Below are 286,505 nucleotides of genomic sequence, written 5' to 3' on the forward strand. Positions count from 1 at the left end.
CCGTGGCTTCAAGCTACAAGAAAGGAGATTCCGACTCAACAGGAGGAACTTTCTGACAGCAAGAGCTTTTTGACAGTGGGAAGAAACCCCTCAGGAGGCAGTATGCTCTCCTTCCTTGGAGGTTTTTCAGCAGAGGTGGGATGGCCATTGTTATGTAGTGAAGTTTCACCCTGGGCCAGCAGGGGGATACTGTATATAGTTTTCACTCAGGTCTGTAGATAGTTTTCACTCAGGTCCGCGTCAGTTATTTTAGGCGGGAAATTCTGGGCTGTTGTTGCTACAATGTTGACAGCCGGCTGCCTATAAAAGCAGGCCGGCTGAGCTGTTTGCAGTCAGTTCTATTCCAGCTTACAAAATAAAGAGCTACTTGGAGAAATTGCTGTGCCGTCTGTTATGTCAACCCACAACCTAACACTGGCGACGAGGATGGGATCGATGGACATCAGAGCACAGCCAGATGCGGCCAGCCTCTGAACTGAGCTGAATCACTGAGCTGAATCACAGAGCGAAATCACTGAGCGAAATCACTGAGCGAAATCACTGAGCGAAATCACTGGACAGAACCAATTCAGAGCTGACTGTTCTGGCTAAGAGCACTGTGTTCCATCCATCGCCCTTCACGCCGGCATCAGAATCATGGCTTCACTTGTGCCTCTACCGCTGTTTGCGCCAGCCTCTGAATCATGGGACTCCTACCTCGCTCGGTTCGACTGCTACCTCCAAGCCAACGAGCTGACAGCAGTATCAAAGGATCGGAAGCGGGGCCTATTCCTCAGCCTCTGTGGGCCTGAGGTGTTTGAGACGGCCCGAGCATTGGTTGTGCCTGAAGCAGTCCAGGCAACACCATGGGACACGATCCAAGAGAAGCTCCGCAACCACTACGCACCAAAGCCGTCCAAGATTGCTGCCCGCCATGCGTTCTACCACCGGAACCAGGCAGAGGGGGAGTCAATCAACAACTATACCACCGCCCTGCGACAGGCTGCAATGCACTGTGAGTTCCGAGACTTAGACGATGCCCTGATGGATCGAATCGTCTGCGGGGTCCGGGACATCCATCTGCAACGGCGTCTCCTCGCCAAGCCAGACCTCACGCTGCAGAAAGCCATTGAGGAGGCTGTGGCCTCAGAAGCTGCTGAACCCAGGAGATCCGCAAGTCCAGCAGCCCGCGTCTTGCTAGGGAGCCAGTTCCGGTGCATCATGAAGAGGCCAGCAGTGATGAGGCATCCTCCAGTGAAGACGATGACGTGCACCAGACAAAGCGGGAGCGCAGGAAGTTCCAACAGAAGTCCAAGGGCCAACCGGAATGTGCCGGCTGCGGAGGCAACCATTTCCGTGCCAAGTGTCGATTCAGAGACGCCATCTGTAGGAAGTGTTCCAGAAGGGGCCACATCGCTAAGGTCTGCCGATCGGCTCCGTCTGACACCCCCCCTTCATCGACTTGCAAGTCCAAGTCTTCACTCCAGTCTGCCAAGGAAAGCTGTTTCGCTCTCACCAACTGCCGCTGCCCGTCTCGAACCACGATTGGCCAAACCGACTCGCCTAGGCGACGCAAGCTGAACGTCACGGTGCTCATGGAAGGAGCTCCATGTGACATGGAGGTCGACACCGGGTCTGCCCTGTCCATCGTGTCGTGGAGCACCATCAAAAGACTGGTACCCAGAGTGTCCAAAAGGCAACTCGACTCTCACCGCGTACACCTGAGAGACTACCAGGGAAACGACATTCCCCGTGGTAGGCGTTGGCCGGTTCCGGATCGCCTGTCAACCCACAACCTAACAGCCATCTGCCATGGATACTTTAGCTGAGATTCCTGCATTGCAGCGGGTTGGTCTAGATGACCCTCGGGGTCCCTCCCAACAAAAATGCACCCAATGAGCCTTTAAAAGCCCATGATGTTCCACAAACGATCGGGGGCATTGCAGCTTCTCCCTCACAAACCAAACTACAAATCCCATGATCGTTTGGGGGATGACACCTGCTTTTTAGAACAGGGATGAGGAACCTGCAGCTTTCTTTCCCTGGTTTCCTAGGAACCAAGAACGGAAAGCTCAAGTACTTGTAACAGGGTGGTTTCAGGGAGCAGGGTGTATAAAACATTGTTCCATATGTTAGGTGCCTCCCCTCGGCCAAGCGGTGGCAAGAGCCCATGGGGTTTCAGGCTCTCTCCGACCCCTCTCGCTCTTCAGGCTTCAGGGATAGCCTCCTGAAGCCTTTGGAGCGTAGCGGGGTGAAGGCACCCCACTGCCCTGCGGAGACTTGAAAGGCTGTCCCTGAAGCCAGAACAGAGAGACTGAGCACTGCGCAGCCCTCCGCCTCGCTATTCTAGTTTGGGGATGCCGGGGTTTTATGGGAAAACCCCAGGTTTCCCCCTTCAGCCCCGACACTGATTTGATTCAAAACATCTTTTACTTGTTTTCCTCTAAAAACTAGGTGCATCCTTTGCTTGGGTGCGCCCTATCGAGCGAAAAATATGGTGTTTGTGTGTGTATGTGTGTGTATTCCGCCCATCTGACTTGGTCGCCCCAGCCGCTCCGAGGTGGACGGAGCAATCTAAGGCCTAAATCCCCTTCCTGTGTTTCTGTTTCCGAGGAGCTATAGCTCAGTGGCAGAGCATCTTCTGGGCACCCAGAAGGGCTTGGATTCAACTCCCTGCTTGGGTTCAGGTGTGGGGATGAGAAGGCCCAACTTGCAGGTTCAATCCCCATCTGGCACAGCTGAATCTTTCAGCATTGCAGGGGGGGGGGACTAGATGATCCTCAAGGTCCCTTCCTGCTCTGTGATTCTTTGATTCTAAGAATGCAAGAAGTATTGGCACTCCCACTGTGTGAACCCAACACAGGAGCAGAGAGAGAGACAAATTGAAGCTCAGCCACGGAGGGTTCAGTCGCCAGAGGTGAATATGTAGGAAAGTGCCTGGCCCGTTGCCTGGCAGAAGGCCACACCACTGGGCTGCATAGCTAGCGGCCTCAGGAGCCAGGTCCCGGGAGCTCCAGACTGTCTTCCTCTGGCCTGGCTGGCAGCAGCTCACCTGGGGATCAGAGTTTCCCCAAGCCTCACCTGGGGATGCTTAGGACTGGCCCTGTGGCCTTCCACAGGCGCTGAGCTATGGCCTAAAATGGTGGGTCCATCCTTGGTATATCTAGGCCAGGCTGGGAGCAACTGCTACCTGCCACCCTTTGGAGAACCATCGCCAGGCAGTTGACAGCTGGGATGAGGAACTCAAGGCCCACAACCTGATTCTACGCACCCTAGAGATGGCACAGAGACAGAGGGGACTCTGCATTCTTGCAGAGCAGCTAACACGGCTCACTTTGGCTTGACTATATTTACCGTATTTTCCCGTTGGGACTAGAAATTTGTCTTCTTAAATCTTTCCTTCCTCTTACCCGTTCTTTTCACGAGGGGGGCTTTGGCAGCAGCAGTTTCCTCAGAATTCTTTTAAATCCTATTCCTCCACTTAAAACAGAAGAAAAAGAACCTTGCAGTTTTATCAAACTGTGTTCCAAGCCATAATGTCAAGGGTGTGAGTGTACTTAGGGGGAAGCCTCATAACAATTACACACCCCTCTGATTTGACAAGCTCTGTTGTGAAGGCGACGGTTCCTACCTTTCGGGGGAACTGAAGCCATAGGGGAGAGGCATGCCTTATGCCGCCACCTCACAGGGAACCTAACTCCTATGTTCCTCCTTTATAAGTGGCTCCGTGGTGGAGCGTCTCCCTTGCAGACAGAAGGGCCCAGATTTAATCCTTATTTGCAGTGAATTAGGTGCAGCCATGGCAGATACCTGTATCTCCACCAGCTGGCATTCTGCGTCACCTTTTTAGTTGTGCTGTGGGTTAAACCACAGAGCCTAGGACTTGCCGATCAGAAGGTCGGCGGTTCGAATCCCCGCGACGGGGTGAGCTCCTGTTGCTCGTTCGCTGCTCCTGCCAACCTAGCAATTCGAAAGCATGTCAAAGTGCAAGTAGATAAATAGGTACCGCTCTGGCGGGAAGGTAAACGGCGTTTCCGTGCGCTGCTCTGGTTCACCAGAAGCGGCTTAGTCATGCTGGCCACATGACCCGGAAGCTGTACGCCGGCTCCCTCAGCCAATAAAGCGAGATGAGCGCTGCAACCCCAGAGTTGGTCACGACTGGACCTAATGGTCAGGGGTCCCTTTACCTTTACCTTTAGGTGGAGCCATGGCAGATGCCTTAACCTCCACCAGCTGGCATTCTGTGCCACCTTTTTAGTTGTTTTCTTGCTGCATCATTCATCCGTCTTGACATCCAAGTAAATCAACAGCGAGAAGCCAAGTCAGGAGAGCAGGGAGGGGAAGAGAGATCAAGGATTTGGAAGGAAGAGGGGACTTCAAGGAGTTGCGGAAGTTGTGCTGGGACCCGTTGGGTTGCCTCCCGAGTCTGGATAATGCATTATTGTTGAAGAGAATACATGCCTTATAAGTATGCCAAAAGAACACGCATCACCTGACGTGTTATTATCAAGCCGCGTTCTTGCTGGACACTGAGCTGCTTTCAACAAATCACTGAGGTGAGTAGTATAGCATCTTGGATCAGGGAGTCAAAATCTCAGAAGCGTCAATTCGGAAAGCTGAATTCAAGGGACGCAATAGCTGAAACCAGCTCTGGCCACGTGGGGGCAGCAAAATACAGTTTCTGAAAGCATCTGCATTACATCCTATGGTGTATTGTCACTTACTAAATGAATACTTGTCATTTGGAAGGCTATAGAAGGGCAAGAAACGGTTGAATTTGTGTTGGGGATCTATCAATACCAGCCTTTATTAAATAAAAAATTTACCTGGACATGTGCCAAGCTCCATTTTCAGCATTACCGGAACAATCATCCTGGATAGCTCAGTCAGTAGAGCACGAGACTCTTAATCTCAGGATTGTGGGTTCCAGCCCCACGTGGGGCAAAATGATTCCTGCATTGCAGGGGGTTGGACTAGATGTCCTCAAGGTTGCTTCCAACTCCACAATTCTGTGATTTTTGCATTTTTGTTTTTGAGGCTTTTTTGGTTAATGTCTTTTTGTGACTGTGTGGAACCCAGTTCAGCGATTGATTGATTGATTGATTGTGTGACTGCAGAAATGGATAAAAGCCCACCATCCAAATATTGACTATTATCAGTGCAGGTAAGAAAAAAAAAACATTTCAATTTTTATCATCTACAATACTGTCTTATTTATTTTATAGTACAGCACGTTGATTATTGCTTTCATTTTATGGATGCATAGTCTCGTTAGATTGTAAAAATTATGTCAAATTGCTGTCTTAGGGGTTGTTTTTAAAAGCCTGGAATGGATTAATCCATTTTGCATTACTTTGTATAGGAAAGCACGCCTTGGTTTTGGAATGCTTTGGTTTTGGAACAGACTTTTGGAAAGGATTAAGTTTGAGAACCAAGGTACCACTGTAGAGCATTCCACACACAAACACACACATAAATATGAGAGAGATTTGCTCTGCTGTAATGGTCCTAGGGACTCAGGAAGCGACAGGCAGCAATAATAATAATAATAATAATAATAATAATAATAATAATAATAATTTTGAAAAGGAAAGTCAATTCTAAAGCTATAAACTAAAACCCAGCATCGCCCAGCTGTGAGGCATGAAGACCGCTCCCTGTAAAGCCCTTTTTACCTGGCCTGCGGGGTGGGGCCCAGACTCACCCAGCCGTATGAAAGAGGCTCCCCCTGAGGCCGGAGGAACATCGCCCGGCTATTGTTTTATTGATTTAATATGCTGTAAACCGCTTTGAGATTATTAGTAAAAATATAAAGCAGTATAAAATTTTTTAAAAATAATAAAAAATATTACCAAATGCTAGATAAAGTGCGCATAAATATGCATATGTTAGTGAAGATCACACACACACACACACAAATGCATTGTACTAGCACCGATTGCTTGTAACAATGTGTATGCTAGGCAAAATTCCATACAAAAAAATGGGTATGTCGGGAGAAATCTGCTCTAGAATGCTGACAAATGTTCACTAAAAAATAATTGTGGACTGATGCAGAACTGCGGTGAACTGAACTTCATACTGGCAAAATGGGAAATTGATGAACCTGGCAGATTTGCCCATCCTTATTTGTGTGGCAGGTCGGTGTGCTGTCCAGGGCTGATGACGGGACACTTCAAGGCTCTTTCTCTCTCTTCTTCAAGGTCCCTCCTTCCCCCCCTTTCTGACAGTTCTTTATCTTTAAGGTAGACGTGGACTGGACAGACCTCCAAGCAGAGAACTGTCTTCTGGAAAGCAGGACTTTGCATGGAGTTATAAGAATTCTAAGGTCCCAAATATAAAATAAACGCTCATAAATGTACAAAGCATACACCTACATAAGTACCGTATTTTCCGGCGTATAAGATGACTGGGCGTATAAGATGACCCCAACTTTTCCAGTTAAAATATAGAGTTTGGGATATACTTGCTGTATAAGACTACCCCTCTTCCAACGCACACCAAATAAAAATTTAAAAAAAAAAAAGCAGTCTCCAGTCCGGCTTGGACATCCGCTCCACTTCCCAGTGGCTGGGGGTGTGCTTAATGCTGTTGTTGGTTCCCTGCCTTTGTTGTTGTGAGCATTTCTGTTTCTTTTACTACGGGGACTGCTTGGGCTGAGGCAGCGGCCACGTGTCTAGTTGCTGGGGCAACGCGAGGCCGCCATTTTGGACCACGTGGTCTACTACCGGGAGCGGTTAGGGTCATTCTGTTGCTGGAGATTGGGGGGGGGGCTTCTGGGGCCAATTTTCAAGCGTATTTCTGCTTCATCTAGAGAGCTTGGTGTCCTCTGATTTAATTTGCTGTCGTTTTGTCCTTTGGTGGGGAGTTGCTGCAGGAGCTGTTGCTGTAGCCGGCGTATAAGACAACCCCCGACTTTTGAGAATATTTTCCTGGGTTAAAAAGTAGTCTTATACACCAGAAAATACAGTATATAAACCATGTGTCTGAAATAGTACAGGAGAGCAATCCTGAAGTCATTTTGACTCTCCCAAACTGACCTCAATATATTTCTCTGTAAGAAGGGAGGAAATGGGAAAGCCTTCTCTTTGTCTTTCTGCTTATAAACCCTGTCTTAAGGGCATATTTGTGTATGAATAGGGTGAACCTGTGACCTGGATTCAGGAATTGAAGTATTTAGCATCACAAGAGAATGGTCAGGCTGCCCAGGTAAAGCAATCAGTGACCATTATCAGGTATCCTGGCAGACAGGATTTCTGCTGTAGACCGCCTCCTGTGATGTATTTCTGCTGTAGGCCCGCCTCCTTCTGTGATGTATGTATGTATGTATGATTTTTTTTGGGGGGGGTGTCTTGAGCTACAGGGCGTGCAGTTTCAAAAGTCTATATAAGGGCTTGCGCACCATTGTTCTGGGTTCCTCCTCCCTCCTGCATGTGGTGAGTGGAGACCCTGTTGAATAAAGATCAGGCTTACTAGCTGCTTTGCTTCTCAATATTCTCTGGTTGGCCTCTGTCATTTTCTCCTACCAATAGGGAACTTACTTAAGGACTCTATATGGACCCATAAGGGAAAAGGACCAGGTTTTTTCTAGATCACGTGGGTACCCTGCACATTGCACACAATACAGTGCCCATGTGGTCCTCACAGCTTACAGTGAAATTAAGAACGACAAAGCATCATCCTAAAATAAAGGCTTTATTGCCAAAAAATGCAGGAAATGGGTGTGTGTTTGCATGTGGGTTTTGCAATATGCCAAGACTCTTCCTGGGTGGGTGGCACTTGGGTGCTGCTCTTTCACGGTGCCACTCCTGAGATTCCTTCCAGATGGGTGGTGAATGATGCTTGCTGCCTGAAACCGCCAGGCTTTTCACCGCAGCACGCCCATTGCCTCAGGCAGCCCATATCCCGGCTCAGCCGTTGCAGGTCCTTACGGAACCGCATGCCCAGGAAGGTGTGGAGCACAGGGTTCAGACAGCAGCGGGCAAAGGCCAAGGCACTGGTGATGAGGAGGGCCAAGTCCCGGCGGAGGATGACTTTGCAGCTCGACGCCTGGTGTCCCATCAAATCGGCCGTGTCCAGTGCGGTGAGCAGCGCGAAGGGCAACTGCAAAGCCAGGAAGACCAAGACCAGGGCCAAAATCAAGCGCAGGGCCTTAAGAGACTGGGCACAAGGAGAGGCCAGGAGAGCGCGGGCGATGGCTGTGTAGCAGGCCGCCATGACTGCGAACGGGAGCACAAAACCCAAGGCCACTTGCACCAGGCTGATGGCCGCTGTGACATCCGCCACCCTGCAGAGGCTCACACCCCCGTAGTCCTCAACACGGGCATACAAGAAGTGGGGCAGTGCCAGAGCCGTGGAGAGCAGCCACACCAGCCCTGAGCAAAGCCGACCCCAGCAGGTGGCGGAGGAGTGCAGGCGATGGGCGACGGGTGCCCCCACGATGGCCACGTAGCGGTCCACGGTGAGGCCCATGAGGGACAGGAAGCCGCTGTAGAAGTTGAGGGCATGGAGGCCCTGCAAGGCCTGGCACATACTGGTGCCCGGGCTCCAGCCGCCCACCATCCCAGCCACGCCCACGGGCAGCGTGAGGAGCAGCAACAAGTCGGAGACGGCCAGGTGCAAAAGCAGGACATCCCCGAGGGACTGGGCCGTGTGATAGCGGGTGCGCACCAGCAACAGGATCCCGTTGCCCAGGACGCCCAGCACACAAAAGAGGACGGCCATGACGGGGAGGTAGATGTGAGCCACAGCACGGAGGGCCTTCTTCTCGCACAACTCGGGCAGGTCTGGCGGCGATGCGTTGTATTCCCACGGGTACCACTCGGTGGTGACTGCTGGCTCATTCATCCAAGCAATCGGCTCCTGCAAAGCAGGGGGTGCTTATTATCATGCTTTATTATTATGGTGGTACCTCAGGTTACATACGCTTCAGGTTACAGACTCTGCTAACCCAGAAATAGTGCTTCAGGTTAAGAACTTTGCTTCAGGATGAGAACAGAAATCGTGCTCCGGCGGCGCGGCAGCAGCAGGAGGCCCCATTAGGTAAAGTGGTGCTTCAGGTTAAGAACAGTTTCAGGTTAAGAATGGACTTCTGGAACGAATTAAGTACCGTATTTTTTGCTCTATAAGACTCACTTAAAGGTTGTTTTCTGCTGCTCCAGAGAAGCGGACACGGAGCAATGGATCCAAACTACAAGAAAGAAGATTCCACCTGAACATTAGGAAGAACTTCCTGACAGTAAGAGCTGTTTGACAGTGGAATTTGCTGCCAAGGAGTGTGGTGGAGTCTCCTTCTTTGGAGGTCTTTAAGCAGAGGCTTGACAACCATATGTCAGGAGTGCTCTGATGGTGTTTCCTGCTTGGCAGGGGGTTGGACTCGATGGCCCTTGTGGTCTCTTCCAACTCTATGATTCTATGATTCACTTTTCCCCTCCTAAAAAGTAAGGGGAAATGTGTGTGTGTCTTATGGAGCGAATGCAGGCTGCACAGCTATCACAGTAGCCAGAACAGCAAGAGGGATTGCTGCTTTCACTGCACAGCGATCCCTCTTGCTGTTCTGGCTTCTAAGATTCAGAATATTTTTTTTCTTGTTTTCCTCCTCCAAAAACTAGGTGCGTCTTGTGGTCTGGTGCGTCTTATAGAGCGAAAAATACGGTACTTAACCCAAGGTTCCACTGTATTACTGTATTGGCCTGAATCTGAGCTTCGCTTTTCTCCCAAATTCCAACCATGAAAAGTTAAAAGTGTGGCTTATATTCACAGCCCTACAGTATGCAGTCAGGAGCACAGGGAAAATAGCGCCAGGAATGCAGAAAAGCAGTGGCCGCCCCGCGTGTAGTCCCCCGTCCTCTGAACCAAGACTGGGAAGCAAGGAAGGGAAAAGGCCGCCTTCAACACAGCCCCGCCCCCCAGTATGCAGCCAGGAACAGAGCAGCTTATACAGTGGATGCTCGGGTAGCGAACATGATCCGTGCGGGAGGCACGTTCGCAACCCGCAGCATTCACAACCCGCAGTGCCGCATCTGCGCATGCGCAGGTCGCAATTCAGCACTTCTGCGCATGCACAAAGCATGATTTAGCGCTTCTGCGCTTGCGCAAGCACAGAAACCCAGAAGTAACCCGTTCTAGTACTTTCGGGTTTCGGCGTGTACATAACCCGAAAACGCACAACCTAAAGCATCTGTAAGCCGAGGTATGATTGTATTCGGGTATTTTTTCTTTCCCCCCTCTAATATTAAAGGTGTGGCTTATATTCAGGTGCAGCTTATATTCGGGCCAATATGGTAATAATAATAATAATAATAATAATAATAATAATAATAATAATAATAATAATAATAATAAATAATAATAATAATAATAATAATAATAATAATAATAATAATAATAATAATAATAGAATTTTTGTTCTGCCCTCTACCTGTGAATCTCAGGGCGGTTCACAAAATAAAATCAAGATACAGTATAAAACCACAAAATACATAATAACAACAAAAACAACCCAACAGCCCACTCCCCACAAAAATCATATTGTAAAGGGTATAGGATGTTGATTAGGTCAGCCAAGGGACTGGCTGGGACGCAGGTGGCGCTGTGGTCTAAACCAGAGCCTAGGGCTTGCTGATCAAAAGGTTGGTGGATCAAATCCCTGCAAGAGGGTGAGCTCCCATTGCTCGGTCCCTGCTCCTGCCAACCTAGCAGTTCGAAAGCACGTCAAAGTGCAAGTAGATAAATAGGTACCACTCTGGCTTAGTCATGCTGGCCACATGATCTGGAAGCTGTCTGCGCACAAACGCCAGCTCCCTTGGCCTATAGAGCGAGATGAGTGCTGCAACCCCAGAGTCGTCCACAACTGTACCTAACAGTCAGGGGTACCTTTACCTTTTAAGGGCCTGGTTAAAAAGGAACGTTTTTGCCTGGCGCCTAAAGGTATATAATGAAGGTGCCAGGCAAACTTCCCATGGGAGAGCATTCCACAGACAGGAAGCCACTGCAGAGAAGGCCCCGTTCTCGTGTTGCCACCCTCCGGACCTCTTGAGGGGGAGGCACATGAAGAAGGGCCTCGGAAGATGATTTCAGGGTCCAGGTAGGTTCATATGAATATAGGCAATCCTTGAGGTACAGTGGTACCTCAGGTTAAGAACTTAATTCATTCTGGAGGTCCGTACTTAACCTGAAACTATTCTTAACCTGAGGTACCACTTTAGCTAATGGGGCCTCCTGCTGCTGCCGCACAATTTCTGTTCTCATCCTGAAACAAAGTTCTTAACCTGAGGTACTATTTCTGGGTTAGCGGCGCCTGTAACCTGAAGCATCTGTGTTATGTACTGAAGTTCTCACCCTGGGCCAGCAGGGGGATACTGTAGATAGTATTCACTCAGGTCCACATATGCAAATAAGGGATTGAAAGTGGCGTTCAGTGATTGGATAGTTACAGAAAATGGTTACTGTTGCGTTGTAGTGGAGCTCTATATAAGCAGGCTGGCTGAACCCTTCAGTTCAGTTCTGTTCTGGCCTGTGAATAAACAAGAGCTGTTTGAAGAATCGCTGTGTTGTCTGATATGTTCACCCACAACTTAACAGTTTGTAACCCGAGGTACCACTGTATTGTGGTCCAGAGCCATTTAAGGCTTTAGAGGTCAAAACCAGCACTTTGAATTGGGCCCGGAAACTAATTGGTAGCCAATACAGTCGGATCAGGATCGGTGTAATATGCACAAACCGTCTTGCTCCAGTGAGCATCCTGGTCACTCAATTATTCACTCTGCTTTATGAATTCTGAATTCTGATTTATGGGATGGGTAACATGGTGAAAGTGGGCAGTGACATTTGACATGCATGCGAAGCGTGGCTTAGACGTGGGCGCACCTTTTAGTTTGCAAAACGGATGAAGATGTGCACACTGAACAAATGCTCCCAGAAAATGCTCCGTCTCCACCTTTGCCTCCATCCCCCTCCCTGCAATAAAAGGGTTAACTTTGGATGCCCTGGTGGGCCAGGATTGACCCTGGGGGTGGAGGTTCTCCATCCCTGGTGTCACCCCCCTTTAAAGCTATCTAAGCTGCTGGTCAGTGATGTATGGAAGTGAGAGCTGGACCATAAAGAAGGCTGATCGCCGAAGAATTGATGCTTTTGAATTATGGTGCTGGAGGAGACTCTTGAGAGTCCTATGGACTGCAAGAAGATCAAACCTCTCCATTCTGAAGGAAATCAGCCCTGAGTGCTCACGGGAAGGACAGATCCTGAAGCCGAGGTTCCAATACTTTGGCCACTTCATGAGAAGAGAAGACTCTCTGGAAAAGACCCTGATGTTGGGAAAGATGGAGGGCAGAAGGAGAAGGGGACGGCAGAGGACGAGATGGTTGGACAGTGTTCTCGAAGCTACAAACATGAGTCTGACCAAACTGCGGGAGGCAGTGGAAGACAGGAGTGCCTGGCGTGCTCTGCTCCAGGGGGTCATGAAGAGTCAGACATGACTAAACGACTAAACAACAACAAAGCTGCTGATCACCACCTCATCTTTGGGTAGCAAATTGCAAAGTGTAACTGTGTGATGTATGAATCTGTTCTGAATTTCTACAGTTCGACTTCAGTGGATGATTCCATTTTCTAGTATTATGAGAGAGAGAGCGAAACATCCCCTCCATTCACTTTCTCCACGATATGCATCATTTTAGATACCTCTTCATGTAGTTCTACATTGCTTTACTGACACCTGCAAGTAACGACAAGTAAAGACCAACAGGATGCTTAATCTCAACTGGTAGTAGATTTCTTTTTCCCTTTTTGCAAGTCACTGGGTGGTGGGGCTGCTATCCCTCTCCTCCCCACTGCCTACCAATAACAACCTCTTTCAAAGTAATTCCAGTATGTTTGTGCTGATGATTATTATTTCACTATTTAATAAATTTATACGTCACCTTTCATCCAAGGACCACTCAGCATTTCACAATATAAAAACACAAAAATGCACATTATACAGTGGTACCTCGGGTTACATACGCTTCAGGTTACATACGCTTCAGGTTACAGACTCTGCTAACCCAGAAATAGTGCTTCAGGTTAAGAACTTTGCTTCAGGATGAGAACAGAAATCGTGCTCCGGCGGCGCGGCAGCAGCAGGAGGCCCCATTAGCTAAAGTGGTGCTTCAGGTTAAGAACAGTTTCAGGTTAAGAACGGACCTCCGGAACGAATTAAGTACTTAACCCGAGGTACCACTGTAGTTACAAACAAAATAGTCACACACACAAGTATTATGATGGCAGGGAGGATCTCAAGGAATAAACTGGTGGGGTTAATTTAGAATAATCCTGCGCTTGTCCCTTGGGATTCCATAGGAACATAATAGGTAAAGGTAAAAGGCAAAGGACCCTGGGTGGTTAAGTGTAGTCAGGTGACTATGGGATTGTGACGCTCTTCTCGCTTTCAGGCCGAGGGAGCCGCTGTTTGTCCGCAGACAGCTTTCTGGGTCATGTGGCCAGCAGGACTAAGCCGCTTCTGGCACAACGGGACACCGTGACAGAAATCAGAGTGCATGGAAACACCATATTTACCTTCCTGACATAGCAGTACCTATTTATCTACTTGCACTGGCATGCTTTCAAACTGCTAGGTTGGCAGGAGCTAGGACAGAGCAACGGGAGCTCACCCCATCGCGGGGATTCGAACCGCTGACCTTCTGATCGGCAAGCCCAAGAGAGGCTCAGTAGTTTAGACCACAGCACCACTCGCTGCATAATAATAGGCTGCTGGATCAAGGCAATGGTCCATCTCGTCTAGCATCCTCTTCTCACAGTGGCAAAACCAGATGCCTGTGGGAAACTAGAAAGCAGGATTCGAACACAAGAGCACCCTCCCTTCCCGTGGCTTCCAGTAACTGGTATTCGAAAGCATTGCTGCCTCCAGCAATGGAGACAGAGCATAACCATCCTGGCTAGCACAGTTTGTCTAATCCTCTTTTAAAGCCATCGAAGTCGGGGATAGTCCTGGTCAAGCCAGTCCCATAGTTGGACTACACACTCTGTGAATAAGTTATTTTTATCTGTCCTAAATCTTCCGGCCTTCAGCTTCATTGGATATCTACGGATTCCACGGTTGTGAGAGAGAGGGAGGAAAACATTTCTCTACCCACTATCTAGTAATTTCATGAACTTCTCCTCCTGCTCGTCTCTTCTCAAAAGGGGGGTTGCAAGGAGCGTACACCCCAGTCGCTCTTGAGAGCAAGTCCTCTCCCACTTACCTCAACTTCAACGTGCACTTTGCCCTCCATCATGTCGCAGTCACATCCTTGAAGGCTGTCTCATTTTTTTTTATACACCGGCTGCTCTGCCGAGCGATTTTGTGGCTGATTCTGAAAGGGCTCGCCCCCTCCTTGATACTGAGATAAACACGCTAAGAATAAGCGCTGCATTAACCGCATCTAAACCTAGCAAGCCTGGGCTTACTTTGCAGATACGACACGGTGCGTGTGATGGAGATAATTTGTGTTGTGAATCCCACATAGTTTAAAAGTGTGTGTGTGGGGGGGGGGAAGTTCCACCTTGTAAGTAAAGTTATGAAATCTGTTTTGAGTGTTTGTGGGTGCAGAATGATGGGGCGGAATTTCCCTCTCCTCAGGGCCGATTAATGAAAATGTGATGTTGTATAGAAGACACAACTTCAAACCCATCACATCGCGTCTCTTTCCAGTGAAAAATGACGCCAGTGGTCCATTTAGTCTGGCATCCTGTTGTCGCAGTGGCTGACCTGTGAGAAGCCCAAGGGCAGGATCCGAGCGCAAAGGCACTCCCTCTCCTGCGGTTTTCAGCAACTGTCATTCAGAGGCATGGCTGCTTCTCACTATGAGATGTAAGAGGAATGTGTTCTGGTTGAACATTTATGCTCCCTGTTCTCACCCACCACAGAGCAAAAAAGCCAGCCCTGAAACAGATCCCTTTAGAACTACAGTGGTACCTCGGGTTACATACGCTTCAGGTTACAGACTCCGCTAACCCAGTAATAGTACCTCGGGTTAAGAACTTTGCTTCAGGATGAGAACAGAAATCGTGCTCCGGCGGCGCGGCAGCAGCAGGAGGCCCCATTAGCTAAAGTGGTGCTTCAGGTTAAGAACAGTTTCAGGTTAAGAACAGACCTCCGGAACGAATTAAGTTCGTAACCAGAGGTACCACTGCAAAGAGATTCCTCTATTTCTCCAGACTCACCCCCCGATCCCCTCCATAGGTCCTATTGTCTACTTTTTCAACTGCATATCATTTCATAATCTACATTTTATATATCTCCATATTGTCCATAGTATTTGTTACATTACAAGTGAGATTAAAATCCTGCTAATGTTTTCATCTGCTTACAGTGGTCTCCTAAATAAATTATAAATTTCCCCCATTCTTTTTTGAAGTTTTTGTCATCTTGGTCCCTGAGCTTTCCGGTAAATTTTGCCATTTGGGCGTAGTCCAAGAGCTTGGTTTGCCATTCCTCTCTGGTAGGGACTATTTCTTCTTTCCATCTCTGGGCTAATAGCATCTGTACTGCTGTTGTCACATACATGAAGAGCCTTTTCTGTTCCTTTGGGATGTCGGTACCTACAATTCCTAATAAGAAGGCTTCTGGTGTCGTTTCTTTATTTTAAACATTTTTTTTCCAAATAATGTGCAAAACAGGCTCAAACATGTGTTGGGGATGTAAGGAAAAAGAAGGGACTTTTTATCATATGTGGTGGGGTTGCAGTAAGATCAGAAAATTTTGGGAAATGATATATAATGAGTTGAAGAAAATGTTCCAATTAACATTTGTTTAAAAAACCGGAAGCATTTTTTTTAGGGATTGTTGGGAAAGACCTGCCAAGGATATTTAAGAATATCTTTATGTATGCGACAACTGTGGCAAGTGTCTTAATAGCACAAGGATGGAAGAATAAAGAAACCCCGACTAAAAAACTGTGGCCAGAGAAATTGATGGATTACGTGGAACTGGCGAAACTGACACACAAATTGCGGGACAAGGACAACTGTGACTTTAAAGAAGAATGGGAACCTTTTATGAAGTACTTAAAGAAACAACAAAATGAATTGGACTCCTTGGCAAGTTTTGAATAAACACCCACAAATTTATTATGAATAATACATAGATAAGTTAAGGATCTTTACAATTTTACAATATACAGAGAATTATAAGTACGGAAAACCAGAGAGAGGAGCCGAGGGAAGTCCGGGGGGGTGTCTTTTTTGGGGGGGGAGGAAAAAAATTAGGGATTTTTTTTGGAAGATATGTTTTATTGTTAAAATATTATATTGTTGTTATGTTCAATAAAATGCTTTAAAAAACAAACAAACAAACAAACTTTTTTCCAGTTCATTATATATCCTTTCCTAACAAAAAAAACAAAAAAACAAAAAAACCAACGTTCTCAGTGAGCTTCAAACAGCACTGTAAACCTTTTGTTTCAAGCTCTCTGGAGCTGTGAACCACAATATTTTTATTCAGGGACTGCAATATTTGTTTCCATTTGTCTAATGTTGACCTCCTAATTCTGGGTGCTTATTCCTCATCTAAAACCTGACACCAGAGCAAAACAAAGAAAGAGGATCACAGAGGTGAGGAAGTGTCCCATATTTTCCCTATGTGGGGCAGATGTAAATCCTATATTTCAGATTTCACTATAGATTGGTTGTGCTTTGCTTGTTGGGGGAGGGCATCATTACCTTTCCCCAGCAAACAGTCACACAGACATCAAAAATCCATTGCCGTTAACAAGCAGATTAAACAGCAGTGGGGAGGAGCCCTCCTTTTCTCTCGATGTCGGCTGAAAAATCAATTTGGTTTTAATTTTAATAGGCTTTTGGATTTGGGAAATTATAATCCTGACGGGCTTTCCCCCATTCTCCGAAGAGCTCATCCCTGCTTGGCCTTCATAAATAAAGGAGGCGTTTCTTCCTCCATCTTTTTAACAAGCGGAGGGCTGAGACCCCCACATCTGTCCCTGAAAGAGGCATGAATCCCACCCCACTCTTGCCACCCTTGCCCTCCTTTCTTAAAAGAACAGCTTCACGAAGGGGGAGGAACCAGCTAGCTCCCTGCTTTGGCAACAGAGCAACGCATGGGGCCCCCTTTGTTGCCGAAAGAGAAACCAATACCAACAATTGTCTGAGTGCGGATTGCCAGTAGCAAAAACAGGTTTGACATCTTTTATTTCTGGCATTTTCCCAGTAGTGATGTATGGAAGTGAGAGCTGGATCATAAAGAAGGCTGATCGTCAAAGAATTGATGCTTTTGAATTATGGTGCTGGAGGAGACTCTTGAGAGTCCCATGGACTGCAAGAAGATCAAACCGATCCATTCTGCTGGAAATCAGCCCTGAGTGCTCACTGGAAGGACAGATCCTAAAGCTGAGGCTCCAATACTTTGGCCACCTCATGAGAAGAGAAGACTCCCTGGAAAAGTCCCTGGTGTTGGGAAAGATGGAGGGCACAAGGAGAAGGGGATGACAGAGGGCAAGATGGTTGGACAGTGTTCTCGAAGCTACCAGCATGAGTTTGACCAAACTGCGGGAGGCAGTGGAAGACAGGAGTGCCTGGCGTGCTCTGGTCCATGGGGGTCACGAAGAGTCGGACACGACTAAACAACAAAAACAACATTTCTGGCATGCCTCCTCTGCTTGAGAGCTTTACATACTATCCAACATTTCTCCAATGAAAATAGGGATGTCCTATTGCATTATTAAGGACACGGGTGGCGCTGTGGGTTAAACCACAGAGCCTAGGACTTGCCGATCAGAAGGTCGGTGGTTCAAATCCCCGCGACGGGGTGAGCTCCCGTTGTTTGGGCCCTGCTCCTTCCAACCTAAAGCAAGATGAGCGCCTCAACACCAGAGTTGGTCATGACTGGACCTAATGGTCAGGGATCCCTTTACCAATAATAATAATAATAATAATAATAATAATAATAATAATAATAATGGAATAAAGGTAAAGGGACCCCTGACCATTAGGTCCAGTCGTGGCCGACTCTGGGGTTGCGGCGCTCATCTCGCTTTACTGGCGAGGGAGCCGGCGTGCAGCTTCCGGGTCATGTGGCCAGCATGACTAGGCCGCTTCTGGCAAACCAGAGCAGCGCACGGAAACACCGTTTACCTTCCCACCGGAGCAGTACCTATTTATCTACTTGCACTTTGACGTGCTTTTGAACTGCTAGGTTGGCAGGAGCAGGGACTGAGCAACGGGAGCTCACACCGTCACAGGGATTCGAACCACCAACCTTCTGATCAGCAAGTCCTAGGCTCTGTGGTTTAACCGACAGCGCCACCCATGTACCCCAGTGAAAATAGGGACATCCTATTCCATCATCATCATCATTATTATGCCCCACCCATCTGACTGGGTTGCCCCATCCACTCTGGGGCTAGATCTACACAGCTATAAAAAAACGCTCTGAAAACTATCCACAAAAAAAGTTGTAAAGCTCACAACTGAAAATATACAGTGGTACCTCGGTTTTCGAACAGCTTAGTTCCCAAACAACTCGGAACTCAAATGCTGCAAACCCGAAAGTAGGTGTTCTGGTTTTCGAACTTTGCTTCGGAAGCCAAACCTGCTCCTGAGCTTCCGTTTTTACTGTTGCACAGCAAATTTAACTCCCCCCACATAGTAATAAGCTTTCCTCCCCCCCACCCCCGTTTTTACCCTTAAGCAGCAAAATTTAGTCCTCCCATCATAATTAAAGCCTTCCGTTTCTGATTGCAATGTTCTGAGGTGATATCTGGTTCTGAGGTGATATCTGAGGTGATATCTGTTTTTGCTGTTTTTTGCATTTTTATTGGTGTGGCTTTTTCATTTTTGTGTCTGTGACTTGTTGTTCCTTTTATGATTGATTGATTGATTGATTGGTTGGTTGGTTGTGTGACTGCAGAAATGGATAAAAGCCCCCCCCCCATCCAAACAATGACTATCATCAGTGCAGGTAAGAATTTATTTTTTTTACATTTTTATCATCTACAATACTGTCTTATTTAATAAGACAGTATCAGCTGCATCTGGTATGCAGGCTGAGACCCTAGCTGCCTGCAGACTGCCTCGCCAGAGTGGTGCATGCTCTAGTTATCTCTCGCTTGGACTACTGCAATGCGCTCTACGTGGGGCTGCCTTTGAAGGTGACCCGGAAACTACAACTAATCCAGAATGAGGCAGCTAGACTGGTGACTGGGAGCAGCCGCTGGGACAATATAACACCGGTCCTGAAAGACCTGCATAGGCTCCCAGTCCATTTCCAAGCACAATTCAAAGTGTTGGTGCTGACCTTTAAAGCCCTAAACGGTCTCGGTCCAGTATACCTGAAAGAGCGTCTCCACCGCCATTGTTCAGCCCGGACACTGAGGTCCAGCTCCGTGGGCCTTCTGGTGGTTCCCTCACTGTAAGAAGTGAGGTTATCAGGAACCAGGCAGAGGGCCTTCTCAGTAGTGGTGCCCTCCCATTGGATGCCAAGGAAATAAGCAACTATCTGACTTTTAGAAGACACCTGAAGGCAGACCTGTTTAGGGAAGTTTTTAATGTTTGTTCTTTTATTGTGTTTGCAATACAGTGGTACCTCGGGTTACATACGCTTCAGGTTACATACACTTCAGGTTACAGTCTCCGCTAACCCAAAAATAGTACCTGCAGGATGAGAACAGAAATCATGCTCCAGCAGCGTGGCAGCAGCAGGAGGTCCCATTAGCTAAAGTGGTGATTCACGCTGAGAACAGTTTCAGGTTAAGAACGGACCTCTGGAACAAATTAAGTACTTAACCCGAGGTACCACTGTAAGTCTCTTTTCCTGCCGCATTAGTCTTGCACATCACCCAGAGTGGCTGGGAAGGCCAAGCCAAATGGGCGGGGTATAAGTAAAATTGTTGTTGTTGTTTTTAAAAGGTTTGCTTCAATTCAGTAAGTGGAGAGCTGTAGTGCATTTCTGCCCACCACTGTGGACCAGCTGTTATTTCATGAACAGCGGCTGGTTCTTCCACCCCATCACACACCAGAAGCACCTGGGACTCTTTGTTCTCGCTTTCACCCTCAAGGCCCATCATCCCCATCAATGCACAGGAAACATCAGTGGAAATGGCGGGGTAGAAAAGAAGTGGCTTTTGACATCCGGCACGTATCAGCTTGAGGAGGTGGGACTCTGGAACAGACCTCCACAACCACCCTTTGCAGCCCTCAGCATCACGGGCAGGATGGCACCCAAACGCAACAAGGCTGGGGAAATATACTCGTGGATTTCGTGCTTTGTTCAGCTCATAGTGGTGAGGAGGAAATGGAAGTTCCCCCAGAATGTCCACTTTATATACATTATTTACACAATGGGCCCCACGTGACTGGCTAATTCCGGGGTTCTCCTGTAGGCCAATCAGGTTGCGGATTCACTTCCACCTGGAGCTGGATTGGGTGGCTCCTGTGGACCAATCAGACTGCTGCATTCTGGGTCCTATTGTTCTAGGACCAATCAGACTGCTGCATTCTGAATCCTATTGTTCTAGGGCCAATCAGGCTGCTGCCTTTTGGATCCTATTCAACTCAGTACATAACAGCTGGCTTGGCACATTTTGAAGCAGCAAAGCAACACACATTCCCAGCTTTAACATGTTTCTTAATAAAACCTGCTATTTTCTTACATTTCAAACCCTGCTGTAGTCTTCGCATATGGGAAATACCTTTTTAAATACACAGTAAAGGGTTTTTAGTTGTCTTCAAAGGATTCTAAATTTGCGTCTCTTGTCAGCGCCATCAGTTTAGCCATCTCTGCGTATTCCAGGTTTTCATTAACCCATCTTCCTTTGAGGGTGTTCTCTCCTACTTCCATTTCTGTGTGCAGAGATTCCTTGCCTGTAGCGACATACATAAATTAGGGTTGCCATATTTTGAAACATTATTGAGCTTTTTTTTTTTAAGGAAGACCCCAAAATGGTTGAACCTCTTTTAGGTAACCCCCCCCAAAAAAATTATTGAACATTTTAAAGAAGACCTTAACCAAGGTTCTTGAGCTTTGTTTACAAAAACGCCAAAAAAATTTATGTAATTTTTCGATTGACAAAGCATCATTTCTGCCTTTGAAATCCCAGTAAAATCTGGGAAAATGCAGACGTATGGCAGTCCTAAAGAAAAACCGTTGAGGATTTCTTTGGGATTCCACTGTTTAATATCGCCAGCAGGAAAGATTCAGCCCTCTTGAGAAAAGTCAGTTTTAAAATGTTCTTCATTTCATTATATATCATGTTCCCAGACTTGAGGTTATATTATGAATCCGCAGCCTTCTGCTGGTTGAAAGATTGGATCTTACTGGAAAACACTGATGTCCTAGATCTGGAAGGGTTTGACAACGCCTTTGGGTGGCATGCATATTTGTGGTATGACAAGGTCAAAGCGCACAAACTGTTTAAAAACCACATTGTCAGGAGAGCAATTTTAATGGTCTGGACAAAATATAAAGACTTATTGGAGAGTAAGACTCCGAGGTGGCTCTCACCGGTGGAGGCCAAGGCACGTAAGAGACCTACTATGGAAGCCAATTGGCCTAAATATGAGGAAATTATTGAAAAGATTGGAGACAATTGGAGGTTGCAGAGCTTGGAAAAACTAAAAAACAAGGTGCGAGATTGGTTGCATTATGCACAAATTCAAGAGGTCTTTAAAGTAGACAAGAAGGTTGGATTCCAGGTGGAAAAATCGAAACTAGAGACAGAATTGTTAGAACCAAAAAGTAAACTACTTTCGAGAATGTATAACCTGCTGCTTAAATGGAATACTCAGGATGAGACAGTCAAATCCGCCATGATAAAGTGGGCGCAGGATTTGGGGCATAACATTATGTTTGAAGACTGGGAAAGGTTATGGAACACCGGAATGAAATTTACGGCATGTAGTGCCTTGAAGGAAAACATTATGAAAATGATATACCGGTGGTACATGACCCCAGTCAAGCTTGCTAAGATATATCACCTGTCTGATAATAAATGCTGGAAATGTAAAGAGGCGGAAGGGACATTTTTTCACCTCTGGTGGACCTGCCCGAAAGTGAAGGCCTTTTGGGAAATGATTCATAATGAACTAAAAAAGGTACTTAGATTTACCTTACCTAAGAAACCAGAGGCCTTCCTCCTGGGCATGGTGGACCAGAGAGTGCTTAAGAAGGACAGAACCTTTTTTATGTATGCTACTACAGCAGCAAGGATCCTGATTGCAAAACATTGGAAGACACAAGATTTACCCACACTGGAGGAATGGCACACGCAGTTGATGGACTACATGGAACTGGCCGAAATGACTGGCAGAATCCGAGACTTGGGAGAAGAAACATTCGAGGAGGATTGGAGAAAATTTAAAGACTATTTGGAAAAACATTATAAGTTGTATGAATGTTAAAAAACGCACCTTTTAGGAAATTCTAGCTTCAGTAATGTTAAATTAAAGAAATGGAAATTAAGGTACAAGGAGTCAGAGATAGAATAATGAAACAACTTTATTGTGTTAAAATGAAAACGTACATGATTTGGGCCATAATATATTTGAAATTGGGTAACATGATAAAAAGGAAGATACAATAAGTATTGAAACAAGTTAACAAATTGCAGACGTTATGCATCACAGAGAATGCAGGGTTGGGAGGACGTGGGGAAGTCCAACAGATTTGGAAAAAAGAGTAAGAAAAATTTGTAACTTTCCTTTTCTACTTTTATAATATGCTCTTTATTCTTTTTTCTGTATTTCATAAAACTAATAAAAAATATTATTAAAATATATATATATATATATATCATGTTCCCAAAGGCCCACTGGCGGAGGAAGGGGGTGCGGTGGGTGCAGTCTGTGCGCTCTTTAAAGGGAGCATGGCTCTTGGGGGAGCCTTAGCCGCACGCAGCCTCTCCTGGGCAGGGGATGAAGGCTCCCTTTGCCAGGGAGAGGCTGTGCGCGGCTATCCCATAAGCCAGGACAGCAAACAGGATCGCTGCGCAGCGAATTTCCCCCCTTGTTTTCATCTTCCAAAAACTAGGTGCGTCTTATGGTCTGGTGCGTCTTATAGAGCGAAAAATACGGTATGCAGTGGTACCTCAGGTTACATACGCTTCAGGTTACATATGCTTCAGGTTACAGACTCCGCTAACCCAGAAATAGTGCTTCAGGTTAAGAACTTTGCTTCAGGATGAGAACAGAAATCGCATGGCGGCAGCAGGAGGCCCCCATTAGCTAAAGTGGTGCTTCAGGTTAAGAACAGTTTCAGGTTAAGAATGGATCTCCAGAACGAATTAAGTACTTAACCCGAGGTACCACTGTATATCAACAGCATCACAGACATGAAGGCTGAGCAGAGTTGTGTAAAGAGGAAAAGGCACCCAGGACACAAATGGATAACAGATACCATTAAACTTGAGCGAGTAGTAAATGAATATAATTTCCAACCACAAACAACTTTGCAAGTGGCTAAATTCCTTTTCCTGGCACTCAAGTGTCGGAAATGTATAACTGAATGCTTTGATATGGGTTATCTGTGAGAGGTCTAGTACTGTGGCCCTACCTTATTTATGTACCCCTATGATGTTTTAGTTTATAATTCTGTATTGTGTAATGTTTTATTTCTGACTATCGGTCGAATAAAGGAAATTGATTGAATTTCCAACCACAGCAGGGATAGTTATCAAATAACATAGGTTCTCTTATATTAGAATATACAGTCCTTAACAACATGGGACCAGTTTACTTATGATTTCGTCTTATTTGCCCACTCGGCTGCTTCAGTCGGTGGAATTGGCACAACTACAGTTGCCATATAAATACCCATTCCGCATTTGTAAGAACTCGGTCGCTGAGTACGGCAGCACCGAAACCTTGGAACTCCCTAACTGTTAAAATCAAGCAGGCCTCTTCACTGTATTCTTTCCAGCACCTGCTAAAAACATTCTTGTTTTGACAACTCTGTCCAGATTCTTAGAAAGCTGAAGTAATTTTAATCTGTTTTAGAATTGCAACTTTCGCATGTTCTAAAGTACAGCTGCAATTTTCACTTGATTTTCTTCTTTTATCTTTTCATATGTGGTTGTGTGGGTGGGTGTTTTTGCAATCAAGCAGCGTATAATTTTTTTTTTTTACAAAATAGCAAAATTAAATAAATGGATACAGCTAACCATTTCAGGGAGTATCGCATGGGGGCTTAATATATCCACAGGTCACTGATATACCGCAGATAGGTTATTAGAGGTTCAGAAATACCCCACCCCTCCATGAATTAAACTCTAGGATGCTGTTGTGAACAAATAGCTGAATTATAATAATTATTTATTTCTTGTACCCCGCCCATCTGACTGTGTTACCACAGTACTTTTTATTTTTCAATAAAGAATATGAAATAATAATAAAAAGGAACACACCAAAACATCCGACATAAGAAGCTTCCTGAAACAGGGCTGCCTTTGGATGTCTGCAAAAAGTCATATGATTATCTCCTGATGGGAGGGTGTTCCACAGGGCAGGTGCCACTACTGAGAAGGCCCTCTGTCTGATTCCCTGTAACCTCACTTCTCGTAATGAGGGGACTTGCCAGAAAACCCTTGGTGCTGTACCTCATTGTCTGGGCTGAATGATAGGGGTGGAGACGCTCCAACAGGCCGCTAGTTGTAGTGGGTTGTAAAGTTCAGCTCCACCCTCAATAAAATAACAGTGAAGAATGTTATTTCCAACTGGATATTAAAACAGAATACTGTAACAGATGGGACACGGGTGGCGTTGTGGGTTAAACCACTGAGCCTCTTTGGCTTGCTGATCAGAAGGTCGGCGGTTCGAACCCCCGCAACGGGGTGAGCTTCCATTGCTCGGTCCCTGCTCTTGGCAACCTAGCAGTTCGAAAGCACGAAGTGCAAGTAGATAAATAGGTACTACTCTGGCGGAAAGGTAAACAGCATTTCCGTGCGCTGCTCTGGTTTGCCAGAAGCAGGTTAGTCATGCTAGCCACATGACCCGGAAGCTATACGCTGGCTCCCTCGGCCTACAGAACGAGATGAGCGCAGCAACCCCAGAGTCGTCCTCAACTGAACTCAATGGTCAGGGGTCCCTTTACCTTTACTGTAACAGAAACCATGTCAAGATGTTGTTGTTGTTTAGTCGTTTAGTCATGTCCGACTCTTTGTGACCCCATGGACCAGAGCACGCCAGGCACTCCTGTCTTCCACTGCCTCCCACAGTTTGGTCAAACTCATGCTGGTAGCTTCGAGAACACTGTCCAACCATCTCCTCCTCTGTCGTCCCCTTCTCCTTGTGCCCTCCATCTTTCCGAACATCAGGGTCTTTTCCAGGGAGCCTTCTCTTCTCATGAGGCTGCCAAAGTACTGGAGCCTCAGCTTCAGGATCTGTCCTTCCAGTGAGCACTCAGGGCTGATTTCCTTCAGAATGGATAGGTTTGATCTTCTTGCAGTCCACGGGACTCTCAAGAGTCTCCTCCAGCACCATAATTCAAAAGCATCAATTCTTCAGCGATCAGCCTTCTTTATGGTCCAGCTCTCACTTCCATACATCACTACTGGGAAAACCAGAGCTTGAACTGTACAGACCTTTATTGGCAAGGTGAAATCTCTCGTGTCAAGATACACAAGTTGAAATCTAACATTTTCTCTGTAGGTTTGCTTCTGGAAGTATGCATTTGGGACTCTAAACCTCTAAAAATAGAATTTAGGCCATTCCCTGGGTGGTTAAAGAAACCTTTCCTCTGTAGAAAAATCCATTTAAATTAGTTACAGTGGTCCGGGGAACCCCTGTTAGGATTTCGACGCTCCCCATTCCCCCAAGGGACTGCAGGGTTGTGACGATTTCTACTTGGCTCATGCTCAGTAACCATTAATACACCAGGATGTCTTTCATTCTCCCCCCCTCCTCATGTTCCAGGGCAGGAGATGACCTTGCCTTTGGTGGAGGGCGGTGGGATTGGGGGCTGTTTTCTAGGCCATCCGGCCAAACTGTAGCCACCCCTCTGACTCAGAGAGGGTGAAAATGACAACAGGAACCAGAAACAGAATCAATTCCGTGTAGTTTTCGCTGCTTTAGCTGATAATAAACCCCACAAGCCCCTAAAAGCCCCTGAGGCTTAATCTGCTGGTTGATTGCAAACGAGCCACACATCTGTCACACTGCAGCCAGAGCCTGTCTGGTTTCTCAGATGATGCTAGCACTAACACATCTCTGATTTATTTCTCTGCTGTCACACCCCGGCTGTTTATTATCGGCTCTGTTGCCCCATTGCAGCAGTCCTGCGCATCTCCTGCTCATTTTAAGGAAGCTGGTATGCGAGAACTTCCTAGCTGTTTCGTAGGGCGTGTGACTGGTTGGGTTTTTCTGCCTTTCACACCAACTGCCCTCCATTCCTCTCTCCCTGTTCCTGCAGGTGACCAGGCAAGCTCAGTGGCTATTTTCTCAGTGAGACGATGAGCTTCAAAATGTCAAATCCTTCATTCTGCAGCATTAAAAGTCCTTGTGATCCAGATACCAGACCTGACATCAGGATGGGATCCAGCGGTTCACGTACCACTTTCATCTGGCTCAAATTAAACCCTGACCTCACTTCCTCTCATCCCAGAAGCAGTCTGCTTCCCCTTCCTTTGGGACATTCTCTCCTGAAAGGATTTGAGGTGGATTAAATATATATATCACCATATCAAATTTTAACTCATAGTCATGGCAATTATACAGGCACAAGACTCCCTATACAGGTAAACCGAGCTGGTCAAAGCTGCATTCCACAGCCAGGATATTATTATTATTATTATTATTATTATTATTATTATATAATAACAATACTATAAATACTACTACTACTACTAATAATAATCTTAATAATAATAATAATCTTAATAACCCCCCATGGATTTGTACAAACTCTGATATTTGGCATGGGTTAGCTACATGTTAAGCAATACACTCCTGACAAAATTTCCTGTGAGAGTGTCTGGAGGCGGTTGGAGGATGGGTGGCAGCTAACAGTTTGAGGTTGAATCCTGACAAGACTGAAGTACTGTTTTGGGGTGACGGGGGCAGGCAGGTATGGGGGACTCCCTGGTCCTGAATGGGGTAACTGTGTCCCTGAAGGACCAGGTGCGCAGCCTGGGAGTCATTTTGGACTCACAGCTGTCCATGGAGGCACAGGTCAATCCTGTGTCCAGGGCGGCTGTCTACCAGCTCCACCTGGTACGCAGGCTGAGACCCTACATGCCTGCGGACTGTCTCGCCAGAGTGGTGCATGCTCTGGTTATCTCCCGCTTGGACTACTGCAATGCGCTCTACGTGGGGCTACCTTTGAAGGTGACCCGGAAACTACAACTAATCCAGAACGCAGCAGCCAGACTGGTGACTGGGAGCGGCCACCGAGACCATATAACATCGGTCTTGAAAGACCTACATTGGCTCCCAGTACGTTTCTGAGCACAATTCAAAGTGTTGGTGCTGACCTTTAAAGCCCTGAACGTCCTCAGTCCAACATACCTGAAGGAGAGTCTCCACCCCCATCGTTCAGCCCAGACACTGAGGTCCAGCTCCAAGGGCCTTCTGGCAGTTCCATCCCTCTGAGAAGTGAGGTTAGAGGGAACCAGGCAGAGGGCCTTCTCGGTGGTGGCACCCGCCCTGTGAAACGCCCTCCCATCAGATGTCAAGGAAATAAACAACTATCTGACTTTTAGAAGACATCTGAAGGCAGCCCTGTTTAGGGAAGTTTTTAATGTCTGATGTTTTATCGTGTTCCTAGCATTCTGTTGTAAGCCGCTCAGAGTGGCTGGAGAAACCCAGCCAGATGGGTTCCAGGCAGATCCAGCAAATGGTTGGGACATCGCAGTTTATAACTCGTTTGTCCATTTCACCTTGGATTTTGCCAAGATACTTTTGGGATTGTTTTTCTTGCCTCTTTAATTGGGCACAGAAGTTCAAGGAAATGTGATCATGTGAGGAGGTGACATGCAGACACTCTGCTTCAAATCTCCCTCCTCCAACACATGGACAGTGACAATAGGGACACAGGAGGGGGTGTAGGCCCCCCTGCGCCCACCCCCAGTTATGGGGTTGTAATAATGTGAAAGTGAATGCCCGAATTGGGGCAATTTGCATTCTAGGAAATGGCTAACATGATAGTAACTGTGTTTGCTGTTGTGGATAACATGTGTACTCTTCAATATACAAATGTGTTTGTTGTTTTTTTTAAAAAAACTTTTTATTGGATTTTCTAAACAAGGGCCATAGGAATAACAAATGGTACAAATAAAGTGGTACCTCAGGTTACAGACGCTCCAGGTTACAGACACTTCAAGTTACAGACTCCGCTAACCCTGAAATAGTACCTCAGGTTAAGAACTTTGATTCAGGATGAGAACAGAAATCGCGCGGCGGCAGTGGGAGGCCCCATTAGCTAAAGTGGTACCTCAGGTTAAGAACAGTTTCAGGCTAAGAATGGACCTCCAGAACGAATTAAGTTCTTAACCTGAGGTACCACTGTAAATAGATCAAGCCTTCTCACGTCATTTGTCCATCACAAAAGTAGCAAAAATAAATTTGCAGTAATGCCTACAGCGTATCACTGTTCATTATTGGTGGTTAATGTATAAGCCAGGGGTTGGCAAGGTTTACCTCGCCAGGGCCGGTTCACTCCAGCGGAGAAACTCCGTGGGCTGGATCGCATGTGTGGCCACAATTTCTGGCGTCTGCGCAGACGTGATTTTCGGCATCTGCGCATACACAGACATGATTTCCGGCACCGCGGAAGCAAGTCCCCAGCCGTGCTGCACCAGTTTAGCGTAGCACATGGGGACTCGCCGAGTAGGCGGCTCATGTCGGGGGTGGCTCATGGGACCCCTGTGGGCCACTTTTTGTCGGGAATTCAAGCCCATATCAGGAGAAACTGGCAACCATCCCAGGCACCCGGCTTGATTCCCTGTTGACCTCCCTGGCTGCATTCCCCAGCAAGCGCAGGCTAGGTCTCGATCGGCGATTCTTCTCAAACGTGAGAAGAACACACCCCCTCTTTCCTGCCCCCCCCCCGGCAGGGGAAAGAGATAGACAGAAACGTATTTACATGCTTTTATTTCTGTCTTTGCAGCGTTACAAAAAACATGACTGCTCTCTTCAAACCCCAGCAGTGTAGTGACAAACACTTCCTGTACTTCCTGGGCAGGAACAAACGGAAGAGCTCATATTACACTCTGAGCTAATTCCGGTGCTTCGCACTGTGAATTGACTGTCCCTCTGTTTCCCACAGGCAGTCCCAACATTCCCATCATGTTTACTTTTCAAGCTAGCACTTTGCAGCAGCATTGCATCCATATTGTAACACTTTTGGCCCATGGGCCTTAGGTTGCTGACCCCTGGTATAAGTTCTTGGTTCATGAATTGGTTTAAATAAAATCTATATCTAAGGGGAAACAGAATAGAACAGAGTTAACAGATAACACTCGGCATTGCGTAGCTAAACTCCTAATCAGGAGCCCTTGTCTTTGTGCTTAAATATGAGTAATAAGTCATTCCCCCCTTATGTTACCAATGAAACAATGTAAAATGCTTGTCTATCGATGAACATGGGAGCGGGGTTCAAAGTGAAGATAATAATTTATGTTTAAATTTAATTTTAGATCAACCAGATTGAGGCAAATGCTGACATGGGGAATTGGTTGTTTCTTGGAATACTGGCATATGTTTTGAAATTACGTCACACCAGGGTAAAGCCATATTTCTTTATCTGTCCACGTGTCAACCATAATTAATATGTTAATCTCTCGAGAAGAGCTCAGTTGTACCAATTGTCCATTGCTGTGCCAAAAAAGGTTATTTCTAGTGTCTGGTCATGTTGTGTCTCGTCGCTTGTAATGAATGGCTTATTAATTCGCTATTATGTAAATCCAGATGGCTGTCTTGAAATATATTCAACAAACTTTTTTATTATTTATTAGATTTTCCACAATGATAACACAAACCACAAAGCAGAATGATACACAAAAACAGAAAGAGAGAGCGAGAGGGAGAAAGGAACAATAAACAGATAAACAATAACAACAAACTTAATTCTTCACAAATCCAACCTTTTAAAAATCTTGGTTGACTTCCTCAAGTCCCTCCCTTCTCAGTTGTAGTTAAAAGTAACAGCTTTCCAATATTATTATTAAACTAAAACAATTTCCAACTATGGTCCATCTTATTTACTTTTCTTAACATTCTAAATCCCATTTATTTAATTATAACTTAGTTTAATCCTAGACCTATTCATTTCTTTCAAGTAATTTCTAATTTTTTATATTAGAAATATATTGAACAAACTTTTAATTCTCCACCACTGCTTGAGGCAGTAGGGTGGGCAGGGCACCCAAAGGGGTGGTGGTGTCTCTGCCGCCTGAGGCAGCGGTCTCACCCTGCCTAATGGCTGGGCCGGCTCTGGTTGTACAGTCCAGCACTGTCTGGAGAGCACCACGTTGGCTACTCTGCCCTAAAGGCTTCTGCGGCAGCGTTCAGTCCTGGGCTAATTTAAGAGGCAGGGTACTGTGAGGCATGTCCAAAATGCTTTCTTTACCCCGCTACATACCATGGCTGTGGGAGGCCCTGCAGCAGCCCAGCTTGGACTACAACTCCCATTAGCCTTGACATGACCATGGTAGCGGAGGCTGCCAGGAGATGCAGTAGAACAACCTGGGGAGAGAGGACGTACAGATTCTCCAGCGCGGATCGCCAGTGATCTTTAGTTCGATGCCACAGAAAGGCCGGTTGCGAAGCGATCGCTGTGGCTGAGCTGAAGCCCCATGCTTTTCTGGCCATTCCTGGCGAAGAAAGACTGCTTCTGTTTGTGTTGGTTAAAAGAATGGATTACACTGGATAACGCAGACATCCTGGACTTAGGTGGTCATGACTTAAAACTCGGCTGGCATGTACGTCTTTGCTATGGGAAGGCAAAAATTTATAAGAGTTTTATGAACCATATTCTTAGGAAGAATCTGTACACTTTGGGAGAAATATAAAAATCTGCTGGAAAGGAAAACAATGTTTTCAGCTGCGCACAATTATTTCCCATATATTCAATAAACGTTTTCCAATCTTCTCTAAACGTATGTTCTTCTTGTTCTCTTATTCTATATGTTAGGTCTGCAAGCTGCACATATTCCATCAATTTAAGTTGCCATTCTTCTTTAGTTGGGACCACTCGTTTTCCATTTTGGGGCTAACAAAACACGGACCACAGTAATGGCATGCATAAATAACCTTTTTTGACACCTGGCAATTTCCGTCTGAATTATCCCCAACAGAAAGGACTCTGAAAGATCTGTCTTTAAGCTCCGGGTTGCCAGCACAGGCAGATTTACAAATTCATATGTGTGTGACAAATTCCAGAGGCGCCACCCTTGTAAGGCTGCAAGAGATTGTAATGGATCGCGTGGAAGTCACTTCATCACCACCAGATGAAACGGAAAACCGTTCACCCTGTCTTCTATTTGGCCAAAACAAAGGTGGCCACCTTGCCTCTGACCCTGTGCAGAGCGCTCTCCCCCCTAAGGGGCGGGAACGATCAGCACGGCGGAGAGAGAGAGAGGCCGCCGGCTGGTCCCGGGCGGAGGCGCGCCGGCGCTCGCTCCCTGCATCGGAGGCGCGCGCAACGGGCTTGCTCCGGCCAGCGGCAGGCGGAGGCGGGCAGGGGCGCACGTGCGGCGGCGATGGCCAGGCGGCTGGGCTCGGGAGCGCACTGAAGCAGCCCGCGCCGCGGCTACAGCATGGGCGGGCGCGCCATACTCTTCGTCCTCTCCATCGCCGCTCTCCTGCAGCCCAGCCACGGAGGCTGGTTCTGGCGTGAGTGTCCCGGGACTTGGCGCGGCGGCGGTGGCGGCACCTGCATTGCGGCAGAAGAAGGAGCAGCCCGGATCGGGCCGGCAGGGGAGAGGGGGAAAAAGGTCACGGGGCGGGGACAAGGCGGACTGCGCTCCCGGGCGCGCGGCGCAGCGCGCAACGTTTGGGGAGAGGGGCTTGCGGGGTTTGCGCGCGGGCTGCGGCGTCTTGGGTGCGGGGAGCAGCTCCCTGGGGACCTCGGGAGCGGGCGGGGTTTGCGCCGCGCGCTTGTAGGAGAGACATCACCACCCCATCCCTCGAAAGCCGCTCGGGAGAGGCTTCTGCGTCGGGGTCGTTTGGCACAGGACGCCTGGGTCCCCTTCCCCGTCTCTTCCCCCATCCCCCCTGCCCCGCCACCCAGGTCAGAGTGTTTATCCCGCGTTAGCAATGAATCCCAACTTGGGGAGCTGCCGGGTGGGGCTGGGGCTGGAGCTTGGTTGGTATCCTGGCCAGCTGTCGAGAAAGCGGCTTTCCATCCAGCACTTCCCGGCTACTAGGTCTCCCGGAGATCCGGAGCACAGGCGCTCATTTGGCGTAACCTCTGCGCCTGTGGATCGGCGCGTGTGGATGCACATTTAGGTCGCTGAGCAAATTAAGGGGGCTGGGGGCTGGTAGCAGTGCCCTTTGCGGTGGCAAAGTTTGTTTTTGTTTTTTGGTAAAGCATTCAAAGTAGTTGCCGCCTTTTCCAAAAGAGGGGCAAGGGATCTGGGGCTCAGAACCAAAGATTTGGGCCTCATCAGCTGCTTCCTGACAGCACCCCATCCCCGCTTCGCTCTTTGGCGAGTGTGTGTCTTGGGCCCTCTCAAAACAGAGGCCCGGGGAATGGTCATTTCTTCCATCTGAGCACACACATACATACACAAACATACACACTTTTTCTTAGGCTGCACAGTTTGTTTGTGGGGATGGCTGAGAGCCTGGAACCTGTTCCATACATTGGTGTTCTGGGAGCGCAGGACAAAGCCAGCCCCCTGCTCCCCCCCCCCATCCACCCCACCATGCAGGGCCTTGCAAAAATAGGTTACAGGTCTGGGTCGTTTCTTCCGCATCTGCTTTTTTTTTGGGGGGGGGTGATGATTCTGCAGACTTCTACACTTATCTATGGCTTCCTTCTTCATTTTTTAACAGGGTTGGGGGGGGGGAGTTGGGGGTTCCTCTCCACCAGAGAGCTCTGCACTAGTGAGTTTGCTGGAAGGTTGCCTGAGGTTGGGCAATGTGATGCCTGTTATTTGTTTTCCTCCCTTGGGCAGGTCAATGGCTTCCTTCATCTGTCCTTGATTCAATGTGCATCTCTTTTCGAACTGGCTCAGGGAACTCGAGTGCATCCCACTTCCTTGCACCCCTGGCCATTTGTTTCTCGAAGCCTTCTTCTGCTGTCTCATAGCTGGCCTGGTGGTGCTGCTGAGGAGAGAGGGCTTCCCCATTTTGCTCTTTAGCAGATAGAGGCAGGCAGGAGCTGAGCCTGCAAGGGCGTGCCAGCCACTCTCTGCAGTGGAAGGGGGGGAAAAAAAATAATAAACCTGGAGGGAGGGAGCCGGTGGATAGCTCTGCTGCTGTTGTTAAACGGTCTTCCAATTTTGCAGCAGTGACAGGCTCAGTGTGCTGCCTGCCTGATCTGCGTGTGCCTTGCCATCTCTGGAAGGAAAACAGGAGCTGCTCACTTTGTCGCTTGGTCTTGGCCGCTGGCGTCCAAGAAAACTGAACTTTAAAGGCATGCAGTTTAATCCGGCTGGGGTTCTGCCCTGGAACCTGTTTTACACGGGAGGTAGTGATAGTGCAGGGGTAGGCAACCTAAGGCCCGTGGGCCGGATGCGGCCCAATCGCCTTATCGATCCGGCCCGCGAATCAGCATTTTTTTTAACATGAGTAGAATGTGTCCTTTTATTTAAAATGCACCTCTGGGTTATTTGTGGGGCCTGCCTGGTGTTTTTACATGAGTAGAATGTGTGCTTTTTATTTAAAATGCATCTCTGGGTTACTTGTGGGGCATAGGAATTCATTCATTCCCCCCCAACTTCAAAATATAGTCCAGCCCACCACATGGTCTGAGGGACGGTGAAAAAGGTTGCTGATCCCGGTGATAGTGTATCATCTGAGCATGTCTGGGGTGCCTTTCCTTCGCTACTGCAGTGCACTTTGTACAGGGCTTCCCTTGATGATGGTGTGGAGACTGCAGCTAGCGCAAAGCGCCATGGCATGAGTTCGAATTCGTTGGGCCACCTGTGGTGCTATGCTGCTAGTTCTGGTTGCTCAGTTCATCACTGAGCCCAATTCAAGGCGCTGGCTTAAAACTGTAAAGCCCTGAAGAGGATGGGACTCTGCTGTCTCAAAGAGTGGTGCTCCCTAAACTGTTCTGCCTGTGAATTGAAATCTGCCGCAGAGGTCCTGTTGGCCATGCCAGCAGTAAACAAAGTCCGGTTGGCCAGAGCCTGGAACAGGGCCTTCTCAGTGGTGGCACCATGGAGTCCTCCCCTGTCCTGAGGCGGTTGTCAGCACTGGCTGGATTTTGGCACTAAGTAAATACGTTTCTATTTCCTCAACCCTATGAGAAATTGCACCTGTCTATAATTTGGAATCTTATCAGTGGAATGAATGGGTATGGCTAATTTGAAATGAGGAATCAGAGAATTGTGTAGATATATTACGGCTGGCATTTGGCAAGTGAACAACTGAGGATGGTGATAATTTGATTTGTCGAAACCCACCCTGAGACCACTGGTGGATTTTATAAATCAATTAAATTAAATAATTAACAACAGCTATTACACATACGTGTGGAGGTAAGCTTACTAGCTGCTGCCCTTCAAGCATTTCTGAGTAGACATGCTTTGGATGCTTACTCAGAAGTAAGGCCCTCTGTGGAACTTAACCCTCTGCTATGTTGAGGACTGCAACTTTAGATGGCTTTAAAAACATAGGAAGTTGCCAAAGGCCTGGAAACGATGCCTTATGAGGAACGGCTAAGGGAGCTGGGCATGTTTAGCCTGGAGAAGAGGAGGTTAAGGGGTGATATGATAGCCATGTTCAAATATATAAAAGGATGTCACATAGAGGAGGGAGAAAGGTTGTTTTCTGCTGCTCCAGAGAAGCGGACACGGAGCAATGGTTCCAAACTACAAGAAAGAAGATTCCACCTAAACATTAGGAAGAACTTCCTGACAGTAAGAGCTGTTCGACAGTGGAATTTGCTGCCAAGGAGTGTGGTGGAGTCTCCTTCTTTGGAGGTCTTTAAGCAGAGGCTTGACAACCATATGTCAGGAGTGCTCTGATGGTGTTTCCTGCTTGGCAGGGGGTTGGACTCAATGGCCCTTGTGGTCTCTTCCAACTCTATGATTCTAGGATTCTATGAGAGTCTCGCCATTAGTCCATCAAGCTCACCATAGGAGCCAACTCCTAGGGGTTGAGGTCCCTTCACCCCGTCCCCCATAAAATATTTGAGGGGGCCACCCACCCACCCCAAGTAGACGGGCATTGCCATTCAAATGGGGGGGGGGATGTGTGCTGCTTTGTGTGACCAGTTATGCAGGGCTTACCTGGCCCCTCCAATGTTTAATTCAAGTTGGCGCCCTGATTATGATGATGATTTCAGTTTATAAGTCACTCTCAGCATAAGGAGCATCCAAGCGACTTACAGATTTTTAAGAGCATTAAGCGTAAAGTAAAAAAGAAAATATGTTGTTGTTGTTTAATCATTTAGTCGTGTCCGACTCTTCGTGACCCCCTGGACCAGAGCACGCCAGGCACTGCCTCCCGCAGTTTGGTCAAACTCATGCTGGTAGCTTCAAGAACACTGTCCAACCATCTCGTCCTCTGTCGTCCCCTTCTCCTTGTGCCCTCCCTCTTTCCCAACATCAGGGTCTTTTCCAGGGAGTCTTCTCTTCTCATGAGGTGGCCAAAGTCTTGGAGCCTCAGCTTCAGGATCTGTCCTTCCAGTGAGCACTCAGGGCTGATTTCCTTAAGAATGGATCGGTTTGATCTTCTTGCAGTCCATGGGACTCTCCAGAGTTTCCTCCAGCACCAGAATTCAAAAGCATCCATTCTTCAGTGATCAGCCTTCTTTATGATCCAGCTCTCACTTCCATATGTACATTGCAATAAAACCCCGCCCCGAGGTTGCCGCACCTTAGACAGGTGCCCCCATCGCAAGACTCCATTCTTCCTATTCTTCCTTCTGCCCTGCAGGGACTTGTGACCATGAACTGGTTGGCCCCCTCTACACCTGGAATCTCGCAGCATCTTCCCGATCCAGCATCTTCCGCGCTGCCACGTTTGCTCGGATTTATGGTGAGTTCATCATGGAGGGACAGACTTCATGCTCTCTCCAGCTCAGTAGCATTAACAGATGCAAGACTAAGCCAGTGGCCTCCTGAGTTTTGTTGACTATCTTCCAGAATTGGCCGGCTGTCCCAAGGCGGTTCACAAGCAATACATGGCAGTGGAATGTGTTGCTTGTAGGTGACAACTGCTATACTGGATCCAGCCACCGGAAAAGCACATGGTCTCTAAATGCTGGATTTGTGCTTGTGGTTGTCACACTAAATCAGGATGGTCCAACCATCGGATGTGGCCCACAAATCCGGTGGTGCTGTGGGTTAAACCACAGAACCTAGGACTTGCCGATCAGAAGGTCGGCAGTTCGAACCACCACTTTATTTCTCGCTGCCACCACCCAGGCCCTACCTGGTACAATACTGAGTCCAGTCAGGTTTAAATTGGAACATAAACTTCTGTTTATTTATTGCAGTTTAACAAGTGTGTGGTTTCATAAACGATATCGGTCAATTACAATCATGGGGTGCCTATCCAGACCTATAACTTCCGCTACCTGCTCTCACTCACTAAAGCACCTCTCAGATATTTACTTGTCTTCCTAGCCCTAAGTGTTCCTGACTCAGCTTATTTCGCTACACTAACTCAACCTACCCACACTCTATCCCAATTCACTCCCACTCCAACCAACCACCCAACTCCCAATGAACTCTTCCCTTCGCCCCTCCCAGAGCTGGTTTTATAGTCCCTCTGACTCCACCCCCTGGGTTCTGATTGGGTAACTTGTTTAACTCTTTCACCTCCAGCACTCTCATATGGTAACGTCACAGTCCCTTCCGTCTCTACAATTCTAGGGTTCCACGAAAGAAACCGTTTCCCGTTTCTTGTCCTCCCCACCCTCTTTCAGGTGCCGGAGGCTGGTCTCCTGACCCACAAGACAAGCAACCGTGGCTGCAGATTGACCTGACCAAGAAATGCCGTATCAACGCCATCGCTACTCAGGGGACCTTCAATTCCTACAACTGGGTGACTCGCTACATTGTGCTCTATGGGGACCACCCCAGCAACTGGAAGCCTTACTTTCAACAAGGGAGCAATTGGGTGAGAGAAGAGTTTCTGACCCTACCTTCCAACAGGGAGGGGGCAGCATTGTGACATCAGGTGATTGGCAGGTGGGCATCTGCCTGCCAAAACTTGGCCTGTAAGGGGTTTGGGGAGATAATAGTTCCCCACGCCTATACAGAAGGGTCATTAGATAATTCCATCTGAAAAGTCCCTCTCATTTATTCTGCTCCAGAACTGCTGTGTTTTCCTACTTGGGCACCACAGGTGGTGAAAACCAGGTTTTTCAACTTCCTCTTGTGGATTTGCAGGGGATCTACACAGTTTTCTTCATAATTTGTGGCTACTGAAAACAACAATCTTTGCTATGTAGAGATTCCCAGACTTATCCTCCAGAATCGCCTGTTGTAGATTCTGTGTCTATATCTTTATATGGTGCAAAAAAGGAACACACTTGTTTTGCTCAGGCACCAGTTCCCACCACCCCTAATATATGTGTTGGTTCAAAATACATATATAGAAAGGAGAATTCCCTGGATGCCAAGATCTAGATCTGTGGCCAGTACTCTTTGGTGAGAACACCCCAGCAGAGATTTAAAGTCATAAAGTAAAGCATGGAAATACAGACTTTAAAATATGCCCTTCCAAATTCCTTCCAAAGTTTCTCACTTCCACTAGCATAGAAAAAGACCATAGGTTTGATAAGTTAAAAAGTGGTTTACTTATCAACTCTCCAAAGGTCAGATTCATGTGCTTCAGAAAGTTGCACAGGCGGTATAGCTTGGCTTAGCTACAAAGTGGTGAAAGTTCCTAAATTATTGGAGTAGGAAGTCAAGAGTGGCTTGTGAGAGCCATGTGGTTGAGTTGGAGCAACCAGCTCAAACCTCTTGACGCAGAGAGCTTTTCAGGTAGACTAAGGTTGAGCAAAGCCCTGATTACATAGTCCTTCCCAAGGTAAGGGGAAGTGGACATAGCTAAGCCTGGCAGGACAGCTTACTCTATGGTATTAACCCCTTCATGCATTAATTAGACTTAAGCATGTTGGTTATATGAGGTTGGTTATCCCACAATATGGCTGTGCTGACTGGGCCCGATGGGGATTGCAGTCCACAACATCTGGAGGCTGCCATATTGGCTATCCCTTCTTTAACATCAGCCTTGAAGGTCCTCCTTGTATACCTGTCAGTGCATCAGTTTGGCTGGAGTGGGCATGGCCTTTTCACCAGTAGCCCCACCCGCCAAAATGAAATTGCGTCCCAGGTGAGATGTGGGTGGCTCTTTCTTTGCAGGCCCTTAAGCAGACATTCAAGACTTGTCAATTACAGATGCCTTTTTGATGTGCCCCTATACAGGGCTTGAGGGAGTCTTTTGCTAATATGGCTTGTTTTTATGTCCTGAAAGACCTACGTACATTGGCTCCCAGTATGTTTCCAGGCACAATTCAAAGTGTTGGTGCTGACCTTTAAAGCCCTAAACGACCTCGGTCCAGTATATCTGAAGGAGCGTCTCCTCCCCCATCGTTCTGCCTGGACACTGAGATCCAGCGCCAAGGGCCTTCTGGCGGTTCCCTCATTGCGAGAAGTGAGGTTACAGGGAACCAGATAGAGGGCCTTCTCGGTAGTGGCACCCACCCTGTGGAACACCCTCCCACCAGATGTCAAAGAAATAATCAACTATCTGACTTTAAGAAGACATATGAAGGCAGCCCAGTTTAGGGAAGCTTTTAATATTTGATGAATTATTGTATTTTAATATTTTGCTAGAAGCCGCCCAGAGTGGCTGGGGAAACCCAGCCCGACGGGCGGAGTATAAATAATAAATTATTCTTCTTCTTATATTATTATGATGTAGTAGGACGACTTAGTAAGTTGGCTTGCTCTTACTAACGACTTAGTAAGTTGGCTTGCGTTGTACTGCATCTTAATACTGTACGGAAGCAGCCTTTGCCATTACCGTGAAAAGTGGCTCATAAATATCGAAAATAAATATGTCTTTTCCCAACTGACTGTGTGCCTTCAAGGTCTCGGGCAGAGGCTGTTTCCAAGTTCTTTTCCATGGCAAATGGCAAAGAACGAACCCGGGACTTCCTACATGGGGAGAAAAAAATGCCCTTGCCTGGAGATTTTGCATTCTATTGCCTTAATTTCTCATCCCTCCTTTTGGCTCTTAGTTCTGAAATCCACAAAGTGTTTGTGTGCCTAGGAAGACAGCCCTCCCATGGCTGATCGTGCTGCTGCTCTTGAGAAGTTTCTCTTCCCATCACCACTTTGTTTTCCCTTGTGCAGACATTTTTTGGCAATGTGAACGCAAGCGGTGTGGCCCTTCACAACCTACATCACCCCATCCTGGCTCGGTACCTCCGCATCATCCCTGTGGCCTGGAATCCACATGGTTCCATTGGCTTACGCGTGGGCCTTTACGGCTGCTACTACCGTAAGTGCTTCAAGCTGGGAATGTCAACTTCTCTTTCATTGATTTCATTTAATTTTTATTTCCCCACCCTGAGATTTATGTGCAGCGCCGCTCTCTTGTGATAAAAATCCCAAAGCGGTTTACGAAAAGGATAAAGCAGTAGCATTATCAGTAAAAAATAGTTTAACAAACTCTATTTATAACATTCAGAAATACAGTGGTACCTCGGGTTACAGACTCCGCTAACCCAGAAATAGTACCTCAGGTTAAGAACTTTACCTCAGGATGAGAACAGAAATCGTGCGGCGGCGGCAGGAGGCCCCATTAGCTAAAGTGGTACCTCAGGTTAAGAACAGTTTCAGGTGAAGAACGGACCTCCGGAATGAATTAAGTTCTTAACCCGAGGTACCACTGTATCAACAATAAGCCAAAAAACAAATTAAAACACATGCTAACATTCCACGGCATTCTAAAAACAACTGCTTCACAGAAACGTGAAATACTTGGATGCTATTTATACCTTCCAAGTAAAAGAAGATTTGTGGGAGACACCCTGAAAATATCTGTAGTGTGTTATCTTTCTATTCAGATTACAGTGGTACCTCGCAAGACGAATGCCTCATAAGACGAAAAACTCGCAAGACGAAAGAGTTTTTCGTTTTTTGAGTTGCTTCGCAAGACGAATTTCCCTATGGGCTTGCTTTGCAAGACAAAAACGTCTTGCGAGTTTGTTTCCTTTTCTTAAAACCATTAATACCCAGGGAATCCGTGCTTCGCAAGACGAAAAAACTCGCAGAACGAATTAATTTCGTCTTGCGAGGTACCACTGTATTTTACTTTGGGCTCTGAAATTCCTGCATTAGGGCAATACATTTGTTAATACATTTTGAACATGCCCAGTGTTTTTATTTGCCTTGATCGATATGTTTTCCTAATAGGCAGTGCTTTTCATTGAAAAAAATGAATGAGGTGCTGGTATTCATATCTTAATCCAAGTGTTGTGGGTGCCAGCACAATTTTTTTTTCTTTTAAAAACTTTTTTTATTCAAAATTAAAACAAAACATATTATCCGGAAACCTATCATCCTTATTTCCTCCCCTCCCTCCCCCACCCTTCCACACAACCCCCCCCCAGCTTCCCTCAGTTCCAGTCTCTGATTTCTCTAAGAATGCTGTTTTCTGCATGTTACACAGTTGTATAGATCCTCAAACTATTTAGCTGATTATCATCACAAAATAGTTACCCGTAGCAGCAAAGACACAGAGAGGTGACAGTATTGTGTACCAGTGAGTACTCTCACAAAAAACAGTGTTTGAGATTACGGACCAACATGACTCCCTTTTACTTTTTTACATTAACAAAAAAATCCATAATCATAGCACATACTCAAAATAAAAACTTGTGGAGAAGCAGTTTGGAAATTGATTGGCCCCCACAATCATTGGTTAAAAGAGGAAAATATGGTGCATGTATTGGTTTGTTTGTTTTTTCTTAGCAAACTGGGCGGGGAGGGGGAAGAGGGTGATTTTCCAGATGTCTTCAAGGTGTGACATATTTAGGGCTGAGGAGACAGATCTAGATAATATGGGGATAAAATGGGGGAGCGGAAGGTATTCAGGAAATTAATGGAACCTGAGATGTAAATATAGCTTAGTAACTGAGGCACTGACTCTTAGTATTGATCAGGAGTCACATGCAAGCAAACTTTGCATCAGCCAAGGTCCTGTTGGTCTAATTTGGGACATTGGCAACGGACTGGCTACTATTGTACTGTCGTACTTGGAAAGAGGGGAACGTGGGTGGTGCTGTGGGTTAAACCACAGAGCCTAGGGCTTGTCGATAAGAAGGTCGGCGATTCGAATCCCCGCGACGGGGTGAGCTCCCATTGCTGAGTCCCTGCTCCTGCCCACCTAGCAGTTTCAAAGCATGTCAAAGTGCAAGTAGATAAATAGGTACCACTCCAGCGGGAAGGTAAACGGCATTTCCATGCGCTGCTCTGGATCGCCAGAAACGGCTTAGTCATGCTGGCCACATGACCTGGAAGCTGTACGCCGGCTCCCTCAGCAAGTAAAGCGAGATGAGCGCTGCAACCCCAGAGTCGGCCACGACTGGACCTAATGGTCAGGGGTCCCTTTACCTTTACTTGGAAAGGAGACTTGACTGGAAGCAGCTGTGCAACTGCTTTGCTCCTCTTCCCCGCAGAGTCTGACGTCTTATATTTCGATGGCGATGATGCCATCGCCTACAAGTTCCGCACCAGAACAGTCCGTACCGTCCAAGACATGCTTGGGTTCAACTTCAAGACGATGGAACGCGAGGGGATCTTAATGTACGCGGCGGGGGCCCAGGGCGACTACATCAGCCTGGAACTTCAGCAGGCCCAACTGGTCTTCAGCATAAGCCTTGGTGAGCTTGGGGGGGGGGGGGGGAAGCATGCAAGTCCCAACTCTGAGATAGGCAACGTGGTGCCCTCCAGCTGTTGTTGGGCTCCAAGTCCCATCATCCCTGACCGTTGACCACACTGGTGTGAGTTGGTGACAAGCTGCGAAGGCTTGATTGGGTACCTGGGTGGAGATCTGCAGTTGTGACATAACTCATTTATGAATATCCTTGATTAACGTGAGAGTAAACAACCGATAACAACAACAACAACAATTATATTTTTTATACCCTGCCCATCTGGTTGGGTTGCTTCCAACACATATAAAAACATAATATAACATCAATATAACATCAAATATTTAAAACTTCCCCATACAGGGCTGTCTTCAGATGTCTTCTAAAAGTTGTGTAGTTCTTTAACTTCTTGACATCTAATGGGTGGGCATTCCAGTATACCTGAAGGAGCATCTTCACGCCCATCGTTCAGCCCAGACACTGAGATCCAGCGCCGAGGGCCTTCTGGCGGTTCCCTCACTGCAAGAAGTGAGGTTACAGGGAACCAGGCAGAGGGCCTTCTTGGCAGTAGCACCCACCCTGTGGAACGCCCTCACATCAGATATAAAGGAAATAAACAACTATTTGACATTTACAAGACATCTGGAGGCAGCCCTGTTTATTTAAGTTTTTAAGGATTGATGTTTCAATGTAATTTTAATCTTTTGTTGGAAGCCGCCCAAAGTGGCTGGGGAAACCCAGTCAGGTGGGCAGGGTATAGATAATATATTATTATTATTATTATTATTATTATTATTATTATTATTATTATTACTACTTCTGCTACTACTACAGAAGCACAGTGAAGGGATAACATTAATCAAGGCAGTCAAACTCATAGCAATGCATGTAGATGTTTCAGGGTGCTGAGATTTAAGATTTCGTTTAGCAGACCTCTCCTGTGAAGCTTTCTGGCAGAGGTGTTGCAGTTTGCAACGTCTGCATGCAAGACTTTGGCAGCTGAGCCCGCTAAGCAGCTCAGGCTAAGCAGAGATGATCTTGAGCTCAAATGACATAAAGTTGATAGACTTTCATCTTTAAATGTGAGCACCGCATTTGCATGTGAAATGGGGGTATTTGTGAGAGAGATTTAAAGGGCATGCGAATGGGTGGATGGGGGCACGCCAAACCTTTCTGCTGCCCTTCATCCCCAAGCTTCCATCTCCCCAGATACTTTTATCTCAGCTAAACTCTTGATAACGAAAGTGAGCTTAGCTGGGAGAAAGCGTCTGCGGAGGATAAGGCTGGCTGGAGTAAGGGCCCCACACTTCTTTGACCCTTCAAAATTTGCAACCCACATCTGCCACACCTGTGAATAGACACAAGATAACATCTGTGGTAAAATGGTAAAGGGACGCAGGTGGCGCTGTGGGTTAAACCACAGAGCCTAGGACTTCCCGATCAGAAGGTTGGCGGTTCGAATCCCCGTGACGGGGTGAGCTCCCGTTGCTCGGTCCCTGCTCCTGCCAACCTAGCAGTTTGAAAGCACGTCAGAGTGCAAGTAGATAAATAGGTACCGCTCCGGCGGGAAGGTAAACGGCGTTTCTGTGCGCTGCTCTGGTTTGCCAGAAGCAGCTTAGTCATGCCAGTCACATGACCTGGCTCCCTCAGCCAATAAAGTGCAATCCCAGAGTCGGCCACGACTGGACCTAATGGTCAGGGGTGCCTTTACCTAATACCAGTGGTACCTTGGTTTTCCGAGCGTCTCGGAAGCCAAACATTTCGGTTTTCGAACGCCGAAAACCTGGAAGTAAATGTTTCTGTTTTCGAACGTGCATCAGAAGTCGAGCGACTCCCGCTGTGTTATTTTTCCAAATTTCTCTATTGAAAATGCCAACTGCCCTTTGTGCCTCAGTTGCCGAACTTTTCGGAAGTCAAATGGTGTTCCAGAATGGATTATGTTAGACAACCGAGGTACCGCTGTTTCTGTAAACAAACAATAAACATCCCCCAAAATGGCAAAAGTAGTTTCTTTCCCAAATAGGTCTTATCTTAGGCAATAGCAAACGCAGTAAACAAAGAGTTCCCTTGTAATATGTCAGCAGTTCAGTGGTCATGTCTTCTCTTTCCAAAATAGATTTTATCTCGAACAATGGCAAACTTGGTAATAAATGGTCCACTTGTAATATATCAGTGGTTCAGTGCTCGGACGTTGTTCCGGTAACCTGGCGTTTCATCGCTAAAGAGCTTAGTCATCGAGCTTTGTATTAAATAGTGTACAAGAGAAGACCTAATTCAACCTAGAGGCCACTAGAGCATAGACAACAGAAGTTAGGCTATCCCTATCCAGATAGAGGCACAGCTGAGCCACTAGCCAAAGCTGATGGAAGGCACTCCACATCCCTGAGACTGCCTGAGCCTCAAGCAACAGCAAAGGATCCCGGAGGACCACTCAAGCTATCTTATCTGCTCCTTCAGAGGGAGTGTAGGGAACCACCCACTAACAGTCTTAGCTGGATTGAACTTCAGTTTATCGGCTTTCATCCAGGCCGTTACCAAGGCAAGACTGCAGTCCATCACACATCCACTGCCACACCTGCAGATATTAAATTAATAGAATACTGTAATATATTGTTATATTATTGGTCTATTATTGTATTAACTTTTCCTTAGTTCACTGACTGATTTGATTTTGTATCCTGCTCTTCCTCCCCCAAAAGCCCAGGGTGGCAAACAAATAATGCTGTTTAAAAAGGAAACAAAAAAAACATGACAATTAATGATAATGTAAATAATAATAAAAAATCAGTTTAAAATGCCCTAAAAGCTGTTGGATCAGTTTAAAAAGTCCTTCGATTCAGAGATCTGCAGGTTTCCTGGAACAGAGTTCTCCAGCCACCCAAATTCCTGAGTTGCAGCTTCAGAAATGACCTTTTGCTCAGTTTTCTGGGAATTTTATTTCAGCACATAAAAACAGCATTCTTTGCCTGTTTTCTTCCCATGGCTCACCAAATAACCAAGGCCAAAAGTTGGATTTTAGAGGGCCACTGAAAGAACTCGAATGACTTGGCTCTGTTCTTCTGCGGACAATATCTCCCGCATCCTGTTTACATGCTGTTTCTGCTCTCCAGGCAACAGCTCACTAAACATGAGCGGAGGGGAGACGATTATGAAACTGGGAAGCCTCTTGGATGACCAACACTGGCACCAAGTTCGCATCGACCGCTACAGGCGATTTGTCAATTTCAGCTTGGACGGGGAGGTCTTGCAGTACCGCCTTAACGGAGAGTTTGATCAGCTTGACCTGGACAAAGAGGTGATTGGGATGGCATGGTGGGCAACTGCTCACAGCTCTGCCAGGGGTTTACACTTGCAATGCCCTGATTGGAGATTTTAAATTGAAGCCCCAAACTGAACCCTGCTTTTCTCCCTTTCTCCGTGGCAGTGGTACCTTTCAGTATTTCCCAGCCTTACATATTTGATCCTCTCTGGGTTTCCTTGACTTCTGCAGATCTTCTTTGGGGGAATAATGAACTATGAGAAGCAGCGCCTTGTCTATCGGCCAAACTTCCGTGGCTGCATGGAAAACATTGCCTACAATTTGGTCTATATCAGCAACTTGGCAAGACGCCGTAAACCGTCTATTAGGATTGAGGTGAGGATGAACGTGTTACTGTGGTCTGCAAAAATAGAGAGAGAGAACTTTGTTTAGTTGCTCCTGACTCTGTTGTAGATGTTTGCTAAGACTGCAGAAGCAGCTTTGTTGTTGTTTAGTCGTTCAGTCATGTCCGACTCTTCGTGGCCCTATGGACCAGAGCACGCCAGGCACTCCTGTCTTCCACTGCCTCCCGCAGTTTGGTCAAACTCATGCTGGTAGCTTCGAGAACACTGTCCCACCATCTCATCCTCTGTCGTCCCCTTCTCCTTGTGCCCTCCATCTTTCCCAACATCAGGGTCTTTTCCAGGGAGTCTTCTCTTCTCATGAGGGGGGCAAAGTATTGGAGCCTCAGCTTCAGGATCTGTCCTTCCAGTGAGCACTCAGGGCTGATTTCCTTCAGAATGGAGACTCTCAAGAGTCTCCTCCAGCACCATAATAGTCCAAATGTAGGCCTCTTCGGCTTACACTTATTCTATTATGAGGCTTGCATTGACCATGCAGCCCTCTGCACTTCTGTTATTTTCTCTCTCTAGTAAATTCAGAAGCAAGTAGACTTTTATAGAGATGCCTGCATATTCAGCCCCCAGACATATTTTCCTCTGGGTCTGCTGCCCATCAGCTGTTCAGTGAGGAGCAACTGAGAGAGAAAAGGACAATGTTGTATAAAGTGTATGGCTGCAGCTCATTTTTCTGTAAGAAGAGCTGCTTCAGGAAGATAAAAATAGCAGGGATAATGCCAGAAAGGTGGACCCTTATTCCTTGCTGAATGTTGCATGTATTTTGTGATTGCACATTTGCAATTTTGGGTGATGCCGTTGCATATTGAAGTTTGAGGTTCTGAACAGCTGAGAAGTAGGGCTTGCAGTTGACCTTATTGACATTTTCCCAGCCTGTATTTTGTTAGCCCCAAAATGGAAAATAAGGCAGGTCCCAACCAAAGAAGATTGGCAACTTAAATTGACAAAATATGCACAACTTGTAGACTTAACATATATAATATGAGAACAAGAAGAACATACATTTAAAGAAGATTAGAAAACATTTCTTGAATATATGGAAAATAATTGTGCACAGCTGAAAACGCTGGCAGCATTAAGATAAATTCAACAGTGTAACAGTTTTGGTGGATGCAATGATGGCAAACCGGTTGGTATAATTTTTGTAAAATAATCAGGGGTATAAGATATGTAAAATGAACCACGGAAAGAGAAGAAGGGAAGTCATGGATACCTTAAGTATGTAAAATGTTTATCTGAAACTGTAAAACATATAATTTACCGTATTTTTCGCTCTATAGGATGCACTTTTCCCCTCCCAAAATTAAGGGGAAATGTGTGTGCATCCTATGGAGCGAATGCAGGCTCCTTGGCTTCAGCGATAGCAACGCGAAGCCTCCAAAGTGCAGAGGGAGCGCTCCCTCCGCACTCCGGAGGCTTAAGGGATAGCCGCCTGAAGCCTTCGGAGTGCAGCGCGAGTTCCTGCTGCACTCCGGAGGCTTCAGGTTCCTTTCGCTGAAGCCAGGAGAGCAAGACTCTCCTGGCTTCAGCAGAGAGGGAGAGCTGTGCAGCGCCCCTTCAGCGAAGCAGGAGGAGAAATGGAAGGGGCTCCATTTCTCCTGCCACTTCGCTGAAGGGGCGCTGAGCAGAGAGGGGGAGATATTTTTTTCTTGTTCTCCCCCTCTAAAACAAGATGCATCCTATGGTCTGGTGCATCCTATAGAGCGAAAAATACGGTAATAAAAATCCTATTAAAAAAAGGAAAGAAATTTGAAGGAATGAGAACACTGAGTGGAGTTACGCCTCTGTTTCCACCTACTTCTGAGGCTACTTCAGGCCCTGCCCTGTTCTTAGCACCAAAAACATGATAACATTAATTTTATTCCATAAGAAGCCAGAGATTTGCAGCCTGCAGAGTTGTGTGCCTGTTAATAAGTCCATCTGCTGCACAGTGCAATCACAGGAGCATATGGCCCTGCTGTGATGGAACAGCAACCAAGCCACCTCCTTAGCTGTCTCCTCCTTCGTTTCAGGGCCACTTGGGCGACTACTGTCGAGACAACCTCTTGTTCCCCTTCACCTTTGCCGGGGTCAACAACTTCTTGCAGGTGCCCGGGTACCCGCGGCGCAATCAGCTGGCTGTCAGCTTCAGCTTCCGCACCTGGGATGTTGTGGGGCTGCTCATGTACACGTCCTTTGCAGATGACCTGGGCTGGCTCGAGATGGTGCTGAGCGATGGGCAGATCAACGTGACCATCGCTCAGCCGAAAACCAAAACGAAGACCAAGAAGCTGGAGTTTGCGGCAGGTATGAGGAGGGGACGGAGGAGGGACGGTTTTCTTCTACAGTGGTGCCTTGGTTCTCGAACGGCTTAGTAGTTGAACAACTTGGAACCCGAACGCTGCAAATCCAGAAGTAAGTGTTCCGGTTTGCGAACCTTTTTCGGAAGCCGAACGTGCTCCGTTTTGAGTGCCACACTTCCGATCCGAGTGTTACGCTGAGATCTGTCTGTTTTTGCTATTTATTTTGCATTTTTGTTTTTGCGGCTTTCTTTTGTTTTCTTGACTGTGTGGAATCCAGTTCAGTTACTGATGGATTGATTGTGTGACTACAGTACATTGTTTATTGTTTTCATTTTACGAATCGGTGGTCTCCTTAGATAGTAAAATTCATGTTAAATTGCTGTTTTAGGGGTTGTTTTTAAAAGACTGGAACGGATTAGTCCCTTTTGCATTACTTGCTATGGGAAAGTGTGCCTTGGTTTTGGAACGCTTTGGTTTTGGAACAGAATTCCTGAATAGATTAAGTTTGAGAACCAAGGTACCACTGTAATTGTTTTGAGGTGAAACTTTAAAATGCCTGCCCTGGAGGCAAAACAGAGGAATGCAACCTGGCATGCCATTTGGGTTTGTTTTTCTTTTAAAAATTATGCATTCTGTTGCATCGGAGGTAGCAGATATTTCATTGAGGGCTTTGGTGGCCCTAGATGTGGGGACCCATGGCTCTAACATGAGGAGTCTGAGGAGTCTTATTCCCTTGTGTCCCTCCACCCACAGGATATCGCCTGAATGATGGCTTCTGGCATTCGGTGGCCTTGATGGTGCGCGAAACCATGGCCGTCATCACCATCGATGACCAGAATGACGCCAGCTTCCGCGTTGACAGAGACATTCAGCTGCGCACGGGGAACCAGTACTTCTTTGGAGGTGGGTTCTGGGTTGGTTAAAGGGGGAACTGGTCGTTTTTTCCCCAAGAGGGTGGGCTGATGGTTGGTTAAGTAATAGGCAGCCGTCAGGCTTCGTGGAATCCTATCCCTCTCATGTAGCAGCCAAGAAGAAGAGAAACAATAAAAGTTCTTACCAAGTAGTTTATTCAATAGTCACAGAGAGACACAAAGGAATGTGGTCTCCCCTAGATAATGGCATTGCTCCAAGTAAAGTCCCACCCCCTACGTCTCTCCTATTCTATGTCACCCCTGCGCTGGCTAATCTGAGCTTTCTGCCTCTGAGCCTTTTTGTTCTTCTACCCTCAATGCTCGTCTGGTCCTGGGAGAGGGGGGTCAGGAATGCTTTCCAAGGACACTGAGTTTGTCAGCTGTCTCTCCCCTGGTGCTCCTCCCTCAATATTTCCCAGCTTCTCCCCTCTGCAGCCCCTGAACTATGACCTTCTGCAAACCACTGTTCTAAATCTATAATGTCCTCTTGTTCTCGGGAAGGTTTGGGAGAAGGAGCAGTGACCCCCACCATTCCTCCTCAGTCCAGCCCCTGACAGCAGCAAGCTCTATGGGTGCACGGGAGCTGCCTGCTGATGTACTGGTTTTGAGAACAACTATTAAGGGAGGCACCTGAGAAGAGATGGGGAGGCAGCCAGGCACATGTTTTGTAAGCTGCCCTGAGTTACCTTGGGAAAAGAGTGAACCATACATTTAATAAATAATAAAAACGAAAAGAGGAACAAACGGCTCAGTCGTTTTAAGCCATTTTAATCTAGGTGCAAATTGAAGTTTGAAGGTGTTGGAATGAGGCCTAGCTAAATCTCACAGTCACGGAAAGGAGGAGCGTAGACTAAGGAGGACTGTTCTAGAAATGGGGGCTAGTCATCAGTGCCATCAACTCCAAAGTAAAAAGAACAGGACAGAAGAAGCCCCAAAGCAAAATGCATTGCAAACTAAATGTACAATAGTAAAGGTAAAGGGAACCCTGACCATTAGGTCCAGGCGCGGATGACTCTAATTGGCTTTGTTGGCCGAGGGAGCCGATGTACAGCTTCCGGATCATGTGGCCAGCATGAATAAGCTGCTTCTGGCAAACCAGAGCAGCACACGGAAACACTGTTTACCTTCCCGCTGGAGTGGTACCTATTTATCTACTTGCACTTTGACGTGCTTTCGAACTCTTAGGTGGGCAGGAGCAGGGACCGAGCAACGGGAGCTCACCCCGTCGCGGGGATTCGAACCGCCGACCTTCTGATCAGCAAGCCTTAGGCTCTGTGGTTTAACCCAGAGCGCCACCCACATCCCACATATAATACACAGGGCATCACGTTATTTCCTCATCCAATCAACTTTTTTGTTTCTGTTTCGTGAAATGTAACTGAGGAATTTCCCCCTTCCTTTTGGTTGATGGTCGCTGCGTCTTTCCTAGGCTGCCCCAAGCCAGCCTCTCGTACCGGCTGTGCGTCCAACCAAACGGCCTTCCATGGGTGCATGCAGATGGTCAGCGTGGACCGGCAGCCCATCGAGTTAGATATGGTCCGCCTGCACCGGCTCGGCAAGTACTTTGAGGTGTACTTCAACGTGTGTGGCATCACAGACAGGTACGCTTGCCGGAGTGGCGATTCTGGCCTGGGCAGAAGATGGTGGCTTTGGCTGGCAAGAGCAGGGGATGAGATCTAGCTGGTTCTTCCTGCTGTGTGTTTGGGCCAAGCCTATAGAAATAGCATGGTAGGAACCAGGGGATGCTCTGAGAATGTACAGGGTCTGGCTCCAGGTCAGTGCTTGCATGGGAGATGCCCGGAAAGCTCACTCACACTACATTTAATTTTTAATTCTTTTAAATTTATTGTAGGTTTTCAACTATATGATATTATTGTATTGTATTGTATTGTATTGTATTGTATTGTATTGTATTGTATTGTATTGTATTGTAGTGTGGTGTGGTGTATTATTTATACATACCCCGCCCATTTGGCTGGGTTTCCCCAGCCACTCTGGGCGGCTTCCAACAAAAGATTAAAAACACATTGAAACATCAGACATTAAAAACTTCCCTAAACATAGACCATTAAATTTAATAGGCCATTAAATTCAAACTAAACTAAAAAGAATAATAAAAAAACAAACAGAAAAAACTAGAGAAAAAGAAAGATACTTGAATAGTAACCCTTATATGCTCCTCATAAAATTATAAATATATCTATGTAGGCCTCAGAGAGTTTAATCTTCCTGCCTCCCACCTGGGAGAACTTCTCCTTCTTGAGTCTCCCACTCTGAGAAAAACCACTCTGGCCTGCCTCTCATAATAGGCTCCTTCCTCTTCTCTCTGTAGCTCCCTTACTATGTTTTCTTGAAGGCAGGCAAGATGCAGACTTCCTTGTCCAGATGGAGGAGAAATGTTTTTGCATCCTTCAATCTGGTCTCGGCAAGCTTTTGGGGACGCATGGGAAAAATGGTTCATGCTGGACTCAGAAGGTGCATCTTGTCTGCTATGCCTACTCCTTTTTTAAAAAAAAAATAATATTTATTAACAGTTTAAAGAGTACAGAAAAAAGCAAAAAAATTAAACAAAACAATACAATACAATACAAAAACAAAGACACTACATAACAATAACACTAAAACATTGACAAAACAAAATAAAAAAATTCCTTCCAGTAGCACCTTAAAGACCAACTAAGTTAGTTCTTGGTATGAGCTTACGTGTGCATGCACACTTCTTCAGATACACGTTGAAAACATTGAATTAACAAAACAAAAACAATTTAAAACACATCCAATAGTTTCAATATCTTATCTTTCATTCACTTGTTTCAACGACCTCCTCACACCTCCCTTTTTGTATTCCACTTCAATTACTGTTTCAGCAATTCCTTTCCATCTTCCTCTGTTTTCTGTCCTGTAATTTTTCTTAACATGTTCTAACCTTATTTTTTTCCCTTTAATACATTAATAATCTATTTGTACTTAGTTCCTTATAACATTTCTACTAAAGCCATATAACTTCATTCCATGCTATGCCTACTCCCGTTCCTCAGGAAAGGGCTTGAAAATAACCTAGCAGATGTCATAGCACCAGTTTATAGAGATCGGAGCTTTTGCTCTCAAAAAAACACAGTTATTTTTTGATCGCCTCCATCTCAAAGAACCTTCGAGGGTGGGGAAAGGACCATCTAAAATTTTCATGAAAGTGGAGGAAAAGGTTAAGGAACTTGGGGGAAACACACAGATTCTTAATAAAAAAATGGAGAGGATATATTGATTTAATAGTATCCTTCCTAACTCACGCTTGTGAGTCAGCAGCAGCAGCAGATTGCATTCTCCACTATATATACCAGGAAGCTAGTTGGTAGATTCGTTTGAATCTCTTTACTTAAGCAATCCTATGTGGCTTTGTTCAGCTTGGGTTTGGTTCCTGGTAAGTCCCCTTTTATCCCTCCCAAAAAAGAATAAAGATACAACAGTCTCCTTTTAAAAGTAATATGAAGTTTACTCACATTCAGTTCACGTTTGGATCCCTGAAGGTAGGCTTTAGCTTAGAGTTACAGTAGAGGGTTTGACTTCATCCCATATGGGAATGAGCCCATGTGCTGGTGGCTGAGAGCCAGCAGACAGCAAAATACTTCAGTATCAAGAGGAAGAAGAAGGGAGGTGTCTGCGTAACCAGCCCCTTTTATGGGGTCTCCCAGGATCACACCCACCAACCTGGTCACACGCAGGGGGAGGACGCTCCAGACCAGGTGTGACAGGAAGTCCTCCTGGCTGTGGAGTAACACCCTTCTGTGTGTCCACTCTGGGCAAACAGGAAGTGTTGTACTTGACTGCTTGTGTTACATACCACAAATGGGGCAAATGCCCCTGAAGAAAGCTAGCCCAGGGTGTTCAGTAGCCAGTATCTGGGGGTGGGAGAATTGAAAATCTTGAATGGAGATGGAATGGGGTCTTCTGGAAGGAACGCAAACTGGCAGAAGTGTGCCACACTGCCATGTTACATTGCAGGTCCCACTGCAGGAGACTGGCAGTGCCATCATACTTTAATGTTGTAAACCGCCCTGTGATCTTTCAATAAAGGGCCGCACGTAAATTTAATACCGTATTTTTTGCTCTATAAGATTCACTTTTTCCCTCCTAAAAAGTATGGGGAAACGTGTGTGTGTCTTATGGAGAGAATGCAGGCTGCGCAGCTATCCCAGAAGCCAGAACAGCAAGAGGGATGGCTGCTTTCGCTGCGCAGTGATCCCTCTTGTTGTTCTGGCTTCTGAGATTCAGAATATTTTTTTTCTTGTTTTCCTCCTCCAAAAACTAGGTGCATCTTATGGTCTGGTGCGTGTTAAAGAGCGAAAAATACGGTAACTAATATTAATGATCACAATCATGCCGTGCCTATGAGCTTACTGTGGGTATTGGCTTTGCCAAAGGTGAAGTCAAGAGTGCCAGGCTAGAGAGGTACCTCAAGGCAGTTTTCGATGTTTCAGGAGTGGCAGCTGTCTGTGTGTGAGGCACAGCCCTTGCTAACAAACTAGAAAAGAGATGGTTGCTTGCTTGCTTGCTTGAATTTATATTCCGCTCTGTATCTGGAGGTCTCAGGACAGCTCACAGAACACAAAACCACAAAATATATATACAAAATAAAAACAGCAATCCAATTACCACCCCAACCATGTTTTAAAAGGGCATTGGATGCCAATCAAATCCACCAGAGGCCTGGTTAAAAAGGAACGTTTTTGCCGGGCACCTAAAGGTGTATAATGAAGACGCCAGGCGAACTTCCCTGGGGAGAGCATTCCACAGATGGGGAGCCGCTGCAGAGAAGGCCCCGTTCTCATGTTGCCACCCTCTAGACCTCTTGAGAGGGAGGCTTGGATCCCTGCTGCGATGGGAAGCCCCTTTCTCTGGTGTCAGCTTGCTTCCCATGTCATGCCAGGTGCACTCCCAACATGTGCGAACATGGTAGCCGCTGCATCCAGTCCTGGGATGACTTCACCTGCATCTGCGACTTGACGGGCTACAAGGGGGAGACCTGCCACACACGTGAGGCCCTGAGGATGGGGAGGGGAAGGGAGAGCTTGAGGTGCTGACCACACGAGCGCTGACCACTCACTTCCTTCTTAAACCTTGCAGCCGTTTACAAGGAAAGCTGCGAGGCCTACCGACTCAGCGGCAAAGTGTCTGGAAACTACACCATTGACCCGGACGGCAGTGGGCCCCTGAAACCTTTTTACGTCTACTGTGATATTCGAGGTATGGGGGAAATGTGTGGGATACTGGTCTTTATCAGGGGGCGTTCAGTGCAGGGTAGAATAGGCACAGCGGTGAAAAGAAAAGGGAGCCTTGGAGTTTATGCAGAGAGCAGAGCCATCGTCCCTGAGCAAAACGAGCGAGACTCTACCAATATATTATTTAGATGCCCAAGCAGCCCAGGCATTGTGCCAAAACTGTTGAAAGAGAATATGTCAGAACCTGAAAGCTTTACAATAGAAATCTTCAGCTTGTAATCTAAATTTTGCAAAGGGGTAGTGTATCATTTTTATGTGCTGAATATCGGCAAGCAACGCCCTTTCCTTTCCTGGAACGCTGCTTTTCTGTGTTGTTGCTGATTTATGGAATGTGGCATCGCATGAAAAAGCATTACCGGTTGTATTTTGCTGCTCTTCTAAATAGCAACAAGTGTTGCGGCGGAGAGCGCTTTAAAAAATAGCAAATGGAAAAGGCAAGAAGCATAATGGAGGTGAGAGGTGTCAGGGACTGGCTGGACGGAAGAGGGGTGGTGGGAGCCCCAAGGGAAATCCCAGAGGAGGAAGAATCAGAGCCCGGGGATTGGTGGTGGGACACTGAGGAGAGATCAGAGGGAGAATTGGATGCTGAAGGGGCAACGGGGTTTAGTGAGCAGGAAGAGCCGGTGACAGGGAGCAGTTCAGACTCAGAGGATGAAGCAGAGGAGGGGGGTTCAAGAGGCTGCTGAAGAATCCAGGGAGTCTCCCTCTTCAGCTGCGACAAGCTCCCCTCCCCGCTGGTCTCCAAGAACGCGCAGGATAATGAAGAGAGCAGAACAGAGGCTAGAGGTGTGCAGATGCAGTTTGAGACTGCTTGGGAAACATCTGGGAGAGGAGGAGCCTTAGACGGGGTGGAGGGCAGGGGCTTTCAGTCCTGGCAACTGCTCTGGCAAGACCTACTGGGAATTGTTGCTGAGTTGTATGCCGTATCCTTGAATAAGGAGATAGTTTCATGGGCAATTGCCTCTGCCTGTCTGTACTGAGCTACATCAACTTGAACCTTGATGAGTTGTGGCACCCGGTGCCAGTGGCATAGTATGGGGGGTGGGTGGGGGCCGGCCGCACCGGGCGCAACATCTGGGGGGTAGGGTTAGGGGGCGCAAATCCACAGGTTAGGGGGCGCAAATTACTTGCCTTGCTCCGGGTGCTGACAACCCACGCTACGCCACTGCCCGGTGTGATTCCTAGCATCTCGAAGTAGGGACGGGGTTACCCAGGCTGAAATCCTGCCTACCAGTGTAGACAGCACCAGGCTAGGCCAATCGATCACTCAGCTTTCATAAGGTCTTCTGCTGCAGGCTGGCTCTGCAGGCTGGCTACAGAAAGGCCTCTCTGCCTGCCCTCGAAGGGTTTCCACAGCCATCCCTGCAGGCCACTATCTCCATTGCATGGGGGGGGGGGCAGTTGTTTTTCCTGTCACACACTCGTTTTGCACCCTTTCTGCCTTCCAGAGGACCGGGCTTGGACCATCGTCTGGCACAATCGATACTGGGTCACACGAGTGACCGGTTACAGTCCTGAAAGGCCTTTCCTGGGCACTGTGGACTACTGGAACGCCTCGTGGAGCGAGGTGTCGGCTCTGGCCAATGCCTCTGAATACTGCGAGCAGCAAATTGAGTTCCGCTGTTACTTCTCTCGCCTGCTCAACACCCAGAGTGAGTGACCCGGTGGATGGAGCTGCACGGCTGCACCCTCGGGTGCTGTGTGGGTTTTGCTTTTAGCAAAATTTGAAATTTGCTAAAATCGAACACTTCCAGGTGGCTTGTTTTTGTTCTGCCTCTTCTCCATGGTCCCTGTGCAGGACCTGTGTTTTTCTCAAGTGGGAAACTTCTAAAGTTAAGCTCATGTTTTTGGTGGGTACCTTGCCCCACCTTCTGTGCCATCGTTCCCCTTCCAGCTGGTGCTGAACTACAACTCCCATCATCCCTTGGCCATGCTAGATGGGGGTGATGGGCTTCGGAGATGGGGCTCCGTGTGCAGGCAGCCACTCAGAAGGACTGTAAAGGTAAAGGTAAAGGGACCCCTGACCATTCGGTCCAGTCATGGCCGACTCTGGAGTTGTGGCGCTCATCTCGCTTTATTGGCCAAGGGAGCCGGCGTACAGTTTCCCAGTCATGTGGCCAGCATGACCAAGCAGCTTCTGGCGAACCAGATCCTTCCCGCCGGAGTGGTACCTATTTATCTACTTGCACTTTGACATGCTTTCAAACTGCTAGGTTGGCAGGAGCAGGGACCGAGCAATGGTAGCTCACCCTGTTGTGGGGATTCGAACCGCCGACCTTCTGATTGGCAAGTCCTAGGCTCTGTGGTTTAACCCACCGCGCCACCCGCGTCCCTCCCAGAAGGACTGTAGTTCCAGGTAAACCACCTGTTTCTTTCAGTTGGGTCCAAGGGCTGAGCCAAGCCCTGGAATGCCACCTGTTCGAACACCTCTCTTGAGCCTGCCTTCAGAGGGTTCACTAGGCATTGCTCACTCCACTTTGAGGTTGATCTTTTCCTCCACCAGGACTAGAAACGTGAAACGTGAAAGTATTCATGCTCCCCAAAGAAGCATGGAGCATGGGAGCATGAACTTTCAAGTTTTGGGAAATTACAGGGACAGAACTACCTAAAATTGTATAGAATTTTATTTATGTATGCTACTATAGCAGCAAGAATGCTACTTGCCCCTAAGTGGAAAGAAGCAGAAATCCCAGTAAAGGAAGAATGGATGCAAAAACTCATGGAATATGTAGGAATGGCAAAACTTACTGGAGGAATAAAAAAATCAAGATAGCAAACTTTTTATAAAAGAATGGAAATAAACTGACCTATGGAAAATGTAACCTGAAAAAAGAGACATTGTGCACACCTTTGTAAACAGTAAAGCAGTTCCACAAGAGTGTATATTTACAGTAGATAATTAAATGAGCAAGTGAAATGAATTTGGATATGCAGAAGATATTAAAAAATAATCATAAGGAACCGCAGAAAGGGAAGAAAGTTGAATGTTGAAATGTGGAATTGATTGTAAAACTAATGAAATGTATAAACTTGAAAAGTATATATATATATAAAAAGTATTCACGGCTGAAAAAAATTCAGGGTCCTGAGCTTTGCATTACCTGATGGCACTGTTGTCACAGAATGCAGGCAACCCCCCTAAACAGAGGAGATCATTACTAGGAAGAGATCTTCAGGTTGTTCTAGATATCTGAATGAAAACCTAAGTTTGGTATGCAGAGGCAGCAGAGTGGATTAAATGGACCTCTGGCCTGATTCAGCAGGTGGTAGTTTTGCCGCATAGCTGTCAACTTTCAGATTTGAAAATAAGGGATCAGCAGCCTCACCTGTCCCAGGGGCAGTCTACGGGATATCTAACAATCCGGGATAGCAGTGGGAAGCAGCGGGAAACGGCGCTGGAATAAGGGGATTTCCTGCAAAAAAAGGGAAGGTTTACAGCTATGTTTTTCCGTTTGCCTGAGAGCAGGCTCTGTGAGATCTCCCTCTGACAGGCTCTCTCGTTCTTCCTTAGCTGGGATGCCGCTGAGCTTCTGGATGGGCCGAAACGAAGAGCGCCATTACTACTGGGGGGGCTCTCCCCCAGGGCTAGGGCGCTGCGCTTGCGGCATGGATAAGAACTGCGCCGACCCCCGTTTCTACTGCAACTGCGATGCGGACCATGCCATGTGGTGAGAGAGAAGGCGGCCCTCATCCCTCCAAGGAGGGCCTTGGGTGGTCATGGCGGTGGGTGCAAAACGTATATCCCTAACTGATAGTGGGCCCAGTTTCCCACAACCATGGTGTTATGTACTGACGTTCTCACCCTGGGCCAGCAGGGGGATACTGTAAATAGTTCAGGTCCACATGCAAATAAGGGATCGAAAGTGACGTTCAGTGATTGGATAGTTACAGAAAGTTGTTACAGTTACGTTGTACTGGAGCTCTATATAAGCAGGCTGGCTGAACCCTTCAGTTCAGTTCTGTTCTGGCCTCTGAATAAAGAAGAGCTGTTTGAAGAATTGCTGTGTCATCTGATATGTTCACCCACAACTTAACATATTGCTCTCTCTCTCTTCCAGGCGGGCGGATAAAGGGCTGCTGAATTTTGTCGACCATCTTCCAGTCACACAGGTGGTGATCAGCGACACAAACCGCACCGGGTCGGAGGCCCAATTCTATGTGGGCCCGTTGCGTTGCTATGGCGACCGTGAGTAGCGGACTGAGGATATGGATGCCGTTCCCTCGTGTGTCTATCGGAACGGAAGGAGGGCCCCTGAGGGAGGACGGGATGGGGCTCGCACCCATTTTACATGCACTAATAACGGACTTCCTACGATTTGCAGGCAACTCTTGGAATACCGTTTCTTTCGTCCGAGGAATGGCTTTGATCTTCCCCACCTTCCAAGTCAACTACAGTATGGATATCAGCTTCTTCTTCAAGACATCTGCCCCCTCTGGCACTTTCCTGGAGAACATCGGGCCGAAGAACTACATCCGTGTGGAGCTTAACAGTACGGAATCGTCATTGAATTTCCACTCAGTATTGATCCAGAGTAGATCCCAATGTATAGTTAGCAGAGTAAGAACTTAAACACATTGGGGGATTCCCAAAAAATAGACAAGAGGCAATTATATTTCATCCAGCAGAGCTTTACTGCTACTAAAGGCAAATGAGCATAATGGTCACAAATCCAATACATTCAGGATTGGCCCTGTCCATAAGAAATCCAGTTGCAGAAGACTTACAATAACTTATAATAAGACTAAACCTTAATACTATATATACTATGTACAGAACACCACACCAGAAGGAAGAGAGAAAGTGGAACTCAGGCTCCTTCTGGCCCCTTATTAGAGTCAGAAGAGATAAGAGAACCAGTTTAAACCAGCTGTATTCAGCTTCTCTGAAGGAATAACCCAAACATCATGAAGTTTCTTTCACACAGAGAAGCTTCCAGAAGCTTCCAGAACCCTCTTAAATTAAGTAAAATTGGAAAGATCTCTACACATCAGATCAATACTTTCTGTTCTAAGAAATGCAAACTGACAGGAATTGGGGGCTTGAGGCAGTGGGAGTAGTCCTAGAGGCCTTCTTAGACAGATATTGAATGTATTGGCACTTTGCCCAATCCTAGTGGTGTGCAACATGTAGGGCTCTGTCTGCATGGTACATTTGAAGTGGTATCAAATAACTTTAAAGAGGGTTCCCCCCAAAGAATTATGGGAGCTGGCATTTGTTAAGGGTGCTGGGTTTTCTCCCCTCACAGAACTGCAGTCCCCAGAGTTTATTGGGGAGAGGGATCGACTGTTAAACCACTCTTGAGAATTGTAGCTCTGTGAGGGGAATGTTGTTGTTTAGTCGTGTCCGACTCTTCGTGACCCCATGGACCAGAGAACACCAGGCACCTCTGTCCTCCACTGCCTCCCGCAGTTTGGTCAAACTCATGCTGGTAACCTCGAAAACACTGTCCCACCATCTCATCCTCTGTCATCCCCTTCTCCTTGTGCCCTCCATCTTTCCCAACATCAGGGTCTTCTCCAGGGAGTCTTCTCTTCTCATGAGGTGGCCAAAGTACTGGAGCCTCAGCTTCACAATCTGTCCTTCCAGTGAGCACTCAGGGTTGATTTCCTTCAGTATGGAGAGGTTTGATCTTCTTGCAGTCCATGGGACTCTCAAGAGTCTCCTCCAGCACCATAATTCAAAAGCATCAATTCTTCGGCGATCAGCCTTCTTTATGGTCCAGCTCTCACTTCCATACATCACTATTGGGAAAACCATAGCTTTAACTATACGAACCTTTGTTGGCAAGGTGATGTCTCTACTTCTCAAGATGCTGTCTAGGCCTTTCATTGCCCTTCTCCCAAGAAGCAGGCGTCTTTTAATTTCGTGGCTGCTGTCACCATCTGCAGTGATCATTGAGCCCAAGAAAGTAAAATCTCTCACTACCTCCATTTCTTCCCCTTCTCTTTGCCAGGAGGTGATGGAACCAGTGGCCATGATCTTCGTTTTTTTGATGTTGAGCTTCAGACCATATTTTGCGCTCTCCTCTTTCACCCTCATTAAAAGGTTCTTTAATTCCTCCTCACTTTCTGCAATCAAGGTTGTGTCATCTGCATATCTGAGGTTGTTGATATTTCTTCCGGCAGTCTTAATTCCGGCTAGGGATTCATCCAGCCCAGCCTTTCGCATGATGAATTCTGCATATAAGTTAAATAAGCAGGGAGACAAAATACAGCCTTGTCGTACTCCTTTCCCAATTTTGAACCAATCAGTTGTTCCATATCCAGTTCTAACTGTAGCTTCTTGTCCCACATAGAGATTTCTCAGGAGGCAGATGAGGTGATCTGGCACTCCCATTTCTTTAAGAACTTGCCATAGTTTGCCGTGGTCGACACAGTCAAAGGCTTTTGCATAGTCAATGAAGCAGAAGTAGATATCTTTCTGGAACTCTCTAGATTTCTCCATAATCCAGCGCATGTGAGGGGAATAGGGGTGTCCTAACAACTCTCAGCACCTTTAGCAAACTATAGCTCCCAGGATTCTCTGAAGGAAGTCATGTCTGCTAAAAGTAGTATGATACTGCTTTAAACGTGTGGTGCAGATGGGCCCTAACACTGTTAGAAATGTGAACGAGATGGAGAACTAAGGATGTATTGCTTGGAAACTGAATATTGAGTCATCTAAGTAATATTATTAATAATAATATTAATTCTATTGTTTGTACCTGGCCCATCTGACTGGGTTGCCCCAGCCACTCTTGGTAAAATGGTAAAGGGAACCCTGACCATTAGGTGACCGACTCTGGGGTTGCGGCGCTCATCTCGCTTTTACTAACAAAATATTAAAAACACAGTAAAACATCAAACATTAAAAACTTTCCTATACTGGGCTGCCTTCAGATGTCTCCTAAAAGTCATATAGTTCTTTATCTCCTTGACATCTGATGGAAGGGTGTTCCATAGGGTGGGTGCCACTACCGAGAAGGCCCTCTGCCTGGTTCCCTGTAGCTTCACTTCTCACAGTAAGGGAACTGCCAGAAAGCCCTCAGAGCTGGACCTGTGTCCGGGCTGAACGAATCCCCGCAATGGGGTGAGCTCCTGTTGCTCTGTCCCAGCTCCTGCCAACCTAGCAGTTCAAAAGCATGTCAAAGTGCAAGTAGATAAATAGGTACTGCTCAGTTGGGAAGGTAAACGCCGTTTCCGTGCGCTGCTCTGGCTCGCCAGAAGCGGCTTAGTCATGCTGGCCACATGACCCGGAAAAACTGTCTGCAGACAAACACCAGCTCCCTCGGCCAGTAAAGCGAGATGAGCGCCACAACCTCAGAGTCATTCACGACTGGACCTAATGGTCAGGGGTCCCTTTACCTTTACCTAGACGAGGAGAGCAGTGGTAGAGTCACGTTTATGATGTGCAGAGCTTGGGGTGCAAGCACACACCACGCAGCCGAGGAGGTGGCATGTCACGGAGCCAGCGGAGAGAGCTCCGGACTGCGGGAAACCATCCAGACCCTTCCCGTCTCTGACAGGTGCTGGAGGCACGCAGGGACAAAGCCCCCACTCCGTCTCGCTGACCTCCCTGCTCTCCCCTCCCCGAACTCTCCGCTTGGCGCCCTGGCTCGCCGCGCCACTACGCCCAATGCTCCTGGAAGGCAGCTGTGGTGTGACACTTCTCTCCTGCTGCCGTTTTCTAGCTACCCGAGATCTGGTATTCATATACGACATTGGCAACGGGGACGAGAACCTGACAGTTCACCGGGACATGCCCTACAACGACAACGAGTGGCACGAGGTCAGGGTGGAGATCAACGTGAAGCTCGCTCGGATGCGGGTTGACCGGATGCCCTGGGTTGTGCGAGCAGCCCCTCCCCAGACCTTCATCCACATGAACCTCACGAAGCCTCTCTATGTGGGTGAGTGAGGATGGGCAGGGTGGTGTGAATGAATGAAAGAAAGAAAGAGGGAGAGAGACCCTATTGGACGACACCGTTAGAGGTTCTTTCATTGTTGATAACCTCAAACTAGAACCAGGCTCAATACAGCTTACTCATCAATATGAAAAAGCTCAGTTTTGTAACAGGCAAAATCTCATTTGTGTGTGTGTGGGGGGGGGGGGAATCTAGCTGTATCATCTTCACCTCCTCTTCATTTTATTTGTTAAAAACTTTATTTCCATAGCTAAAAACTTCTAGGTTCATTTTTTTTTTAAAAAAAATATTTTTTATTTGATTTTACAGCTATCACATTATCAAATGCATCACCATATATAGAGATTTCTCTGAATCTCGAAACTTCCCCCCCATTCCCTCCATGGGTCCTGTTGTCAACATTTATAACTGCATATTATTCCATAATCTACATTTCGTATCCATAGTATTTGTTACATTACAAGTGTGATTAAAATCCTGCTAATGTTTCCATCTGCTGACAGTGGTCTCCTAAATAAATTACAATTTCCCACCGTTCTTTTAAAAAGTTCTTGTCCAGCTTCAAAGGCAACGGACATTACAAAAACACCTTGCTGTTTTCCACTGGGACCAGAGCACTTAAAACGAGCTTGCCTAGATCCAGCAAGGCAGCTGTTAATGTTTTCATTTCCTGTCCCCCTTAGGCGCTGCCGAATACTACCTGCGCCCCTTCTTGGGCTGCTTGCGGGGCCTGCGAATGAACGGGGTCACCCTCAACCTGGAGGGGAAAGCCAACGAGACGGAAGGAGTGCTTGTGAACTGCACTGGGCATTGCCGGAACCCTTTGGTGCCGTGCCGGAACTACGGCACCTGCCTGGAGGCCTACAGCCACTATACCTGCAACTGCTCGGTCTCTGCCTTTGAAGGACCTTTCTGCAACCTGGGTGAGAGCCCTAAACAAGTCTGGAGGGTTGAGGTGAAGTGGCGAGGCGAGGTGGGGGCAGGACGGAGAAGACAGGGCTGATTTTTTCCCACCTTCGCCGCATTAAGCAGTTGGTCCCTTACCTTTCCCGCCCCGACCTGGCCACAGTGATCCATGCGACGGTCACCTCCAGGCTTGACTACTGTAATTCGCTCTACGCGGGGCTGCCCTTGAAGCTGACCCAGAAACTCCAGCGGGTGCAGAATGCAGCTGCGAGGCTCCTCACGGGGTCTCTGCCATGGGAGCATATTCAGCCAGTGCTTTTCAAACTGCACTGGCTCCCGGTGGAGTACAGGGTCAGATTTAAGGTGCTGTTTTTGATCTTTAAAGCCCTTCACAGCCTAGGACCCTCGTACCTACGGGACCGCCTCTCCCGGTAGTCCCCACGGAGGACATTAAGGTCCATAAATAGCAACACCCTAGAGGTCCCGGGTCCTAAGGAAGTTAGATTAGCCTCAACCAGAGCCAGGGCCTTTTCAACTCTGGCTCCGACCTGGTGGAACGTTCTGTCTCATGAGACCAGAGCCCTTCAGGATCTGATTTCTTTCCGCAGGGCCTGTTAGACATAGTTGTTCCGCCTGGCCTTTGGCTTAGAATCAGTTTGATTCCCTCCCCCTCTTACTTTTTCCTTTCTCCTCCTGTGAAGAGGCTGCATCTTAATGTTTTGATGTTTTAATGTTGTCTTTTAATCTTGTTTTTGTATTCATTCAACCTGTTTTTATTATTGCTTGTTAGCCGCCCTGAGCCCGGCCTTGGCTGGGGAGGGCGGGGTATAAATAACATTTATTATTATTTTTTATTATTATTTTCCTTAGGCCTTTGACTCTCCGCCTAACCGTTGCCGTGTTCCCCCATCTATCCCCTTTTGCAGACATTGGCGCCTACTTCGAGCAAGGCACCTGGGTGCGCTACGACATCATGACGATGCCGTTGCATGTGGTCCGGGAGTTCTCCAACATTCTCCACCAGCCGATTCAGCCACTCCCCGGCTACAATCTGACCAGGGAGGATGTGTGGCTTAGCTTCCGCACCACTTCGGCCCCCGCCGTCCTGATCTACGTCAGCACCTTTGTGCACGATTACATGACCATTTTGATCCGTGAGGACGGTAAGCATCATGGGAGCTAGCCCTGGGGCTCTCCGAATCTGGCCTCTTTCTTGTTGACACCGCATCTTGCCATGGCGTCGGGATAGTTCATAGAATTGTAGAGTTGGAAGGGATTCCTCCCAGGGGTAATCGAGTCCAGCCCCCCTGCAACGCATGAATCATAACTACAGCACCCACAGCAGATGGCATAATAATAATAATAATAATAATAATAATAATAATAATAATAATAATATATTATTTATACTCCGCCCATCTGGCTGGGTTTCCCCTGCCACCAGAATACAGTGGTACCTCAGGTTAAGTACTTAATTCGTTCTGGAGGTCCGTTCTTAACCTGAAACTGTTCTTAACCTGAAGCATCACTTTAGCTAATGGGGCCTCCCACTGCTGCTGCGCTGCCAGAGCATGATTTCTGTTCCCATCCTGAAGCAAAGTTCTTAACCTGAGGTACTGTTTCTGGGTTAGCGGAGTCTGTAACCTGAAGCGTATGTAACCCGAGGTACCACTGTATTAAAAATGCAATTTGCTCATTGCAAACAGCTGGGAGTAGGTAAATTTTGATAATAAATCTGCTTTGCAGTGGGGGTTGAATAATTTCAATTGCAACTGTAGTTCCATATTTGCCATGTTTGTGATGAGGGTTGTCTTGGGAATGCCAAATCATTAAAAACTTCCCCAAACAGGGCTGCCTTCAGATGTCTTCTAAAAGTCAGATAGTTGTTTATTTCCTTGACATCTGATGGGAGGGTGTTTCACAGGGTGGGTGCCACTACCAAGAAGGCCCTCTGCCTGGTTCCCTGTAGCTTCACTTCTCACAGAAGGTTCTTGGAGCTGGACCCCAGTGTCAGGGCTGGATGATGGGGGTGGAGACACTCCTTCAGGTCTACAGGGCAGAGGCTGTTTAGGGCTTTAAAGTTCAGCAGCAACACTTTGAATTGTGCTCAGAAATGTGCCAGGAGCCAATGTAGGTCTTTCAGGACTCAACACTGAAATGTTCAAATGTTTCTTTGGTTGTCCCGGCCACGCTTGCTGTCGCACCCCTTTGAGAGCTCTTGTTTCAAAGTAACACCATCTCCTCCTTGCCGTCCCCTTCTACCTGTTGCCGTTTGCCGTGCAGGCATCCTGCAGCTGCACTACCAACTGGGAGCCCTCCCTGCCATCTACCCCCTGAGCACACGCTCTGTGGCCGACGGACAGCCACACAGTATCAACGTCACACGCGTCAATCGAACGTTGTACACACAGGTAAGGGGGGCCCCTCTTGCTGCACGAGTGGGGAGGGGCCTGCAGAAAGGCGTTGTGCGGCGGAAAGGACCTGGAGCCCCTCTGATGTTGCTTGGCTCCCAACTCCCATCAGTCTCAGCTGAGTGATGGAGGCCGCAGTTCAGCAATGCCTAGAGGACTACACATGGTCTTCACCTCTGGCCCTGTGGCTCTCTCACTGTCTGGAGGGAGGGAGGGACTCTCGGGAGAGTAGCCCAGCAGCTTTCTGCTCTGTGGAGTGTGGGCCCGTTGGTGTCATGCGGACAAATGGTTAAATAATGCAGTGCTTGGCTTCGTGTCTCCATGCACACATTCCCAGCGTCTGGAAGTTCTGAGATAAGGCGCCAGGTGCGCTGGGTTGCCATAGCAACACTAGCAAGGCCAAGTGTATGTCTTGCTGAGTCATTTACCCTTCCATTAGTCCAAGAATGCCTAGGTGTAGAAACAGGTATAACAGGCATTGTTTTTATGATGTATGCCATATTGTTCTGTCCTGTCTGGATACTACCCTGTTTCCATGGGAGTGTCTGACTCTGCATGTGAGGAAGAAGCTCTGCGTTTTACGCAGCAGCGTTACCTAGCAGGGAGATAGTGTTACCAGATCTCTCTGTACATATGTATCTTTACTTCAGAGACCAGAAGAACTCTATATAGTATATAGCTGGGGCTCCACGTACTCTGCTGATATATCAAACTGGCTGTTGAGGTGTGTGGAACACAACCTTCCACAAGTAGCCCACAGGGCCTAGGACAGCGCTGGGAATGGCTGAGTTATCCACTGTAAAATAATAATAATACTAAATGATGATGATGATGTTAGTATTATTTATAGTCCACCCAACTGGCTGGGTTTCCCCAGCCACTCTGGGCAGCTCCCAACAGAATATTAAACAGAATAAAACATCAAACATTAAAAGCTTCCCTAAACAGGGCTGCCTTCAGAGGTCTTCTAAAAGTCAGAAGGTTGTTTATTTCCTTGACATCTGATGGGAGGGCGTTCCACAGGGTGGGTGCCACCACCGAGAAGGCCCTCTGCCTGGTTCCCTGTAGCCTCACTTCTTTCAGTGAGGGAACCACCAGAAGCCCCTCGAAGTTGGTCCTCACGTCCGGGCAGAACAATGGGGGTGGAGACACTCCTTCAGGTATACAGGACCGAGGCCGTTTAGGGTTTTAAAGGTCAGCACCAACACTTTGAATTGTGCTCGGAAACGTACTGGGAGCCAATGTAGGTCTTTCAGGACCGGTGTTATGTGGTCTCGGCAGCCGCTCCCAGTCACCAGTCTAGCTGCCACATTCTGGATTAGTTGTAGTTTCCAGGTCACCAGTCCACTGTTCTCTGTGAGGGTATCCTGATCAGCCTTATAGTATATCTTCTCTCTTCTTCCTTCCTTTAGTTGGATTATTACCCAGTCCAGGTGTACCAGCTCTCCCTCTTTGTGGATGGCAGACTTGACTCGCCCAAGGCGCTCTATCTCGGTCGTTTCATGGGTGAGTGAGAGTCGTGGGTCCTGCATTGATTGTTGGTATTGATTGTCCCATGCCCAGCTCCTTGGATGGGCCAGTCAGCCTTCAGCTGCCCTAGTTCCTTCCAGTTACTTTAGATTCCCAACCCATGGCCAGTGGCCAACATCTAGAAAGCTCCAGATTGAGGCGGATGCCTGCTCCACCTAAGCTCACCCTGACATCCAACTCTGCTTTGCTTTTAGGCTCACAAACATAGTTCTCTCCTCCTTCCACTTCCACATTTCTGGATTCTGCCCTGTCCCTCTGTTGTCCTCTTTCCCCTGTGTTCCTGGAGACCCCCATTCCTTCTAATCGCCAACCTGGGAGTGCCTATCAGTTCCAAAGCAAAATCTGGCCACCCCCAAATTGAGGAGATGCCCTCTGCATCCTCAGGGGCCTCCCTTCGGTATATGGAAGTTTGTTGTTTTATATATATGCCCGATAGGGAACTGTGAGCTTCGATACTTACCGTATTTTTCGCTCTATAGGACACACTTTCCCCCTCCAAAAATTAAGGGGAAATGTGTTTGCGTTCTATGGAGCGAATGCAGGCTCCTTGGCTTCAGCGATAGCAACGCAAAGCCTCCGAAGCGCAGAGGGAGCGCTCCCTCCGCGTTCCGGAGGCTTCGCGTTGCTTTCGCTAAAGCCTGGAGAGCGAGAGGGGTCGGTGCGCACAGACCCCTCTCGCTCTCCAGGCTTCATGGATAGCCGCCTGAAGCCTGCGGAGCACAGCGCGAGTTCCCGCTGTGCTCTGCAGGCTTCAGGTTCCTTTCGCTGAAGCCAGAAGAGCAAGACTCTCCTGGCTTCAGCAGAGAGGGAGAGCTGCGCAGCGCCCCTTCAGCCAAGCGGGAGGAGAAATGGAAGGGGCTCTGTTTCTCCTGCCGCTTCGCTGAAGGGGCGCTGAGCAGAGAGCGGGAGAATTTTTTTCCCCTGTTCTCCCCCTCCTATGGTCCGGTGCATCCTATAGAGCGAAAAATACGGTAATAGAATTTGGTGGCAGCCGAGTCTGTAAGAGGAGGAGAAGGTTCTGTCGCAGAGGCCGGCACCCTGGGGCCTCCTCTAAGGCAAATGGAGAACTCCTTTCTTCAAAGAGCCGCCATTGACTGAGCGCCTCTGCTCTTCCGCTGCCCTCCTGCCCCCCCTTTTCACGTCTTCTCCTTCCACCCCACTTTCTGCAAGCTCTCTTCCCCCCACTTTCCCTTCCCTTTCCCCCTTGTTGCATCCTTCAAATGCAGACCTCTCTGTCTGAACATTGTGTAACAGGGCTGAAAATGATTTTGCAGGTTCTGGGCTGAATAAATTATGCAGATCATATGAATTTTGCATGGCCGTCCTTAATTTGCATAGCATGCCCTTCTGTCGCTAGGCGGGGAAAGGAACAAAGAGCCCTTCTCCCCCTGGAGTGCTGCCTTACTTCCTGCCAGACATTGACTCCTAAGCCTGTCCTTACAGATCTCAAGGCTTTTTCAAAAACTGAAACGGCTGACCATTGTCAGTGCTTTTGATTAGGGGTAGTTTTTATTTCATTTCATTGAACAACCTGTTTTATTACATACATTTAAACCCATTGACACACACAATTTCTTTTTTAATTTCCTAAATTACATTTCAAAATACTCATTTCAACAACCATAAATCAATGACTTCCCTTCTTCTCTTTCGGTGGTTCATTTTGCATGCTATACATCCCCGAATATTTTACATGAACTAAATCATTCAGTAATCCGTTTTTACATCCCTCAAAACTTATTTACACTATTGAATTTATCTTAACACAACCAGCGTTTTTAAATGAACACAATTTTCACCCAGATATTCAGTGAACATTTTCCAGTCTTCTTTAAACACGCATTCTTCTTGTTCTTTTATATTCTATATGTTAAGTCTGCAAGCTCCTTGTATTCCATCAATTTAAGTTGCCATTCTTCTTTGGCTGGGGCCTCACTCATTTTCCAAGACACCGGCTGTGGTAGTGGCATACATAAATAGTCTTTTTTGACACCTGGGAATTTCCCTCTGAATTATCCCCAACAAAAAGGACTCGGGGGGGGGGGGGTTTGAGGCAGGAATATACTTTAAAAAAAATATTCAATTCATTATATATCATTTCCCTGATTTGGGGTAGTTTTGAGGGGGGTTAGGGTTTGAGGGGTTGCTGAGGAAGAAGCTGGCGTCTGTTTAACCCTGTCCTGCTCCTCTTGTCTTCCATGGTCCACAGAGACAGGCCTGATTCACCCGGACATCCAAAGATACAACACACCGGGCTTCACAGGTTGCCTCTCAGGAGTGAAATTCAACAGCATTGTGCCTCTGAAAACCATCTTCCGGGCCAGTGGCAAAAATCCCATCCGCCCCTACAGCATCAAAGGGCGGCTGGTGGAGTCCAGCTGTGCCTCTATGCCCAACTCTTACATCCAAACGCCACCGGAACTTGACCCCTGGTACATAGACCCAGGTAAGGTAGCATTTATGGGGAAGGAAGGGGGCAAGACTGTGTTTACTTGGGGGCGAGGAAACCTCTTAATAAATTTAATAATAATAAAAAATGTTATTTACACCCCGCCCTCCCTGGCCAGAGCCGGGCTCAGGGTGGCTAACATCAATAAACAGTAAAAACATAATGGGGCGGGGGGGGGGGGGGGAGAGGAAACAACTAATTTAAAATACAGGTTAAAATGCAGCCTCATCTTAAAAGTAGCCCATAGAGCAAAACCATAAGGGGAGGGAAACATAAGGGTCAGACTGAGTCCAAACCAAAGGCCAGGCGGAACAGCTCTGTCTTGCAAGCCCTGCGGAAAGATGTCAAGTCTCACAGGGCCCTAGTCTCTTGTGACAGAGTGTTCCACCAAGTCGGGGCCAGTACTGAAAAGGCCCTGGCCCTAGCTGAGCCCAATCTAAACACCTTGGACCTGTTGTCATTTCTGGACCTTAAGGTCCTCCGCGGGGCATACCAGGAGAGGGGGTCCCGTAGGTACGTGGGTCCTAGGCTGCATAGGGCTTTAAAGGTCAAAACCAGCACCTTAAACCTGACCCTGTACTCCACCGGGAGCCAGTGCAGTTGGTAAAACACTGGATGAATGTGATTCTGCGGCAAGGACCCCGTACGGAGCCTCGCTGCAGCATTCTGTACCCGCTGGAGCACCCCTAGCCTTCCTTCATGTGCCCCAGGTGATGTTTGGGCCAGAACCCTTGGACTAATCTACACTGGTGAGTTAAAACATTATACAGTCGTACCTTGGTTCCCGAACAGCTTAGCTGACGAACAAATCGGCTCCCGAACGCTGCAAACCCAGAAGTAAGTGTTCCGCTTTGCGAACGTTTTTCGGATGCCAAACGTCCGACGTGGCTTCTGTTGAGGGCAGGAAGCTCCTGCAGCCAATCGGAAGCCGCACCTTGGTTTTTGAACTGTTTCAGCAGTCAAACGGACTCCTGGAACGGACTAAGTTCGAGAACCAAGGTACCACTGTAAATGCGTTATCAACATGTGACACCAGAGGGCGCTGTCGTCAATGTAAAATTGCATTGAGAGCTATATGTTGTTTTATTTTGAGCGTTTTTGCAATCACAATTTAAATCACTAGTCAATAAGACTTGATTTAAATCTTTTTTTTTTAACAGAAAGACTCATTATTGCTGGTATCATCTTAATATTTACAACTAGAGGAAGGTTTCATTTTTGGAATAATAAATTTTCAGAGTAGTTTTTACAGTTATATCAAATATTACTGATTTGGTTATACTATTAGAAATACATAGACAGATAATTAAGAAATTATTGTGAGGTTTAATGTTAACTGCTTATATTTGGACAACTTTTTTGCTGTACTTTATTGGAAGGAGATAAATAATCATTTCCTTAATAACAATTTATTTAACTAAAACAATAACATATAGCATATGTATCCATGTTTGTTAACTGATGTGGTTAAACATTTTTTTAAAAAAAACTTACGAGTTTTAGCACACATGAAAAACTTAAAACAAATCCTTATTTCCTGATGAATAGCCTTTGGACTATAATGTAACTTAAATAGAAAACTATCTTTAGAAAGAATTTTCCTCCAAAAGCATTTTATTTTAAAAATCTGATTTAAAAACAACAACAACCTGATTTAAATAAAAAATCCAATTTATTTTTTAAATCCATTTTTTTAAAAAAAATCATTGATTTTTATTCATCCTTGTCCTCTGTGTCCTTCTAGTTGACTTCCTGTACATCCACGACGACGGCTGGATCGCGATCATCATTGGAGGTGAGTGGGAGACCAAGAGGGTTGCTAGGAACTTTGGCCCAATTGCTGCACCATGGGAGCTTGGCCCATGGGAGCTTTGAGCTCAGATTTAGATCCTGACTGTGGCCTACCGTGCTACAGCCACACCTAAGAACGGAGGAAGCCACAGGGTGCAACGTCCAACCACAGGTCCACCTAAGGGCTCAGCATTGCCCGCGTCAGTTAGCAGTAGCCCCCCAGGGTTTCAGATGCGGAGGGGGGGCAATCCCAGCCTTAACCTTTAAAGCCCTAAATGGCCTCAGTCCAGTATACTTGGAGGAGCATCTCCACCCCCATCTTTCTGCCCGGACATTGAGGTCCAGCGCTGAGGGCCTTCTAGCGGTTCCCTCCCTGCGAGAAGCCAAGCTACAGGGAACCAGGCAGAGGGCCTTCTCGGTAGTGGCATCCGCCCTGTGGAACACCCTCCCACCAGATGTCAAAGAGAACAACAACTACCAGACTCTTAGAAGACATCTGAAGGCAGCCCTGTTTAGGGATGCTTTTAATGTTTGATGCATTAGGTAAAGGTAAAGGGACCCCTGACCATTAGGTCCAGTCGTGACTGACTCTGGGGTTGCAGCGCTCATCTCGCTTTATTGGCCGAGGGCGTACAGCTGGTCATGTGGCCAGCAGGACTAAGCCGCTTCTGGCAAACCAGAGCAGCGCACAGAAGCGCTGTTTACCTTCCCGCAGTAGCGGTACCTATTTATCTACTTGCACTTTGACGTGCTTTCGAACTGCTAGGTTGGCAGGAGCAGGGACCGAACAACAGGAGCTCACCCCGTCACGGGGATTCGAACCGCCGACCTTCTGATCGGCAAGTCCTAGGCTCTGTGGTTTAACCCACAGCACCAGCCGCGTCCCCATTTGATGCATTACTGTATTTTAATATTGTGTTGGAAGCCGCCCAGAGTGGCCTGGGAAACAATAATATTTATTATTATTTTGATGATGATGATGATGATGATGTGAACTCAGCCATTCCCAACACTGTCCCAGCACTATTATTATTATTATTAGTAGTAGTAGTACTACTTATTAATTATTATGATTTATGAATTATTATGAATTATGAATTATTATCAATTATTGTTGTTGTTGTTGTTGTTATAACTGGAGAAACTGGGAGTTGAACCTGGCACCTGCAGGCATCCCAGATGGTCTACCAAGAAGCTATGGCCCTGCCCATGTGTAGCCTTGCTTCTGGGTTATTTTCGTCCTCCCCCTTCACTCTCGCCTTTCTCCCTCAGTGATTTTCTTCCTGCTCCTTCTGCTGGCGGCCGCTCTCCTCTTGATGTACCTACACCATCACCGCTACAAGGGCTCGTACCACACCAACGAGCCCAAGGCCATCCAGGACTACAACAGTAGTAGCAGCAGCGGTGGCGGCGGCGGCGGTGGCAGCAGCAGTGGCGGCGGCGGCAGCGGAGCCCCTCCCGTCCCGCCGGCGAAGCCTGCCGCCTCGCGGAAGGATCAAAACTTGCCGCAGATCTTGGAGGAGTCCAAAACCGAATAGCCGACCGGAGCCAGGAGCGCCGACTCCTCCCTCTGCTGGTGCTGGCTGCAGCCTTTTGGCAAGACCAAACCCGAACTGCCAACTGTGCCACTTTCTGGGAAGCCGACCTTCTCCCCCCAACAGCCCCACTGCGAGACGACGGCCCTCCTGGTGCCTCTGCCTTGTTTCACCTGCACATCCTGTGGAGTGTTGCTGCATCTTCCGGTTGGATCCAATAACCGATGGGCAGGTGTCAATCAAAGGTCCCCAGCCCGAGTTTTTCTTTTCTTTAATAGCCTGATTCTCCCCAGTCCCGTTTCTCATCTCTTGATCAGGTTGGTGCCTAAGAAGATGCCCAAATGATACCTGAGGGTGGTTGTTCCCCGACCCCCAGAGCTATTAAGTCTCTCTGCACTCCTGTTTCTGGACCGCACAAAGTCTCCTTTGGAGTAAAATTGGGGTGGCAGAGGTATGGCAAGCAGCCCGTGCCTGGACTTCCTCCAAGACAAACTCCACAGATCCTTGCCGTTTGAAGAGAGACACTGGACGGTCAATATTGCACTTTCTTCTTTTTATTTTGTTTTTACGGAACAAGGGAAAATGCAACGCAATATCCATTCTGGCCTTTTCACGCGTGACTCACTAGCACATAGTCTTCCTGCTTAATTGCTTAGCATTTAATTAAAAAACAAAAAAAGCCATTAGTCGAGCCATGCAATATAGCATATTTTAGATCTCGGCACGTTATATTGTGCCCTGAGAGAAATCCAATGTGCAATGTAGGTACCTGCCTGCCAGTATATATATATATATATAAATATATATAAATATAAATATATTTCTGTGTGCAGCTGCAGCGCATGGAAGGATCACTCGCACTTTGCTACCACTTTGCTGCTTTCGTAAATCAGGGTTTTGAGAATTTTAAGATTCTTTCTACCTTCCCTTCTTCCCTTTTAGTTGTGGGTTATTAGACAGACTAGTTTTTTTATTCTATCGGTTTGTATAAAAAACACAAAAGCAGAAGTCTGATGTTCTGTTTTTTCCAGTGAAGTGATGTCGTCTCTGTGGTCTGTAGTTTGCTACTTCGGGGAAGGAGGTTTTGCTCTTGGGTAACTCTTCCGACCCTCTTCCTCCCCTTACCTTTTGAAAAGCTAAGTTCACTCGTGAAATGTTAAGAAGATAAAACTGTGTAGCAGATGCAAAATGGATTTATTTTATCCAAAAGCCCGGGGCTATTCCTGAGCGGTTTATTTTTTCTAAGGAGCTGTTTGTCTGGACAAAACGTGAAGGTTACCTAAATAAATAAATGTAAAGAAAGTTAAGTCAGGGCGATGACGACGTGAGCCTGTGTCATTTTGTGGGGAGGTGATGGTGTGAAGGCTGTTGTTCACAAGTATCTAAATTATAAATTGAGATTTAACAGGTAGCCCTCCAGCAGTTCTCAACCTGTGGGTCCCCAGATGTTGTTGGACTACAAATCCCATCATCCCTGAGCACTGGCCTTGCTAGCTAGGGGTGATGGGAGTTGTAGTTCAACAACATCTGGGGGCCCACAGGTTGAGAAAGGCTGCAGGCCTAGTCCAAGCAACCACCAGCATTGTAACTACAGTGGTACCTTGGGTTAAGTACTTAATTCATTCCGAAGGTCTGTTCTTAACTTGAAACTGTTCTTAACCTGAAGCACCACTTTAGCTAAAGGGGCCTCCTGCTGCCGCCGCACCGCCAGAGCACAAGTTCTGTTCTCATCTGGAGTCTGTAACCTGAAGCGTATGTAACCTGAAGTGTATGTAACCCGAGGTACTGTACAGCCATGCGGTGCAATCAATGAGGGTGTGTTAAAGGTAAAGGTAAAGGGATCCCTGACCATTAGGTCCAGTCATGACCGACTCTGGGGTTGCGGTGCTCATCTCGCTTTATTGGCCGAGGGAGCCGGCATGCAACTTCCGGGTCATGTGGCCAGCATGACTAAGCCGCTTCATGACTTCTGGCCGTTTACCTTCCCACTGGAGCAGTACCTATTTATCTACTTGCACTTTGATGTGCTTTCAAACTGCTAGGTTGGCAGGAGCAGGGACCGAGCAATGGGAGCTCACCCCGTCGCGAGGATTCGAACCGCCGACCTTCTGATCGGCAAGTCCTAGGCTCTGTGGCTTAACCCACAGCGCCACCCGCGTCCCGAGGGTGTGTTAGGATGGTTCAAAATCTCCACTGCTGCAAAGTTCCTGCTCTAGACTCACGTTCCTTTTGCACATAGAGAATCGACGTGCTGGGGTGAGAACGGCAGCAGCAAAACCGGCTAGAGCTGCCCTAGCTATGCAAGGCAATCAGATCTCACAACACATAAAACCTGAATAGGCATCGTTTGTTGCAAAGGCCAGCTACTATGTGTGGCTCCTATGGTGAATAACAGGGTGAAGAGACCTTGGCTCCTACAGATAACACTAGAATGATGGGCACTCCTTGCCCTGAACTCTGCATTAAGGCAACAGCTTTCTTAAGCCGACCAGAATGTCACAATAGCATGCAAGCTCTCAGTTTCCCCAGAACTCTTCATCAAGTTAGATAGTTAAAAAAAACCCCAGCAACCCATAAGCAGGGGAGGGTGTCTATATTTCAGTTTCTCTCCCTCCCCCCCGTCTTCAAAGTCTGTTCTTCCCTTTTCTGCTGCTACTTGTACTTTTTTTATTTAAAAACGGTCCTCATGAAAATTCATCAGGTGTTGAAGAGAGGATGGAATCACCCGTCATTGTATATAGCCGCCCAGAGTGGCTGGGGAAACTCAGCCAGATATGCAGGGTATAAATAATAAATTGTTTATTATTATTATTATTATTATTATTATTATTATTATTAAATGCGTTTCCTCTTCCTAGGCAGCCTGGATGCATCCTGAATTGTGCAAAAATGTCTGCTACTTCTCCTCAACGGTCAAAACTCCCATTGTTCTAGGCGCGTTTTGCGACAGGGAATTTTGTTAACGCGAGTAGTTTCTGAGCTCTGGGCGCAGTACTGAGCCTAAGATTTCAGATTAAAACTGCAGAGTGGAAGGAAAGGAGGACCTTTTTCTGCCTCTCCACCTCCAGCTACTCTCTGAAGACTGGAAGAGAGACCCTCTTAAGAATATTAGGGGTGTGGGCAGCGGAAGGACTAGACCAGGGGTCGGCAACCTGCGGCTCCGGAGCCGCATGCGGCTCTTTAACGCCTTTGCCGCGGCTCCGGGGTGGAGGCGAGGGGAGGAGGCGCATTTTCCTTTGTTCCCGCCCCAAGCCTCGCGCGCCCGACGGGAGCTCCTGCCGGGCGCGCAAGGCTTGCAGACACTCGCCCGAAGCACGGGGAGCCCTCCGGAGGGCTCCCTGTGCTTCGGGCGGCAGGCTGTCGCCCCAAGCCTCGCGCGCCCTACGGGAGCTCCTGCCAGGCGCGCAAGGCTTGCAGACACTCGCCCGAAGCACGGGGAGCCCTCCGGAGGGCTCCCTGTGCTTCGGGCGGCAGGCTGCCGCCCCAAGCCTCGCGCGCCCGACGGGAGCTCCTGCCAGGCGCGCAAGGCTTGCAGACACTCGCCCGAAGCACGGGGAGCCCTCCGGAGGGCTCCGCGTGCTTCGGGCGGCAGGCTGCCGCCCCAAGCCTCGCGCACCCGACGGGAGCTCCTGCCGGGCGCGCAAGGCTTGCAGACACTCGCCCGAAGCACGGGGAGCCCTCCGGAGGGCTCCCTGTGCTTCGGGCAACAGGCTGCCGCCCCAAGCCTCGCGCGCCCGACGGGAGCTCCTGCCGGGCGCGCAAGGCTTGCAGACACTCGCCCGAAGCACGGGGAGCCCTCCGGAGGGCTCCCTGTGCTTCGGGCGGCAGGCTGTCGCCCCAAGCCTCGCGCGCCCGACGGGAGCTCCTGCCAGGCGCGCAAGGCTTGCAGACACTCGCCCGAAGCACGGGGAGCCCTCCGGAGGGCTCCGCGTGCTTCGGGCGGCAGGCTGCCGCCCCAAGCCTCGCGCACCCGACGGGAGCTCCTGCCGGGCGCGCAAGGCTTGCAGACACTCGCCCGAAGCACGGGGAGCCCTCCGGAGGGCTCCCTGTGCTTCGGGCAACAGGCTGCCGCCCCAAGCCTCGCGCGCCCGACGGGAGCTCCTGCCGGGCGCGCAAGGCTTGCAGACACTCGCCCGAAGCACGGGGAGCCCTCCGGAGGGCTCCGCGTGCTTCGGGCGGCAGGCTGCCGCCCCAAGCCTCGCGCGCCCGACGGGAGCTCCTGCCGGGCGCGCAAGGCTTGCAGACACTCGCCCGAAGCACGGGGAGCCCTCCGGAGGGCTCCCTGTGCTTCGGGCGGCAGGCTGCCGCCCCAAGCCTCGCGCGCCCGACGGGAGCTCCTGCCGGGCGCGCAAGGCTTGCAGACACTCGCCCGAAGCACGGGGAGCCCTCCGGAGGGCTCCCTGTGCTTCGGGCGGCAGGCTGCCGCCCCAAGCCTCGCGCGCCCGACAGGAGCTCCTGCCAGGTGCGCAAGGCTTGCAGACACTCGCCCGAAGCACGGGGAGCCCTCCGGAGGGCTCCGCGTGCTTCGGGCGGCAGGCTGCCGCCCCAAGCCTCGCGCGCCCGACGGGAGCTCCTGCCGGGCGCGCAAGGCTTGCAGACACTCGCCCGAAGCACGGGGAGCCCTCCGGAGGGCTCCCTGTGCTTCGGGCAACAGGCTGCCGCCCCAAGCCTTGCGCGCCCGACGGGAGCTCCTGCCGGGCGCGCAAGGCTTGCAGACACTCGCCTGAAGCACGGGGAGCCCTCCGGAGGGCTCCCTGTGCTTCGGGCAACAGGCTGCCGCCCCAAGCCTCGCGCGCCTGGCGGAGCTCCCGCCAGGCGCGCAAGGCTTGCGGACACTCGCTGGAGCTGCAGGCTGCTGCCCGCAAGCCTTGTGAGCCTGTGGGAACTCCCGCCGGGCTTGCAAGGCTTGCGGATAGCTTCCTGAAGCCTGGAGAGCGAGAGGGGTCGGTGCGCACCGATGCCTCTCGCTCTCCAGGCTTCAGCGAAAGCCTGCATTCGCACCATAGGACGCACACAGATTTCCCCTTCATTTTTGGAGGGGAAAAGTGCGTCCTATGGAGCGAAAAATACGGTATATAGCATGTCTTTGTTGCTGGCTGATTTGCTGCTATTGCTTTGCAATTTGCAGCTACTGTTTTGAAGGGGAGTGAAGAACACACACTCAAAAAAAGGTAACTTGTTAATATAACGTTTATTTCTATGAGGAGGAGTAATTCTGAGGGGTCAAACAAAAAATAATTAAAAAGTGTCAAAAAAGTTATTTTTATAATGACGAGGATAACATTGGGCTAAGAAACAATGTATGCAGTGTTATATTTGTTTTAAATGTCGCAATGGTTTTGCGGCTCCCAGTTGTTGTTTTTTCTTCGGAAACGGGTCCAAGTGGCTCTTTTTGTCTTAAAGGTTGCAGACCCCTGGACTAGACCATGTGAAAAATGAACATAATATTTTAGCTGCAGTTCGTTCATTCTCAGCTTTGTATTCTTGTTATAAAGAAAAAGCGCACCTAGACATTCCGTTGTTGTGTCCATAACCTAGGTTGAAGGTACCATTTAGCTCCTAGCTTTCATATCTGTTTCTAATGGTGCTACTCTGCCATGCCATCTCAAAACTCTTACCAAATGACGACACCTTCCACTTTTCTCTTTCCCTCCTGCTTTCTCTCATTGAATTTTTTCTTACCATCTAGCGTTGTTGTTGTTGTTTAGTCGTTTCCGACTCTTCGTGACCCCATGGACCAGAGCATGCCAGGCACTCCTGTCTTCCACTGCCTCCCGCAGTTTGGTCAAACTCATGCTGGTAGCTTCAAGAACACTGGCCAACCATCTCGTCCTCTGTCATCCCCTTCTTCTTGTGCCCTCCATCTTCCCCAACATCAGGGTCTTTTCCAGGGAGTCTTCTCTTCTCATGAGGTGGCCAAAGTATTGGAGCCTCAGCTTCAGGATCTGTCCTTCCAGTGACCACTCAGGACTGATTTCCTTCAGAATGTATAGGTTTGGTCTTCTTGTAGTCCATGGGACTCTCAAGAGTCTCCTCCAGCACCATAATTCAAAAGCATCAATTCTTCGGCGATCAGCCTTCTTTATGGTCCAGCTCTCACTTCCATACATCACCACTGGGAAAACCATGGCTTTAACTATACGGACCTTTGTCGGCAAGGTGATGTCTCTGCTTTTTAAGATGATGTCTAGGTTTGTCATTGCTTTTCATTGCCACCTAGCCTAGGGATATCAAAAGCTTGCACACCAGTTCATGACATTTCAGTCAGCTTAATAAAGACTGTCTTAATATGGGTCGCCCCCCCTCTTATGGACCTTTATTTGTAGGCTGACTGAGATGAAACATTCCTTTGGGTACCTCTGACTTCGTAAGGCAAGCATTTTCAGAGACACAAACCACACGCGCAATACAAAACAAAGTAGAAAGCACATCATCAACCCCCCCACTTTTTTGTCCGTTCCCCTCTGCTGTGAGACCCTATATACTAGTATTTCCCATACTCCAGCTGTTTTTGGACTACAACTCCCATCATCCCTAGCTAGCAAGATGATCGGGGTGCTGGGAAGCATAGTCTAAAAAACTGCTGAGACCCAAGTTTGGGGAACGCTGCCCTATGCAAATGTCACGGGGATGATTCTCAGGGTCCCTTCAATTCTATGCATGTGTATCTCAAGCTGTTGATGCATTACTCAGTTACAGGGCTGTCTTCTCGAAACATGCATGTACTGTCCTGTCCCTCGGTCTCCTGAGGGTGTGGGAAGTGCCAGGGGGAGGGGGTTAGACCAGATCTCTCTATTTGGGCCCCAAACACTCCTGCTCTTTGCCCTCCTCAAGTGTTTTTGTCTGTCCTTGGCCTGTGCTAATACTGCCTGCTTGCTCGGATGGGTGGAGAGGACACCATGCTGCACAGAGAGGTAAGTATCCCAAAAACGACTGCTCTATCAACTTTTGCCCGCAGGCTGAACAAAGGCCCCGACCCCCTGGGTCAGACAAACGCTCACTCCAGCTTACTGTCCCCAGGCAAGCTGGAAAAGACACAGACTTAACTCAGCAGTCACTACAACTTTATTAAGACAAAACTCTTACAAGCCATAATATATAAAGTGCACATAAGTTGCCAGCAGCAAAGCACAGAGACGCAAGCAGCCAGAGGACTTGGAGGAAGAGGCCAAGACAAGAGTGGCTTTGAGAGAAATTGCTCTGCCCCCCCCCCCAATTTCTCCAACACAAGAGCAGTTCCATTAAACTTCCTTTTGGTGTGTGTTGTGTTGTGTTGTGTTGTGGGGGGTGGAAGTAAGCATACAAGTCCACAATGCTGCATGCTAAACCTGCTCTCGTTACCACGCTATAAATGTTCTGGGAGGGGACTGGAGGCCTCTGCCCCGGCCAACCTCTGCGCTGTGCCTCAAAAGTGTCAAGCGATACAGGCTTGCATTATAAGAGGGAACAGAATGCACTATGGATGCGAGGTCCAAACACCCAAACAGCTGCACAAACAATGCCTTTTTATGGATTAAGGTACTTTTGCAACGGAGATAAGCAGATGAAGCGCCTATTACTATAGGCCCAGTCAAAGTATTAAAACTTGCATCACCTTAAAACCAGTGGCAGGTTCAGCACTGGATAGCTCCTTTCTGAAAGGCAGCAGCTCAGTTTGGCACTTCAAGCCATTGGTCAGATCAGAGAGTTGCAGACCTTCCCACTGCAGTCTGCCCCAGGAACCATATTCTCCTTAATCTAAAGTTGGGTGCAGAGGTAGCTGAGGAGGAAAAGTGCATTTGCATCTGTTTTATTTAGCTACAACCCCATAGCTAATCTCACACTCCAATTCCACCTTCCCTGCTACCAAAAATCACTTGCTGCTAGGCAGATAGCAATCCGAACATTAGCCTCCTTCATGGCTTTAGGCAGCATTTAATGTAGCGTTTCCCAAACTTGGGTCTTCAGCTGCTTTTGGACTTACGGTTCCCATCATCTCTGACCGCTGGTCCTAATAGCTAGGGATGATGGGAGTTGTAGTCCAAAAACAGCTGGAGACCCAAGCTTGGAAAACCCTGATTTAATGCATTGAAGAGTGGAAGTTCTTTTATTAACTTCGGCACCCAGAACGCACACAAGTAACCTCAGAAGCAGGCTGCTGCTCTAGAAAGCTCCCATCACAATTGGACTAGTCAGTTTATTTCGCATTTTTACAGATAAGGGCTCCTGTGGAGGGCCCTGTATGAGCAACAGCCAGGGAGAGGAGGAGGACTGCAAGCTGGCAGCTACTGGGCCTCCTTTTCTCACAACAGAATCAATATCCGTGTTGGGAAGCAGAGTAAAATGCTTTGAGTGACTATGTGTGTGATTGATGTTCTCGTTTCCCCACCACCACGAGTACCGTATTTTTTGCTCTATAAGACTCACTTTTTCCCTCCCAAAAAGTAAGGGGAAATGTGTGTGCGTCTTATGGAGTGAATACAGGCTGCGCAGCTATCCCTGCTGCTTTCACTGCGCAGAGATCCCTCTTGCTGTTCTGGCTTCTGAGATTCAGAATATTATTTTTTCTTGTTTTCCTCCTCCAAAAACTAGGTGCGTCTTATGGTCTGGTGAGACTTATAGAGCGAAAAATACGGTGTTCAGCTGCTGTGGAAAGATGAGCAACAGGAAAAGCGGCGCAATCACTGCTGCTTAGTTCTTTTTGTGATTAATTTCCGAGAAAGATTTGGGAAGTCTAGGCTGTCCAGCAATCGCAGCCGAACTGCCTGGAAAGCCCTAATCCCAGATGACAGAGGGAAGGTTATAGCTATACGGGAGAAAACGCACTCTACGCATGTTTAGACACTATCCATGGGACAGGCAGGGGGAGGGATTTGGCCAATGAACCCTTTCAAAGAGTGTTTTACTTGGGATAAATGCGGGAGCATCTACACTTAGGCAGCTATCTTGATCTGAAATGGCTGAAAATCCTTCAGACTAGGCCAAAATGTTGCTCTCTGCCGGTAGTAAGAAACCGCTCCCTGATGATGCAGGAGATAATTCTGTAGAATTCAAAAGCTCTGCATACTACTAATACGAAACCCAGCCCCATAGTGTAAATCTTTCGCCACCTCTAAATGGACAAGACTGTCACACGCAGCAGCTGCTATGCCAAACTTTGAGAAGAATATCTCGTCTTCTGCTGGTGCCTGCAAATAACCTCAACAGCAGGAAAAGCTGGCTATTATTACCGCCGGAGCTGATGAGGATCCAGCCCTTACAGTAATTCACGCCATCGACTTAGCTTTCCACCCTCTATAGCTCACGGAGTGTCCAGCTCTCTGCGGCCGACCCTTGGTGGAGCAAATTATGCTAAAGTGCATGCTAACTTGTTTGTTTTGTACATCGATAGGCAGGGGGAAATCCTGATTTCTGAGGGAGAGGAATTTGGTCAGGAACAGACTACACATCCCATCATCCCTGGCCACGCTGGCAGGGGCAGATGGGAGTTGTAGTCCCAAAACACCATCCCTGAAACAGCATTTCGTAAGGTTTCATTCTAGCCGGGACACGTACCCCCAAACATCCCTTGCATGAAACCTCCTGCAGCTTCAAAGGTGCTGATTTATTCATTCATTCACTTATTTATTTAAAAAAGCTTAAAGGGGTAGAATCTGACCAAAAACGTGAACTCAGCAAGTGAGGAGGAGTGTTGCCAGTGCTGCAGATTCTGCTGGAGGGCTTGGGAGAGGACAGATGATGAATAAGCAACTTCCTTGCTTCAGAGGCGACGGGAGAATTGCTCACGAGACTCTGGGGGAATTATTCCTGCAGGATTGTAGCCACAGAGTCATTTCTCAAAAACAGCGGGTCTTGGGCAGCACCATTCTGCGCAGTCGCTTTGTCGCTACCAGCAGGGACTCTTGGTTCAGCCTCGCAGGACTGAAAACAAGCGGGGCTTCCTCTGGACTCCGAGAACGCTTTGTACTCCCCGTCTCCCAATATCTACCGCATACTAACGGGATGGGAGACCCAATTATGGCCAGGGAGAAGCCCGATTACGCCCTAATGCAACCAACGGAAGGGGTCAAATCACCACCATGGGAGACCCAAACCAGAGCCGATGGCGTCTGCGTCCCGTCTCCCATGCCATGACGCTTCCTACAGCCCTCTGCCCCATCTTATCAACCCACTTTACCTGCCCCAAACACTCCTCCTCACCTTTCTGCCCATATCTGTATGTGCCCATTCTCTTTGCTTTTATCTATAGCTCCTTAGCCTATACGAATTCCTTGCTCCCACGACCTCCTGTGCTTAGCACTTCATGGCCCATCCTTCCCTGCAGGTGGGGTTCTCGCTTGTGTTGCTCTTGCCTGCAGAGAAGGGAGGAGGCAGCCAGAGGAAAATACTATACTTCCTGCAGCTCAAACCAGGCTTCCCCGCAAAAGACCAACAGAGCCCACAAAGCCCAGCGTCCCAACCCCAGGCTCATTCTGCACAGGGCAGGGCTCAAAACGCCTTTTCAGCACCTCTGAATTTTCCTCCGGCGGTAACTGAGACGTGCTCCCCAGCTCAGGCCTTGAAGTCAGAATCTCACTTCTGTAGGACGTTTGTGGGCCTCTTCCTGCTCCTCCTTTCCTTCTCTGAAGAGGGACCTGGATGGAATGAAGCGCTCACGACACACACAGCAACAAGGGAAGCAGCATGGATAGAGTGCGGTGATGCTTGCTGGGAGCACGGCTAGATTATTTCGCCTTCTCTTTCTATGCCAACGTATTTGAGCGCGTCTGCCTGGCTGTACCTGCGGAGAAGAGAAAGCAACGTGGAGGTTCCTCTGCAACTTCTCAGCACCGCCCAGAGCTAAAAAGCTTGTGCGCCTTCCCTGTCGCACACACTCTCACCTGTAATCGAAAAACAGCTCTTCGCCGGCCTGGATGGCTCTCTTGGCAAAGATCCCAATGCGGTGGTCTCCGTTCACCATCACCACTGAGTCAGAGCAAGAGAGAGAGTGCGTCAGTTGCTCGGCCACATCAGTGTATGACAATCGCTCCTCCCTCCCTCCCCCACCAGCTCCTCAGGGTCCCGGCCGCCCACCAACCATCCACGTACATGGTCCCGAGTTCAAGGTACTTGCTAGGACACAGCAAAACTTGGGAAGAAGGTTCCAGATGGTATCTTCACAGCCAGAATCTACTTTTGCACATAAGCATCAAACTGGCATAGACAACAGCAACTGGTTAATCCAAACCTCCCCCCTCCCCTCATTTTATTTGCAAAGAATAGAAACCCAAAAGCTCTTATTAAATGCTAGGATCTATTTCTTAAATCCATTAGACGGTCATTCTCTTTTTGCCATTCTGGATTTTGCAAGAGGCACTCAGTGAAGTGATTCTGGCTTCCAGCAGTATCTGAATTAGGGCTTTCAGACACTGAGCCTTCATCTCATCTAAGCTTCTTGTTTCTCCCCCACAGCTGCAGGATGTTACTCCCTTTCCCCCCAGAACCCCTGATAGGACCCTCGTATCTACGGGACCGCCTCTCCTGGTATACCCTGCAGAGGACCTTAAGGTCCATGAACAACCATAGTTTAGAGGTCCCGGGCCCTAAGGAAGTCAGACTATCCTCCACCAGGGCCTTTTCAGTGATGGCTCTGACCTGATGGAATGCTCTATCCCATGAGACTAGGGCCCTTCAGGATTTAACCTCCTTCCATTGGGCCTGTAAGACAGAGCTATTCCGCCTGGCCTTTAATTTGAATTCAGCCTGATCTTTTATTTCCCTTCCCTTCCCTCCTCCTCCCCTTTTATGAAGATCACCTGCTCTGAGACCCCACAGCTAATTCTCCCCTGGCCTCCTCGCTGGCCCAAGTAGGACCAATTCAGCCAGCTAGCCCAGGGGGTTACCTAATGCTTATTTCCCCTAAACTGATTTTTGAATTTTATTGTTATTCATGTTTTTATACTGTATTTTATGTTGCTTTTATAATTAAGTGTTTTAAATTTGTCATTAGCCACCCTGAGCCCGGTTTTTGAACCAGGAAGGGCGGGGTATAAATAAAATTATTTTTTAAATATTATTATTATTATTATTATTATTATTATTATCCGTGCTCAAAGCCTCCCCTTCCAGGAAAACCGATTCTACCGAAGATTTCTACTTTCAAAAACCTGCAGCCACATTTCCGGGGGTTTTGACTACCGAACCACTTTGCTGTGGTCATCTTTATCAGACCTGATTATTTAAAAATGCATTCCCTACCATGTCTGCTTTATTTATTTAGTGGGGGGGGGGGTTTGAGAAAGACACCAAGGGGCTATTCTGCTCCCACAGAACAGTCGCTGAGCCCACCCATCTTACCTTTGGCGTAACAGTTGGGGTTGACAGAGTGGTTTGCAAACCGGATTTTGTTGCCTTTCCGGGTGGCGTCGACAACGAAATCTGTCCGGGGAAGAAAAACAGAGCTAAAGAGACCACAGACGCTACTGGGCCCTATTGAAAAAGCTGAACTGCCTCTCTCTAAACCAAACAGAGGGGCTGGATTTTTTTGGGGGGAGGGGTTCCCCCATTACCGCTACCATGCAAATTGCTTCCCCCCATCCCCTTCCCTTACTCAGGATTGCGTCACTGATCCGACGTGGTCAGTTACCGTTATTGAGGTTGAAGAGGAAGCTGGACATGTACTTGTCATAGACCTTCCCACGTCGGTCAGCCTCATCTTGAGAGATGAGCTGAAGCAAGGAAGGAAGGAAGGACAATAGATAAAAGCCAGTGAGTGGGCAAAAGGAGACCAAGTCAGATCCTGTCAAGCAAGCAGATAGGGTTGTTACAGGGATCAACCTCCCTCAAAGAACCCCCAGATCGGGCAGACAAGAGCCCCCCCCCCAAAGCGGAAAAAGGCCAGCATACATTCCCTGCAAGAAACAGCACAGCGGGGGAGCTAATACAGTCGTACCTTGGATCCCGAACGCCTTGAGAGTCAAACGTTTTGGCTCCCAAACGCCACCAACCTGGAAGTGAGTGTTCCGGTTTGCAAATGTTTTTCGGAAGTCGAGCGTCTGATGCGGCTTCCGATTGGCTGCAGGAGCTTCCTGCGGCCAATCGGAAGCCGCGCCTTGGTTCCCGAACGTTTTGGAAGTCAAAAGGATTCCGTTCGACTTCCAAGGTACCACTGTCTAGTCATGGAGGAGAAGAGAGCACCTAACCCTAGCTCAGCCTCACATCCCGTAGAACAGCAAAGACCACTGGCTATGCGCTACAATACGCCCCCCTCCCCCAAGAGAATAGCATCATGATTGCCTAGAAAGTTCCCTCCAACCACAGCCCACGTCAGCTGGCCACAAATGATCACAAACCCAGAGGCTGTCTGCCTGGATCTTCAAGCCCCAGGTGCTTAGAAGGACTGCTGACCCAGGAAGCGCCCCCAAAATCCAATGGTAGGCAATTTCCAGCTGCCTCATCTTAGCCTTTGGGCTATGGGAGGATGGCAAAACTGGTGCCATCACCAGAGCTAGCCACCAGAGCCATCAACTATTCCCTTTTCTTGCGAGGAATCCTATTTGGAATAAGGGAATTTCCCTTTTAAAAAGCTATGCTATGACAGCTATGCTAGCCACAAAACACAGTTTGGGGAAGGATTTGACAGGTTTCCCATCCAACACCAGATCTACCATATTTTTCACTCCGTAAGACGCACCTAGTTTTTGGAGGAGGAAAACAAAAAAATATATATTCTGAATCTCAGAAGCCAGAACAGCAAGAGGGATCGCTGGGCAGTGAAAGCAGCAATCCCACTTGCTGTTCTGGCTTCTGTGATAGCTGCGCAGCCTGCATTCGCTCCATAAGACGCACACACATTTCCCCTTACTTTTTAGGAGGGAAGAAGTGAGTCTTATAGAGCAAAAAATACAGTACTTCCTGACCAAAGAAGGCTGCGCTTCCTCCACGAAGTCCCTTTCCCGCCTTATGAGATTGTGGAGGTGGGATGCCAAGAAATCTCTGATTTGCTGCCCCACCCCCTCCACCCACCCTCTTTGACACCAACAGAGCAGAGGAAGGCCGCGCCAGAGAGGAATTTGGAGCTCCCATGCCACATCTTGCCTCCCAACTCACCTCCCCGCAGTACTCAGAGATAAATTCATTCTTCTGCACCGCCTCCTTGATGAAGGTTCCCCAGCCGGCAACATCCGATGGGGCGAGCAGCAGGTGCTAAGAGGAGGAGAGATGGAAGGAGCCTCAGCCTGCCCTGCCGGGTCCCTGGGAAAGTGGCGGCAGACCACACTGACCCAGGGACTCAGAGGGCTGGGAGGGACCAAATAGGTACTCCAGGTCCCCTTCAAGACATCCGTTATCCACTACCCACATCCCTTCTGGAAGATGCCTGTCCTTCAAAGACCCCCAATCCGTTGATGCTCTAACACAGGCTTCCTCAACCTCAGCCCTCCAGATGTTTGGGACTACGATTCCCATCATCCCTAGCTAGCAGGGACGATGGGAACTGTAGTCTCAAAACATCTGGAGGGCCGGGGTTGAGGAAGCCTGCTCTAACAGAAAGCTCCCAATCTGTTGCTGCTCTGAGCCTGGAGCGGCAATGCTCAGAGGATCCCCTTCGGAAAAGCAAGCTGCTTAGCCCTTACGGCTGTGGAAATAAGGCCAGAGACGCTTGTCGAAGCTGGGAAACTTACTTAGCATTCCCACTAAAGAATGGCGTTGGGCTTGAGCATTTCTCTTCTTCGTTTTCAAGTGGTTTTTACAAATTCATTCACGCTCAAAACCGCAAATAAGAAGAATTACACAGGATTCCCCCAAATCTCAAGGCTTCCCTCCTCCCTTCTGTGGGTTCTTTGGTTAACTTTTCCAGCTGGATTATTATAAATCCTCCTGTTTTTCCATTCCTCCATCGTATCCGAAGTCTATGTAACATTACAAGAGCTATTTAAGACCTGCCAAAGTGTTTACAGTGGTCTGTTTGCTTCCACTTGCTCCTCCCCATGGCTAGCGGAAGCAAACGAGTTACACAAAACACATCAGTCTGTGAGAGAGCCAGTGTGGTGTAGTGGTTAAGAGTGGTAGTCTCGTAATCTGGGGAACCGGGTTCACTTCCCTGCTCCTCCACCTGCAGCTGCTGGGTGACCCTGGGCCAGTCACACTTCTTTAAAGTCTCTCAGCCCCACTCACCTCAGAGTGTTTGTTGTGGGGGAGGAAGGGAAAGGAGAATGTGAGCCGCTTTGAGACTCCTTAAAAGGGAGTGAAAGGCGGGATATCAAATCCAAACTCTTCTTCTTCTTCTTCTTCAACTGATGTATTTTGCATAGCCCATTTTGCTTCCACTAGCGATGGGGAGCAGCGAGAAATAATGAGAAATGCTTGGGGTTGAGCATTGGTCATTACTTCTTGCTCCTCCCGATGGCTAGCAGAAGCAAAAGGAGTTATGCAAAATACATCAGTTGCACAGAATTCCTATGCAGGCTTTCCCTGTTCCGCCCCCACCGCTTCCACAGCAAATTTAGATATCCACACCTTTTCATTCACACCAGTGAGGGCGGTGAAGGTCCTGTGTGAGTGTCTGGAGGCGGTTGGAGAATGGATGGCGGCTAACAGATTGAGGTTGAATCCTGACGAGACAGAAGTACTGTTTTGGGGGGACAGGAGGCGGGCAGGTGTGGAGGATTCCCTGGTCCTGAATGGGGTAACTGTGCCCCTGAAGGACCAGGTGCACAGCCTGGGAGTCATTTTGGACTCACAGCTGTCCATGGAGGCGCAGGTCAATTCTGTGTCCAGGGCAGCTGTCTACCAGCTCCATCTGGTACGCAGGCTGAGACCCTACCTGCCCGCAGACTGTCTCGCCAGAGTGGTGCATGCTCTAGTTATCTCTCGCTTGGACTACTGCAATGTGCTCTACGTGGGGCATCCTTTGAAGGTGACTCGGAAACTACAACTAATCCAGAATGCAGCAGCTAGACTGGTGACTGGGGGCGGCCGCCGAGACCAAAGAACACCGGTCTTGAAAGACCTACATTGGCTCCCAGTACGTTTCCGAGCACAATTCAAAGTGTTGGTGCTGACCTTTAAAGCCCTAAACGGCCTCGGTCCAGTACACCTGAAGGAGCGTCTCCACCCCCATCATTCTGCCCGGACGCTGAGGTCCAGCGCTGAGGGCCTTCTGGCGGTTTCCTCATTGCGAGAAGCAAAGCTACAGGGAACCAGGCAGAGGGCCTTCTCGGTAGTGGCGCCCGCCCTGTGGAACGCCCTTCCAGCAGATGTCAAAGCGATAAACAACTACCTGGCATTCAGAAGACATCTGAAGGCAGCCCTGTTCAGGGAAGTTTTTAACATGTGATATTTTACTGTATTTTTGGTTTCTATGGAAGCCGCCCAGAGTGGCTGGGGAGGCCCAGCCAGATGGGCGGGGTATAAATAATAAATTATTATATTATTATTATTATTATTATTATTATTATTCATTAGCACCAACCCACAGCATGCAATCTCGACTAACCTTCTTTCTCCTCCCCACTCTCTGAACAGAGATATACCTTCTTAAGACCCCGCTGGATGCTGCAGTTCTTGCAGGAGACCACCTTGGATTCCCAGTGCTCCGAGGCGCCGCAGGTCAGGCAGAGGTCCGGGTCACACTCTCGGACCGCTAGGTAGCACGGGCACTGCTTGGTGTTGCACTGCGTTTTGCACCGGCAGCCTGGGAAACGGTTCTGGCCTTGCGGGAGAAAACAACAGAGAGACATTTCAAAGGGACTCTCGTGCCATGAGAAAGACGGAAAACAAACCCACGTGAGGCCGAGTGCCTGCCCGCTCTTCCTGGAACGCCAGGCTCCAGGATTTTCCAGCCCGGCCTAGTGCCTCGCCCCTTACAGTCGGGATTGCACTGGCAAAACTTCTCGCAGAAATTCTGGGTCATGATGCACGGGCAGGAGCTGTCGCAAGGGTGGTCCGGGTGGTCGCAGGGCTGGTAGTTGTACACCTGAGTGGAGGAGCTGTCTGCATAAAGAGAAAGGGGGGGGGGAGCTGTGAGCTGAGCCCCGTAGAGGTTTGAGGGTCAGACAGACAGGAGACCCCCCAACGAACAGTGTGCTCCACACACAGAGGGCCACGCTCAGCTTCACCTAGTGCTAGAATAAGGCTTGAACGACAAGAGGCTACCCTTTTGAGACCTTAGCAAGCATAGCTTCCCCGCTAAGGGTTTTTCTTTAAAAAACACTAAGGGCAATGAGGGAATACCTGCTCTGACTTAAATGGCACTGCCTTAGGGGAAGCGACAAGGGGATTCTGTTCAAGATTCAAACAGGAAAGACTACAGGCATGGCAAAACCGGGTGCCTGTTGACATTCTGGACCCCCCCCCCCCAATTTCCAGTTGGGCAGAAAATCACACGGGGACATTGTTGGGGGAGAATGCACAGTACCTTTTTTAAGTTGGATCTTCCGACAGTGAGCAGCCCAGAGCCTTTGTTGGAGACAGGGGCAGGGGAGAGAGGAGAGAGAAAAGAATGCCCCAGGGTGATGTTACCATATGAGTGCTGGAGGTGAAATAGTTAAACAAGTTACCCTATCAGAACCCAGGGGGGTGGAGTCAGAGGGACTATAAAACCAGCTCTGGGAGGGGCGACAGGGGAGTTTGTTGGGAGTTGGGTGGTTGGTTGGAGTGGGAGTGAATTGGGATAGAGTCTGTGGGTAGGTTGAGTTAGTGTAGCGAAATAAGCTGAGTCAGGAACAGTTAGGGGCTAGGCAGACAAGTAAATATAGGAGAGGTGGTTTAGTGAGTGAGAGCAGGTAGCGGAAGTTATAGGTCTGGATAGGCACCCAATGAATGTAATTGACTGCTACCGTTTATGAAACCACACGCTTGTTAAACTGCAATAAATAAACAAAAGTTTATGTTCCAATTTAACCCCGACTGGACTCAATATTGCACCACGTAGGGCCTGGGTGGTGGCAGCGGGAAATAAAGTGGTGGCACAGGGATCAATAGACGGTGAAACGTCCAGGGACCCTGTGTGATCGCCACGCCCAGTTTTAATCCATGCTGAATCCCCAAGGCTCAGTAGCTTCTATCCTGATCTTTCCTGCCACATCCTTCCCAGAGGAACTGGGAACTGGAGGAACAGCAATATGGGCTTTCCAGCCAAACAACACTCATGAAGCAGCCACATCTTAGATCTTTGACCCCTTTCCTCAATATGTGTGGAAAAGCAGAAACAACAGCTAGGGATTCATTTGTCCTGCCCACCCCCGCCCCCCAGGCTTCATCAAGGGGCAACTATATTCTGTAGCCCAATGCAACTATTTTTACGCGGGACTTCCTTGTGAGCCTCCTACTGGACAGGCTGTCCTGGCCACACACCTGTGCTTCCTCTTCTTCTTCTGGGAGGGATTCAAAAGCTCATTCATGGGCAGCTTCATGATCAAGGACTCCTTTACTGCAAACTGAAAGACCTGCCAGGAGAGAAATGCAGCTCGTTCAAGGGACTTTCAGCGTCCGGAACTTTGCACATGCGATGTCTGGTGCTGCTGCCGGTCTGGTCTTCCCAGCCACCCAGAGGTCCACCATACCTGCTTGCAGGTCTTGGTTCCCAGGAGCCGAGAGATTGAGCAGAAGTTGTTGAAGTAAGTCCCGTGGAAGACGCGGAAGAGGGACTCCTCTGCTCCGGTCCACTCGACAGGCTCCAGCGGCATGTCAGCCACGAAGGGCTGCGAAGAGGCAGGGCTCAGCTTCGGCTTAGTTGGGGTCTGGCAACGTGAGTTTGCCTCTAGAGCAACATGAGAACAAACACAAAAGGTTGGAAGAGAACCCGCCTAAAAAAGCAAGCTGCAAAGGAGCTGCTGGTCCCTTTTGCCGCGGGACAATCCTCAAAAAAAAAAAAAAAAAAAAAAAAAAGGCTTTTATCAGATGCTTTTATCCCTAACCCCACTCCAGGCTTGAACCTGGATGCAGAAAACAGGTTCTGGGATTAAGCTCTGTTTGGAAGTACCGTATTTTTCGCTCTATAAGATGCACTTTCCCCCTCCTAAAAAGTAAGGGGAAGTGTATGTGTGCCTTACGGAGCGAATGCAGGCGGGAGGCTCTGCTCAGCGCTCCCTTTAAAGAGCTGTGTGGAGCCTGTGTGCAGCTCTTGGGGGCTTTTCCCTGAGGAGGGAGAAGGGCAGCCCGTCAGTCCCTTCTCCCTCCTTGGGGAAAAGCCCCCAAGAGCCACACACACGCTCCACGTGGCTCTTGGGGGAGCCTTCATCCCGCTGTCCGGGAGAGGCTGCACACAGCTATCCCATAAGCCAGGCCAGCCAGCTGCACAACGATCCTGCTAGCTGTCCTGGCTTAACATGTGCCTCTTGCGGGAGGTGGGGGAAGGGACAGAGCGCATGGCTCCCAGAAAAGCCCCCAAGAGCTCCCTTTCACAAGCTGACGGGCTGCCCTTCTCCCTCCTCAGGGAAAAGCCCCCAAGAGCTGCACACACGCTCCACACACGCTCTTTAAAGGGAGCGCTGAGCAGAGCCTGGGATGCATACAGGCTCTGCTCTGCGCTCCCTTTAAAGAATCTTTTTTCCTTGCATTCCCCCTCTAAAACCTAGGTGCATCTTATGGCGCGAAAAATACAGTAAATTCTGGAGGAACTCTGCCTTGAAAACAGCAGGCTGCGCATCTCCTTCAATCTGTTTCACTAGCAACCCCAAGAAGCACAGGAAGACCTTGCTCAGCAGGAACTGCTGGGGGCCACGATTCCTGCAGCTCCTGCACACACACACACACACACACACACACACACACACCCTTCCCACAGGGCAATGAGAAGATCTGTCAAGAGGCCTTCCTCCTGGGCATTGTCGGCCAATTGGTGTCAAAGAAGGAGAGAACTTTTTTTATGTACGCTACAACAGCAGCAAGAATACTTATTGCAAAGTATTGGAAGACACAAGATCTACCCACTTTGGAAGAATGGCAGACGAAGGTGATGGACTATATGGGATTGGCAGAAATGACCGGCAGAATCCGAGACCAGGGAGAAGAGTCAGTGGTAGAAGATTTGAAGAAATTTAAAGACTATCTACAGAAATATTGTAAAATTAGTGAATGTTAGAATGATGTTGGATAGAAATTAAGTGGTTTCCAGCTGTAATGCTTTAAGAGAATATGAAAAAAGGGTTATAAACAGGTAAAAATCTAATCGTAAGGATTTGCTGAACCAACAATTTGAAGTGGAATACAAAAAAGGGAGGTATGAGGAGGCCCGGAAATAAGCTAAAGGAAAACTAGCAATGGAAAATCTGTGTGTTTTTAACTATTTTTATTTTGTATTTTTGTTATTTTTTTCATTTTTATTGTAATACTTTAAAAAATCTTAATAAATATCCTATAAAAAATAATGAGAAGATCTGTCAAGTACCAGAGGAACTGGAGGCCCAGTCGTTGCCCGTGTCTCTGTCGCTATCGCCTTCTTTCGCTTCGTTGCTCGTGGAGGCGGAAGCGCTGGAAGTGTTACTAAGTGTGAGATGCCTGCGGCGACGTCGTCCAGAGCACTTGGAGCGCGGGTTGTGCAGCACAGCAAACTCCTTGGCTCCCTCCTATAAGCAAATCTTCATTAGAAGAGCCCATGCAGAGACATGGGGATTCCCTAGCGCTGCATATCTCAAATTTGGGCCCCCAGCTGTTGTTGGACTACAACTCCCATCATCCCTTGCTAGCAGGACCGGGCTAGCACCTGCCTTTGAAGTTTCTGTTATTGAAGAAGAACGGTGGGTTTCAGGTCAGTATCAGAGTGCTGGGGGGGGGGGGGGAATTTGAAACGTTCTTCCATTAGCAATTATTTGCCGGTAATGCTTCTAATATTCTACACACAGAACAAACAGGTCATTCTCAAAGTAAAATAATAAAAGGATGCCAATCTGACATAAAAAGGGCTTGCTTACTAGTGATTTTTGTAATCCACATTGTGAGCCTTTTGTAGCTAAAGAACAGAGCTTTTAAATAAAAGTAAATAAAACAAACATTCGGAAACCACCTGGAGAACTTAACACTCTCCCAAGACATTCTGGCGCTGGCCTTATGAGTTGCCATTCTTCAACAAAAGAATAAGGGAGACTCTGGCATGCAGTTACTTACTTGGAACTGATCAGGAAATTCGATCCTATTCATTCCGGTCAGAATGGAGGCAACGGTTTCATTTCCCACTTACAGGTGTTAACCAGCCCAACAAACCAAGGATGACTGTGTCATCATCACTTGTTGCTGCTGTGAATGGCTACACTTATCTTGTATACATTCAAGGTGACACAGAAATTCTCTCTCTGTCAATGTGTGTGTGCATGAGACAGAGAGAACGAATAGTGCTATCTCTAATAAGTGGATTGCGGACCATGAAAAGGCATGGCACAATAAATGTGCTAGCCTTAAAAGGTCCTAAAGAATTCCCCCCTCTTTTTTTTTGCTCCAACATAAAGGTAAAGGTAAAGGGACCCCTAACCATTAGGTCCAGTCGTGACCGACTCTGGGGTTGCGGCGCTCATCTTGCTTTATTGGCCGAGGGAGACGGTGTACAGCTTCCGGGTCATGTGGCCAGCTGCTTCTGGCGAACCAGAGCAGCGCATGGAAACGCCGGTTACATTCCCGCCGGAGTGGTACCTATTTATCTACTTGCACTTTGACGTGCTTTCGAACTGCTAGGTTGGTAGGAGCAGGGACGGAGGAACGGGAGCTCACCCCATCGCAGGGATTCGAACCGCCAACCTTCTGATTGGCAAGTCCTAGGCTCTGTGGTTTAACCCACAGCACCACCCGCATCCCTTTGCTCCAACATATACCACCCTAGATTCTTCACTTTTAAGTGTTCTGAACAGAATATCTTCTTCCTAAGTGTATATCTCTCTCCCACCCTAACGTAACCTCTACCCAACATACCAACCACAGGAAGCACTCTGGCCCGCAAGGCTCCATTTCAATTTTGGTTTCTCTGTTCTTCCGCTTGTAAACGTTGGGAGTAGCGTGAAAAGCTAGAAGACAGAAGCCATTTTGTCTGGGTTACAATGAGAAGCTGACAAGATCACCTGTCATTCTGGTCCTCATCAGAAGTCCAGCCTCCCCCTTCCTGTGAGAACACCCCAAATCCAGCACTAAATAATACAAGTTACCATTACAAGTTTGGGAGAACTTGGTAATAACCCCACCCATATCCAGCACACCAGAGTTAAGAATGCAAGATTGGGGTGTATTAGGGGGCATTTAAGAAAGAAAATCTATCCTCCCCAAGAACTTGAGAAATTTCTCGTGTCTTTCACGTGCTGTTAATTAATCTTGCAATGTTTCATTACGGATGAATGATCCAAATTATTGAGCTTACTGTTAGCATTGCAAGAGCTAACCCAAGGTTTCCCAAACTTGCACCTCCAGCTGTCTTTTTGGACTACAACTCCCATCATCCCTAGCTAGCAGGACCAGTGGTCAGGGATGATGGGAACTGTAGTCCAAAAACAAAAAACAGATGGAGACCCAAGTTTGGGAAACGCTGAGCTAACCAATAGGAATTTTAACTGAAATGTTTGCCTGCAAATGAATTATGGTTTGTAATCATGATATGCATTTTACAGATGTTGTTAAACCACTCTGGGGTAGACAGATGGGTGAATGGATAAGCAGGCAGGCAGGGAATTTCTCTAGGGCAACTTTTTGCAGAGGCACATTCCAAATGGTGGGTATGTATACATTTACAAAGAAGCAGTTGGATCTTGCCAGGGACCTGGCAAGACAAGATTGGCTAAGATCTTTAGGGAACGTTTCCCATGTCAATGGAAGCATCTGGGCCACCTCAAATACCTGGATGCAACCGCTTTGGAATAGCCACTGCTTCCCCCTGAATTTGAAAGCTGGAACAGAAAAGGCCAGGGTGAGAGAGGCAGGGATTGTGTCAGAAACTTACGATGGAGGAAACAGTCGTACTTGAAGCAGCGCCTGCAGAAGAGAGTGTGGAAAGAGTGCAGGGCCTGCTCGCGCTGAACAGATTTGGCACACGGTCCGTCGATGTTTGGCGTGCATTGGGGAGGGAGCACATTCGGGTCAGACTCTTTTGTCAGTTCTCTGTATCTGTGGATACAGAGGCGGATACAAAAGTCACTCGAGGCGGATACAAAAGTCACTCGAGAAGGTGCTCCAAATGATAGGACGATTAGCTCAGAGCCAGCTGGGTGGACGGACAGTTTGCACCGGTGACAGACTTGAAAACACCTGCCACTTTCTAAAATAATAATTCTTTTTTTTTTTTTTAAGGGAGTGCGTTGCCATTTCAGGGTTTCCTTGCTAAGAGGCAGATGCCGCTTTGGGTGTTACTCAAGCACAAAGCACTACGCCCAGGAATACAACCGAACACATTCAAGGGAGCTCAAGATATCTGCACAATCTTCATTACGCTGCAGATTCTGGGATCATAGAATCAGAACAGAGCCAAGAAGCCGTCTAATCCAGCTCCTTTTATGAACCATATTCACCCGCTGCCCAGTGCCCAAAGATCTGCCCACCTGGTCCAGACTTTAGCACACAGGAAGCCAAGTGCATGGCAGGGCATAGGCCTACAGAGCATATTGCTCAAAGGTTCGTTGAACAAGGAAGCGGAGTCTCACACTGCAGTGGCGGGAGGCCAAAATAAGGCAGCACACACACCAGGAGGGAGTTACAGGTTGCATTTTCTGGGTTGCGGCCGCTAAAATCCGGAAGTACCGGAATGGGTTACTTCCGGGTTTCGGTGGCCGTGCATACGCAGAAGCGCTAAATCGTGCTTTGTGCATGTGCCGAATCGCAACCCGCGCATGCACACACGCGGGTTGTCAACGTGCATCCTGCATGGATCGCTTTCACAACCCGAGCGGCCACTGTAGTAATTAAGGGGGAAACCTTGATTTAAGTTGAGCATCTCTACCTACACTGTGAAGCAATGGCTGAAACTCACAAGTTAAGCTGTGCAAACCATGTACAGTGGTACCTCTGGTTACGTACTTAATTCGTTCCGGAGGTCCGTTCTTAACCTGAAACTGTTCTTAACCTGAAGCACCACTTTAGCTAATGGGGCCTCCCGCTGCTGCCGCGCCGCTGGAGCACGATTTCTGTTCTCATCCTGAAGCAAAGTTCTTAACCCAAGGTATTATTTCTGAGTTAGCGGAGTCTGTAACCTGAAGTGTATGTAACCTGAAGTGTATGTAACCCGAGGTACCACTGTATTCCTGTTACTGATCCTGGGAATTTATAACCCAGCCTACTCTTACAACCCATGACTAGAAAAGCCAAAAGACTGTGTCAGGAATAAAAAGCGGCTACCTCTCCTTCATATCTTCTGGAAAGCCGTTCTCTGGGAACATTGATGAAAGAGCAGTGAAGATCATGTCGTTTGGAAAGTGCTTCTTCAGACATTTCTTGTTGCCTGCATCACAGGGAAGGAGAGAAGGGTGGTGATTTCTGAATTACAGCGCTTTATTCCCCTCCTGGAAATAGTCTTCCAAGATAGGAGTGGCCTAGAGCAGAGTTAGAAAAAACCCTATAAAAGTAAAGCAGATGCTCGTACAAGCATTAGATAATATGCCAAGTGTAAGATAGAGGAATCCCTCAATTTTATTCTAGAAAGCAAACAGGCTGCATGGAATTATTGTATGCAGTGCGCAGGTAGCCACTCAAGGCATCTTGATCTGAATGTAAGTTGAAATTTAGTTCTTACAAGAAAAGGAACTTCCGCAGAGGAATTGTGGAGTGTTTGCAACAGCCCTTAACCTGGCTCCTTCTCAGATCAATAGCAGCAGCCTTGCTAGTGACAAAAAATGCTAGCAAATTTAGGGAAACTTGCGCTGGGTGGCTTCCATAAGGTGACATCATTTCTGGGGTGATACAAGAGCTGTGAATTTTAGCAGAAATGTACTCCGATCTGTATAACAAGCAAGGCTTATATGGTTCTGACAGCATCATGGTGCGCCGTAATAGGAGGGGGGAGGGTGATGCTGGGAGGGTAACTGGTTTACCTTCCACGGAAAGCCACTTCCTCTTCCGGGTGACCGGCAGCTCGTCCTTTGCCGCTTCCTGTTTGCCTTCCGCAGCATCGTGGCCTTCCTCTTCCTCCTCAGAGTACTGATTGAGCGCATCCACCAGCTCCAGGAACACAGCATCGCTGATCAGGACGGACGTTGAGAGCATTTCTGAATGGGAGAATCGGGCGAAAGGTGGGATGGCATATACTCAAGCGTGGAAAAGATGCAGCTTCTCTGTCATCACAACGATGATGGTAATGTCAACGATGACACACAAATCCAGTACAGTGGTACCTCTGGTTACGTTCTTTCAGGTTACGTCCTGCGACGACCTAGAAGTACTAGAAAGGGTTACTTCTGGGTTTCGCCGCTTGCACATGCGCAGACGCGCTAAATGGCGTCACACACATGCGCAGAAGTGGTGAATTGCGGCCTGCGCATGCGCAGACACACCGCTGTGGGTTGCGCTCTTTTCATGTTGCTTACGGGCCTCTGGAACGGTACCTGTTCGCAACCAGAGGTACCACTGTACGTGCAAGCGGAGTAGTGTCCGTAAGGGTGATAGACTCTTCCAAAATTGAAATGCTAAGAACTCAAGGAATCCCCCCTTCTGCCCACCAGCCACCACCACATGGCCTCTTACATCCCTGTTGAAAACTATTGCCCTCATTACCTTCCTCTCCGTGGACTTTGCCGTCGTAGTTGTTAATGAGCTCCTCAATGAAGGTTTCATCCTCCTCTTTCACCTCGTCCCCCATGTAGGGGATGTTGCACAGAACGGTTTCATCCTCCACCTGCAAACGGAGTAGACACAGCAGGTGGTTGTCCCTTGTCCACTCACCAGGAGCGCCTGCAAATGGCAGATTGCACGGCTACCTTAACGAGATCCCAGAGGGGTATTTGGTGGCCTCGCTGCATAGCCCCTCTCTTAGCACCAGAGAGCAGATCCTCCTTCATCAGTGGGAGAGGGGATCCTGTATGCAGTATTCCCCTCTGCCACCCTCTGATGGCAAGGCCATGCACACCTGCTAGAGATTTATCCCTTCCTGTAGAACAGGGTTTCCCAAACTTGGGTCCTCAGCTGCTTTTGGACTACAACTCCCATCATCCCTCGCTAACTGGACCAGCGGTCAGGGATGATGGGAACTGTAGTCCAGAAACAGCTGGAGACCCAAGTTTGGGAAACACTGCTGTAGGATGTGGCGCACACGGTTCTGATCCTACCCACTTGGAAGCAGCAGGGCATTTTCAGAATTTCTGCTCCTTAATTATTTGTTGGTCTCCTGGATTAAATAGTTTTGAGGTGGGGAGACAGCTAGACAAAGTACTTCCCCATACACGAGCACACACTCGACCATTGCAAGCTGCACGACTCACTCTTCTGGCTATCAGGCAAAGAGAAGAGACAGCCTTGAGAGATGCAGCTAGATGACGAGCGGCAGGCTTTTTGTAACCTTACCATCTCAACCCAGATGCAAGAAGGCAACAGGCGGAAAGAATGGAGGGGGCTCAACAGCTGGAATGGCATGCCACTTGAGAGCTTCAGAGACTCATACTTGCCCCCAGGGATTGTTTCCTGGAGCCTTTGCACCTGGGTTTTTGCGAACGGATCGAAAAGTTCCTTATAATGTGGGGATCTGAAGCCAGGCACCTCTGCCAGCATGCCTTATCTATCTCTTCTCACTCTGATCCTCTCTGTAAGTGGGCAGGGAAACAGTCTCACATCGGAACGCAAGCTTCTACTGGCAGACCATTAATGGGACATTCTTTTTTATTCTGCAAATCATACTGGACCTCCTCAGTCCCACATGGGGCAGAGTGTGAGAGATATACCACCCCTTGCAGCACCCCCCACAATATAGCCGGGCAATAGGCAAAGCAGTTCCATTTCCCCAACCAGACACTAAAGCCTGAATCAGGAACATTTGCTCAAAGTACGAAGTTCTTACGCAAAACTGTTACTTGCAGCAAGGGATTCTGTATGTATGGTAGCAGCTGGTCACCTACCATGAAATTCTGCTGAAGTGGGGACCAGGAATACATGATAGGCACCAAAGCCACAGTGTTCAGAGTCCGCATGAACAAGGTCTGGGTGGTCAGACTGGGGAAAATGCTCTCGACTGTGCACTGGAATGGTGAGAAAAAAATGTTACATAGCTGACAGGTAGCAATTTATTCAGTCATCCAATGCCAAGGCAACCTCAGCTCCACTGACTCTCAATGGTTGCTCAACCCAATTGAAGGTGATAGTTCTTAAATGCCAAGTCCCATCTCCCAGAACATTGAAAAACACCAACATACTGTACTGTAGTCATTGTGTGTGGCTCTGCTGGTTCTTCTCTTTTGACCTATAAGACCCTGCTGATTATTCCTCTGCATTCAGTCAGGCAACAAATTAAGATAATTCCATTCAGTTGGGAATCTAGGGTGGGCTGTGACCTGGAATTGTGCTGCCGTATTAAAATGGGCTTGATCTTGTCAGCTGCCAAGCCATAACAGTGGTACAAGAGTTGGTTGTGTCTATGCAGAGACCAAAACAAGGCCCCTTAAATATGACCAGGTGCACCTATTTATATTCCTTGGAAGGGCATCAAGACATGATTCTGGGGAGGAGCCCTCACTCATATTAAACCTGCTCAACTCACAAGCACAGTCTCACTACCTCTGTCCTAGAAAGGCAAGTCTCTAGCAAGAAGGGACAAGAGAACAACGCAGGCTGAACAGAAATTCTCGACCTCTGTTGTTTTGTTCAACCTCCTCTATACTCTAACAGAAATCTGTTCCACAAAATGGAACAATGGCAAGGAATGAAGGGCACATGGCAGGAGGTAACAGCATTCTTAAAACAATATTCCTCTTTTCATCCTCTAGGTCTCAAAGAGACTGTGGTAACTTCCTTTCGCATCATCACTGGGTACAGCTGAGCAGAAGGGACTGCAACTAGCCAGCAGGAGGAACTGGAGTACAACTAAGCAGGAAAGCCTTTATACTATTGAAAGCAAACCATTCTATCCAAACCCATTTCTGCATGTTTCCCTGGTTTTGTAAAGGTTAGCATTTTTTATTGAAAGTTCAGTCTGGGATTCTCCATGGGACAATACTTTGCATGAGCTGGTCTATTCCACACTACTTAAGCTTTTCAACAGCACTTTGAAAAAGATTCATTATGAATAAATTGTAAACCTGGGATGTGAAACCTGTGGCCCTCCAGATGTTGGTCAGCTCCTGTCAGCACTGCCAATGGTCAGGGTTGATGAGGATTGGAAGCCAACATCTGGAAGGTCACAAACCCTGCTTTATAATATGGCATTGCAGAACACAAAAAAGTAGAGGTATCTTGCTGTGTGGATACAAATCCTAGGGGAGGCGGCACAGACGGTCACAACATGGCAGACTGGCACATCCACAGAACCCAACAGCTGCCTCCTCAACATACCTGTTTGAGAAAAGGATGCCCTCCAACCAGCTTCATTGATTGAATAGGTTGAACTCTAAGCTTCTTCCAGTCTTCGTTCAGAATGTTTATCTTCTCCTGAACCTTTGCGTAGTTAGACACAAACAGCGCCTAGAGAAAAAGAAGATGACTGACTGCCAACCTCGCCCTCAAGAAGTTTCCAAATCCTTTTGCCACTGGGGAAGAAGGTGGTCCATGGAGACTGCATGAACTTAGCTAGCAGGAAGTTGCTGTTAAGCCTGCATCCCTGATAAAGGAACGATTAACGATCTTATGCAGGTTGGCAGAATTTCAAAGATGAAATCCACACAATTTTTATGCTGGTTCAGCGGAGAGCAATCTCTCCCACATAACAGCCTGTAATGACACCTGCTTGCCTTCGGTCTCAAATATGTCACCATATCTTTTCTATCAACTGGGAGACCTCCTCGCTCTCTCACATATTAATAAGTGAGTTCTGGTTTTCCTTAGTTAATAATTTTAAGATTTTAAAAAAGGCAGTCATTCCCCTCATGGCTCTTTACCTTGGCTCCCATGTTTGCTTGCAGTCTCTTGAGCTGCCTAAGGCGCATATATTCTGACTTGACCTTCCTTTTCCAATAATGGATGCATTTTGACGTTGGTACGGCCGGAATCTCCATTTTCCTGGGGGCGGGGGGAGACAAGAAGGAGCATATGAGCTATGTGAACACTAAATGGAACCAGAGTTGTTGTTGTTGTTAATATTATCGGCAACAAATCTCTTTCTCTAGAAAAGCTGCATCCCTCTGTTCTGTATCATTCATGCAAATTGATATATTTACTTGTTCTACATAGCTATTAGTCCCGGGAAAGTAGGAAACCTATGGCAAAGGAAGCGGGAAATTCTGATCAGCTGATATTCCACTCGGAATTACCTCTGGTTCTTGTTATTTCACTATGCATTGCTCCTACTTTGTGGCTTCTCTTCACACCAGAGTCTTCTCCCTTTATAATAAAATCTTGCATTCTCAAGATGCTGAACTGCACCCAGTAACAGCTTTCGTTTGCCGCAGTTGCAAAGCTCTAATCATAAGGTGGATGGGCCCCTAGAAATTCAATTAATATAGCACCATCACTACCAACACTTCTGCAATAACTTAAGAACTGCAATGGCTGAAATATGTGAGGATTTCAGGATGCAGTCAAAAGGATATAATTAGAGTGTTGAAGGCAATGAGTGCTTGTGATTAACAACTAGTTGAAGAGGATGGCATGACTCTTCCTTCTCAAACAGCTGAACTATGAATTGGGGAGGCAAGGACTTCAGACCCTCAAAGAATGCAGAAGCCACAGCAGAGAGCAGGCAGAACTGCTATGGATCTAGACATAGTTCCCTACTCCAGTGAAGAGCCAACCACAATCTCTTTTTCTTTTTTCTTTCACTAGGAAGAATAGGGCAAACGCAAAAGACCCTTTCATCTCTCCTCATTCGACAGAACAGAGGAAACCTTGTAGAGCAGCTATTATTACTCCCTCCTTTGGCAATCTTCACAGAACTTTAGCCTAATGGTTGCCATCAATTTGAGTTGAAATAATTTTAATGAAATGATTTTAGAATGTTGTATTATTTTATTGTTGTTAGCTGCCCTGAGCCCAGCTTTGGCTGGGGAGGGCGGGATATAAATAAAATTTATTATTATTATTATTATTATTATTATTATTATTATTATTATTCTCCAGCCGTGCTGGCTGGGGCTGCTCCAAAATACCTAGAAGGCACCACATTTGGGAAGGCTGTTATACCCATACCTGGGCGTTTTCAGGTGCTTCCATCAGCACCATTTATGTCAGAAAGCACAGAAACCTGCCTAGATCAACACCTGAACAAGTGTTGAAAATAAAGGGGTGGAGGAAGAAGCGACGAAGCCTCGCCTATTGCCCACAAATTCCTCGCACAGCAGCCAGGAAAAGCACCACACAAAAACAAAAAAATCTGAGCTTTTTCACGCCCCTTTCTTTTTCCACACATGCCTTTGCCAAAGGCCAGGAAGCTGGGGAGAGAAGGCTGAAAAGTGCAAAGCTTTGGGAGCATTCACACACAGGCATGGGAGTTGCAAAGGGCCCTTCCCTCCCCACAACGGTCAGCCCCAATGCAACCCTGTCACCTTATGGAAAGATGTCCTGAAACCCCCCACCCCACCTCCTTCTTGCACCCTCTTATGGGAAGATGTCCCTGACAAGCCCAGCCCAACCCCTTCATGCACCCCCTTATGGGAAGATATCCCTGACACCCCTCACCCCTTTTTGCACCCCCCTAATGTGAAAATGTCCCTGACACCCCTTCCGCCTTCTTGCACCCCCTTATGGGAAGAATTCCCTGACACCCCCAGCCCAACCCCCACCCCTTCATGCACCCCCTTATGGGAAGAATTCCCTGACACCCCTCAACCCTTTTTGCACCCCCTTATGGGAAGATGTCCCTGACACCCCTCAACCCTTTTTGCACCCCCTTATGGGAAGATGTCCCTGACACCCCTCAACCATTTTTGCACCCCCTTATGGGAAAATGTCCCTGACACCCCCGCCCCTTTTTGCACCCCCTTATGGGAAGAACTCCCTGACACGACACCCCTTTTTGCACCCCCTTATGGGAAGATGTCCCTGACACCCCCACTCCTTCTTGCACCCCCTTATGGGAAAATGTCCCTGACACCCCTTCCGCCTTTTTGCACCCCCTTATGGGAAGAATTCCCTGACACCCCCAGCCCAACCCCCACCCCTTCATGCACCCCCTTATAGGAAGAATTCCCTGACACCCCTCAACCCTTTTTGCACCCCCTTATGGGAAGATGTCCCTGACACCCCCGCCCCTTTTTGCACCCCCTTATGGGAAGAACTCCCTGACACGCCACCCCTTTTTGCACCCCCTTATGGGAAGAACTCCCTGACACGCCACCCCTTTTTGCACCCCCTTATGGGAAGATGTCCCTGACACCCCCACTCCTTTTTGCACCCCCTTATGGGAATAATTCCCTGACACCCCTTTTTCCTTTTTGCACCCCCTTATGAGAAGATATCCCTGACTCCCTTTCCGCCTTCTTGCACCCCCTTATGGGAAGAATTCCCTGACACCCCCACCCCTTCTTGCACCCCCTTATGGGAAAATGTCCCTGACTCCCCCAGCCCCACCCCCACCCCTTCATGAACCCCCTCCCCGCCACAAACACATATTTTCAGGGGGGTCCCTCTCCCCTCCGCCTCCTCCTACCCCGGAAAACCGTTTCCCCCCACCCTTCCCCGCCATTTCTGAGGAAGGGGAACCCCACGGCACCCCAAATTGCCAATGCTTCCCCCCCACCTCAAAGGTCCTTACTGCTTAGGCATGGCGCCCCCCCTTTTATTCCTCAACCCACCCCAGAGCCCCCCCCTCGAGGCCCCCCGTCACTCACTCCACAGACATCGCACTCAGGTGACCTACAGAGACCACAGAAGCAAACACCCCCCTCCTCCTCCGCCTTCCGATGCGCGCATGCGCGGGGAATCGCGTCACCGCTTCCTCCTCTCCGGCTTCCCGACGCGGCCCATTTCCCGCAAAGCCACGCCCCCTTTGCCGCAGAGACCCATAGACTCTCAAGGGTAGAGGTGGCGCGTCGGGGGCGGATTCCGGGATCCGTAGTCGTTTCCTCTCGTGCGGTGAATTAAGTGGACATTGGCAATTGGTGGGGGGGGGGGCGACACGTTTGTCTGTCTGTCTGTCTGTTTTCAAAGTTTTTAGCGGGACTGCGTCTGGGTAGCAGGTATCCCCCCTCCCCCCAAGTTTTAAAAAAAACAGAGCAGCGAAGTAAGAGTTTTTTATGTGTGTATAATTTTTATTCTTTATATTTATTAAATATTTATTATTTATTAAATATTATTCCGTTTTACGATTTAAAACATTCATTTAAACAACCTTAAAATGTCAATGACTTCCCTTCTTCCCTTTCCACGGTTCAATTTGCATATCATAAATCATTGCATATTTTACATAAACTATACCATTCAGTATTCCGTATTCCGTTATTACATCCATTAAAACTTGTTTACACTGTTGAATTTATCTGAATGCTGCTCACGTTTTCATGTATACACATTCCCCCCCCCCCATATATTCATTAAACGTTTTCCAATCTTCTCTAAACGTGTGTTCTTCTTGTTCTCTTATTCTATATGTTAGGTGTTATGTACTGAAGTTCTCACCCTGGGCCAGCAGGGGGATACTATAGATAGTTTTCACTCAGGTCCACATAGTGACGTTCAGTGATTGGATAGTTACAGAAAATGGTTACTGTTGCGTTCTAGTGGAGCTCTATATAAGCAGCCTGGCTGAACCCTTCAGTTCAGTTCAGTTCTGTTCTGGCCTGTGAATAAACAAGAGCTGTTTGAAGAATTGCTGTGTCGTCCGATATTTTCAACCAAAATTTAACATTAGGTGCGCAAGCTGCGCATATTGCATCAGTTTACAGTAGTTGGGAAGAAGTCAGACATTCTCATCCCCTCCTCTAATTTAAGGCGTTATTTAGAGAGAGGATGGTTTTGAAAGAATTAAGGGTTTAAAAGGGCAACGCCGCCACATGCCAGTCAATGCGTCCCACATGGTTTCTGCGTGCGACACGGTTTTGGAGCTGAGTTGGTTTAATAGATGCCTTGTCAATCCCAGCAGGTATATGACAGGAAGACCTGGCCTGAAGATAGCCCTGTATAGGGGAGGGGTTTTTTTTAGTGTAGCAAAACAGGTAATGTTGTACTTGACTTCTCCAGTGGATTACACCCCACAATAAAAGGCAGTGAAATGAAACTCACAATGCAATACGGAGTTATGTGTGCTTAAGGTCTCAATACAGTGGTACCTCAGGTTACATACACTTCAGGTTACATATGCTTCAGGTTACAGACTCCACTAACCCAGAAATAGTGCTTCAGGTTAAGAACTTTGCTTCAGGATATGAACAGAAATCGGGCTTCGGCGGCGCGGCGGCAGCAGGAGGCCCCATTAGCTAAAGTGGTGCTTCAGGTTAAGACCAGTTTCAGGTTAAGAACGGACCTCCGGAACAAATTAAGTTCTTAACCCGAGGTACCACTGTATGCTTAAGTATGCCTTACTTTTGTTGGGATTTGGTCCCTGCATGTACCGGTAATTTTCCATTGTTCAGAAAACAAGTGTGCTGCCTACCTGTGCATTTTCTCAGCACGGCAGCATTAAGAAGCAAGGATCTCCCTGGAATCTGTGAACCATGAGATTATCTTGGAGCATGTTTAGGATTCTCCAAAGCTAGCTCACCCATGGAACTATCATCTCCCGTTCATCAAACCTCAGGATATTCATGCCCCTTGCTTGATAGTTATCTCTGATGAATGACTCTTTCTTTCAACAACTGGTCCAGTTTGCAAGAGGCTCATATGGGAGGGTTTCACAGCCAAACTCCCAAGTCGATGGGGGCCATAGGGGTCTCAGACAGCCATTTGATAAGAGAGGAGAAAGGCCGAGTTTCTCCCCAAGATGGTGATGAGAATGCCCCAACCTCTCTGGCGTTGTCTCCAGTATTCTATACTGCTTTTGATTTTTTGCAGAGGTAAGTGTCCTCTTTCCCGTCCTATTAGAAAAAAATATATAGTTGTCTTTCAGTGCTACATGGCATGAAAAATACTGTGAAACTGGCAGTAGATTGGACTAATGTGAGTATAATGCTATTGAGGGGAAAAACCAACCCTAAGATTTGCCTGAATTGTATGGGGAAAAGACCAACCTGTATATGTAATTGAGCACTGATCCTGCACAAAACTCCCATGGAAGTTAGAATTGCATCCAGTCTTTTATTGAGTATTTGTTCTGATTTGCTTGGAAACTCTACGAGTTTTAGCTACACTGCAAGCCTAAGCATGCCTACTCAGAAGTAAATCCTATTCAATTCAGTGGAGCTAAGCCGTAGTTCCAGTTTGGAGGGGATCCTGTATATTGCATTATTGATTTCCACAACCTGACCAAATTTCTGGCTAGGACTCTACAATAATTACGATGAATGAGGACATTGACATTTGCTGTTCTCCTTCTCTTGGAAGAACGTACATTTTTTTTAAAAAAAAAACAACATAGTGGAAATTGTGTGATTTGGAAACCCACAAAACGACTTGTTTTGATTCCAGTTTAACAAACATTTGGAACAAATTACAACAAATTTGCCTTTCTTGGTGAGCCCCCCTCTCTCTCCTGAATGTATGAGGCCAGCTTCTCCCTAGAAGCTCTACCTCATGGTTTATAAAGCTATTGTATTTAACTTTGGGGGGTGGGTGGACATCTGCTGGTGTTTAGCTTGGATTATTTTAGTTGGCAGCAGCAAAGTTACTTTTGATTTCCCATTCTTGGGCTCAGTTGCATTGACCGAATAAAGCAACAAAGTCATCCTGGCTTAAGCATAATAACACTGTGTTGGTGCACACCTGGAGGTGACTCCATTCAGGTGAACCTGAGGGACCTTGTTGTGGACCTGGGGTCACTTGCGGGGCAGAGAGAAGGGCAACGAAGCTGCCTGCTGTGCTTAGAACTGGCTTCAAAGCAGCTCAACGAAAAGAAACAAGGGAGCCCCTCTCCATTTCCAGCAGCTGCACAAACATACAATATGCAAAAAAGGAGCAGCCAAAGCAGTTATTCTGAACTGACAAGGGTAGTTCAGGGGAGCCCCAGCTAGATTTCTCTTTTCCTACTTCCTTCTTCACCTCTTCCATCTGTTGCCCCGTGAGGTGCAGCAGTGGCCATGACAATGAGAGGTTTACATACCCTCCAACATTTCGCTGGTGAAATGTTTTCGGAAGTCCTGAGTAACTGAGAGGGAGGGACGCGGGTGGCGCTGTGGGTTAAACCACAGAGCCTAGGACTTGCCGATCAGAAGGTTGGCGGTTCGAATCCCCGCAATGGGGTGAGCTCCCGTTGCTTGGTCCCTGCTCCTGCCAACCTAGCAGTTTGAAAGCACGTCCGGCGGGAAGATAAACGGCGTTTCCGTGCGCTGCTCTGGTTCGCCAGAAGCGCCTCAGTCGTGCTGGCCACTCGGCCAGTAAAGGGAAATGAGTGCCGCAACCCCAGAGTCGTTCACGACTAGACTTAACTGTCAGGGGTCCTTTACCTTTACCTTTAAGGAAAAATGGAACATTCTGGGATCAAATCAGAAACCAGGACAGCTTCTGTAAATCTGGGACTGTCCCTGGAAAATGGGGGCACTTGGATGTTTTGGCTATAGGGTGGGCCTGAGACAGAAGTGACTCCTGCAATTATCCCTCTCTGACCTCCCTCTCTCTCTCTCTCTCTCTCTCTCTCTCTCTCTCTCTCTTTCCTCCTTCAGGATGCACAGCACTGACCTATGATGACTTTGAAGATGAAAGTAAGAGAGAAACAAGTATTTGTTCTCTGGGAACAAGGAGAGCAAACCAGTCCTTAGCACTGCCCTTTCCCATTTATCTTTCCGTTGCCATTTCCACACTTCTCATACAGAGGGTACTGGGCCGTTAAGAAATGGGGACACGGGAGGGCCTTCCCAGAGGCTGCACCCTAGATTTAGAAGACCCTCCCTAGGGACGTCCACATAGCCCAGTGGTCCTCAAAGGGTGTGGTGTGCTTAAAGGTGGCGAGTGTGGTGGGAACATTCAAGGACAATCAATATTATATTCTGGGAATGATTTGTGTTGTTACAGAGCCACAGTCTTTTATACAGTGGTTCCTCGGGTTACAGACACTTTAGGTTACAGACGCTTCAGGTTACAGACTCTGCTAACCCAGAAATAGTGCCTCGGGTTAAGAACTTTGCTTCAGGATGAGAACAAAAGTCGCGTGGCAGCAGTGGGAGGCCCCATTAGCTAAAGGGGTACCTCAGGTTAAGATCAGTTTCAGGTTAAGAACGGACCTCCAGAACAAGTTAAGTTCTTAACCTGAGGTACCACTGTACTTTCTGGATATCTCACAATCATATGACAAAGTAGTTGTGTTCTGTGCTATAAATCAAGCACTGCTAGGAGTTGTTTTGTTTTCCAATGTATTTCTTATCGATAAAAAAATTGTTGTGGCGCGAGCAAATTTTTATTTTGGAAGTGTGGCCCAGAATCCAACATTTCTCCAATGAAAATATAGTCGTCCCATTCCGTAATGATAATTTTACTATTTATATCCCACCCATCTGACTGGGTTGCTCCAGCCATTCTGGGCAGCTTCCAACATATAAAAAAACATAATAAAACATTAAATATTAAAAAAAAACTTCCCTATACTGGATTGCCTTCAGACGACTCGGGGGTCAGATAACTCCATACCCTCCAACATTTCGCCAGTGAAAATAGTGATGTCCTAAGGAAAAGCAGGACATTCCGGGATCAAATCAGAAACTGGGACAGCTTCTCTAATTTAGGGACATCCCTGGGAAAAATAAGGACACTTGGAGGGTCTGCTGACCCAGAGAAAAATGTTTGAGAACCACCGACTTAGCCCCTTCTCTTTCCACTGTCAGGAAAACACATTTTAAATTCATCCAAATGTGTTTTAATGTGACCATTGTTTGGTCCTATTTTTTCTCTCTTTATATTTTTTAAAGTATTTTGATGTATTTTTAATGGTTGCTCTTAATAATCATCATCATAATTTTATTATTTGTACTTGGCCATCTGACCAGGTTGCCCCAGTCACTCTGTGCAGCTTCCCACATATATAAAGACATAATAATAATAATAATAATAATAATAATAATAATAATAATAATTTATTATTTATACCCCAGCCACTCTGGGCAGCTTCCAACAAAATATTAAAATACAATAGTCTATTAAACATTAAAAGCTTCCCTAAACATAATGAAACATTACAAACTGATCGCCTTGGGTAATATATTGTAGAAAGGTGGGCCAATAAATTGAAAGAACGGACAAACAAATTGTACGACAAGCAGTAGTTTGGCAGGTGAAGCGTTTCTGGTGTCTCTGCACATTGAGGAGGAAAGATTTCAGCTGCTGAATTTGTGCCTGCAGTGACGGTGCTTAAAGGCACATGAATGCTGCCAGAAAAAAAGTGGTAATCTCTTCCCAAGACAGTAACAGATTCCCTCCCTCTTTAATGGGGACATCAGGTTAGGGCAAGGGGGAACTTTTCATTTGTGCTTTCCTCCCCACTCCTCCCCAAACTGGAAGAGATCCCAGAACTACCTAATATTTTTGGATCAGGAATAGGGAGCCGCTGCCTTGGGAAGGAAAGCGTTCGGTGCTTTTTGGCTTTTGAACAAGGAGGTTCTTGAGAGGAAACCATGGATGTTTATAAAAATTATTCGGAACAATGTGGAAGGAGCCGATAAGGCAGGGATTCCTTTTCTCTTTTTTTTTAACAGTAACACTTAGGGTCAACCAGTGAATTTTTACGACGCCAAGGCAGATAGAAGTTAATGTTGTATTGTGCAACACGTAATATATCTACGGAACTCATAGTCCCTGGGTGTTCTGATGGTAGAGATGGCTTTCAAAAGAATTGTTTTCTCTCTCTTTTGACTTCTTGGGGAATGTTCATTCATGTCCTTTGACCATTGCAGCCAAGAATAAAAGATTTACTTTTGAAAGCAGGATGATTCCCAGTTGTCAGATATACTGGCTTGGTTTGCTATGTTAATGTTATGTACTGAGTTGAATAGGATCCAAAATGCAGCAGTCTGATTGGTCCTAGAACAATAGGATTCAGAATGCAGCAGTCTGATTGGTCCTAGAACAATAGGCTCCAGAATGCAGCAGTCTGATTGGTCCACAGGAGCCACCCAATCCAGCTCCAGGTGGAAGTGAATCCGCGACCTGATTGGCTAATTCCGGGATTCTCCTGTAGGCCAATCATGTGGGGCCCATTGTGTAAATAATGTATATAAAGCAGACACTCTGGGGGAACTTCCTTTCCTCCTCACCACTATGAGCTGAATAAAGAGCATGAAATCCACTCTCGACTCCGAGTATATTTCAGTTAAACAATAGTTTAAAACAGGGGTCAGCAAACATTTTTAGCAGGGGACTGGTCCACTGAAGAAGAAGAAGAGAAGGTCCCTCAGAAAGGGGCCCAGACTATATTTTCGGGGGGGGGGGGGTTGAATGAATTCCTATGCCCCACAAATAACCCAGAGATGCATTTTAAATAAAAGGGCACATTCTACTCATGTAAAAAGACACTGATTCCCGGACCACCTTTGGGCCGGATTTAGAAGGTGATTGGGCTGGATCCAGCCCCTGGGCCTTAGTTTTCCTACCCATGGTTTAAAATAAACTATTGCTTAATGTGCACAAGCACATCTCCTGCACAGCTGCTGCTCTGAACCTCGCCATGCAGAGGAGAAAACAAGCCCCAGGCAAGCTAAAGTGTGTCTTGTTGTGATGTGTGAAGCTGTGCTCGTGGTTTGTTATCTTCAAATAAACCAAACGAAGTAAACTAAGGACATGGTTTGGTTGTAGGAAACAAACCATGGTTCTGGGTTCACACATCACAACACTGAGACTCTGGCTAGTTTCCTCCCTTGAATGGCACAGACGGGACTAACTTCAACTCAGTGGGTCTACTCTGACTGTGATCAACTCAGATACAACGGATAGTTTGTCTTTTAACTACAGTTTAACACAGCATTTGAACGCAGACATTGGGGCTTAAGGTTGCCTGGATGCCTTGCTTGCTGGTCACTTCAAAGTTCCTCATTCCTGATCTTTGTAGTTGTGACAGGAGGGAAAACCAACATGCACATCCTCAGAGAGGCACTCGTGAACACAGCGTTTCTGGGCTGAGCCTTTGTCCTCCTCCAGATGTTTGTCCCCCCAGCAGAGATTTAATAATCTCCATCATCCCTCGCTTGGGAAGCTCTGGGGTGAGGGGAGGTCTCTGCTGGAGAGAAAAGCGCTCTGCCAAGATATATCTTTGATCTGATTTACAGAGCCTAGGACTTGCCGATCAGAAGGTTGGTGGTTCAAATCCCTGCGACGGGGGGAGCTCCCGTCGCCCGGTCCCTGTGCCTGCCAACCTAGCAGTTCGAAAGCACGAAGTGCAAGTAGATAAATAGGTACCACTCCGGCGGGAAGATAAACAGCGTTTCCGTGCGCTGCTCTGGTTCACCAGAAGCGGCTTAGTCATGCTGGCCACATGACCCGGAAGGTGTATGCTGGCTCCCTCAGCCAATAAAGTGAGATGAGCGCCGCAACCCCAGAGTCGGCCATGACTGGACCTAATGTCAGGGGTCCCTTTACCTTTACCTTTATGGATCAGTAGTTGGGCTGATTCCATCTGTCTTTCTCTTAAGTTTGTGTCAGTTCTGGAGCCAAAAGTGAAGGTGAAATTGTGTATACAGTACAGGGGAGATGAAGCAGCCTTCGCAGGTTCCCCTTCTTTAAATAGATCTTTCTTGAGGAAGGTAATAGTTGAGCTAGTGAGTCCCCAGGCCTGCCCTATCACTGTTATTCATCCTACTGCTGTTCCTAGACTAACATCTACCTTCTCCTTCCAGTCTCCTACCTGTATCCAGATGAAGAAGGTAAGCAATGATCTCTTCCTCCCATCTCCTCTGTTGCAAAACAGAAGTCCTTGCTCTTCTTTTAGCCACAGGTTTCTGTTTTAATGAGATCTGCATCCCAAAATGGTCTGTTTACCCAATATCTCACTTTTTATTTTGTGACCTCTGTTGGGCATTTTCACATGTGACACACACTGCATAATAATAATAATAATAATAATAATAATAATAATAATAATAATAATATTTTTTTATTTATACCCCGCCCATCTGGCTGGGTTATAGCGAACCAGACAGAGGGTCTTCTCAGTAGTGGCACCTGCCCTGTGGAACGCCCTCCCACCAGATGTCAAAGAGAAAAACAACTACCAGACTTTTAGAAGACATCTGAAGGCAGCCCTGTTTAGGGAAGCTTTTAACACAGTGTTTTTCAACCTTTTTTGGGCAAAGGCACACTTGTTTCATGAAAAAAAATCACGAGGCACACCACCATAAGAAAATGTTTAATATTTTTTTCTTTAATGGCAAACAAAAACGTTGCGGACCGTTCTCTGCTCAGCGGGGATCGATCCGCTGATTCCCGCTGAGCCGGCGGATGACAGCTCCGTCTCCGCACTGTGTGTGGGGAGGGAGATGTCAGAGCCCCGCTGCTCACTATGGGGAATCGGATGAGAGCGGACGGCCTGTCCGCTCTCATCCGATCCCATCCGATCTGATCCCCACCCAGGACGGATGGAAAATAGGGTGGACACAGTCCGGCGCCTGCCTAGTGGGTGAAAATTTGACTTTTTTTTTTAAAAAAATCTTTCGAATTTTTCAATTTTTCCCACGGCACACCAGGCAACATCTCGCGGCACACTAGTGTGCCGCAGAACAGTGGTTAAAAAACACTGGTTTAACAGACTGTTGTATTTTAATATTTTGTTGGAAGCCACTCAGAGTGGCTGGGGAAACCCTGCCACATGGGCGTGGTATAAATATATTATTATTATTATTATTATTATTATTATTATTATTATTATTCAACAGATTTGCACATCCCTAGTTACATGCACCGTTTGCCTGTTGGGTTGAATGTAAAAAGCTGTCTGGAATGTGATTTGATTCCTCTCCCAATTCAACACCATTTGCACACGGTGTAGAATCAGGCATCCTTTCTGCTGCCTACAAAACTAGAAGTGATGTTTGTCAGGTAGTTTGCATTTCCGTAGCTGATGTTTAATAAATGAATTGCTGGCAAGATGCCATGAACTGATTTTAGAATGTTGTATTATTTTACTGTTGTTAGCCACTCTGAGTCCGGCTTTGGCTGGGGAGGGCGGGATATAAATAAATTATTATTATTATTATTATTATTATTATTATTATTATTATTATTAGCAGGGGGTGGGGGCACACACTGAGCTGCATGGAGATGTATGATGGGATGGGGCAGGGGATTTTTTGCCTGCCACAGTCCCAGTCAGAATTCTCTTCTGATCTCTCATTCTCGGCTAGGGCCTTTTGAAGAAGAGGACGACCAAGCCAGTGACTGTGGAGATACCTACTATGACTGGGTAGCGCTGTTCTGCTGGCCCAAATTTCATGCTTCCATCATGGCTGCAGCAGAGAGCAGCAGGTGTATCTGGGAAACAACTGGCAGGTATAGATTTCTCAGCCGCAGACCTGGTTCCTGGTACCTTAGGGGGGTTGGTTTCTTGATTTATTTTATATATAGGCCTCCCCCCCATTTATGTGGGGGTTACATTCTGGTGTGTTGTTCCCTCTATGGCAGAGACCATGCCTTCCAAGATTTCTCCAATGGAAACAGGGACTCTTACCACACTCTTAAAAAGCAGAGACATCACCTTGCCAACAAAGGTCCGTATAGTTCAAGCTATGGTTTTCCCAGTAGTGATGTATGGAAGTGAGAGTTGGACCATAAAGAAGGCTGATCGCTGAAGAATTGATGCTTTTGAATTATGGTGCTGGGGGAGACTCTTGAGAGTCCCACGGACTGCAAGAAGATCAAACCTCTCCATTCTGAAGGAAATCAGCCCTGAGTGCTCACTGGAAGGACAGATCCTGAAGCTGAGGCTCCAGTACTTTGGCCACCTCATGAGAAGAGAAGACTCCCTGGAAAAGACCCTGATGTTGGGAAAGATAGAGGGAACAAGGAGAAGGGGACGACAGAGGACGAGATTGTTGGACAGTGTTCTCGAAGCTACCAGCATGAGTTTGACCAAACTGCGGGAGGCAGTGGAAGACAGGAGTGCCTGGCGTGCTCTGGTCCATGGGGTCACTGAATGACTGAATGACTAAACAAGAACAACAACAACCATACTCTCCAACACGTATACAGTGAAAATAGGGATGTTCTAAGGGAAAGCGGGACATTCCAGGATCAAACCAGAAAGTGGAACGGCTTCTGTAAATCCGGGACCATCCCTGGAAAATGGGGACACTTGGAGGGTCTAAGAGATATTTGATCCTGAGTCTGAGCTCCTTGAGAAATTGGTTGCCATCATGCCATATATTTCCTGTTCTTGGTGCAGTGAGTACATTAGGCAGGGAGTAAAGGCAAGCTATCGCAATGCAAGGGTTGCCCCTTTAAGGATTTTCACTCCTCAGACATGGATGTGGAGCTTGGGGAGGGGAGTCCATGCCTGGAAGGTTGCTTTTTTCCCCCCAACGTATTTTTTATTTGCCCAGGAACCTCACCAAATGCTAGAGAGGATGCACCTTCACAGGCACATACCTCCACATTAGGGCGTATCATAAAAAACTTTACAGTGGTGCCTCGCAAGACGAAAGTAATCCGTTCTGCGAGTCTCTTCGTCTAGCGGTTTTTTCGTCTTGCGAAGCAACCCTATTAGCGGCTTAGCGGCTTAGCGGCTATTAAAGGCTTAGCGGCTTAGCGGCTAAAAGGCTATTAGCGGCTTAGCGGCTTAGAAAGGGGGGGAGCGAAAAAATCGCAAGACTCGCAAGACGTTTTCATCTTGCGAAGCAAGCGCATAGGGAAATTCGTCCTGCGAAGCGCATTGAAAAACGGAAAACCCTTTCGTCTAGCGGGTTTTTCGTCTTGCGAGGCATTCGTCTTGCGGGGCACCACTGTTATTTTGAAAATGCCTGCTCCAAAGGTCTTATCTTACTCCACATGGGATTATATAGTGGTACCTCGGGTTAGATACGCTTCAGGTTGAAGAAAATGTTTCATTTAACATTTGTTAAAAAACCTGAAGCATTTTTGTTAGGGATTGTAGGGAAAGATCTACCAAAAAAGCTGAAAAACATCTTCATGTATGCGACAACGACCGCGAGAGTTTTAATAGCACAAGGATGGAAGACTGAAGAAACCCCAACTAAAGAATCATGGCAAGAAGAATTGATGGACTATGCAGAACTGGCAAAATTCACATATAAGCTACGGGACAAGGATAACTGTGACTTTAAAGATGAATGGGAACCCTTTACAAAGTATTTGAAGACTCAACTGAGTGAACTGGACTCCTTGACTGGCTTTGAATAAACATTCACAAACTTTTTTATTGATGATAATCAGCTAAATAGTTTGAGGATCTATACAACTGTGTAACATGCAGAAAATAGCATTCTTAGAGAAATCAAAGACTGGAACTGAGGGAAGCCGGGGGGGGGGTTGTGGGGGGGAGGGAAAATGGGGGGGAAATAAGGATGATATGTTTCTGGATAATATGTTTTGTTTTAATTTTGAATAAAAAAAAGTTAAAAAGAAAAGAAAAGAACGGACCTCCGGAACAAATTAATTACTTAACCCGAGGTACCACTGTATGGCTATATCTGAAATTTCATGCATATCAGTTAATGTCTTGACCCTGCTCCAGTGAATTGAAATTTCAGCCTTCACGACATAGGAAAACAGCCAAGTAAACAGCTATTTTCGTGGAGGAGGGTCAAGATATTAACTGATATGCATGAAATTTCAGATATAGCTATATAATCCATAGTGTAGTAACATAAGACATTTGGAGCAGGCATTTAAAAAAACAACACGTTTTTTATGAACCGCCCTACTGAACACCCTATGCTTTTCAGTGGAGCAGGGTCAATATATTAACTGATATGCATGAAATTTCAGATATAATCCCTAGTATGGTAAGATAAGACCTTTGGATAGGCATTTTTGTTTAAAAAAAAGTTTTTTTTTATGAACCGTCCTACTCCACATGTGGTGGGAATGCCCCAAAATCCAACTATTCTGGACAACAATCATACAAGAAATATGCAAAATAACTAAGCAAGTATTAGAGGTCACCCCAGAACTGGCCCTGCTAAACGTCTTCCAAGATAAGAATGCCCACTCACATCATAAAGAGCTCATAGCCCACCTACTCTCAGCAGCCAAAAGCATCATAGCAAGACACTGGAGAGACCTGTCAGGAGTAAGCATGGACCAATGGTACCAAAGAGTATGGGAAACAGCCTTATTAGAAAAACTAACCAATAACCTGAAACTGACATGGGGACAAATAGAAGAAGACACCTTCACTCCGGTATGGCTCCGGTACAGCCTAGAAGCATTCTTTGGAGGTAGGAGTCTGTCAAGCCAGGTTTGTGGATCCTAGTGATCTGTCCATGGTCCTGTAAGCCTCGTTCTGACCTCCCTGCTTCTCCTGTCTGTACCCCAACACCTCTTTTTCAGTTACCTTTGGATATGGCACTGATGGTCCTCATTTCTGACATGTCCTGGCACTCCTCTAGGCAGAAGTGGCTCTTCCAGACAGAGGGCCTTCTCGGTAGTGGCGCCCGTTCTGTGGAATGCCCTCCCTTCAGATGTGAAGGAAATAAGTAGCTATCTCATCTTTAAAAGACATCTGAAGGCAGCCCTGTTTAGGGAAGTTTTGAATATTTAATGCTGTGGTGTTCTTAACACTCGATTGGAAGCCGCCCAGAGTGGCTGGGGAAACTCAGCCAGATGCACGGGGTATAAATAAATTATTATTATTATTATTATTATTATCATCATCATCATCATCATCATCATCTTCATCCATTGGTTGTGCCATTAGGGTGTGTTGAATTTGTCAACTTTCAAATTCTGTAAATGGGAATTTGAAAACTTTGAAAACTTGGGAATTCAAAGAAGAAGAAGAAGAAGAAGAAGAAGAAGAAGAAAAGTTTGGATTTGCTATCCCGCCTTTCACTCCCCTTCAGGAGTCTCAAAGCGGCTAACATTCTCCTTTCCCTTCCTCCCCCACAACAAACACTCTGTGAGGTGAGTGGGGCTGAGAGACTTCACAGAAGTGTGACTGGCCCAAGGTCACCCAGCAGCTGCATGTGGAGGAGCGGGGAAGCGAACCCAGTTCACCAGATTACGAGACTACCGCTCTTAACCACTACACCACACTGGCTCTCAAAGGATATTTTGGTTAAATTAATCTTATTTAGTTTTGGTTGGTGAGTAAAATGTGTGTACAAATGCACCACAATCATTAAAAACGATTGCTAAGTACTTGCTGTTATGTAATATTAATTCATTTATTAAGCATTGCCAGACATTTTCAGACAGCAAAATTAAAACTCTTTGGCTTTCCAAAAGCACTTCATGTGCTTCTTCAACAAATGTTCTTCTTCTTATTTATTAAATTTCTATACCGCATCTCATCTGAAGAACACGGGGCGGTTTACAATATAATGTTGTCCAATCACAAAAATAAAAGCAGTTTTGATTCCCTCACACCTAAAAGCTTATTTTTAAGACCCCCTCACTAAAGACATTTGCAAAGAGAGAGAGAGAGAGAGAGAGAGAGAGAGAGAGAGAGAGAGAGAGCATAGAGTCGTACCTTGGAAGTCGAACGGAATCCATTCTGGAAGTCCGTTTGACTTCCAAAACATTCAGAAACCAAAGCGTGGCTTCTGATTGGCTGCCGGAAGCTCCAGCAGCCAATCGGAAGCCCCGTCGGACGTCCGGCTTCCAAAAATAGTTTGCCAACCGAAACAGTCATTTCCGGGTTTGCAGCGTTCGGGAGCCAAAACGTTTGAGAACTAAGGTGTTTGAAAACGAAGGTTCGACTGCATTTGAATTCCTCCCACCCAAATGCATATTTTTAAGACCCCTCACTGAATAAATTTGCAAAAGTCAAGTATTTCCCCCTAAAGTGGCACGTCCTAGAATCATAGAATCATAGTTCACCCACCTGCAATGCAGGAATCTCAGCTGAAGCATCCATGACAAAGCGTGTTCTCCCCAAATGAGAGCACGGGTTGCGGGGGGGGGGGGGTGGTCTGCCAGGCCAAACCTCTGTTGCCAGGCAGGTTAAATGGTTATTGCCTGAAGCAACGATTGGATGACTGGGTTGCTGGGGCAAATTGCATGTTGCAATTTGGGTGGGTGGGACCAAAGGTTTTAAATATCGGGGCACTCTGTCTTTTCCTTTCTCTTTCGCTGAGTGCATCGGATCACCCTCCCGCCCGCCCTGTGTTCCGGTTGACCTTGCTATGCCTGTCATGGGGTCGTCTGCCTTGGGGCAGGGGCCTAGTAGGAATTTTGCCATTTGGCTGATTGGCTGGTGCCATCTGGCTTTTGCCTACTACTTAGCAATTCATCACAACTTGTAAGGTTGCAGTTAGGCATTGGTTATAAAAATTGGTGGAGGAGGGGTCAGGATAGGCTGGGCCTGCCCCTCCAATGGGGGTGGAAAGGAATTCCGTTAAAGGAATCCTGGGGCTTGCCATGATTTCGTCCAATCCCTGAAATGGGACCAGGACCAGCAAGCCTTGGGGAGCAGATTGGGTGAGCGGTGAGGGATTGACGCTCAGCTCAACTGATCCCCAATACAGTGGTGCCTCGCAAGACGAAATTAATTCGTTCTGCGAATTTTTTCATCTAGTGAATTTTTCGTCTTGCGAAGCACGAAATCCCATAGGAATGCATTGAAAATCAATTAATGCGTTCCTATGGTCAAAAAAAGTCCAAACAAAGCCAAATTTGGTACAACAAGAGTTTATTAAGTGCTCTTTAAAGTCACACATACTGTAAAGAGCATTTCAAAATTCAAACCCAGAATTTTTTTAAAAAAACAGCAGAGTGGCCCAATGGTCACAGAAAATCATAAAAATGCAGGGGGGGAAAACAAGCTTCCAGATTCTTGCAAACCCCTCCCCAACTGTTCCCCCAGCCACCCAGCACACAGAAATTCAAATCCAGAATTTTTTAAAAAAAACAGCAGAGTGCCCCAATGGTCACAAAAAATCATAAAAATGCAGAAAAACACACACAAGCTTCCAGATTCTTGCAAACCCCTCCCCAACACCAAGTCCTTGAATTCCAAACACCCCAACCCAAAATCCACCCCCCCCCAAAAAAAAGTTTTAAAAGCTTGACTTACCAAATGGCTGCAAAAGAAGTTTTGGAAAAGCTTCAAAAATCACCAAAGTCTTTAAAAACCTCAAAAAAGGCTACTATGTACACTGCGTTCTATGAGCTGCTCCTCAAAGTCAAGTTGCAACTGTATTAACGGTGTTAAGAAAAAGGAAACAAACTTGTAAGACATTTTCGTCTTGCGAAGCAAGCCCATAGGGAAATTCGTCTTGCGAAGCAGCTCAAAAAACGAAAAACCCTTTCGTCTAGCGAGTTTTCCGTCTTGCGAGGCATTCGTCTTGCGGGGCACCACTGTAGTCAGTTCTGTTCCAGGTGGGGGGGGGGGGACAGATAGTCATAACCAATGCCTAAGCAACCACTCACAGATTATGTATTTTAATAAAGTTGTGGCCCAATTTTTTAGGCCAAAAACCTTAAACTAAAATTATGTGTGATTTTGTGAATTATTTTGAGGGGTGGCTTGGGGACCTCCACATACAAATAGCCTATCATGTTCCATCCACCACAACCTTTTCATTTTGTCCCTCTGCAGCATGTATAGCGAGCTGGTCCTCTGTACTGGGCTGCTGGCTGAAGGGATGGGCTGCCCGGTGGCCAGTCCCACATTGGACGCCTTCTTCATGAGAATCCACGCGGAGTACTTCGCCAACTGCTCCCTCCCCCGTGACCCCACAGAGCTTCGGACACCCACCGGAGTGGTCATCATCCTGACCTCCCTGCCGGTCTGTTTGGTGCCCCTCTCCATCGCCCTCGTTCTCCGCAAGGCACGGGGTCCCGAAACTGCACTGCAAACTCCCCCGCGGTGGGCAACAGTTCGAAAGGGAGTGGTACTGCTAAATGCTGAGAGGTGTGAGACGTCTAGCCTGGAAGACAACTGAGAGCAACTGGGCTGAAGTGTGAAGGAGAGGCGGATTTTATTGCTGTTTTGTTTTGACATCACATTTTTATTAAATATCTTTAAATTCCAGCTTTCAAGTTTTACATTTCTCTTTAAACTTCGCTTAAACTTTTAAGTGTCTATACGCTTATCGCGTTTATAAATTTCAAATTTATTGTTGCACATTGTTTTAAATGTTTGTTTTCCTTCTGGGATTGTACCCCCAAGTGTGTTTTATAAGCTGGTCAATAAATTATCTATCTATCTTTAAACTTTGACTTTCTGCCTTTTCTTCCCTACTGTTCTGAATCCCATCTCATCTACATACTGCCTTCTAATGAACATCCCACCTAAAATATATTCTTTCATTTCAAATATTATCATCTTTCTTCCGCTGCTCACGTTTCAAATCCTGCTTGCGATTTCATCTGATTATGGTGTTTTTCAGAGATTCCCAAAAAAAAGGCTTCTATTCTTTCACAAATAGACCATCATGCTGTTGTTTTTTTAATTTTTGCTGTTTCCTTCACCAGTTCTGCATAGTCCATTAGTAGCTACTCCCTGTCCCTTGAATTTTATTTCTGAAATTACATATTCGTAGTGCTTCCCCCCCTTAAAAAAATTGTTTAGGGGTACTCTCATTTTCCTGCTCATTTTGAAATACTGCCCCTCAGTGAGGCCAAGCTTAGATTCACAAAATGTTTGGGGTAAGTGTACCCCTGCGTCCCCCCAGAAAAGCATTGCATATTCTACTTGTCTGAAATTATTTTTTTTAATAGAATATTTATTAAGATTTTACAAAGACATAAAAAGAAAAATACATAAAAAAAGAAAAAAGAAAAATAAAAAGACAAAAGACAAAAGACAAAAAGATAAGAAAAAATTAAAAACAAATCTATATTTTATAACTTTAAACTCATTAGCTTGTTTCCTTGACCTCCTCACACCTCCCCTTTTTGTAATCCCATTTGCATAATCAAATCAGCAAATCCTTGCCCTCTTTCATTTATCTTAACTCTATATCTTAGCATATTATAAGTCTATATTTCCATCCATTATCAATTCCTTTTTGCATATTCTTATTAACTTTGTTGCTAATGCCACTTATTTTTAATCCAACGTTCATTAATTTTACAGTATTTCTGCAAGTAGTCTTTAAATTTCTTCCAGTCCTCTTCCACCAACTCTTCTCCCAGGTCTCGGATTCTGCCAGTCATTTCCGCCAGTTCCATATAGTCCATCACTACTTGTCTGAAATTACACATTAGCCCATACGGAGACTTTTCTGCAATAGCAATGTTAACCCAAAGCCCCAGAAGAACGGAAGCCCTTTTTCGGACTACTTAAGGAAATATTGCAGTTTGATGAACTCACAAGCAGGATTTTAAATAAGAGCAAGAGAAGGTATTAGAGAATACAGTATTGATGTTATGGTAAAAGATAGAAGGTATTGCACAGCAGGGGACGCGGGTGGCGCTGTGGGTAAAAGCCTCAGCGCCTAGGGCTTGCCGATCGCAAGGTCGGCGGTTCGAATCCCCGCGGCGGGGTGCGCTCCCGTTGCTCGGTCCCAGCGCCTGCCAACCTAGCAGTTCGAAAGCACCCTCGGGTGCAAGTAGATAAATAGGGACCGCTTTCTAGCGGGAAGGTAAACGGCGTTTCCGTGTGCAGCTCTGGCTTGCCAGAGCAGTGATGTCACGCTGGCCACGTGACCCGGAAGTGTCTTCGGACAGCGCTGGCCCCTGGCCTCTTGAGTGAGATGGGCGCACAACCCCAGAGTCTGGCAAGACTGGCCCTTACGGGCAGGGGTACCTTTACCTTTATTGCACAGCAGAGGGGGAGAAATAAAAACACCATGGAAAATGAGGTGGGAAGTCAGAAAATGATAAATTTATTTTCCCCCCCAATTTTTTTTACTGGCTTTCCAAATTTACAACAAGCACACAAAAAAGAAAAACATTACAATTTTAAAAAGAAAAAAACAAACATATAAACACCTAACTGTTTGAAGCCCAATTTGATGTTCATTGTTAAGTGACTTCCTCAAATCCCCCCTGACTGAGTTTCCTTAAACCTCATTGTAGCAGTTTTCCAATATCCACTTTCTAATAAAATTAACTTAATCAAATTGCTATCTTTCTTTCTCTTCGTGGTAATTTCAATTCAACATATTTAACTCCTAGGCCGATTTGGTACTTACAAATAGTTCTACTTACGTTATATTAGAATATCTAGCTAAATAATCCTTAAATTTCTTCCAAGACATTGGAAGAAAATGGTAAATTTATTATGTATTGAAGTGTAGATGTTAAATCTTTGAAACCTTAATAAAAAAAAAAAATTATGGGGAAAAATAAGCCCCGCACGAACCCCACATTGTAGGGCATAACATCTGCACTGTTTCTTTTCAAGTTGCCAATAGTGCCTGCCTGTCTTTGTAAAGTGTTTCTCATTAGGCACAAGCGCCACTCTGCATTTCATTAAAAGCTGCAGTTTCTCTGCTGACCGATCTTTGTATTCCTTCTTCGGTTGTTAACCGAAACTTCTCCCTTCTCCTGCCCATCAGAAGGAAACGCCACTTTATCCAAAGGCACTTCTTTCTAAGTGTGTGCCTAGACTTGCAGTCTTTTAAGGCAACCCCCCCCCCAAAAAAACAGCCGCAACTTTCCGCTGCAAACAACAGTACATGTGGGCAGACAGACTCCTTTCTTTATTCTCAGAGAGTTCTTGCAGTCCATTTCATAATCTTTATTTTGTACCAGTTACCTAATTAGTTTGATCACCACAGCCACATGACGATTTGCAGATCCTCCCACCCCAGCTTCTATTGAGGGCTTTGGAAATAATTTCCTTTTTAAAAAGGCAAAACAAATCCCAGGGCTTGTCTTTCCACATTTTGCTTTAAATATATATATATATATATATATATATATATATATATATATATATAGTCTCCCACTTCAAAGGAGAAGTGAGTTTTTTAAGCCCTCAAATTCATCTGTGATTGATTAAAATCCAAGCCATGGAAGAACTGCCAGCCCCTTCACTACTCCCACCAGCCTTTGCCCTTAATAAAACACATCCCCCTCTCATATTCCTTGCAGAAGAAGCAGCATTCTTTCCCTATGGTATGTGGAATATCATGCAGGATGTAAAGTGGAATGACCTGTGGGATTCATAGTCTACACAACAGCTCTGTTGTTGTGTTGTGTTGTGTTGTGTTGTGTTGTGTTGTGTTGTGTTGTGTTGTGTTGCTTACAATTTTCAGGTTGCACCAAGGGCTATGTTATGTACTGAAGTTCTCACCCTGGGCCAGCAGAGGAATACTGTAGATAGTTTTCACTCAGGTCCACATATGCAAATAAGGAATTGAAAGTGACGTTCAGTGATTGGATAGTTACAGAAAGTTGTTACTGTTGCGTTGTACTGGAGCTCTATATAAGCAGGCTGGCTGAACCCTTCAGTTCAGTTCTGTTGTGGCCTGTGAATAAACAAGAGCTGTCTGAAGAATCTCTGTGTTGTCTGATATGTTCACCCACAACTTAACAGGCTACTTGGGCCAATCTATTCTGGTCTCCATTGCTCCTTCCATAGTTACTCCATGGTCTTCAAGTGTCCCCTGAAAGTTATATATTTGATTGATAGCATGTGATCTCAAGCATGTAGTATGTTACACAATAACTGTCTGTATTAGCAATCTCAGGCTGAGAGCGCCAACCAAAATTGACCACTAAGAAAGAAGAGGAAACTATCAGTTTGACTGAGGGAATCCCAAGGATTTCAGTAGAGATATCGATATCGATATGGATATGGATATCGATTACATATACATATACACATACATCATATACATATACATGTACATATACATGGATGTCTATTAGGTATAAAAGGAGCAGTTTCTTACGAATGCTATGGTTAGGCTGAACAGGAAACAAATAATGGATGAAGTCACAAGGAGGAAGCTTCTAATTAAAGGGACAAAAGTCCTCAAAAGCCTTACACCGGAGTCGTGGAAAGAGGCTTTCATCACATTGATACCCAAATTAGAAACTGAAAAGACACAACTTAAGAACTACCGCCCCATCTCCCTCCTGAATGTGGATTACAAAATATTTGCAGACATTTTAGCAAATAGATTCAAAAAAGTGTTAAATGAAGTGATTCATAAGGACCAAGCAGGCTTTCTCCCAGGTAGACATTTGTTTGCTAATACAAGGAACATTACTGATATTTTGGAACTCTTGCAAACAAATATCAATACAAAAGCAGTGTTGATATTTATAGATGCGGAGAAGGCCTTTGACAACATTTCTTGGAAGTTCATGAAGAAAAATCTGGAAGGAATGGGAGTGGGGCGGGGGTTTCAAAATGGGATTGAGGCAATTTATTCAGAGCAAAAGGCAAAATTGATAGTGAACAATGTGGTGACAGAAGAGTTTAAAATTGAAAAAGGAACACGACATGGTTGTCCCATATCCCCTTTGCTATTCATATCGGTCCTGGAAGTGCTCTTAAATATGATTAGAGGAGACCGGTTGGTGGAAGGTATTCAGGTCGGAGCGAAACAGTATAAACTTAAAGCATTTGCAGATGACCTAGTATTGACCTTACAGGAGCCAGAGCCTAGTACCAAAAGGGTATTGCAACTGATTTATGAGTTTGGTCGGGTGGCGGGATTTAAACTTAATAAGCAAAAAACTAAGGTTTTGGAAAAAAATTTGACCTCTTTAGAATCAGAAAGGTTTCAGAAAGAGACAGAATTAAATGTGGTTAAAAAAGTAAAATACCTAAGGGTAAACATAACAGCTAAGAACATGAATTTATTTAAAGATAACTATGAAAAATGTTGGTCTGAAATTAAGAGGGATCTAGAAGTCTGGTCAAGATTGAAACTTTCCTTGTCAGGACGTATTGCTGCTATTAAGATGAATGTATTGCCAAAAATGTTGTTCTTGTTTCAAACTTTGCAGATTGTGGACAAAATGGGGTGTTTTGAGAAGTGGCAGAGAGATATTTCTAAATTTGTCTGGCAGGGCAAAAAGCCCAGAATCAAGTTCAAGATATTAACTGATGCTAAAGAAAGAGGGGGCTTTGCCCTGCCAGACCTAAAGTTGTACTATGAATCAGCAGCTTTCTGCTGGTTGAAAGATTGGCTACTTCTTGAAAACACCGATGTTTTAGATTTGGAAGGATTTAACAATGCTTTTGGTTGGCATGCATATCTGTGGTATGACAAGGTTAAAATACATAAGGCTTTCAAGAACCATGTTGTCAGAAAAGCAGTTTTCAATATCTGGTTAAAATATAAAGATTTATTGGAAAATAAGACCCCAAGGTGGTTATCACCAATGGAGGCTAAGGCCCCGAAAAGACTCAATATGGAGGCCAAATGGCCGAAATATTGGGAAATAATAGAAAAAGATGGAGACAATTGGAGGTTGCAGAGTTTGGAGAAATTAAAGGGGAAAGTGCGAGATTGGTTACATTACGCTCAGATTAAAGAAGCTTTTAAGTCAGATAAAAAGTTAGGATTCCAGGTGGAAAAATCAAAGTTAGAAACAGAACTGTTAGAACCCAGCTCTAAGTTACTTTCAAGAATGTATAACTTGCTGCTAAAATGGAACATACAGGATGAAACGGTCAAATCAGCTATGATAAAATGGGCACAGGACATAAGGCACAACATTATGTTCGCAGACTGGGAAAAGTTATGGACCACAGGTTTGAGATTAACGGCATGTAATGCCTTGAAAGAAAACATTATGAAAATGATATATAGGTGGTACATAACTCCAGTCAAGCTTGCAAAGATATATCATGTGTCTGACAATAAATGTTGGAAGTGTAAAGAAGCTGAAGGAACATTCTTTCACCTCTGGTGGACTTGCACTAGAGTGAAGGCTTTCTGGGAAATGATATATAATGAGCTGAAAAAGGTATTTAAGTATACCTTCCCTAAGAAACCAGAGGCCTTTCTTTTAGGCATTGTCGGCCAGAGTGTGCAAAAGAAGGATCGAACCTTTTTTATGTATGCTACAACAGCAGCAAGGATACTCATCGCCAAAAGCTGGAAAACTCAAGATTTGCCCACACTGGAAGAATGGCAGATGCAACTGATGGACTATATGGAACTGGCGGAGATGACTAGCAGAATCCGAGATCTGGGAGAAGAACTAGTGGAGGAGGAATGGAAGAAATTTAAGGACTATATACAAAAATATTGTAAATTGTATGAATGTTAAGAAAGATGTAAGATTAGCAATAGAATGGCTCCAACAAATTAGCTACAAGGAATACAAATCTAATTGTAATTGAAAGAAAAGACAAATTTTGGATAAATTGTTATAACTAAGTCTTCAAAAGAGTGATTTAAATTCTAAAATCTGAGATTTAATGTCAGGGGCTCAGGAGCAGAGGCACAGGAGAGGGAGGAAATGGAGAGCGAGGGGGAGGAATCCGAGGGGAGCGTAGGTGGTGACAGTGGTCAGAGGGATTCCATGAGCCTCTCCAGCGAATCGGAAGATTCACAGAAGGGAGCGCCGATGGCCAGGGCAAGGGGGTGCCAAGGGGGAAACCCCAGAAGGAAGGGGCCAGCGGGGACTCCCAGAGCAGCAGTTGGAAATCAGGACCAGCTTCCCCACCAGAGCGCAGTGGGGGGGAGGAGTCCCAGGCATCGGGACCAGTGTTCTCACCACCAGCGAGAGGAGATGAGTCAGGATTGACCACGCCTCCATCGGAGAGCGGGGAAACGGTCAAGAGGAAAGTTACCGGCTGGGCGCGCGCGCCAAGTTCAAATGTACAGGCGAGCGGCACAGCAGGTAGCCCGGATAGGGAGCCAGGTCCTAAAGCCCGCCGGAAGGAGGGGCAAGACTCAGGGGGGTCAGCGTCAGAAGAGTCCAGAAAGGAGGAAACCCCAGGGGGCAGAAGGACCCAGAGGAGGAAAGAACAACGGAAGAGGTGGAGTAAGGCTAGAGTCTTAAACTGGTGTCTAGGAGGCGGAGACTCAGATGGAGCTTCGCCGGTCTAGGTTCTAAGACGTAGAGTTGCACGCTGCGGTTTGGAAATGGAAACTAATCTTCAATAAAGACTTTTATACGTTATTACTGACTAGCGTTGGTCCTCTGTGAGCTGGGACCTAGAGGCAACTCTGACATTTAATATTGGAAAAATATATTATATGAATTGAAACAAGTTAATAATTTGCTAGTAAAATTTATGAGTTTAGGATGCAGGAACAAGAGATGTGAGGAAGTCCAAAGATGAGAATGAAATGTGGATATTGGAAAATATTATGTCATTATGTATGTTTTTTATTGTGTAAACAAAAACTTAATAAATATTATTATAAAAAAAAAGTCCTCAAAAGCCTTGATTCCACAAGACTGCATTTTAAGTGAGAAGATTAACAATAAATCAGGCCTGGGGAAAGAATGTAACGTAGCACCGAAATCAGGGCGATGGTTTGGCAACGATGTTATTTAGATTCTCTGCTTTTAAAAAAATGAATGAAAGATGACAACCCCAGACTCAATGTGTTTCTGATTTGATCCCAGAATGTCCCACTTTACCTCTGTTTTCATCAGACAAATGTTGGTGGGTATAGAGTCATGCAACCCCCCCAAGCTATGGACATAAGTAACTATTCAACAGGGGTAGGCAACCTAAGGCCCAGGAGCCAGATGCGGCCCAATCGCCTTCTCAATCCGGCCTGCAAACGGTCTGGGAATCAGCGTGTTTTTACATGAGTAGAATGTGTCCTTTTATTTAAAATGCACCTCTGGGTTATTTGTGGGGCATAGGAATTCGTTCATCCCCCCCCCAAAAAAATATATAGTCCAGCCCAACACATGGTCTGAGGGACGGTGGACCAGCCCACGACTGAAAAAGGTTGCTGACTCCTGCTATACAGCCTTTAGAAGACATCTGAAGGCAGCCTTTTATAGGGAAGGTTTTTTTAACGTTTAATGTTTTATTATGTTTTTATATATGCTGGAATCCACCCAGAGTGGCCGAGGCAGCCCAGTCAGATGGGCAGGGTATAAATAATAAAAATGATGATGATGATGATGGAATAAAAAGGTAAAGGGACCCCTGACCATTAGGTCCAGTCATGGCTGACTCTGGGGTTGCGGCGCTCATCTCGCTTTACTGGCCGAGGGAGCCGGCGTACAGCTTCCGGGTTATGTGGCCAGCATGACTATGCCACTTCTGGCGAACCAGAGCAGCGCACAGAAACGCCGTTTACCTTCCCGCCGGAGCGGTACCTATTTATCTACTTGCACTTTGACATGCTTTCAAACTGCTAGGTTGGCAGGAGCAGGGACCGAGCAATGGGAGCTCACCCCATTGCGGGGATTCGAACCGCCGACCTTCTGATCGGCAAGTCCTAGGCTCTGTGGTTCAACCCACAGCGCCACCCGCGTCCCTTGACGAGGGAATAGGACGTCCCTGTTTTCATTGGAGAAATGTTGGGGGGTATGCACATAACAACCCATCTTATAATGAAGTTCCACTTATTTTGTTTGTCAATTAGCGTACCCCCTACAGTGGTACCTCGGGTTAAGTACTTAATTCGTTCCGGAGGTCCGTTCTTAACCTGAAACTGTTCTTAACCTGAAGCACCACTTTAGCTAATGGGGCCTCCTGCTGCTGCCGTGCTGCTGGAGCCCGATTTCTGTTCTTATCCTGAAGCAAAGTTCTTAACCTGAAGCACTATTTCTGGGTTAACAGAGTGTGTAACCTGAAGCGTATGTAACCCGAGGTACCACTGTATTTCCGATCTGCAGCTTACAGTTCCCTGGTCAGAGACGTGATGATGATGATCGCACTCTGAAGTTAGGAAGGCTGTGTGGACCCCCTGTGAGGTGCTCTCTGGGCTCAGGTTCATGTGCTAAGTTTTATTTTAGGCAAAATATCCTCAGCAAAAGCTCCAGGACATCTGTGCCAAGTCTGTTCGTTAAATATACTCAGAGTCTAGAGTGGATTTCATACTCTTTATTCAGCTCATACTGGTGAGGAGAAATGGAAGTCCCCTCAAAGTATCTGCTTTATATACATTATTTACACAATGGGCTGCACATGATTGGCTAATTCCGGAATTCTCCTGTAGGCCAATAAGGTTGTGGATTCACTTCCCTCTGGAGCTGGATTGGGTGGGTCCTGCAGACCAATCATACTGCTGCATTGTTCTAGGACCAATCAGACTGCTGCATTCTGAATCCTATTGTTCTGGGACCAATCAGACTGCTGCATTTTGGATCCCATTGTTCTAGAACCAATCAGACTGCTGCATTTTGGATCCTATTCAACTCAGTACATAACAGTTTGAAATTTATTTCCTCATATCTCCGAATGGCACATGGCAAGCCGACAGAGTTGTGTCATGGGGAGCTTGGCTTCTGCCTGTTGAGCTGGCGGTGTCTGCCAAGGGATGACCGGCTCGGGGTACTAATTGGCCTCCTCAGACTCTAAAGATGTTCTGACTTCAGTGGGTGTGTTTGCGGCAAGTAAGTAATAGGCACAAGCTGTTTTCACCGAGGGCTTGGATCCAGCTGCCATGACCTCAGCAAACAGCATCAAAGGTGCTGACAGGCCTGGACTCCCTCCAGGATACAATCTGTTCCAGATGTGGGGAGGGAGGGAGACTCCTGCTTGCATACAGTCCAAGGAAAATGGGTCTCTTTCTGTGAAAGCACGGCGCTCTGGGTGATGAGGGTGGGAGCCATCGTGCTGGGTGGTTTCTGTCTCATAAATCGCACACGGACGGGAGGGGAGAGAGGGAGAGGGAATTGGCAGCAAAGCTTGGATGGAGCTGCTGTCTCTGGCCAGGAAGAACTTTGGGCAGAGCTCGGTTCTGCCTGCTTCTCTTCCAGAGTTGATCCAGAAAACCGCTTCATCCTAAACGGCCACATTTGCTTCTAACTCAGAAAGGCTCGGGATGGGCCCAGCTGGGGGCTACAGGCCAAGGGGACGGAGTTGTACCTGGGTCTGTGAAACTGAGGTTCAAGTCTTGCCTCCGCAACAGATTTGCCGTGCCGCACCAGAGCACGTCCTACTCTTGGCCTCAGTTCCTCATCTGTGAAATGGGTGTATGTGTGTGGAGGGGGGTGTTGCTCAGAGATAGAAGATGGCACAATGGCTTGGTGCATCTGGCTGTTAACCAGAAGGTTGGCGGTTCGAGCCCACCCAGGGGCACCTTACCTGCCCACAGACTGTTTTGCCAGAGTGGTGCATGCTCTGGTTATCTCCTGCTTGGACTACTGCAATGCGCTCTACATGGGGCTACCTTTGAAGGTGACCCGGAAACTACAACTAATCCAGAATGCGGCAGCCAGACGGGTGACTGGGAGCAGCTACCGAGACCATATATCACCAGTCTTGAAAGATCTATACTGGCTCCCAGTACGTTTCCGAGCACAATTCAAAGTGTTGGTGCTGACCTTTAAAGCCCTAAACGGCCTCAGTCCAGTATACCTGAAGGAGCGTCTCCACCTCCATCGTTCTGCCCAGACACTGAGGTCCAGCGCCGAGGGCCTTCTGGTGGCTCCCTCAATGTGAGAAGCCAAGTTACAGGGAACCAGGCCTTCTTGGTAGTGGCGCCCGCGCTGTGGAACGCCCTCCCTTCAGATGTCAAAGAGAAAAATAACTACCAAACTTTTAGAAGACATCTGTTTAGGGAAGCTTTTAATGTTTAATAGGTTATTGAATTTTAGTGTTTTGCTGGAAGCCGCCCAGAGTGGCTGGGGAAACCCAGCCAGATGGGCGGGGTATAAATAATAAATTATTATTATTATTATTATTATTATTATTATTATTATTATTATTATTATTATTATTCCTGCATTGCACTAGATGGGTTGGGCTAGATGACCCTGGGGTGCCTCTGTGATTCTATGAAAGGAGTTAACACCATAACACACTTTGCAGTTTTAAAAAGGCATCATCTGGTGGGGGGGTGGCAAATAAACATGGAGTTAGGGCCTGAGTCACAGCATTATTCACCGATTTGTGCCCACCCTATTCCCAAAGGTTTAGATCCAGTAGCAACATTAGAAACAAGTAAGCAAAACTCTCTGGACACTTAAAACATAAGCAAGCTAACACCAGTAACAGGATTCTAATTTTCTCATCCACTGGGTGTTCGCTGGATGTTTTTCTGGGTTGAAACCCTTTCAATGTTTTTTGACGCCAGCTATGGTGGTACTTGGCTCACTGTGCAATTTTGAGATGAGGAGAGCTATCAACACGACCGTCAAAAAGTACCTGGTCTGACACGGCAGAGTTCTTTGTGTTCCCTGGTTCTCCTCCAAGCTAATTGCAAAAAAAGCCCTCCACAGACCCTGGGGAGTTGGACAACTACTGCCGAGCCTCTAATACTCACTGTAGGCACCATTGGGGGGAAAATAGAGTATCTGGACCCATTACAGCCCAGGTTCAGGAAATCAGCCCTGAGTGCTCACTAGAAGGACAGATCCTGAAGCTGAGGCTCCAATACTTTGGCCACCTCATGAGAAGAGAAGACTCCCTGGAAAAGACCCTGATGTTGGGAAGGATGGAGGGCACAAGGAGAAGGGGACGACAGAGGATGAGATGGTTGGACGATGTTCTCGAAGCTACCAGCATGAGTTTGACCAACCTGCGGGAAGCAGTGGAAGACAGGAGTGCCTGGCGTGCTCTGGTCCATGGGGTCATGAAGAGTCGGACATGACTAAACAACTAAACAACAACAACAACAACCCCTGACAGATGACTTCCTTCAGGGGAGAGATGGGAGGAGTCAGTGAAACTGCATTCAGGGCCAGCCCACCCATGAGGCAAGGGGACGTGACTGCCTCAGGTGGCAGGATCCACAGGGTCAGCAGACCCTGATGTAGATGTTTATCTACATTATCTATTTATGATCCTTAAGATCCTTATTTAGACCTTCACTCACCTCATCTTCCCTGGTGGGGAGAAGGGAGAGGCACCATTTTGTGGTTTGCCTCAGGTACCTCCTGGGCTGATCCTGACCATACTGCTTTCTCTTCACTGCTCAGCAATCTGCTAAAGGGACACAGTTACTTTTACCACAACCTGATTATTATCGGCTTGTGGGAACAAGGAGGCAGGCTTTTTCACTAGTGGCACCAGTGTTGTGGAATGCCCTCCCTGCTGAAATAAGAGAGTCCCCACCAGACCCCTGAAGGGAAACCTGTTATTTTCCTAAACGTTTTAATTATTCTGCTTTTTAGTTGTTTTTGTTTTTGTTTATTTTAATTAAGGCTGTTTAAATGCCCCAGTGGAATTATTAGTGTTCATTTCAATTATGTCTTGATTTTATAGCTGTAAACCGCTTAGGAACATATTTAGGCATTTTAGGTCAAGGGAACCCCTGACAGTCAAGTCCAGTCGCAAACGACTCTGGGGTTGCGGCGCTCATCTTGCTTTACAGGCCGAGGATGCCGGCGTTTGTCTGCTCTGCAGACAGTTGTTCTGGGTCATGTGGACAGCATGACTAAGCCGTTTCTGGCGCAATGGAACACCAACACCAGAGCAGCACACGGAAACGCTGTTTACCTTCCCGCTGGAGCGGTGCCTATTAATCTACTTGCACTTTGACGTGCTTTCGAACTGCTAGGTGGGCAGGAGCAGGGACTGAGCAACGGGAGCTCACCCCGTCGCGGGGATTCGAACCGCCGACCTTCTGATCTGCAAGTCCTAGGCTCTGTGGTTTAACCCACAGCGCCACCCGCGTCCTTGGGCATATTAGCAGGATATAAATTACTATATAATAACAACAGCTCCCATCAGCTCCAACCAGCATGCTAGCTATGGCTGCTGGAAGTTGCAGTCCAAAAACATCTGGAAGACTCCAGTTTGATATGGAAAGTTGACAAAGTTTTGCTGGATAACTTCTCTGCGTTGCTGTTTGCAGATGGGGAAGCGTCCAGAAGCCAGAACGGAGTTTCATAGCTGGGCATCAAAGAGGGGATTTTAGCAGGTGTGGCAAAGTGCCATGCAGCAGGCACCTGCTGGGAAACCCAGGATGAAAAGCACAAAAGTTTTGTCCTGTAGCTGGCCACCCTGCACCCAAGGCCAGGGCTAGGGTTTCTGGTCGAAGTCAGCCCTAGTCATTTTGTTGCCTGAGGCACAGGACAAGAGCCACGCCCCCAATCTTACCTACAGAAGCCAGCAGGATTGGCAGCTGAATCTTGCTTCTTCACCCCTGGCAAGGAAAACAGGGGGCTAAGCTTAGTGGGGAGGGTGCAGGGCAGGCCGTGTGGCACATACGGCTCTGCCCTCCAACCAGTGGCGTAGCGTGGGGGTGCAGGGGGGGCCCGGCCGCACCGGGCGCAACATCTGGGGGGGGGCGCTTGCACTCGAGTGCTAAAATCCATGGGTTAGGGAGTGCAAATTACTTGCCTCGCCCCGTGTGCTGACAACCCACGCTACGCCACTGCCTCCAACAGACTCAGGGAGACTGAGGGGTCTGCCAATGCAGACCCCAGGAGCTGATGCCTGAGGTAGACTCCTCACTCCACCGATTGCTAAAAGCCTGTCCTGTTTTTGTTCTGGTTTTCAGCCTTGGGTGCCTTGCAGTGTTGCCTGAAGAGGACGATGCCTCTGAGCATGTACAGAGCTAGTTTCCCCTCACCCTGAAGCAGTTATTTGTGAAACCTATTGGGAGACGGGGCAACTTAGAGAATGTGAATTTCAGCCACCGTATCTCCAAAGCTCATTGCTCTCCGTTTCAAATAATCCTAGAAATTGTAGTTTGCTTGTTTGTTTTGGATCACGCTTCATGCGTGTGGAGCCTATTCCACAAAACCTGATGCAGCAATAAATTTACTAATCTTTAAAGTGCCACCAGATTGCTGCTTCTGGTGATAACTGTGACCTATTATAGTGTGGCGCTGAGAGCCAGGGCAAAGGCAAGGGTCGTGGGCACATGAAGCACACTCCGAATGTTCACTTTCCCTTGGAGCAAGTGCTTTGCAGTTGTGCACACCCTCGTGCCATAGCATTTAAGTAAATTGGCAGCTACAATCTGCACTGTTGTTAAACACAGGTTGACATCTTTACAAAATAGTGTGCATTGGTGTGATCTACTCCCCTTCCCCTCAGTTAGCATTTCCCAAGCACTGGTATAATAATAATAATAATAATAATAATAATAATAATAATAATAATAATTTGTTTGTTTATACCTCACCCATCTGGCTGGGTTTCCCCAGCCACTCTGGGAGGCTCCCAAAATAATATTAAAAACAAGATAAAACATCAAACATTAAAAACCTCCCTTCAGATGTCTTCTAAAAATCAGATAGTTGTTTATTTCCTTGACATCTGATGGGAGGGTGTTCCACAGAGCGGGCGCCACCACCGAGAAGGCCCTCTGCCTGATTCCCTGCAACCTCACTTCTGCAGTGAGGGAACTGCCAGAAGGCCCTCAGAGCTGGACCTCAGTGTCCGGGCAGAACGATGGGGGAGGAGACGCTCCTTCAGGTATACAGGACCGAGGCCCTTTAGGGTTTTAAAGGTCAGCACCAACACTTTGAATTGTGCTCGGAAACGTACTGGGAGCCAATGTAGGTCTTTCAAGACCGGTGTTATGTGGTCTCGGCGGCCGCTCCCAGTCACCAGTCTGGCTGCCGCATTCTGAATTAGTTGTAGTTTCCAGGTCACCTTCAAAGGTAGCCCCACGTAGAGCGCATTGCAGTGGTCCAAGCGGGAGATAGTCCAAGTGGTAGAAGTGATGTCTCTCCCCAGTGAGGTCCACTGGGCGCTTTTACTGGCATTTGTTATGCAATAGGCCATGGGTTTGCAAACTAAGGCCCAGGGCCTGGATCCAGTCCAGTCACCTTCTAAATCCGGCCCACGGACGGTCCAGGAATCAGCGTGCTTTTACATGAGTAGAATGTGTGCTTTTATTTAAAATGCATCTCTCGGTTATTTGTGGGGCATGGGAATTCATTCATTCCCCCCCCCCAAAAAAAATATATAGTCTGGCCCAACACAAGGTCTAAGGGAGAGTGGACCAGCCCCCTGTTGAATAAGTTTGCTGACTTTTGCAATAGGCTAAAATACTTACCTGCTCCTTCAGAGAGAGCTGCCCACTAACAGTGTCTCAGTCTTGTACAGTGTGCACACGATCCATGTGCAATGAGATTGCAATTGTGGATGTAGGGCCAGTGATTTCTGCAACTGACATCGTTTCACGCTTGTAAAAATATCATGTCCGTTATGTCCAAATGTGGCATCCAGCGGGCTGCCCTAGCAAGGATGTGGTGAAGAGTAAAAAGCTGAGAGTGTGCAAACCACATTCTGTGCACTTTCAGAACCCCAACAATCTCTGCGGACAAACTCTTCCCCTATGTGGTGATCCAGGAGGAATGAGAGCACAGAGTGCGTAAGTGATTTGAGTCACATAAGGTCACATGGTGGCAGCGTTTGGTGTCTGCTTGATGCTTGCACAAGACAAGTTTAGATGGAAAGCATTATACAATGTCTGGAATAGATATAAAGATTTGTTGGAAAATAAAACTCCAAGGTGGTTGTCGCCAATGGAGGCGAAGGCTGTGAAAAAGCTTAATATGGAGTCCAAATGGCCGAAATATTGGGAAATTTTGGAACAAGAAGGGGACAGACTGAAATTGCAGAGTTTTGAGAAACTAAAAGATAAAGTGCGAGACTGGCTTCATTATTATCAAATAATGGAGGTTTATAAGATGGACAGGAAAATTGGCTTCCAGGTGGAAAAATCAAAATTGGAAACAGAATTGTTAGAATCCAATACTAAAAATTTGTCAAAAATGTATAATTTGCTGTTGAAATGGAATACGCAGGATGAAACGGTGAAATCAGCTATGATCAAGTGGGCACAAGATATTGGTCATAACATTATGTTTGCTGACTGGGAAAAGTTGTGGACCACCGGGATGAAATTTACGGCATGTAATGCCCGAAAGAGAATATTATGAAAATGATTTACAGGTGGTACATGACCCCAGTCAAGCTTGCAAAAATTTACCACTTGCCTGATAACAAATGTTGGAAATGTAAAGAAAATGAAGGTACATTCTTTCACCTTTGGTGGACGTGCCCAAAGATTAAGGCTTTCTGGGAAATGATATATAATGAACTGAAAAAGGTATTTAAATATACTTTCCTGAAGAAACCAGAGGCCTTTCTCTTGGGTATGGTCGGCCAATTGGTGCCAAAGAAGGATAGAACATTCTTTATGTATGCTACAACAGCAGCAAGAATACTCATCGCAAAGTATTGGAAGACACAAGATCTACCCACCTTGGAAGAATGGCAGATGAAGGTGATTGACTATATGGGACTGGCTGAAATGACTGGCAGAATCCGAGACCAGGGAAGAGAGACTGCGGAAGAAGATTGGAAGAAATTTAAGGATTATCTTAAGAAATACTGCAAAATTAATGAATGTTAGAATGACGTTGGTTTAGAAAGTATGTGGTTTCCAGCTGCAATGGATAAGTAAAAAAGAAAAAGTGAGACTAAAAATCAAATGGAGAATAAGGGAAAGGATTTGCTGAATTAATAAATTAGAAACTGGAATACAGAAAGGGGAGGTACGAGGAAGTCGGGGAAGTAAGTTATAAGAAAATAAGGGATTGAAATTATACTTGTTTTTATTTTTGTTTGTTTGTATTATTGTGTTGTTGTGTTTTGTTATTATAAAATTTCTGAAACTTTAATAAAAATCTTTTTTTAAAAAAACAAGACAAGTTTAGATGGACTGAGAGAAACGCCTAATTTTAATCTTCTTCTTTGGGAATCACTCGTAGCTGAGTAAGATTGTCTTCCATAAACACGGTTTTAACAATGAGTCCGTAAGTGACTGTGGAGGCCAATTCTGGATCCATACGTCCTTCCACAGTGGGGACATAGGTTTCTGGGCAGGAGTTGATCACAGTGAGGGTTTGCCAAATGTGCCTTCCTCTTAGCTCGTTTCTCCCTTTCGCCCTGAGTTTGAGCATCTTACTTTCGAAAGCAGGATGATGCCCTATTGCCAGATATATTGGCTTGGTTTGCAATGTTAATGTTATGTACTGAGTTAAATAGGATCCAAAAGGCAGCAATCTGATTGGTCCTAGAAAAATAGGATTCAGAATGCAGCAGTCTGATTGGTCCTAAAAAAATAGGATTCAGAATGCAGCAGTCTGATTGGTCCTAGAACAATAGGGTCCAGAATGCAGCAGTCTGATCAGTTCACAGGAGCCACCAAATCCAGCTTCAGGTGGAAGGGAATCCGCAACCTGATTGGCCTACAGTGAATCCCGGAATTAGCCAATCACGTGGGGCCCATTGTGTAAATAATGTATATAAAACAGACATTCTGGGGGAACTTCCATTCCTCCTCACCACTAGGAGCTGAATAAAGAGGATGAAATCCACTCTTGACTCCGAGTATATTTCAAAGCCCATGACACCTCTGGTAAAGGCTGTTCTCCCACTGGGGCACTCGCAGGCCACTGTTTCCCAGTTGTTGGTGTTTATACTACATTTTTTAAGATTTGCCTTGAGAGAGTCTTTAAACCTCTTTGGTGACCCCCAGCATTACACTTTCCATTTTTAAGTTTGGAATAGAGTAGTTGCTTTGGAAGACGATAATTGGACATCCGAACAACATGACCAGTCCAACGAGGTTGTCATAAGGGCAATATTGGCACAAAGAAAGCAGAGACACAGTGTGAGCGGCAAAGGACGTCCTTTAATGCAGTCTGTATTTTTCTTTCCACAGCGGATGACCACTCCCTGCACATCTATGAGGTGTCCCTTAACCTTCCACCCCTGGGCTGAGTGAACAAAGAGAGGGAGTCAAATATCACCGGTACATCATTTTCATATAATTTTCTTTCAGCATCATTTTCATATAATTTTCTTTCAGCATAAAACGTGCCATGAATTTCAAATCTGTTTTCCATAACCTTTCCCAATCTGCAATCTAAATATTAGACCCCGAATCCTTTGCCAACAGATTGAGATACAAGTCTTGTGTACTTATACAAGAAAACCTCCTGAGTTACTGGGAAGAGCAGTCCTTCTTCCTCAAGACATGTCTAGCTGCATTTAAACTTTCAGTATCCCATTTGGATGTTTTCCCCCCAAATGAAATCATGGGAAAGGTTGTGGAGGGAGGACATGAAATTCACTGCATGCTACAATTTGAAAGAGAATTTCATGAAAATATTCTACAGATAATAATAATAATTTATCATTTATACCCCACCCATCTGGCTGGGCTTCCCTAGCCACTCTGGGCGGCTTCCAACAAAATATTAAAATACTGTAATACATCAAACATTAAAAGCTTCCCTAAACAGGGCTGCCTTCAGATGTCTTCTAAAAGTCTGGTAGTTGTTGTTCTCTTTGATATCTGGTGGGAGGGCGTTCCACAGGGTGCCTGGACACAGAATTGACCTGCACCTCCATGGACAGCTGTAAGTCCAAAATGACTCCCAGGCTGTGCAGCTGGTCCTTCAGGGGCACAGTTACCCCATTCAGGACCAGGGAGTCCTCCACACCAGCCCGCCTCCTGTCCCCCCAAAACAGTACCTCTGTCAATCTCAATCTGTTAGCCGCCATCCATCCTCCAACTGCCTCCAGACACTCCAGACCAGACCACATGGTATTTAACATCTATAAAACTGGCCAAAATATATACATCTATAAAACATCTGTTGGAGACGGCAATATGAGCCACGTGTGGCGGAACTGCAAAAAAATCAGGGATTTTTGGGAAACAATATATAATGAACTTTAAAAAATGTTTAAATGTTCTTTCCCTAAGAAGCCTGGAGCCTTCCTACTTGGCATAATGACCAATGAAATTCCAAAAAGGATAAGGAAAATTTTTATATACGCAATAGCAGCAGCAAGGATTTTAATTGCTAAGGAATGGAAAGGAGATTCTACTCCCTCAAAATTAGACTGGCAGAATAAAATGTTAGAATATGCAGAGCTAGCAAGATTGACAACAAGATTCCGAGACCACACAGATCAAATATTTAATAGAGTGTGGAATATTTACAGAGAATATTTAAAAGAACATTGTAATGATCTAAACTCTTTGGCAGGCCTGGATTGATTTCTGCATGAAATAAGATAACTTTACAAAACTAACACAATCGAACAACCTAGGATAGATAAAGTTTGGTGCGCAGTTGTTATGTAATTTAGAAATCACAATGGGGGGATTGGAAGTTATGTTAGAATTCGTGATGTGTGAACTCAATCATTTCTCCTTTTTGTAACAAGTGTTGATATTGGATGGCCTTTTGTTGATTGTTGTGTATTGTTTTGCATTTGTTTTGTTTTTAAAACCAATAAAGCATTTAATAAAAAAAATAAACTTGCAGTATCCCTTTTCCCCTTTCCATAATCTTCCCTGTCGCTATACTTTGAAGCAACTTTGTGCATTGCGTTTGTTCCTGTCGGCTTTCGAACCCTCGTCCAAGTGTGAGTCAGATGAGTTGCACAGATGTGCAGAGTTGCCCCCGGGGCTGCTTGTCCCCTGTCTGATTTTGCACGCGGGAGACACACAGAGAGAGAGCCAGTGTCTTGCTTCCAGAGGCGTTCCCCTCTCTTCCCTCTGCCCTGGCTACCCATTTCAAGCTGCCTCTTTGATTTCACAACCCGGCAGACAGAAACGACTCGGAAATTGCCAATCCAAAGGCCGGCTGGGCCTTGTAAAAGTTGGAAGGGCTGCAGAGGAGAACGTTCCTCTGCTGCCAGGCAGGGTGACCCGAGGTGGCTGCCCCGAGGTTACAGGGGTCCCGGTGCCTCCAAATGGGTGTGGGAGCAAGGGAGGAGAACTGAGCCTCACTGAAGCAAAGCCCCTGGGAGCCAGGCTTGCTCCTGGATCTCATTTTTCACATGTCGGCTGCACTCTCAACCACCAGCCCTGTCAGAGGAAAGGAGGCGCTTCCTGTTATTCCGATTCAAATCTCAAGCTGGTCAGGAGGAAACAGGCAGCTGTGCTGAGAGTGGCAGGGTGTACCAAGATGGATGGCCGGTGTCTGCCCTTGCTGCTGCTCCTGGTGGTCTTTACAGGTGAGTAGCGCTTCAGAGTGGCCGTCGGGTGGGAAGCAGAAAGCTTGTGCTCAGCAGCCGAGAGGGGCTTGGGTTCTCAGAGCTGTGGAGAACAGAGATAATCTCCATCCTCAACAGGTTGTTTGCCGTAGAGAGATGGGTATCCCTTCTGAGAGTCTCCGCAGGTCAGCTAGAGTTCTCAGAGTCTTTGTCTCAGATCCTGCTTTTTGTCTGAATTCGATTTCTTAGCTCTTGTCCCGGCTCTGAGGTAGCTTCTGGACTCTCTGCGTAGAAACAGACTCACCCTTATTTCTCAGGCATTATTTATCCTGCTTTCACTCTGTCTTCCAGTGCTTTTTCTCGCCAGGTTCATCACAGTCTCAGTAGGGCTAGTCAAAAGTTATATTATGTCCCAGAGATCTAGGCAGCGCTTTTTTTCTGGGGGAGACACAGGGGTACACATACCCCTAAACATTTTGTAAATCTAAGTTTGGCCTCATTGAGGGGCAGTATTTCAATATGAGTAGGAAAATGAGAGTACCCGTAAACATTTTTTTAAGAAGAAAAAAAAGCACTGGGTCTACATAACCCCCACTGTCATTTTCTTCCCCTCTCACTCCAGCCTTGCTGGCATTTCTGACTCCCCAAATACTCAGCCCAGCCACTTTCAGGTACAGGAGCTTTGGGAGAATTTGCCCCTCTGATCTTCTCTGAGGCAAGAGGCAAGAGGCAATTTCTTTCTGTGTTATTAAATATTTGGGCGACTTCCTCCGTTTTCCAAGTTGTGGCTTACAGCGACTTCTCTAGGGAAACAGCACTCCTGTGGTGAACTGTTTTTGCAGGGCTATCTCACCTCTAGGGATTTATTATTTCTTACATTTATATCTTGCCTTTCCTCCAGGAAGCTGGAGGCAATGTGCATGGTTGTCCTCTCTCCCTGCATCTCAGCCTCATAACTAGGACTGGGGGATATATTGATAAGGTAAAGTAAAGGTAAAGGTACCCCTGCCCATACGGGCCAGTCGTGTCCGACTCTGGGGTTGCGCGCCCATCTCACTCAAGAGGCCGGGGGCCAGCGCTGTCCGGAGACACTTCCGGGTCACGTGGCCAGCGTGACAAAGCTGCATCTGGCAAGCCAGCGCAGCACACGGAAACGCCGTTTACCTTCCCGCTAGTAAGCGGTCCCTATTTATCTACTTGCACCCGGGGGTGCTTTCGAACTGCTAGGTTGGGACCGAGCAACCGGGCGCAACAGAGCGCACCCCGCCGCGGGGATTCGAACTGCCGACCTGACGATCGGCAAGTCCTAGGCACTGAGGTTTTACCCACAGCGCCACCCGCGTCCCAATATATTGATAACTAGGACTGGGGGATATATTGATATATCGCCCCAAATCAGTTTCAAGTCCATATCATGATATTGGCTTCATAATTTTTGGCCTGGCAATATATTGTGAATCATGATTTTGTGTGTGTGTGTGTGTGCATGCACCATGCAAATGTCACAATACGGGGGAAACCGCGAAGCCAGCCAATGCCTCTACATAGCTCCACCCTTATTTTAGATATTGTAATATAACAGTACAGTGGTACCTCTGGTTGCCAACGGGATCCATTCTGGAGGCCCATTCACAACCTGAAATGAATGCAACCCATGTCTGCGCATGCACAGGTCGCGATTCACCACTTCTGCGCATGCGCGTGATGTCATTTTGCACGTCTGCGCATGCGCGAGTGGTGAAACCCGGAAGTAACCCTTTTCGGTACTTCCAGGTCGCCATGGGACACAACCTGAAAGCACGCAACCTGAAGCAAATGTAACATGAGGTATGACTGTATACAGTGGTACCTCTGGTTACAAACCCCTCAGGTTACGAACACTTTGGGTTAGAGACTCTGCAAACCCGGAAGTAGTACCTCGGGTTAAGAACTTTATCTCAGGATGAGAACAAAAATCGTGTGGCCATGGTGTGGCGGTGGCAGGAGGCCCCATTAGCTAAAGTGGTGCCTCAGGTTAAGAACGGTTTCAGGTTAAGAACGGACCTCCGGAACGAATTAAGTACTTAACCAGAGGTATCACTGTATCACGCAGTTTAGCTGGTGATATATTGCGATGTTGAAAACCAGATTATCGCCCAGCCCAACTCATAACAACCCTGTGAGGTAGATTAGACTGAAACATTGTGAGTGGCCCAATGCCACCCAGTGCGTATTATGATTGAGTGGAGACCTGGATCTTCCCAATCCTTAGTCAACAGCTCTAACCACTACACCATGCAGGCTTCCTTCAAGTGCCTTCATGGGGGCATTCCTGACAGGGTTTTCGCCTGCCTGATTCAAACCAGTTCAGCTTCAGGTGGGCACCGAACATTCCTAGAATTACAGCGCTGAAGGGGTCAGATCCCTTCTTGGCCAGGTATGGCCGCCCACCCGATTCTTCTCAGAGATCAACTCACATGATCCAAACTATAGCGTGCCATAAGCAAAGCGCAGGCGGAATACAGAAAGAGGTGCATTGCAGAAAAAGTGACTATCGAGCAAATCTGCCCGGAATGGCACAAGAAAGTGATTCCAGCTATACATCACAAGGAAACGCAAGTACGCTCACAGCTCAAACAGAACCCAGTCAAGAAAATGTCGTTCCAGGCTACGTACGTACTATGCCTTTAAAGGGCATTCAAACCACAGTCTTTCCCTCAAAGAATTCTGGGCACTGTAATCCCTGAGCTACAATTCCCAGAAACCCCTGAACAAACTACAGGGCCCAGAATTCCTCAAGGGGCAAAAAAGGTGCTTTGAATGTCCAATAAAGATATTGTGTATACACAGCTACAGTCTCAAATGTGGCAGCAAGAAATTCATTTATTTAAAAGCATTTATATTGTTGCATATCAGCCCAATAGGTGCAAGACCCCAGGGGTTCCAGGCACTTACCCAGGTCTCGGATTCCTTGGAATGAGGGACAGTGGAGACTGCAGTGTCTTTCTGATATATGGTTTATTTGCACATCTATACAACCTGAGCCTATGATGAAGAGGCTCACAGCATGAACACCCCAGAGGGTCTTGCTTCCCCCTTAGCCACAGCCCTGGATTCAAGCAGAAATCAGGCCTGGCTCTCACTCTCTGGCTTCTGCCAGAAGCCTGCTTCCATCCCTGATCTGGCCTTTATTGTTCTCACTACCAGCCGGGTGAAAGAGGGGGCCCACCCATTTGCCCTCTGGCACAGAGCAGTTTCCTTTCTTATACCAATGACTTAGGGACATTACCAAGAAGCTGGCCTGGCAACTTCAACAATGGAATCAAAAGTAATTATAGAATTGTAGAGTTGGAAGGGGGCACGAGGATCATCTATGTCAGGGGTGGCCAACTCCCAGAAATCTCCATGAGACATTATCAAAAGCCTTTTTGGCATCAATTAAGACAAAGCCTGCCGCTTCCCCTGGGTTCATGTCTAAATATTCTATGGCATCTATCACCAATCTCACATTATCCTACATCCTCCTCCCAGGAGGCTGCGATCTACTTTCAGCAGTGATCTACCCCTGTTTTTCGGGAGTTCAGCTCAAAGTTGTTGAGCTTGTTTTTAGGGAGGAGAAAAGCCCCTTTTGGGAGGGGGCAGCTCAAGGTTGTTGCGCTTTTTTAGGGGGTGTTAAAGGCAAGGGACACAGGGGTAAAATCACTCACAAAAAGATTGCTGTGGATGAAAACAGCAGCACAGCTTTATCTTCCCTTCCAGAGATCAAACAACAATGGAGGGCAAAGCCAGGGGGCAGGGCAGGAGTCAGTTTTAGCAACACGAAGGAAAGGGAGCCAGAGATCGACCGCAATCTACCAAAACCTTGCTGGGCTCTACCAGTAGATTGCAATCGACGTGTTGAACATCCCTGATCTATGTCCAACTGCCTGCAATGCAGGAATATTTTGCCCAACGTGGGGTTTGAACCAATGACTATGAGAAGAGCCTCTCTTGTCCAGAGGTTGTATTATTAGCAATTTACAATGGGGTGGAAGGTTTGCAGGCTATGAAGGACTTTCTCACAAGTTTATTGACAGCTGCACGAATTATGATAGCTAGGAAGTGGAAGGGGCAAGCAGAATATAAAATGGAAGAATGGTATAAAGAGCTGTGGGATATAGCTATTAATGACAAATTAACACGTGCCATTAAGGTAAGACGGGGAATATACAGGACAAATGATTTCGAGGAGATATGGAAGGTGTTTGTAGAATCTGTACTGTTAAAATGGAAAGGGGTCAAACCATCGCAAGAGGTGTTAAAATTTTGGGAGTTTGGATAGTTACAATGGAATGGCCTCGGTGGTGGGGTGCGCATTTTTATTCTTATTTATTTATGATTATTACTTTATAATATATATATATAAATAAAGAGTCTCTGTTGCTGGATCCAGGAATTTGGAGGGACTCAGGAATATAGCCTGACACCCACCCCCCTGCAAACAAACTCACAACTATATATTGATATTTCACAAATCTCAGAGCGGTAGACATGGCCCAGTGTAAACACAACTCATTTGCAGAGTCGCCACAGTTCACATTGATTTTTGTACACGATGCCCTGTCCCTGGCTGTAGCAGTTTCTTAAACTCCAGAGGAAGTAAGTAAAGGAGGAAACCTTCCTGTTCTAGCAGGCTACAAAGCATTGGCTAAGTACATGTTCATTGGGGGAGGGAGAGCTTCAGGAAAGGGACATTTAGAAGGCAGGAAGGAGTGCTTAACTCTTTGCGTGTCGAGACCCCGCAGCCACCCCCTCATTGGAAATAACTCACACAAGGACACGGATATTAGGTTTATGTTATTGGGCAAATTTTGGCCACAACTTTATTGAAATTACAGAATGTGAGCGGTATTGGCTTAGGCATTGATTGGACCTGACTATATCTGACTCCTAGCCGCTGTGAAGGAAGTCCGGTAAGGGTAAGTCACCGGTAGGGGGAGCCCCGCCCCCAGTGGGGAGTGGGTGGCCACACAGTCCACCGCAACTCCTCCCCACTGGGAAGTGGAGCAGATTTCCCACCTTGCCAATGCTGTGCTCCAAATGGCTGGCCTGCGTGCTGGAATACCAGACATGTTTGTCCTGAACCCAGTTCCGTTCCCTCAACGGTTCCAGAGGGACTGTTCCAAAATATCCACTTGTCCCTGTTAAGTTGTGGGTTGACATAGCAGCTGACACAGCGATTTCTCCAAGTAGCTCTTTATTTTGTAAGCTGGAATAGAACTGACTGCAAACAGCTCAGCCGGCCTGCTTTTATAGGCAGCCGGCTGTCCACATTGTAGCAACAACAGCCCAGAGTTCCCGCCTAAAATAACTGACGTGGACCTGAGTGAAAACTATCTACAGACCTGAGTGAAAACTATATACAGTATCCCCCTGCTGGCCCAGGGTGAAACTTCACTACATAACAGTCCCCACTCTTCTTGCATTCCTTCTGCTCTCTCTGTCTCAGCTGCAGTGGCCATCAGGCTCGATGCTCATAATGGCACCACAGAAGCTCCTGGCAATGCCAGCGTCTCTCTCGAAGGAAGACCAAACACTACATTTCTGGGCCCCGAAATGAAGCTGAGCCTGGACGATGGTGAGATGATAGCAAAGCCCAGAAATTCTGATGCCTCTGAATATGTACAGGCCGCCTTTTCTTCCCTCTAGACACACCATGACATGCCCTTTGTTATGAGGACGCTTTGGGTCAGAACATTGGCTCCTTGAGCCCTCTTGTCTGAGAAAGGCCTTTCCTGAGGTGGGTGACCATCTCCACCCCCCCCCAGTTGTGGGAAACTGGGGCTTGTAGGAACTGGCGTCCAACAACATCTGGAAGGCCACAGGTTCCCCACTTCTGGCCTAACTTTGAAAATGAGCTGCTGAGGTCACCTCTGCTTTCAGCACCAATCCAAGAGTATCCCCGAAGTACAAACATGGCCATTTACATCTCAAAGCAGGAAACATTGTTTGGTGCACCAAAACAGGGCCGGCCCACATATGAGACAAGATGAGGCAACCGCCTCAGGCGGCAGGATTCACAGGGTCAGCACACCTCAATGTAGATCTTTATTCCCCCTTTGCTCCTGATGCATATGTTCACTCACCTCTGAATCAACGGCAGGGAGGTAGGTGGCATTTTACATTCACCTCAGGCGCCAAAACGTCTTGGGCTGGCCCTGATCCACTCTTTCTCAGGGCCCCTACATTCCCCAGAACTACTCCAACCTGAAACAATGGTCCCAGTTTGCAGTAAAAAATTTGGAACTACACCTTTTTTTCCAGTGGTTCCCATTGAACGAACCTGTGCATAGCAGCCAAATCCTAGAGACTGAGGTCCCTTTGCCCCCCATAAAATATTTGAGGGGGCTTGCGCCCCCCCCAAGTCTGTGGACATTCCCATTCAAATGGTGTGTGCGTGCTGCATCTTGTGACTGATTATGCGGGGTGCGGCTTACCTGCCCCCCAATATTTTATTCAAGTTGGCACCCCAGAACCTGCGATTCGCTTTGGGAAACCCTGCAGCCATAACTGTTTCCATACACCTGCCATTGCAAGCCACTTTGAGAAGAGACAAGTGAAAATGTTGACTCAGTGCTGTCCTGAATAATTGCTGTGCTATTTGATTTGATGAGGACGCAGGTGGCGCTGTGGGTTAAACCACAGAGCCTAGGACTTGCCGATCAGAAGGTCGGTGGTTCGAATCCCTGCGACGGGGTGAGCTCCCGTTGCTCAGACGCTGCTCCTGCCAACCTAGCAGTTCGAAAGCACATCAAAGTGCAAGTAGATAAATAGGTACCGCTCAGGCGGAAAGGTAAACGGTATTTCCGTGCGCTGCTCTGGTTCGCCAGAAGCGGCTTAGTCATGCTGGCCACATGACCCAGAAGCTGTACGCTGGCTCCCTCAGCCAATAAAGCGAGATGAGCGCTGCAACCCCAGAGTCGGTCACGACTGGACCTAATGGTCAGGGGTCCCTTTACGTTTACCTTTATTTGATTTGATAGATAAACAAATGACTGCCTAGTTTGTTTGAGGTCAGATCTGAGATGGGGGCATCCTCCTTGCCTGTGGCATGTACCTCAGAAGGCAGAATGTTGGTTATATTCTCACTCGTTGGCCCATGTGCAGATTTCTTCACAATTCCTCCTTTCCACCGTTGGATTTCAGTATCACACGACCCAGCCAGACCCCTGCTTCCTCCACCACTACCCTGACCATGCTGCATCACACACACAAAGGGCATTACTCATTATGCTTTGCTTCCCCCCCCTCTAGTTTACAGTATCCTCGTGGCAGATTGCTGGAGAGACTTTGAGAAGCAGATGGCCAACATCACAGAGGAGCACTGGTGTGAGTGGATGGTCATTAGAAGGTAATGAAGAACTGAGCTTTTCCACTGGGTGTGGGGTGGTTGAGAGACATCACGTGTGGTAAACAAAGGTTGTGCCAGTTTCTTTCGGGGGGCAAATAAGGAATATGAAATTCTGGACTTACGACGTTTAGATGTTGACTCTGCCACAATTCATAAATAAATTTTGAGATTGTCAGGGGTTCAGGAGCAGAGACACAGGAGATGGAGCAAATGGAGAGCAAGGAGGAGGAATCCGAGGGGGGTGTAGGCAGTGACAGTGGTCAGAGAGATTCCACGAGTCTCTCCAGCGAATCGGAAGATTCACAGAAAGGAGCTCCGATGGCCAGGGCAAGGGGGGTGCCAAGGGGGAAACCCCAGAAGGAAGGGGCCAGCGGGGACTCCCTGAGCAGCAGTTGGAAATCAGGACCAGCTTCCCCACCAGAGCGCAGTGGGGGGGAGGAGTCCCAGGCATCGGGACCACTGTTCTCACCACCAGAGAGAGGAGATGAGTCAGGATTGACCACGCCTCCATCGGAGAGCGGGGAAACGGTCAAGAGGAAAGTCGCAGGCTGGGCGCGCGCGCCAAGTTCAAATGTACAGGCGAGCGGCACAGCAGGTAGCCCGGATAGGGAGCCAGGTCCTAAAGCCCGCCGGAAGGAAGGGCAAGACTCAGGAGGGTCAGCGTCAGAAGAGTCCAGGAAGGAGGAAACCCCAGGGGGCAGAAGGACCCAGAGGAGGAAGGAACAGCGCAGGAGGTGGAGCCGGGCTAGGATCTTAAACTGGTGCGGAAGGGATAGTGACTCAGAGGGGACTTCGCCGATCTAGAGTCAAGACGTAGGGCTGCACGCTCTAGGGTTTGAAATGGAAACTAAACTTCAATAAAGACTTTTGTACATTACATCAACCGGGCGTTGGTCCTCTGTGAGCTGGGACCTAGAGGCAGCTCTGACAGAGATGTATCGATAACAGTCTTAAGACCAAAATCAAATGTTACATGCTGTTTATCTGAACAGCAATAATAATAATAATAATAATGATCATGATGATGATGATGATGATAGGGATGCTATTTAGACTGTAGTCTAAACCACTGAGCCTCTTGGGCTTGCTGATCAGAAGGTTGGCGGTTCAAATCCCTGTGACGGGGTGAGCTCCCATTGCTCTGCCCCAGCTCCTGCCAACCTAGCAGTTCAAAAGCATGCCAGTGCAAGTAGATAAATAGGTACCGCTTTGGCGGGAAGGTAAACGGCGTTTCCGTGCACTCTGGTTTCCGTCACGGTGTCCCGTTGCGCCAAAAGTGGTTTAGTCATGCTGGCCACATGACAGGTCTTCAGCAAGAGAACTCATTCAAAAAGAGGGCAGCCCTTCTAATAGATGACTGACCCCTGTAGAGTCAGACACATGACCACCCCAAATGCAGAATGTGGCTCAAAATCCTTCTGCAATGCGCAAGGTTTCTACAGCAGTGAAGCTGGTGAGAAATGTGGGCAGATATTTTACTAAGAAGTTTTTAACAACTATTATTATTATTATTATTATTATTATTATTATTATTATTACCCCACCCATCTGGCTGTATTTCCCTAGCCACTCTGGGTGGCTCCCAACAGAACACCAGTACAGTGATACCCCGCAAGACGAACGCCTCGCAAGACAGAAAACCCGCTAGACGAAAGGGTTTTGGAGGCACTTCGCAAAACGAATTTCCCTATGGGCTTGCTTCGCAAGATGAAAATGTCTTGCGAGTTCCTGCGGGTTTTTTCCCCTTTCCCCCCCTTTTCCTAAGCCGCTAAGCCGCTTATCAGCTGATCCGCTGATAAGCCGCTTAACAGCTGATCGCTAAAAGCCACTAAACCGCTAATAGCGCTAATCCGCTAAGCTGTCAATGGGCTTGCTTCGCAAGACGAAAAAAACGCTATATGAAGAGCCTCACAGAACGGATTAATTTCGTCTTGCGAGGCACCACTGTAACAGTAATAAAAAAGCAACAACACCAAACATTAAAAACTTCCTCAAACAGGGCTGTCTTCATATATCTTCTAAAAGTCTGGTAGTTGTTGTTCTCTTTGACATCTGGTGGGAGGGCGTTCCACAGGGCGGGCGCCACTACCGAGAAGGCCCTCTGCCTGATTTCCTGTAACTTGACTTCTCGCAGTGAGGGAACCTCCAAAAGGCCCTCGGCGCTGGACCTCAGTGTCCAGGCTGAACACTGGGGGTGGAGACGCACCTTCAGGTATACTTTCATTGAGATTTTCACGACACAATAAGAGAAAAACAGACTAATCTACAAGAAATAATAGAAAGGGAACTAAATGAAGAAGAAAAGAGAAAGAAAACTACACCAGTCCTCTCTCACTGCGGCATCTTAACTTTTATCCCATGCAGAAACAGGTGAGCCCTCCTAGCACTCACCTGGGATCCTTCTTCTCCTCACAGCCTCTCACCTGTGAGGTCTCCCTTTCCCCGCCTTTCACACAGGGCCCTTCCACCTGTGAAGGCAGACATTTTAATAGCCACTTAGAAAGGTTGTAAAGGTAAAGGGACCCCTGACCATTGGGTCCAGTCGTGGCCGACTCTGGGGTTGCAGCGTTCACCTCGCTTTATTGGCCGAGGGAGCCGACGTACAGCTTCCAGGTCATGTGGCCAACATGACTAAGCCGCTTCTGGCGAACCAGAGCAGTGCATGGAAATGCCGTTTACCTTCCCACCGGAGTGGTACCTATTTATCTACTTGGACTTTGACATGCTTTCGAAGTGCTAGGTTGGCAGGAGCAGGGACCGAGCAACGGGAGCTCACCCCGTCGCGGGGATTCGAACTGCCAACCTTCTGATCGGCAAGTCCTAGGCTTTGTGGTTTAACCCACAGCACCACCCTTTAGAACAGTGTTTCCCAACCTTGGGTCTCCAGCTGTTTTTGGACTACAACTCCCATCATCCCTTGCTAGCAAGACCAATGGTCAGGGATGATGGGAATTGTAGTCCGAAAAAAGAGCTGGAGACCCAAGGTTGGGAAACACTGCTTTAGAAAGGTTATAGTGCAAGGTTTTTTTCCTGAGGGTTAAGAGCCAGCTTCCCCCAGTTTCTACTGTATCTAATGCTCCAACACCTGAATTCCTCCCTCTGTTGATCAACTCCACAGGCCATACAATGAATTGCGGGAGTGCCTGGAAAAATGGGCAGAACGTCTGAAGTACGGTTACCCCAACACGTTGGCTCACAACTACATCACGTATGGCCACAGGATGTACTTCCTCAACTGCAGCGTGCGCAACGCCCTGCAGGACCCCCCGGATGACATTTTACTGCCTCTGATCATCACCCCGATCTGCCTCATCCCTTTCTTGGTAACCCTGGTTGTTCTGAAGAGCAAGGATGGCGAAATGAAATTCTGAGTCCCCGGCCTTCGAGTAGCCGGGGTCCCTGTGGTCCAGCGGCTTGCAACGCCGTCAACGATCCTCCTCCCTTGCTTCCCATGGGATCGGGCCCTTCTACTCTGACAACACACCCTGGGATGAGCCAGACTGAATCTGGAGACTTTGAACAGGGAAAGTATTGGGGCATTTTACTAACTAACGGGAGGAGGCACAGAAGGGAAAACCCCTGAACCTTTCGTCATTGAAGCAAACGCCCGCTGCACGTCTGCAGCTGACATAAGCAGCTCCCGCCCCCCCAGATCTTTATTGAAACTTAACATATATACATAATAACCAAAATCCCCAGTGATTCCCTCACATAAAATATAATATCTAAATTACAACAGCTGCATAATTATGCACCATCCACCCACCCTCTTCTTCCCCCCACAGCAATTCGACTTCTTTATATTTCTTTCTACCTTTTTTCCTTGCATTCTGTAATAAATTATTTTTGTTAAATTCTGATTTTTCCTCCTTTCTTTCTTTGTTTTGTTATTGCTTACATTTTTTATTCTAAGCCTATTAACACGTCATTTTTAGAACACTATTTTGACATATAATCTTCGAAATACTTCCACTCCATTCTTAACTTCTGATTCGATTGATATCTTATAACTGAAGTTATTTTTGCCCATTCTATATACTCACTTAATTTACAAATCCATTCTTCCTTTGTTGGTATGTCCTGAGATTTCCATTTAGTAGCAATCACTACCCTGGCAGCTGTTGTTGCATATAAAAAGATTTATTTTTTCCCGTATGTGGTATGTCTTTGCCCACCAAGCCTAACAGATAAGCTTCGGGATTTTTAATGGGGCCTAACTGTCTTAGCTTCTGGGAATTGTAGTGCCTACTGCTGAAAATCTTCAGTGAGAATGTCCTAGGTGCTTGACAGAATTGGTTTCCGGATGGTTTTCTCTGGTCATCTGCTGGGAATTCTTTAGCTGTGATTCTGCATTTCAGGGGGTTGGACTAGATGACCCTTGGGGTCCCAACTCTACAATTCTGTGATAAACCATGACAGTTAAAAGATTATACAATAGATGCGAGCAGACCAAGTTAGGCCTCCTCCTTTTACGTAGCAAAGCCTCCTCCCCTCTCTGCTGCTCTCGAAGTGAATGAAGTTTCTATTGATGCCATAAACCAATAAAGTTGTGTATTTACATACAAGATATGGGTTCAGGGTCCTTCTTCTCCCTCCCTTATTTATTAGATCGACACCGTTGCAGCATTTCTACGGCAGCCGCAAGGCTCTGTGCTCAGTGCTACCAAACCAGTCGCGCTCCCATAAATTTGCCTTTGCGCGCCTAAAGCCAGAATCACATACAGTCTTTTTTATGCTTTATTGATTTTAAAAACAAAACAAGTCAACAAAAACAATCCGAAATCGATCCATATTACAAAAAAAGAAGATTTAGATTCATATATAACTAATTCCAACATGACTTCCAATCACCCCATTGTGGTTCCTAAATTCCATTTCTGACTGTGCACTTTCATTTATCTCTCCTCAGTTATTTCAGTTGTACAGTGGTACCTCAGGTTACATACGCTTCAGGTTACATACGCTTCAGGTTACACACTCTGCTAACCCAGAAATAGTACCTCAGCTTAAGAACTTTGCTTCAGGATGAGAACAGAAATAGTGCTCTGGCAGCGTGGCGGCAGCAGGAGGCCCCATTAGCTAAAGTGGCCCTTCAGGTTAAGAACAGTTTCAGGTTAAGAACAGACCTCTGGAACGAATTAAGTACTTAACCTGACATAACACTGTATTGGTTTTGTGAAATACTCTTATTTCATGCAGAAGTCAATCCACAAAACCGCATATCGTCACAACACATTGGATTCAACGGCAGGTGGGATGGCTGAAGTCTTTTTTCCCCATGATGCCCACCCTCTTTTTATTTATTTATTTTTTTGTGAAGTGTGTACAACTGAATGTACACATTAAATATGTGTATGTTGTGGACTCTATTTATCATCTGTCTGTCTGTCTGTCTGTCTCTCTTTGTGTCCATCTGTCTATCTACACACACACACACACACACACACACACACACACACACACAAAGTTGACAAAGTAAACCAGGAAGTTTTCTCCCTTCATCACCACTAGCTATATTGCAAATGTTTCCACTCAGGGCCTCCATGTTCATATGCTCCTCTCAGTGTGTGCATAATAGGAGGGAGGAACGCACACATTGAAACTGCCTTTCCAGACTCTCTGCTCCCTTTGTCTTCCAGCGGACGGGTGGTCTTTTCCTTCCTTCCTTCCTCACTGGGGCATGGAATCATATCGGCTTGTTTCACTGCCCGCCCCAACAGTATGGATGCCGAGGGAAATTGCACAATCAGCCGTGCGAGAAAAAGAAAACAAACCACCACTGTGGAGAGGAGGGGAGACGGGTCACGATTCATCTCCCTCCCAAGAGCACCCTGAAAGTGCAAACAGAAACACCGTACATTTAAAGCATCCTTCCTGGGAACTGTAGCTTGTTAAAGGTGATGGGAATTGCAGTTCTGTGAGGGCTTGTCACAGGAAACTCCCCCCGAATCATTCAGTTTGTACAAACGTCACACACACACACTCACACACGACATACGCTACGCTTCTGTTATAAATTCATAGAAAATCAACCATACATCGGATCTGCACCGTTCCACTTTTATTTTACTCCATGAAGGAAGGACTACAAAATGGGGGAGGTTTGATACAGGGCAGCCATAATGCTTTGAGCATACCAGCACATACACAGGAGGCCCTGCCCAGTTCCTATGCCAACCCTGATGGTCCTAGACAGAAGACCATCAAGGTCACAAAGAACTTGCATATAGGAGTGGATTCAGCACGGACTGGAACAAAGGACAATGATCAGCTCTTCCCTCTGGGGGCAGGAAACTGCAAACTCCCCTTTGTCACCTGGACTCATGGGGAGGGGGAAAGGGGGAACCAGCCAGGTGACAAGATACTCGGGTTACCGCCACAACTCCTCCCTCAACCCCTCCTTTTTGTGATGTAGTCTTAGGGGTGTAGTTTGGGGGATTAGTAACTAATAAAAGTTGGGGTCTTCTTTTGTCCTGGGCTTCCATTTTGCTTCATCTTGTTGCGGGTGGGAGTCGCGACAGTATCCCATAAAGGCCAAGCCTACAGGCTGCTGTTTTACTCCAAGTTATCCTGGTTGGTGTCTTTGATTTTGTCCAAGGGAGCCCTCAGATTACTCTGTTAACAGGCTAAACTACAGACCACACAATTATTTTTCCCCTCTCTTTTTGGGGGGGCAGGGGAAAGGGGGAGATGTATGATGTGCACTGAGCCTTGGAGGGAATTGAGTAAGCGCTGACAGAATGTGACAATGAAAGGTGGAGCACCATAGGAACTGAAAGGAGGGGAGACATTTCTCTAAAATTACACTCGGTCATTTGGTAGGGATGACTGTCGTTTGTTAGGAGCGTTGTGGGAGCTTTGCAATAGGCGACTGTGAAAGTTGGAAGAGACACACCGACTGTCGGGAACAGGGAATCTCCCCAGCCACGAAATATCGTGCTCATACAAGTCGACAAGCCCGCATCAGTTTAAGGAAATATATATCAATTTCCGACCATATGGGTGCAGAATCCTTCTCAGTCTGAAGGTCACATTCTATTCTGGGTAGTGTTTTGAGGGCCACAGCCCAGTGGGGAGCAGGGCCTGGTACAAAAGTGGGTGGAGTAATATTTTTTTAATTTATAATAATAATGTAATAATAATTATTTATTATTTATACCCCGCCCATCTGGCTGAGCTTCCCCAACCACTCTGAGCCACTTCCAACAAAATATTATTAGTAATACTAATAAAAAAGCAATAAAACATCAAACATTAAAACCTCCTTAAATTTATCTTTATACAGTAGACTTCTTTCTTTCTTTCTTTCTTTCTTTCTTTCTTTCTTTCTTTCTACGTTTATTTAGTTTTCCGAAATTTACATACTTTACCATCAACATTACATTTAATTTATCCATTGACTTACCATTCCACCCCCACTGTTCTATGTTTATCCTTTAATGCTGAATATTTTAACTTACAACACTCCATGTACTGTATACATCATGAGCTATTAGCCTGAATGTCTTTCTACTGTTCCTCACATCTCATTTTGAGCGCCTGCGCATGTGCGAACGGCGAAACCTGGAAGTAACGCGTTCCATTACTTCCGGGTCGCCACAGAGCGCAACTCGAAAACACTCAACTCAAAGCTACTTCAACCTGAGGTATGACTGTACAGTCGTACCTCAGAAGTCGAATGGAATCCATTCCAGAAATCCGTTTGACTTCCAAAACATTCAGAAAACAAAGCGCAGCCAATCGGAAGCCGCGGAAGCCCCATAGACGTACGGCTTCCAAAAGTACGTTCGAAAACCAGAACACTCACTTCCAGTTTTCGATCGTTTGGGAGCCGGAACGTTTGACTCCCAAGGTGTTCGGGAGCCGAGGTACGACTGTAGAGAGTTAACCCCAACTTTGAACTGCTGGCTGCCTCTTTGACACAAGGACTGTCACTCAGTCGCTCTAGCAGATGACGCTGATGCTCCTGGTCTTTTTTTTTAAAAATGATCTGCAGTCCTCCCTCCCCGGTTCCTGCTCCACCACAGCACTTCTGAGTCACAACAGTGTGTTTTATTACATGGGCAGAAATACACTAGAAAGCGCCCTTGATCTAATACTTTTCCTGCCTCTATGGGTAACAAACAACATGGAAATAGATGGAATTGGTGAAAGCAACAGCACCCTCTGGTGCCCCCAAAATACATTTATAGGTTGTTTTTCCCTGCTCAATCTGGTTCAGAGTTCTCAAAGGTTGTGGTTTTGTCGTCAAGACTTTCAAACAGGGCAGCCCACAGCTACCTGCTTTCTGTAGGGGTCTCCTGTGTCATTCTCATAGCGCTGATGGTCCTGCTTTTCACAGGCTGGTGGGGTGATGGTTTACTGGTCATGTAATCACAGCACCTTGCATCAAGCCAGAGCACCCTTTGCATTTGTTTGCAAATAAGCATGTGAGGTTGGAGTATTATTCTTCCACTTAAATGGTCCTGCAATCAAGCAAGATGCATTGTTACTAGAAAAGTGGATTTTGGAGCCAGTTCCACGACAAAGTGGCGATCGATTTATTGAAGAGAAGACCCTTCTTTTGGCTGTCCGTTCTTTTGTGTTCTTTTCTCAGTTAAGTGCTTGGCTGAGTCTATCACATGGAGCTGTCCTTCCTAATATACTCTACAGAGTAAGTGCGGCACGTGTGGATCTTCAGGGGACATTTTCCCAGACCCCAACTGAGCATTTTTCCTCTGTTCCCAATGTTTCTCACAACGTGGCCTTGAAAGTCAGTGTCCAGTCTTTGCCTAGGCAATCTAACTATCCAGTCCTGACCTGAACAATAGGATTCGGATGCAGCAGTCTGATTGGTCCTAGAACAATAGGATTCAGATGCAGCAATCTGATTGGTCCTAGAACAATAGGATTCAGTCTGATTGGTCCTAGAACAATAGGATTCAGATGCAGCAGTCTGATTGGTCCTAGAACAATAGGATTCAGTCTGATTGGTCCTAGAACAATAGGATTCAGAGGCAGCAGTCTGATTGGTCCTAGAACAATAGGATCCAGAATGCAGCAGTCTGACTGGTCCACAGGAGCCACCCAATCCAGCTCCAGATGGAAGGGAATCCGCAACCTGATTGGCCTACAGGATAATCCCGGCATTAGCCAATCACGTGGGGCCCATTGTGTAAATAATGTATATAAAGCAGACATTCTGGGAGAACTTCCATTCCTCCTCACCACAATGAACTGAATAAAGAGCATGAAATCCGAGTATATTTCATGCACTGTGATTCCATCAAGGCAGAGCAATGCACAGTGTGCTTGTGGCAGACTAATGAGGACTGAAGGAAATATGTGAGGTTGTCGCTGTCTCTTCAGCCAAGAACCACCTGCAACAGAACAACTAGACAAGGAGAACTGAAATGAGAGATTTCCCGCTGTGGCATTCGTACGGAGCCCCCGGTCGTCTCACAGACTATTGACCCGTACACCACTAATCTGCTGCCACCAACCAGGTCCTCCCTGGTAAAATCACTTCAGTTTCAGTCAGCTTTTCAATTCATAAAGAAGAGTGTATTTTATTTCAGAGTTAAAACAAAACTATTACAGCATTCCAAACAGTGTTCCTCTTTACTTTCTTAGTCTTATGTTCCTCTCTCTATCTCTGCTACCACACTCACGGACCAACTGCCCTAACTGTCTCTCTATTACCAACTGCCTTTCCCAATCAGCCAACCCACTCAAAAGCCAACCCACTACCCACCCACAACTCCCAGTGAACTAACTCCAGAACTCCTCTCAGAACTAGTTTTATAGACCCACTGACTCCACCCCCTGGGTCCTGTCTGTGCATCCTATTTAACTATTTCCCCTCCAGCACTCTCTCATATATGGTAACGTCACACCCGCTACCGTTAGAGCTGCCCAATAGGACCCTCTTCCTACGCACTACCTTAACAGAAAGGAGGGCTGCTCTAAATCTTCTTCCCTATGATTCCCCCTTGGCTGAGCAGGAATCTCTAGCCACAGGAGGCCACACATATTTTTCAAACCCAGGAATCAAGCTCCAGGATGCCGGAATATAATTTTGTACCGGTGACTACAACTCCCATCAGCCCTAGCTTTCGTTATGGCCAACGGCCAGGAATAATGGGAATTGTAGTCCAACAAATTCTGGCAGGTTCCCTATCCCTGATTTAGCTAATGCGCAGACAGCAGCTATGCCTGGGGCAAGATTTAGAATGATAGTGCCTGGAGCAGCTAGGATGGTTCGAGCAAGTTAGACATCTTGCTCAAAGTCATCTGTGAGAATGTTGCTTGGGAAAAGCCACTAGTTCAGGTAAGGATTTGCTGTTTTGAAAATATCTCGTTCCAGCTCTTTTGGCACACATAAGCCAATCAAGTGAACAAAGGATGGAAAATAGCCTGGGTAAAGGAGTATTGGGAAATGATCCATAATGAATTGAAGAAAATGTTTTAAAGTACTGTCCAAAAACCCCCAAAGTCCTTTCTGTTGGGGATAATTCAGACTGACTGTCAAAAAAGGTTATTTATGTATGCTACTATGCGGCCCGTGTTTTGTTAGTGCAAAAATGGAAAACGAGCGAGATCCCAACGAAAGAAGAATGGCAACTCAAGTTGACAGAATATGTGCAGCTTGCGGACTTAACACATAGAATAAGAGTACAAGAAAAACATACATTTAGAGAAGATTGGAAAACATTTATTGAATATGTGGGAAATAATTGTGTACAGCTGACGACGCTGGCAGCATTAAGACAAATTCAACAGTGTAAACAAGTTTTGATGGATGCAATAATGGAACACTGAATGCTATAGTTTTTGTATAATATGCAGGGATTTATTATATGGTTTATGAGGTCCAGCTCCGAGGGCCTTCTGGCGGTTCCCTCGCTGCGAGAAGCCAAGTTACAGGGAACCAGGCAGAGGGCCTTTTCGGTAGTGGCACCCGCCCTGTGGAACGCCCTCCCAGCAGATGTCAAAGAGAAAAACAACTACCAGACTTTTAGAAGACATCTGAAGGCAGCCCTGTTTAGGGAAGCTTTTAATGTTTGACGGACTATTGTATTTTAATATTCTGTTGGAGCCTCCCAGAGTAGCTGGGGAAACCCAGACAGATGGGTGGGGTATAAATAATAAACTAGTAGTAGGAGTAGGAGTAGTAAAATAAAGTATGCAAAGAGAAGAATGGAAGTCATTGATATTTCAAGGATGTAAAATGAGTATTTTAAATTGCAAAACAGAAATAAATAAATAAATAAATAAATAAATAAATAAATGTGTGTGTGTGTGTGTGTGTGTGTGTGAGAGAGAGAGAGAGAGAGAGAATAGCCTCTCCTGTTGGTTACCGTATTTTTTGCTCTATAGGACGCACCTGGCCATAGGAAGCACCTTGTTTTAGAGGGGGAGAACAAGAAAAAAACATTCTCCCCCTCTTTGCTCAGCGCCCCTTCAGCGAAGCGGCAGGAGAAACGGGGGCCCTTCCATTTCTCTTCCCGCTTCGCTGAAGGGGCACTGCGCAGCTCTCCCTCTCTGCTGAAGCCAGGAGAGTCTTGCTCTCCTGGCTTCAGCAAAAGGAACCTGAAGCCTTCGGAGCGCAGCGCGAGTTGACCCCGCTGCACTCCAAAGGCTTCAGGCGGCTATCCCTGAAGCCTGGAGAACAAGAGGGGTCGGTGCGTACCGACCCCTCTCGCTCTCCAGGCTTCAGCAAAAGCAACGCATTAGAAGTACTGGCGTGCGGTTCAGCAAAGGGATGGGTGCAAATGTCAGTAAAGGAGGACAGGAGACAAAAACAATTGGAAAATGATGGGACTGCTGTGAAACTCACACCCAAGGCTAAGGAATGGGAATAAACTTGGTTCCAAAGTTTCACTTCCCTTAACAGCTATTATTTACTCAACTGGAAGCCGAATTACTTGGAGACATTAATTGGCTGCGGCCCAGGCGTTTTGCCACAACACAAAGGAAACCGCTCTCGACACACTGAGGAATGGGCCTCACCCTGTTCCTCTTTCGTTGGGCAATTATCATCAAGCAGTGTATCATTTGTGACGCAGCTCGAGACACAGTCCTGGGCTATGAATAGCATATGAGCAATATCTAGGACCCTGCCCATTGCAACCAGGAGATAAGCATGGAATCCGCTTCCCGAATCTCTACCCATAGGCCCATCCTATGTGGCATGATCCAAGCAACCTGCCATCTCCCTAGGCCAGCCCAACCTTGAGGGCGCAAGCACATCCAGGCATGTCACCCCACAATTCTGCTTTGATCGCAAATGTTGGGGCATCAAATCAACAGTCCATCCAGGATGCCCTGGGAAATTAACCCATAGGCTAGCCTTTGCTGTTTTCTCCCCAGCTGCTACTTAGGGGTCATAGAATCATAGAATCATAGAGTTGGAAGAGACCACAAGGGCCATCGAGTCCAACCCCCTGCCAAGCAGGAAACACCATCAGAGCACTCCTGACATATGGTTGTCAAGCCTCTGCTTAAAGACCTCCAAAGAAGGAGACTCCACCACACTCCTTGGCAGCAAATTCCACTGTCGGACAGCTCTTACTGTCAGGACGTTCTTCCTAATGTTTAGGTGGAATCTTCTTTCTTGTAGTTTGGATCCATTGCTCCGTGTCCGCTTCTCTGGAGCAGCAGAAAACAACCTTTCTCCCTCCTCTATGTGACATCCTTTTATATATTTGAACATGGCTATCATATCACCCCTTAACCTCCTCTTCTCCAGGCTAAACATGCCCAGCTCCCTTAGCCGTTCCTCATAAGGCATCGTTTCCAGGCCTTTGACCATTTTGGTTGCCCTCCTCCGGACACGTGCCAGTTTGTCAGTGTCCTTCTTGAACTGTGGTGCCCAGAACTGGACACAGTACTCCAGGTGAGGTCTGACCAGAGCAGAATACAGTGGCACTATTACTTCCCTTGATCTAGATGCTATACTCCTATTGATGCAGCCCAGAATTGCATTGGCTCGTGTCATAGCTCAGTGACAGAGCATGTGCCTTGCCAGCAGAAGATTCGGTTTCCGGCATCTCCAGGTAGAGCTAGGAGAAATCCCTGTCTGAAATCCTGGAGAGCTTCTGTCAGTTACTGCAGACAATGCTGGGCAAAATGGACTAATGGTCTGACTTAGTATATGTGGTTGTTGTTGTTGTTGTTGTTTAGTCATTTGGTCGTGTCCGACTCTTTGTGACCCCATGGACCAGAGCACGCCAGGCACTCCTGTCTTCCACTCCCTCCCGCAGTTTGGTCAAACTCATGCTGGTAGCTTCGAGAACGCTGTCCAAGCATCTCGTCCTCTGTCGTCCCCTTCTCCTTGTGCCCTCCATCTTTCGCAACATCAGGGTCTTTTCCAGGAAGTCTTCTCTTCTCATGAGGTGGCCAAAGTCTTGGAGCCTCAGCTTCAGGATCTGTCCTTCCAGTGAGCACTCAGGGCTAATTTCCTTAAGAATGGATAGGTTTGATCTTCTTGCAGTCCACGGGACTCTCAAGAGTGATCTTCAGGCAGCCCACGGCCTGGGCAGGCCGGATCTTCCTGTTTTATACTTGCTGGGATTGACAAGGCATCTGACGCTCACCTGAATCTCAAAGCTCTCCTGAGGAGTGCTTTTGGTCTGCCCACCAGATACCAGGCACTCTACTATTCAAATTAGGCCCCAGTGTTTTTGTTACAATCCCCTTTTCAATCAAGTAACCAATTTTAATCTAGAATTTAAATTCTCAAAACTTTGTTATTTGTTAATTTGAGCAAGTAAACTACTGCTCTCACTTCATTACAAACAGTATTTCTACCTGCAACACACTTGGGCAAACCTGTTCCTCTTCCTTTTACAGATATTTTATTGCCATTTGCAACTGTAGCTGCCTCTGATTTAGTTATCATTTAACACTTGGGGAAAATAAATTAGCATCACACGTCTTGTGCATGGAAGTTGCCGAACCAATTAACCAACTAGAAGGATTACTGTTAATAGTACCAGTTTTCCTATAACTTGATATTGCTAGATAGTTTTGATGAACTGCAAAAGCATTTTTAGTTTGCTTTCTGTTGCCACCCTGGAACTGTTCTTTATTAGTGCCACTTTGTTTTGTACGATTCCTTGCAAATGAAGGAAAACAACTTTTCTGCTTGTATATGTTGATAATATAATTTTGGTTACTGAGGACAAACAAGATTGTACAAAAACAAGATTGGGTGCAGGCCTGGCCAGGACATAAGCATCCTGACTGTGGCAAAGGTGACCTATGTTCTTGCTTGCTTGATTAACAGCTGTTGGGAACTTCAACGTCCTTGTTCTCCCTTCTTATGGTCTTTGTACTGGACCTGGAGACTCCAATAGAGAGCATTCCATGTCAAGAAGGAGGGCAAGTGGGCACCCTACCAAATGACAGGGCAGGAGCTACATGGAGCAGGGGCTTTTCACTGGTGGTGCCCATTGTATGCCTCGCTCTTCCCAGACCTCCTCTCTTTTAGCCTGTATTTTGGAGTTTGTCTCAGGGTTTGCGGGGGGGGTGGGGAGAGGTGTCAAAACGAATTTCCAATAAGTGCCCCCCTTTATTTCCCTAACAAGTCCTTGAATCTGTACTCTGAATGGTGACACCAGGGACCTAGAAGGTGCAGGACCTGTCAGTCCAATCTCTGCACAGTCTCATGAGGGCAACTGGAGCAATTGGGCCAAATTGGGCCCCATGGACCGCTCCTAAGTGGGCCCCTGCACCAGGACAATATAGACGGATTTTATTTATATCTATAAGATTTTGCAGACTTGGGCTGTGAACTGGGGCCCTCAAAAAAGTTATAATAATCAAGTTGCGCCCCACTGCTTCAAATTGGGCCCCACTGGCTGGACCTGAGTCTCAAAGTTGCTGGGCCCGAGTTGCCCTGCCCTCGCATGAAGTCTTGGATTTGCAATTTTGGGAGAGGGGAGACTCCCTGCTGGGGAGCGGGTGGGCTGGCGAGGCCCCCTAAATTTAGAGGCCCTAGGATTCAGCCTACTTAGCCTATACATAAATCCGGCACTGGTTCAAGGCGGTGGCCGCCCCTCTGCCACCGCCATCATTGCAGCATCAACGTCCCGAGCGTCTACTGTAGTATTTATTTATTTGGGCATGCCCCCCGGCCAACCAGATTGGTCGACCCAAGTTGTGACACAGCCGGGGACTCCCTAATGGCATGGGGCTAGCCACGCCCCCCTGCACAGAGGGGAGAGCTCGTGACAAACTGGTGAAAAGGAAATGGCTTTGGTGGGCAGGCTCTTGGGGGCCTCAAGTGATTGTTTTTTCAAAATTCCCTGGGGGGCCATTTGAAACCAGCCCAGGGGCCGCAAGTGGCCCCCAGGCTGGACTTTGGACATGCCTGGTCTATTCCAAACAATCAATTTCCCCTCCTTTTCGTATCACCTCAAACATAGTTATACTGCTGAGTTTACATTAATCCTGCTAGTGTTTTCACTTGCTTACAATTATTTTCCAGGTACTCCACAGATATATTCCATTCCTCTTTATAAACTGAAGCACCACTTTAGCTAATGGGGCCTCCTGCTGCTGCCACGCCGCCAGAGCACGATTTTTGTTCTCATCCTGAAGCAAAGTTCTTAACCTGAGGGACTATTTCTGGGTTAGCGGAGTCTGTAACCTGAAGCATATGTAATCTAGGTAACACTGCATACTTTTCTGGCCCCTGGGAGCCTAAAAAGAATGCCTCTGTTTTTTGAGGGTAATGTTCTTTTAAATAGTCCCCTCCCCCTTTCCTTATAGATCATTTCTCCACTGATTATTTTCTACTGTTGGGTCCATTGAACGTGCATAATAGGTATGATTTTATACTGGATAGCACCTCTCAGAGTGCCACAGTGTTGGACTTCCTTCATCCTGGTTGAAATTTTGAGCCATTTCCCCAGTTTATAATTCTTTATCGCTATTGGAATGTGCCTTCCCGCTACTGATAGATTATGAGTCTTACTGGAATTTTTTTTTTATTCAAATTAGGCAATTAGGTACACTTTGCCCAATGAGAAATCATGCCAAAGTCCTAACTACTTTGGCAAGAAACTCCCCTTTGATATCTGACTGGAGATGTTAACTGTATCCTGCAATATCCTTCACCCTGAAATTCTAACAGGATTGGACCCAATGGCTAGCCAATGGGAACAAGAGAAATGTTAGGCACATTTCCTCAGAAGCAAATCTGACTGTGCTCAATGGATCTTACTCCCAGCGTGCATCAGTTTGCAGCTGAAGCGAGGGCCACACACGGCACAGAAGAAAAATGCTAAGCCAGATTGCGGAATAAAAACAATTTAGTAAGAGGTAAAGGACCCCCTAGGGACGCAGGTGGCGCTGTGGGTTAAAGCCTCAGCGCCTAGGACTTGCCGATTGAAAGGTCGGCGGTTCGAATCCCTGCGGCGGGGTGCGCTCCCGCTGCTCGGTTCCAGCGCCTGCCAACCTAGCAGTTCGAAAGCACCTCCGGGTGCAAGTAGATAAATAGGGACCGCTTACCAGCGGGAAGGTAAACGGCGTTTCCGTGTGCAGCTCTGGCTCGCCAGAGCAGCGATGTCACGCTGGCCACGTGACCCGGAAGTGTCTCCGAACAGCGCTGGCCCCTGGCCTCTTGAGTGAGATGGGCACACAACCCCAGAGTCTGTCAAGACTGGCCCGTATGGGCAGGGGTACCTTTACCTTTACCTTTTTTAAAGGACCCCCCTGATGGTTAGGTCCAGTCATGGACGACTCTGGGGTTGCGGCGCTCATCTCGCTCTATGGCCCAAGAGAGCTGTCGTTTGTCCACAGACAGTTTCTGGGTCATGTGGCCAGCATGACTAAACCGCTTCTGGCGAACCAGAGCAGCGCACGGAAACACCGTTTACCTTCCCGCCACAGCAGTACCTATTTATCTACTTGCACTTTGACGTGCTTTCAAACTGCTAGGCTGGCAGGAGCAGGGACTGAGCAACGGGAGCTCACCCCGTCGCAGGGATTCTAATCGCCGACATTCTGATCGGCAAGCCCTAGGCTCTGTGGTTAAGACCACAGCGCCACTCACGTCCCTAAAAAAACAATTTATTGGGATGGAAATTCTTGCTTTCAACATTACCCAGAATCAGCACTTTTTTTCAAGGAAAATAGGTGCTGGAACTCACCAGGAAGTTGTTACAAAAAATCACTAGGTGACTCGGGGCAGACCTGAACAAATGCCAGTTTGACACAGCCACCTTCAGCACCCGCAGAGGTGCTAAAAACCAGAGCGAGCTGTCTCTTTAGCTGGTTTGGGGGGGTCACCCCCAGTTCTGGTGCAGGTCAAATAAATGTACCTGCACCTCCCTCGTTTTCTTAGGTTTGGGCAGATGGCTAGAGTAGCTTGAAGGGACCCTTGCTCAAATGCTTGCATTTAAAGCCCAGGAACCAGGGTGATAAAATTTAACAAGGACTCAGAGGCAGAGGAATGTGCGTGGGCATCTGGGGCAGCATACCCAAGGGTGGGGCGAGCCGCCCATAGTGGCGGGGCAAGGGTGGGGCCTCCAGAGTCTGCCTGCCTCCTCCCACTCAGTTGCCCTACAGCTGGGGGGAGGCAGCGAGCAGACCCTTTGGGCAGTGTGGAGCGTGCGCGTGCCCAAGCCACTGTGTCTTTCCCAGGAGAGATGCGTGGCTCGGGCGTGCTGCAGGCCCCGCGATGAGTGCCACCCAGCATTTTGTCACCCCCCTCAGTGGTGACACCTGGGGCAGCCCGCACCCACCACACCCCCCTTGCTCTGCCCCTGAGAAGACTGCGGAAAAATGGTAATTTACTTGAGAGAACACTGTAAACAGTTAAAAACATTAGCAGGATTGAAAGAATACTTGCAATGTGAAAAGAACTACAGTGGTACCTCGGGTTATAGATGCTTCAGGTTACAGACGCTTCAAGTTACAGACGCCACTTATCCAGAAATAGTACCTCGGGTTAAGAACTTTGCTTCAGGATGAGAACAGAAATAGTGCTCTGGCCGCGCGGCGGCAGCAGGAGGCCCCATTAGCTAAAGTGGTACCTCAGGTTAAGAACGGACCCCCGGAACAAATTAAGTTCTTAACCTGAGGTACCACTGTATGGATATGAATGGAATTTAATGGACAAATAGGGGACAATATGATATGCAGTGGAAAACGGTTATTCGCGGACTCCACAGAGGGGAGGAAGGAAGTCCGAGAATTCGGAGAATTCTACATTTTTATTTTATTTTATGTGTGAATGTAAAATTAAACTGTAAAACCAATAAAAAAAATTATTGAAAAAGGAAAATTTAAAGCCCATCGCCGCTGCACAGGAGATAGATTGAAGAAAAGAAAATACGAATTGGCCCCTCCCCGTAGCTTGACCAAATGCTGCAAGGAGCTAGGTGGAGTCATCGATTTTAAGAAAAGTGTAAAAAGGTGAAAGAAAAGTGTAGACTTGCCCATGCTGGCCAGCTTTCATATTGACTTGAAATGTTAGTTTTGGGCTTCTTGGAGTTGCATAAAGACAAGAAGCGGGCAGGGGAGTGCTGGCCCACAATGGCGCCCACCTGAGAGGTGCCGGAACTGTGTTCCAGCACGTTCCAGCTGGGGGGAAAAGCATTGCCCACTATTCTCAGCGCTAGGTTCCTCTTCTACGGAAACTGCACGCCAGTTTTGCTAGACTAAATGTATGTTTGTGTGTTGGAGGGGAGTAGAGGAGCTCTTTTATAACTGCCCAGTAACAGAACCTGTTTTGTGTTGTTATTATTAAAACAAAACAAAACAAGACACAACCAGCGTACAGCAGGTTATAGATGGTTCATGATCTCATTCATCCTGCTAGCAACCTTATGAGGTCAACGGTGGCAACCCTCCCCACACATGCCAGATGGAGAAACTGAGGCTGGAAACATGGAACTGTTACATCCAAGAAGACCATGATCAGTTTACGCCAAAGACCAGAGCTTTACCTATGTTTCCGAGCACAATTCAAAATGTTGGTGCTGACCTTTAAAGCCCTAAACGGCCTCAGTCCAGTATACCCGAAGGAGCGTCTCCACCCCCATCGTTCAGCCCGGACACTGAGATCCAGCTCTGAGGGCCTTCTGGCGGTTCCCTCACTGCGAGAAGCCAAGTTACAGGGAACCAGGCAGAGGGCCTTCTTGGTAGTGGCACCCGCCCTGTGGAACGCCCTCCCACCAGATGTCAAAGAGAAAAATAACTATCAGACTTTTGGAAGACATCTGAAGGCAGCCCTATTTAGGGAAGCTTTTAATGTTTAATAGACTATTGTCTTTTAATATTCTGTTGGAAGCTGCCCAGAGTGGCTGGGGAAGCCCAGCCAGATGGGCGGGGTATAAATAAATTATTATTATTATTATTATTATTATTATTATTATTATTATTATTATTAATACAGTGGCACCTCAGGTTAAAAACTTAATTCGTTCTGGAGGTCCGTTCTTAACCTGAAACTGTTCTTAACCTGAGGTACCACTTTAGCTAATGGGGCCTCCCACTGCCACCATGCCGCCAGAGCACAATTTCTGTTCTCATCCTGAAGCAAATTTCTTAACCTGAGGTACTATTTCTGGGTTAGCAGAGTCTGTAACCTAAGCATCTGTAACCTGAGGTACCACTGTGTTGTTGTTGTTGTTGTTGTTGTTATACCTGGGCTTACCTGAAAAAAAGTTTCACCTTGTATATGGCAGTGGCACAGTATGGATGACATGATGATGCACTCATCTAAATGACTGAGTTCTGTGCAAAAGTTAGGGCTCTTATTCCTTCACACGCAGTTCCTTATAGGCCCTGACAGTCAACTGATAGTTGCTGTTTGACACAGGTCTTTGTAGGTGCAGCTGATCATATATGGTGTCGGCTGTAGGAAGGTGAGAGGGACTTGGCCAAAAGCAGTTTCATGGGCCAACTGGGGAGTCCTGGTGGATCTAAATAGCCCTGAGGGCCAGGGGTTCTTCACCCTTGCTAATGCGTTGGCTGACTTTTGGAATTCATGGCTCCCCTGGCCACACAGACAAAGGGTGTTTCCTTCACTCAGGAGTCCAGCTGAGAAGTGGCAAAAGGTATCCCAGGTACCTGAAAATGATTTACAGGTGGTACATGACCCCAGTCAAGCTTGCAAAAATTTATCATTTGCCCGATAATAAATGCTGGAAATGTAAAGAAAATGAAGGCACATTCTTTCACCTTTGGTGGACGTTCCCAAGGATTAAGGCTTTCTGGGAAATGATATCTAATGAAATGAAAAAGGTATTTAAATATACCTTCCCGAAGAAACCAGTGGCCTTTCTCCTGGGCATGGTCGGCCAATTGGTGTCAAAGAAGGATAGAACTTTCTTTATGTATGCTACAACAGCAGCAAGAATATTCATTGCAAAGTACTGGAAGACACAGGATCTACCCACTCTGGAAGAATGGCAGACGAAGGTGATGGACTATATGGGACTGGCAGAAATAACCGGCAGAATCCAAGACCAGGGAGAAGAGTCGGTGGAAGAAGACTGGAAGAAATTTAAAGACTATTTACAGAAATATTGTAAAATTAATGAATGCTAGAATGATGTCGGATAGAAATTAAGCGGTTTCCAGCTGTAATGTTTCAAGAGATGGAAAAAAAGGTTTTAGCAGCAGGTTAAAATTTATTGATAAGGATTTGCTGAACTAACAATCTGAATTGGAATACAAAAAAGGGAGGTATGAGGAGGTCTGGGAAATAAGTTAATGGAAAATAAGTTCTGAAAATTTTGTGTGTTTTTAATTATTTTTATTTTTGTATTTTGGGGGTTTTTTGTTTTTGATTTTTATTGTATTAATATTGAAAACCTTAATAAATATCTTATATAAAAAAAAGAGAGAGTATCCCAGCAATCTTAAAAAAACAAAAACAACAACAAAAAAAGGTATCCAGGTACCAACCTGGACTTGTTTTTCTCTTCCTCATTGGCAAGCAAAGTTCTAGCTTCTTTTCATTTCCCACCTCACCCACACGTGACTCGCACCTGAGCTAAATTGCCAGCTAATATCTCCTTCCAGGAAGTCCAAGGTCCTCACGCCGATCTGCCTCCCCTTCAGAATCCAGACCGCAGCCCTTGCTAGCGGTTGAATCCGAACCAGACTTCTGAATTATCACAGAGACTTTTGAAGCTCACCAATGGGGAAAGTTCTGCCCCTTCTCCTCTTCTTCATCTTCCACCGCTCCACTTTCAGCTCTGAAGCAGGTGAGTGATGCTAAGGCCCCCAGGAAGTCTTCAAACAGATGGCGGGGGCCGGAATGGCAGATATGCCTGCTTCTGTCTCTCTTTCAGAAAATAGATTGCTGGGATGGCGCAGGGGGCTTCCAAGATGGATGTCCACTGAGGCCTCATCCAGGCTTTCTTTTGTACCGTGTTTCTAGGCACTGGTCTGGGCTTTAAAGCTCCATGTCTGAGCAGTGTGTGTGTGTTTTTCTTTTTTTGGGGGGGGAGGTCCTGGTGCTTTCCCTGGGAAAACCCACAATTTACTGCTGGATCAGAGCAAACAGCAATTGGGCTTTCTGTGAATTGTTGTCTGCTCTGATTCAGTGGTAAAAAACATCAGTTTGCTAGGGGAAAGTGCCAGGACAAAAAACCCCCAAATGTTCAAACCATAGCTGTCAACATTTCCCTTTTTTAAAGGGAAATTCCCTTATTCCGAATAGGATTCCTCACAAGAAAAGGGAAAAGTTGAGAGCTATGGTTCAAACACAGAGCTTTAAAGTGCAAAAAGTGCAGTGCAAAAGGAGGTTTGCGTGAGCCCATAGTTGTTCAGAAAGCCAGACTGTCATCTTCAACTCCAGCCCTGTCAGAATGTTTGGGCTCTGCCCATTTTAGCCTGTCCCAGAATATGTGAGGCACATACCCTCCAACATTTCTGTGATGAAATTAAAGGTAAAGGTAAAGGGACCCCTGACCGTTAAGTCCAGTCGCGGATGACTCTGGGGTTGCGGCGCTCATCTTGCTTTACTGGCCAAGGGAGCCGACTTTTATCCGCAAACAGTTTTTCTGGGTCATGTGGCCAGCATTACTAAGCCGCTTCTGGTGAATCAGAGCAGCACGGAAATGCCATTTACCTTCCCGCCAGAGCGGTACCTATTTATCTACTTGCACTTTGACGTGCTTTCGAACTGCTAGGTTGGCAGGAGCAGGGACCGAGCAACGGGAGTTGACCCCGTCGCGGGGATTCGAACCGTTGACCTTCTGATCGGCAAGCCCTAGGCTCTGTGGTTCAGACCACAGCACCACCCGCCTCCTATTAGGGATGTCCTATTCCTTTAATTGTTTGTTTGTTTGTTTATACATACCCCACCCATCTGACTGGGTTGCCCCAGCCATTCTGGGTGGCTTACAACATATATAAAAACTTAATAAAACATTAGACTTTTAAAAAAATCCCTATAGGGCTGTCTTCAGATGTCTTCTAAAGATTGGTTAGTTACTTATCTCCTTGACTTGGGGGGTTGCATGACTCCATAACCTCCAACATTTCTCCGACGAAAACAGGGACATCCTATGGAAAAGTGGGACATTCCGGGATCAAATCAGAAACCAGGACAGCTTCTGTAAATCTGGGACTGTCCCAGGAAAATAGGAATATTTGGAGGGTCTGGAGGCAATCAGAAAGAAATATGTGCCTTGGGCCATGTGTGCAGATCGTCTTTATTTCACCACTGAGTCAACAATCTGCCAAAAATCTGGGAGGGGGGAGGAGATGTTATTCCTGAGGCAGGATGGCTGGTTCTTAGAGCCTTTTTTTGCTAGTGGTACCTCATCCATGGAAATTGCTCCTCCTATCATCTTGCCTGTTGCCTGATGGTCTTTAAAGGTAAAGGGACCCCTGACCGTTAGGTCCAGTCATGGATGACTCTGGGGTTGCGGAGCTCATCTCGCTTTATTGGCTGAGGGAGCCAGAGTACAGCTTCCAGGTCATGTGGCCAGCATGACTAAGCCGCTTCTGGCGAAACCAGAGCAGTGCACGGAAACGCCGTTTACCTTCCCACCAGAGTGGTACCTATTTATCTACTTGCACTTTGACATGCTTCCAAACTGCTAGGTTGGCAGAAGCCTGATGGTCTTTAGACCCTAGTCAAAAACAGTTTGGTCTCCCATGGACTTCCAGCAGTTTCTGAAATCACTTCTGGGTTATTCTTGAGCTGTTTTTCCTGTTGCTGGCAAATGCTCCCATTTTTTCCCTGGTTCGCTGTTATTGTTGCTGCACTGTTAGCTGTTTTAAAATATATGTTGTAAGCCACCATGAAAATGTTTTATTGGAAGGCAGAGTGCAAATATTTTAAATAGTCAAAACAAAACAAAAAGGTGGATTTTAAGACTGAGCAGCCCCATTGGTTTTTAGACTAAAGAGGATAGAGTTGGATGATAGTTGACTGAAGTCAACAGTGTTTTGAAAATGGTTCTCAGAAGGAGGGAGCCATTTGTGACCCTTCCTTCCTCTTTGGGTGATACAGAAGGTGAATCTTGAGGAGCTGACATTTTTTAAATAAATAAATTTGTATACCACCCTATACCCATAGATCTCAAGGCGGTTCATAACATAAAATCTCTCTAGGTCTCCTGCCCCTCTCAATTTATTTTACAAATTAAGGTCTACCCCTCTTTTTTGTGAGGGGGAGAAGACTAGTTGGTTGGCAGAGGAGAGTTTTTCCTGTTTTTTTGTCCATGTTTAAATTGCTTTGCGGGCAAAGGTGTTTTGCAACACGGTGAAGAGGGGGCAGTTTCTGACTAAGAATAATAATAACATTTTATTTATATCCCACCCTCCCCAGCCAAAGCTGGGCTCAGGACGGCTAACAACAGACTACCACCAGTTTTGCTTCTATGTAGTGGATATTTTGTGGTACCCAGGAAACTTTTTAAAATCTCCAAATCTGCAGTGGGCCCCACAAAGGTTGTGGACCTCCAATCTGAGTATTTTAGTTGTATGGATTGGAGAGGTCAGAGGGGATTCTCTGATGGTCAGTCTCATAGGATGGTCTCACTGGACTTCACATCCTCTAGAAAACGAAGAACGTTCACACCCTTCAGGGAATATCACAGATTTTTGATACAATCTGTTGGGTCCCTGATGGTCTTCTGTCATTCTTATAGAACTCTCTGGTTTCACTGTTGAATACTCTATAGTTCAAAATGTATTGGGATTTAAGGGACCTGTTATTCCTTTTACAAGATATAAACCTGCTCCCTCAAATACTTCAGAAATAGAAACAGATTTCAGGCCTCAAAAAGAACCACTGAATTTAAGAAATCCAGACTAGCTCATAAAAGGTAAGGAGCAAAAGTGACATTGCTAGTATTGACTTTGCTGTTTTGACAGGTGGATTCCGAGATGAAGTCAGAGACAAAATTCAGACTCAGGATCTTGAAAAATGGGAAACGCGGTTGATGGGAAAAGAGGAAGATAGAAATGTTCAGAAAGCAGCACTTGATTCCAGACATACAAGAGATCTCAAGATGGACGTGTCTCCTGCAATCAGTGACACACAAAGACAGAATCCCAGCACAGACACCATGAACACAAGCACAGAAGAAAGGACTGAATCTGTTTTTTCAACTTCCATACCAGAAAAAACAATTTCCTCCTCACCCGACATCAGCAGTGCAACTGAGTACACCATTTCAGAGTCCACTGATGCCAGCAATGTCCCAGGGTTTACAAGCACACCACCAGAAGACACAACTTTCTCCTCACCAGTCACCAGCAGTGCAACTGAGAACATCACCTCAGAGTCCACTGATGTCAACACCGTATCAACTTTTACAAGTGTGGCACCAGAGGACACAACTTTCTCCTCACCTGACACACAAAGCACATCTGAATTCATCACCTCAGAGTCCACTGATGCCAGCACCATCTCAACTTTCACAAGCATGGCACCAGAGGACACAACCTTTTCCTCAGCAGTCACCAGCAGCACAACTGAGAACGTCACCCCAGAGTCCACTGATGAGAGCACCATCTCAGGTTTCACAAGCGTGGCACCAGAGGACGCAACTTTCTCCTCCCCAGTCACCAGCAGCGCAACTGAGACCATCACCCCAGAATCCACTGATGCCAGCACCATCTCAACTTTCACAAGTGTGGCACCAGAGGACACAACTTTTTCCTCACCGGTCACCAGCAGCACAACTGAGAACGTCACCCCAGAGTCCACTGATGAGAGCACCATCTCAACTTTCACAAGCATGGCACCAGAGGACACAACCTTCTCCTCACTAGTCACCAGCAGCGCAACTGAGAACATCACCCCAGAGTCCGCTGGTGCCAGCACCATCTCAGGTTTCACAAGCGTGGCACCAGAGGACACAACTTTCTCCTCACCAGTCACCAGCAGCACAACTGAGAACGTCACCCCAGAGTCCACTGATGAGAGCACCATCTCAACTTTCATAAGCGTGGCACCAGAGGACACAACTTTTTCCTCCCCAGTCACCAGCAGCGCAACTGAGACCATCACCCCAGAATCCACTGATGCCAGCACCATCTCAACTTTCACAAGTGTGGCACCAGAGGACACAACTTTTTCCTCACCGGTCACCAGCAGCACAACTGAGAACGTCACCCCAGAGTCCACTGATGAGAGCACCATCTCAACTTTCACAAGCATGGCACCAGAGGACACAACCTTCTCCTCACTAGTCACCAGCAGCGCAACTGAGAACATCACCCCAGAGTCCGCTGGTGCCAGCACCATCTCAGGTTTCACAAGCGTGGCACCAGAGGACACAACTTTCTCCTCACCAGTCACCAGCAGCACAACTGAGAACGTCACCCCAGAGTCCACTGATGAGAGCACCATCTCAACTTTCATAAGCGTGGCACCAGAGGACACAACTTTTTCCTCCCCAGTCACCAGCAGCGCAACTGAGACCATCACCCCAGAATCCACTGATGCCAGCACCATCTCAACTTTCACAAGTGTGGCACCAGAGGACACAACTTTTTCCTCACCGGTCACCAGCAGCACAACTGAGAACGTCACCCCAGAGTCCACTGATGAGAGCACCATCTCAACTTTCACAAGCATGGCACCAGAGGACACAACCTTCTCCTCACTAGTCACCAGCAGCGCAACTGAGAACATCACCCCAGAGTCCGCTGGTGCCAGCACCATCTCAGGTTTCACAAGCGTGGCACCAGAGGACACAACTTTCTCCTCACCAGTCACCAGCAGCACAACTGAGAACGTCACCCCAGAGTCCACTGATGAGAGCACCATCTCAACTTTCATAAGCGTGGCACCAGAGGACACAACTTTTTCCTCCCCAGTCACCAGCAGCGCAACTGAGACCATCACCCCAGAATCCACTGATGCCAGCACCATCTCAACTTTCACAAGTGTGGCACCAGAGGACACAACTTTTTCCTCACCGGTCACCAGCAGCACAACTGAGAACGTCACCCCAGAGTCCACTGATGAGAGCACCATCTCAACTTTCACAAGCATGGCACCAGAGGACACAACCTTCTCCTCACTAGTCACCAGCAGCACAACTGAGAACGTCACCCCAGAGTCCACTGATGACAGCACCATTTCAGCTTTCACAAGCGTGGCACCAGAGGACACAACTTTTTCCTCACCAGTCACCAGCAGCACAACTGAGAACGTCACCCCAGAGTCCGCTGATGCCAGCACCATCTCAGCTTTCACAAGCATGGCACCAGAGGACACAACCTTCTCCTCACTAGTCACCAGCAGCACAACTGAGAACGTCACCCCAGAGTCCACTGATGAGAGCACCATCTCAACTTTCACAAGCATGGCACCAGAGGACACAACCTTCTCCTCAGTAGTCAACAACAGCGCAACTGAGAACATCACCCCAGAGTCCACTGATGCCAGCACCATCTCAGCTTTCACAAGCGTGGCACCAGAGGACACAACTTTTTCCTCACCAGTCACCAGCAGCACAGCTGAGAACGTCACCCCAGAGTCCACTGATGCCAATACCGTATCAACTTTTACAAGCACACCAGCAGAAGACACAACTTTTTCCTCCCCAGTCACCAGCAGCACAACTGAGAAAATCACCCCAGAGTCCACTGATGAGAGCACCATCTCAACTTTCACAAGCATGGCACCAGAGGACACAACCTTCTCCTCACTAGTCACCAGCAGCGCAACTGAGAACATCACCCCAGAGTCCACTGATGCCAATACCGTATCAACTTTTACAAGCACACCAGCAGAAGACACAACTTTTTCCTCCCCAGTCACCAGCAGCGCAACTGAGAATGTCACCTCAGGGTCCACTGATACCAGCACCATCTCACCTTTCACAAGCGTGGCACCAGAGGACACAACATTTTCCTCAGCTATTACAAGCGTGGCACCAGAGGACACAACTTTTTCCTCACCAGTCACTAGCAGCGCAACAGAGAACGTCACCTCAGAGTCCTCAACATATATTACCACCACAGCAACAATTGTCACCAGTAATTCAACAGTAGTTAGTGACAAGACAACACCAGAAGTTAGTACTATTATTTCTACCACATCTCCTCCCGCAACACCCACCATCCCAGATACCCAGAACAGCCACACAACTACTCCTCAAGGTAAGAATCACTTCTTCTTTGTGAATACTGTATTTTTAAGAGGGTTGTTTTTGCTCCGTCTCCAAAACTGGAACATCAAGATAGCTTCTGAACTGGGTTGCATGGACCCAATCATGAGGGTCCCTCTTTGGATTCCACTTATCAGGCCCCTAGAGGCATTCAGGTGTCTTCCTTTAATATGGTTTCTACCCAAAGAATGAGAGTGTCCTGAATTTTCTTCCTTTCTTCAGGGACACACGCAACTCCTCCTTATCTCCCTCTGTACAGATCCGATTGGGATTTCTTTCATAATGGGGCATCCTCATGTAGACATGCCTTTCGCCCACCTTCCTCCACAGAATAATTTTCTTCTTCCTTGTATCCCCCGTCGCCAATCCTCAATACGATTTCCTGTCTCGGTGGAGCCAAGTCTGGCCTCAGTCTCCGCCTCTGTTATCCCAGGGTCTTGAGTGGAGATACCATAGGTGGGGCTCTTCCGTCCTTCTGCTGGCTTTGGAGATCAAAGGTTATGTGCCCATGAGCTTTGTCCCTAGCTCTACCCCAAAGCCAATGTGGGACTTGTGTCATGCTCAGGCAATAAGCATGCTCAACTCAGACATCCTTGAAAGGGGATTGGGAAAATCCATGAAGGAGAAAAGACTATCAGTGGCAGCTAGTCATGCAAGCTAAACAATTGGATGCAACATACCTCTTCGTACCAGTTGCAGAACAAAAGATTGCCAGAATAATTATTATTATTATTATTATTATTATTATTATTATTATTATTATTATGTTACGGCTAAAATCTGGGTGCGAGGCTGCTCTGCCACCCAGCTCATCGGACTAAGTCCGTGGGTCCCTGCGGAGGAAAATGAGCTCAGCCAGAGACAGGAGCAAACTGCAGAAGATCCAAGTTTATTGCGCAACAGGTTCAAGGCGAGATTGAACAGCGAGAAAGGGGTGACATGAGTTTTTGAAACTCCCTCCATGTCCCAGAATACAGTGCAAAACACGTCATGAATACATTAAAGAGAGGTTTGGTTACACAGATTACAACATGAATATATTAAAGGGAGGTTGGGTTACACAGATTAACATATGGAGGAGGGAGGGGGGAATATGCAGAGCTGGAGATATGCACAGATAAACACTTCCTGGGGATGAGAAAACAATGGTCTCAAATATGCATAGTCTGCCACCTGACATTGCCTGGAGGAAAGGCTGATCAGAGCGATTTGACAGGATTAGGGTCTTAACACCTTGCTTGAGGGATTATGCTGGACAGGGGAGGTGTGATGGAGTCCTAGAGAAATTGAGCAAACTGGCACATTGATTTTCTATGAATTTTATAGATTTTAGTCCCTTTTGACATTGACAATTGGAAATAAATTGATATATTGTAGCGAAGAAGAAGGTGAAGAAGACATGCCCCCCTTCCGTATCAATTATTATTAATATTATTTATTATTTATACCCTTACTTCCAGCTGAATGCCTGGATTCAAAACGTGGAAGTGGGAGAGAGCCCCCCGGAGGGTTTAAAACAGGCAAAGTTAAACAGCAGTATAGAAACAAACTTGAAATAGAAGTTGCTGAAGTACAACTTATTACAAAACTGAAAACTATGGAGAGACCTGGTCTGAATAGAGATATTGGATTCTTGTCTCATTACATATGCTGAAGCGATTTTTGGTCATCTGCATACTATCCCTTGCTTCTTCCTATAGAACTAATTAACAGTCGTCAACAGGTTTACCATACCCACTGAGTCAATCACGCATCTCCTACTACCCTTCTGAGAAAAAACCCTCCCTACCCTCTCACTATATATAAAGGCCTGGTGACTTCTGTTTCAGTATATCTGAAGAAGTGGGCATGCGCATTAAACCTTATACCCAGAACAAACTTAGTTTGTCTCTAAGGTGCTACTGGACATTTTTTTTAAAAAAATTATTTATTTATTTCAATAGCGGTATGGTGTGGGGTTGTAGGTTGTTAGATCCTTTTTGATATCCCATTTAGTTTGCTTACAGTGTTAGCACCCCCCGCCCCCAATATCTCCCCTTCTGGAACAGACCACACACTGTTAACTACGTTTAAAATGCTTTACGTACAAAATCAAAATGGCTTGATTCATGCCTGCATGGCTGCAAAACACACACTCTCGTTTCAAACATGTCGTCTGAACAAGTTCAGACACCCCTGTCATGATTGGTTACATGGCTGGAAAACAGTGAGGGAAAGGAAGAGAAGCAACTTCACTTCCTCCCTCACGGAGGTAACGGGGTGTGACCTAGATGAGTCTAGGAGCAGACCTCTCTGGTCTTAACCCCTTCATGCACTAACTAGCCCTCCTGCATAGTTTGACTGCAATCCCCCACACATTCAACTCCCCCATCCTTTAAGCCTGCACTGCAGCTCTTATCATCCCTGCCCATTGGGCTTGGTAAAGCTGGCTAGGGTTGATGGGAGTTGGAGTCCACCACATATGGAGGGCGCCATGTTGCGGTATACTGATTTAAGCTGTGAGGGGCAGTTCCCCCTGTCATTTTAAGGGATTCTGTGGCGGTGGGTGGGGTTTAAGTAAAAGGTAAAGGTACCCCTGCCCGTACGGGCCAGTCGTGTCCGACTCTGGGGTTGCACGCCCATCTCACTTAAGAGGCCAGGGGCCAGCGCTGTCCAAAGACACTTCCGGGTCACGTGGCCAGCGTGACAAGCTGCATCTGGCGAGCCAGCGCAGCACACGGAAACGCCGTTTACCTGCCCACTGGTAAGCGGTCCCTATTTATCTACTTGCACCTGTGGGTGCTTTTGAACTGCTACGTTGGCTGGCGCTGGGACCGAGCAACGGGAGCGCACCCCGCCGCGGGGATTCGAACCGCCGACCTGACGATCGGCAAGTCCTAGGCACTGAGGTTTTACCCACAGCGCCACCCGCGTCCCTGTGGTGGGGTTTACTTCCCAGCATTTCTTCTTTACAGAGATTGCTGTTTCTCTCTTCCAGCGAACGAATGTGAAAATGGAGGAACATACGATGGTGTTAAGTGTCTGTGCCTTGACAGTTTATTCTATGGTCCACGGTGTGAATTTGCTGCCGATGAGATCGATTTGGCTACATGTAAGTGGAAGCGAGAGCTGCCTGACCCTATTCTTCCAATCTAGTAGAAACTCCTGCCCTGCCCAGTGGCTTTTGTGTTGAGAAAAACCAGGGCATCAGCAAACCCTCCAACACCCCTCAGATGAAAACAGAGACGTTTCTCACTCCCTGCCAACTGACCCTCCTCAGCCCCCCATTTTTTTTGCCCCCTCCCCAGAGCATTTTCTATCAGAATAAGGACGAATGCCACAACCACATAGGTAAAGGGAAAAGACCCCTGGATGGTTAACTCCAGTCAAAGGCAGCTGTGAGGTTGCGGTGCTCATCTTGCTTTCAGGCCGAGGGAGCCGGCGTTTATCCACAGACAACTTTCTGGCTCATGTGGCCAGCATGACTAAACCACTATTGGCACAACAGGATACCATGACAGGTAACAGGAGAGGATGGAATGATTAATATTATCCTTCCTAACTCGCGCCATGTGCATTTCCCCTTTGCACAGCAAGAAGCTGGTTGCAGACTCATGTGAGTCTCTTAAGATAACAAGCAATTCAATCTGGCTTGCCCAGATTGAAATACGTTCTATTATTCCTGGTAAGACTCCTTTGATCCCTCTTGAGAGCCAGTGTGGTGTAGTGGTTAAGAGCGGTAGACTCATAACCTGGTGAACCGGGTTCGCTTCCTCGCTCCTCCACATGCAGCTGCTGGGTGACCTTGCGCTAGTCACACTTCTTTGAAGTCTCTCAGCCCCACTCACCTCACAGAGTGTTTGTTGTGGGGGAGGAAGGGAAAGGAGAATGTGAGCCGCTTTGAGACTCCTTAGGGTAGTGATAAAGCGGGATATCAAATCCAAACTCTTCTTCTCTTCTTCTTCTTAAAAGAATAAAGACACAATAGTCTTATTCATAAGTAACAAAAAGTAGTTTTACTCATGATCACAGTGTGATCCCTGAAGGCAGGCTTTAGGCTTAAAGTTACAAATATGTACAAACAGGTGTACCACATATGGGAGATAACCTGCAGTCCAGGTGAAGCAGGAAGGAAGCAGGACAAAAAATAAGAGAGGTGGCTATGTGACTTGGTCGTTTACCAGGTCTGAAAAGGTCACGCCCACCTAACTAGTCACATGCAAAAGAAGGGATGCTCCAGCCAGGTGTAACAGGAAGTTCAACTGGTTGGTCCAACATTCCCCATGCATGTTCACTCTAGGCAAACAGGAAATGTTGTACTTGACTGCTCCAGAGGATTACATCCCACAAGTTACACAGACCTTGTCTTCAGCAGTTTAAGTAGAAATAAGATTTTTTTTTAAAAAAAAAAAAACCAAAGCTGTTGGCTGGTGTGAAGAAGCTGCTGCTCTTGCTACCGGCACAGGGACTGGTTTTCAAGGTTTGACAGCTACTCTGCTGGAAAGCTCCTGGTCCCTGCTGCTAATATGGGTCTCTCTCTTTCTCTCCACTTTAGTAAACGTGCCCATGGAATTTGCTGCCAAGGTGAAGATCACCAACAGGGAGTACGAAAAGGAATACGACGACACAAAGTCAGTGCAGTTTAAAACACTGGAGGCAGAATTTAAGAAGGAGGTAACCATGAGTCGTTAGCTCACCCTAGCACATCTTCTCTTGCCACTCCCACCTGAAAAGGTATTTCTCTTTGTTTATGAAGATATTTCTGTTTCATGCCTTTGTTTATGAAGATATTCTGTGTTTCCCCCACCCCCACCCCCAACATTATAGATGGGACAAATCTACAAGAATGTGGACGGATACCGTGATGTGATGATACTGAGCGTGAAGTGAGTACCTGAGGCAGAGGCCAGCTTTCAAGAGATATATAGTTGTTGTTGTTTAGTCGTTTAGTCGTGTCCGACTCTTTGTGACCCCCTGGACCAGAGCAGACCAGGCCCTCCTGTCTTCCACTGCCTCCTGCAGTTTGGTCAAACTCATGTTCGTAGCTTCAAGAACACTGTCCAACCATCTCGTCCTCTGTCGTCCCCTTCTCCTTGTGCCCTGCATCTTTCCCAACATCAGAGTCTTTTCCAGGGAGTCTTCTCTTCTCATGAGGTGGCCAAAGTATTGGAGCCTCAGCTTCAGGATCTGTCCTTCCAGTGAGCACTCAGGGCTGATTTCCTTCAGAATGGATAGGTTTGATCTTCTTGCAGTCCATGGGACTCTCAAGAGTCTCCTCCAGCACCATAATTCAAAAGCATCAATTCTTCAGCGATCAGCCTTCTTTATGGTCCAGCTCTCACTTCCATACATCATTACTGGGAAAACCATAGCTTTAACTATACGGACCTTTGTTGGCAAGGTGATGTCTCTGCTTTTTAAGATGCTGTCTAGGTTTGTCATTGCTTTTTTCCCAAGAAGCAGGCGTCTTTTAATTTCGTGGCTGCTGTCACAATCTGCAGTGATCATGGAGCCCAAGAAAGTAAACTCTCTCATAGTACAGTTCCCCAATGGCCTAGTGAACCCACCAGGGACAGAGTAAGCTCTGTCCTTCTTTCCACTCACCCAGAGCAGAGTTCAGGATCACGGAGGAATGCCCCATTCACTGAATAGTAATGTTCACAGTACAGATACCCAACCAAGAATGCTGAGGACTAGTTGCATAAATAGAACAGATTACCAGTCTGCAATCACCATGCCAGCTGGACCAGTTTTATAGAGATCTGAGCGCAGGGCTGGATTAACGGTTAAGCGAAATAAGCCTGAGCTTAGGGCACCGAGGCACTGCGGAAATTTTTCATTGCCACATTTTTTAACATTCAGTCGCTTAGCTGAGCGTTCATTTTCTCGGCTGAAGTATACTAAAAATCGCAACAGAGCAGCTATGCAGCAAGGCAGGCTGGATTAGGGCTGCCATATGTCCAGAAAATACAGGACATCGCCGGGATTTAGCACCCGAAAAAGGCGTTCGGGCGGAATTTGCAATTTCCGTTGTAAATGTCCGGGTAAACCCGAACGTATGGCAGCCCGAGCTGAAAGTGGGTTTTCTTTGCCGATTCCCCCCCCTAAAGCAGTCTTTTTGCGCGCTTTCAGAGAACCGTTCATTGATTTATCTGCCTCCCTCTCTAATGTGGAAGCGGTGCTAAGTCAGCAGGGCGCAGGATGCGAGAGGGCGTTTTGCTCATGCTGGAAACTTTGTGAATTCTCTCCGCGCCCTTCGGTTCCCAGCCAAGCGGATCCTCTGCTCGGGCAGGATGCGGCCAAGGAGGGTCCGCCCTGTGCGTGCCAGCCTGTGTGTTTGTGTGCTGTTTGTGTGTTTGTGTGCGTCTCCACCCCCATCGTTCAGCCCGGACACTGAGGTCCAGCGCCAAGGGCCTTCTGGCGGTTCCCTCGCTGCGAGAAGTGAAGTTACAGGGAACCAGGCAGAGGGCCTTCTCGGTAGTGGCACCTGCCCTGTGGAACGTCCTCCCAGCAGATGTCAAAGAGAAAAATAACTACCAAACTTTTGGAAGACATCTGAAGGCAGCCCTGTTTAGGGAAGCTTTTAATGTTTAATAGGTTGTTTGTATTTTAGTGTTTTGTTGGAAGCCACCTAAAGTGGCCGGGGAAACCCAGATGGGCGGGGTATAAATATATTATTATTATTATTATTATTATTATTATTATTATTATTATTATTTGTGGGTGTGTGCAAGGGTAGGAGAGGGACTGTCATCACTGCCCGATCCAAGCCCCCCCAGGACAAAAACAGTAGCAGCCTTTCTCTCTCTGGCTTCTCTCTTTCTCTCTCCCCCCTCATTTTCCATCCAACGATCCCTTTCCCCCCACCCTTTTGCCCCCTTTGGCGGGGAGCCCTCCAGAAAATGAATATATTTGGCTCAGGGAGACCCTCCTTCCTCCAACTAGGACTTGTTGATTTAATTCTTCCCCGCCCCCAATCCTTGCTTTACCCGCATCTCGCTGGGCTCCCTGACTCCACCCGCCCCATGGGTTCTCCTCTTGCTGAGATTTCTGACGCTTAAAGGTAAAGGTAAAGGGACCCCTGACCCTTAGGTCTTACCAATCAGAAGGTCGACGGTTCGAATCCCCGTGACGGGGTGAGCTCCCGTTGCTCGGTCCCTGCTCCTGCCAACCTAGCAGTTTGAAAGCATGTCAAAGTGCAAGTAGATAAATAGGTACTGTTCCAGCAGGAAGGTAAATGGCGTCTCTGTGCGCTGCTCTGGTTCTCCAGAAACAGCTTAGTCATGCTGGCCACATGACCCGGAAGCTGTACGCCGGCTCCCTCGGCCAATAAAGCGAGATGAGCGCCGCAACCCCAGAGTTGGCCACGACTGGACCTAATGGTCAGGGGTCCCTTTACTCTGCCAACTGAGCTATTATTGTACAGTGGTACCTCGGGTTAAGTACTTAATTCGTTCTGGAGGTCGTTCTTAACCTGAAACTGTTCTTAACCTGAAGCACCACTTTAGCTAATGGGGTCTCCTGCTGCCACCGTGCTCCCAGAGCACAATTTCTGTTCTCATCCTGAAGCAAAGTTCCTCACCTGAAGCACTATTTCTGGGTTTGTGGAGTCTGTAACCTGAAGCGTATGTAACCTGAGGTACCACTGTGTTATTTTATTTACACTGGATACACAGTCTGTTTGAACAAAAAGAAGCAGCCCCCCCCCCCCTCATTCTTATTATCAAACCACAAAATGGTGGCTCAGCATCTGAGATGTTGTACTCCCTCCACTGTTGTTTTAGCAACGGCAGCATCGATGTGAACTTCACGATCATCATGGAAATCAATATGCCGAACAACGTCAGTGCTATCGATAGAGAGATCATCAACCGGACACAGGAGCTCGTGAAGCAATTGGAACACGCCAGTTCCAGGGACTGTAGCCAACAGGACCAAGGTAAGTTCTGAAGAACAGAGTTCCAGTTTTAATATTGCTTCCCTCCTCTGAGCAAAGTTCCAGGGACTTAGCTATAAAGTTTGGTTTCGTTAGAATCAAATAACACCAGAGACTTATGGTCCCCTTATGAACAAATATTCTGATATGTATATATTTTTGGCCTCTGGGAACTGATACACAGTGACATATCTCTTGGTTACATCAAGAAAGAACTATTCACTGTTGGAGAGAGAAGGTTTGGGAAGAGATTCTTGATCTTTCCTAGCAGAGTTAGCACTATGGTTGATTGCTATGTGAAAACTTGGATGGATTTTATATCTGCCCTCATCTACCTTTAAACAAACGTTTCCAGTGAAAGTACTTAGGCTAGAATAAATCACAGACACCTAGCTGATCAGTGAAGTTTTTACTTACAGAGTCCCAGTAGTTCCAGTAAACAAGTCTCATCCATCGGCAGTAAAAGTAATGAATAAGAAAGGTTCCAAACGATTTAAAAAAGCAAAGAACTTGGCCTCATTACAAAAAATATAATGCAGTCTTTGTGTTAGCAAAGACACACAGGCTGTGTAAATCTCCAAGCTAGGGAGATTTACCCATGTGTGTGTTTTGTTGAGCTGGTTTGAGGTTTGCTCCAATTTAGCACTAGAAAGCGGACAGGCTTTTCCCTGGGAAAGGACCGGGGCAATAGGAAAACTGCTCAGACCTGTGCATTTGGTGTAGAATGGTAAAGGTACCCCTGACCATTAGGTCCAGTCGTGACTGACTCTGGGGTTGTGGCGCTCATCTTGCTTTATTGGCCGAGGCAGCCGGTGTACAGCTTCTGGGTCGTGTGGCCAGCATGACTAAGCCGCTTCTGGTGAACCAGAGCAGCGCAAGGAAATGCCGTTTACCTTCCTGCCGGAGCGGTACCTACTTATCTACTTGCACTTTGACGTGCTTTCGAACTGCTAGGTTGGCAGGAGCAGGGACCGAGCAACGGGAGCTCACCCCATCGCGGGGATTCGAATCGCCAACCTTCTGATCGGCAAGTCCTAGGCTCTGTGGTTTAATCCACAGAAAAGGTAAAGGTAAAGGTACCCCTGCCAGTACGGGCCAGTCGTGACCGACTCTGGGGTTGCGCGCCCATCTCGCTTAAGAGGCCGGGGGCCAGCGCTGTCCAAAGACACTTCCGGGTCACGTGGACAGCGTGATGAAGCTGCTCTGGCGAACCGGCACCAGCGCAGCACATGGAAATGCCGTTTAAAGGTAAAGGTAAAGGTACCCCTGCCCATACGGGCCAGTCTTGACAGACTCTAGGGTTGTGCGCTCATCTCACTCTAGAGGCCGGGAGCCGGCGCTGTCCGCAGACACTTCTGGGTCACGTGGCCAGCGTGACAAGCTGCATCTGGCAAGCCAGCGCAGCACACGGAAACGCCGTTTACCTTCCCGCTATAAAGCGGTACCTATTTATCTACTTGCACTTAAGGGTGCTTTCAAACTGCTAGGTGGGCAGGAGCTGGGACCGAACGACGGGGGCTCACCCCGCCACGGGGATTCGAACCGCCGACCATACGATCGGCAAATCCTAGGCACTGAGGTTTTACCCACAGCGCCACCCGCGTCCCAACCCACAGAAAGTGTTGATTAAATGGAAAACTGCTTGGAGCCATGTTTTCTAGGCAAGCGACAAGCAGAGGTGTGGACGAGTCCTGTCTTTGTGACACACATTAGATAGCTTATGATGTGCAGGGTAAGAATAATAATAATAATAATATTCTGGAACTGAACAATACAATCTTCTCCTTCTTGTTCCAGACTACTGTTTCCGTGTTTTAGAGTCCCCCGCTCTGGTTAGAAATTTTTCGGCAGAAGGTGAGTACTAGATATGGGAATGGGAGGGAGAAGGGAGAGTCTCTTCAAGTCCCCTTATGTTGCATTCGCAGTATTGTCCCCATAGCTGAGGGAGTGGGGAACCTTGGGCTGCAGGGTCAAATGTCTCAGGCCTCTCTTTCTGGACATTGGGACTCTTGCCAAGCCACAGCCACTCCCCTCAAGAAATAGCCCTTACAAGCCCAGATTCAAGTGTTCCTTCAGTGCTTTCATCTGGCTAGGATGTGATAATACCATTTGCGTTCCTGGACGGAGAGGTGCAGGCCGTGCGCATATAGAGAAACCTCTGGCTTTGGCCTGGCTGGAATGTGGCTTCCCCATTCAAGGGCAACAATCACATCTATGGCTTCTTTTTCTTTCTTTCTTTTTATTATTATTTTATTTTGACAAAGTAATAATCATAAATAAATAAGAACAAAAATGCGCACCCCGCCACCGAGACCATTCCATTGCAACTATCCAACCTCCCAAAATTTCAACACCTCTTGCGATGGTTTGAGCCCTTTCCGTTTGAACAGTACAAATTCTACAAGCACCTTGCATATCTCCTCAAAATCATTTGTCCTGCAAATTCCTAACAACAACAACAACAACAAATTTATTTATACCCCACCCTCCCCAGCCAGAGCCAGGCTCAGGGCGGCTAACACCAGTAAAATTACAGTAGAATCATAACGGGGCGGGGGGAGGGACTCAATTTAAAATACAGGTTAAAATCCAATTTAAAATGCAGCCTCATTTTAAAAGTAGCTCACAGATCAAAACCATAAGGGGAGAGAAAACATAAGGGTCAGACTGAGTCCAAACCAAAGGCGAGGCGGAACAGCTCTGTCTTGCAGGGCCTGCGGAAAGTTGTCAAGTCCCACAGGGGCCTGGTCTCTTGTGACAGCGTTCCACCAAGTTGGGGCCAGTACTGAAAAGGCCCTGGCCCTAGTTGAGATCAATCTAACCACCTTGCGACTTGGGACCTCCAAGGTGTTGTCATTTGTGGACCTTAAGGTCTTCTGTGGGACATACCAGCTCTTACCTTAATGGCAGGTGTTAATTTGTCACTGATAGCTATATCCCACACCTCTTTATACCATTCTTCCATTTTATATTCTGCTTTCCCCTTCCACTTCCTAGCTATCATAATTTGTGCAGCTGTCAATAAATTTGTGAGCAAGTCCTTTCTAGCCTGCGAACTTTCCACCCCGGCGTAAATTGATTATAATGCAACCTCTGGACTTTCAGTCAGCTTTAACCCAGTGATTTCTGTTATCTCCTCAAACACCCTTTGCCAGAAAAATTGTACATATTTACACCCCCACCTCATGCTGGCTTCTTGGCATCCCCTCCAACATAACACAGAATATTCCTTGTTTATTTGATTTAATCTGACTGGTGTTAAATACCACCTCCAAACTAATTTGTAATAATTTTCTTTTATTATTATATCTATGGCTTCTCCAATTTTTGCTTCAGGCCCCGCCGGCTACTGTCATGCAGCCTTCAGAATGTTTCCCACAAGGCAATGCAGCCCTTGGAACACTGAAAAGTGTCTCCTCTGTCTGCCATCGCCTGTCCATTCAGAGCAGACACAGCCGTGTCTAAACCAGTTGTCCTCAGAAAATGCCAATGGAAGCAGGTAGCTTGCCCTGCCAAGTAGAATGCATTTTGTCACCTGTTGTTTAGTCGTGTCCAACTCTTCATGACCCCCTGGACCAGAGCACGCCAGGCACTCCTGTCTTCCACTGCCTCCCGCAGTTTGGTCAAGCTCATGCTGGTAGCTTCAAGAACACTGTCCAACCATCTCGTCCTCTGTCGTCCCCTTCTCCTTGTGCCCTCCATCTTTCCCAACACCAGGTTCTTTTCCAGGGAGTCTTCTCTTCTCATGAGGTGGCCAAAGTATTGGAGCCTCAGCTTCAGGATCTGTCCTTCCAGGGAGCACTCAGGGCTGATTTCCCTGGTGCTGTTTTGTTGTTTAGTCGTTTAGTCGTGTCTGACTCTTCGTGACCCCATTGACCAGAGCACGCCAGGCACTTCTGTCTTCCAGTGCCTCCCGCAGTTTGGTCAAACTCATGTTCGTAGCTTCGAGAACACTGCCCAACCATCTCGTCCTCTGTCATCCCCTTCTCCTTGCGCCCTCCATCTTTCCCAACACCAGGGTCTTTTCCAGGGAATCTTCTCTTCTCATGAGGTGGCCAAAGTATTGGAGTCTCAGCTTCAGGATCTGTCCTTCCAGGGAGCACTCAGAGCTGATTTCCCTGGTGCTACTCAGCTTCAAAAAGCAAAGCAAAACAAAACAAAAAAGTGTCCCAGATTCACTGAAAAAAATCTGAGATGCAAAGAGGGAGGTGATGATGGACATGGCAATGTCACCAGCATCAAGTTCCGTATTGGCCTGAATATAAGCCTGACTTCTCCCCCCAAATTCCGACCATGAAACGTTAAAGTGCGGCTTATATTCGCGAACTTATAGTATGCAGCCAGGAGCTGGGGGAAACAGTGCCAGGAGTGTGGCAAAGCGGTGCCCGCCCACCGTGTCGTCCCCCATCCTCTCCCCCAAGGCCGGGAAGGGAGAGAGTGAGGAAGGGGAGCCAGGAACAGCAAGGAATGGAGCGACATATATTCGGGTATTTTTTCTTTTTCTTTTCTTTTTTTTCCCAATTTTTAAAAATTGATTTTCAACCTTTATAACAGACATAACATGTAAAAACACACAAAAGAAAATACTAAAAAGAAAAAAGAAACAAGAATATACACTCATAATGCTTCTAAAACCCAATTTAAATTTCATTGTTAACTGACTTCCTCAAATACCCCCTAACTGAATTTCATTGTATCACCTTGTAACAGCTCTCCAATATCCTCTTTCTAATAAAATTAACTCCTTCAATTTACTATTTTCTTCTCTATTCATAGTAATTAAATCCATAATGTATTACAGTTCATTCTTACTCTAATCCTAAGCCTATTTGATACTTTCAAGTAACTTCTCATTATCTTATGTTACAATATTTAGCTAAATAGTCTTTAAATTTCTTCCAATCTTCTTGATATTCCTCTACTTTCTGATCGCAGATTCTTCCAGTCAGTTCAGCCAGCTCCAAAAAGTCTAACATCTTCATCTGCCATTCTTCTACTGTTGGTAGTTCTTGAGATTTTCAATTTTTAGCTAGTAGCAGTCTTGCTGCTGTAAGGTAAAGGTAAAGGGACCCCTGACCATTAGGTCCAGTCGTGACCGACTGTGGGGTTGAGGTGCTCATCTCGCTTTATTGGCCGAGGGAGCCAGCGTACAGCTTCCAGGTCATGTGGCCAGCAGGACTAAGCCGCTTCTGGCGAACCAGAGCAGTGAACGGAAACGTCGTTTACCTTCCTGCCGGAGCGGTACCTATTTATCTACTTGCACTTTGAGGTGCTTTCGAACTGCTAGGTTGGCAGGAGCAGGGACCGAGCAATGGGAGCTCACCCCGTCACGGGGATTCGAACTGCCGACCTTCCAATCGGCAAGTCCTAGGCTCTGTGGTCTTTTGGGGGCAGTTCCAGTCCTATTATTCCAAGTAGAAAGGCTTCTGGTTTTTTAATGAATGTATTTTTCAACATTTTTTTTCCAGCTCATTATAAATCTTTTCCCAGAAGTCTTTCACCTTAGGGCACGTCCACCACATATGATAAAAAGTACCTTCTTTTTCTTTACACTTCCAGCATAAATTATCATTTATGTGGTAGATCTTTGCTAATTTTATTTTTTTTTCCCTACCCCCTCCTCCAATTTTAAAGGTGCAGCTTATATTTGGGTGCAGCTTATATTCAGACCAATACAGTATCCCATCCCTGAGACTGGATGTGATTGGCAAACCCTTCCTCCATTTACCTCTCTGCTTTTTAAGATTTCCATGAGTGCCAGTACTCTGACTGGTCTGGGTTATTCCACCAGGAAATCTCTCATTTAGGCACTGAAAGTAGACTTGCTAAGTTTCAGCAAACTGACTCGTTAAGCCCCTGTGCTTTGACTTGCACCAAACGACCAGATTTCTTCCTTTTGTGTCTTTCCCAGATTATTGCAAAAATATCGTCAAGCCTCAATATGCAGCCTACTATTACGCCGATATGTCCACGGGAACATTGCGCTGTATTACCAACTGCACCAAGGGCACAAAGACCTCCTGGAACTGCCACTATGGAGAGTGTCGCGTTCGTGAAACAGGCCCCGAGTGCTTGTAAGTGGACAGGCGGCGGGGGCGTAGTAGAACCACCCCCCCAGCTCCAGGCTCTTCAGCCTGAAAGCTGGAAATAATGACCCCTATACCTGTGTGCACTCACACACACACACACACCATTTCCCCCCTCACATGTCCTGCAAAAGTTCTCGTTAGCACGCTGTTAACAAAATGTAAACATAGCAAAATTTGCACACACCAACTGGCAGAGAAAGTGGGGGGGGCCTGGTCTGCCCTGGGTGTCATCCCTGGGGGGGGGTGACATCGCCACGCCGCCCCCCTGGGATGCTTGCCTCGGGCAGCACCCTCATGTGATGATTATCGCTGGCTGCTAGCCCGCAGGACGCTAGCCACGCCTCTGCACACACCTAAGTCAGAATGAGATATGCATATCAATAGATTTTATCCAGAGATTTTGCAAATGAGCATGGGGAAGTTAGTGACAAGGATTCCTTTGATGGGCTTTCTGAAAAGCCCTTTGTCTGAGATGCTACCTCTGCCTTGGCAAAGATAGTATATTGTCACGTCAGCAATTCCCTCAATGTTGAAAACCAGCTGTTATAGGAAAAACCTGCTCCTTTTCCCATATGGCAGGCTTCCTCAACCTCGGTCCTCCTGATGTTTTTGGCCCAAAACTCCCATGATCCCTAGATAGCAGGACCAGTGGTCAGGGATGATGGGGATTGTAGTCTCAAAACATCTGGAGGGCTGAGTTTGAGGAAGCTTGCTTATGAGGTATCAAGAGCCCATATAGAGTCCTTGAGTAGGTTCCTTGTCGGTAGGAGAAAATAACAGAGGCCAACCAGAGAATATTGAGAAGCAAAGCAGCTAGTAAGCCTGATCTTTATTAAACTATTGCAACGGGTCCCCCCTCACCACACAGAGGAGGAGGAACCCAGAACAATGGTGTGCAAGCCCTTATGTAGATTTTTGAAATTGCCCGCCCTGTAGCTCAAGACTACCCCCAAAACATCATACATACATCACAGAAGGTGGTGGGTCTACAGCAGAAATCCTGTTTGTCAGGATACCTGATAATGGTCACTGATTGCTTTACCTGGGCAGCCTGGCCATTCTTTGGTGATGGTTAATACTCCAGTTCCTGAGTCCCAGGTCACAGGCTCACCCTATTCATACACAAATATGCCCTTAAGACAGGATTTCCCCCCTCCCCTTCTCAGTCGTCAACAGCTCCACCCCCCCTTACGGTGGCTGCCTAGGGCCAATTGTCTCTTAGCTCTCTGCTCTCCTACTTTCAATGCTCGCTGGGTTTTGGGAGGAGGGGGTCTGGAATGCTCTCTAGTGATAACGTGTCCGCTAGCTGTTTCTGCTCTGCTTCTTCCATTATTTCTCAGCTTTGCCCTCTTCTGTATCTGAGCTGTGACCCCCTGCAAACCACTGTTGTAAATCTATACTATCTCCCTCTTCTCTGGAAGGTTCAGGCTGAGGAGGCATTATCCACCATTCCTTCCCCTCCTCTGCTCAGTCCCTGACAATTATTGTGAAAATAAGAAATATTTTTTTGAGGGTGCCAAATTCTGTCCTTGCTCAGGACACCGTATTGCCAAAGTCCACCCCTGTATTCTGCCTTCACTTCTCTTTCTCGTTCTCGTGGGCATCAGTCCTGCTGCGACTTCCGTCTTCCTGAGTTATTTTCACCCTGATATAATGCAAGTAAGAGAATGCATGTGTATTGGGACATTGCGTGGCGAGTTCCCACCTCCCCCAGTAGAAATAAAGACACGTGACACCATTGATTAAGGTTAATGGGCTAAAACTGGCCACAACTTTATCGGCTACAGGTAAGAGTGGTATTGGTTTAGGCATTGGTCCTATCCGACTATCCGGCTTCAGCCTGTTTGCTTGAAGACTGGGAAGGGTTAACACCAGCAGAGGGAGCCCTGCTGATGCACATTGACTAGGTACTCCCCCGGGGTCACCGTTCGGGGGCGCGCTTTAGGCCCTGGCCTCCATAGGCTTCGGACGAGGCCACGCCCCCGGAATCCTTTACCCTTCAATATTTGGGGGAGGTGATGGCGCTCCTCCCCCCCCAACACATCTAAATCATAGAATCATAGAGTTGGAAGAGACCACAAGGGCCATCGAGTCCAACCCCCTGCCAAGCAGGAAACACCATCAGAGCACTCCTGACATATGGTTGTCAAGCCTCTGCTTAAAGACCTCCAAAGAAGGAGACTCCACCACACTCCTTGGCAGCAAATTCCACTGTAAAACAGCTCTTACTGTCAGGAAGTTCTTCCTAATGTTTAGGTGGAATCTTCTTTCTTGTAGTTTGGAGCCATTGCTCCGTGTCCGCTTCTCTGGAGCAGCAGAAAACAACCTTTCTCCCTCCTCTATGTGACATCCTTTTATATATTTGAACATGGCTATCATATCACCCCTTAACCTCCTCTTCTCCAGGCTAAACATGCCCAGCTCCCTTAGCCGTTCCTCATAAGGCATCGTTTCCAGGCCTTTGACCATTTTGGTTGCCCTCCTCTGGACACATTCCAGTTTGTCAGTGTCCTTCTTGAACTGTGGTGCCCAGAACTGGACACAGTACTCCAGGTGAGGTCTGACCAGAGCAGAATACAGTGGCACTATTACTTCCAATAACAATACCCCTACCAATGCCTAACCGCCACTCGAGCGAAGCTCGCTGCCAATACCCTCAAACCTGCAACCAAGCCCTAATCCCAGTTAAAATGTCATTCAACCAAACATCATTTCCCTCATTGGAAAGATTCACACCATCCTCATGGTAGAGGGCCTCCTTACTGAACTGGATGTTGGGCTGGTCAATTACTCGACCCCCCAGTGCTGCCACTCTATGAGCCACTGCACGTTCCAGGATCTTCCTGGCTTTGTTTACTGCGATAGGGGATCGGCAGTCTCTCCAAGTGCACCTTTCAAGCAGAGATGACCAAATTAAAATTAAATTCGGGAAGGAAGAATGATGTGTGAAGGGACACCAAACGCTCGTAGATGAAGATGTCAGTGGCCTCAAGAGGGTTGCATGCTAAGGTTTGGGGCATAACAACATTTCTCATCCCCCTCCTCCCCTCTATCTTTTCCCACACAGGTGCAGTGATATGGACAAGTTTTGGTACGCAGGAGATTTTTGCGAGACACGCTTCCAGAAGAGTGAGGTGGGCCTTGGTATTGGGCTCGCCATCTTGTTTGTGACCAGTGCTGTCCTGGCTTTCTTTCTCTTCAGAGCCATGAGGAAGAAATCTAAAGAGAGGTAAGAAACACAAGAGTTCCAATGGAGAACTTGGTTCACTGAGAGAGAGAATGATGGATGATTCTATCATTCTCAGTTTCTCTCAGTTTATCCCCCACCCTGCCAACTTTTTCAGTTCTTGCCTCATTAGTTTGCATTATATACAGTGGTACCTTGGGTTACATACGCTTCAGGTTACAGACGCTTCAGGTTACAGACTCCGCTAACCCAGAAATAGTACCTCAGGTTAAGAACTTTGCTTCAGGATGAGAACAGAAATCATGCTCCGGCGGCGTGGCAGCAGCAGGAGGCCCCATTAGCTAAAGTGGTGCTTCAGGTTAAGAACAGTTTCAGGTTAAGTAGGGACCTCCGGAATGAATTAAGTACTTAACCCGAGGTACCATTGTGTGTATGTATGTATGTATGTATATATGTCCCCATGTCCATTTTTGCAAGCAAATTCCCCATATATAATGGTTTTTAAAATACACTATTTTCACCGGGGGGAGGAGGAGGAAACAGTATTTTCATGAATATAAGCATTTGCGTGCACAATTTTTCACAACACACTTTTTTATGTGCCTGTTTCGGTTCAGGAACCGCATGGCAAAATTCAGAAAATGGTGTGTGTGGGGGGGGGTGTTTCTGAAGGGCTGCTGTGTTTTAGTTCACGTATTGCCCTGCGTCAGTGTGAATTGTTAGGCGACTTCACATTAATACAGTGGTACCTCGGTTTTCGAACGTAATCCATTCCGGAAAACCGTTCGGCTTCCGGAACGTTTGAAAACCGAGGTGCAAAGGACCGCCTGCAATTTCCATTGAGAAAATTGGGGGGGACACCCACACAAGCTAAGCCGTTCGACTTCTGAGGCGCATTCGAAAACGGAAGCAATTACTTCCAGCTTTTCGGCTTCTAAGACGCTAGAAAACCGAGATACCATTGTATGTGAACTGAACGAAGTTTTCTCTTGAGTTAGAAAAGGCCCAGGTTGTCCTCGGATCTCTGAGAGGGACATGCAGGAACATTAACAGGGCTATATTTCTGGGTTGTGTAAATGGTGGTGCAGATAGAAAGAATTGAAAAATTGGACTTCTGAGGCTGTTGCAGGAATTTATGTCTAGGTTGGGGGGGTTGCCCCTCCAGCAGATATCATGCACATGCAGCCCACTACCAAAACCAGCACAATCACTTTTGTGACTTTTGTGATTTGTCCCCACGAAACACTTCATCACAGTTTCTTCCTATCTATTCAAAGGGCCTTTGTGGCACGATACCAAATGTAAGAATTCACTAATAAATGTATCTATGTACTGGCTCACTGGGAAAACTTCAGAAATTCATATAGACATGTGAGCTCAGCTACTCAGCAGCCCCTCTGCCTGAGTGATAATCGCTGGCATCCTGATACCTGAGTGCCAGACAGGTATTGTTATTCCAGAAATAACAAACCCAGATGAAGAGAAAAGGGTGTGATTAACTCGGCTGGGAAACAGGGAAATATAAATATCTTTTTTGTTACACTTGATGGGTGTTTGGTGGAGGGCAAGGAGAACCATGGGGCAGGGTCCAGGATGCTCAGATTACTGCCATCACACCTCCCCTTTCATGATGTATGAGTGATGTAGTTTGGGGGGTGTAACATGGGGATTAGCAGGTAATAAAAGTTTGGGGGCTCTTTTGTTTGGGGCTTCCATCTTGTTCCACCTTGTGGCAGGTGGGAGTCCTGTCGCGACAGTCTTCAATAAAGACCTAGCCTACTGGCTGCTGTTTTGCTCTGGTATTCCTGGCTGGTGTCCTTGTTTTTTGTCCAAGGGAGCCCTCAGATTTCTCCGTTAACAAGGCAGAACATGGAGGGTGTGGTGATGGGGAAGACAGAGGGACAAGGACAGCCCACCCGTTAGGTAGAGTGAGGCTGCTGCCTCAGGCAGCAGAAGCCCTTGAGCTGGCACCCCTATGAGAGGGAGAGAAAGAAACAATGTGCAACCTTTTCCAGGAGGCATAATCCTAGGAGTGACCTGTGCATATTGTTCTTGCAGCTTCCTTGACGGAGAGGAGCTCTGGTATGTGGAGGATGAAGAGGAAGAGTGGAAGCCTTCCGCAGGCCTGAGCATCGTGAATAAAGCAGCCTGCGAGGATGGTAAGGATTCATTATGTTATAAGAAAAACTGCTCCTTTTCCCTTATGGGGTATTCCAGAGCCCCCATAGAGTCCTTAAGTGGGTTCCCTATTGGTAGGAGAGAATAACAGAGGCCAACCAGAGTACAGTCATACCTCATGTTATGTTTGCTTCAGGTTGCGCGTTTTCCAGTTGTGTCCCGGAAGTACCGGAAAGGGTTACTTCTGGGTTTCGCTGCTCGCGCATGCGCAGACGCACAAAATGACACCGTGCGCATGCGCAGAAGTGGCGAATTGTGACCCGCGCATGCAGACGTGCAGTCACAGGTTGCGTTCTTTTCAGGTTGCACACAGGCCTCCGGAACGGATCCCGTTTGCAACCAGAGGTACCACTGTATATTGAGAAGCAAAGCAGCTAGTAAGCCTGATCTTTATTCAAGGAAGTGTTGCAACAGGGTCCCCACTCGCCACACGCAGGAGAGAGGAGAACGAGGAAAAACGATGTGCAAGCCCTTATATAGTCTCTTGAAACTGCCCAACCTGTAGCTCAAGACCACCCCCATATATATATATATATATATATATATATATATATATATATATATACACACACACACACACACACACACACACATCACAGAAGGAGGCAAGGCCTACAGCAGAAATAGTTATTGAATCCAGGTCACAGGCTCACCCTATTCATACACAAATGTGCCCTTATGACAGGATTTGCAAGCGAAAAGACAACGGGAAGGCTTTCCCCATTTGCCTCCCTTAAAGGTAAAGGTAAAGGGATCCCTGACCATTAGGTCCAGTTGTGGCCGGCTCTGGGGTTGCAGCGCTCATCTCACTTTATTGGCCAAGGGAGCCAGCGTACAGCTTCCGGGTCATGTGGCCAGCAGAACCAGAGCAGCGCACGGAAACGCCGTTTACCTTCCCGCCGGAGTGGTACCTATTTATCTACTTGCACTTTGACATGCTTTCGAACTGCTAGGTTGGCCGGAGGAGGGACCGAGCAACGGGAGCTCACCCCGTCGCGGGGATTCGAACCGCCAACCTTTGATCATCAAGCCCTAGGCTCACCCTATTCATACACAAATACGCCCTTAAGACAGAATTTGCGAGCGAAAAGACAATGGGAAGGCTTTCCCCATTTGCCTCCCTTACCTTGGAGTTATATTTGAGGTCATTGGGAGAGAGTCCAAATGGCTTCAGAATTACTCTCCCATACTATTTCAGACACATGGTTCATATATTTAGATATGTGTGCATTTATGAATATTGATTCTATATTTGAGACCTTAAAATTCTTATAACAATTATGCCATCAGCAAGGCAGTATCTGCAGCGTGATATCTTGCTGGCCACAGGCCAGGACCAGCGGCATAGCATGAGAGCAGGAAGGAGGGCTGTGGCCCCGGGTGCATGATTTTGAGAGGGTGCAAACCATATGGGGCTCCCTGCCCCACTCTGCCTGCCGCCGGGGGCCTTTGGGCCCTAGAGCCTGGCCTGGCCTTGCCACCGCATCCCTGGCCCCCTCGCTGAATGGCTGCCCAGCCAGTGTTAGGGGGGTGTAACCGCCAAGGGCCTCGTCAGCCAGCCGGACTCTCTCCTGGGCAGGTGGGCAGTAAGCGCAACATGACCCCATGAACTCTCCAGAGAGCCAGTGTGGTGTAGTGGTTAAGAGTGGTAGTCTCGTAATCTGGGGAACCGGGTTCACGTCTCCGCTCCTCCACATGCAGCCACTGGGTGACCTTGGGCTAGTCACACTTCTTTGAAGTCTCTCAGCCCCACTCACCTCACAGAGTGTTTGTTGTGAGGGAGGAAGGAAAAGGAGAATGTTAGCCGCCTTGAGACTCCTTCCGGTAGTGATAAAGCGGGATATCAAATCCAAACTCTTCTTCTTCCATCCCTGTGCCTGCCCAGTGGCATTGGCGGTGATGGCTGGGTTGGCCCGACAGGTTTTGTTCACCCTCCACGCCTCGTCTGCATTCCCAACTGGCACGCACACCCCGGGTGCCGGCAAAGGACGCGACACCACCGGCCAGGACTGTCTTCTCAGAGCTTTGGCTCAAAACTCTGGTGCAATGCAGCACCAAAACGTAGAATCGTAGGGTTCGAAGGGACCACGAGGATCATCTAGTCCAACCCCCTGCAATGCAGGAATCTTTCCCCCAATGTGGGGCTTGAACCCTGTGATTAAGAGTCTCCGTCTCTACCGACTGAGCTATTCCCTTAGGGAGGAAGAAGTGAGAAGCCTCACTGTGTGCACCCAGGAAAGGCTGTGTAAGGGGCGGAAAGGGGCTTTCTGGGTTGTTGTTGTTGTTTAGTCGTTTAGTCGTGCCCGACTCTTCGTGACTCCATGGACCAAAGCACGCCAGGCACTCCTGTCTTCCACTGCCTCCTGCAGTTTGGACAGACTCATGTTTGTAGCTTTCTGGGTTACGGCCAATAAATCATTCCAACACTCTTGCTGCTCTTAAATTAAGAAATACTAATACTATGTAGAAGGAGTGTTGTTGCTTTTGTGTGTTATTATGGCATGCATTTTTGTGTTTCTGTATTGTAAACTGCCCTGTGATCCTTGGAAGAAGAGTGGTATACTACTACTACTACTACTACTACTACTACTACTACTAATAATAATAATAATAATAATAATACTCTTTGTTTCTTAGGACTTGAAGACAGAAAACAGGTGTTCAGACCAACTCTTGATGCAGTAGATACTGAAATGCAGGTATGTACAGCTATAGTCTCATCTTGGGCAAATTTTTTTCGGTTATCATTTCCTGTGATCAATCAACAGATGATGATTGTGTAGACAGTGAAAGCAGGGATGGAGATCTGCGCCATTATGAAACATGAGAGATGTAGTAATAGCCATTGGTCACCATAAGAATCATTGCCAGCACCAGTTACTATTTATTAAATTTCTATTCCGCCCTTCATCCGAGGATCACCGGTGGGGTGTGTGTTTTAAAAAGGTAGAAACACAAAAATACATAACATAATAACAAACAACAACACACACACACACACCCCACACACAGTTTAAAAGGCCTGAGCCATTTGAGTCTTTATAGGTCAAAAACAGCACTTTGAATTGGGCTGAGAAACTGATTGGCAGCTGGTTATATGATTGGCAGTCGGTTCTATGCTCAAACCATCTTGCCCCGGTGAGCAACAAGGCCGCTGAAGCTTCCGAACCACCTTCAGAGGTAGCCCTACATATAACACTTTGCAGTAATCCAGCCTAAGGGTTACCGGAGCATAGACAACGGAAGTTAAGCTATCCCAGTCCTAATAGGGCACAACTGGACCACCAGCCGAAGCTGATGGAAGGCCACTGAGGCCACCTGAGCCTCAAGCAACAGCAAAGGATCCAGGAGGACCACTCAAGCTATCTTATCTGCTCCTTCAGAGGGAGAGGACAACCTCCCATCCATCTGGTCAAGGGAACTGACCACTGACAGTTCCTCAGTCCTATCTGGATTAAGCTTCAGTTTATTGGCTCTCATCCAGTCCATCACTGAAGCAAAACAACGGTCTTGTCACCCCCATACAGTGGTACCTCAGATTAAGTACTTAATTCGTTCTGGAGTTCTGTTCTTAACCTGAGGTACCACTTTAGCTAATGGGGCCTCCCACTGCCGCTGTGCCACCAGAGCACGATTTCTGTTCTCATCCTGAAGCAAAGTTCTTAACCTGAGGTGCTATTTCTGGGTTAGCGGAATCTGTAACCTGAAGCATCTGTAACCCGAGGTACCACTGTATTACCCTCCCTTAAAATTGCTGAGCCCCTTCTCCATATTAATTAGCAAATGTGACAGTAAAAAGGGGGGATATTTCGCTTCAGGGCCGTCTTAAGCATATCCGGCGCCGTGGTGCAAAAAACCCTCTGGCGCCCCACCCCCTGTTTCCCAGAGTTGTCAACCTTTTCCCAAGCCTCTCCGGGATCGCTCTGCTCCTGTGGAGGCCTGGGAAGGAAGCTGCACGTCTGCCAGCCACATAGTTGGCGGTGTGCGGCTTCCATCCCAAGCCTCTGCGGGGATCGCTCTCCTCCCGTGGAGGCTTATGAGGCAAGATGCACACCCACCAGCCATATGGTTGACAGGGCACAGCTGGCAGGCATGCAGGAGGGAAAGTGGAGGCCGCCGGCAAAGCCGCACAGCTCTCCCACTCGCTGGGGCGCCCCTGAGAGGCCGGCGCCCTGGCGCAACGCACCAGTAAACCCAATGGGAAAGACGGCTCTGTTTCAGTTCAGACTTAGCTGTGTGATGCAAATATGCAAGTGATTAGGTTTTGGTTTTTGTATAAAAATAAATAAATTTACAACCACAATTCCAAACACCAATTTGTTTTCCCCCCATCTCCTTTGTTAACAAGCCCTGTTGATTCCACAGATCCAAAATCACAATTTATAAAATTACATAAACTGTATGCATGCCAAAAATTGATAAAAGTATCCTAAATGTGTATAGCTTTGTCATGCATATCCTGTATCCCTTACATAATAAGCAATAAGCTTGCCGTTGTGGCAAACTCATACAACTTTGATTCTCATTCAGCAGTTGTGGTAATTTTATTCTGTCTCTGATATTTTGCAATGATCACAGGCAATATTCACTCTGTTAAATATGCAGCTACTTTCGAAGCCAGGAAGAAGCAGAGTTTCGAGTTTCTTCTGGTTTCAAATGAGCCCTGCTTTTTCATGGACCTCACAACACACTTTATGTTAAGTTGTGGGTGAACATATCAGACGACACAGTGATTCTTCAAACAGCTCTTGTTTATTCATAGGCCAGAACAAAACTGAACTGAAGGGTTCAGTCAGCCTGCTTATATAGAGCTCCAGTACAACGTTACTGTAACAACTTTCTAAAACTATCCAATCACTGAACGTCACTTTCGATCCCTTATTTGCATAACTATCTACAGTATCCCCCTGCTGGCCCAGGGTGAGAACTTCAGTACATAACACTTTATACTTCTTCTCTCTGCAGCTGCAGTTCCAGAAGCCAGAGATAACAACTCAGTGTTGATTCTTACCCTGGGACTCGTTTTGGATAGTTCCCTTCAGGAGCTGAGGTGAATGAAGAAACTTAACACCCAACGGATCGCAACTGGAAGCCCACTAACAGAAAGGCGGGTCTGATGGGTGGCAGTGGAGTTCAGCATGCCACCTTTAAAAAAATTATTCTGAAACTGTTTCCTGGATGAGACTCTCAGCCTATTATGAAGAAGACCACTCTGTTGAAAACAGATCTGTAGAGGAACGAACAAAGAGTACACATGACTGTTTCCACAAAAAAGAATCCATAGACTGTGCTACAATCCATGGAGGGAAGGGAACATCATGGAGTGCTTCATTCGATATCCCTAAGCAATATATTTTGGAGTCCTCATCTTTAAATTACATCCAGGTGTGGTCAACCCATTTTTGTGTGTGCCCCCAATACACCCATCCTAATTTGCCATTTTTTAAAAAATACAGGGTGATTCATAATGATACAGTTTCAACGTGCTATAAAAAAAGAATAATATATCTTACGTCACCTGTAACAGAATTGTAGGGGAATGTTGAAAGTTTTTTTAGAAACAGTCACAGATGTTCTTTGTGTACACCCTTTGTGACATGACACACATCGAACCAGTAATCCAATTCTGCCCAAACGCGACTCACCCTGCGTGTTGATTTTCCCAGGCTTCGTTGAATGGCGGTGCAAACACTATCGACGACTTCTTCCAATACACACGGTTGTCCAGGACTTCTAAGTTTGCACAGACAATCCATAGATTCAAATCTAATATATCACCATCAATACCTCACTCTGGAACTGATTTTAATTTATAATATTAATCTTTTGGGGGATTTTTTGATTTCCTGTTTTTAACTCTGCCTTTTATTGTTACCTTTAATATTTGGTTTATTTTTTCGTAAAATGAGAGATTCTATTTGCAATTAAGCAACACATGCATTTTACGAAAGAAAAGAATTTAAAAGCATGGCAAATCGTGTGTGTGTGACATTCAAATTCCTATTGCTGGGGAGTTAACTGTGTACCAGGCGTGCGGGGGTGAAAAGGCGGTTTTTCAGAAAGCCACATGGATCAATACACCATGTGGGGCATTTTGGAAAGATTAAATAGCCGCCACCAAAATCAGATCTTTCTTTAGCAAATAAAAGGAGAGAAAAAGGACAAGGAATGTGACAGATGGAGGGTGTTCTATCATTGTGTGTGCCAAGCATTATAGCACTTTAGCCATAGTTTTGGTCTGCCAAGTAACAGCTTTTAGGTAAAGGTAAAGGGACCCTTGACCATTAGATCCAGTCATGGCCGACTCCGGGGTTGCAGTGCTCATCTTGCTTTATTGGCCGAGGGAGCCAGCGTACAGCTTCCGGGTCCTGTGGCCAGCATGACTAAGCCGCATCTGGCGAACCAGAGCAGCGCACGGAAACGCCGTTTACCTTCCTGCCGGAGCGGTACCTGCTTATCTACTTGCACTTTGACGTGCTTTCGAACTGCTAGGTTGGCAGGAGCAGGGACTGAGTGACGGGAGCTCACCCCGTCGCGGGGATTCGAACCGCCGACCTTCTGATCAGCAAGTCCTAGGCTCTGTGGTTTAACCCACAGCGCCACCTGCGTCCACACCGCCACAGCTTTTACTTCGCTATTATTTTGTTATAAATGTTTTTTAAATAGAATGCTACACAGGGTGGTTGTGTGGATGAATGCCTTAGAAATGCTTGTATTTATGATAAAGTGTCGTTTCTTGGATGAGAAGCGTGCAATAGGGCTAATAGGATACTTTGGGGGGATGGACTTTTCCTCCTTTCTGCCTCCAAGCTGCGGCCCCTAAAACGGGCATTCCTTCCCCATGCACATCAAATTTCAGGGGATTTTCCAGACATGGCAGAAAATTGCTGCTGGTGGTTTTTGTATGTGTGCGTGTGTGTTTTAAGTTCTGAATAGAGATTATGTTTCTCAAGGTGTTTTGTTTTCAGATTCTGTAAGCAATTAAAGTATTTATATTGCACCGTAAACTTTGCTCTCAGAGTGCTGTGCTTTTTCTTCTTCTGTCCAAAAGCAAAAACAAACCTGCTTGCCATTATAACCTCTGGAATCAGTTGTTGTTGCCATACATCGTATATGCCGTTGCTCCTGACGACGGCGCATAAATTGCACCCGGTGCGCTTCATATCACATATCACTCCACTTGCGATGACATGTACTGGTTGCCAATCAACCTCTGAGCCCAATTCAAGATGTCTAGATAAAGAAGTCTCGAGAAATATGGCCACCAGTTACTTAGAAGACCACATCCTCCTGGGCAGATCTCCCTGCCTGTTGAAATCAGCTGAGGAGGCACTGGTGTGCTTTTTTTAATTAACAATTTCAACATAACAACGTATCAAAACTGTTAAGTTGTGGGTGAACATATCAGGTGGCACAGCGATTCTTCAAACAGCTCTTGTTTATTCAGAGGCCAGAACAGAACTGAACTGAAGGGTTCAGTCAGCCTGCTTATATAGAGCTCCAGTACAACGCAACTGTAACCAATTTCTGTAACTATCCAATCACTGAACGTCACTTTCAATCCCTTATTTGCATATGTGGACCTGAGTGAAAACTATCTACAGTATCTCCCTGCTGGCCCAGGGTGAGAACTTCAGTACATAACAAAAACATCTCATATTCATCATTTCCCCCCCTATTTCCCCCCATCAAACCCTCCCTCCCTCCCCCCACAAGACTTCCCTCAGCTCCTCTCTCTGATCTCTCAACTAAATATTGTTCTCTGCATACTGTAAAATTGTATAAATCCTTATATTACCTATCTACTACATTAACAACCAATAGATTTGTGGATGTTTATTCAAAACCTGCCAAGGAGTCCGATTCATTTTGTTGTCTTTTTAAGTAATACAGTCATACCTCGGGTTAAATTCACTTCAGGTTGAGCATTGTCAGGTTGCGTCCCGCAGCGACCCGGAAGTAACAGAATAGGTTACTTCCGGGTTTCGCAGCTTGCACATGCGCAGACGCTCAAAATGACGTCACGCGCATGCGCAGAAGCAGCAAATCGCGGCATGTGCACCACAGACGCGTCTTACGTTCTGCTCAGGATGCAAACGGGGCTCTGGAACGGATCCTGTTCGCATCCAGAGGTACCACTGTACGTAACATGTTTTCATTCTTCTTTAAATTCTGTTTATCAATTTAGCCATTTCTGCATAGTTCATCCATTTCTCTTGCCATTCTTCTTTCGTCGGGATTTCCTTGCTCTTCCATCCTTGTGCTATCAAGACTCTTGCCGCTGTTGTTGCATACATAAATAAATTCTTCATTTCCCTTGGCAGGTCTTGTCCTACAATCCCTAACAAAAATGCTTCTAAAATCAGCTGGGGAGGCACTGTTGCCAGCACCATCCTCTGTGGTCCTTCGAGGTGACAGTGTGACCTGGCCCTTCTTGGCAGCAGCCTCCATATTATGGATCTTCTCAGGAATCATACCTCTAAGCGTCCGTATTTTCCAGGGACAGTCCCGGATTTACAGAAGCCATCCCAGTTTCTGATTTGATCCCAGAAAGCCCACTTTTCCTTAGGATGTCCCATTTTCATTGGGGAGATGTTGTAGGGTATGTAATAGGAACTCAGTTCCAGCCCTCCAAGTGGCCACCATTGCCATTACAGTCGTACCTTGGATCTTGAATGCCTTGGCTCCCAAACAAATCAGCTCCCGGACGATTGAAACCTGGAAGTGAGTGTTACGGTTTTCGAACGTTCTTTTGGAAGCCGAACATCTGACAGGACTTCCGCGGCTTCCAATTGGCTATAGGAACTTCCTGCAGCCAATCAGAAGCCGTGGTTTGGTTTCCGAACGTTTTGGAAGTCGAATAGACTTCCAGAACGGATTCTGTTCGACTTCCAAGGTATAACTGTATAAGAGAACAAGTGAGGTGTTCATGGTGAGTTCTGGCACCTCTTTTCTAGAAAAAGAGCATTGTTTGTACCCTGCCCATCTGGCTGGGTTGCCTGAGCCACTCTGGGCAGCTTCCAACGTATATAAAAACATAATAAAACATTAAACTTTTTTTTTTTAAATCCCCTTACGAGGCTGCTTCCAGAAGTCTTCCAGAAGTTACTTCTCTCCTTGGCTCAGGGAGGGTGGGTTGGATAACTCCATACACTCCAACATTTCTCCAACAAAAACAGGGATGTCCTAAGGAAAAGCAGGACTTTCGAGGATCAAATCAGAAACTGGGATGGCTTCTATAAATCTGGGACTGTCCCTGGAAAATAGGGACCCTTGTTGGGTCTGCAAATAGAGTCCTGGAAGGCTGCATTAAAATCCAGAGCTCCCCACCTCCACCTTCGTCATCCTGGGGCCACCCTTCAATTAAGTTCTCTTTCTCTAAATCGTCCTTGATGGTGTACAAAAGGCATGTCCAACAGGTAGATCGTGATCTACTGGTAGATCACTGGATGTCTGTGGTAGATCACTGGCTCCACCCAAAGAAGCTCAACAACTTTGTCTCCCCTAAAAAAAGCTCAACATTATTGCCTTGCATCCCCCTAAAACGGGGCTTTCCTCCTCCCTAAAAAAAACTTTGACCTGAACCCCTAAACAACAGGCCATCCCATCCTCCCCCAAAATAGGGGTTTCATTCCTAAAAAAAGCGCTCAACCTTGACCTGAACCCCCCCCCCCAAAGGGGGTAGATCACTGCCAGTTTTTAACTCTGTGCGTAGACCGCAGTCTCTTGGGAGTTGGCCACCCCGGTTTCCAGCCAACAGCTGCTACTATTTTCTGCTGTAAATCAGGAAACCCAGCGTCCTTCCAATTGTAATAATAAAATTAAAGTCTTATATATAATAATAAATGTTCATAAATGTACCAAGCAAGCACGTGCATAGATCAACACAGGAAGCCTGACCTGAAACCATTTTGACTCCCCAACTGACCAAATGTTTTCTCTGCGAGGGGGGGGTGGTCAGGGAACCTTCCCATTGCCTCAGGAATTGGGAAATCACCATCTCAAAGGGTGACAAATTACCAGGAAAGACAATCAGATAAGGCATTATCAGATAACCTGACAGACAGGAAAAGCAACAGCATTCAAATTTCTGTTGTAGACCACCTTTTCTGTGATGTAGGTATAATGTTTGTGGGGGGTGGTCTTGGGTTACACTCCTTCTGTGATGTATGTATGATGTATGGAGGGGTGGTCTTAAGATCCAGGGCATGGAATTTAAAATGTTTATATAAGGGCAGGCACACCTTGGTTCTGGGTCCTCCTCCTTTCCTGCGTGTGAGGGGAGCACCCTGTTGCAACAGATCCATAAAGATCAGGCTTACTAGCTACTTTGCTTCTCAATATTCTCTGGTTGGCCTCTGTTATTTTCTCCTACCAATAGGGAACCCACGTAAGGACTCTATATGGGCTCTTGGATACACCATAAGGGAAAAAGGGCATATTTCGTTTACAACACAAGATTAGGGCGTTTTATCTCCTCTCCTGCTAATAAGTAGTTGGTAGATTGAGTCGAGCTGGAGCTAATTAAGGCTTTCTCCGAGACTTTCTAGGGCGTTCTCTAAAACTTTTAGCTTAAACTTATAGTAATTAAGAAAAATATACCGAGCAATAAAATACTAGAACTGATAAAAGCTAATAAAAACTAATAAAAACCGCACAACTGACGGGGCGCTCAAATTGATGCTTCCTCTAACGACGCCATCTTGAAAAAAAGGCAGCTTTCCTCTTCAAGATTTTTACTGTCCCCCGCTGTGTACCCTAGGCAGTCTTGTGCTAAGAGGGAGGTCAACACAAGGTAGAGATTATCGCCTGGGTGAGATTTATCCTATGCTGGTTAAACATCTGCCTTACATCAGATAAAGATCCTCTCCTCAGTGAAGTTTTGTTAGACCCCTTTCTTTCCCCAGGGCTACAACAGTTTAACAAGAAGGTACAGCAACTTCGGCTGTTGGTGGAACTTTTGCGATCGATGTGCCTACCATCTGCCAAGGCTATAATAAAAACTAGGTTGTGGGATATTGAACGCAAGGAACTAACAGTAGCAGCAGAGAAAACATGCTCTGCTCTTTATTTTCAACTTTCTTGGGCACATGAAATTAACCACAATTACCTTGAATTTCTGCTGCTCAAGAAAGAAGGGCATTTTCGCTGGCCAGGTTTAATTCAAATCCATCCAACCTCCTGTGGGGAAGGTTCTCAGGCAGGGTGGAAGGAGAAAGAACTTGCCCATGTGAAGACCACCTGGTGGAAAGCCTTACACATATGGTTCTCAATTGTAAACTATAAGCTGATCTCCGTCAGCGATTTCTAGATCAACTCTGTACAGTATCCCCAAATGGAAACCAGAGTCAGAGGTCATACATTTTCTATTACTGGGGAATGATTAGGAGCTCATCAAGTTAGTGGCTAAATATCTCTGTTTGGTTTTTTGTCGTCGAAATACACTGCAGATGTCTGATCTCCCTGGAGACCTATAGATGTGAGGATAGACTGCTCTGCCTATTTTCTTTTAGCAAATGTTTTGTGCCACTGGGGAAGTGGTGATTCTGTACTGATTTGTTTTGGATGTTTGTATGTGATGCCAATAAAAGGTTTGATGATGATTGTTATGTACTGAGGTTTTTACCCTGGGCCAGCAGGGGGATACTGTAGATAGTTATGCAAATGAAGGATTGAAAGTGACGTTCAGTGATTGGATAGTTTTAGAAAGTTGCAACAGTTACGTTGTTCTGGAGCTCTATATAAGCAGGCTGACTGAGCTCCTCAGTTCAGTTCCGTTCCAGCTTACAAATAAAGAGCTGCTTTGGAAGAATCGCTGTGTCGTCTGATATGTTCGCCCACAACTTAACAGTGATGATACAGGCATGTCCGTTGCGGCGGTGGGAACAGTGGAGTGGGCAGAGTGCCACCTCTTGCACTTCTGCCACCTGAGGCAAGTGCTTCACCCTGGCCCAGCCATTAGGTGGGGTGAAGGGGAAGCCCCTTGGGCAGTGGCCCCACAGCCACCCTGCCACCTCCGCCACTGTCCTCCGTGTTGATTTCAGGTGAGATCTTACCCTAATCACACAAGATCTTGTGGTGTGCTCCAGCTCTCGCCCAAAATTGGTGCTCATGGTACTGCTACTTCTCTGCCGGTGGTGCAGGTGGCACGGTAAGTGGTGCAGGTTGCAGTCCCTATTTTCCAGGGACGTCCCTGATTTAGAGAAGCCGTCCCGGTTTCTGATTTGATCCCAGAATGTCCCGCTTTTTCTTGGGATGTTCCTATTTTCATCAGAGATAGGTTGAAGGGTATGGAGTTATCTGTCCCTTGAGCCATCTGAAGGTAATCCTGTATAGGGAAGGTGTGTTTTTTTAATGTTCAATGTTTTATGGGTTTTTTATATTAGAAACCACCCAGAGTGGCTTGGGCATCCCAGTAAGATGTGTGGAGCATAAATAGTAAAATTATCCTTATGGAATGGGACGTCCCTATTTTCATTGGGAAAATGTTGGAGATTATCAAGTTGCAGTGTCAGGGCAGGACAGCACCTGCTGTTTTGTTTTATTTATTTATTTTAATCAGTTTAAGTACTTAATTCGTTCCGGAGGTCCGTTCTTAACCTGAAGCTGTTCTTAACCTGAAGCAGCACTTTAGCTAATGGGGCCTCCTGCTGCTGCCGCACCGCCGGAGCACAATTTCTGTTCTCATCCTGAAGCAAAGTTCTTAACCTGAGGTACTATTTCTGGGTTAGCGGAGTCTGTAACCTGAAGCGTATGTAACCTGAAGCGTCTGTAACCCAAGGTACCACTGTATCTATAATCATCTTTTTAAACAATTTTTAAACAATATCTATAATCATATGGGACGCGGGTGGCGCTGTGGGTTAAACCAGAGAGCCTAGGACTTGCCGATCAGAAAGTCGGCAGTTCAAATCTCCGCGACAGGGTGAGCTCCCGTTGCTCGGTCCCTGCTCCTGCCAACCTAGCAGTTCGAAAGCACTGTAAGCACTGCAAGTAAATAAATAGGTACCGCTCTGGCGGGAAGGTAAACGGCGTTTCCGTGTGCTGCTCTGGCTCGCCAGAAGCAATTTAGTCATGCTGGCCATGTGCTGTACGCCGGCTCCCTCGGCCAATAAAGCGAGATGAGTGCCGCAACCCCAGAGTCGGTCACGACTGGACCTAATGGTCAGGGGTCCCTTTACCCTTTACCTTTATAATCATTACATTACATTCAGATTTCAATTTCGCCCTTCCCTGCTGACTTCCCTCAACTTCCATCCCTGGTTTATTACATCTCATATTACGTTCTGCTGTTTATATATCCTTCTATATTGTCATACTATTAAGTTTCCTGTTTTTTGTAAATTGCAAATGTTTATTTAAATCCTGCCAATGACTCTGTTTTTTGTTGTTGTTTCTGCAGATATGATGTAAAAGGTTCCCATTCTTTTTCAAAGTCACTATTGTCTTTTCCCTCGCAGTTTGTCTGTTAGCTTTGCCAAGAGTTGGCAAGACACCTCCTAGTTTCAGCTCTAACTGCGAAATGGGATGAGCCACCCCCGGTACGACTTTTGGTCCACAAAGCCAGACATTCTCTGGTAATCAAGTGTTGTATTACGCAAGAAGAATCAGCTCTACCTGGAGAGGGTAGAGTTGTTGAACCATCATCATTTTTTATTATGCCAGAGAGTCCACCGTCCTTGTTCTCTGCTAACTCCGAGCAAATTATATAACCCAATACTTTTTTATTTGCTAGTACTAATTCTGTTCCAATGGCATGCTGGCTCTTTTTTCCTCGTTTAAGTGAGTAGTCATGATGCCCTTTGCCTGGGAGGTCAGAGATCTACTGGGCTGAGTACATATCCTTTACACAAAAGTTGACAGCTCCACTGGGTGTGCTGGAGCACCAGAGCCACAGTCTCGCTCCTGTGATTGGCAGCCTCTTTCAAAATCTTGAGGCCTACAACAGAGGACCTCTCTCACATAGCAAGGTGCAGCAGAAGATGAAGGGAGTTTGGGTGTTGCTCCTGGCAACCTGTTTTGCCAGCTCCATTGTGGAGGCAGGTGAGTGGTGGCCTAGGGTGAGGAGAAGGTTGTGTTGTGGGAAATGGGGGGCAGCCCCAGGATTTTGAGACAGCTACGAAGCAATAATGAAGAAGGATGTGCCTTTGAGTATGTGCATCATGACTTTCCTTTACCTTGGAAGTCGAACGGAATCCATTCCGGAAGTCTGTTCGACCTCCAAAATGTCCAGAAACTGAAGTGCAGCTTCCAAAAGAACATTCAAAAACCGGAACCCGCACGTCTGGATTTCGATCGTGCGGGAGCCAATTTGTTTGGGAGCCAATTTGTTCGAGAGACAGGGTACGACTGTATATCATCACAACCACCCCAGGTCATTAACAAGGGTTTGCTGGGAAAGGCTTCCAATGTCTCATGTTTGCCAGCAGATCTGGAGAACCTGTGGACCTCTTGTGGAGCTCCATCTTCCACCATCTCTGAGCATTCACCATCCTGGCTGGGGCAAAGGGGAGTCCATTAACATCTGGAGAGCCAATTGTTTCATCTGGAGGGCCATTGTTTGATAGAATAAGCTCAGCTACGGCCCTTATCTCAGAGAACAATGCTTCTGGCTAGACAGGCGCCTGTGTTCTTACCGAGCCACCTTCAAGGCTTCTGGGTCTGTCTAAAATAAAGGCTGGAGGCTCAAGGCATGTAGTGAGTCTTCTGTTGCTTTTTGTGACTTTGGAAGCTGAAGAGTCAGCCAGGCACTCATTGTTAAATAATAATCAAAAATGGAGGCTATTCTCTCTGTGTGTTTATTTGCAATATACATCAGTCATAAACAGTGATTTATATACAGCTGTTTTATTTATCCTGCCCAGAAGCACCAAATTTCTATTTAATGACATTTAACTTTTAAGTTGTTTCAGGTTTTAAACAAACTCATGGAGGGCTTTGGAGAGACTTGTTGTAATAATATGGATTGGACAGTGACGGCTCGTCAGGACTTCCTTTTGAGACATGTTACTAGGCACAGATCTGTGTTTTAAAACCCATGTTGTAGTGGTTTGTTTATTTGTCCCGGCACGTTCCCCGATAAAACCAGCATTTTACTGTTGAATCAGAGCAAACGGCAATCAGGCTTTCTGTATGAGCCCTGAGATTGGTTCAAAACGCCCTTGCTGGAAGGAAGATGTGCTGGGTGATTTTGTGATTGGTTGTTTCATGGCATTTTGCTCTATAGGTTGATATCCTGAGATTTTTTTAAATTTATTTTTAAACCATAGTCAGAATATTAAAAAGATGGTGGTGAGGAGCCACACCTGTGCCTTTGATAACACCTAACAGATAAAGTTGCTTTCATTTGTTCGTACTTGAACTTCCCCTCTATTTGACCTGGTTTTTCTTAGCAAGAAACCATAACCTAATAATAATAATAATAATAATAATAATAATAATAATAATAATAATAATATATTATTTATACCCCGCCCATCTGGCTGGGTTTCCCCAGCCACTCTGGGTGGCTTCCAGAATATTAAAATACAATAATCCATTAAACATTAAGAGCTTCCCTAAACAGGGCTGCCTTCAGATGTCTTCTATAAATCTGGTACAGTGGTACCTTGGGTTAAGAACTTAATTCTTTCCGGAGGTCCGTTCTTAACCTGAAACTGTTCTTAACCTGAAGCACCACTTTAGCTAATGGGGCCTCCCGCTGCCACCGCGCCACCACTGCACGATTTCTGTTCTCATCCTGAAGCAAAGTTCTTAACCCAAGGTACTATTTCTGGGTTAGCGGAATCTGTAACCTGAAGTGTCTGTAACCTGAGGTACCACTGTAGTTGTTTTTCTCTTTGACATCTGATGGGAGGGCGTTCCACACGGCAGGTGCCACTACCGAGAAGGCCCTCTGCCTGGTTCCCTGTAACTTGGCTTCTCGCAGTGAGGGAACCACCTGAAGGCCCTCGGAGCTGAACCAATACAATATGATTGTGTTTATGCTTCTGTGTGTGTTCTGTCATAAGGATGGTGGCTATTCCCATTTTTCACTGTTTTTAGCCAATGATTGAAGTCAGAGCTATGATTGATAGCTGAGTTGCTTGGACAATGGGCATTAGGAATCTGTGGGGACCCAAAGAGCTGCTTTTCTCCCTCCCCTTTAGTACACTTTCCCATATCTGCCTTATTTCCTAGCAGTCTTTGCAATTTCCATAGTTCGGCCTGTGATTTGAAAGGGGGGGAAGTTGTCCCACTGCAACCCAACAACCTGCAGGGCTCCCACTCCTTGAGAATCCACTGGACTTACTGTACACTGGTATGCTTATTTGAGTTTCATGGGGCTTGCTCCCAGGTAAGCTGGTACAAGATGGCAGACTCAGCTTCAGCATTAGGGCTGGAACTGGGCAGAACAGGGTTATTGTGCCTTTAAAAACTGCATCTCCACATTCAGGACCAGTGGCACATAGCTGGGTTTCCTTGGTCCAGGCGGGAGAAGCAGCAGTGGCAGAACTGTTATGAGCTGGGGGTGTCAAGCTGCGTGCCAGACTCCACTGTTCCCTAGATCTGGGTTCCAGATCCTTCTAATCCCTGGATCCAGGAAGTGTTAAAAGTTAATAAAGCAAAACTAGCTTCTTGAGGAGGATGAGATAAGCTCTGTGTGAGTCAGCAGATGAGGGGGGCCACTCCCTCAACAGATAACGCCACAGATGAGTTGAGTTATGTAAGCCAGAAGCCGATTTCTGCTGGAAACCAAGGCTGAGGTTAGGGGAGAAACAAGACCCTTTTAGGGTCTTGATGCTGTGAACCCTTCCCTCAGGCTGGAGATATGTGTTTTTAAAAAACCCATATATCATAAAGACACCACAATCTCTGCTGTGCCTCATTCCACTCAGAGACTGGGGTGCTGTGTAACAGTACCAGAACTCCTAGAGACCCAGGTACTTTCAGCCCCCACCCATAAAATATTTGAGGGGCCCAGAGGGCATTGATGGGCATTGCCATTCAAATGGTGTGCCTGCAACACATCATGTGATTGATTATGTAGGGCAGGTCTTACCTGGGCCCTGCCAATATTTTATTCAAGTCAGCAACCCTGAACAGTACAGTAGTACTGTAGCACCCTGCTTGTGGTTAACGCTTAGCTGGAATAAAATATTCAACGCAGCAATAGAGAAATTAAAATAGTAATTTATTTGTCAGACAAATAAATGAGAGGCACAGTGGTATATGGTTACCAAGCTCTGGCCTGGCCTCCTGCCATTCTGGCCAGCACTTATATTTCCTTAATCCAGCCCCCTTGCTCCTCCTGTGGCTGCCTCTGTCCAATCAGCCTGGTTGAAATTCCTATTGACTGTTTGCTAGAACCAATCACAAAAGATACACCCATTTCCTTTTGTCCTTTTATGGAAAATAAAAGCTATATATTCTTCTATCTATAAATGACAAATAAGTAGTAATATATCTTACATGTGTCTCAACAAGGAATCTTAATTACCAGCTCACCTCTTGCCCTCCTTGCCCTATTGCCTTCCAAAACAGATGGTTAATCTTAAATTTTTATCTTCAAGGATCTTGAGTTCACATCATCATTGAAAGATCTCCTTCATTTGGAGGTGTCTAAACAAAAGGCCTGACAACCATATATCAGGAGTGCTCGATGGCGTCTCCTGTCTGGCAGGAGGCTGGGCTCATTTGCCCCTCTGGTCTCCTATTGCAATATGACTCTATGAAATAAGAATTTAACATTTCTTTCTTTCTAGATCCTTTGCATAATTACATTTAAGCTAATATATTTCATACATAAATAACCTTTTAAAAGGAAAAGAAATCTTCTCAAAGTAAAAAAAGGAAGGAACAGTTTCCAGCCTCAAAATAAGATAGGAAGAAACCTATCTTCTCCAGCCAAGCCAGTTGCTTTCTTTTCCATTTGCTCTTGGCCTTTTTAACCTTAGGAAGAAGATATGGCTCATTTTACTATTTACCAACCCTTAATTTGTAGGGTCAGTGTAACCTTGGCTCTCAGCCTGTAATTCCCTTTTTACGACTTTGAGAATTGTTTTCTGCTATAAATCAGGGGGCCCCCTTGTCTAGGAGGAAAAACATCTTGCCAAGGTTCTCTAGTCTTCTGCCTGGCATGAAACATTTGAAAATCTTTAAGCTCTTTTTAATATACAGGCCCTGATCGAAATATATAAGCTCTGATAAAAATGCAGGCTTATGATTAGATGCCTCAGTACCTTGGTTTCTGAGCAGCTTGGCTCCCGAACAAATCGGCTCCTGAACACCGCAAATCCGGAAGTAAGTGTTCCTGTTTGCGAACGTTTTCCAGAAGCTGAATGTCCGACGCGGCTTCCGCTTGAGTGCAGGAAGCTCCTGCAGCCAATCGGAAACCACACCTTGGTTTTCAAACTGTTTCGGGAGGCGAACGGACTTCTGGAACGGATGAAGTTCAACAACCAAGGTACAACTGTACTAGTTATAGCGCAGGGTACCATTCCTTCAATGTAAAGCTGTGTTCTTATTATTTTTATATCCAACACAAGGCAGGGGTACCAACTTGAATAAAATACAGCCGTACCTTGGAAGTCGAACGGAATCAATTCCAGAAGTCTGTTCCACTTCCAAAACGGTAGGAAACCAAAGCACAGCTTCTGATTGGCTGCAGGAAGCTGCTGCAGCCAATCAGAAGCCACAGAAGCCCCGTCAGACATTCAACTTCCAAAAATAGTTTGCAAACTGGAACTATCACTTCCAGGTTTGCGGCGTTTGGGAGCCAAAACGTCTTATTATCAAGGCGTTCAGGATCCAAGGTGTTGGGAGGACAGAGAAGGTTCGCCACACATAATGGATCACATGATGTGGTACACACACACAACATTTGAATGGCAATACCCATCAACTCCCTAGCAAACACTCCCTAGCTGGTATCAAATCGGCTTTGTAGAAATCTGTGGTGCAATTGCATTTTGAATGCTGCTCAATCATACCTGAGATTGAGGCACGGAAATTATGAATTACCCGTACGCCCATCTTCTATCTTGTAGATGTTAGCTGGGGAGTAAAAGGGAATGAAGAAGAAAGAGGTCAGATGGATATAACAGGAAGACCAGGCAGGATTCAGCAAACAGCTCAAGAAACCAGCAAAAGTGGGAATAACTTTCTCAATATCGAAAAAAGGATGGGAAATGTAGAGGAAAAGGGTGCTCCAAAACAAACAAGCGGATCTCCCGACACCACCACAGAAGAGACCATAAACAGCAGCTCGCCAGCCAGGCCTGCCTCCATTCCCACAACAACCAAAACCAGAGAAGACACCAATACTATGACCTTGCTGGCCACTGCTCCCACCACAGAAGCAACCGTCACCAAAAAGGAGACGACCGCAGCAACCAAAAAGGAGAACAGCTCCACCACCTTGCCGTTGACGAATACCAACAGCCCCGCAACAACAACTAAGGCTTCGCCTGTCACGACTACCACAGCTACCACAACCATCTCCACCTCATCGCCGGTCACGATTGCCACCACACCAACAACCACAACAACAACCACCTGCTATCCGACTACGATTACCAACATTCCCACAACCAACTCAATGACCACAACTACCGCCACTCCCACAACCACCAGCACTGACTCGCCTGTCACAACTACCGCCACTCCCACAACCACCAGCACTGACTTGCCTGTCACCACTACCGCCACTCCCACAACCACCAGCACTGAGTCGCCGGTCACAACGACGGCCACTCCCACAACCACCAGCACTGACTCGCCTGCCACAACTACCACCAATCCCACAACCACCAGCACTGACTCCCCTGTCACAACGACGGCCACTCCCACAACCACCAGCACTGAATCACCAGCTACAACTACCGCCACTCCCACAACCTCCAGCACTGACTCGCCTGTCACCACCACCACGACTCCCACAACCACCAGCACTGACTCGCCTGTCACAACTACTGCCACTCCCACCACCAGCACCACTGACTCGCCTGTCACGACTACCGCCACTCCCACAACCACCAGCACTGACTCACCAGCCATGACTACCGCCACTCCCACAACCACCAGCACGGACTCACCAGCCACAACTACCACCACTCCCACAACCACCAGCATGGACTCGCCTGTCACCACTACTGCCACTCCCACCACCAGCACCACTGACTCGCCTGTCACGACTACCGCCACTCCCACAACCACCAGCACTGACTCATCTGTCACCAGTACCGCCACTCCCACAACCAGCACCACTGATTCACCAGTCACGACTACCGCCACTACCACAACGACCAGCACTGACTCGCCTGTCACAATTACCGCCACTCCCACAACGACCAGCACTGACTCGCCTGTCACAATTACCGCCACTACCACAACCAGCAGCAGTGACTCGCCTGTCACAACTACTGCCACTCCCACCACCAGCACTGACACGCCTGTCACAATTACCGCCACTACCACAACCAGCAGCAGTGACTCGCCTGTCACAACTACTGCCACTCCCACCACCAGCACTGACACGCCTGTCACCACTACCGCCACTCCCACAACCACCAGCACTGACTCGCCTGTCACATCTACCGCGACTCCCACAACCACCAGCACTGACTCGCCTGTCACGACTACCGCCACTCCCACAACGACCTGCACGGACTCACCAGCCACGACTACCGCCACTCCCACAACCACCAGCACTGACTCGCCTGTCACCACTACCGCCACTCCCACAACCACCAGCACGGACTCACCAGCCACGACTACCGCCACTCCCACAACCACCAGCACTGACTCACCAGCCACGACTACCACCACTCCCACAACCATCAGCACTGACTCACCTGTCACAACTACCGCCACTCCCACAACCAGCAGCACTGACTCACCTGTCACAACTACTGCCACTCCCACCACCAGCACCACTGACTCGCCTGTCACGACTACCGCCACTTCCACAACCACCAGCACTGACTCACCAGCCACAACTACCGCCAATCCCACAACCACCAGCACTGACTCCCCTGTCACAACGACGGCCACTCCCACAACCACCAGCACTGACTCGCCTGTCACAACTACCGCCACTCCCACAACCAAGAGCACTGACTCGCCTGCCACAACTACCACCAATCCCACAACCACCAGCACTGACTCCCCTGTTACAACGACGGCCACTCCCACAACCACCAGCACTGAATCACCAGCTACAACTACCGCCACTCCCACAACCTCCAGCAGTGACTCGCCTGTCACCACCACCACGACTCCCACAACCACCAGCATTGACTCGCCTGTCACCACTACCGCCACTCCCACAACCACCAGCACAGACTCGCCTGTCACCAGTACCGCCACTCCCACAACCACCAGCACTGACTCGCCTGTCACCACTACCGCCACTCCCACAACCACCAGCACTGACTCGCCTGTCACATCTACCGCCACTACCACAACCACCAGCAGTGACTCGCCTGTCACAACAACTGCCACTCCCACCACCAGCACTGACTCGCCTGTCACCACTACCGCCACTCCCGCAACCACCAGCACTGAATCGCCTGTCACATCTACCGCCACTCCCACAACCACCAGCACTGACTCGCCGGTCACCACTACCGCCACTCCCACAACCAAGAGCACTGACTCGCCTGCCACAACTACCACCAATCCCACAACCACCAGCACTGACTCCCCTGTCACAACGACGGCCACTCCCACCACCAGCACCACTGACTCGCCTGTCACGACTACCGCCACTCCCACAACCACCAGCACGGACTCACCAGCCACGACTACCGCCATTCCCACAACCACCAGCACGGACTCCCCAACCACGACTACCGCCCCTCCCACAACCACAAGCACTGACTCGCCTGTCACAACTACCGCCACTACCACAACCACCAGCACTGACTCGCCTGTCACCACCACCACGACTCCCACAACCACCAGCAATGAATCGCCTGTCACAACTACTGCCACTCCCACAACCACCAGCACGGACTCGCCTGTCACCACTACCGCCACTCCCACAACCACCAGCACTGACTCACCAGCCACAACTACCGCCCCTCCCACAACCACCAGCACTGACGCACCTGTCACAACTACTGCCACTCCCACAACCACCAGCACGGACTCGCCTGTCACCACTACCGCCACTCCCACAACCACCAGCACTGACTCACCAGCCACAACTACCGCCACTCCCACAACCACCAGCACTGACGCACCTGTCACAACTGCTGCCACTCCCACCACCAGCACCACTGACTCGCCTGTCACGAATACCGCCACTCCCACAACCACCAGCACTGACTCGCCTGTCACCACTACCACCACTCCCACAACCACCAGCACTGACTCATCTGTCACCAGTACCGCCACTCCCACCACCAGCACCACTAACTCGCCTGTCACGACTACCGCCACTCTCACAACCACCAGCACTGACTCACCAGCCACGACTACCGCCACTCCCACAACCACCAGCACGGACTCACCAGCCACGACTACCGCCCCTCCCACAACCACCAGCACTGACTCGCCTGTCACCACTACCACCACTCCCACAACCACCAGCACTGACTCATCTGTCACCAGTACCGCCACTCCCACCACCAGCACCACTAACTCGCCTGTCACAACTACCGCCACTCCCACAACCACCAGCACTGACTCGCCTGTCACCACTACCACCACTCCCACAACCACCAGCACTGACTCATCTGTCACCAGTACCGCCACTCCCACCACCAGCACCACTAACTCGCCTGTCACGACTACCGCCACTCCCACAACCACCAGCACTGACTCACCAGCCACGACTACCGCCACTCCCACAACCACCAGCACGGACTCACCAGCCACGACTACCGCCACTCCCACAACCACCAGCACAGACTCGCCTGTCACAACTACCGCCACTCCCACCACCAGCACCACTGACTCGCCTGTCACATCTACCGCCACTCCCACAACCACCAGCACTGACTTGCCTGTCACCACTACCTCCACTCCCACAACCACCAGCACTGACTCGCCTGTCACGACTAGCGCCACTCCCACAACCACCAGCACTGACTCGCTTGTCACAACTACTGCCACTCCCACCACCAGCACCACTGACTCGCCTGTCACGACTACCGCCACTCTCACAACCACCAGCACTGACTCACCAGCCACGACTACCGCCACTCCCACAACCACCAGCACGGACTCACCAGCCACGACTACCGCCCCTCCCACAACCACCAGCACTGACTCGCCTGTCACCACTACTGCCACTCCCACAACCACCAGCACCACTGACTCGCCTGTCACAACTACCGCCACTCCCACAACCACCAGCACTGACTCACCAGCCACGACTACCGCCACTCCCACAACCACCAGCACGGACTCACCAGCCACGACTACCGCCCCTCCCACAACCACCAGCACTGACTCGCCTGTCACCACTACTGCCACTCCCACAACCACCAGCACCACTGACTCGCCTGTCACAACTACCGCCACTCCCACAACCACCAGCACTGACTCGCCTGTCACCACTACCACCACTCCCACAACCACCAGCACTGACTCATCTGTCACCAGTACCGCCACTCCCACCACCAGCACCACTAAGTCGCCTGTCACGACTACCGCCACTCCCACAACCACCAGCACTGACTCACCAGCCACGACTACCGCCACTCCCACAACCACCAGCACTGACTCACCAGCCACGACTACCACCACTCCCACAACCACCAGCACTGACTTGCCTGTCACAACGACGGCCACTCCCACAACCACCAGCACTGACTCGCCTGTCACCACTACCGCCACTCCCACGACCACCAGCACTGACTCGCCGGTCACAACGACGGCCACTCCCACAACCACCAGCACCACTGACTCGCCTGTCACGACTACCGCCACTCCCACAACCACGAGCAGTGACTCGCCTGTCACGACTAGCGCCACTCCCACAACCACCAGCACTGACTCGCCTGTCAGAACTACTGCCACTCCCACCACCAGCACCACTGACTCACCTGTCACGACTACCGCCACTCTCACAACCACCAGCACTGACTCACCAGCCACGACTACCGCCACTCCCACAACCACCAGCACGGACTCACCAGCCACGACTACCGCCACTCCCACAACCACCAGCACAGACTCGCCTGTCACAACTACCGCCACTCCCACAACCACCAGCACTGACTCTCCTGTCACGACTACCGCCACTCCCACAACCACCAGCATGGACTCGCCTGTCACCACTACCGCCACTCCCACCACCAGCACCACTGACTCGCCTGTCACATCTACCGCCACTCCCACAACCACCAGCACTGACTTGCCTGTCACCACTACCTCCACTCCCACAACCACCAGCACTGACTCGCCTGTCACATCTACCGCCACTCCCACAACCACCAGCACTGACTCGCCTGTCACAACTACTGCCACTCCCACCACCAGCACCACTGACTCGCCTGTCACGACTACCGCCACTCCCACAACCACCAGCACTGACTCGCCTGTCACGACTACCGCCACTCCCACAACCACCAGCACTGACTCGCCTGCCACGACTACCGCCACTCCCACCACCAGCACCACTGACTCGCCGGTCACGACTACCGCCACTCCCTCCAGCACCCCCACTGACTCACAAGTGACGACTACTTCCACTCCCACAACCAGCACCACTGACTCGCCGGTCACAACAACCACCACTCCCTCCACCAGCACCACTGACACGCCAGTCACACCTACCACCACACCCACAACAACCACCTCGCTGGCCACAACTACCACCACACCCACCACCACCAATTCGCCAGCCACAACTACAACCACTCCCTCAACTACCACCTCGCCTGCCACGACTACCACCACACCCACACCCACCACCACCGCCTCGCTGGCCACAACTACCACCACTCCCAGAACAACAACCTCGCCTGCCACGACTACCACCACACCCACACCCACCACCACCGCCTCGCTGGCCACAACTACCACCACTCCCAGAACAACAACCTCGCCTGCCACGACTACCACCACACCCACACCCACCACCACCGCCTCGCTGGCCACAACTACCACCACTCCCAGAACAACAACCTCGCCTGCCACGACTACCACCACACCCACACCCACCACCACCGCCTCGCTGGCCACAACTACCACCACTCCCAGAACAACAACCTCGCCTGCCACGACTACCACCACACCCACAACCACCACCACCGCCTCGCTGGCCACAACTACCACCACTCCCAGAACAACAACCTCGCCTGCCACGACTACCACCACACCCACAACCACCACCACCGCCTCGCTGGCCACAACTACCACCACTCCCACAACAACAACCTCGCCTGCCACGACTACCACCACACCCACACCCACCACCACCGCCTCGCTGGCCACAACTACCACCACTCCCAGAACAACAACCTCGCCTGCCACGACTACCACCACACCCACACCCACCACCACCGCCTCGCTGGCCACAACTACCACCACTCCCAGAACAACAACCTCGCCTGCCACGACTACCACCACACCCACAACCACCACCACCGCCTCGCTGGCCACAACTACCACCACTCCCAGAACAACAACCTCGCCTGCCACGACTACCACCACACCCACAACCACCACCACCGCCTCGCTGGCCACAACTACCACCACTCCCACAACAACAACCTCGCCTGCCACGACTACCACCACACCCACACCCACCACCTCACCAGTAACGACTACCACCACTCCCACTACCACCACCCCGCCGGCAACGACTACCACCACACCCACAACCATCACCCCCACCACATCGCTTACCACTACCAGCTCCGCCACGCCACCAGTTACAACTTCATCCACCACCACCACTACTAGACAGACCATTACAGGTGATCGTTTGGTTTTATTTTGCTGAATCTGTTTTCAATGGCTTCTATATAGCTGTGTGGGAAACTGGAAACAAATATGAAATTTAGCTGCTTCCTTTTCCTTGAGGCATTTTCTTTTCATGTAAGGCCTAACCCCAGATTCAGGTTTCAGAGTTCTGTAGCCCTTCCATTTCATCTGCATGGGGAACCTTTGACTTTAACCTGGTGGTTTTGGGGATTTTCGAGTTCCCTGAGTTTTAGTCGTTATCAGATTTCTGGTTCTCCTTGCCCCAGAGAAGCCTTCCTTTTCTCTGGGAAGCTTCTGCGATGTTTCCGGTGAGGCGTTGATACTTCCTACAGATATGTCTTGGCTCAGGAGATACCTTGTGGCACAAGAATACGATGAAAACCAGCTTTCTAACCAGTTACCTCCAGCGCTTTTTTTCTGGGGATACTCAGGGGTACGCATACCCCTAAACATTTTGTGAATCTTTGTACTTTTGTCCATTTACTGTATTTATTTCCCCCCCGATTTGAACTATAAAATTGTGATTTTCTTGAGTCAAAATGAGAGTACTCCTAAACATTTTTTAAAGAAAAAAAAGCACTGGTTACCTCAGTTCCCTTTCCCACAGCAGTCCATTTTCATTGGCTTGCATCTCCTTCTCTATCTTGCCTTTCTGTGGTCTAAGCCCCTGAGCCTCTTGGGCTTGCCGACCCCTAACCCCACAACGGAGTGAGTTCCCATTGCTCTGTCCCAGCTCCTGCCAACCTAGCAGTTCGAAAGCACACCAGTGCAAGTAGATAAATAGGTACCACTGTGGCGGGAAGGTAAACGGTGTTTCCATGCATTCTGGCTTCCATCACAGTGTCCCGTTGTGCCAGAAGCAGTTTAGTCCTGCTGGCCACATGACCCGGAAAGCTGTCTGTGGACAAACGCCGGCTCCCTTGGCCTGAAAGCGAAATGAGCGCCGCAACCCCATAGTCGCCTTTGACTGGACTTAACCATCCAGGGGTCCTTTACCTTTTTACCTTTTACCACAGAAGGCAAAGGAAGCTTGCCACTTCAGCGGATAATGGCATCAAATTGGAGTTTGGCCATAGTGGTTTGAACATTTTAGAGAGTGATTTTTGGCAACTGGCTGCAAAGGGGTTGTACACATTCAATGTGGACAAGGGACATTCAATGTGGACAATGTGGACAAGGGAAGGTCAGTGTTGATTTCCCTGCAGCAATGCTCACCAACCTCCAAAATTAGCAGGAATGAGGGCCTTGGTGCCATGCCTGCCAACATGGCCCGAAGCTGGATTAGACAGGTCACTTCTAAAACCTTTCAGATGAACTTAATACGTTTGTTATTTAAGTGTATTTTGGAAGCTGCTATGCGGGTGGCGTTGTGGGTTAAACCACAGAGCCTAGGGCTTGCTGATCAGAAGGTTGGCGGTTCGAATCCCATCAAAGGGGTGAGCTCCTGTTCCTCGGTCCCTGCTCCTGCCAACCTAGCAGTTCGAAAGCACAACAAAGTGCAAGTAGATAAATAGGTACCGCTCCGGTGGGAAGGTAAACGGTGTTTCCGTGCGCTGCTCTGGTTTGCCAGAAGCGGCTTAGTCATGCTGGCCATATGACCCGGAAGCTGTACGCCGGCTCCCTCGGCCAATAAAGCGAGATGAGCACCGCAACCCCAGAGTTGGCCACGACTGGACCTAATGGTCAGGGGTCCCTTTACCTTTACCTTACCTTCCCGCTCCACTCTTCTTCAACCTGTGGCACCTTAAAAGAGTAGCAAGTGTTTCATGGCATCCTCGACTGAGATAAAATTTTCAGCTCTGAGGAATTGTGAAACGTTACTTGAGTGTCAAGAAGAATTTCACTTTTCCTCTGTGTTTTTCTCTATATACCTGTACATTAGATTGCTGCTAACCACATTTTGTGGGGGAAACCTTCTCTCTTCCAGAAACGTGTGAAAATGGGGGAACACATGATGGCATCAAATGTTTGTGCCTTAGCAATTTCTATGGGCCGAAGTGTGAGTTCCCAGTTGAAGACATGCCTTTTGAAGTGGGTAAGTAGAACTGAGAGCAACCTGACCCCCATTCCTGCAGAGCAGACCAAGTACACTCCAATCCGTTTTGCGCCGAATATAAGACGGGAAAGACTAGGGTATCATCAAACATCAATAATAATAACAGTCTGATCCAATACAAAAAAAGTCACAGCAACTTAAAAATAAACAACCTATATCAAATAAAGTGATATTCAATAATCCGTTGGAATCTAACAGTAAGCAGTAAAATTAAATATCGGCAAATAATAAACCGTTCAGACTTATCCACTGCAATGAAGAATGATTAAACTACAAACCAGAAATGATTAAACTACAAAGCAGAAACATTTGGGGTGGGGACCACAGTTGGGGGCTTTAAGCCGCATGTTTAAAGCACTCTTAACCACTACAGCGGCCATAGCTTCCCCGCAAAGAATCCAGGGAATTTTAGTTTGTTCCGGGTGCTGGAAATTGTAGCTCTGTGAGGGGTTTTCTGACAGCTCTCAAACCTTTGTATGTATAAATATGATGATGATGATGATGATGATGATGATGATAATAATAATAATAATAATAATAATAATAATAATAATAATAATTTATTATTTATACCCCGCCTATCTGGCTGGGTTTCCCCAGCCACTCTGGGCAGCTTCCAACAGAATATTAAAATACAATAGTCTATTAAACATTAAAAGCTTCCCTAAACAGGGCTGCCTTCAGGTGTCTTCTAAAAGTTTGGTAGTTATTTTTCTCTTTGACATCTGGTGGGAGGGCATTCCACAGGGCGGGTGCCACCACCGAGAAGGCCCTTTGCCTGGTTCCCTGCAACTTGGCTTCTCACAACGAGGGAACCGCCAGAAGGCCCTCGGCACTGGACCTCAGTATGATATAAATGAGATTAGACATTTATATGGCACTTTTGAGCTCTTAAAAGAGCACTCAGAGTACAACAAATCCCACAGACAAAGTTATAAATAGAGAAAATCATATCTAATCTTGGCAAGGATGTGATTTCTCCTCTTCTAATTTGCTCTTGGAATACAGCCATTAGCAACAGCTATCAGGAATCGCAAGGGAGCCTTTGAACTTTGGGCAAAACGCCACGTTGTGTTAAAGACGCTTTTTTAAAAAAGGCTTATGCTGACCATTTTTATTTCGAAGGAAAGCGGAATTCCCTACACCTTTGATCTGGATTCCACTCTAAATCTGGATTGGAGCCCCCCAGTAGATTCACACCCCAGCTGCTCTATGCCACTGTAGGTCATGCTTATGGCATATTTGGGGTGTAAATATCAGCTGTGGGGTGGGGGCAATCCCTCCAGCATAATCAGAACCAATGCCTATAAAACCGGGCAAGGCTTTTGCAAATACAGACTTTTTCCTGGCAGAGGCAGGTGTTCCTAGACCAGGCATAGGCAAACTCCGGCCTCCAGATGTTTGGGACTACAATTCCCATCATCTCTGACCACTAGTCCTGTTAGCTAGGGATGATGGGAATTGTAGTCCCAAACATCTGGAGGGCCGGAGTTTGCCTATGCTTGTCCTAGACTGAGGATCAGCAAAATCTGAACCAGGAAGGGGTCAATTAAAGTATAACTAATAGCCATAACTAACTATTACTAATAATATTACTAATCTGCCATTTAGACATTTGCCCTGCCCCATTGCAACCCATGTTAAGTTCTAGTGTTAGGAGACGGGAAGAAAAACTTCTGTTTCTCCACATCATACATTTTATACGGGGTTTTTTTTTTCTTATTTGTGTCCTTCTTAGTGGGGTGGGGTTCCCCCTTAACTAAAACACCTCCAGCATTTTAGCAGTTCCTCAGAGGGGACATGTTACAATCGCCTGATGATCGATCTCCTTCCATTTTAGAAAGTGTGCCCGTGACAATTGAAGTCCAAGTGAAAATCACCAACAAGGAGTTCGTTCCAGAGCTTGAGAACCAAGAGTCAGAAGCATATAAGAGCTTGGAAGAGGAATTTAAGATGCAGGTAACAATGAGCCAGTGGCTCATCCTTCAATACCCTGCTCTATTGGTTATAGAGTTCTCTTTCATTCTGTTTACCATCCCTCTCTAAATGACTCCAGCCTGGATTATTAAAACATTCTGTATTTTTCCTCTCCACAATTTAGATGGACAATGTTTATCAGGGCGTCTCTGGATACCAAGGTGTGGTGATCTTAAAACTGCGGTAGGTACCTGAAGCAGAGACCACTTTGAGATGCCATATTGTCCAGTGGCCTATTCATGTTTCAGATTTGGCTAAGGTGAAGCCAGTGAACGAGTACTCCTGGCTTCCTGTTGCCACCCTACCAGGTCCCTCTCTCCTCAAAGGAAACCCAAGAGGTTGTTGTTCCCAGAATCCCCTTTGTTCCGTATCATTCCCAGGCACCAAATCTCTCCCTAGGAGATCTTAGGCTGCTCCTGTCTGTACTCCTGTTATCTGGATGACTAACGTTCATCTATTGATTGAAGAGTAGCCCATTTTTTGAAAACATCCCCAGTATAGATTCCAAATCAAGAATGTTTCCACAAGCAGAGACAGTTCGTGCATTGTTGTTGTTGTTGTTGTTGTCGTCGTCATCCTTGTCCTCGTCCTTGTCGTTGTCATTAATAATTTTTATTAGTTTTCAATTACAATCCAATACAGTGGTACCTTGGGTTACATACGCTTCAGGTTACAGACTCCACTAACCCAGAAATATTACCTCGGGTTAAGAATTTTACTTCAGGATGAGAACAGAAATTGTGCGGCGGCAGCGGGAGGCCCCATTAGCTAAAGTGGTGCTTCAGGTTAAGAACAGTTTCAGGTTAAGAACGGACCTCCGGAACGAATTATGTACTTAACCTGAGGCACCACTGTAATAGCCTCATTATAACAATACCAATTTATAATACAATTACTAATACCAATCGTTCAAATACCAAATTATATAATTTAGATAAGGTCCCCCCGTCCCCCCTGCGTGCTAGAATTGATGGTTTCATGATTTCTTTATTTCCGCGTTACAAAATCTTATGAATTTCAATTACATTCTGGTCATAATAACAATCCCTTATACGACAACTTCCATTCATGCTGACACATTAAATGATTTATAAAACTACAAATGAGGCACTCAAACGATATCCTTGTTCTTCCTGTGTGTGGCAATTATTCTGTCCGTGGTGTTTCTTCCTGTCCTTGTAAAATGTTCTGTCTATCTTTTCCGGTTGTTGCTGTTATCCATCATGCATTGGGCGGAGCTGATATCCCATTGTTGTTGTCCATGCATTGTTATGCATTTGGCTTGTGCGCCATACATTGAAAGCACATTGCATTCTGCAAATAATCTTGGGAGCTGGAGGGCATCTATCAGAGATCTGCAATTCCCAACACCCTTCACAAACTACAGCTCTCAGTATTCTTTGGAGGAAAACATGTCCTTTAAATGTATATGGTGTGCGTACAGCCATGCTGATAGAACAAGATTTAGGCTGCCCCCGTAGCACTGATCTTGCCCATTCATAAGGACATAAGTGAATTTCCAGTTTTGGCTTTCTCCTCATCAACGTACACCCCTGCCGCATAGCTGTCAACCGTCCCTTATTTGGTGGGAAACTCCCTTATCCCAGCGCCGTGTCCTGCTGCTGTCCCTTATTGATGATGTCCTGGGTTTCATGCTCGCCCGGCTTGGGAGGGAAGCAGTGGCCCGGGGTCCTCCGCCGCGCGAGAGAGCGCACGCTGGCGTCCTGGTGCGAGGAGTTCTATCGGCCCTTCCCTGCCCGAGAGGGGGGGAGAGAGAGACTCTCACCCACGCCGCCCGCGAGCCCGGAGGTGGCAGCGGTGGTGGCAGCTGAGGAGGCAGCCTGAGGGAGGAGGAAGAGGAGGGGATGGGGAGGGACACAGAAGGGCAGCACTACAATGGCCGCGGCCGCGCCGCAACCGCCTCATGCCAGATTGACAGCATCTGTCAATCCTACCAATGTATGTAACTCTTCACAACAGCAAAATCCCTTATTTGGGCTGCCGATCCCTTATTTTTGAGGCTGCTCCTCCCTTATTTTCAAATCTGTAAGTTGACAGCTATGCCCTGCCGTGCTCTTTTAAACAGCAAAATGGTGGTTGAGATATTGCCCTTTTTCATCACTGTGTTAGGAAAGGCAGCATTATCGTGGACCACGAAGTCATCATTAAAGCTGTAATAAACAACGATGTGAACATCATTGACAAAACTGTCCAGAATTTGACAGAAGTCGTGCGGAAGCAGCTGACTGCCGTCAACTCCACTCAGGAGGAATGCAATACCGGGAACTCATGTAAGCTCTGGGCAACAGTCTTTCAGTTGGAGATAATATTTCAATATTATTGTGTCCTCCTGGCTAGAGAAGGGTACTCAAAAGGTTCCATGGCTGGGAGACCCTCCACTAAATAGGAGGCCATATCTAGAGAAGGAGTCAGATTGATTTCTTGCAGCAAAAACAAGAAAAGGGGTTGTGGCACCTTGAAAAAATTCATTATGGCATAATAAGCTGTTATGGACTAACTCAAGCTTCCTCAACCTCGGCCCTCCAGATGTTTTGAGACTACAATTCCCATCATCCCTCACCACGGGTCCTGCTACCTAGGGATCATGGGAGTTGTAGGCCAAAAGCATCTGGAAGGCCAAGGTTGAAGAAGCCTGGACTAACTTCTACTTCATCAAATGTTTTCAGGGAGCCAAGATCTGTGTGCCTGATTTCCTCAAACTCCATCCACCTATTTCTAACAAGAGCTTCTTTCACATACCGTCCAACATTTCTCGAAATGAAAATAGGGACGTCCTATTTCATTATTGGGACGCGGGTGGTGCTGTGGTCTAAACCACAGAGCCTAGGGCTTGCTGATCAGAAGATCAGTGGTTTGAATCCCCGCAACGGGGTGAGCTCCCGTTTTTCAGTCCCTGCTCCTGCCAACCTAGCAGTTCGAAAGCACGTCAAAGTGCAAGTAGCTAAATAGGTACCGCTCTGGCGGGAAGGTAAACGGCATCTCCGTGCGCTACTCTGGTTCGCCAGAAGCGGCTTAATCATGCTGGCCACATGACCCGGAAGTTGGCTCCCTCGGCCAGTAAAGCGAGATGAGCGCCGCAACCCCAGAATCGTCTGCGACTGGACTTAACTGTCAGGGGTCCCTTTACCTTTACCTATTCCATTATTCCATTACTCCATTATTATTATTATTATTATTATTATTATTCCCCACCCACCTGACCTGTTCAAGATTACATTACCACATATACCTCTCCACACTTTTCCAGTATAAAATAGTGCAGTATAATTCTATTAATCTATTATTAAAATAATAGAATTCCATTCTTTAGAGAGACTTTAGAGAGACTGTCAGGGCATTTTGAAGAGGTGCAAAAAAAATATGTAAGAAAGGAAATAAGTAAAATCGTGCAATGTAACCATCTCTTTCTTTCCGCAGCATTTTGCTTTTCAGCTCCACCTGACCCTATTCTGAGTGCAAGCACAAATTTTTCAGCTGAAGGTGAGTCCCAGAATTAGGGAGGGACAAAGGGATTATTTATGCACCCGGAGCCTTTCCAATGAGAGCAAAAACAGTGAGCTGCCTGGAATTGGTCCTGCATGCTTGCTCATTCTATCCCCAAGGGGAGCTGTCTGTTCTTCTGGCTGCATGATGGTGTTAGCAAGCCAGCACTGCCAGGCCTCTTTTCTTCTTTTTCATGGTGGGATAGTTTGGCAGAGATGCCCTCTGAAATATACTCAGAGTCGAGAGTGGATTTCATGCTCTTTATTCAGCTCATAGTGGTGAGGAGGAATGAATGTGGTGAAGAGGAATGAATATCTGCTTTATATACATTATTTACACAATAATTGGCTAATTCCGGGATTCTCCTGTAGGCCAATCAGGTTGTGGATTTACTTCCACCTGGAGCTGGATTGGGTGGCTTCCGCGGACCAGTCATACTGCTGCATTGTTCTAGGACCAATCAGACTGCTGCATTTTGGATTCTATTATTCTAGGACCAATCAGACTGCTGCATTTTGGATCCTATTCAACTCAGTACAGTGGTACCTCAGGTTACAGACGCTTCAGGTTACAGACTCCGCTAAGCCAGAAATAGTGCTTCAGGTTAAGAACTTTGCTTCAGGATGAGAACAGAAATTGTGCTCCGGTGGCGCGGCAGCAGCAGGAGGCCCCATTAGCTAAAGTGGTGCTTCAGGTTAAGAACAGTTTCAGGTTAAGTACGGACCTCCGGAACAAATTAAGTACTTAACCTGAGGTACCACTGTACATAACACCCTCCAACGTTCCTCAGATGAAAACAGGGACATTCTATTCCGCATCAGTATCGCTAAATCCACACTGATCTGTTCAACCAGGGGTCAGCAAACTTTTTCAGCAGGGGACCCCTCCGCTTCCCTGAGTGTGTCTTTGGTCCCAGACAGTCCTGGCCAAGGGGATGGAAGGCAGGCAGCTGGGCGAGCAAGTGGAGCTGGGTTTATTGGGGCGGGGGGCATAGTGCAGCCGTGCTTGGCTCTAGTGGGTGGGTGGGTGGGCGGTCGCTGCAACGAATGAACAGGTGGAGAAAGATTTGAGGTTTCTTTGAGGGGAGAGGCTTGCATCTGGGACTCTGCCTGACAAAGTGAGAAAGTGGGTTCTCCTTCACGGAGAGCCCGTGTTGCGGTGGGACCAACCATGACATTCCCTGTTGCTGGGTGGGTTAGTTTCGATGGCCACGGATTTGACTGGGCACTTCCAGTGTTGCTGGGGGAAACTGATGGTTGCAATTTTATTTGATTGATGGGGGTGCTATATAGGTCTTCTTTTCGCTGCGCACATCGGATTACCCGCCAACCCTCCCTTTATTTAGGGTTTGTTTGCGCTGACCTTGCTATGCCTGTCATGGGGTCATCTGCTTTGGAGCAAGGGCCTGGTAGGAATTTTACCATTTGGCTGATTGCCTGGGGCCATTTGGGTTTTGCCTACTGCGTAGCAAATCGTCACAACTTGTAAGTTGTGGTTAAAAAGGTAAAGGTACCCCTGCCCGTACGGGCCAGTCTTGACAGACTCTGGGGTTGTGCGCCCATCTCACTCAAGAGGCCAGGGGCCAGCGCTGTCCGGAGACACTTCCGGGTCACGTGGCCAGCATGACATCGCTGCTCTGGCGAGCCAGAGCCGCACACGGAAACGCCGTTTACCTTCCCGCTGGTAAGCGGTCCCTATTTATCTACTTGCACCCGGAGGTGCTTTCGAACTGCTAGGTTGGCAGGCGCTGGGACCGAGCAGCAGGAGCGCACCCCGCCGCAGGGATTCGAACCGCCGACCTTTCGATCGGCAAGTCCTAGGCGCTGAGGCTTTAACCCACAGCGCCACCTGCGTTCCAAGTTGTGGTTAGGCATTGGTTAATTTTTTGGTTGGTGGAGGGGATGAGGTTGGCTGTGCCTGCCCCTTCAATGCTGCTGCTGCAAGGGTATTCCAGTAAAGGAATCCAGGGGCTCGCCATGCTCTTGTCCGAACCCCTCGCAAGGGGCTAGGACCATGCAAGAGCCCCTGGGAGCATTTGGGGAGCGGTGTGAGGCTGGCACCCAACTTTTTCTCTCCCCAAAATTGCTTACCCTTACTGACTTCTGCAGGGACACGAAGGTGCTGTGGGTTAAACCACAGAGCCTAGGACTTGCCGGTCGGCGGTTTGAATCCCTGCAACGGGGTGAGCTCCCGTTGCTCAGTCCCTGCTCCTGCCCACCTAGCAGTTCGAAAGCACGTCAAGTGCAAGTAGATAAATAGGTACCGCTCCGGCGGGAAGGTAAACGGTGTTTCCATGCGCTGCTCTGGTTCGCCAGAAGCAGCTTAGTCATGCTGGCCACATGACCCGGAAGCTGTGCGCCAGCTCCTCGGCCTATAGAGCAAGATGAGCGCCGCAACCCCAGAGTCGGTCACGACTGGACCTTTCCCTTACTGACTTCCGCACGGGTGTGGTTGTCAGTTCTGTTCCTACCTCCAAGTGGGAACAGATAGTTGCTAACCAATGCCTAAGCAACCACTTACTTACTGTAATTCAATAAAGTTGTGGTCAAAATTATGCCAAAAACCAAAACAAAAATGATGTGTGAACGTGTTTTTATTCAGGGTTGTCTTGGGGGTCCTTAAGGGCTTCATGAAGGTCCTGGCGGTTTTTGTGACAATGGTCTCTTCTTCTTTCTCCTTCCCAGCCGCTTGCAGAAAAAACATCGATCCCAGATACGCAGACTACTATTACCCCGATAACTCCACAGGCACGCTGCGCTGTATCTCCGACTGCACCAAAGACACCAAAAACACCATGAACTGCAACAATGGCTTATGTAGCATATCTGAAAGAGGGCCTTACTGCAGGTAAGCGGACAGAGGAGCAGGGAGCAGAAATATCCCTGGATCCGGGCATCCCATTGCAAACCTGAATTTGTGCCAGTACGTGATAGAATCCCAGCTGTAAACTGTGACAGTCTGAAAGAGCCCTGTTCCTCTTCTTCCCCTCTGCAAGAAAATCCAGATCTGGGCTGAGGTGCAAATAAGTCAGTGGCTGCATTAGGGGTGCCCGGCAAGGTTTTGGGAAGGGGGAATGCTCTCCCCTAAAACCACTTGCACATCTCTCCCATACACTTGTCCTACACTCGTCCTACACTCAAGTAGGACCCTGGCAGAGACACATGCCCGACTGGCATGATCTCTCCCTCCTGGTCGTTCGGGAGCTTCAAAAGCTTTCTTCAGCCCAAACATCACAGCAATCGATGCCAACAGACACACTTAGGGATCTGCAGAGTCTGCGCATTTTGCGTGACAGACCTCAGCAACTCAGCATTTTGGCTATTTACTTTATTTACATATAAACACACACAGAGCACTGCAACATGGCTCCCCCTCTCTCTAGCATCAGACAGCAAAGAGAAAAAAACAAAGGACAACAGTCCCACTTCACGGAACACAGGAACACAAACATCCTGTCTCCGTCACTTCCCACTCTGTGGAGTCAAAACATATACCGTCATGTGCAACAAACAATCTCATGACTGCAATCACGGAGCAGGAATTCTAACACCCGGCAAGGCCTTGGAAAGGGGGAATGCGCTCCCCTAAAACCACTTGCACATCTCTCCCATAGGTGCAACGATGTGGAGTCCTTTTGGTACATGGATGATCGCTGCCAAACACCGATCCGAAAGAGTGATGTCGGCTTTGGGGTTGGGCTGGCTGTCCTTGCAGTGATCAGCACCGTCCTGGCGATATTCCTCCTCAGAGCCAGACGGAGGAAGTCTCGTTCCAGGTAAGAAGCACAAGAAGTGCATAAGCACAAGAAGTGCATGGGTAAGATGGAGGCTGGAGGCGAATAACCTAAATTTCTGGTCCTTCTTAGCAGGGAGCCGAACCTAATGAGTTAGCGATTTCCTGGGGTCTTGTATAGCAATGAGTAGGGGATCTGTTTGGTCCCACGAGCTGGATCAGGTTTGAACTCGCAGGGCAAATTTGACAGGTCAGTCGCCCGATGCCACGGTGCCAACTGCTGCAACATGCTTTGAAACCGTGGACTTCAAAGCATCTCTCAAGGTGCTGCTAAAACAAAGGCGCATTCCTTCATTTTAGAAGGGGATTTTATGCATTGGAATCCCCTGCTAAAATGAATGTTTTCTTCGCCATGTCTTAGCAGCGGATAACAAAGGGTGAGAGGAGCATTTTAGCTGGGGGTTTTGTGAAAATCCTTTTTTTACGTATTATTATTTTTTTATTATTTGCACTTTTAACAAAACAAAACAAAAGGAAGGGGAATAGATGTATAAAATGAAATAGAGGAAAATAAATGACGTACAAATAATACTACCACCGACAAAAGCAAAAAAGCCACACAACACCATCACAGAATTGTAGAGTTGGAAGGGAACACTAGGATCATCTAGTCCAACCCCCTGCAATATACAGGAGTATTTTTGCCCAATGTGGAACTTGAACACACAACCCTGAGATATCGGTATGCAACCTGTTCAAAGGTAGCCAGTACAGCAAGGTCCTTAGATGACTGAGTAATAGATGGTGCATATTCTTCCCCACAAGCTGAAAGCATAAGTCTTATGAACCATAAAGGTAAAGGTACCCCTGCCCGTACGGGCCAGTCGTGTCCGACTCTAGGGTTGTGCGCCCATCTCACTTAAGAGGCCGGGGGCCAGCGCTGTCCGGAGACACTTCCAGCGTGACGAAGCTGCTTTGGCGAACCGGCACCAGCGCAGCACACGGAAACGCCGTTTACCTTCCCGCTATAAAGTTGTACCTATTTATCTACTTGCACTTAGGGGTGCTTTCGAACTGCTAGGTGGGCAGGAGCAGGGGCCGAGCAACGGGAGCTCACCCTGTTGCAGGGATTCGAACCGCCAACCTTCTGATCGGCAAGTCCTAGGCTCTGTGGTTTAACCCACAGTGCCACCTGCGTCCCACCTTATGAACCATAAGAGCTAGCAAAAGAGCTAGCTAAGGGAGAGGGCAGCCTGTGCTGGAAGAGCGGTGTTAGAAACTCAGATATATAAGTTACGTGCCAAATAGCTCCTTAAACCAGAGTTACAGTCACCAAAACAGAATGCCTAGTTGCCATTTGGGGCCAGGTAGCTCGAAAGTCCTATTTCTCAAGATGGCCTTTTGGTTGCCGAAATTCGTTCTGAGTGTGCAGATAAAATATAATGGGTAGAATTCCGCAGGATGTGTTGCTAGTGTGCGAAAACAGTCAAGAGGATCCTCAGACATGCACCTCCAGGTGGTGGAGACATCGGGCATCTTCACCTGGTTGCAAATGGACGGTTTTGTTGTTGTTTAGTCGTTTAGTCGTGTCCGATTCTTCGTGACCCCATGGACCAGAGCACACCAGGCACTCCTGTCTTCCACTGCCTCCCGCAGTTCGGTCAAACTCATGTTCGTAGCTTTGAGAACACTGTCCAACCATCTCGTCCTCTGTCATCCCCTTCTCCTTGTGCCCTCCATCTTTCCCAACATCAGGGTCTTTTCCAGGGAGTCTTCTCTTCTCATGAGGTGGCCAAAGTATTGGAGCCTCAGCTTCAGGATCTGTCCTTCCAGTGAGCACTCAGGGCTGATTTCCTTCAGAATGGAGAGGTTTGATCTTCTTGCAGTCCATGGGACTCTCAAGAATCTCCTCCAGCACCATAATTCAAAAGCATCAGTTCTTCGGCGATCAGCCTTCTTTATGGTCCAGCTCTCACTTCCATACATCTCTACTGGGAAAACCATAGCTAGGTGCAAAATGTACTTGGCACATGTTGAATGCTGTCATCCTTCTGTCTGCCTCCAGGTCCTAGTAATGACCTCTTGGTTGTTGTTCCTGCAGCTTCTCCGATGATGCTGAGGCCTGGTATGAGGAAGATGAGGAAGAGTGGAAGCCCTCAGGAGGGCTGACCATCCTGAATGAAGGAGCTGCCGAAGAAGGTAAGGACTCTTCATGTCATACATTAGGTAGCCATGGGCCAGGGATTGCGCTTCAAAGCTTAGGCTTGGGACCTCTTAGCAGTGCCACATATTGCACTGGGATAAAACAAGGCCGTGAATCTATACCTGTGCAGAATACGTCTGTCTCTGGTGGAGGAACCACAAACAGGCACCCACTCCCCGCCATATTATGGAAGGGTTCCTGGCATCCAGGCAGACTACAGCCATTCCACAAACTCCCTGTGTGTGTGACTTTATGGAACAACTGAGTGGCAGGGTCAAGGGCCAATCTGTGCACAGGGCTGACCAGGGCCGGCCCAGGAGTTTTGATGGCTTCCAGGAAAGTAAATGACTTGCTTTGCAAAAAGCAAGGAGGAGGGCACTGCTGCAAGGGTTGTGTAGACCAGGAGCAAATCGGTGTGTGTGTGTTTTCTTGGTTTGTATGTAGCTTTCCCCCCTCCCCACATCACATTGCTGCTCTCAGCAACAGCCCTCCCTTCCCTTTGGCCACAAGCTTGTTCTTTGAAGCACACAGGAGTCTTAGTATTCTGCTGCAATGAAAAGAACTGCAGTCGGGAAGGTATGCCCTCAAGGAAGGCTTTGCGATGGAGAAAACAGGCTCTCTGTTAAGGCCAATCATTCATTTTGGCTGTTCTGTGGCCCTTTCCTCCTCAGAAAGCCAAGACAGAAACAGGAGTTTCCAGGTCTCTCTGGACTCAGTTGATACGATGACACAGGTGAGTACAACCAGCTCTCTTGCAAAGCTTCTCACTTCTCATCCTCAGGGACCAGCAACTGATGCAGATCTGGTAAATCAGGGAGGGGGGCAGATGGAGACCTGCAAGGGAACATGTGGGAGCTGCCAGAATGAGCTTTGCAGCTTCATCATTACCAGGCACTGTACACACACAAGCCCATTTGTAAAGTAAAGGTAAAGGGACCCCTGACCGTTAGGTCCAGTCGTGGCCGACTCTGGGGTTGCGGCACTCATCTCACTTTATTGGCCGAGGGAGCCGGTGTACAGCTTCCGGGTCATGTGGCCAGCATGACGAAGCCGCTTCTGGTGAACCAGAGCAGCACACGGAAACGCCGTTTACCTTCCCACCGGAGCAGTACCTATTTATCTACTTGCACTTTGACGTGCTTTGGAACTGCTAGGTTGGCAAGAGCAGGGACCGAGCAACGGGAGCTCACCCCGTCGCGGGGATTCGAACCACCGACCTTCTGATCAGCAAGTCCTAGGCTCTGTGGTTTAACCCACAGTGCCACCCACGTTCCAGCCCATTTGTAGCACACACCGAAAATGTCATTTTCCTGAATCCAGAATTGTTAGTGCTGATCCTCAACTTAGAATCTGTATAGCTTGATTCTAGAGCCTGCTGCCCACCAGGGTGGGTGAGCTTACTTGATATACATTGGAAAACCTTCCCCTTGCTTCGGTAATCCATGTTTTCTCCCCTTTGCACGTGCCTCAGGTAAATGAAGCAGGAAGCAGTGATTATGCTATTGCAATGCACCCACCCAAAATGTCATTGGGCAGGTCATGGGCGTAGCCAGGATTTATTTTAGGGGCAGCAGAACAGACGCAATTGGCCAATTAGATTTAGGGGGGGCAGCTGCCCCCCTGCCTACGCCCATGTGGCAAGTGTAGGTACACATCCATTGCTGGGACCGATTAGGTCTGTTTTCCTCTGTTTCAAATGGACACACTGCGGGCTAATGCACGATCAATCTACAAAGAGCTATTACTTTTTGGATGAGACCAGTGTCGTGCATATGCAGCCTCAGGCACTCAGAGGTGAAAGCAGCAAACTTTATTGCAGTCTCCCTTCACACATTTCCCAATCCGTCTTTGTCTGAAGAACACTGAAGAACACATGCAAAGGCCCTTTTAGAAAATTGGCCCAGAATCAGTACAGGGCAGTAACCTATTGAAGCCACTGGAGGGAGCTGCAGTCATTAGGATCTCTCCAACCAAAACAAAAGAGACCAAGTAGTGAAAACTGGAACTGAAACAGCTCCAAAATACAGTTGTGCCTCGCAAGACGAAATTAATCCGTTCCGCGAATCTCTTCGTCTTGCGGTTTTTTCGTCTTGCGAAGCACGGCTATTAGCGGCTTAGCGGCTATTAACGGCTTAGCAGCTTTAAGAAAAAGGAAACAAACTCGCAAGAACTCGCAAGACGAAACGAAATTTGTCTTGCGGAACGACTCAAAAAGCGGAAAACTCTTTCGTCTTGCGCGTTTTTCGTCTTGCGAGGCATCCGTCTTGCGGGGCACCACTGTACAGTTGTACCTTGGAAGCCAAACGGAATCCGTTCCAGAAGTCCGTTCGACTTCCAAAAACGTTCAGAAACCAAAGCACAGCTTCCCACTGGCTGCAGAAAGTTCCTGCAGCCAGTTGGAAGCCACGTCAGACGTTCAGCTTTTGAAAACCAGAACACTCACTTCTGGGTTTCGATCATTCGGGAGCCAATTTGTTCGGGAACCAAGGCGTTTGAGATCCAAAGTACGACTGTATAACTTGCAAAAAGGCAAACAGGTCTTACAACAGAATGTTGCGCTCTTGCTAACGAGAGTGTTCCTATTTAGGATTGCAGCCAGCCAGGCATGCCCTCCTCCAGCATGGTATGAGCCAGAGGTAGCCAACAGATATCTCCACATGCTATTGGACTACAGTTCCCAACATCTTTATATGGACAACAGTGCTGTCACTCACCACTAAGGCTGTCAAAATAAAATTGTCCAGTAGCACCTTAGAGACCAACTAAGTTGGTTCTGGGTATAAGCTTTCGTGTGTATGCACACTTCTTTAGATACTAAGGCTGTTGTTGTTGTTTAAATCAGAGGAGTGATGTTGTTGTGGAGTTTACATGCAAGCAGTAACCCAGTCTTAGTAACTAGCTACAGGAAAGGTGATTAATCAGATCTAAAAAAGATTTTGTAGATACATTACTTTTATATGGCTTTATAACATTTCACCTGATTTGCTGATTTCTTTGGGTGTCAAATGAACCCCAAATCTTTTGTGGAGCTCATAGAGTATCTGACCTTTTCTCTTTGCAGTTGCAGTTCCAAAAACCAACATTGACCAACTGTTGATCCCATCCTGGAACACATCCTGGAAATTAGACTGAATTACATCAAGGACCCTGAAAGCCCAAAGCTAACAGCCAGACTATATTACAGTTGTCTATATTCCTTCCTGGGAGAGAGTTTTGGGGCTTGGTATCATCAGTATGATGAAGACACCAAGCTCTGTTTCTCCTTTCCACCTAAATCCAAGGAAGCTTGTCTCAGTTCTGGAGCAGAATCTGTCATCAGTAGTGGACTAGAGGAAGGTGAACAAACGGAAACTTAATCCGGACAAGACAAAGGTGCTCTTAGTCAGTCAGAAGACAGAACAGGGAATAGGGATATTGGAAACTGGTTGTTGTTGTTTTTTTATGACTGCTCCTAGACTTTGAAACTCCCTCCATACAGAACTTAGACTTGCTTTCTCTTTGTTGTCCTTCCACTGGCTAATGAAGACTTTCTTATTCCAACCGTGCTGTTGGGAAGTGACTGTTTGTGAGGAAAGGGCTGACACAATGATGTTTTTTATTGTAATTATCTGTATGTTCTAACAGAACATACACACACCCTTCCCTTGCATGCGAAGACAGGCTCCAGCAGATTGAGCAGAGGAGATCGATAGCAGTCCACAAGGCAGTTTCTGCACGTACTGTACAGGGACGTGAGGGGCAGATGTGGCTTGTCAACCTGGGAAGGTAGCCCACATAAGAGAAGGGAGAAACTGATCCTAAACCTCAAATGCCTTGCGAGATATCCGAGGGAGAAGCAAAGGCTAAGGAGTGAAGCCTGTACAAACCTGGAGTCCCTAAGACAGTTGAATGGCTCCTTGTATGCCTCCTTCTGGCAACTCCTGCAGCCAAGTTGATGCCAAACGTCTTGCTCTGCTTTCCTTTGGACAGTATCAGCGAGGCCGAGAGGGAGGTCTATTCGTCTGGGCAGCCCAGGACCTCCATACACACTGCCCAACATGTTTAAAGGTAAAGGGACCCCTGACCATTAGGTCCAGTCGTGACCGACTCTGGGGTTGCGGCGCTCATTTCGCTTTATTGGCCGAGGGAGCCAGTGTATAGCTTCTGGGTCATGTGGCCAGCATGACTAAGCCGCTTCTGGCGAACCAGCGCAGCGCACGGAAACGCCGTTTACCTTCCCACCAGAGTGGTACCTATTTATCTACTTGCACTGGTATGCTTTCGAACTGCTAGGTTGGCTGGAGCAGAGACCGAGCAACGGGAGCTCACCCCATTGCGGGGATTCGAACCGCCGACCTTCTGATCGGCAAGTCCTAGGCTCTGTGGTTTAACCCACAGCGCCACCCGCTTGCTTTTAAATTATTACCCCACCTGTGAGCCACCTTGAGCTCCTCTCAGGGGGAAAGGTGGGATAGAATTAAATATAACAACATCAGCAACGCCTCCACTTACCACAATGACAAAAAGCAAACACCGGAGGGCCAGGCAGGAAGATGACAGTGTGAAGATGTCTCCAAACAGGCAGTCCCCTAGTTCAATTCTTTCTTTCTTTTTTAATTGAAATAATTCAACTAATACATTTATACATACATATTACGTATATACAAACAAACATACATTTCATACAGTCCTTAAAAATATTCATAACATACCCAGATTCAATCCTTTTCCCACCACTGTCCCTCACCCCACCCCGTGTTAGACTTCCAATCTACTCAATTGCAATTTCTTTCCATTTCTATTACTTTCCTTCACACACTATTAAACCAACTTTCTACTTCATTTTCTGTTATACATTGTTATCCATATTATTTGGTGTTTCAGTATTTATAACGGAACTTGTTTATTCTAATAGGAGTTCTGATTTTTCAATATGAATTTGCAAGTATCCTTTAAACACCTTCCAGTCCTTGTCTACCTTCTCTTTTGAGATCCTTCCGATTTCTCCCATTGTTTTGGACATATTGTAATACTCCAATAATTTGTTTTTGTCGGTATTATACCACTTTTCCAATTTTTCAATTCTTAGGCTTCACAGTCCCAGGGGAAGATCGTGTCATGTCAGATTTTGAACACGTGAACTGGTATTCGAAGTCTGTTCCTATACATCACCTGCACACTGTTGGCACTTTACGAACGCTCCGTGTAGTGGAGCAGTGATTAAAATCTAAATGATTGCAAATGTGTTCATTGACTTTATTCATGGCAGCGCCCATTAATGAACAAGGGCACTTCCAGACTGTTGCTATTTTCGGGGGGTCGAGAGTGGATCCAATCACATACCAGCAAACTGTAGTTAGACAATGGAAGCTGATTAGTGTACTTACACAACAAATACACTTCCTTCCCAAACTGGACTTTTAGTGATGGGGGAATGCATTGGAAGTGGTGGGGTAACAGCTGCTTGACGCGATGTCGTGTAACCTCCCAGGAAGCAAATCAGAACAAATGCTGGATCAATAGCCAAGCGTCCTGGAAACATTTTGGAAACAGATCATAGCTCTCAACTTCTCCCTTTTCTTGCGAGGAATCCTATTTGGAATAAGGGAAATTCCCTTTAAAAAAGGGAAACGTTGACAGCTATGAAACAGATCAGGGTGACAATGAACAGGTTGCTGGAAGTCCCTTGTGTTTTGCAAACTCTGTTAAAGGGAGGGTGCAGGTTGACAAGGGGAGCAATTTTTTAATGATTTAATGTGAATGAACTGGTGCAAAAATGGGTTGTGAGAGCAGGGGTGGACTTTGGTAATATGGATCTCTGTAGGTACCCCATATAAATAGAGGTATTATTATTATTATTATTATTATTATTATTATTATTATTATTATTTTGCTCTCCCTCGGCTTTGTGCTCTGTACGAGGGAACTGGCCGCAGCACCCTAAACCTGGCGGCTGGTTTGAGCTTGGTGAGCTGAGAAAAGGGGCAAAAGAAAAATAGGTTGTGCTGCCCCAGGATAGAAAACCTGCAAACTAGAACTGTGTTGGCAGCTTGCATTCCACGCATATGACCAAGGCAGTGCAAATGCTTCTGAGGTAAAAGTGCAAACATACTGGGAATGTGGACTTGGGAGAGCACATCTTTGTTTGGAATCCTGTCCTGCCCAAAATCTTCCTGACGCAGTGCATTTGTACTCCTGGCGAGCGTAAAAAGGTAAAGGATCCCTGGACGGTTAAGTCTAGTCAAAGGCGAATATCAGGTTGCAGCACTCATCTCGCTTTCAGGCCAAGGGAGCCAGTCTTTGTCCACAGACAGCTTTCTGGGTCACGTGGCCAGCAGGACTAAACCACTTCTGGCACAACAGGACACCGTGACGGAAACCAGAGCGCACGGAAACGCCGTTTACCTTCCAGCCAGAGCGGTACCTATTTATCTACTTGCACTGGTGTGCTTTTGAATTGCTAGGTTGGCAGGAGCAGGGACAGAGCTCAGCCCGTTGCGGGGATTCGAACCGCCAACTTTCTGATCAGCAACCCCAAGAGGATCAGTGGTTTAGGCCACAGTTGCCCATGACTCACTTCCATAAAGCAGCATGCTCAAAACACAAGGCTGGTAGACCTTCAGCTTGGTATTGGTGGTTGTTGTTATTTAACTTTGCATACCACCCTTCATCCGTAGATCTCAGGGTGGTTCACAATATATAAAAAGACGATATAAGAAACAAACAAACAAAAAACCACATAATAATAAAGAGCAAAAACAATTCAATTACCGTATTTTTCGCCCTATAGGACGCACTTTTCCCCCTCCAAAAATCAAGGGGAAATCTGGGTGCGTCCTATGGGGCGAATGCAGGCTTTCGCTGAAGCTTGGAGAGCGAGAGGGGTCGGTGCGCACTGACCGCTCTCGCTCTCCACGCTTCAGGAAGACATCCACAGCCTAGGCAGCCCTGCGGGAGTTCTCGCAGGGCTGTCTAGGCTGCGGATAGTAGCCTGCTTCCCGGAGCGCCGGGCGCCCTGAAAGCAGAGTACCCGGCGCTTCGGGAACACATCCGCAGCCTAGGCAGCCCTGCAGGAGTTCCCCTCAGGGCTCCCCACGCTGCGGATAGCAGCCTGCCGCCGGGCGCGCGGGGCACCCTGAAGCAGAGCGCCCCTCGCACCGGGCAGACATCGGCCAGCCCCACAAGCTCGGGGGACAGCAGCGAGGCGCAGCGCCACCATCCCACTGTTCCTTGACCTGGTTCGGTTTCCCAGACCTGCTTTTGGGGGGGGAATAAAGGGGGGGAATTCCTTTATTTCCCCCCCCCCCAAAAAAAAGCTTGGTGCGTCCTATGGGACGAAAAATACAGTATCCCCTCTCCTAAAACACATTTAAAACAGTTTCAGATGTTACTCATCCAAAGGCCTAGATGAAGAGGACCGTTTTTGCCTGGCACCTAAAAGTGTTATAATGAAGGCACCAGGCGAACCTTTCTGGGGACAGCACAAACAAGGAGCCACTGCAGAAAAGGTGCCTTATTGCATTGCCACCCTCTGAACATCTCATGGAGGAGGCACATGAAGAAGAGCCTCAGGTGATGATCTCAGGGTCCAGGTAGGTTCCTATGGAGAGAGGCAGTCCTGGAGGTACAGTGGTTCCTCAGGTTAAGAACTTAATTCATTCTGGAGGTCCGTTCTTAATGTGAAACTGTTCTTAACCTGAGGTACCACTTTAGCTAATGGGGCCTCCCGCTGCCCCCGCGCCACCAGAGCACAATTTCTGTTCTCATCCTGGGGACTTCCGGCGGTGCGCGTTTCCGGTGTGGAAGGGTTTCGGCTGTGAGCGCGAACCCAGTCCGGTAAGGAGGGGGAAAAGGGGGTGCCGAAGGGCGAGAGCACCCCAGATACACGTCCGGAGGGTGTCCGGAGATACAGGGAGCCAGCGGAGACCAGACGCGGCTTGCTCCGCTGTCAGGTAGCCTTGTAAAAGGTGAAAAGAACAGCGGCGCTAGGCAGCAGGTCCGAGGCAGCCATTTCCTCCCCCCCCCCTCCAACAAAGGACAGCCCAGCCCTCGCCGGGGATTAGCGCCCCGTTTCCAAACACAAGAAACCCGGAGAAAGAACTAAGCTTAAAGGTTTAACAATTGTGGAATTAAAGCGTCACGGGTAAAAAGCGAAGTCACAGGGGTTCAGCCCTTATCAGGAATTGATAAACACGCAGAGAAACAGCAGAGCAAGGGTAAACATATCGAACCACCACTAGAGACTATTTTGTTTCCCTAAAAAGACTTTTACACTAAATATCGGACCCCCTCTGAAAAAGAGGTGTCTAAACAGGGAACAGAAGAAGAAGTTACTGAAATTGAACAGTCTAAACAACTTAAAAGGAGCGCTGGGAAACACCAATTTTTTAGCGCTATGCCCAGCGGAAAGCGGAAGAGGAGAGACGCCATTAACGGAAACAGAAGGGGCTAGCGATCAGTTTAAAAAGAACAACAAAGAACAAAAAGAATAATAAAAATTTACCTCTCCAGCAGCTCAGGCGAATTTGATTGGAAACTTGGTGACTGTGCTACTGTTTACCTGTCGATATCCCAGCGCTAGATTGGGCTTATCAGCACTCTCCTTGATCTCAGCGGATTGCTTAAGGATTGGGATACAGCCTCCATTTACGCAGCTGGACCTTTGGCTTGCACGTGCAAAGAGTTTGTTTCCTTGAACTAAACAGCGACAGCCAGCGCTACTCAGATACTCCACCGCTATTTTGTGTTGTCGAATCCTTTGGGTGTTTGGGGTTTGTGCTGTAAGACTCTCTACGCAGTGAGCTTCCCCCTCAGAACTAAGCTATACAACGACAGAGAGCGCCATCTAGTAGACGGAGTGACTATTACATGTAGAACTTTACAATTTGATTTAGCCCTCTCTTCTTCTCTCTCCCCCATTCTTAATCCAACACCTTTACCCCCTGATTTCTCCTTCTCCTCCCTTCCTCCCCCCCTCTTCTTCCCTCTCTCCTCTTCTCTCTCCTTTTTTTCTCCCCTTTTCTCCCCTTCCTTACCCTTGGTCTCTCACAGGTAGAAGGGGTGTGGATTCTTGACGGGGAAACTTTTGATCCCCCTACCCAAACAATACTCAATAACTCTTTAATTTTTCAGTGCTAATCTAAGGTATATCTAAGGTACATCTCCACTGCCAACGTATGAACTTTCAGATATATGAACCTCAAACCCGTGGGGTTATCTGAATATCCCTAAGGGTGTAACACAGTGAAAAAGAATAAGTGGTTTTACGTGAATAATTTAAGGACGGATAAAAAACTGTGGGGTAGAACGAATCAGGGCAAACTAATCTCAGTTTAAAAGTGTGGTAATCATATTATCTGCTGTACTAAGTATTAAGTACCAGATCTCCTCTAGCATTAAGAATGTCAAACACTGGGAAAAGACCTGAAGGAGGAACACCAGTGGAAAGGAAAGGATCAAAGCAAGAGGGGGATTTCAGAGCAGAGATTTTGAGAATGTTTGCGGAGATAAAACAGAGTGAGACAAATGTAGAGCGTAAACTAGAGCAAGTGGAACACAGAATAGGGGAAGTAGATAAGAAGCTAGACGAAACAGTTAGTGAATTGAAGAGTCAACTGAAAGAGGTATTCAGGAGGACACAGACAGTGGAGGAAGGTTTGAAAAAGACAAAAGCAGAAGTGAGAGATGTAAGGCGCGAGGAGGAAAAGATCAGAGCTGAGATTCTGGATTTGAACAAAAGCCAAGAGGATATGAAAGACTGGATTGCCATGAATGAACTAAGACAGAGGGAGTCTAATCTTAGGATGAGAGGGATACCCGAAGCCCCGGGAGAAAATATAAAAGAGAAACTAATAATAGAATTAGCTCCCTGGCTGGAAGCACCAACAGAAGAGGTTGAAAAGGCAGTGCAATCGGCTTTCAGACTAAAAACTAAGACACCAAAGAATAAAAGAATCGTAGGAGACTGCCTAGTTGTGTTTAAGGATAGAGAAATAAGAAATAGGGTTCTCCAAAAAAACAGAGAGAAAAGGTTAAACATTGAAGGGAATACCATTGTGATTTTTAAAGACATCCCAGTTAGGCTCCTAAAACGTAGGGATACCTATAGAGAATTGGTACAGATACTCAAAAGGAATAACATTGAGTTTAAGTGGGAGTTTCCCGAAGGCATCTCCTTTACATATAGAAGCAAGAGACAAAAATTGTCAAATCCAGAAGAAACAGACAAGTTTTTGAGGAAATATAAAGAACTGAAACCGCAAAGGAGAGGGGGTGGGGGAGGGGGGGAACCGGGGGGGACCTGGAGGGAGGAGGGAGGAATTCGGGAGGGGAGGAGGGAGAGGAGGGAGTGACGGAAGAAGAAATCTAAAAAAGAAACAACAGCCACTCCTCTTCCTCTCTCTCAATTAAATCAAAATGGTGTTAAAGGTTTACAGTTGGAATGTTAATGGGATGAACGATAAGGGAAAGAGGAATAAAATTGAGTATATTCTGAAGAAGGAAGGCCTAGATGTTATTTGTCTCCAAGAGACGCATATAGCGAGGAAGCACAAAAGAATTTTGATCAATCATAGATTAGGAAATGAATTTATATCCTCAGATCAGAGTAAAAAGAGGGGGGTAGTTATTTACATTAATAAACAAATTGAAGCGAAACAATTATTCAAAGACGAAGAAGGAAGGATATCAGCAGTCCAAATTAACTGGCAGGGAGAAAAGATAATAATAGTGGGAATATATGCCCCCAATGACAATAAATCAGAGTTTTACGGGAGACTTGAAGAAAAGTTATCTGACTACGCAGACCAGAAAATTATATTGTTGGGAGACATGAACGGTGTGGTGTCGTTAGAGTCAGACAGACAAAGGAATACCAAAGGTAAAGAAGGGAAGTTACCCAGAACTTTCTTTTCCCTGGTCCAAAACTGCAACTTAGTGGATATTTGGAGATATAAATACCCCCTGGAAAAACAATACACCTTCCATTCAGAACCCAACGAGTCACTATCAAGACTGGATCAGATTTGGATTTCGAAAGAATTAGTTTTAAGATCGAAAAAGGTAGAGATCCAGGCCAGAACAATCTCAGACCACAACCCAGTAAAAATGGAATTGAAAGGGCAAGAAAGCAGATTAAATAGATGGAAGTTAAAGGACTATCTGTTGGATGACCAAGAGATAGTAGAAAAGGCCCAAAATAGACTAAAAGAATATTTTGAGAACAACTTAGGCAAAGGTACAAAGCCAAGGGTGGTCTGGGATGCAGGCAAGGCGGTGATGCGGGGTTTCTTTATCCAACAGAGCGTAATTAAAAATAAAAAGAGGGAAAAAGGAAAAAAAGAAATCGCACAACAAATAATGGAGAATGAACAGAAATTAAGTCAAAACCCAAAAAATAAGAAAATAAAAGAAAATATCAAGGTACTACAAGCCCAATACGCAATGCTGATAAATAGAGAGATAGAATGGAAGGTTAAAAGATTGAGACAGAGGAATTTTGAATATGCCAACAAACCAGGGAAGCTTTTAGCGTGGCAATTGAAAAAAAGGAAAGAACAGAGTATAATAAATAAGATAGTGGTGGAAGGAGTAGAGATAAACAAGCCAAAAGAAATAAGGAGAGCCTTTACGGACTTCTATGGAGGACTCTTTAAAAATACAGGAAAAAATATGACGAGAAAAATAGAGAGATATCTAAAACCCAAAAATATTAACAAAATTACTACAGCTACAAAAGAAGAGTTAAACGCCCCAATCGAGACAGAAGAAATTAAAGCAATAATAACAGACCTAAAAAATGGGAAAGCCCCAGGCCCAGATGGGTTAACCAGTAGATACTATAAAGAGTTAGAATCGGTATTGGTGAATCCACTACAAGAAGTGATGAACAACATTCTTAAGGAAAGAGAAATACCAGAGACGTGGAAGGAGGCATTGATTACACTAATCCCCAAACAAGATTCAGACCTAGAACAAATTAAAAATTATAGACCGATCTCCCTGTTAAACATAGATTATAAGATTTTTACAGGAGTCCTGGCAAGGAGACTAAAAACTGTATTGGTAGAAAGTATTCATAAAGACCAAGCCGGCTTTCTGCCAAGTAGGCAAATGAAAGATAACATAAGGAATGTTATCAATATTATAGAATACTTAACAGAAAGATGCGACAAAGAAGGTTTATTGTTATTTGTGGACGCTGAAAAAGCGTTCGACAATGTAAACTGGGAATTCCTGCTGAAACAACTGGAATATATGGAAGTAGGTACTGAATTTTACAATGGGATAAAAGCAATTTATACCGAACAAAGAGCAAGATTAATAATAAATAATGTGGAGTCGACCGAAATAATAGTAACCAAAGGAACAAGACAAGGATGCCCGCTGTCCCCATTATTATTTATAATGATACTAGAGGTTCTACTTAATTCCATTAGAGATAATAAAGAAATCAAAGGAATCAGGGTCGGTCAACACGAATATAAGACTAAGGCTTTCGCAGACGACCTGGTTGTAACAATGGAAGATCCACTCGACTCAATAAAAGAGGTATTGGCAGAATTTGATCAATATGGGGAAGTAACGGGCTTTAAATTAAATAAAAGGAAAACAAAAATAATAACTAAAAATATGTCGGCAGATAAAATCGAGGAACTACAAAGAGAAACAGAAATAGAAGTAACCAAAAAAGTGAAATATCTGGGCATATGGGTAACGTCTAAGAACATAGATTTATTTAAAAACAACTATGAAACAACGTGGAAAAGAGTCAAAAAAGATATAGAAACGTGGGGCAGACTTAAACTGTCATTCTGGGGTAGAATAGCCACAATTAAAATGTCGGTACTTCCAAGAATACTATTTTATTTTCAAAACATCCCGGTGATCAAAGGCACAAAAATATTCAAAACCTGGCACAGGGAGATTTCCAAATTTATCTGGCAGGGAAGGAAGCCGAGAATAAAATTTAAACTATTAACGGATATTAAAGAAAGAGGAGGCTTCGCCCTGCCAGACTTGAAATTATATTTTGAGGCATCATGCCTGTGCTGGGTCAAAACATGGATAAAACTAGAAGAGGCGGAAGTGCTAGACCTAGAAGGCCACGATAATCGATTCGGGTGGCACGCATACTTGTGGCATGAGAGGAAGAAAGTGCACAAAGAATTTGGAAATCACATCTTCAGGGGCCCTCTAATGGAAGTGTGGGAAAGGTACAGAGATGTTTTGGAACCTAAAACGCCACAATGGCTGTCACCAGTAGAAGCTATGGCGGTTAAAAAGAGCGATAGGAGAGCCAAATGGGTAACTTACGAACAACTATTAATGAAGGAGGAAGGAAAGTGGAAAATGAGGCCGTACGACCAGGTTAAGTCCCAAGTGTATGACTGGCTGCATTACCATCAGATAAACGGAATGTTTAGGAAAGATGTTAAAGATAAAGGTTATGCTGACAAGAGTTCTAGATTTCAAAACGAGATTTTGGAAAATAATACAAAAACTCTGTCCAAAATGTATAAACAATTATTGGATTGGAACCTAGTTGACGAGGAAGTTAAGGCAGTAATGATACATTGGGCTAGAGATCTGGGTCGCAATATCTATTTCGAAGAGTGGGAAAAACTCTGGAACCAACACCTTAAATTTACGGCCTGTGTGTTATTAAAAGAGAACCTAATGAAAATGTTCTATCGCTGGTATCTGACCCCTGCAAAACTAGCAAGAATGTACGGATCTAGCAATAAATGTTGGAAGTGCAGGGAAAAGGAGGGAACTTTCTACCATATGTGGTGGGAATGCCAAAAGGTTAAAGGGTTTTGGGAGAGTATATATAATGAAATGAAGAAAATGTTAAAATATACCTTTGTTAAAAGACCGGAGGCGTTCCTGCTGGGTCTGGTGGGAAGGGAGATCAAGAAGAAAGATCATAAGCTATTCCAATATGCAACAACAGCAGCAAGGGTCTTAATAGCCAAAAATTGGAAATTAGAGGGTATACCGTCATTGGAGGATTGGAGATCGAAATTATTAGAATATGCGGAGATGGACAGGTTGACAGGAAAAATCAGATACATAAAGGATCAGAGGTTTGTCAAAGACTGGGAAAGTTTCACAAAATATCTGGAAAATCTAATTGATGATCAGATAACTCTGGTGGGTTTCAAAGATGCTCTGTAAGAGGTAAAGGGTAATGTCCAAAAGGAAATGTACAAATGGAAATGACTTATGGCATTACAAACAAAGAAACGCAGAAATAATGTTTATTAGTAGTATGGACGATTCGTGGTAAGACTGAAGGAAGTCATCTTCTTATAGAATATGTAGAGAATTGTTATGTTTGTTTGTATTTTGATTTTGTAAACCAATAAAAATTATGCACAAAAAAAAAAAAATTTCTGTTCTCATCCTGAGGCAAAGTTCTTAACCCGAGGTAATATTTCTGGGATAATGGAGTCTGTAAGTTGAAGCGTCTGTAACCTGAAGCGTCTGTAACCCGAGGTACCACTGTATTGCACTCCTGGGCCATTTATAGGTCAAAAGCAGCATTTTGCATTGGGCCTTGAAACTAACTGGCATCACTTTTTGGAGAGGTTAGGCACTGCTGATGGTAGGGAGGAGGAAACAAGCAACCGAAGCAGCCTCTTCAGAAAGACAGGAGAGCTTTTGACTTTTGTTAACAGTTGTAAATAATTTGCTTGTGCTTTTATTTTAAAAAGGAAAGGAAAAAAGCCTATGGGTATGTTGGATGTTATCTAAACCAGTCCCTACTTGAGGCTCTTTGCACTGGCAGCCTCTGAATTAATTGCTTCGGGAAATTGCTCGTTTCCTTCCAGAACAAGTTGTCCTCAGCCCTGACACTGGAAAAAAAACTATTTAATTGCAGGATTGAAATACAGCTTCCTCATTCTTTTAAAAATAATAATAGTAGTCATAGTAGTAGCAGTAAATGATTATGAGCACTATTTTCCCGGATTGTAAATGCATGCGGACTGTTTTTTAATTTTATATACAGTGGTACTTAATTCGTTCCGGAGGTCCGTTCTTAACCTGAAACTGTTCTTAACCTGAAGCACCACTTTTAGCTAATGGGGTCTCCTGCTGCCGCTGCGCCCCCAGAACACGATTTCTGTTCACATCCTGAAGCAAAGTTCTTAACCCGAGGTACTATACTGGGTTAGCTGAGTCTGTAACCTGAAGCATATGTAACCTGAAGCGTATGTAACCCGAGGTACCACTGTATATAAAATCCTTTTTATTGTGGACTACCTGGTCAGATGGGTGGGGTATAAATAATAAAATATAATAATAATAATAATAATAATAATAATAATAATAATTAGGGGCTGCTTGCTTAGTCTCTTGGCAGAGGTTGATGTCTCTGAGTCTTCCTGTTACTCAGCCAGAGAGATTCTAGAAGAACAGTTTCTTTAAAAATATCCCCCAAAAAACACCCTCAGTGCACACGAGATTAATTTCCCTTTCCCTCATGTACAGTGCATGTGCCGGCCAGGCCACATAAACAGCACTGAAGTGTAGGTGGGTTCCCACGAGGCAAGACACAGTGGGAAAAGCAAGAACCTTTATTGAACTACAGAACTGGGAAACTGGGGCAAAGAAACTGCTTATATACATTCCTGAAAGCCTGGGCCACTCCCACTCCCAACATGATTGGGTGTCTAAACGTCCAAGCTGTAAATCACGACTCAGAGTTCAAGGGCCAATAGCAGAGGCCCAAATCCTGAAATGTTCTGTGATTGGACATCATGTATCGAATCAGAACACAGGAGCTCAGATTCCTTAGTCCAGACTCAAGCTCAGGCGAACACAGACCAGCAGTGGCGTAGCGTGGGTTGTCAGCACCCGGGGCAAGGCAAGTAATTTGCGCCCCCTAACCCGTGGATTTGCGCCCCTTTACCCTAACCCCCAGATGTTGCGCCCGGTGCGGCCGGCGCCCCCTCCCTGCACCCCCCACGCTACGCCACTGCAGACCACTGAAGGCATAATCTCTCATTTGTCCCATGCATTGGGGAAAGAAAAGGATCGGAGGAATTGTCCTTTTTCCCACCCATACAGCTATGTCATGGAGAGGGACAGGAAGGAGCTGCCAGTTCTGTTTCTCTCCGTTTCTCATTTTCCCAGTCTTAAATTCTGCATATTTCCAAAGCAATTTGGAAATTTTCCTAATTTTTTTTTTTAAATTCAGTATAACAATTTGCTCGCACCACACCATTTATTTTTTTTTATTGATAAGAAATACATACATTGGAAAGCAAAAAAGAAATATGTGGTTGATTTATAGATAGGGCTGCCATGCGTCCAGATTTTCCAGGACATGTCCTGGAATATGCCTCTGAAAATGGCGTCCTGGATTATTCTTCGAAAATCGGGCAAATGTCCTGGAAAACTAGCAACAGGGGTATAAATAGTGCTGAAAATGCCTTAAAATAGCTCCAAAACTCAGAAATTATTGTAGCTTTTACTAAAAAAATGGTTCCCCTAAAACAACAACTCAACAACTTCGGGCAAAATAAATAAATAAATCTGTCCCGATTTTCACTTTTGGAGATATGGCAACCCTAACATAGAACACAATTACTTTATAATACGGTCACGGGACATCCAGAAAGTATAAAACAAGGCAGCAACATATGAACATGAATCATCCCCAAAATATAATTGTAAATAGGCCTCCTTACATATCTACCTTAAGTATATTCACAAACTTACGAGGTGTGCACTGCTAAGAGTTGCTTATTTTTGTTTTTCAGTGTATTTCTTATCAATAATTTTGTTTGTGTGTGTGCAATCCACATCAAAATACACACAGTTGCAGGAATGGATAATCTAATGGTCCAACCTAAAGCTCTCGAGATAACTTCCAAACCCCAATTCAGCCGCCACTCGCCTCTTAAAAACTGTGCTCCATAGACTTGCAAGCTGCCACAGCTAATGACAGTTATTATGATGATCAATTATTATCAATAATAATAATAATACCCTGCCTTTTCCCCTGACAGGAACTCTATCTTAACTCTTTATCTATCTACCTAGTTTTTATATATCGGCTGCTATATTTATCAGCAGATCGTCAGAATTGGCACTACTACAAATACCTGACCATCGACCATATTTGATGGTTTAGTGTGGCAGCGCCTGCCCTTTGGAACTCCCTGCCTATTGACATTAAACAGGTGCCTTCAACTTCACTCCTTTCAGCACCTGCTGGGAAAAACCCAAAAAAGTATTCCTGTTTAGACAAGCCTACCCAGAAACTTAGAAAGCCAAGGTGCTTTCAATCTGTTTTAGCATTCCAACTTTTGCATGTTTTTTCAAAGTCGTGAAAGTGTTTAAGATTTTACTCTTTCGTGTGTGTATATATGTGTATATATCTACATCGCCACCTCAAAGCAGCTTATATAAATTTTAAAAGCCGAGAGAAAGAGTACATACACACACACACACAGTGCTTTTTTTCTTTTAAAAAAAAGTTTAGGGGTACTGTACTCTCATTTTGACTCAAGAAAACCACCATTTTATAGTTCAAATTGGGAAAAATAAATACAGTAAATGGACAAAAGTACAAAGATTCACAAAATGTTTAGGGGTATGTGTACCCATGTACCCCCAGAAAAAGCAATCTCTGTGTGTGGGGGGGGTATGTATATATACAGTATATAACTTAAAAAGTCTCTTGATTACTTGATTATTTGTGTGTGTGTGTGTGTTTGTGTATAAAACTAACTTAAAAAGCCTCTTGATTTTATGTGTGTTTTGTGTATGTATTGATTGTGTGTCTGCGTGTACACACACACACATATATATACCCTAACCCTCACAACATGAACAAGCGTGACGACACATCCCGCTTGCCAGACATCTGGAAATTAGCCCTCCCCACAAAAACTGACACCAGATCCAGAGGCACACAGAACGCCAACACCAATCAACCACACCAGACCCAAACCCAGACCCTCTCCACAGATGAATTACTGACACCATCCAGTAGCCAATCCATGGTGGCACCTCCGGATGCTGCACCCCCCTGCAATCCCTACACAGATCTGGCTGACACAAGCCACAAAACCACAGCTCGCCCCTATACACGAAGCCAAGCCAAAGCACAACTAAGTGCAATACAGCCATCTTCTCAGGAAAACTCTTCACAAAGTTCAAGAGGTCAAGACACAAAGACTTTAGCAACTAATCCACACCTAATGACCCACCTAAGTGGTACTCAGGATATCACTCAAGAAATCACTCAAGGTATCTCTCAAGTAATTAAGGAACAAAAGAAGAAAAGGCACACTAGCCTGGGAACTTCCTCTCTGCCCAGAACATTGGAGGCTAGACACCACACCCCCTCTACAGTATTTATAGGAACTCAAACATTGAGATCCCGCTCTGTTCCAGTAACAAGAAGCCGAAAGCACCAGCCTGAAGATGACGAGTGAGACCTCGTCGAAACGTCGCCTAGACACCCCAACTTTTACACGGGAAGACACCCGAGGACACCAAAACCTGCATTCCTGTACCCGTGAAAATCTACGAAAGCACATACACATACATATTATATATATATATATATATATATATATATACATACACACTACACACACACCCATATTATATATGTACACACACACACACACACACACACACACATATATATATATATATATATATATATATACACACACACACATATATATATACACACATATATATATACACGCGCGCACAGAAAGAGAGAGAAAAACTATCAAGAGGCTTTTTAATTTTTTACGAAATATATAAGTAAATAACAATAATAAAAACACAATATTTAAACCATGCGGATAGCGACAATAACAGCAGCAAAATACGAGCGGCTCCCACAGCCCGACAACACTCAGCAGCGGAAGAGGGCGCGCGGCTCTCACGGGCCGCGTAGCTCTATGAGCGCGCGAGGCGGGGAACTTGGCCCAGGCTTCTGCCCGGAACCTTCGTGCGGCGCTTGCGGGGCGCGGGGGGAGCCTCTTCGGGACGGACCGAGAGTTGGCGCTGGGAGACGGAAGCGCTGCTCCGCCCCAGAGGCGATGATGAGTTTCGAGTGGCCCTGGCAGTACAGTTTCCCGCCCTTCTTCACGTGAGTCCCCCGGCGCCCCTCCTGACCCCTCCTCGGCCCCGCGCTCGAGGCCGCCAGCCCCCTTAGTCCGTGGGGAGGGGGGAGCGCACCCTCTAAAGCAGCCCGTCGGAACACGGAACCGCAGAGTTGGAAGGGGACCCCCAGGGTCATCTAGTCCAACCCCCTGGAATGCAGGAGCCTCAGCTGGGCAGGAGTCGTGTAGGATCTAGTTGCGGGTTGGGCTAGATGACCCTCGGGGTCCCCTTCCAACTCTGCGGTTCTGTGAGTCTAAGGCCCACAGCTGCTCCTGCTGCTCAGGGCGCCCCGTTTGGTGCTTGGCTGCTTTTTGTTTTCGTTTCCCAGAAAGCACCGGACAGGTGATGCCCTTTGACACCCAAATACAACATAGATGTTTAAATAATAATAACAATTTATTGTTTATACCCCGCCCATCTGGCTGGGCCTCCCCAGCCACTCTGGGCGGCTTCCATAGAAACCAAAAATACAGTAAAATATCACACGTTAAAAACTTCCCTGACATCTGATGGGAGGGCGTTCCACAGGGTGGGTGCCACCACCGAGCAGGCCCTCTGCCTGGTTCCCTGTAGCTTTGCTTCTCGCAATGAGGGAACTGCCAGAAGGCCCTCGGAGCTGGACCCTAGCATCCGGGCAGAACGATAGGGGTGAAGACGCTCCTTCAGGTATACTGGGCCGAGGCCGTTTAGGGCTTTAAAGGTCAGCACCAACACTGAATTGTGCTCGGAAATGTACTGGGAATGTTGTATTGAACCTTGTTTTTTAAGTTGCATTCCAATCAGCTTGTTTTTATTATTGGTTGTTAGCCGCCCTGAGCCCGGCCTTGGCTGGGGAGGGCAGGGTATAAATATTATTATTATTATTATTATTATTATTATTATTATTATTATTATTATGGTAGTTGCCTGGCCCAAAGGGAAGCAGGCCCAAAACCATTGTTTTTTTCATTCTTGCCAGGCCTTGCTGCTCTTAATTGTTGATAATAGTAATAATACAGTGGTACCTCTGGATGCAAACGGGATCCGTTCCGGAGCCCGTTCCCATCCTGAGCAGAACGTAGCCCGCGTCTGCACGTGCGTGGGTCATGATTCGCCGCTTCTGCACATGTGCATGACATCATTTTGAGTGTCTGCACATGCACAAGCGGCGAAACCCAGAAGTAACCTGTTCTGTTACTTTGGGGTCACCACGGAACACAACCTGAAAGCGCTCAACCTGAAGCTATTTTAACCCGAGGTATGACTGTAATAATATATTATTTATACCCCACCCATTTTGCTGGGTTTCCCCAGCCATTCTGGGCGGCTCTCCACAGAATATTAAAAACACGATAAAACATCAAACCTTAAAAACTTCCCTAAACAGGGCCGCCTTCAGATGTCTTCTAAAAGTCAGATAGTTGTTTATTTCCTTGAAATCTGACAGGAGGGCGTTCCACAGGGAGGGCGCCACTACCAAGAACGCCCTCTGTCTGGTTCCCTGTAATCTCACTTTTTGCAGGAAGGGAATCGCCAGAAGGCCCTTGGAGCTGGACCTCAGTGTCCAGGCTGAACAATGGGGGTGGAGCATAGCTGTCAACTTTCCCCTTTTTTTAAGGGAAATTCTCTTATTCCGAATAGGATTCCTCGCAAGAAAAGGGAAAAGTTGACAGCCATGGGGTGGAGAGGCTCCTTTAGGTATACTGGGCTTTAAAGGTCAGTACCAACGATTTGAATTGTGCTCAGAAATGTACTGGGAGCCAATGGAGGTCTTTCAGGACCGGTGTTATATGGTCTCGGCAGCCATTGTCCCTATTTTTCATGTGAGGCACATCTGTTGGCCAGCTCAGGGGGGAAAGCAGCAGTTGCTTCAGCCAAGGGGCTCTGAGCTCTCCTAGGTCACGCGGCTGGGCCCAGAACATCATCATCATCACCACCAGGGTTTTCTGACAGGAGATGGGAAGTTTCTAATTCTTAATTTTGTTTTGGAACTAGCTTAGCTGGATTTCTGAAATGGACTGAGCTATAGCTGTCCCTGTGATTTCGTTTAGGTTGCAGCCCAATGTGGACACGAGGCAGAAGCAGCTGACAGCTTGGTGTTCCTTAGTGCTTTCCTACTGCCGCCTCAACAAGCTCTACACCATGACTGTCGCAGAGGCGCAGGAGAGCCCACTGTTCAACAACTGGAAACTGCAGCGTATCCTTCCTCCCCCCCAGCCTGTGGCTGCCTTACCTGCCCTGGTGAGCAGGCAAAGGAATTTTGCTGTTTCTTTAGATGAAAGTGCTGGCTGCTGTCATGGAAGAACAGTTCACAGTTCAGGCTTGGAAGCAGTTCAGGCTTGCAGCAATTGTTCGTTGGGTTGCTGCACAAGTGCAGAACAAGGAAAAGCACACAGAATGACTTTGCATTTTTAAACAAATGCTTTTTTTCTAGGTCAGCAGCTCTATCCTCATCTTGGCCAGAACAGCATGTGAGTTCTCTTTTAGCCTTTTTACTTTTGCTGAGCAGAAGATAAGTTTTTGCTTCCCAAACTTTTTTTTTATACTCATTTTTCTTTGAAATGTCATCTCTCTGTATTGCAGAGCAGATGTCCTCAAAATATTAGTTGCCCTGTTGGATCTATTAAAAACAGAGGGACTTAGATGACAGTAGCTGACATTTCCTGGTGGGCAAATTGTATCAGAATACATTTCAGTTACACAGAATATCTCTCTTCTTGAGTTCTGCAAAATGAACTTTCTGCCCAACCCTGCCACTTTAGTTCATTAAAAAGTACAATGCAACTATTTTACTCTTACTATAAAATAGGTGGTTGTTTTTCTGCAGTGACCTACTTTTGTGCTTTTGTTGATGATGGGTTTTCTTACTCGGCACAGTATTAGGAAGCCAATTTTGCAATGTAAATTCAAGGTAGAATCAAACTTCTCCATAGTTTTCGTCCCCTGCAACATGGAACTTAATTACTTGAAACGTCTCAAGCTATTTGCTCTGCAGGTGCCTGCTTTTTGCACGTGTTTGGGGTTGCCTTAGTGGATATGTTGAGAGGTTGGTGGATGGTCCTGCCCTTTAAGCAAAGGGTTGAGTCAATGTCATTTTAACCCCTTCCAGTTCAGTGACCAAATTCTGAGTTGGGTTGGTTGCATGCTTGGTTTGATGGGCAAGTTACCATATCTGCTGCGTTACTGCAGCAAAGAGAAGAGCCATCTCCTTGAGAAACTAGAATGCTTCACCTTTTTGCTCCAAGCACAGTCATTGAATTTAATAAACACGACTAACTGTGGTTCATTAATTTCATTGGATCTGCTCTGAGTAAAAAAGCCCTGAATTCTGAGACCAAGACCTTTCAGGTTCCTTTAGTTGTCCTAAGTTGAGTTTGTCCTACTTTGTATTATTTTCTCGACTTCTGTATACCCTTTTCCTATCCTGTGCCAAGTGACTGTTTCCTTAACTGTGAAACAGGAAAGCTCCCATTGGAATCCATCATTGTGGTGTTAGAAGAACTCAGGAAAAAAGGTCGGTTCTGGTTTGTGCTGATTTTGAGTTAACTTTGCATTTACTGTTTTATCCAGTTCTCATTTTAAAATGCCAGGCAGGGTCTAACAGCTGGCATGGAGAACAAAAGCATCTTCCTTATACAAGTAAAGGTGGGTCAGGAAATGAAACTTCTCTGCCCATAAGACAGTTTGAACTTCCTTCTTTATCCCAATTGGGGATAAAGAAAGCAACCAGCCATCACTGATAACAGGGATAAAATGATGTGATTTTGAAATGGTAACAGAAGTTTTGAGAACTCCAGATTAGCCTGCTTCTGAAATCTTGAGATGTGTGAGCTTTTCAGCTGAATATAAAAATGGGTATACAATCATCAGGAGACATTTTAAGTCAATATTCTGAAATGAACACAAAATGCTTCCCCCCTCCCCCAAGATAGAAATTTCCTGAAATCAGAAAGTCTGTGGTGTTTAACTTTTAAATATACGCTTCAAGCTGAAAATTCTGGTGGGATCTTTCTCTGTTTGGTGGCAGGATGGGGGGAAACTGCCACTGTGTATAATGCTGTGCAAAAAGGTTATATGGGTAGAAAGATGATCGTGAAACTTGAGGGTCATGTAAATCCCTAATCCCAAACATGTTTATTTGGCAGCAATTCTCATCAATTTCAGTGAGATTCACTTCCAAGTAAGCGTGACTAAAATCACAGCATTAATGTTTTTTTGCACAGACTCATCTAAGAAGTAATCGACTTCTTACACAGGAGAGATTCAGTGTCTGTTGTCTTAGGTACAAGTGGGCCCTGATATTATGTGAGTGTTCTGCTTCATTCCAGGGAATCTTGAATGGCTTGACAAAAACAAATCTAGCTTTCTGATCATGTGGCGGCGCCCGGAAGAATGGGGCAAGCTCATCTATCAGTGGGTAAGAGCAGGTTCTGGACTGTGTAACCCATATTGGTTAATGGTGCTCCTGAAAGCCATTGGTTAAGGTCATGGAGGTAATGTATGCTTGAATCCGCTCCTTTCTCCCTTCCCACATTCTGAAGTTTCACCAGGCATTCTGCCCAGCCCCCACAGTGTTAAGGGCTAGAAAGTTGCTGTTATTTTTCCCAGTGAAAACTGAGATTCTAGGGACATTTTTTCCCTTGCCTGATACGCAAATTCTGTGCTTGTGCAGTGCAGTCATGGAAGCACAAATTCCCACCAGCCCAAGCAGATTGCCTGCGTTGAGTCTTGATGAACGGCTTTGGAGAGCTTGAAAAGTAAGAAAAAGGCTTCCAGAGATGCGGTCTTTGAGAAGCAAATTAACCACGGCATCTGTTTGGTTTTGCTTTTTGTTTTCCAATAAGAATATCTCATTTCTCCATGGGCCGCTGGTCTGTTTCTGAGCACAGTTTTTAAAATGCTGCTGTTTTTATTTTTGAAGCCACGCACGCATTGGGAACTAAAAACATGTCATCTCTTGCGTGAACTTGCCTGTCTTTGAAGGTTGTGCAAATGGTGTTTGGAGAGAGGCCTTCTCATTGCAGGCAACCAGCAAATCAAATGTTCTCCTCGATGCCTGGCGTCTATTCTAATGTATTTTCAGGGCCCAATGTCGAAGGCCTTCTGATACATTGCTCAAACTGTGTGTGTTTGTTTTTTCTCTTCTCCTGTTATTATTGTTGCTGTGCTTTGGTGCTCTACTACTGATTTTTTTTCCTTTTACGAAAAGCTGTGTTTAACATTTTTCTTCGTTTTTATTGACTTATTGATCTGAGACTGGAAAACTGATAAATGCGGGTCAGAGTTTTAACATTCTCTTTCCCCCCTCCCTCTTCTGTTCCCAGGTGTCAAAGAATGGGTTGACCAACTCAGTTTTCACCTTGTATGAGCTGTCCAATGGTGATGACACAGAGAATGAAGGTAGCTTTGCTTGCACCTGGCGGAATTTTGCATCGTAGTGTAGAAACGGGCAACCCAAATGATCAAGTGGTTGGAGCAACTCCTGTAGGAGGAAAATCTACAACCTTTGGGTTTTTCTAGTTTAGAAAAAATAAATGGTGAGCGAGGCTGCATTATGCACAGTGTGGATAAAAAGAGTAAAACATTTGTTTCTCAAAATACAGTGGTACCTCGGGTTAAGTACTTAATTCATTCTGGAGGTCCGTACTTAACCTGAAACTGTTCTTAACCTGAAGCACCACTATAGCTAATGGGGCCTCCTGCTGCTGCCGCGCCGCCGGAGTACAAGTTCTATTCTCATCCTGAAGGAAAGTTCTTAACCTGAAGCACTATTTCTGGGTTAGCGGAGTCTGTAACCTGAAGTGTCTGTAACCTGAAGTGTATGTAACCCGAGGTACCACTGTACTAGAACCCAGGTTCATCCAGTGACAGACAGGAGGAAGTATTTCTCGACCCAGTGCATGGTTACACTGTGGAACTCTCTACTACCACATGTAGCGATTGCTGTTTATCTTGTGGAAGCTTTTGTGTGTGGTTGCCAAATCCCTCAACCGAGGCTGTTTCCTCCTCTCCTAGAGTTCCATGGCTTGGAAGAATCCATGCTTCTCCGCGCACTGCAAGCTCTGCAGCAGGAACACAAGGCTGAAATCATCACCCTGGATGACGGGCGGGGCGTCAAGTTCTTCTAACCAACCTTCTCCTCTGGCTTTCCGGTCTGACTGGGCAAAAGTGTTTTTTGGGTTGAAGGGCTTCTCTGTGCTCTGGTTTCCTTGCGTCAAAGGCCAAAACGGCAACGTGTTGTCTTGGCGGCTCGGCGCCCGACTCCGGGTTCCTTCCCCTCTCCTGCTTCTGTCCCTTTTGAGGGGTTGTGGTGTTCTGAAGATGCTCTGAATAGATTTGTAGAGGACCAGAGCGTTGGCGGGGTGCAGCTGACACGAAGCAGGTGTGGGATCTTTGGGTTTGGCCTCCCCAGTGCAGGGCACACCACGGACCCTGCCGCTTGCAGCTGTGAGCCACAAAGTTGGGATCAAAAACCTAGTAGTCTCCCTCCAGCAGGGCAGGAGGCCATGCAGACTGGGCTATCCACAGCAGGATAAGACATTGAGGACTTTAGGCAAAATAAACCACACTATTTACAAGACTAGTCCTGCGTGCTTGTGTCTCTGTATACGTGTGTTGTTCCCCTGGGGTAGTTCATGTCTTTATTCTGTCGCCACCCCGTGACTCGCATCACCTCTTTTCATTTTTTAGCCTCACACCAGCCTCCTGCTGGTGCATTTGAACACTTTCCTCTCTCGAAAAAGCCAGAGCAATATTGCCCTCCTGGCAACGTGAAACTGCGTCTGCCTTACGTCTCCCCTGTTTCTAATCCATCACAAGGATTAGAGGGGCTGCAAGACATTACCCAGGAGTCAGCAAGCCATCTTGTTATCCAGACTAGTTTCATCATCCAAAACGGTAAGGTGTGTCTTCTCAGATTGCTGGCCAGCAACACCTTGAGAGTGATATGATATGACACTTGTGAGAATTTAAAAAAAAACAAAACTTTTTTTGTCTTTCTCGGTCATGTTTATCAATCCCAAGAATTCAGAGAAACAATAACTGTAAAGACTTTCCAGCAATTCTGCTAAGGGCTTGGGGCTTGGCTGCCAAATATGTACTGAAGAGCCTTCAAAGTAATATAACTTTGCTAGCAAATTTGCTGTGGCTGGGTTGCGGGGAGCAGATTTAAGAAGTTTTCAGAGTCTGTGTTCCGCGTCTGCTTCTCGTTCTCCTTCCCGAGTGTGTGACTGGCCAGCAGGCAGCCATTCGCATATATGGACCAGAGGTTTAGGGTCACACTTGATTCCACTGGAGTGGGGCCAACTTTGCCTTCCGCTCCAACAACCTGAGTAAGCGCAGTCTCAGGAACAAAGGAGATCATCTTGCCCCCATCTGAACGAGGTCACCAATTGCAGCCTCGCGCAACTTGGAACCTTTTGAATTCCAGAAACTCGGAACCTTTTTAGTTCAGGGGAGAAAGAAAACGAGCTGTATCTCAGATGTGGAATAATACCTTTCCTAGATATTGCTGTTTGTTGGGGACAGGTTTGGCTCCTACCCCAGTGGGGTACCCCTTTACATTTCTTGCCATTCAGTTCCATGGAGAATAAAATAAAAGTACATCAGTGAACAGCCAGCATCCCAGTACAGTGGAGCCTTGGTTCCCGAACGGCTTAGTTATCGAACAAATCGGCTCCTGAACGCCACAAACCCGGAAGTAAGTGTTCTGGTTTGCGAATTTTTTCAGAAGTCGAACATCCGACATGGCTTCCGCTTGAGTGCAGGAAGCTCCTGCAGCCAATTGGAAGCTGCGCCTTGGTTTTCAAACAGTTCCAGGAGTCGAACGGACTCGCAGAATGGATTAAGTTCGGGAACCAAGGTACCACTGTATCAGGTATCTCTTACCTGGTGGCAGAAAGGTAAGAGTGACTGACACTTGGAATACCTCTGGTTCAACTGTGGCTATTGTCAACAGTCTGCTGTCTACGGCTGCCAATTTCTGCCATGCGGAGAAGCTTTCTGGGCCTCATATTTTGGCGCTGTGGACCTGCCAAGGGATAAGCGCAAGGTGCCACCAAGATTTCCCCTAACCCCATTCGCTGCACCCTATCCATTTTGCTAATCCGAAAACTCAGAAACCTGCTGATGTGCTGGTGTCAGGACTGTTCTGGCCGCAAGAATGCTTTTAAACGCTCTTGTGAAAGGAACCCAAATAGAATTAGGGTATTTGCAATCTGATACGGGCAGGTGGCGAGGGAAATCCCAAGGCACATTTTGGTATTTTAAAAGTAAAATTGATTGCAAACCAGTGGTTTAAAAGCACACACAAAAAGGAACATGGGAAATAATATTATCTTGGCTGGTATGGCGTTCTGTCCAGGGAGGATCCCAAGGCATACTTTGTTCCAAAAAGTCCTTGTCAGGTCGTTCCAAAGTGTTCCCAGAACTGAGTCGGTTGCATACTTCCTGGGCTGCTTGCAGCTACTTGCAGCCATGCGTCCCGCCAGGTCAGCATCAGGAAAAGAATTAACTGGCAAGCCAGGAAGAAGAATTAACTGACAGACCAAGGAGAACTAACTTGTCGAGCAACTGTGTCTGTCAAAATGCTCTGTTTCAATTTCATGGCGGCATCTTATGGCAGGAGTCAGCAAACTTTTTCAGTAGGGGGCCAGTCCACTGCCCCTGAGACCTTGTGGGGGGCCAGACTATATTTTGAAAAAAAATATCAACGAATTCCTATGCCCCACAAATAACCCAGAGATGCATTTTAAATAAAAGCACACATTCTACTCATGTAAAAACACGCTGATTCCCAGACCGTCCGCGGGCCGGATTTAGAAGGTGATTGGGCCGGATCCAGCCCCTGGGCCTTAAGTTTGTCTACTCATATTTTCTGGTGTTGAAATCTTGTCTCAGGATTGTCACCTGGCCCACTGAGGAAGAATATGGAGACCTTAAAACAAAAAAGTAATGCCAGTCATGTTATCCCATAAGGAAAATCCAGAAACCATATTAACGCGACACCTTTATTAGGCTAAGCAAAACATCGCAAAGTTGTATATAGTCTATTGATTCTCCAGAATCCTTTGTCAGGTTTGACACATAAGGGGTGGTTAGGACACAGTCGAGTAATTTATTTCTTTTACCTCACTGCAACCCTTCTGTTTAGGCTCTGGACTAGATAGATATAGACTTTATTTGCGTAGCCGACAGGCCATAGCATCAAAGGACTAACACTGACAAAAATACATTACGAATATATTTACCATAAAATCTTATGACCTATTAAAACCCTAGGTAGAAGCTGGATTATCATTCATCCATGACCCTTTGTCCCATGGGTGGCGGCCTTTTCTCTGGTAAGTTGTTCCAGGTCGGTTAAGTGAATAGACCAGCCAAATTGAAAGGTTATAAAAATAAATATAACCTCGGAGGGATGGTCAGGACAGGGAGAAAGATAATAATAACCAGATGCAGATAAATTAATAATCTCAGTACTTAAAACTTGGCAGAGGTAATAAAATAATAATAATAAAACGTAAAGATAATAATAATAAGATCCTAGCCGAGGAATCCGGGTGACAACACTAATGTCATTCAGATAGCAGCTCTCAGTCTCATTGCTCTCTCGATAAATTTGGCAACCTTCTCTGTTGTCGAGCTGTTCTGGTCGGCTAGGAGTGAGAACAATTTGGCTTCACAAGAGCGGCCCGGGATGGCAGATTGGAGCGGCGTGATGGTCTCGTCCCTGAGATCTTTATATAGGGAGCAAGACAAGAGAACGTGTGACACAGTCTCTACGTAGCCAGCTCCACAGGGGCAGAGCCGGTTCTCGAATGAAATTTTTTGATAATCTACCTTGAAGGACAGCTGAGGGTAACATATTTAGTCTGGCCAGTGTAAAGGCCCGTCTGAGTTTTGGAATGATTAAGGTAGACAAACAAGGTGCCTGAAAATCAAAGTGGGCTTGGGACTAGGATTAGTCATTTGTTCTTTTCTGGCACCGCTCCTGTGTCTGATCTGCAGGAATTTTGCCGAATGAAACACTTCCTGGTATAAGCTTCACCCACTTCATTTTGGTGTGTCAAACTCCTCTCGAAGGCACTAGGGCACAGCCATTCCCTCAAAAGAAAACTGATTCAGAGGGGCAGTTGCTGTAGTCCGCGGCAGTGGGTGGGAAAAGAGTTTTCTGATTCCTAAAAGACTAGCAGGTGCTATTGTGCCACAAACCAATGGAGGTGCATGAAATGTTGTCCTCCATTGGCAGATACATGCGTACACTTCTGTAAAAAGGAGAAAGCGTTTGCGAGCCACGTCGTTGAAAGCGTGTCATGAAAGTACCTCTCTCTGAGGATGCCCAGTGACTTTTTTCTTCTCTTAGAATTGTAGAGTTGGAAGGGACCCTGGGTCATCTAGACCAACCCGCTGCAATGCAGGAATCTCAGCTAAAGCATCCATGGCAGATGGCCATCCCACCTCTGCTGAAAAACCTCCAAGGAAGGAAAATCTACTGCCTCCTGAGGGAGACCGTTCCACATGTTCCACAGCTCTTACTGTCCTTGAAATGGACACTACAGTGGTACCTCTGGTTATGTACTTAATTTGTTCAAGAGGTCTGTTCTTAACCTGAAACTGTTCTTAACCTGAAGCACCACTTTAGCTAATGGGGCCTCCCACTGCCGCCACACTGCCACTGTGCGATTTCTGTTCTCATCCTGAAGCAAAGTTCTTAACCCGAGGTACTGTTTCTGGGTTAGCGGAGTCTGTAACCTGAAGCGTCTGTAACCTGAAGCGTATGTAACCCGAGGTACCACTGTATATTTCTGCAGATGCACCCTAGAATAAGCATTAGCCTTTTTTGCTGCTGCGTCACACTGTTGGCTCATGTTAAACTTGTGGTCCACCAAGACCCCTAGATCCTTTTCACATTTACTGCAAGTGTCCCCCATCCTATATTTATGCATCTGGTTCTTCGTGCCTAAGTACAGAACCTTAACATTTGTCCCTGCTGAAATTCGTTTTGTTCGCTTGGACCCAGCTCTCCTGTCTGTTTCAATGCCAAACAGTTAAGCAGTGCAGCAAACAGCTGACATTTGCCATCTCAGTGTCCAGGCAGCTTTGAGAGCCATGTGCTTCTGGGACAACAATGGGGCTGTGGGCCTTCACAGTTTCAGTAGCCGGCACTCTCCTCCACTGCTACTGTTCAATGAAGCTTCCTGTGCTCTGCCCATTAGGCCTGCCTGCCAAGCAAACCCCTGTATGTGGATGCAGAACAGAAAGGGTTGTAAAATAGTTGGTGTTCCAAAGGCTATGAGATAGCAAAGAGTTCATTTGTTGTTGTTTTTTCCAAAAAAAATATTATTGGTTTTCTCTTATAATACAAAAACATAAACACAAAAGAAAAACATTACACTTAACACAACATAAAAACATAACAACAATAAAAACAAAACAATAAAAGAAGAATTATTTCTTCTTGATTCCTGGTATATTTACATTGCTAAAAGACTTCCTCAACACCCTCCAATCCTAATTTCATCATATCACATATTTAGCAGTTCCCAATTTCATATTTGATAACACCAATATCTTTTTTCCCCAATTACGAATTTCTAATCTTTACTTCCTGTTGTAATCCATAATATTCACTATTTATTAACCTTTTCCCACCCCTCGGCCTAATCTGTTACTTCTAAGGATTTCTTAATATCTTATATTACAATATCTCGCTAAATATTTGTTTTTCTTTGTTTTCTTTTAAAAAATGTTTTTATTTGGTTTTACAATTTCATTCACAGAAAAATATTCTTGCAAATATTAAAACTTTACACAAGATTCTTTAGAATCCTAGCACTTCCCTTCTCGCCTCCGTGGGTTCATTAAAAAACTCTTCCACCTGCATATTATAAGTCCATCCAGTGTACAGTCCTCCGTTATATCCAAAGCCTAAAGAGTTCAGGTGTTTACAGTGGTCTTTCAAATACAATCTATATTTGTCCCATTCTCTGCTGAAGTTTTGATACTTCTGATTTCGACAGTTAATCTTGCCATCTCTGCATAGTCCAATAGTTTCATCTGCCAGTCCGGTCTCGTAGCTATCTCACTGTCTTTCCAACTCTGGGTAAGCAACATTCTGGGTAAAAGCACAAGAATCTTTGATCAGAACATCTGTATGCAGTGGTGTAGCGTGGGGGTGCGGGGGGGCCGGCCACTCCGGGCGCAACATCTGGGGGTTAGGGTTAGGGGGCGCAAATCCACGGGTTAGGGGGCACAAATTACTTGCCTTGCCCCGGGTGCTGACAACCCACGCTACGCCACTGTCTGTATGTAACACTAATTTCTCGCAGCAAGTGAAACTCATCTGCAGAAAACGCAACTTGAGAAAAGAGACACAATGCACGTATTTTTGTAAACTAAGAAATCTTTAATAAATATATTTTTTTCAAAAAAAAAAGATCAGAAGAACATGCAAAAATGATGGCCGGCAACCGCTATCAAGACAGGAACTTCGAACCGGTTTTGGACGATATATTGCTATATCACCCAGCCCTAGTGGCTTGCAATGGATGTATCTATATTACACCTTTTATTTTTAAGCTAGTTTCAAATCTTTCAACACCCTAGCTCCTGAACAAAAGGAATATCTTGGGTCATTGCAGTTCTGTGATAAGTAGGACAAGGAATCCCCAGTACTGTTTGAAATGGCAATGTTCAAAAGTTCTGTGTTTCCACCCACTAACAATCCTGTCCATGGCCTCCGACACCCTCGAACAGGACCTTTGTGGCCTTGTTTAGGAATCTTGTGGCAGCAGAGATAAGAAAGGATGCTCTTTTTTATCATCCCTTGAACTCTCTGCCTTGTGTGCTATTTATTTAGCTGTAAAAGGCTGCCCACTGAAACTTGCCTTATAGCTATATAATGGTCAGCATGCAGCTCGGGAGATGCCAAATATATTCCTGCAACCCTAACCCTTACCAAAGCGTAGTATGAGTTGTCAGCTGCTTGAGTAAGTCACTTTCCTCCATTTCCTCTGCCCTCTGTTTTATTTTTCTTCCTTTTGTTTCCAATGGACACCCTTGGAGAAGCACAGCCGTCTCGGTCCCTCAGTGGTCAGTCTGCGGCCTGTAGGGGGAGCCAGTGCCCTGTCTCTGGCCAGCCATATCTGCTGTGCGTCTATTTGAGAAATTCTATGCGCACAAATTCTTCCATGTGCAATCCTTGTCTCCAGTCCGGCAGTGGCGTAGCGTGGGGGGTGCAGGGGGGGGCGGCCGCACCGGGCGCAACATCTGGGGGTTAGGGTTAGGGGGCGCAAATCCATGGGCTAGGGGGCGCAAATCCATGGGTTAGGGGGCGCAAATTACTTGCCTTGCCCCGGGTGCTGACAACCCACACTACGCCACTGCAGTCCGGTGAAACTCCTAACTTTAGTATGATTCCACCTCCCCATGTCGAATTCCCTTTGGTGTTACTGTCCTCTGTCGTTATTGTTTACCAACTGACTGGCTTGCCAGGTTTGTGCAGGCTTCTGTGAGATTCTCCTCTTTTTCCACTGGCTTTTGGGACTGGCTTGCTCCCTTAATCACCCCCTGGTCCAGCTTCCCCTTCCTTCTGGGACCTGTGAGGAAGTGTCTTCAGAACCAGCATTCAAGTGGCCTCAACCCTAGACCTCTTGTTCTTCATTCTCACCCCCTTCCTTTTTCTCACCCACTCTGACTCCCTTTGTCCTAACTCCGGTTTATTCTGGCCTTACCTCCATTATTATTATTATTATTATTATTATTATTATTATTATTATTATTACCCTGCCTATCTGGCTGGGTTTCCCCAGCCACTCTGGGTAGCTCCCAACAGAATATTAAAAACACGATAAAACTTCAAACATGAAAAATTCCCCTAAACAGGGCTGCCTTCAGATAGTCAGATAGTTGTTTATTTCCTTGACATTTGGTGGGAGGGTGTTCCACAGAGTGGGTGCCGCTACCAAGAAGGCCCTCTGCCTGGTTCCCTGTAACCTCACTTCTTACAGAAGGCCCTTGGAGCTGGACCTCAGTGTCTGGGCTGAACAATGGGGATGGAGACACTCCTTCAGGTATATTGGACCGAGGACGTTTAGGGCTTTAAAGGTCAGCACCAACACTGTGCTCAGAAACGTACTGGGAGCCAGTGTAGGTCTTTCAAGACTGGTGTTATATGCTGTGTCTTGGCGGCCGCTCCCAGTCACCAGGCTGGCTGCCGCATTTTGGATTAGTTGTAGTTTCCGGGTCACCTTCAAAGGTAGCCCACCTAGAGCGCATTGCAGTAGTCCATGCAGGAGATAACCAGAGCATGCACCACTCTGGCAAGACAGTGCGCAGGCAGGTAGGGTCTCTTCCTGCGTACCAAATGTAGCCTGGACACAGGATTGACCTGCGCCTCCATGGACAGCTATGAGTCCAGATTGACTCCAAGGCTGCACACCTGGTCCTTCAGGGCCACAGTTACCCCATTCAGGACCAGGGAATCCTCCACACCTGACCACCCCCTATTCCCCCCCCCCCAAATAGTACTTCTGTCTTGTCAGGATTCAACCTGGAACGACCTAAAGGATTTCCCAGAGCCCTTGATGGTTTCCAGTTAGCATGGCTCCCCACTAAGTTGCTGCTGTGTTTGACGCAGAGATGATTCAGAATATGATCGTTCCCAAGTGCCCTTTTCCCACCCAGCGGAGTTTGTTTGGGTACTGGGCTAGCCAGGAAATTGGAAGCTATGAAGCTGGTAGGGAAATGGCTTGAACGCAAGTGGTGCAAAGCTCAGCGGAAGTCCAGCCCAGTGGAAGGAGCTGCTGCTTTATGGCAGTGACGGCAACAAATAAATTGTGTTTTTCCACCACCTTGCAATTTGGCGGAGCTCTTCTGAGGGGTTCAAGGCCAGCCTTGGCGAACCCAAGTATGTAAACAAATATTTGGCGGCTCCCTAGAACAGGTTGTGATGGCCACCTTAAAAGAGGATTAGGAAAATTCACAGAGGATGAGGGAAAGCAGTCTGCTAGCTGCAAGGTCCATGTTCTGCCTCCCGGTTGCTGGGAAGTGAGGAGAGGGCTCCTTGCACCCAGATCCTGCTTGTGGGTTTGCCATTGGCATCTGGTTGGCCACTCACTGTAGGAACAGGATCATACCCATCAACATTTCTCCGATGAAAATAGGGACGTCTCATTCCATCATCATCATCGTTTTATTATTTATACCCCGCCCATCTGTCTGGGTTACCCCAGCCACTCTGGGTAGCTTCCAACATACTGTATATAAAAGCACAATAAAACATTAAACGTCAAAAAACTTTACAGGGCTGCCTTCAGATGTCTTCTAAAGGTTTTATAGTTCTTATCTCCTCGGCTTGGGTATCGTATAGTTCCGTACCCTCCAACACTTCTCCGATGAAAATAGGGACGTCCTAAGGAAAAGCAGGGGACGCGGGTGGCACTGTGGTATAAACCACTGAGCCTTGGGCTTGCCGATTGGAAGGTCGGCGGTTCAAATCCCCGCGATGGGGTGAGCTCCCGTTGCTCGGTCCCAGCTCCTGTCAACCTAGCAGTTTGAAAGCACGTCAAAGTGCAAGTAGATAAATAGGTACCGCTCCAGCGGGAAGGTAAACGGCGTTTCCGTGCGCTGCTCTGGTTTCGCCAGAAGTGGCTTAGTCATGCTGGCCACACGACCCGGAAAAACGGTCTGCGGACAAACGTCGGCTCCCTCGGCCAATAAAGCGAGATGAGCGCCGCAACCCCAGAGTCGTTCACGACTGGACTTACCTGTCAGGGGTCCTTTACCTTTAAGGAAAAGCAGGACATTATGGGATCAAATCAGAAACCGGGATAACTAATGAAAATCCCGGACTGTCCCTGGAAAATAGGGACACTTGGAGGGCCTGCAGAATGTTCTTCACATGCCAAGCACTTTTGAAAGTGAAATTGTTCGTATCTACCTCAGTTCAGATGCTACTATTATGGCAACCATCATGTGAAGGAAAGCCAGTGAGGTGTAGTGGTTAAGAGTGGTAGACTTGTAATCTGGTGAACCGGGTTCGATTCCCCGCTCCTCCACATGCAGCTGCTGGGTGACCTTGGGCCAGTCACACTTCTCTGAAGTCTCTCAGCCCCACTCACCTCACAGAGTGTTTGTTGTGGGGGAGGAAGGGAAAGGAGAATGTTAGCCGCTTTGAGACTCCTTCAGTTAGTGATAAAGCAGGATATCAAATCCAAACTCTTCTTCTCTTCTTCCTTGAAATATACTCGGAGCTGAGTGTGGATTTCATGCTCTTTATTCAGCTTATAGTAGTGAGGAATGAAAGTTCCCCCAGAATGTCCACTTTATATACATTATTTACACAATGGGCCGCACGTGATTGGCTAATTCCGGGATTCTCCTGTAGGCCAATCAGGTTGCGGATTCACTTCCATCTGGAGCTGGATTGGGTGGCTCCTGTGGACCAATCAGACTGCTGCATTGTTCTAGGACCAATCAGACTACTGCATTCTGAATCCTATTGTTCTAGGACCAATCAGACTGCTGCATTCTGGACCCTATTGTTCTAGGACCAATCAGACTGCTGCCTTTTGGATCCTATTCAACTCAGTACATAACATTCCTACAGACCACCCTGTAGAGACGCTCCCACTATCCAGCTTAATCGAATGACCCTAGATTCTAGTACATATTACCCACTTTCTTCACAGCCTGCATAACTTTCTATCCCTGTACTGCCTTCTCCTCACCTTCCTTGCCTTATTTCTAAGCCAAAAAGCCCCAGACATTTGTAACGCCTTTCCTTGTGGGAAAGATGTTCCAGCCCTCCTCTTGGGTTCCCTGCTCCTGTTCTTGCTTCTAATACAACGAGAAGTGATTGCTCCATTTGTCTGAGAGCCCTGCTTCTCTGAAGCGGCTTACATAAGCTGCGAAACTTAAAAGCACAACACAATAATAGCAGAACAACATAAAGAAAAGATTCTATAGTCTCCCTACCGATTCTGATTCCTCTCGTTTCCCCACGGGCTTGGCTTGGCTCTCTCCCCTCAGCCCATGCTCCACAGATTGTTTCTTAAACGATAGGGTTCAAGCCTGTCTTGAACCACTTCAAACAGCTTTGGCCTCTCCTAGAGAATCCTGGGAACTGTAGTTGGTTAGGGTGCTGAGAGTTGCTGTTGTTGTTGTTTAGTCATTTAGTCGTTTAGTCGTGTCCGACTCTTCGTGACCCCATGGACCAGAGCACGCCAGGCACTCCTGTCTTCCACTGCCTCCCACAGTTTGGTCAGACTCATGTTTGTAGCTTCGAAGACACTATCCAACCATCTCGTCCTCTGTCGTCCCCTTCTCCTTGTGCCCTCCATCTTTCCCAACATCAGGGTCTTTTCCAGGGAGTCTTCTCTTCTCATGTGGTGGCCAAAGTATTGGAGCCTCAGCTTCAGGGTCTGTCCTTCCAGTGAGCACTCAGGGCTGATTTCCTTAAGAATGGATAGGTTTGATCTTCTTGCAGTCCACGGGACTCTCAAGAGTCTCCTCCAGCACCATAATTCAAAAGCATCAATTCTTCGGCGGTCAGCCTTCTTTATGGTCCAGCTCTCACTTCCATACATCACTACTGGGAAAACCATAGCTTTTACTATACGGACCTTTGTTGATCCCTATTCCCTTTACAGAGCTACGGTTCCCAGAGTTCTTTAAGAGCGGTGGGCTGTTAAACCATTCTTGAGAACTGTAACTCTGCAAAGGGAATAGGGGTCTCCTGACAACTATCTGCAGCACCCATAACAAACTACAGTTCCCAGGACTTTAGGGGAGAAGCTGTTTAATGTGGCATGATGCTGTTTTAAATGTACAGTCATACTTCAGAAGTCGAACAGAATCCGTTCCAGAAGTCCGTTCAACTTCCAAAACGTTTGGAAACCGTGGCATGGCTTCCGATTCGCTGCAGGAAGCTCCTGCAGCCAACGGAACCCATGTTGGACGTTCGGGTTCCAAAGAACGTTCGCAAACTGGAACACTCACTTCCGGGTTTGCGGCGCTCAGGAGCCAAAACGTTCAACTTGCAAGGTGTTCGGGATCGAAGGTACAACTGTACAGTGGTACCTCAGTTTAAAGACGTTTCAGGTTACTGACTCCGCTAACCCAGAAATAGTACCTTGCGTTAAGAACTTTGCTTCAGGATGAGAACAGAATTCGTGTGGTGGCGGCGTAGCAGCAGCGGGAGGCCCCGTTAGCTAAATTGGTGCTTCAGGTTAAGAACAGTTTCAGGTTAAGATCGAACGAATTAAGTTCTTCACCAGATGTACCACTGTATAGTGCAAATGTTGTCCAAAGTTTAACCTTAATGTAATGGGGAGGAATTGTGGTTACTCGGTAGTCATTTTACAGCTTCCGAGTGCTATGTTCTTGAATCGTAAACGAGTTCTAGTGCTCAGCCCTGCAGGAAGCCAGTGCCTGCACTCTGCGCATGTTCAGAGGCACATTCTCCTCACACTCCACAGCTGAAGCCCTGCACTGAAAACAGGTTCCTAGCCAAGCCCTGTTTTCCCCTGAGGTTCTGACCTCCCTTCCTCCGTACTTTGCAAACAGGGCAGCCTGGGGCACCTCTCTCAGCCAGGTCTCCTTCCACCTGAGCAGGGTTTTCCCCTTCCGTCCTGGCTGGCTGACCTTGAGCAGTCAATCTTTAACACGCGCTCCAAGGTGCCTGTGTGTCTTTCCAGCAAGCCCTGCCTCTGGGCTTCGCATTCCTGCAAAAATCACCTTCCCCATCCGCCCTTGCTCTCTTGGAGGGAGACGGACTCTTAATTAAACACATGAGGAAATAGCTGATAGGGGGCTGAGATAAGGAGTCCACCAGCCCTCTCTCCGTCCTGAATCTCTCTCCCCTTCCAGCCTTTCACAAGGTTCCTTTCTTTTCACCAGATCCACAAGGTGAATCAAGTCTGGATGGGGCCGTTCCCTCTAGCCACAATATGCTCCCCACCCCCTCCACCCCGGCAATTTAAATGAATATTCACTAGAGCTACAGCCCAAGATAGGGCTTGCGATTCAACTAATATGAAATTCAACCCTGCAGCCCCACCACTCCTGCCTCTCTGCTTTCGCTGCTCCAATTATTCTCTGGCCAACAGCATAACAGACCTTTCAGCCTTCCCTGCAAAACCTGCACTGTCCGTTAGCATATTGCTGGCACACTCAGGATCTTGGGGAGATGCCTTATCCCAATTCAGCCCATTGCTCCATCTAGCCATGGTCAACACTGGCTGGCAGCGGCACTCCAGGGTTTGGGCCAAGAGTAATCCCTAGCCCTACCTGGAAAAGTCAGGGATTGAACCCAGGACACTCAGCGTGCAAGGGAGATGCTCTGCCACTGGGCTACAGCCCTTCCTCGGGCATTATGCACCCTTGCAATTAAGCACTAGCCTGGTAAGTAAAGGTAAAGGGACCCCTGACCATTAGGTCCAGTCGCGGATGACTCTGGGGTTGTGGCGCGCATCTCGCTCTGTGGGCCGAGGGAGCCGGCAAAACTGACTGGTAAGCTTAGGAACCAAGAGGACAGAAACTTAAAGAATAGGAAAAAACTATAATCTATTTAAAGGTAAAGGGACCCCTGACCATTAGGTCCAGTCATAAACGACGGTGCTCATCTCGCTTTATTGGCCGAGGGAGCCGGCGTATAGCTTCCGGGTCATGTGGCCAGCATGACTAAGCCGCTTCTGGCGAACCAGAGCAGCACACGGAAATGCTGTTTACCTTCCCGCCAGAGCAGTACCTATTTATCTACTTGCACTTTGATGTGCTTTCGAACTGTTAGGTTGGCAGGAGCAGGGACTGAGCAATGGGAGCTCACCCCGTCGTGGGGATTTGAACCGCCAACCTTCTGATCGGCAAGTCCTAGGCTCAGTGGTTTAAGCCACAGCACCACCTGCGTCCCTTACTAGCAAATCGTTGCACTCAGACGAGTGAATGCAGTGGTGGAGGAAGGACCAGTGGCGTAGCGTGGGGGGTGCAGGGAGGGCCGGCCGCACCGGGCGCAACACCTGGGGGTTAGGGTTAGGGGGCGCAAATCCACGGGTTAGGGGGCGCCAATTCACGGGTTAGGGGGTGCAAATTACTTGCCTTGCCCCGGGTGCTGACAACCCATGCTACGTCACTGGGAATGACAGAACTCTGCCCCTCCTCTATGCTCGAGTAGCCTGGGGTTTCTGCTTTGGAGAGGACAGTCCTGTGTTTGATAGGCTCCACTGCACCCCTCTCCTGTCTCAGGAGACAATGGAGTGTGCCTTCAGGGGTGAAGTCAGACTGCCAAAGAATCACAGCACCTGCTGTGGCTGCAGATACCAGTAACTCGTAACGGCTGCTCCCGCTTTGTTGTCCCAAGTGACCTCACCGGGGCGCAAGCCTGGACGGCTGGGGAAAACAAACAGGTAAATACATCAAGTAAAGAGGCATACACACACACACACACACACACACACACACACACACACAGTATGTATAATACAGTCGTACCTCGGGTTAAGTACTTAATTCGTTCTGGAGGTCTGTTCTTAACCTGAAACTGTTCTTAACCTGAAGCACCACTTTAGCTAATGGGGCCTCCTGCTGCCGCTGCGCTGCCGGAGCATGATTTCTGTTCTTATCCTGAAGCAAAGTTCTTAACCCGAGGTACTATTTCTGGGTTGGCGGAGTCTGTAACCTGAAACGTATGTAACCCGAGGTACCACTGTAGTGCGTAAATGTGACTTTAAATGCAGCAAGGAGAATCAACCTCGCTGCATTTTAGGCCACCAGTGTGTACATAGCCTACTTTACAGATAAAAACTTTAAGAGAGCGCCAACAGGAGCCTTGAAATCACCCACCGATAGTTTGCTGCTGCCTTAGCCGGCACGTAGGTCACCCAGTCACACAATTGCTCCCCACAATGGTGAGATGCATTGAACTTCTGTTTCAATCCCAGTCACTGTTTCTAGACGTGCATGCATCTATAAATTAAGGTAAAGGTAAAGGGACCCCTGACCATTAGGTCCAGTCGTGGCCGACTCTGGGGTTGCGGCACTCATCTCGCTTTATTGGCCAAAGGAGCCGGCATGACTAAGGTCATGTGGCCGGCATAACTAAGCTGCTTCTGGCGAACCAGAGGAGCGCGCGGAAATGCCATTTACCTTCCCGCCAGAGAGGTACCTATTTATCTACTTGCAGTTTGACGTGCTTTCGAACTGCTAGGTTGGCAGGAGCAGGGACCGAGCAACGGGAGCTCACCCCGTCGCGGGGATTCGAACCGCTGACCTTCTGATCAGCAAGCCCTAGGCTCAGTAGTTTAACCCACAGCGCCACCCGCGTCCCTGAAATTAGCAAGTGCCATTTTCCTCCTAATCAGTGTCCCTTTCACTGGAAGGAAGCGTACAAGGCACCATCCAACCACCTTAAGGACTCTACTTCCAGATTTGTGCGGCCTTTACTCCTTGGCTGCTTCTTCGTCTCCTGAACATATCCTGCAAGACCTCAGAGGTTTCGGAGCAGAGCTTTCCTTCTCCTAGATGGGCTCCCTTCATAGCTGTCAACTTTCAGATTTGAAAATAAGGGATCAGCAGCCTCACCTGTCCCAGGGACAGTCTACGGGATATCTAACAATCCAGGATAGCACTGGGAAACGGCGCTGGAATAAGGAAATTTCCCTCAAAAAAAGGGAAGGTTGACAGCTATGGCTCCCTTACCAGGTTTATGAGTGCCACCTGCCCCTCACTTCCCTCTACAGAATGTGCAGAAACCACCTTATTGACTGTTGCACCCACTATTGGTCTCGTCCGCTAAATCCACCGGATCCTGTCTTGGCCTGCAGGTGAAGTCCCTAATTTACCAAAGATTTCAGACCAGTGCTTTTAAAAAAAAAAAAAAAAAAGTTGCCGATAATCACCATGAAGTTGTAACAGTAAGTGCCAAATTTTTAACTTTGGAGGGCAGGGGAAAGGTGCTGGTACTGCGTAGCCTTGAGTACCCCCAGAAAAAACCACTGGCTGCCCTCACCTGGTTTTGCCAGCCAGTCAGAGCCGATGTGGCCACAACTTCTAGGAGCCACAGGTGGGAGGCGAGTGCAGGATGGGGACAAAAGGTGGACAAGCTACCCCGGAAGGAGTATGACTTGTCCCCCCACCAGAAGGACTACCCCTCCCCATACACCCTATTTTCCTATGTCTGTGATGGATATTAATGCTTTTGAATTATTTTGCTTCCCTTTTCAACTTCAGACCAGGTGTATGGGGAGAGACGAACTGGAGCTTTTCCGTAAGGATGCAGGTGTTATTCCTGCTGCAAACCACCTTCCTCCCTCCAGCTGTGTGAAGAAAACCGTTTTCATCGGGGTGGTGCTTTGGCAAGAAGCCCGACAGGCCTTGAGGGGTGGTGAGGCTGTTGTTTTTCTGTCAAAACCTGTTTTTGTTTTCATCCTCCTTCCTGATACACCTGAAGACTTGGCCCCGTGCCCTCTTCCGCCGGGGTGGGGACGCTGCCCAGCTGCAAGGCCCCATCGAGCTCACGGAGGGGTAACATCCACGTCCTCTGAAGTCACAGCTACAGCTGCGGCTGTCGATAAAACGCCAAGAGGTGTGAGCAGGAGCCGGGGTGGAAGAGATAAATGCTGTTATCAGGGAGATGCACACCCTGCTTGGGGCATGGGAAAAGGGGAATGCAGCTTTGGAAACCCTTCCAGTTCCACTCTGGCCCTGACCGCTTTTAAGACGTTTGGGCCAGTGTGTTTGCACATTTCCATCAAAGAAGAGAGAGGAAACCTGTGTCCACCTGGGGCAGCAGCCTGGACATCTTGCCCTGGGTACCCAGACAAGGAGGACACCAGTTACAAGATGCCTCTGGAAGAGGGTGTATCGATTATGCACTCTCATTCGCACACACACAAATACAAAATTGTGGAGCAGCAGCCATTTGGCATGAAGAGGGCAAAGAAAGATCGCAGGCCCTAGGTGTGCACTAGTTCTTATGATACGAACTTTCAAGAAAGACCCCCGCACATCTGTTCCTGGACAACCAAGCCAGTCCAGAGTGCCTCTACAACGATTAGGGGTGTGTGTCTTGATGTTTTCCTCCCTCCAAGACTAGGGACAGCACAGGAACGCAATCAATAAATCCTACATAGAGGTGCCCTCGATGCAGGGCATTTGGTAATGACTGGCTCCCAGAGATGCTCTTCCGTGAACAAAACGAACGTGTGTCAATCCATTGCATAGGAGCCAACTCCTAAGGGCCAAGGTCCCTTTGGCCTCTTCAATAAAATATTTGAGCGGGTTGGGCCACCCCAAATTTGATGGGTATTGCCATTCATTTTAAAAAAAAATAATATTTATTACTTTTCCAACAATTTAAACACTACAAAAAAAAAAAAACAATACAATACAAAAACACTAAAACATTAAACTAACAAAACAAAAACAGTTTAAAAATCAAACAATTTCAATATCTTATCTTTCATTCACTTATTTCAACGACCTCCTCACACCTCCCTTTTTGCATTCCACTTCTGTTAATTGTTTCAGCAATTCCTTTCCATCTTCCTCTGTTTTCTATCCTATAATTATCTTAACATATTCTAACCTTATTTTTTCCTTTAATATTCTAATAATCTATTTATACTTAATTCCTTATAACATTTCTACTAAAGCCATATAACTTCATTCCAACATTTTTCTAACATTCATTGATTTTACAGTATTTCTGTAAATAGTCTTTAAACTTTTTCCAGTCTTCTTCCACTGACTCTTCTCCCTGGTCTCGGATTCTGCCAGTCATTTCCGCCAGTTCCATGTAGACCATCAACTTCATCTGCCATTCTTCCCAGGTGGGTAGATCTTGTGTCTTCCAATACTTTGCAATAAGTATTCTTGCTGCTGTTGTTGCGTACATAAAGAAAGTTCTGTCCTTCTTTGGCACCAATTGGCCGACCATGCCATTCAAATGGGGTGTGTGCACTGCATTGTGATTGATTATGCCAGGCAGGGCTTACCTGGGCCCCCCAATATTTTACTCAAGTTGGCACCCCTGATCCAGTGAAAGCTCCTAATGGCAGAAAGGCAGTGGTGGGGAGGCATTTTCTTCCTCCTCCTCCTCCTCCTCCTCCTCCTCCTCCTCCTCCTCCTCCTTTTCCTCTCTTTCTAATCATTTTTATTTGATTGTACAAGTGTAGAGTTATAACAATACCAAATATACATCCATATACAGTGGTACCTCGGTTTACGAACTTAAACCGTTCCAGAAGTCCGTTCTTGAACCGAAACAGTTCTTAAAGCAAGATGCGCTTTCCCAAATGAGGCCTCCAGCTGTTAGTGCCCTTCCACCGTTCAGCTTCCGTTCTCAGACCGAGATAAAGTTCGCAAACCGGAACACCTACTTGCGGAGTTCTTATACCGAATAGTTTGTAAACAGGGCTGTTCTTAAACCGAGGTACAACTGTATAGATATTTCTCTGACTCTCCAGACTTCCCACCTTTCCCCTCCATGGATCCTATTGTCAACATTTTCAGCAGCGTATTATTTCATAATCTATATTTTGTGTCCATCCATATCGCCCACAGGGTTTGTTACAAGTGTTATTAGAATCTGGCTAATGTTTTCATCTGCTTACAGTGGTCTCCTAAATAAATTACAAATTTTCCCCATTCTTTCTTGAAGTTTTTGTTTGCTTTGTTCCTGAACTTTCCAGTCAGATTTGCCCTTTCGGCATACCGGTAGTTATCTCCCGTTTGGACTACTACAATGCGGTCTACATGGGGCTACCTTTGAAGGTGACCTGGAAACTACAACTAATCCAGAATGCAGCTCCTAGACTGGTGACTGGGGGCGGCCACCGAGACCACATAACACCGGTCTTGAAAGACCTACGTTGGCTCCCAGTACGTTTCCGAGCACAATTCAAAGTGTTGGTGCAGACCTTTAAAGCCCTAAACGGCCTCGGTCCAGTATATCTGAAGGAGCGTCTCCACCCCCATTGTTCTGCCCGGAACAAGAAGCAAAGCTACAGGGAACCAGGCAGAGGGTCTTCAGGTAGTGGCACCCGCCCTGCGGAACGCTCTACCATCAGATGTCAAGGAAATAAACAACTACCTGACATTTAGAAGACATCTGAAGGCAGCCCTGTTCAGGGAAGTTTTTAATGAGTGACATTTTAATGTATTTTTTAATCTTTGTTGGAAGCTGCCCAGAGAGGCTGGGGAAACCCAACCAGATGGGCGGGGTACAAATAATAAATTATCATTAGTCCAGCAGCTTGGTTTGCCATTCCTTTCTGGTAGGGAACACTTTCTTCTTTCCATCTCTGGGCTAGTAGCATCTGAGCGGCTATTGTCACATATGGTGGGGAAGCATTTTATACCAGTTCTCCCTGTGCCACCTCCCACCCTATTCTGGAAAGCCCCCCCCCCCAACTCTAGACCAGAATGAAGTGAGGTACGGTTGGCAAAGAACATCTGGGGCAAGAAGTGCACACCAGGTACACTGGAATCCACACACTCCCAGTGCAATTTGTGGATCCAAGCCAATGCTCTCTTAAGGCCAATCCACACAAAAACAGATGTGGGAATTATCTTCAAGTGCCATCGCACAATAACGTTTTCCTTCACCCTAACATTGAGGGGGCTGAAAGCAAGCCAGAAATTGGTGCCCTGTGGGCTATACAGATGTGCCAGCTGTTTTCCTCTTTTATTCCTTGCCCTACATCTGAGCGAAATCAAAACAAATCCAACCGTTTAAAGATGGAAAGGTGGCTATTCCGTCCGGTGTGTTTTCACACAGGCAGCTTGGTTTCGGGGGAGTGGGGTACCCAATGCTATGGCCTGCCCCTGCTCCCTCCCTCCCTCTCCCTCGCACACACACAAAAATCACATACCCTCCAACATTCCTCAGATGAAAATAGGGACATTTTTCACCCTCCTCCTCGACATCCCGTTGGTTTTTCTCCCCACTCCCCGCAGAACATTTCCCATCAGAAGAAGGACAAGTGCCGCAACTGCTATACCAATGGGGCACAGCACACATTCAGCAGGGGGCCGGTCCACTGTCCCTCAGACCTTGGGGTGGGGGGGACTATATTTTGAAGGGGAAAAAATGAACAAATTCCTATGCCCCACAAATAACCCAGAGATGCATTTAGAATAAAAGGACACATTCTACTCATGTGAAAACACGCTGATTCCCAGACCGTCTGCGGGCCGGATTTAGAAGGTGATTGGGCCGGATCCAGCCCCCGGGCCTTAGTTTGCCTACCCATGCCATGGAGGGAGGGAAGGAGGTCCGAAGGTTCAAAAGAACCTTGTATTTTTAATGTTGGAAATGGTTATGCTAAATTGTAAAAAATCCATGGAAAACCAATAAAAATTATTTTTAAAAAAGATAAAATCAACAGTGTAAATAAGTTTTGATAGATGTAATAATGGAATACTGAATGGTATAGTTTCCGTAAAATATGCAGGGATTTATGATATGTAGAATGAACCATGGAAAGAAAAGAAGGGAAGGCAATGATATTTTAAGAATGTAAAAATGAGTACAGTGGTACCTCTGGTTTCGGATCTGTTCTGGAGCCCCATTCGCATCCTGAGCAGAACGCAACCTGCGTCTTTGCGTCTGTGTGGCTCACGATTCACCGCTTCTGCACATGCGCGTGACATCACTTTGCGCGTCTGCACATACGCAAGTGGAGAAACCCGGACGTAACCCTTTCCGGTACTTCTGGGTCACTGCAGGATGCAACCGGAAAACACTCAACCTGAAGCAAACATAACATGAGGTATGATTATACTTTAAATTCTAAAACAGGAAATTTAATTATACACACACACACACAAAATAATGAAAAAGATAAGACATGAACACACAAAGTACTTTTAAAACAACAACAACAACAACACCACCTTGTACTCTGCTCTGCTCCTCCTTTTCTTCCTGCCCAGGCTGGCCCTCCCTTCTGCCTGCCCCACGGGCCAGCATCTCATGCAGGGCTGGCAGTGGCATAGCGTGGGTTGTCAGCACCCGGGGCAAGGCAAGTAATTTGCGCCCCCTAACCCTTAACCTGCCGCCGCTGCCAGCTTCTTCTTGCTGCTGGCTGGGCTGGTCTGGTGTGGTTCTCTCCCACGCTCAGCGCTGTGCTGGGCGGCCGCTGCACTGTCCCTCCCCCAGATAGTCCCTCGCTCTCTCTCTGCACCGCACGCCTGGCACCCACTCCCTCCACAGTGGGCGGCGACCCGGCGGTTCGGATCGGATTTGCACAGCCAGCACTGCAATGAGAGAGAGTGAGTGAGCCAGGTAGGGGCAGAGAGCTGCGAGCGCGCCCCCCCCCAGATGTTGCGCCCGGTGCGGCCGGCCCCCCCTGCACCCCCCACTCTACGCCACTGGGGGCTGGACATTGATGTTGCCAGACTCACGTCCTCCTCACCTGCTCTCCAGCAGCTGCTATGAGCTGCCCAAGGGAGGAGGCCAGCAGTAGCAGCAGCAGCCATGAAGTTTCCATGGAGAGGCAATGGGACGCTTCCTTCTCGCAGTAGCCGCCACTGCCACCTGGGATAAGCGCTAGCTCATCCACCTCCTTGAGCTCCACAGTGGCAGCACTGGCTGCTGCAGAAATAGGGACATTCCAGGATCAAGTCAGAGGCTTTGAGAATTCTGGGACTGCCCCTGGAAAGTCGGGATGCGATGCAAGCCCAGAAGGCCAGCTAACCTGAATTGAAAATCAGTTTCAGAAAGGTGTCACGGTCCGGTTCATGGGCGATCAAAGTCCAGGCTGGGGACGTCGGGACCAGGGACAAGATGGTGGGGTAGGAGCAGGAATGGGAGTCCAGAAACCAGGAGTCAGAAAGTGAGTCCAAGGGTCAGAGAGCCGGGAGTCAAGAAACCAAGGGTCCAAAGATCAGGAAGCAAGGAGTCACAAAGTCAAGGGTCTGAGGATCAGGAAGCAAGGAGCCAAGAAGTCAAGGGTCGAAGAAGAAGAAGAAGAAGAAGAAGAAGAAGAAGAAGAGGAGGAGTAGTAGTAGTTTGGATTTGATATCCTGCCTTTTCATTCCCCTTCAGGAGTCTCAAAGCAGCTAACATTCTCCTTTCCCTTCCTCCCCCACAACACACACTCTGTGAGGTGAGTGGGGCTGAGAGACTTCAAAGAAGTGTGACTAGCCCAAGGTCACCCAGCAGCTGCATGTGGAGGAGCGGAGACGCGAAGCCAGTTCCCCAGATTACGAGTCTATTGCTCTTAACCACCACACCACACTGGCGGGAGTCAAGAAGTCAAGGGTCCGAGGATCAAGAAGCAAGGAGTCAAACGCAGCAAGGCAGGGAACATGTTACTCTGTCAAAGAGCCAAAGGGAAATGCTGACCTTATATCCCTTCCCGGCTCTTGCCACCAGGTGCTGTGAGTTACCAATCAGCCTCACCTGTGGGGCCGCGCCTTGCCTCTCCAGAACAAACTTAGGAAGGCCCCAGTCCTGCAAAGTCCTACTGGTCACAGGGCCTGGCTCCTGCACACACACCTGACAGAAGCTACCTTTTATCATATGTGGTCAGTGGCGTAGCGTGGGGGGTGCAGAGGGGGCCGGCCGCACCGGGCGCAACATCTGGGGGTCAGAGTTAGGGGGCGCAAATCCACGTGTTAGGGGACGCAAATCCACGGGTTAGGGGGTGCAAATTACTTGCCGTGCCCCGGGTGCTAACAACCCACGCTACGCCACTGTATGTGGTGGACCTGTAAGGTGGCAAAAGCTTTCTGGGAGATGATATACAGCAAAATGAAAAAATATATATGTTTAAAATAACTTTTGTTCAAAAACCAGAAGCTTTTTTTAATTAAGAAGTATAGCTACCGACATTCCAAAGTACCAGAAAAGACTTTTTAAGTATGGAACAACAGCCGTTTGGATGTTATTAGCCCAGAGATGGCAAGAAGACAAGGTATGCCGAAATGGCAAAGCTGATTGGAAAACTCAGGAACTAAGAGGACAAAAACTTTACAAAAGAATGGGGAAATTTTATAACTTATCTAAGAAACCACTGTAAGCAGATGGAAACATTAGCAGGATTTTGATTTCACTTGTAGTGTCACAATTACAATGGAAAATATGGATTGATATAATAGTTAGAGTGCAGAAGAAGATGCGGTTTTTAATGTTTAAAATAGGACTCCAGGGTAGGGGTGGTGGAAGTCCTGAGATTCGGGGGACTCTGTATATGATTTTGTATTTGATTTTTAAAAAAATAATAATTTTGTATTGTAAAATCAAATAAAAATGATAAAGAAAGAGAGAAAGAGAGAAAGAAAAGAAAATCGATTTCAGCATGTCTTCTGACTCTGGATCTCTCACGACACCGAAGGCCCTTGATCTTGTTTATTTTGTAAATCCATTTGTGCATTACTGTAACGGGGAATGTTTTCCGGCGGCCACTTGCTGGTTTGATCCAGTTCAGAGTGCTTGGCTCTTTCAAGAGTGTCTCCCTCTCCATGGATCCCAGTTTCCCCCACCAGCAGGCCAGTCCAGTGCTGGGGGAGTAAATTCACCGGAAGTAGTGATGTAGGTCAGGATGCTGAGTCACTACCAAAGCCTACCGCCTGAAGGGGAGACTTATGATGCAATGGAAACAGGAATCAAGGATGACGCTGCATTTCCAGCTCCATTGCAGCCGTGATGCTTGCCTCGCACGCCTGTCTGATCCTTCCTTCTCCAGGAAGGTTTCTCTTAGTGCCCCTGCCATGAACCTAAATTGGGAAATCTTGCTCTCTTGTGAAAAAGAGCCGGAATACGGTGACCTCATGCCCAGCCAAGGCTTACCGGGGTTTTTGCCGCAGAGCCTGTTTCCAGCGTTGCCGATTGAGAGTGCGGTAATAGGTAGGAAAGAAGCCGTTTCCTTGAGCTTGTGCAAAGCGCCCCTTCCACACGAACAGAGCCGTCTTTCCCATAGGGCTTAGTGGTGCGTTGCACCAGGGCTGTGATGGCCTGGGACTCGAGCTCAGACTCGGAACCAGAGCAGTGGCGTAGCGTGGGGGGTGCAGGGGGGGCCGGCCGCAACATCTGGGGGTTAGGGTTAGGGGGCGCAAATCCACGGGTTAGAGGGCGCAAATCCACGGGTTAGGGGGCAGAAATTACTTGCCTTGCCCCGGGTGCTGACAACCCACGCTACGCCACTGAACCAGAGGCTCAGGGCAGAGAGGCGGAGGGAACTAAGTTCCCGCAGGAGGAGTGCTCGCCTCCAGGCCAGGAGAGGCGAGTCACCTGAGGATCGGGGCCGCCCTATGCCTCGGGGCAGATAAAAGCCAACCTGCCCCAGTCCCAAGTTGTGAGAGCAACATTGTTGGTACCCTGTTCTTGTCTGCACCCTGCCTGAGCTGCTGACCTCACCCGACTCCCTGCCTCGGACCCTGCTTCAGCTTTGACGGACAGCCTTCATACTGCACCCTCGACCTCAGACTGGACTCGGACCTCGCCTCTCGGTTAGCCCCCGGGACCAGCACAACCTGCCTGAGACCCTGTGCCTGACCTTGCCTGGTGTGCTGGTCCCGGGGGGAAGGTTACCGTTGGCGTAGTCAGAATCCAGTCCTGGGTCACTAGCCTGGAAACAGTTCACAAGGAGCGGGGCGAGGTCCGAAGCAGGAAGCCAGGCGGGGACAGGAACACTGGAGGGTCAGGTCTGGGTCCGGGCAGGAACAGGTACTCAACAACGACGTTGCTCCCGCAACCTGGGACCGGGCTGACTGGCCTTTATCTTCTCTGAGGCCAGGGGCGGTTCCGTCCCCCAGGAGACCCAACTCTCCTGGCCTTAAGGCGAGCACTCCTCCTGGGAGAAACCAGTTCCCTTCGCCTCTCTGCCCTGAGCCTCTGCAGTTCAGGAGAGACCGAAGGGTTACTGAGCCCAGGGGGAGACTCACCTGTAGGCACTGAGTCCTCAACCACCTCTGGAGCCAGAGTGGATTCACCTGGTGCCTGCTCCTGAGGATCCGGCACAGGTGCAGGCGCTTCAGAATCAAGGCCCTGCCCCAGTTCAGCCGGCCTTGGAGGCGGGGACTCCTGTGCAGGCTGGGATTCCTCCGGTTCAGCCTCTGAATCGGATTCCCAGGCCATCACACCTGGTTTCCTGCCTCATCCCTGTCGGACTGACTCCTTGCGGAATCCTTGGATGCGGGAGCGGACCTGGACCACGTTGCCTGGGTTAACCCCCAGGCCCAGCACAAGGGCGCCGGCCTCACAGGGGCCTCCCAGCGAGTGGCGGAACTGTGTGTCTTTGCCGGCGGCCTCCTCTTTCCCTGCATGCCCGCTAGCTGCGCCCGTCAACCATATGGCTGGCGGGCGTGCAGCTTCCCTCCCAAGCCTCTGCGGTAATTGCTCTCCCACAGCAGCATGGGGAAGAGTTGCACGGCCCCCCTACCCATGGCTGGCAGTGTGCAGCGTCACCCACCCCCCACTATCCGTGGTAATTTGGGATATTTGCACCCCGGCGCCGAATCTGCTAAAGACGGCCCTGCTCACAAATCGTCACTGCAAACAGGCCCAGCGCCCTGAGGCTGTGTGTACATCACCAGCTGAAAACCCAGCTGGGTTGGGAGGAATCACATCGAAACACAGCATTTCACAAGAAGTGACAGGGTGCATGTGGATTGTGTCAGATGTATAGCGCTTTTCACAAAAGTGGCGGGGGCGGCCTAGATGCAGAGTCAGGGGCATAGCATGGGTGGGGGCGGCTGGGGTGATCACCCAAGGCATATTATTTTTTTTAAAAAAATAATGATTTTTATTTGATTTTACAAGTGTAAAGTTATAACAATGCCAAATACATATATCTACCTTTAGAGATTTCTCTGAATCTCCAGACTTCCCACCATCCCCTTCATTGGTCTTACTGTCAACATTTTCAGCTGCATATTATTTCGTATTTCTCCATATTGTCTGTAGTAACTGTTACTTTACAAGTGTTATTAAAATCCTGCTAATGTTTTCATCTGCTTATAGCGGTCTCCTATAGTGGTTTGAATCCCCGCGACGGGGTGAGCTCCCGTCACTCAGTCCCTGCTCCTGCCAACCAAGCAATTCGAAAGCACATCAAAGTGCAAGTAGATAAATAGGTACTGCTCCGGCGGGAAGGTAAACGGCGTTTCCATGCGCTGCTCTGGTTCGCCAGAAGCAGCTTAGTCATGCTGCCCACATGACCCGGAAGCTATACGCCGGCTCCCTCGGCCAATAAAGCGAGATGAGCACCGTCGTTTATGACTGGACCTAATGGTCAGGGGTCCCTTTACCTTTAAATAGATTATAGTTTTTTCCTATTCTTTAAGTTTCTGTCCTCTTGGTTCCTAAGCTTACCAGTCAGTTTTGCCATTTCGGCATAGTCCATCAGCTTAGTTTGCCATTCCTTATCTTCTTTCCAATTCTGAGCTAGTAGCGCCCGTGCGGCTGTTGTTGCATACATAAAAAGTATTTTCTGCTCCTTTGGGATCTCTGTACCAACCTTTCCTAATAAAAAAGTTTCTGGTTTTTATAAATAAAAGTTATTTTAAACATTTTTTCAATTCAATATATATTGTTTCCCAGAATGCTTTTATTACCTTACATGACCACCATATATAATAAAAGGTACCTTCTTTTTCTTTACATTTTCTTTACATTTCCAGCAGGTATTTGTACTTATACACACCCCAGGCATATTTTTATGGGGGTGTGCAATACTCATGTTGCCCTCCCTGAGCCAGCCCTGCACCACTGGGATCGGACCCGGCTGGTTCGAGGAGGGTGGCATGAGAAGGATTCCATAGCCAGGCACCCTTTGATCCCAGCCCCTGGAGGGCAAGGCTGGCATTGAAGGGCGCATCCATAAGTAACCAAACAAACAAACAAACCCCTGTGTTGCAAAGAGAACGTCAGCAATGTCCAGGCAACACAATGACATACGTTATATACTATC

The 286,505-nt window shown here is 47.1% G+C and overlaps 9 protein-coding genes and 2 long non-coding RNA genes across 26 annotated transcripts; 7 read left to right on the top strand and 4 right to left on the bottom strand.

The window, feature by feature from the left end:
- Window positions 1-7,705: 7,705 nt before the first annotated feature.
- Window positions 7,706-14,290, bottom strand: CCR10 (C-C motif chemokine receptor 10). The gene is made up of 2 exons (XM_083709735.1): window positions 14,220-14,290; window positions 7,706-8,841 (listed from the first exon to the last, which is right to left on the bottom strand). The coding sequence occupies exons 1-2, from the start codon at window positions 14,250-14,252 to the stop codon at window positions 7,774-7,776; spliced, it is 1,101 nt and encodes a 366-aa protein (XP_083565861.1). The 5' UTR covers window positions 14,253-14,290; the 3' UTR covers window positions 7,706-7,773.
- Window positions 14,291-31,505: 17,215 nt separating this feature from the next.
- Window positions 31,506-73,924, top strand: CNTNAP1 (contactin associated protein 1). Its single transcript, XM_083709049.1, has 24 exons — window positions 31,506-31,791; window positions 36,010-36,111; window positions 37,004-37,197; window positions 39,444-39,591; window positions 41,774-41,977; window positions 45,079-45,263; window positions 45,459-45,602; window positions 47,635-47,908; window positions 48,658-48,807; window positions 50,245-50,416; window positions 53,740-53,846; window positions 53,937-54,056; window positions 55,540-55,743; window positions 57,603-57,759; window positions 58,150-58,277; window positions 58,414-58,581; window positions 61,762-61,980; window positions 62,679-62,918; window positions 63,828-64,064; window positions 65,185-65,312; window positions 66,725-66,818; window positions 69,052-69,288; window positions 71,036-71,086; window positions 72,355-73,924. Exons 1-24 carry the CDS (start codon window positions 31,716-31,718, stop codon window positions 72,618-72,620), a joined length of 4,005 nt encoding a protein of 1,334 aa, XP_083565175.1. The 5' UTR covers window positions 31,506-31,715; the 3' UTR covers window positions 72,621-73,924.
- Window positions 73,925-81,132: 7,208 nt separating this feature from the next.
- Window positions 81,133-154,601, bottom strand: LOC310830278. 2 transcript variants are annotated; one of them, XR_014557525.1, is made up of 3 exons: window positions 154,469-154,542; window positions 151,835-154,272; window positions 81,133-81,239 (listed from the first exon to the last, which is right to left on the bottom strand). It is a non-coding gene; the product is annotated as an uncharacterized lncRNA (long non-coding RNA). The 2 variants fall into 2 exon arrangements; XR_014557526.1 differs by lacking the exon at window positions 81,133-81,239 and having other exon boundaries at window positions 151,798-154,272; window positions 154,469-154,601.
- EZH1 (enhancer of zeste 1 polycomb repressive complex 2 subunit) lies at window positions 82,196-104,556 on the bottom strand. Of its 7 annotated transcripts, none has more exons than XR_014557440.1 (20): window positions 104,441-104,556; window positions 101,555-101,675; window positions 101,013-101,141; window positions 99,584-99,703; window positions 98,250-98,370; window positions 97,571-97,744; window positions 96,879-96,981; window positions 95,491-95,654; window positions 94,476-94,567; window positions 92,965-93,142; window positions 91,139-91,335; window positions 90,930-91,021; window positions 89,992-90,032; window positions 89,442-89,567; window positions 89,108-89,286; window positions 86,685-86,780; window positions 85,222-85,374; window positions 84,933-85,013; window positions 83,477-83,561; window positions 82,196-83,376 (listed from the first exon to the last, which is right to left on the bottom strand). XR_014557440.1 is itself a non-coding variant. In XM_083709325.1 (20 exons), the coding sequence occupies exons 1-20, from the start codon at window positions 104,449-104,451 to the stop codon at window positions 83,316-83,318; spliced, it is 2,253 nt and encodes a 750-aa protein (XP_083565451.1). In that variant the 5' UTR covers window positions 104,452-104,556; the 3' UTR covers window positions 82,196-83,315. The 7 variants fall into 7 exon arrangements, 5 of the variants coding, with proteins under 5 accessions (XP_083565451.1, XP_083565449.1, XP_083565450.1 ...); XM_083709325.1 differs by having other exon boundaries at window positions 85,222-85,303; XM_083709323.1 differs by having other exon boundaries at window positions 85,222-85,303; window positions 104,470-104,553.
- Window positions 106,488-112,544, top strand: LOC310830358. The gene is made up of 3 exons (XR_014557628.1): window positions 106,488-106,600; window positions 108,362-108,400; window positions 112,517-112,544. It is a non-coding gene; the product is annotated as an uncharacterized lncRNA (long non-coding RNA).
- On the top strand, window positions 113,944-120,823 carry LOC310830871 (uncharacterized protein; the record flags this gene model as incomplete). The annotated part of the gene is made up of 4 exons (XM_083710705.1): window positions 113,944-114,164; window positions 116,632-116,635; window positions 118,931-119,094; window positions 120,394-120,823. 4 exons carry the CDS (start codon window positions 113,944-113,946, stop codon window positions 120,737-120,739), a joined length of 735 nt encoding a protein of 244 aa, XP_083566831.1. The 3' UTR covers window positions 120,740-120,823.
- Window positions 140,357-152,712, top strand: RAMP2 (receptor activity modifying protein 2). Its single transcript, XM_083709974.1, has 4 exons — window positions 140,357-140,799; window positions 146,252-146,374; window positions 148,051-148,147; window positions 151,266-152,712. The coding sequence occupies exons 1-4, from the start codon at window positions 140,751-140,753 to the stop codon at window positions 151,516-151,518; spliced, it is 522 nt and encodes a 173-aa protein (XP_083566100.1). The 5' UTR covers window positions 140,357-140,750; the 3' UTR covers window positions 151,519-152,712.
- A 17,973-nt stretch (window positions 154,602-172,574) lies between the features above and the next one.
- Window positions 172,575-175,685, bottom strand: LOC310829965 (uncharacterized protein; the record flags this gene model as incomplete). Of its 9 annotated transcripts, none has more annotated exons than XM_083709221.1 (3): window positions 172,575-173,054; window positions 173,160-175,259; window positions 175,512-175,685. In XM_083709221.1, the coding sequence occupies 3 exons, from the start codon at window positions 175,683-175,685 to the stop codon at window positions 172,575-172,577; spliced, it is 2,754 nt and encodes a 917-aa protein (XP_083565347.1). The 9 variants fall into 9 exon arrangements, with proteins under 9 accessions (XP_083565347.1, XP_083565350.1, XP_083565348.1 ...); XM_083709224.1 differs by lacking the exon at window positions 175,512-175,685 and having other exon boundaries at window positions 173,160-174,209; window positions 174,315-175,460; XM_083709222.1 differs by lacking the exon at window positions 175,512-175,685 and having other exon boundaries at window positions 173,160-173,789; window positions 173,895-175,460.
- On the top strand, window positions 175,482-201,259 carry LOC310830161 (mucin-12-like). Its single transcript, XM_083709844.1, has 11 exons — window positions 175,482-175,723; window positions 178,709-178,822; window positions 180,266-180,384; window positions 180,538-180,596; window positions 183,495-183,649; window positions 185,444-185,500; window positions 189,558-189,720; window positions 192,803-192,964; window positions 194,981-195,081; window positions 197,738-197,799; window positions 200,066-201,259. The coding sequence occupies exons 3-11, from the start codon at window positions 180,277-180,279 to the stop codon at window positions 200,102-200,104; spliced, it is 906 nt and encodes a 301-aa protein (XP_083565970.1). The 5' UTR covers window positions 175,482-175,723; window positions 178,709-178,822; window positions 180,266-180,276; the 3' UTR covers window positions 200,105-201,259.
- A 19,423-nt stretch (window positions 201,260-220,682) lies between these two features.
- On the top strand, window positions 220,683-239,611 carry LOC310830151 (mucin-3A-like). Its single transcript, XM_083709818.1, has 11 exons — window positions 220,683-221,013; window positions 222,948-223,055; window positions 224,917-225,035; window positions 225,178-225,236; window positions 227,184-227,344; window positions 228,492-228,554; window positions 231,242-231,404; window positions 232,171-232,332; window positions 234,391-234,488; window positions 235,164-235,225; window positions 237,554-239,611. The coding sequence occupies exons 2-11, from the start codon at window positions 223,040-223,042 to the stop codon at window positions 237,587-237,589; spliced, it is 939 nt and encodes a 312-aa protein (XP_083565944.1). The 5' UTR covers window positions 220,683-221,013; window positions 222,948-223,039; the 3' UTR covers window positions 237,590-239,611.
- A 13,837-nt stretch (window positions 239,612-253,448) lies between these two features.
- Window positions 253,449-260,173, top strand: VPS25 (vacuolar protein sorting 25 homolog). The gene is made up of 6 exons (XM_083709973.1): window positions 253,449-253,597; window positions 255,642-255,787; window positions 257,051-257,104; window positions 257,919-258,007; window positions 258,915-258,990; window positions 259,606-260,173. Exons 1-6 carry the CDS (start codon window positions 253,548-253,550, stop codon window positions 259,716-259,718), a joined length of 528 nt encoding a protein of 175 aa, XP_083566099.1. The 5' UTR covers window positions 253,449-253,547; the 3' UTR covers window positions 259,719-260,173.
- The last annotated feature ends 26,332 nt before the right edge of the window (window positions 260,174-286,505 follow it).

The sequence above is a fragment of the Podarcis gaigeae genome (assembly GCF_964106915.1).
Source record: "Podarcis gaigeae genome assembly, chromosome: 13".
NCBI lineage: Eukaryota > Metazoa > Chordata > Lepidosauria > Squamata > Lacertidae > Podarcis > Podarcis gaigeae.

Bases quoted from the DNA above. Each gene is read 5' to 3' on its own strand.
- CCR10 (XM_083709735.1), bottom strand. From the start codon at position 14,252: ATGATGGAGGGCAAAGTGCACGTTGAAGTTGAG. The intron at 8,842-14,219 runs GTAAGTGGGAGA...CCTGCTTTGCAG, and splicing joins AAGTGCACGTTGAAGTTGAG to GAGCCGATTGCTTGGATGAA.
- CNTNAP1 (XM_083709049.1), top strand. From the start codon at position 31,716: ATGGGCGGGCGCGCCATACTCTTCGTCCTCTCCATCGCCGCTCTCCTG. The intron at 41,978-45,078 runs GTGAGCTTGGGG...TCTGCTCTCCAG, and splicing joins GGTCTTCAGCATAAGCCTTG to GCAACAGCTCACTAAACATG. The intron at 66,819-69,051 runs GTGAGTGAGAGT...CATGGTCCACAG, and splicing joins CTATCTCGGTCGTTTCATGG to AGACAGGCCTGATTCACCCG.
- EZH1 (XM_083709322.1), bottom strand. From the start codon at position 104,522: ATGCGCGCATCGGAAGGCGGAGGAGGAGGGGGGTGTTTGCTTCTGTGG. The intron at 99,704-101,012 runs GTATGTTGAGGA...TCACCATTCCAG, and splicing joins GGCATCCTTTTCTCAAACAG to TGCACAGTCGAGAGCATTTT. The intron at 94,568-95,490 runs GTAAGTTTCTGA...TCTGTCTTCTAG, and splicing joins GTACGACTGTTTCCTCCATC to CTTTTCACGCTACTCCCAAC.
- RAMP2 (XM_083709974.1), top strand. From the start codon at position 140,751: ATGGATGGCCGGTGTCTGCCCTTGCTGCTGCTCCTGGTGGTCTTTACA. The intron at 140,800-146,251 runs GTGAGTAGCGCT...TCTCAGCTGCAG, and splicing joins GCTCCTGGTGGTCTTTACAG to TGGCCATCAGGCTCGATGCT. The intron at 146,375-148,050 runs GTGAGATGATAG...CCCCCCCTCTAG, and splicing joins GAAGCTGAGCCTGGACGATG to TTTACAGTATCCTCGTGGCA.
- LOC310830161 (XM_083709844.1), top strand. From the start codon at position 180,277: ATGGAATTTGCTGCCAAGGTGAAGATCACCAACAGGGAGTACGAAAAG. The intron at 180,385-180,537 runs GTAACCATGAGT...CCAACATTATAG, and splicing joins AGGCAGAATTTAAGAAGGAG to ATGGGACAAATCTACAAGAA. The intron at 183,650-185,443 runs GTAAGTTCTGAA...TTCTTGTTCCAG, and splicing joins CTGTAGCCAACAGGACCAAG to ACTACTGTTTCCGTGTTTTA.
- LOC310830151 (XM_083709818.1), top strand. The intron at 225,036-225,177 runs GTAACAATGAGC...TCCACAATTTAG, and splicing joins AAGAGGAATTTAAGATGCAG to ATGGACAATGTTTATCAGGG. The intron at 227,345-228,491 runs GTAAGCTCTGGG...TTCTTTCCGCAG, and splicing joins ATGCAATACCGGGAACTCAT to CATTTTGCTTTTCAGCTCCA.
- VPS25 (XM_083709973.1), top strand. From the start codon at position 253,548: ATGATGAGTTTCGAGTGGCCCTGGCAGTACAGTTTCCCGCCCTTCTTC. The intron at 255,788-257,050 runs GTATCCTTCCTC...ACTGTGAAACAG, and splicing joins CAACAACTGGAAACTGCAGC to GAAAGCTCCCATTGGAATCC. The intron at 258,991-259,605 runs GTAGCTTTGCTT...CTCCTCTCCTAG, and splicing joins TGATGACACAGAGAATGAAG to AGTTCCATGGCTTGGAAGAA.